General features: G+C 38.0%; 7 protein-coding genes and 2 long non-coding RNA genes across 18 annotated transcripts; 7 read left to right on the top strand and 2 right to left on the bottom strand.

The window, feature by feature from the left end:
* The first annotated feature begins 10,627 nt into the window (after positions 1 to 10,627).
* Positions 10,628 to 18,777, top strand: BCL10 (BCL10 immune signaling adaptor). Its single transcript, XM_039320986.1, has 3 exons — positions 10,628 to 10,759; positions 14,248 to 14,536; positions 15,784 to 18,777. The coding sequence occupies exons 1-3, from the start codon at positions 10,688 to 10,690 to the stop codon at positions 16,137 to 16,139; spliced, it is 717 nt and encodes a 238-aa protein (XP_039176920.1). The 5' UTR covers positions 10,628 to 10,687; the 3' UTR covers positions 16,140 to 18,777.
* Positions 18,778 to 23,023: 4,246 nt separating this feature from the next.
* Positions 23,024 to 28,938, top strand: CUNH1orf52 (chromosome unknown C1orf52 homolog). Its single transcript, XM_039321024.1, has 3 exons — positions 23,024 to 23,575; positions 25,680 to 25,887; positions 27,012 to 28,938. The coding sequence occupies exons 1-3, from the start codon at positions 23,252 to 23,254 to the stop codon at positions 27,089 to 27,091; spliced, it is 612 nt and encodes a 203-aa protein (XP_039176958.1). The 5' UTR covers positions 23,024 to 23,251; the 3' UTR covers positions 27,092 to 28,938.
* Positions 28,939 to 43,942: 15,004 nt separating this feature from the next.
* On the bottom strand, positions 43,943 to 49,507 carry LOC120297859. The gene is made up of 3 exons (XR_005553906.1): positions 49,393 to 49,507; positions 45,871 to 45,926; positions 43,943 to 45,419 (listed from the first exon to the last, which is right to left on the bottom strand). It is a non-coding gene; the product is annotated as an uncharacterized LOC120297859 (long non-coding RNA).
* SYDE2 (synapse defective Rho GTPase homolog 2) lies at positions 49,417 to 96,206 on the top strand. Of its 4 annotated transcripts, XM_039320982.1 has the most exons (8): positions 49,417 to 51,952; positions 58,563 to 59,267; positions 70,883 to 71,970; positions 74,601 to 74,727; positions 83,784 to 83,965; positions 88,069 to 88,300; positions 91,575 to 91,629; positions 92,044 to 92,178. In XM_039320982.1, exons 1-7 carry the CDS (start codon positions 50,392 to 50,394, stop codon positions 91,583 to 91,585), a joined length of 3,906 nt encoding a protein of 1,301 aa, XP_039176916.1. In that variant the 5' UTR covers positions 49,417 to 50,391; the 3' UTR covers positions 91,586 to 91,629; positions 92,044 to 92,178. The 4 variants fall into 4 exon arrangements, 3 of the variants coding, with proteins under 3 accessions (XP_039176916.1, XP_039176914.1, XP_039176915.1); XR_005553905.1 differs by having other exon boundaries at positions 88,069 to 91,629; XM_039320980.1 differs by lacking the exon at positions 91,575 to 91,629 and having other exon boundaries at positions 92,044 to 96,206.
* Positions 96,207 to 97,954: 1,748 nt separating this feature from the next.
* Positions 97,955 to 139,439, bottom strand: DNAI3 (dynein axonemal intermediate chain 3). Of its 2 annotated transcripts, XM_039321019.1 has the most exons (23): positions 139,326 to 139,439; positions 125,716 to 125,975; positions 124,339 to 124,380; positions 123,023 to 123,204; positions 122,571 to 122,675; positions 122,269 to 122,409; positions 120,319 to 120,518; positions 119,461 to 119,577; positions 118,463 to 118,653; positions 117,715 to 117,839; positions 117,495 to 117,584; positions 116,296 to 116,379; positions 114,397 to 114,525; positions 113,091 to 113,164; positions 111,133 to 111,280; positions 109,040 to 109,127; positions 107,958 to 108,091; positions 106,058 to 106,121; positions 103,980 to 104,110; positions 103,256 to 103,460; positions 101,594 to 101,685; positions 100,659 to 100,781; positions 97,955 to 98,376 (listed from the first exon to the last, which is right to left on the bottom strand). In XM_039321019.1, the coding sequence occupies exons 2-23, from the start codon at positions 125,960 to 125,962 to the stop codon at positions 98,221 to 98,223; spliced, it is 2,868 nt and encodes a 955-aa protein (XP_039176953.1). In that variant the 5' UTR covers positions 125,963 to 125,975; positions 139,326 to 139,439; the 3' UTR covers positions 97,955 to 98,220. The 2 variants fall into 2 exon arrangements, 1 of the variants encoding a protein (XP_039176953.1); XR_005553914.1 differs by lacking the exons at positions 97,955 to 98,376; positions 106,058 to 106,121.
* A 2,648-nt stretch (positions 139,440 to 142,087) lies between these two features.
* Positions 142,088 to 159,180, top strand: MCOLN3 (mucolipin TRP cation channel 3). Its single transcript, XM_039321020.1, has 14 exons — positions 142,088 to 142,691; positions 146,678 to 146,901; positions 148,407 to 148,574; positions 148,959 to 149,112; positions 151,512 to 151,596; positions 151,677 to 151,773; positions 152,611 to 152,710; positions 153,273 to 153,385; positions 153,476 to 153,625; positions 154,617 to 154,718; positions 154,840 to 154,962; positions 155,329 to 155,535; positions 157,208 to 157,338; positions 158,212 to 159,180. Exons 2-14 carry the CDS (start codon positions 146,680 to 146,682, stop codon positions 158,216 to 158,218), a joined length of 1,659 nt encoding a protein of 552 aa, XP_039176954.1. The 5' UTR covers positions 142,088 to 142,691; positions 146,678 to 146,679; the 3' UTR covers positions 158,219 to 159,180.
* Positions 159,181 to 159,971: 791 nt separating this feature from the next.
* Positions 159,972 to 161,574, top strand: LOC120297865. Its single transcript, XR_005553907.1, has 2 exons — positions 159,972 to 160,030; positions 160,168 to 161,574. It is a non-coding gene; the product is annotated as an uncharacterized LOC120297865 (long non-coding RNA).
* Positions 161,575 to 165,515: 3,941 nt separating this feature from the next.
* Positions 165,516 to 187,501, top strand: MCOLN2 (mucolipin TRP cation channel 2). Of its 5 annotated transcripts, none has more exons than XM_039320993.1 (14): positions 165,516 to 165,870; positions 171,458 to 171,620; positions 172,587 to 172,760; positions 173,440 to 173,593; positions 175,327 to 175,414; positions 175,490 to 175,586; positions 177,256 to 177,355; positions 177,978 to 178,093; positions 179,402 to 179,551; positions 179,682 to 179,783; positions 179,869 to 179,991; positions 182,408 to 182,614; positions 183,988 to 184,103; positions 187,135 to 187,501. In XM_039320993.1, the coding sequence occupies exons 2-14, from the start codon at positions 171,462 to 171,464 to the stop codon at positions 187,169 to 187,171; spliced, it is 1,623 nt and encodes a 540-aa protein (XP_039176927.1). In that variant the 5' UTR covers positions 165,516 to 165,870; positions 171,458 to 171,461; the 3' UTR covers positions 187,172 to 187,501. The 5 variants fall into 5 exon arrangements, with proteins under 5 accessions (XP_039176927.1, XP_039176928.1, XP_039176926.1 ...); XM_039320994.1 differs by lacking the exon at positions 165,516 to 165,870 and adding an exon at positions 166,142 to 166,271; XM_039320992.1 differs by lacking the exon at positions 165,516 to 165,870 and adding an exon at positions 166,531 to 167,123.
* Positions 187,502 to 204,948: 17,447 nt separating this feature from the next.
* On the top strand, positions 204,949 to 235,603 carry LPAR3 (lysophosphatidic acid receptor 3). 2 transcript variants are annotated; one of them, XM_039321023.1, is made up of 3 exons: positions 204,949 to 205,275; positions 220,688 to 221,444; positions 233,479 to 235,603. In XM_039321023.1, exons 2-3 carry the CDS (start codon positions 220,709 to 220,711, stop codon positions 233,808 to 233,810), a joined length of 1,068 nt encoding a protein of 355 aa, XP_039176957.1. In that variant the 5' UTR covers positions 204,949 to 205,275; positions 220,688 to 220,708; the 3' UTR covers positions 233,811 to 235,603. The 2 variants fall into 2 exon arrangements, with proteins under 2 accessions (XP_039176957.1, XP_039176956.1); XM_039321022.1 differs by lacking the exon at positions 204,949 to 205,275 and adding an exon at positions 205,364 to 205,496.
* Positions 235,604 to 248,341: the final 12,738 nt, after the last annotated feature.

A 248,341-nucleotide genomic window follows, 5' to 3' on the forward strand; every position in this document is an offset into this window, starting at 1 on the left:
GGCTAGGAATTTTATTTAGTTTGGCCCCTTTACTTTGGCTCCCAATGTACTCTTGCAACTGTATTAAGGTACAGCTTCTTACTTCAGTCTCTGTAACCAAGCACCATCTATGCTGGTGAATGCACACTCCCAAGGAAATGTCTGACTAAGGTCTATGCAGGAACCCCTGCTAAGAATACATGAAATTTTGATCTGCAGGCACTATAAATACTTATTTGCCACAGATTCACCATTACAGAAATTGCATTCAAGAGACATTCATAAAGCTAGCTCTGTTTTAGACCAGTGTGTGTGGTAATATGTTTTCCCAATCATATTAAAAGCGCTTCTTTCACTACCAAGAAAGTATAGCTGTTCTTAGTTGTTCTCTTGCTAGTATTCCACATTCTGATGTGTCAATTTGGTTAACTGCTAATTAGTTGCATGTAGTCTGTTTTACTGATTTTAGTAGTCACATTTCTGGTTTATATTTGTCATATTTTTATTATTGAGTGCTATTATTTGGCGAAAGATGGAATATAGATTAAAATACTGTTGTTTCAGAAGGTAAGTTTTAAATAATTTGGATACAGGGGTTTCTAAGAAGATAATAACATTTAAAGTTAAAAAGGAAGCTACGGTCACTGTGGTGGTCTTGGACCTTTCCTGTCCTGCGTCATCTATTCTGCCGCATAATAACCTTAGTACCCTAAACTTCATTACTCTGACCTACACTTAAACTGAGTTTAATACAATAGTTAGTTTGTAACTTATGGAAGATCTCCACTAAATATTCAGTAACACCTCAAAAGGAAAACGGGATGCCAAGAAGCTCTACATTTGATGAGCTAGCTAGGATCTGATGAAAGCAGTAAATCAATTGAGGAAAGTTGCACTTATGGATTCACTTTCCATTTTGGATATATGGCTGTAAAAGGGTATGTTACTGAGTTGGTCATATTGTACAAATATGAGTTTTGCATCAGAAAGGAAATAAAAAACAGATGGTTCGTTTATGATGCAGAGTCAAATTTAATGCGGCAGAAATGACATTCGCAGAGATGAAAGCTGTTACCACATTTCCAAGAAAATATCTTTGGCAGAACAGATAAAGGTCAAAAATGTGACATGTATTTAGACAGACATTTGCATCCACAATGCAGTTTTCCTTAAGACTCTATACCAGTGGTTCTCAACCTGTGGGTCGGGACCCCATTTGGGGTCGAATGACCATTTCATGGGGGTCGCCAACAACGCAGTCCGCCATTTCTTTTCCCTTTTCCTTAGCTGTGCTACTCCCTTTTATTCTATTGGCTTTTGAAAGCCAATAGAATAGACTCTCTTGAATAGAGTCTAATTCTATTGGCTTTCAAAAGCCAATAGGAATTGTCCAGGCTGTCTCTGCCCTGCTGAGCCCGCCAAAAGTCCCATTCTGCAAATGGTGCTGCACCAGTTGAGTAGTCCTCGACTTATGACCGGTTGAGTAGTACAACCGGTTGGGGGTCACGGCATTAAAAAGGTTGAGAACCACTGCTCTATATCTATGCTGTATTCCCAAGTGACAAGATGAATTGAAAATATGGCTTTTTCCAGAAGCAACCAAGTTACTTTAATGCCATGGAAATAAACCTTGAACCTCTAGGGAAAATGCGAAAAAAGGTACAGTGAAGAGTGGTTCATGGATATCTCACTCATACATACATTCATAGAATACTCATGATGAACAATTAAGTTTAAGAATTACTCTCAGCATTAATATTAGTGGAAAATTCAAATCATTCTTAAGTTTAGATCAAGGGTGGGGAAGAATCAGGACTCATTCAAGCACTCTGAGGGTAACCAGTTGTGCAGGACGCTGAATGATATATCTGACACTGAAGTGCTACATAGTTTTATATATGTATGTAATGTATGTATGTATGTATTTAGACATACATACCAATCATGTAGCCACCCATCTCACTGAGATGACTCTGGTAGTGTGTTAAAAGGTAAACCACAAAAATTGCCATTATACCCATGAATAAGAAATTCAGATTTTGTACTCCTAACTATAGCCAGGCACAATACTAAGGGACTTGCATGCCTGGAGTCCAACATATTTTCTTCATTGCAAAAGAGTTTGGCTCCTTATGCTTAAGTATCCTAACAATTTCTGTTGAAAAGCAACATGTCTGAGAGTATATAGATGAAGCTTTGGGAAAGATATAAAAGTAGAATATCTCATAGGCAGTGAGGAATGAATCTATTATTATTAAAATAATTGCATCCTGTAGGAACCAGTGCACAATGAGGATTATATATTGCTTCATTTATAAAATCGTTCCAGCTCCATTTGACGTCCTTTAAAAACTAACCTTTTTCATTTTAAAAATAGAAAACTGGCATGCTGGAAAGTAATGCATCACCTCCTAGGCTCATTTTTACCCTCCAAATATGCCTTTGGGTCTCAACCCATAAGTTTTCTTAGGAAAAAAAAAAAACCAGATGACTACAGTTAGTGCTTTGCTTGGAAGCATGCTTCCAGGGTAGGTGACTGACTGAAGGGGACAGTAGATGGTCTTATATTAAACCAATACTTTGTAACTGGCTGTATGTCGCAAGGCTTTTTTTTTTTTTTTTTTTGAGATACTGCGGAGTGCCTACAACATCTTCTTAAAACTCTCAATGTGTAGCCCAGTCTCCCAAGCTTGTAAACTCCTAACATTATTGGGAGGAAAAAAAATCTATCGCATCTTTTTTTCCCCCACAAGTACCCACAAATCTAGGAATTAAGAAGAGATCCTTGAATCTAAAAATTGATTTTCAGAAGCAGAACTTACCTAAACAATGTTTTCACACACAAGTCTATTCGAAGCTATCCTACGATGAACGTTCTTCACTTTGCCAGGCTAATTTATATAGAAAAGGTAATTTTGTTCTCACTATTATTGAACCTACTACAAATTATGGATCAGGACCTGTTTTCTACCTATTTCTGATCTGGTCATGTGTTTGGATTTCCATTTAGATAGCAAATACTAGCAAGCATAAGTGACTATGTATACACTGGAACTAGAAGTGAAAATCCTAAAGGAGTGACTCCAGATACATTAGGCATTTTTCCAAACTTGAAAGTCTATGGAGATTCTCAGTCATCCAGGTCATGGATGACTGTGGCATATTTACTAAAGAAGCTTCTTGGATGAGAAGCAAAACATCTTTAAAGAAAAAACAAAAGAAAATCCAGCTGCCTTTTAAAAAGAATCTTTGGGACACCCAAAACTGAAATTTTCTGAGCTGTCCGTGTAAGTCAGCGGTTCTCAACCTGTGGATCGCAACCCCATTTGGGGTCGAATGACCATTTCACGGGGGTTGCCAAACAACACAGTCCGCCATTTTCCCCCCCCTTTTCCTTAGCTGTGCTACTCCCTTTTATTCTATTGGCTTTTGAAAGCCAATAGAATAGACTCTCTTGAATAGAGTCTAATTCTATTGGCTTTCAAAAGCCAATAGGAATTGTCCAGGCTGTCTCTGCCCTGCTGAGCCCCCCAAAAGTCCCATTCTGCAAACGGTGCTGCAAGTTGTCTGCAGCGAAGGCGAGCTGTCTAGAAGTTTCCACCCCTCCCTGCTGAGCAACTATTAAAAATGTAAGTAAAAGAGGGCCAGGGGTGGGAGTGGGAGGCCAGTGGGCGCAGGGAGGGTTGCTGGCACGCGTAGGGCCCGGCGGGTGCCTTACCTCCCTTGGGCTGGGCCAGTTGGTGGCCCAGCTGGTGATCAGCCTGCGCCATCTCTGCCGCTTGCCAGCTACACCTCGGCCGGCGCAGGGGGCGGCACCACGCATGCACAGCACTCCCAGGCAAGGAAAGTCCTTGACTTATGACTGGTTGGGTAGTCCTCGACTTATGACCGGTTGGGTAGTCCTCGACTTACGACCGGTTGGGTAGTCCTCGACTTATGACCGGTTGGGGGTCGCGGCATTAAAAAGGTTGAGAACCACTGGTGTCAGTGGTCACTCTGTCTTCATCCTAGCCATTGTGGGAGTGGCCACAGCCAAGCTGCATTCCTTCCAATAAAACTTCGAGAGAGTGCAGAAACCAGCCTTCTGCTAAAACTGCACTCCAGCAATGCAGATTGTGTTAGTAGGAATATAAACATACTGGAACAGGGACCATCTTTAGTGGCAATATTCACTTGGTTGATGGCTATTAAAGCTATTAAACAATGTTTTCACAATGAATCCTGAAACTGGCATAGAGTCTGTTTTACAATGCATACAAATTGTTGCCCCATAAGAAATTGATTTGGGCTGTGTTGGTAGCTGCTCAGTTGTTAGTGCAAAACAGTGGAGAACCAAACTATGACAGGCATTGATCAATAGCATCTAAAAGCACAAAAAAATTGCTTTGGCTGAAAACTTAACAGAAAGCTATTCAAGGGGAACAGATTTCATCAAATTTGATCACAACCGATTAGCTATTTTAACAGTATCTTTTCTAATGGGTTGTTCTTGTGTACAACTCTATTTTGCACAGAAATATTGAATATAGGGGTTTAAAATATTCATATATCTCACAAGCATTTTCTGTTTCTGGTTACTTTTTCAACTCTTTGTCATCTTTTTCTTCTCAATACTATATTGGTGTTGTATTTGTTTAATAATTAAATTTAATATGCTGATTTAAATTATTACAATGTTATTATTATTTAGAACTGGATATGCCTGCAAAAATGATAAAAGGGAAAAATGGACAACGTTCTCCTCTCCCATTCATGCCTCATTGGATTAAAAAAAAAAAAATCTTGTTGGCTGCAAAAAAGCACCAGAGTTTGCTCTTTTAAACTAAAAAGCAAAAGCACCTTAGTGGGAAAATGACCAGGTCAGCTCAGCTGCCCAAGGAACAGAACATTAAGTAAATGTCGCAGGATGTTGCCAGTCTGGAAGTGCCAATTTCTATATAAAAAGGCCAAAGTCTAGTATTTAAAATGCAGGCAGCTATGCTTAAATAAACAGAATATATTGTGACAAGTAATAATGGAGTTTCATGTATATCCAGTCGTCCTACCATTTATATATGAGCTTTATGTATCTTATATATTTGTTGTTGTTAATTGCGAAGTCGTGTCCGACCCATCCCGACCCCATGGACAACGTTCCTCCAGGCCTTCCTGGAGTCCATTTAAGCTCATGCCTACTGCTTCAGTGACTCCATCTAGCCCAGTGGTTCTCAACCTGTGGGTCGGGACCCCATTTGGGGTCGAACGACCATTTCACGGGGGTCACCAAACAAGGCTGTCCGCCATTTTTTCCTCCTTTTCTTTGGCCACGCCACTGGCACCTGGTGATGTATAAGTGGTTGGGGGTCACCACAACATGGGGAACTGTATTATGGGGTCGCGGCATTAGAAAGGTTGAGAACCACTGATCTAGCCACTTCATTCTCTTATCTTATATATACATCTTATACATTACTTTTATCCAAAAATAAAACACCATTACCTATCTCCAACCTACGCTACTGTTTCAAGCATTGCATAACTTATATCTGGTATCAAGAAGTTTATGATCTAATTGGGTGGGTCAATAATCATCCCAGAAGGTGATAATAGGAAATTATTTCCATCCTGCTGCCAAGAAAACTGTAAGGCTGGACCAGGAAATGAGATGAATATATCTTTTAAATTATAAAAAGCGCTTTAAGTGATTCATCTTTCTCACAAATTTTTCCCCTTATATGTATCTCACAAGTTTTTAACCTTATGTTAAAAATTCAGTAACTAAAAGTAGTAAACTATGGTATATACTACAATTAGAACAGGGATGTCAAACTGCCGGCCGGATGCATCATAGCGAAACCGTGCCCACCCCATTGGCAGCAATGGAAAAAAAGTCATGATACATCGCGACACGTCACATGACGTTGCGAGTTTGACACCCCTGAATTGAAGAATACATTGCTATTAGAATTAAGTATGCAAATAGACTGTTGGCAACCAGTTAAACCAAATGTGGTTTCCCAGGGGAAAAGCAACTTTTTGAAAAAAGCTGCTAATAGCTGCCACTTGTGTGCCCATACTCATTATTTTAATCTGGAAAACTTCACAGTCATACTACTGTAGGAATAACTTGAAAAGGAGACTGGAAGAGAAAAAAATCTTCGTATACACAACTGCAGAGACATCTAGTGGCAAGCCAAGATTTAGCAGTGATTTAAAGAGAAAGGTATCTTAGCATAACTTCCCTAGATTTTATGCCCCAATGCAAGAGTTAATCTTTAAGACAAAGAACCTATATAATTTTTTCTCAGGACAAAGCAGCACTTGAGCTTTGAATGACATATATGGGAAGAAAACTGTAAGGCTGGACCAGGAAATGAGATGAATATATCTTTTAAATTATAAAAAGCGCTTTAAGTGATTCATCTTTCTCACAAATTTTTCCCCTTATATGTATCTCACAAGTTTTTAACCTTATGTTAAAAATTCAGTAACTAAAAGTAGTAAACTATGGTATATACTACAATTAGAACAGGGATGTCAAACTGCCGGCCGGATGCATCATAGCGAAACCGTGCCCACCCCATTGGCAGCAATGGAAAAAAAGTCATGATACATCGCGACACGGACGTTGCGAGTTTGACACCCCTGAATTGAAGAATACATTGCTATTAGAATTAAGTATGCAAATAGACTGTTGGCAACCAGTTAAACCAAATGTGGTTTCCCAGGGGAAAAGCAACTTTTTGAAAAAAGCTGCTAATAGCTGCCACTTGTGTGCCCATACTCATTATTTTAATCTGGAAAACTTCACAGTCATACTACTGTAGGAATAACTTGAAAAGGAGACTGGAAGAGAAAAAAATCTTCGTATACACAACTGCAGAGACATCTAGTGGCAAGCCAAGATTTAGCAGTGATTTAAAGAGAAAGGTATCTTAGCATAACTTCCCTAGATTTTATGCCCCAATGCAAGAGTTAATCTTTAAGACAAAGAACCTATATAATTTTTTCTCAGGACAAAGCAGCACTTGAGCTTTGAATGACATATATGGGATCACAATTCCAAAAGTAAATGAAGTCAAGACAAAAACTAAATTTGGTTTCATTAGAATTCCAAGGCAGAGGATTAAAATTAAAAACATATAACATCACAATGATACAAAATGATATTTTAAAGAAGGACTAAGGCAAGCCAACATCAGTTTTCTCCAGACCTGACTGATTCCTCTCATTCCAAAAAGAATTCTTGGAACATCTGTGGCTTAAGACTGTTTATTAAAATCCTAGCTTCATTGGACCCATTTTGAAGTGGTGTTATGCCGTCAAAAGGAGATTGACAGCCATATAAATCTAACAAATGAATAAATAAATCTTGTTGCCAGGAAAATTAGAAGTCACATCCACCTAGTTCAGGGTTTCTCAACCTTGGCAATTTTAAGTCCGTGGACTCTCAGAATTCCCCAGCCAATTATACATGGATGCTAAACCACAGCAGCTTTTTTTTTAAAGAGAAAAATTATCTTTACTGTATGTGTGTGTGTGTGTGTGTGTGTGTGTGTGTGTGTATATGTGTGTGTGTGTATGTGTATGTGTAGGTGTGTGTGTGTGTGTTAAATTTGGATTGCTAACAAAGAGTTATAGGGAGAGCAATCTAAATTTAACATAAAAATGATTGTCGCAGTAGCGACTGCTGCCTGGGGATAGCCCTAGATTGGGCTGATACAGGCAAAATATTTCTTCTTCCCATATTTAGGCCGACAGGGTGCATCGTAACACTTAAAATATATACATACATATACATATACATACATACATACTCACATATACATATATATACATATATACATACATACACACACACACACACACACACACACACATATATATATATATATGTTTTCTGAGGTTTTCGCGGGTCTTTGTATGTAGGTCTTTGGTTGTTCGGGTTTTCTCCCGCGTAAAATTGGAAGTGTCTTGGCGACGTTTCGACGAAGTCCCATTCGTCATCTTCAGGCTGGTGTTTTCAGCTTCGTGCTTTGAGCAGCAATGTGTGGTCTTAGCTGTTTCTTCCTTTCCTCCGTTCTGATTGGGTGGAGGTGTGTTCTGAATGGTTAGGGGCTTGGCTGTGCTCTGATTGGCTGGGGGAGTGTTCTGTTTGGTTGTGCTCAGGTTAGTCTGAGTTGCAGAGGGGTTTGAGATTTTGGGCTGCAGAGGGGTTTGCTATTTTTTTGGCTTCGCGTTCGTGGTCGTGCTTCCTCTTCATGGAGGGTGTCAGTTTGCTTCATGTATGGATTGGAGGGGTTTAAAGTGGCTAATGATGCAGCTGTGGTCTGGCTTCTGGTTTGTGGTCGTGCCTCGTCATCGGTGTGGCTTTGGGTTTGTTTTTTGCGTGAATGTGTGGTGGTGACCTCCTGTGTGGTTCACTCACAAAAACCACACGGGAGGTCACCACCACACATCCACACAAAAAACAAACCCAAAGCCACAACGATGACGAGGCACGACCACAAACCAGAAGCCAGACCACAGCTGCACCATTAGCCACTTTAAACCCCTCCAATCCATACATGAAGCAAACTGACACCCTCCATGAAAAGGAAGCACGACCACGAACGCGAAGCCAAAAAAATAGCAAGGCAGCCCAAAATCTCAAACCCCTCTGCAACTCAGACTAACCTGAGCACAACCAAACAGAACACTCCCCCAGCCAATCAGAGCACAGCCAAGCCCCTAACCATTCAGAACACACCTCCACCCAATCAGAACACAGCCAAGCTCCCACCCAATCAGTTCATACCCCCACTGGCAGTTAAAAGGAAGAAACAGCTAAGACCACACATTGCTGCTCAAAGCACGAAGCTGAAAACACCAGCCTGAAGATGACGAATGGGACTTCCAATTTTACGCGGGAGAAAACCCGAACAAACAAAGACCTATATATATATATATATATATATACATACATATATATGTTTTCTGAGGTTTTCGCGGGTGTTTGTATGTAGGTCTTTGGTTGTTCGGGTTTTCTCCCACATAAAATTGGAAGTGTCTTGGCGATGTTTCGACGAAGTCCCATTCGTCATCTTCAGGCTGGTGCTTTCAGCTTCGTGCTTCAAGGAGCAATGTGTGGTCTTAGCTGTTTCTTCCTTTTAACTGCCAGTGGGGGTATGAACTGATTGGGTGGGAGCTTGGCTGTGTTCTGTGTATATGAAATCCCATGCACTGCTTGTCCCAACACATACATCGGACAAACCAACAGAAGAATAAGTGCACGCATTGAAGAACATAAGAACTCAGTCAAAAAAGAGGAACGAACATCTTTCCTGGTCCAACACCTTAAAGCCACAGGACATGAAATTGACTTTAATTGACCATTGCCAAAAGTGAACATTTTAATCACAGAATAATCAGAGAAGCCATCGAGATAGAAAAATGCCCACACAGCATGAACAAGCGAGATGATACCTCCCGCCTACCAGCCATTTGGAAACCCGCCCTTATTGACAAACGACTCCCTAACACAAAAAATGATACCAGACCCACACTCACAAAAACCACACAGGATGGTCACCACCACACATCCACGCAAAAAGCAAACCCAAAGCCACACCGATGATGAGGCACGACCACAAACCAGAAGCCAGACCACAGCTGCATCATTAGCCACTTTAAACCCCTCCAATCCATACATGAAGCAAACTGACACCCTCCATGAAGATGAGGCACGACCACGAAGCCAAAAAATAGCAAGGCAGCCCAAAATCTTAAACCCCTCTGCAACTCAGACTAACCTGAGCACAACCAAACAGAACACTCCCCCAGCCAATCAGAGCACAGCCAAGCCCCCCAGCCAATCAGAGCACAGCCAACCCTCCAGCCAATCAGAGCACAGCCGCGCCCCTAACCAATCAGAACACACCTTCACCCAATCAGAACACAGCCAAGCTCCCACCCAATCAGTTCATACCCCCCACTGGCAGTTAAAAGGAAGAAACAGCTAAGACCACACATTGCTCCTCGAAGCACGAAGCTGAAAGCACCAGCCTGAAGATGACGAATGGGACTTCGTCGAAATGTCGCCAAGACACTTCCAATTTTACGCGGGAGAAAACCCGAACAACCAAAGACCTACATACATACACACACACACACACACACACACACACACATATACACACCTTTTGAGAACAGGCATCAGAATTTCATTTTTTAATGTGTGTGTGTTCACAGAAAAAAATGAAGGTTATTTTATCTCATCTCATCTTACTACTTTATGAATACACGTAGTTAACTAAAACCAATTCTATGCCAGCCACCCTATTCAAATAATTATTATAAAGCGAACACAACACCTAGCACCAAAGTTATCAACGGGGATAATCATCTCCCGTGTCCTCAGCCTCCGGGACCCGCCAGAGAGACCCACTTTGACCCTAAGCACCGAAAAACTACTAACCTAACTCTAAACGTAGGACTGAACGACAACCCAGAGATCAAAATCCATGTCTAAATAAGGGAGTCTTCTCTCGAGAAAAGCGCATGCGCGATATTAGACGCGCCTCCTTCGCGTGGGCCTGCCAGTAAGGGCGTGGCGTCGCTCACCTCAGACACAGGAAGTGGAGCTCTTCCCGAGGGAGTCCACCTCCGGGCAAGCATTTCTCGCTTCGCGAGAGGGTCGCTTCTCCCTCGTGGTCTTTTTTTTTTTTTTTTTTGCACTGCTGTTTCCGCCATGGCGGACGCTGAACTGACGGCGGCCGGGCGGTCGCTCACCGAAGACGAAATGGCGGAGGTGAAAAAGGAAGTAAGCGAGCGAGGCGCCGGGTTGCGTGTAACGGCAGCGAGCGCTTGGCTGGGGCGGCGGGGGGGGGGTGGAGTTTCGTGTTTGGGAGGAAGGGGGCGCCCCCTGCGTGATGATAAGGGGGGTCCTTAAAACATCGGTATCGAAAGGGGGAGTGGAAGCGCAATGGTTGCCATGGCGTCGGCTCGTCAAGTTTCCGTATCGGGGCAGATTGGTCGTTGGTCTTCGAGTGTCGCCGGCGCGGGGAATTCCGCCAGGTGTGGCCTTTCCTGCAGCTGCGACGTCATTCCTGCCTTGCGTGGGGGGGTCCCTTAAAGCGGCCTCCCTTCCGCTGACTGGAAAGCTTCAAGCATCGCCGGCTTTGTCTCCATCTGCTGCAGCGGAAGGATGAAATTTGTTACAATTTGGGGAGGGAATAATAATAACAATAACAACATTATTAACATACTTTATTTAGCAAAGCATGTTTCCTAGTCAGTGAGAGTTTTAAAATGGACAAATGAGAATTTAAAATTATTCAGCAGCAAATGAAAAAAGTACCTTTGTTTATGGCAAATGTCTATAGGTTTTATAAGCAGGAGGCAAATCGGAATCTATTCAGAGGTCTCTTGACTATTTTATTTGTTATTTACTAGATTTGTTTGCCGCCTGCCTCATCTGGGTGGTTTACTACTTTTGTAGTAGATTTATAGTAGATTACCTAACATAATAGCAACAAAATAAATTATTTCCTTAAGTTTTTTCCCCTTCCTCCTTAAGAGACAAAGAGTAGTTGACCAAAGCCTCCAATTTGAATTCTCAGCAATATTAATTAAATGCGTCAGATAACAATCGAAGAGGCCATTCAAAAGTTACTGGATGGACTCTGTTTCCAGGGGATCCTAAATCGTTAGCCATCACAGCTCCTTGTAGTGTAATCTTAATGTATGTGCCTCTCATAAAAATCCAAGCCCAGCAAAATGGACAAAGAAAGCAATGCAATGGAACTTCGTTTTTAATTACAAAATAAAAAAAAAGATTGTGCCTTCTCTATCAGCATGTTACTCATTTGAAGCTAGTGTTTTTGAAAAGGGGGATTTATTGTAACTGTCGAACTAAGGTTCTTCACGCCCCTCTTGAATTCTGTCTTACCTCCCAAAGGTAGGTAGGTACACCTTACAGTTTGGGTAACTCTGCCCTAGAAGTTCCAGGTGGTGGTTATAGCACTTCTCAGATTTTCATATAATAATTGGGTCCTTCTGAGATAATAGATAAAAGATGACAACTAGTTCAAACTCATTCAGGAAACTTGGTTGACAAAGGATGGATTTGACTCTTGCTCTCCACAGTCTTTATTTCATATCGTAACTGCTACACCATATTATATTTCCTTTCCATGTTCCTTTCATTCTCCTTGTTCTTCCAGGTTCCTTTGGTTTCCTTAATGGATAAAAGTCTTCACCAAATTCTACTTTTTTGTGTAGTGGGTTCTCTGGAGTGTTTATAGGAATTCCCCTTGCTAATATCTGAATGTTGCACATGAATGAGTCAGTAGAAGTTGGTTTTCCCTTTCTCCCATTTTTCTAGCTATGAAGAATAGATCTACAATATATAGAATATTCACTTTTTGTTCAAGATAAGTCAATTTCTCTTGTGATCTTTTAGATTGTATTTATTTTTTTATATTGGAATAGTAGTCAGAGAATAATATATTAAATTTTAAATAAACATATAAGAACATTAAATAATAAATTTAACTCCATTGTAACTTCCCATACTTGACAGCCACCTTCAGTGCACTTGGGCCGACTCTTGACAGCTTCACACATCTGGCAACATTGTTTGTGCTCTGCCTCAGTGGCCACCCACCCACCCTCCCTTGCTATCTGGCAGAAGCCCCCTTATCCCTGCCAAGCTCACACCAGACCACTCTGCCCGCTTACATCTTCTTGCACACTCCTCCACATGGCAGCAATCACCCAATTTTGGCTCTGCTGTATGCATGCATTCTCACTCATCCTCATCCAGCAGCAGCTACTTACTTGCTTGCTGGCTTGCTTGCCAGCTCCCTGGGACTTGTGACTTCCTAAATATTAAGACTTCCCATTCAATTTGCTTGTTATTAATACAAAGAAGATCAAACAAAAATGGAGGGAGTATACTGAAATATTGTACAGTAGTGATGTCAACATCCAAGTTACCTTGGAAGATATTCCTTGCTTACAAGAATCTCTAATATTAGAAGATGAAGTTAGTTCTAATATTATCAAGTCAGAAGAGTACAGGAACAGATAGAATACTCATGGAAATACAGCAAGCAACGTTATTTGTAAACTACCCAGAGTCATTTAGATAGTGAAATGGATGGTATAAATTTGATTAATAAATATAACAGAATAAGAATCAGTAAAGGTTCTAACCAAACTACACCAGCAAATCTGGAGAATGAAGGAGATTTAACTGGAAAAAAAAACAAAACAAGATTTGACTGAGTATGCAAACCATCACACAATATTCTTAATTTCACACGCTAGCAAAAAAATAATGATTAGAGTCCTGTATAGGAGGGAGATGCCAGATGTTCAAGTGGGCTTTAAAAAAGGCCAAGGAACATGAGACATTGTCACTGATGCACACTAGAAAACTGAAAAAGCCAATAAATGCAAAACATAAGTCAGTATGTACTTCATTGTTTATAGAAAGGCCTTTAATCATGTTAATTGCATCAATCTGTAGAATGTACCTAGAAAAAAATAGGTATCCCAGAATATGTCCTCATGCAAAATCTATATGCGGGTCAGGAAGCCTTGGTATGGACCCAACACTGTGAAACAAACTGGCTTCAGTTTGGCAAAGGAATTGGAATACATTCAGAAATGTATCTGCCTTGAAAATAGCACATGTTGAACTATATAGCAGAGTCAAACATTAGCACAGGAAATATTTGTATCATAAATTGTTTTATAATTTTTGTCATAAATGTCGTATGTCATATAAGTTTTACAAAATTTGCCAAATTTCAGTTCTGTAAGAACTGTATGTCCCAGATTTTGGATGTATTCTGTAAGTTAGTCCATTTGATCAACCTTAGTTCAAAAACCGTTGCTCTAGGATGCACTGTTTCACCCAGTTAAATGGAATGACAGTTTTGGTAATATATAGAAAGTATAGTATAATATAAAGTATTTTAGAAGTCTTTACCTAAAATTGTAAACTTCCATTCCCTTTTAGTGTTAAATACTTATTCCTAATGTTTAGTATTTTGTGATATTTGATTGCTAGTTCAGTAATCCTTAGATTAGTACCATGAAACATTATCTCATGGCAGAGTTGAAATTTGAATCTAAGACATAACTGACTCATTCTTGATAAGATACAATACTGCAAATTCTAACTAAAACTTATTTTTCAGGGATTATTTATGATTCATTGCTCCATCATAGTAATACAAAGAATAATTTATACATTGATAAAGTTAATCTTTTATTAATGTGCTGTTATTTTTATGCTAGGTTTTAGAACGATTACGACGCTATCTGTGTGACAAAATAATTGCAGAAAGACACTTTGACTACCTACGTTCAAAGAAAATACTGAGTAGAGATGATACTGAGGAAATTTCTTGTCGAACCTCAAGTAGGAAAAAGGCTGGGAAACTGCTGGATTATTTAGGAGAGCATCCAAAAGGACTAGATGCATTGATAGAATCTATCAAATGTGAAAAAACACAAAACTTCCTGTTAGAAAAAATAACTGATGCTGTCTTGAAAGCAAAAAATGAAAAACTTGAAAGTCTTAAAGGTACTGTTTTAATGACTGAATATTGTATATTTCAAAAGGGCTTATAAAATATGTAGTTACATAGCCTATTCCTATTTAGTTTTAACTTTGTTGCTATGAATTCTGTAAGTCGCACACAAGATAAATCAAAATAATTTCCCTTCCTTTGTATCAACGAAGGAGCAGAAATTTAGGAATAATGACATATATTCAAATATAAGAGCCACACAACAACATAACATTAAGAGAGTGCAATCCTATTAGCTTAGTTAATGTTGTACATTGCATTGGGGTTCATTCAGAGTTGCAAGTAGCATTGGGTTAACTTTTAATTTTCTGGCAGTTTTGCCCAGAAATATCACAAGGAGCCATTTTCTCTCCAGTGTTAAGTCAGTTGAGGCAATCCCCAGGAGATGTGGAGCACACTGTCTCCACTTTGTTGATGGCATGAATAGAGAGTTTTGTTTTGTTTTTTTTTTTCCAAAAGAAGCCGTAGAGGCATTGAAATATCCATGACTGGATGAGAGTGATAGATCTGAATTTTATTAAAATGGAAATTTTAGGGATGGGTAGTTCCAAGTCCCTGAAAATATAGTTTTCCTGACATAGATGGAATTGCTCTCTGTTCAACAGAGAAAAAGTTTATAAAATAATTGTTTCTAAGATGCCAGGAATGTAAAGCTCATTACTACATAAGACATAGCCTTTGGTTAATATGCCAGTACTGCTCTTCTTGGACAAAAACAGTTTGGTCTATTTATACCCCATGCACTGGTAGCTTCCTGTGCTATATATGATTCTCCCCTTACGCATCATCCAAAATTGCCGCCATATAACCCTATAGTTAAAATGCCTGCATTGGTCGCCAATTTTCCACTTGGACAAGATTTCATATTAATAATGTTGATGTGGCAAAGAAATGTTTTATAAATACTTAGCGACCTGATCCACAGGGCTGTATAGGCAGTCTGGATCATAACTAGGATTTCCAGATTTTTCTTTCCAAACCATCTCATTTCTTCAAGAAATAACAATAGGGATTATTTCTTAAGCTGAATTTTATTTATTTATCTATTATTAAATCTATTAACCACCAAGCGACTGTGGGTGGTTAATTTTGGGATAAAAATTCCACATAAATCTGAAACTTCAAAAAAGCAATGAAGTTAAATAGATAAAAATGTGTCAAAATGAAGCAAGTTACAGCAATAATTAAAATACCTTTTACAAGTACCATATCTGTAAGTAATCCAATATATTTTTTACAGGAACACGTTGTAACAACTGCATGGCTTCAATGTGTGATGAGGTAAACAATCTCTCTAGATCACAGTCAAATGACTCTAATTTTTTTGAAAAACAAAGAGACAGAGAAAACACCTACCTTCCTCCGGAAGAATATAGCACAGCTGCTTTTGTATCTGCCTCTTCTCTTCGTTCAATGAATTTGCCTATTACAGAGGTAGGAAGCATGGAAAATTCAGTTTTCTCTACTCTTCCGGGACCTGGAGATCCTGGAGCACCTCCTATTCCAACAGAATTGCAGAGTGAGCAAGAGGAAATATCTACCACTTCCAGTGACACTCCCTTTCTGCCTTTACGATCCCGCTCACTTTTTCCATAGTGGTGGTTTTCCTTGAATAACTTTACAAAGATAATATTATGCTAGATGTTGCCTTACGTAATTTTGCAAAAAAAAATGTTTCATCTTTTAAATTTTCTTATTGTACTTGGTTGTATTACTTTTGAAAACTGAAAGTGTTTTCCATAAATATTCAAGTTTAGCTACTCATGAAGCTGCTTGTATTATGCAAATTATAATACAATCCTATAGTACATAGATATTCAGAAGTAAGCTCCACTGATTGCAATGGGATTTATAGATAAGTAAATAGTGGCATTTAAAACAGTTGTTGCTATGTTGAAAAGTGATAGGGGAATGCTTAAAAGATGTCATATTTTTACATTTTAGTAAAAGTTTACTATATTCATTCAGTTCATAATGCCAGACAACTTCATTTTCTTCTTTCATAGTGGCAGATAAAATAATTGCTGAAATTATGTCACATAGATTCCTGATTACAATACTAAAAGATTTATCTAATTATGCGAATCACAATCACAAGGACAATTATTTATCATAGGGGAAACTCCAGATTGAATCTTGGGGTTATTTCTCTTACAGTTATTACATTGGAATAAAGTTTTCAACTGAGCAATTTCACTTATATTCAGAAAATATTGCAGTCTGTTTGAACAGAATGATCAGGAAGTAATGAAAACCTCAGCAAAGGGGGAAAAATACCTTCTGAATTACAGTATTATGACTATATCTGTGAAGATTAATGGGTCTCATACAGGTGCTGCTTGTTCACTGACCTGCTAAATGAGTGCTTCTTAACAACCAATCCTTGAAATTCTGGCTGTTTTGCAGCACTCCAACAGTTACCTGAATGCAATCCAGGCACTCGGGAACCGGCCTTGATTTCCAATCATTACTGTATCCCACATTCATATGATCCCAATTTGCTACCTTCCTGCCTGCTTCTCACAAGCAAATTTGAGGAAATTGGCAGGAAGTTGGGAATTGCAATAATTTGATGTCCATGCTTAATATCCTGTGCAGTCCTTGTTTAACAATGTAACTAGGGACTTCTGGAACTGCCAATAACTAAGCAGTGTAATTATGTGATGAACTTTACAATTGCATCGCTTGATGGAAAGTCCTAATTACCGCTGTTAAGCAAGGGCTATCTTTTATTCTGAATGATTGAATTCCCCAAGTTCACTTTTTAAAAACTATAGCAATTAAGAAATCCCTTTTGAAATTAGGGAGTTTATAAGATGTTAGGCATTAAATGTATACTGTTCTTTAAGAATTGGAGGTTAAAATATCCGTAGCATGATTACTTGACAGTAAGTTTTGTTGAGCTCAGTGGAGCTTACTTCTAGTGGATATATTTAAGTTTGCACTTTTACAATCTTGAGAATATTTCTAAAATGAAACTTCTCAATTTCCATGCTTATTTCTCAAGATGAAGCATTGTTGTGTTGGATACATAATTTCTACTATGTCATCTCAGGAAGTATAAAATCATATCTCTTTTTTTTCTCATGGCTTGAATGAGGTGCAACACTGTAGAGAAGAGATTCACTTAAAAAGCATATTTTCTAGGTAGCATAAAAGCATTTTTTTCTATTCATTTTTATCTTTTGCCATTTTTATTTCTTGGCCAGTAGGAAACAGTACTTTATATTAAATTCAAATTTTACTAGCTAAAAGCAAAACGACTTCTGTGGGGCTTCTGGGACAGCAAAAGTTTTATTAAAAAATGTTCTACAACATTTTGGATGAGACTTTAGTCAGTTATCTAATTTAATTAAATAAGTAACTTTGTGTTGTACATGTTACTTAGAAAAAATACATCACTGAGTTCTGTAGAACTTGTTCCCAGATAGACATGCATAAGATTATAGTCCAGTATTTTAAGAAGACTATATCATGAGTGGGCCGCATTGAATGAAGAGGAATTGTCTTGAAGCACATATAAAATATATACTTAACATATATAAATCACATAATGTTAAAAGTTTATGACTTTATGGGGTCACCTTACTAGCTGTGCAGGGCCGAAACCTATTCTATATGAGTTCAAATTGGTGCTAGGTTGTGTTACACAGTGCACTGCCCATGTTTCAGGACACAGATTTGTGTCAAACCTCAATCTAATCTAATTGATTTTTTGAGTCTCCTGTAATCTGACCATTTCTGTTAACAGTTTTTTAATTCAAGTGCTACCTCAGCTCAAACTTACATGATGTTGTTTTACAGAGCATGAACTTCCTTGTTTGACTACCAGCTGCAGATGTTGCCAAATTTATAAGAAAATACTGAATGTGCATACTTATGGACTGATTGTCCCTATTTCTTTGTCATATTTTCTTTTAAAAAATTCCTAGGGCCTTAGTATTGAAATTAGATCAGGGATTTCTCTCTCTATATTGTGCTTCATTTCATGTATGCCAAAACCTGTGTGAATTATTATAGGTACATAACGAAAGATAACATACTGCTCTATTAAATATCTTTGGAAATCATTATATTCTTAAATCACATTTTAAAAAATATTTACTTTATATAAAGCAATGTATTTAAAAAATATTTGGAAGTATGTGCTTACCGTTTAATGCTGACAAATATTTACAAGTTGGCAATCCATGAAGCATTTGTATAATAAACGTAATTGATTTTTTAAAAAATAGTTTTCTTGGTGTATTTATGTCCTAATCTTGGCTTCTCTTCACCAATAGTTATGTACTTACACTGTTAGGAAGCATTTTGTTAAGAAGTGCTTTACAAATATATTCAGAACAGATCCTATGTTGCAGATCCCCTTGTAATTTGAAACCCAACGATCTCCGGTCCAAGAAACCCCTATCTGACTCATTTACAAATAAATTCTATGCCAAATACAGTGTACTCATTATATGTTAGGAACATGTCCCTCTCCTTGAGTTGCTTTCTGTTACATTTATCAGATTCTTGAAAAATATCTTGTTGGCTATTTGTTGGAAGCAGGATACTCAGCTATGTGATACCATTCAAAACAACAGGTATATTTCAGTTTTCTAAGGAAGAAACCCTCCCCTTAGAAAAACTGAATTAACAAAATGGATGTCTTGATTCTAATTTAATAGTTCCCATGATTATTTTCTGATACCCATTTTCATTTTAAAAATGCCTCGAATATTCACAAACATCAGGTAAGAGTAAAAATTTATTTAAGACTCTAATAAGGTAGAGCAGTGATGGCGAACCTATAGCACGGGTGCCAGAGGCGGCATTAGGAGCCCTTTCTGTGGGCACATGCGCCATTGCCCCAGCCTTGCCTTCCCCATGACACCCTCCTCACCAGCAGCCCTGGAGAAGGGTCTCGCCCGAGAGTGGCCCACGCAGAGCAGTGCAGTCAAGGACATGGCAGCCAGGCAGCATAGACAAGACTCTGCCCTCACGCCGATCGTCCAGCAGCGCCATAGCAGCCACGCCTTCTGCCCTCAGTTGATGCTGTGGGGTGCGGGCAGAAGGCGTGGCTGCTATGGCGCTGCTGGACGATCGGCAGGCCCTGGAGGTGGTGAGTGGCCCTGCGGGCAGGTGGGGTGGGGGCAGGGCAGGGGGTGGAGCACAGGCAGGGCCAGTTTTTGGGCACTCGGTCTCTAAAAGGTTTGCCATCACTGAGGTAGAGTATTAGTAATAAAGGCCAACTTTTCAAATATTTGTTGAATTTATTGTAAAATAGATATTGATGTGAAATTTTGCACCCTTGATTTATCCTATTAGTCATAATAATTCCTATAAATAGGAAATAGTGTGGGATATACCTGCCAGTTTATTTTCAGTGTACTTGGTTTGTGATAAAAAAATATATTAGAAAATATCAAATTTTTCATTATGTGATGACTAAGAGGTAGTAAATAGAAAAGAGGCTATGAGATAACAGCAATTTGTAAGCCTTCTATAATAAATGCTACTGATCCTTCTGCATTTTTTCCTTTTTTTTTTTTTTTACAGGGGTTGTGTAGCCTGTGTTCTTTTTCAGCAAAGCCAAATTGACAGGAGGAGACTATTGGAAAAAAAAAAAAAAACAGATCTAAAGTGAAATGGTAATACTATATAAGAAAAGGGCATACTGATAAAGAAAGTAGTGTAAAAGAAATGGATTATTTTTTTAGAAAGATATTGCCGAATATCCAGACTATGGCTATAATTTTTAGCAACGGTCCCCAATCGTTTTGGCACCACAGACCAATTTTGGAAGAAAAATTGTCTTCCATGGACTGGGGGCAGGATGGTTTCACCTGCAACTTAGATCCCTTGCATGTACAGACGAACCTTTGCTCATTTGCCTGCTTGTGCAGCCTGGTATCAGTCTGTGACCTATGGGATGGGGATCCCTGATTTATAGTATACTCCCTTATCCTAAATTATCTTAACTATACTTTCTTTAAGAAAGTGTTTCTTTTAACTAGCCATGTTCTACTCATGAATCTGCTGAGGGATGGGTCAACAGAGCATTATTACATATGCCTGGATGCAAGAAGCAAAACAACAGCCCATGTCCTATTACAGTGCCCACTATATCAGGACTGGTAATCTACATCCCTGCATCCATTCCTTGCTAGGTGCAGGGGACCAAGTTTAATGTTAGTTTTTACCAGCAGATGTTTTTCACAGAAAAGTCTATATATGCCACAAGCTTCTGTTCAATGGACTTAAACTCATTCCAATCTGGACTGACCAGCTGTTGTTTAGGGATCTACAGTGGTAATGTTTTAATATCATCTAACATCTTGTTGCTTACCACTTTTTTAACTGTTAATGCTTTACTTAAGTCTATGTGTTTTGACTTAATTCACTTGCTCTGTATGAAACAAAAGAGCAGGCTCACTTTGGACAAAGACCTAGTGCTCTAAAGCAGTGGTTCTTAACCTGGGTGATATCGCCCCCCAGGGGGCAATTTCGTTTTTCAGGGGGACGATGGAACGAAAAGGGGTGACGCGGGGGTGAGGGAACGAAAAGGGGGCGATATTGGGGTGACGGAAAGAGAAGTTTTGGGGACACTTTTGAGACTTTTTCATACAGTGAATCGCTGTGACAGTGAATCTGTCGTACAAAAACATCAGATCGTTCGCTATTAGTGGATTGAATTGTTTTCAAATGTTCCTCCAGCTAGCTTCAGTACAGGACACTGTACATATGTGAACACACATCGGCTTCGTTTTCGAATTTTTGTTGTGCTCTGTAAAACATTTTGTGTGTCTCTTTGTATTGTACTTTTTTTAGCGTGCACTCCAGTTCGATATTATATTTTCTTTGTGTCTTTTAAATCCTTTTTACAGTGTGCGTGACTATATATACTTTCCTCGAATCTTAATTTAGTTTCAGAGTTTTTGTTTTGAAATTCTTAGTTCCTGCATTGCGGTTTGTTCTTATGCCCTTTTTATATTTCTTTTTGCGTCTTAAATTTCACTTGTAATTCAATCATTAAATGTTACTGTTTTTCTTTTTGGGCATTTCACTTTCTTGCAACTGAATTTTGTTTTCAGTGGTCATTACATTTAAGTGTCTTGAGTAAATAAGATAATAATGAAATACATGTATCATGAAGTTTGGGAATAAAGTGATGGGTAGCACTAAAATTTTTCACACAGTTGAGATATGGGAAAAAGACTGGAAATAAGTTATTTGCATCGATATATCCTGATGACAATTTTAAAGAAAACAAAAAAAGTGTTTGCATAAATTGAAGAATTATTTCCTATGAGAGGTTATGTTGGGGTAGGGGGGCGATGACAACTTCCTCATTGGCTCAAGGGGGCGATTCATTCAAAAAGGTTAAGAACCACTGCTCTAGAGAATTTTATTGTGCTGGGAAAGATGGAAGCAAAGAGAAGAAGGCAATCAGCAACAAGGTGGATGAATTCAATTACAGCAGCAATGGGTTCACTGGTGGGAAATCTGAAGAATCAGCTTGGGGGCAATCATCCTAAAGAAAACCAACCTATGTGGCTGCTAAGGCAAGTTTTGGGGAAGATGTTCAATGGGATTTGCCTTGAATAAACCTCATTGGCTATGCCACTGTCACAGTGTGAATTGTCACTAAGAATTGGCAACTGACCTGATGGCATTTAAGCAGGTATAACAAGCAACAAGATAAAAAATAGTTTGTTCTATACTTTTTCTGAAATTTTCTGAAGTTTCTCTTATTGCTGTATCCACATAAAATGGCAAATGATAATTGCTTGCTTGTTCTGGATAGTGCAATAAATTCAGCACATCCTAATGTGTGGATACGCTTTCATTTCTTATTCCTTACTATTCAATTTTATCTTCCATGATAATAAATTATTTATCATCCCCTACTGCTTCTATATTATTTTGTATTTGTTCATAGGTTTCCCAGTAAGTGACTAAACCAATATTATATTGTAATTGTATAGATAATCTTGGAAAGTATTAGTTTTGTGTTCTGCCTTCTAATCTGGTTATAGAGCTTGAACACTGTATATTTCTGTGCTCTGTATTTTATCTTAACCATGCAAAGCAGCTATGTTTGAGCGCTTCCTACTTTAATGACAACACAACTTCTGAGTAAACATACACGGAAGGATCGAATTGGTAAATATTGTAAAGGAGTGAAGGGAATTTTTTCAGTTCTACTCAAACGAACGACTGACTACATAGCAAGAACTTTTAATTCCAGTTTTAATTACAGATACGCATAAAAATATAACTGACCGCATACTTTTTAATTTAGACTTTCATCTGGACTGCAAAAATAGGGACACCCACAAGCAGTGGTGGAGAATTTTAAATCTGTTTTCATTTAGTACACATCCGGATTTCGGCCGCCAATATACGGCAAGCCCTGTTTTGATGCATCACGTTTAGAATTGACAAACTCACCTTCGGAATTATTAAACGGAAGATTCGGAAAGGGGATAGAATGTTCTTTATTATTTCTCTTTAAAATTAAAATATAAGTGGATTAGAAAGAGCTACTGTAACTCAAGAGTTTAATAAAACGAAGCCCGTGCTAAACCCATGGCCGACAAGAAGTGAATTCTTCCGAGCGGAGGCACGAATCCGACTGAGGGGACCCCTGGGCAGGTAACACAGGCAGAAAGGAACCAGAGAGGCTTTCCGCATACGCCACGAGCTCGGAACTTTCGCTTTGCATGCGCCGGCTGCCGAGGACTGGTGTTCGGGTTGCACAAGTCCCTGCCATGGCAGCAGCGGACGGGAAGGATCCGCTAGGCTTCTTCGCGGCGTACGGTAGCGACAACAGCTCGAGTGCCGGCTCGGATGCTGAGGACGAGGAAGGCTCGGGCCGAGGGGCCAAGGCGTCTTCACAGCAGCCCCAGAACGGCATCCCCGAAAGGAAATCGCGCTTGCCTGGACCCGACGAGCTCTTCCGCAGCGTGAATCGGCCGGCTTTCCTCTATAATCCGCTGCATAAGGAGATCGATTGGGAGAGTCGCGTCGTGCGAGCTCCCGAAGAGGTTAGCAAAGGTTCTTCTATAATCTATTCCTCTGGGTGTATTTCTCCTGGCAGGAAAGGCGCCTGGCTCCCCTATGGTTAAGGATAATCCTAGGATTAGGCAGGATCGAGAGGGGTGCCCCTTCTAGTCAGTTGGAGCAGAAACACCAAAGGGTTTGACTTGGTTAGGTTAACTTTGTAATAGGGGATAGGTTTTCGTGCATCCCCGTTTCACGCATAAATGAAACACATGGTGGTTTTTGTGTCTAAAGCAGGACTAGAACTCAAGATCTCCCGCTTGTAGCCTGATGCCTCAAATACTACACCAAACTGGCTCTCTCTTGAAGGCCCGGCTCACATTAAAAAATGGTCCCTGTGGTACCCATTTTTTAATACTCAAAGTGTGAAATAATTTGGAATGACTCTTCCATTCAGTATTATTACTTTGTGTGGGATATGGGATATGAAACTTTGTAGTCTTATAGGGTGTGAGGTGAACCTTCTCTGCTTGCCAGATTATTTTATTTCATTTTATTTCTTTAAAGCATTTATAGAGCCACCCATTTTTCAACCAAAGGCGCAAGCTCAGTCACAGTAAACATCCCTCCTGAGACATGGCTCTTGATCATACACAGAACTAGGTTCCTTCACCCCTTCCCTTAGTTCAGTGTTTCTCAACCTTGACAATTTTAAGGCATGTGGACTTCAATGCTGGCTGTGGAATTCTGGGAGTTGAAGTCCACATGCCTTAAAATTGTCAAGGTTGAGAAACACTGCCTTAGTTGGACACACTTAAGTCTCCAGTATTTTCTTCAGGACCTTCTCGGGACCCGTGAGATATTGAACTCTCTACTTTGAGAGAATCCTCTCTTATTTTTAGCTGTCAACATTACCATGTTGACCTAAAGTGATCCATATCAACCCCTAAGGGTGGTGGTTGTTATTGTTATTCATAGTATCATTAGTTACAATAATATTTATTGTGTTATTTTCATATAATATGTGGGAGTTGGTGAACAATTTGAAACTTCGTGAAGGGGTAAATGAACCAAAAAGTTTAGTCACCTCTGGTTCAGGCCATTTTAATATTTAAAATGCAAGGACTTTTAATTTTTTTTTATCTTTTTTAAAATAAAATTTGATTTTGCTTAACAGTTTTTGAGAGTGATTTACAACCCTGGGGAAAGGAAGGCCTAAATACTACATTTGCCAAACTCCATGTGACATAACCAGGATAAGGCACTAGAAAAATTATTTCCACTTTTTTGTATCTTGACGCGACACTCTAATTGTTAGAAAATGACACATTACTATGTTTTTTGTGCCATCTCTCTCTCAAACACTAGGTATAGAGGATGGCTATCAAATGGGGTACACCCAGGAAAAAAGATGGTCAGATATCAAACCACTGCTCTCAAGAATGTGATAAGGCCAGGTTTCTAGAAAAGAAAACTTGGCACCATCAGCCTTTCCTTCTGGTGAGCTTAGTTAGATCAGAATTTAGTATTATATTTTTACATTAATATTATTATTTTTGCTTTTTCTAACAGTTAGTACTTTTCTTACAGTGAATAGTTTGTTTAAACTATTTGTGTTCCTAACCAGCAGTAGCATCAGTGTTAAATGTTTATTACAACTTGGCTAGATTTTCAGATGTAAGAGTACATGTAGACCTCGACTTACGACTACAATTGAGCCCAAAATTTCTGTTGCTGTGCGAGACAATTGTTAAGTGCATTTTCCCCCATTTTACGACATTCCTTGAGACTGTTGTTAAGTGAATCACGGCAGTTGTTAAGTTAGTAACATGGTTGTTAAGTGAATCTGGCTTCCCCATTGACTGCTTGTCAGATGGTCGTAAAAGGTGATTCCGTTACCCTGGGACACTGCAGCCATCATAAATAGGAACCAATTGCCAATCGTCTGAATTTTGACCACGCGGCTATGGGGATGCTGCAATGATTGTAAGTGTGAAAACAATCATAAGTCGCTTTTTCCAATGCTCTTGTAACTTTGAGCCGTCACTAAATGAACTTTTGGAAGTCAAGGACTACCTGTAATTTGTACCTGTTATAGTCATATTTTTCAAATCTCCTTTACTGGTCTTTTCATATTTCTTTCAACAGCCTCCTAAGGAATTCAAGGCATGGACCACAAATGCTGTGCCTCCCCCGGAGACTTACGTTGTCAAAGAAAAAAAGCCTCCTCCTCCTCCAGAACGTGATATGGCAATCAAATGGTCAAATATCTATGAAGATAATGGAGATGATGCTCCAAGGCATATAAACAATGTACATTTCTTACCAGAAGAAGAACAAGAACACGTTGAGTCAGGTAATAGTGTTCAGTTTCATTCAAAATAAATAATGTTGGCCATTTTTGTATATGACTCCTTTAATGGGAAAATATTTCCTAGGCATCTCTTCCATGAATTGTGTAGAAGAGTTGTGAATCCAATTACAATGTTAGTAATGTTAAACGTAAACCTAGACTTGAGAGCAGCTTCCTATGAAATGTAGATGTATAGAACGTCCAAATCTTTCTTTGCATATTGTGATGCGTATTTTGATTAGCATGATTAATGCATTCAATTTTATGCATCAATGCCTACATGAAATTCCTGTATTCCCTAGGGAATTTTTACTAACAACTAATAATATTTCTTGCTGGCCACAGAGTCATGATGCTTAATGTCTAAGAGTAGCCTTATCTACCTGTTTCTAAAGATGAATGATGAATGATTTGAAAATGAACATGCTTTTAATAAACAGGAACAGTAAGTTCTTTGAGAAGAGGAAGATTCAAAAGCTAATACCACCCTGGTGCTGGAATAGCCTCTCCCAGTCTCAGCCCCTGGCTGTGGTTAAAGTCTAACATAGTGTTTCTCAAACTTGGCAATTTTAAGACATGGAGACTTCAGTGCCACAGTTGAAGTCCACATGCCTTAAAGTTGTCAAGTTTGAGAAATATTGATTTAACACATCTGAAAAGCACCAGGTTGTAAGTCAGGTTACAGGAGGCTTAATTGGAATACCCACAAGAGCGATCTGTTTCGCCTCTTTTCAAACATCACCATTGATGGAAAACCCTTAATCATTGAATTCATAATTGGACTGCTGTTATGGCTAAGGAAGTTCCCTAATCTCCATTCCTGTAACTTCTTAATAATAAAAGCAATTTGATGATGAAGAGGCTAAGAAGGATTGGGCCTGATTAATAGTTGGATGATTTATTATTACAAAATTCCCAGGTCTGTGTTCTAGATTTGGTCATTGGCCCAGCGGGGGGGGAGGGGGGGAATCCAGGAAATGACAACTTTGAGCTGCCTTTATATTGATGTCAATGAGGCTGCATGGATGCCAGGCCAATGTAGTCATCAAAAGCCGATACTATTGATAATATTTTCCAAATGTGGCTTTTGCAAACTTTGGCTTACGTACAATGTCTCTTCTTTGAAGATGGTGAAAAAGATGAACCCAGCCCATTTAAGAAACGCAAATTAAACTCTGATGAACAGCCAAAGAAGAAAAAGCAGTGAAGAATTGGATAAAGACTCATTAATTTATCAATGTCCAAGTTCTGATCTGGTTGATGTTTGATATAAATGTCAAGTCTATTAATGCAAATGTTTCTAGTGGAAACCTTTTAATTGCAACACTTTTTAAACATGTGGTAATACAGTATTTTTGCTCATACAGATTTTGGAAGTTTTGTCATATTCTCTTCCTGCTTAAGACAAAATTCTTGTGACATTATAAACCTTAACATACATGTTATAAATTTGTTGGCATTTAAACTTTAATATTTGGAGCAATAAACAAATATTATGAAACCTACTACATATGACAATGATGATATGTGAAATGTAAATGTAATAACTGTTTACTGAGCTCCTATTGTGATATATTTTTTTTCCTAATAAAAACGCTATTTTGGGGGGAGGGAGAGTTTTTAACTGCATTGTGGTGAAAATGGTTTTTTTTAAATGTTTGTAAATAGTTTATTAAAATAAAGCTGCATGTGTCAAAGGTACATTTATTACAAATTTCACCGATTGAAATTTTAACTGAAAACTGTATTCCTCTGTAGTGTTAGACAAACATGTATTTATATATGATGAATTAGTGATAGCTTGGAGACTAATTTCACAAATATTTTGCTTCATAGTTTCCAAGGAAGTTCAACTCAAACAGCTTAATCTAGAAACAGTCTAACAGCCATACAAATATAAGTATGATTTTAATGAGATAGAAAATATTCTCATGATATTAAGCGGACAGGATTTAAGTTAGATTTTTCCCTACATCACTTGTCTTTTCCTTTGAGACCTGTCTTGGCCTGCAATTGTGGATCAAATCTTTGATATTTATACAGAATTTCTGGAACCTATTTGTTTTATATACTGTTCCTTTGGTTTTATATTGCAAATTGACTTGCTGTTGTCCAATAATTATCTCAAGATTATTTAGGCAATTTTGATAAAGTTCTGAAATATCTCTCGGAAAGTGATTGTCCCTTGTTTATATCTTAGAAACTTCATGCCTACTTCCCATAATATGAGTTAATTCTATGGGATTAACTCATACAATGGTTTACTCAAGGCTTTCTAATGCTTTTTGTTTCAGTTCATATTTAGGTTATTTGCTCCGCAAAATATCTCCAAGCTCTGATTTTGAAGTTGCAGTTTTCTTGTTATATTTCCAATTTTAATTTTTAGTATATCAGTCTTAAAAGCTTTGTTTTTCTGTTTAAACCATATTAAGAAGAGATTGAGCAATTAACAATATTCATGGGCACAGTTCAAATAATTAGAAAAAAATATTTGATATTTCTCTCCTTTTTATACACTCGCATATAAAATGAACTTTGTTTCGACTTTGGTGGTATATAAAATAGAACTTCTTTCATACTGTATCCCATTTTTGGGATACAATTCTATATGAAATAGAAATAAAATTATATATAGGAGGAGGATTAAGATGCTTCAATTGTTGATTGACGAAGAAAAATATAGCGTTCCAGGGACTATTTCTTCTATATGTTTGATGTGTGTTTTTATATATATTGTACCTCTATATTTTCTGAAGTGGATTGTTTTTAAACAGGTAAAAATTATCCTGTTGGATCTTCATATGAGATGTTATCTTGTTTGTTCATTTATTTAATAAACTGCATCAATTTCAATTTCAATGATCCCAGATGATATACAAGAGCAGTGGCAGCATTCAATATCAGTGTTAATGTTAATATAAATGTTTTCAGATAATTTAATAGACTTTTTAAAAGGATGTTTTGTATTTTCAAGGGAAAATGTAACTGCAAAAGAATGGGCAAAGTCTGGGAGTATGCCGTGATGTATAAAATAAAACCATATTTCAAAAGTAATTGAATATAACTCAAGTTGGAAGCCTTTTTTGGATTATAACTCTATATACATAGTTTATTTTATTTTATTTGGAATTAACAGCAAAAGAATCAGAGTGTTAATTTTAGAAAGTTATAAATGGATTAAAGGTCCAGATTGATTAAAAATATACTAAAATTAAATAAACAATAATAAATTAAATAGTTTCCTGTAGGATTATAATTAAAAAGAAGAATACTTAAACTCTATGCCATTATTTATAGACTTAAATGATGCTATAGATTAGAACAAGTTTTACTGGACAAGACTGACATTGATTCAAATGTGGACTTAATAATGACAACCTATCTGAAGGAGATAGCAAAAGATGTAATACTGAATATACAAATGAAATCAACTGATGTTTTGATAACTAAAAAGCATACAAATAACACACCAGGAGAGTGTATTGGGTAACTTCTCCATTTTGGAATCACTAATGGGATATGTTAATGTTGCCAATGGTTTTATGACAACTGAAACCAAGTATTTGGACACTTTGAAAGGACTAAAGATTAAAATGGTTGGGAGAAAGGGGAAGGAATATAAAGTTATTTAAAATAGATAGGTTGTTACTTCTGAAAATTTTTAATGTTTTTTTTCTGACCAGGAGTAAATGATTAAGATTTTTTTTATAGATAAACACTTATAGCGTTTATTTGCTGTACTTTAAATGTATCAGGTTAAGGTTAAAACAGTTATGCTATTATTACTGGTGGGATTTTTAATGACTGGACTAATGATGAGGTTGGGGGAATTTGTTTTATGATAAAAAAAATAAGATATAAAAGGAAGGAATTCAAGAGTAAATAGAAATGCTAATATGTCTATAAAAGTAGTGTTCATTCATATAGCATATGCCTTTGCTTAAAAGGAGCCCGGCATCAGAAATTTCCTTCCCCAGACACCAAAAAAAGCTCAATTTTTAAAAACTACAAAAAGCACCATGTTTAAGAATGAAATTTAACCACGAATCTCACTCTGTTATCCGTTTTTACATTTGGTTCAAAAAATTTTTTTTCATCTCCTGAGCACAGAAATCCCTGACCCCGACATCAGAAAATTCCTTCCCCAGACACCAGAAAACCCTTGATTTCTAAAAAGTAGAAAAAGCACCATTTTTAAGCATGAAATTTAACTCCGAATCTCACTCTGGTGTTTTTACATTTGGGTCAAAAAAAATTCACCTCCTGGACATCGAAATCTCTGACCCCGGCATCAGAAAACCCTTGATTTCTAAAAAGTAGAAAAAGCACCATTTTTAAGCATGAAATTTAACCCTGAACCTCACTCTGGAGTCCGTTTTTACATTTGGGTCAAAAAAAATTTATCCCTCTGGGACATTGATATCCCTGACCTCAGCATCTGAAATTTCTTTCCCCGGACACCAAAAAACCCTTGATTTTTAAAAACTAGAAAAAGCACCATTTTTCAGCATGAAATTTGACCCCGAATCTCACTCTGGTGTCCGTTCTTACATTTGGGTCAAAAACAAATTCGCCTCCAGAGCACAGAAATCCCTGACCCCGACATCAGAAAATTCCTTCTCCAGACACCAGAAAACCCTTGATTTCTAAAAAATAGAAAAAGCACCATTTTTAAGCATGAAATTTAACCCTGAACCTCACTCTGGAATCCGTTTTTACATTTGGGTCAAAAAAAATTTATCCCTCCAGGACATTGATATCCCTGACCTCAGCATCTGAAATTTCTTTCCCCGGACACCAAAAAACCCTTGATTTTTAAAAACTAGAAAAAGCACCATTTTTAAGCATGAAATTTGACCCCGAACCTCACTCTGGTGTCCATTTTTATATTTGGATCTAAAAAATTTTTTATCTCCTGAGCACAGAAATCCCTGACATCCCTGACAAAATTTTATCTCCTGAGCATCAGAAATTTCCTTCTCTGGACACCAAAAAAACTCGATTTCTAAAAAGTAGAAAAAGCACCATTTTTAAGCATGAAATTTAACCCTGAACCTCACTCTGGGGTCCGTTTTTACATTTGGGTCAAAAAATTTTTTTGCCTCCTGGACACCTTCCCCGGACATCAAAAAAAGCTCGATTTTTATAAACTAGAAAAAGCATCATTTTTCAGCATAAAATTTGACCCCGAATCTCAGTCTGGCATCCGTTCTTACATTTGGATAAAAAAAAAATTTCCTCCTGGATATCGAAATCCTTGACCCCGACATCAGAAATTTTCTTCCCCAGACTTCAAAAAACTCACTTGCATTTAGCTTCTGAACCTACAGAGACTTTGACTATTGTTGCAGGCAGCAGACTGGATTTACAACAGATGAAATACAGTATAATAAATAAATAAATAAATAAAATAGCAAATTAAAGTTGATAAATAAACATAAATAAAAATAAATATGTAAATAAACATATTACATATTATGGCCCAAACTGTTAGGAGTGGGTTAGGAGGAAATTTATTCCACTAGAGGGTGCTGGTTACTGTATTAAAACTTTTCCATTCAGTTAAAAAGTCTTAATAATGCAAATATACAGTCTTCCAAGCTCTGTGTTGTCTTGAATGTAAGTATGACCCAGAAATGTGCTTAGCAGTCTTTGCTAAGTTATTTTATTTGTTCTAGCGACTTGTTTCAAATGTCTTTTATGTATTTCAAATAGCAATGTTTGCATTTATTAACTAAAAAATATTTATAGATAATGATTTAACTCTTAGGTTTCAGTCATTTGAGGAATTAAAGAAAAGGTATTTGGGATCCAAGCCTCTTCCAGACTTAGTTCTTTACTGGCACTTTGCTTTAAGCATGGAGTACAAGGTTCATTTATATATAAAACATCCCAAAGAGAAACCTCATCAAAGCAGTCTACAATGTTGAAAGCATAAAATAAATGTAATGAATTAATGAAACACACAAACGTAAACACACACATTTCTATAGTATAGGTTTACATTAAGGACCAGTCAAAATGTTCAGATCTTTTTTTAATATATATAAATGTTTTATTAAGTTTTATAAGGGTAGGAAAGGGGTAAGATCCGTATGGATGGGGTTAGGGCAGTGATGGCAAACCTTTTAGAGACCAAGTGTCCAAACTGCAACCCAAAACCCACTTATGCATCATTGAGTGCCGGCTGGGTATGGCCCATTAGCTGGGTATGCCCTATTGGCTGGGTGTGGTTGCGGTAGTAACAGCAGACTGGGCGGGACTAAAAAGTTCAAGCAATCAATTCCAACTTTGCAAGATTTTTTTTTTAAATTGATTGATTGAACTTTCTTTTTTTTTTTGCACACAGCGGCGGAGGCCTAAAACGAAAAGGTTTTATAAAACCCAGCTGAAGGCCTAGGACTGGGGCGACGATGCGCGTGCCCACAGAGAGGGCTCTGAGTGCCGCCTCTGGCACCCATGCCATAGGTTCCCCACCACTGGGTTAGGAGTGGGGTTGGGATGAAGGTAAGGATAGGTTACCTCCAACAAAAATTCAACACTTTAGCAAGCAGACTATCGTCCAGGTACAAATATTAAATGACAGTAATTAATATAATACTAAACATTTATAATCACTAATAATAGCAATAGTCATAAAGGTAAAGCTTAGTCAGTAAATACCATTCATCCTATTAAATTTCATCATCTTTTCTCTTCTATCATGTTGTTCAGATCTTTAACGTCCAGTCTGATCTAGAAGTTTATTCTGAAAATCTGAAAAAATCTGAACAGTCCATCAAATTATTTAGTTACAATTTAAAAGGCAGGTACAAAGGCAAATTCCAAGCACAAATACAAAACCAATACTAATAAAAGTATTCATAAATGACAACCAAGAATGATCTATCTGTCCTTCACCATTTTTCTTCCACAGAGGACCAAACCTTTGAACCTGTAGATATTTGAAGAATATACTCTATTTACCTCTGTCAAATTTGCAAGAGGCTTTGAATTACATTTCCTCTGCTGCATAAAAACATTTATTTCAAACTTTATTTGCTGGTAATCTGGTCTTTCTCTGGTTTTGCAGGCCATGCACTTAGCACAATCCTTTGTTTTTTGTCTAAGCAAATCTTGAGAAAAATACTCTTCTTCAGCATGAGAGAGAAATTTCTGTCACATGTGGAAGAAGAGTATTTCTGTGATGAAACTGCCAAGGCTAAATGTAATATAAGCAGCAAACACATACATATTTTGGAAAAATATCCAAGAAAAAAGCCACTGTATCAGGAAAGAGAGTAAAGTATGGTTTCAGACAGCAGATGCTACAAGACAATAATTGCTCCTGAACCTTCTATGGCAAAGCTGCATGAATCACAGAAGCTGTTCTGTGAAGTAGCCTAGTGGTAAATAATATCACAATGTGTAAGGAAGATTCAGCTCCAATCCACCTGGAATAGGAAGCATTTGCCATGCTGTTCATCACCTCAGGGGGCAAAATGTCTTCTGGTAGCATTTGCTAATAAGCCGAAGTTTGAATTAAGCTCTGTTTATTTCACTCATTAACCGATTTAAATGTAAATCAGTATGGTCTCCTTAAAGCAGCTCTAGCAGTCATTTAGGTCAGGGTGTTTGCCTTGTGGACTATATGTTCAGTGTTCAGCTGTGGCACATACCAAGAAATTTATAATCAGAATAGAGTTGGAAGGGACTTTGGAGGTCTTCTAGTCCAAGGCTTTTCAACCAGTGGTACGGGTACCACCTGTGGTACTCTGGCACCTGACAGGTGGTACACGACCATCCTAGAAAAGTGGTAGCGGGGGAGGGGAATGAGCTGAACCGGTGGCAGCACCGCACAAGCCTGAGCGAGAGATGGCTGGAGCTGCAGGGCTGTCAGGGCTCAGCAGAAGCACCAGGATCAGTGCCAGGCTCCAGCTGGAGCTCAGTGCTGATCCTGGAGCTTCTGCTGAGCCCAGAAGAAGCGCCGATCAGCTGGAATGTTGCAGCATCTCCAGGGTCTTGTAATTTACATTCAGATGTTTGGCAACTGATTCATATTTATGACGGTCAAAGTGTCCCAGGGTCATGTGAAGTGACCCAAACCTGCTGCAACCACCCAGCAGATGGGGAGAATAAAAACCAAACACCCCCACCCCACTCCCACTGCCAATCCTCAACAGAAATGCTCACAATGAAAACCATGGACAGGAGGAAGAGTGATGCCAGGTGGGCAGGCAGGTGTCTTGCTCGGCTGTGGCTTGGGGGGGGCACTTTTTTCAGTGACATTGTAACTTCAAACAGTCACTAAGCGAACTGTTGTAAGTCGAGGACTACCTGTACTTTATCACTTTTTTTTTCAAGTTTTTGACACCTTGCTAGGCGACTGTTGGTACTCGGATGTTGCTATATCCTAAAAGTGGTACAATGGGTGAAAAGGTTGAAAAGCCCTGTTCTAGTCTAACCCCCTGCTCACGCAGGAGACCCTATACTATTTCAGAACAGTGACTGACTAGTCTTTTCTTAAAAACCTCCAGTGATGAAGCACTTTGACCTTCTGAAGGCAAACTATTCCACTGGTTAATTGCCTTCACTGTTAAAAAGTTTCTCCTTAATTCTATTTTGCTTCTCTCCTTGATTAGTTTCCATCCATTGTTTCTTATCTTGCCTTCTGATGCTTTGGAAAATAAGTTGTCCCCTTCTTTTTTGTGGCAGCCCCTCAAATACTGGAATACTGCTATCATGCCACTGCTAGTCCTCTTAGTGTAATTTCCTTGAAGGAGAGGATGCATTTCCTACTTTTACCCAAGACCCATCTAAGTGCTACACTCATCTCTTTCCTCAAGAGAAGTGATATTAAGAGGTTGGAAAGCTCCTACTAATTGCTCTGGTCAAACATTTCTTTAAAGTTCCAAATCATCATGATAATGAATTACATTTTTTTTGCTGTTCTACAGGTGTGTGTGAACAAAACATCTCTTCCTTCCTTTTACTGGTTTATCAACTGGATTTATACTTATGGGCCTTGCAAAGAATTCACTATTTGTCTGTTTGAGCAGCCGTGAAACAAGGTAAACACAGCAAGCAGCTCAATCCTCTTCTCTGGATTGATCTGTGGGAAAGGAATGTGGGAAAAGAACCAACAATGGAGAGAATTGGAACATGATGGGTGGAGACAACTCCTACTCTTTTCACTTGGCTAATATTCCAAACTTAAGCAGCAGATGGGGTATTCAGAACATTGAAACACAATAAGCATAATGTGGTACAAACATCTGCTTCTAGTATACATGAAATCCCTTTCACTGTATACTCTAAGCATTGCCAAGTATGGACAACCTGTAGCGCTCTAGATCTGTTGGACCAGAATTTCTACCATCCCTGAATATTGGCAATGCTTGCAAGGGGTGACACTTTTGAACCCTTGTCTCTTAAATGGAGGACCGATTGAGTTTTTGTGGGGGGAAAAACAAGAATAAGTAGTAAAGCAATTACATACTGCCTATAGTGGTTTGACCATGTTCTACAAGTAGCATCTCATGCCACCTTCTCTACCACCTATCACTTTAACATCAATGGCAAATGCCCACACAGAAGACCAAAGCAAAAGTGGCAGGACAAACACCTAAAGCAATCTTCAGAATTAATTAAAAGTATGGATTCAAATTACATTAATTGTAGTAGATTCTTTAACTTTAAGATATGTAGTTTTCAGTTCCCAGAATTTCACAGCCAATATGGTGATGCCATTGCTGTCTCTTTTCTACTGTAACACTAGTTACCAGGCTAAATGTGGAACCAATTGTAGTCACGGAAATGCCTGCATTTCGCTTCAATTGTTTGTGTGGGATGGTCAAAATGGCTAATGGAGTGTCTAGTCTCTTAGCATGATGTCAACATGGCAGGCCTAGATAAATGGCAAAAAAAATATAGCAAACTCCCCTCCCATCACTTTACTTATTCATACTCTTTTCCTATTTGATTGAGAGGGAAGGAATTTATTTTTATATGCAAAAGTAAACAGGTGACGTGAAACAGTTATTAGCTATAGCTGAAGACTGAGTGGCCGAGAGATCTAGGAAAGTCATATTCTCATTGGCTGTCAGGTTGGCAAATATGTGGCACAGAAATATCTATTATATCCTCATGTCTATTACATTTTAAGTTGTATTTTAACCAGTTCCATTTTAGATTGTTTTTCCTGCATTTTAGTAATAAAGTGTGTTTGGAACTCTCCACCTTGATATGGCCCAAGGACTAATCAATAAAGTAATTCATTAATTCATATTATATCCTCATGGTTAAAACCAGAAAACCCAGGACTCGTTGGGTCATTGTTTCAAAAATACCAGATTCCTCAATGGCTTCCACAATGGCAGGGCTTCTAATGTACTGAAAAGGTTCTTTAAAATTCAGGGAGATGTTCAGAGATGTATCTGCCTTGAAAGTAGGCCATGATGAACTGTATAGCACAGTTAAACTTCAGCAGTTGGCCACAGGTAATGTTTCATGCTTTATTTTTATATCATAAAAAGTTTTATAACGTGTGCCAAATTTCAATTCCATAAGAGTTATGGGTTCTGAATATTGGATGCATTCTATAAGTTCTATAAGCCCATTTGATGTACTTTGGTTGAAAAGGTTTTGCACCATTTCTCTCAGTTAAAGGTAACAAGCATGAGAGTTTTAGTAGTATATAGATGGTGAGAAAAGCCCATTCCATTTTTGCTGCATTTTAATTGTGAAATTAGATCCGGCCAATCAAATGGCTAGGTACAATATATGGAAGAATCCTGATTCTTCTCACTTGAAGTTTTACCTGACTGCTTCAACTGTGAGTAGTAGCTACAGAACAGGTTGAACGGGTTTAAGCTGCCTAAGATGGAGTATACATTTGTGTGTGCCTGTCTCCAGGCTTCTTCCTTTCAAGATCTGCAGGCTTTGACCTGCTGAGAGGTGCCCAAACAGGGGCCCATCAGTCACACAGGTATGTAACTATATTGAATCAGAAAAAAACTGCAATGCAATGCTTGTCCCTTATCACATAGTTTTGCCTACAAGCAGAATACAGTAAAATATTGTGGGTGTGAAGCTGAATGGATGAAAGCTAGCCAGGGTAAAGTTGTAAGAATTAGGTTTTCCTTATTGGTCTTTGGATAGCAGGAAATTCTCACATTTCTTAAGCCACTTGTGTAGGTATTTGTAATCCATTTAAACCTGCCATGTTGCTTTGAAGAGAGTGCTCCCTGCACACTTGGGAGTGCAATCAAAGTCTTCATAAGATTGTGTTCTTGAAGCCAGTTATTCCTGAAACCAAATTAGTTTCAAATCGTAGAGATGGAGGGTGAAAGTTGTGTAGATGTGCAGTGGAACTCTGTAAATATGACTATAAAGATAAATCCTAGCCCCAACTAATTTCTGTCCTGGATGAAAACTGTGTGACATACATTTAAGTTAAGCATTTCAGCCCATTCTATTCCTCCTGGGCTTAATTGTGTAAAATTAGTCCCTCTGGAGAATCCAAGTGGCTGGATATTTCTTTTGGGCAGATGGGATTATGGATGAACTTCCAAAGCAAATAATTGATCCACTTTGTTACAGAACCTTCTGGTTGAGACTGCCTTCTATTTATGAGACTTATATACCGCTTTAAGTGCAAGCACTCTCTAAGCGGTGTACACCAGTAAGCAATGTATATATATATTTACATTGCCGCCAACAATCTGGGTCCTCATTTTACCTACCCCGGAAGGATGGAAGGCTGAGTCAACCTTGAGCCGGTGAGATTGAACCGCTGACCTGCTGAACACAGTCAGCTAAAGTGGCCTGCAGTACTACAGCCTACAGCTCTCCTTCCCAATCATGTTATGGAAAGTAGTTTTCTCACAACAAATGTTCCATGATGAAATTGGGAAATGAATTCTGTCAACAGGGCATGTCTTGCTATCATGTCCCAAGGTCTGTTCATAGTGAACATACAGATGAACAAATGAAGATAACTATTCAAACAGAAAGTGGAAAGGGAGCTTCTGGGAGTGTATTCCAAGTAATATAGAAAGTACCAGAGTGAATTATAGGAATACCACTTAAGACAATACCTGAATATGTTGTGGGACCAAGTTTTCTTTATAGAACCTTAAAAGTCTTCTTCTTCAGCTCTGCAGCAAGAGGACTTTTTAACAAAAGAGAAGGGGACAGCAGAGGATGAGATGGTTAGGTAGGGTCATTGATGTAATGAACTTGAATTTGGGCAAACTCTGGGAGACAGTGGAGGACAAGGGGAGGTGGCATGGTGTGCTATGGTCCATGGGGGTTATGAAGAGTTGGACCCAATCTAGCCACTGAACAACACATTTACATTTTAAACAAATCGATTTTTGTTGACTATTCTATTAACTTTCTTTTGACTAACTTATTGACTATCTACCTACCCTACCTACTGATTTGTCTTGGCCTCACCCATTTATTGGAATGCAACCCCCAGTTTGTTTCTCAAGTCAAATTTATTCTGTATCAGTAAACAATTTCAGTACTATGCAAAACAAATAGTATTTCCTGAGCCATTCCTAGACATTTCTGTGCAATTTATGAAACAGATTTTAATTATTAGGCTTAACAGCAGTTCTGCAAATATGCAAGCTTGAAACAAGCTATTCACCAGTGAAGCCATCTGGATTATTTGTAGTTAGTGGTTTCTGGATTGCAGCCATTAACCTTAAAATGGCACTAGTTTATAAATAGTGAATTACTACATAACCTGGGCTGCACAGCACAACCCCTTTAAAAAATATATACCAAAGTGCTGCAGGTTTTTTTTAGGAATGAATAGGAAAGATTATGCTGAAAGAGGACTGTGAAATCAAACTCTGCTAGAAACAACATTAGGATAAACCGGTGTTTCTATTCATAGGGGAAATAAAAATATTTTGACTATCCTTGACCTTTAAAACACTGAATCCTCAGGTTTAGTGTGATAATCCTAGGGGGTGGTGAGTAGAGAATCATACATTTGGTTTTCTATATATGCCTATTTGTGCGCGAATGTATATTGGGGCTAAAATAATGATGATCTAAATGCCCTTCCTCCTGTTTAAATGTTTTATGAAGACCAAATGAAAAGTAATGCCTCCAATGTTATAAATTGCCAACAGATGGCAGTACTGATGTGCTAAACTATCTGACATGTTCTTTAGCATCTGTTCTTTCATTTGAGAAGGATGAGAAGTTGTTACAAGAAAAGATTGTGTAGCTATTGTTTGTGAAACAGAAGCCTGCAATAACTTGTCACAATGCTTTAAGCAACATGCCATGATTGATTTTTTTTTTTAAACTCTGGGAGTTTTTCCAGCTGAAATTTACCACGCATTGCAAGCTACTTGTGATGATGGCAGCAGACATGAAAGCTTCAGAAGCTGTCATGCTATGAGAATCGAGGTATGGATTGGGACAGCTAATGAAACATAGGTTCCTCATTATGACCCAGAAATAAAGTGGCAGTCCATGGAATATTATCATAAAGCTTCTCCTACAAACCCAAATTCAAAACCCAGGCTTCAGCAGAAGTCTCAAGTCTTCTGAGACATGGATATTATTCATAAGGATTTTCTTGAATCTGGCACCACTGTCAGTCAGGGTGCTAGATGCAATTGTGAAAACTTTGAAAACATGATTAAGTAGATTTTAGAAAACAAGAAGAAAATTTTGCTGTGACATGACAAAGTTAAGCCTCGCACCCTACAAGCCACCCAGGAGGCAATTGCCAAGTTGACTCTCATTATCTTACTCCATTCACTTTTCAGTGCAGACTTGATGCTGTGTGACTTCCACTTTTCCAGAATTGAAAAGATCATGTATGCCTGTTTGTGACTCAAACGAAAAAGTGGAAATGACTGTCGGGACTTGGCTAAAGAGACACAATGTGTGGAGTTCTTTCATCACAGCTTTAAGTAGCTTATCCATTGTTGCAGAAGTATGTTGCAAAAGGTGGTGGGGATTATGTGGAAAAGTAAATATGAGAGCACATTTCAAGGACAATTTTCTGTTTCATTTATTAAAATATACATTGGAAATCTTTCTGCACAGTCTATATAGAAATGAACAGTTTGAAGTTAATGAGCCTTGCATATGCTGTGTTTCAATCCCAATGACTTTGCTTGAGCTCTCAGAGGGAAAAAAAAGGTAAACTTTCATGACTTCAGGAAGACATCCATACAATTTTGTTGGCAACAAGAGGGAAGTGATTTACCATTCCCCTCTGGGATATCTTTTGTCCTTCCAGACTAGCTTACAGCAGCTGTATTTCATAGTGATCTGCTCTCCAAGTATTAATCATTCCACTAACTTCACCTAGCTTACAAATGAAGATGATGACCATCATCACACATTTCTATTATTAACCTTCTAGCCATATCATAGTTACCTTTGAGAGGTCCATTGTTAAAACATGGAAGACATTTGACATAATCATACAGTATGTTAATGCACAGAAGCAGCAGTGCCTACAGTCAAGGAATGAATACTGTAAGGTCTTCTGCTTTCAGTGAAAGAATAGCTTTTTTTAAAAAAAGAACCGTGTGTGTAACTTAAGGGGTGACTCACATGCAAAATATTTCATTTGTTTAATTGCACAGCAGAGTAAACAGACCTAGAATTCCACATGCCTCCAGGCAGATGAAGTTGAAGCTTTGGACTTTGCTGGCTGGCTTTGTAATTCTCTGTCTGGTTTAGCATCCTTGTATGTGGGTTGCTGAAATTGCCTCTAAACCAGCCCTGATTGAAAACATTCCCTATTTAATAAAATGGTGAAATATAAAAACAGAAATATTGTAAAGGAGGTATATTAGACACTCCAGGTGCCACCTTAAACCTAGCTGACCAGTGTTAACATAAACAAGGTGGGAAAAGAAAAAAAGAAAGGAGCAGGCTATTATAATACAACACTGATCCCTAAATTGACTTCAGTTCCAAAAGCCTTCCCAGAACAAAGTATGTATTAAACGTAACAAGGTGTCTGACCTATGTCACCTCTCAATCACAGAGGACATTTCTTGTTTTTATGAACAAAGCCTTTGAAGGGCCACTTACAAAGTGCCTCTCTCATATCCCAAACAGCAGCACTTTTGTTGGATCAAGCTCTGATTAAGGCATTAATGCATTAATCCTGGCTTTTCAAAATTTACAGTTAGACTTTTCTAGATTGGATCTTTGTTCTAAGCTTCTTCTGGTAAAATTGGATTACTCTTATTTTTTTTTCCAATTCATGTATTATCTAGGAAACTCTAGGACAGTGGTGGCAAACCTATGGCACGGGTGCCAGAGGCGGCACTCAGAGTCCTCGCTGTGGGCACGCGTGTCATTGTCCCAGTCCTAGGCCTTCAGCTGGGTTTTATAAAACCTTTTCACTTTAGGCCTCCACCGCCATGTGCAAAAAAAAAAGGTTCAATCAGTCAATTTCAATGTCTCGAGGGAAAACAAAAGTTCTTGCAAAGTTGGAATTGATTGATTGAACTTTTTAGTCCCATCCAGTCTGCCATTACCACTGCAGCCATGCCCACCCAATTGGCCACGCCTACCCAATGGGACACACCCACCCAATGGGACACACCCACCTGGCACTCGACGATGCGTAAGTGGGTTTTGGGTTGCAGTTTGGGCACTCGGTCTCTAAAAGGTTCGCCATCACTGCTCTAGGATCACTTTCAAGTCCAATGAAAAGAGTCAGGGTTTACTATCCCATAGAATCCTCAACAAACCTATAATTTACTAATAAGAAACGCAGTCCCTAAATGCTAATCTACCAGCATGCACATTAAAAAAAATGAAACAGACGTTAGGACAGGTAGTTATAATAGTTCATTTAGTGACCATTCAGAGTTACAACGGCAGTGAAAAAAGTGATTGTTTTTCACACTTACAACCATTGCAGCATCCCCATAGTCATGTGACCAAAATTCAGACTCTTAGCAACTGATTTATATTTATGATGGTTGCAATATCCTGGGGTCATGTGATCGGCTTTTGCGACCTTTCGACAAGCAAAGTCAATGGGGAAACCAGAATCACTTAACAATCCTGTTACTAAAAAAGTCAATCAATCAATTCCAACTTTGCAAGATTTTTTTTCCCGTGAGAAGTTGAAATTGACTGATTGATTGAACTTTTTTTTTTTTTTTTTTTTTGCACACGGTGGTGGAGACCTAAAGCGAAAAGATTTTATAAAACCCAGCTAAAGGCCTAGGACTGGGGCAACGGCGCACATGCCCACAGAGAGGGCTCTGAGTGCGCCTCTGGCAGCCGTGCCGTAGGTTCGCCACCACTGGGCTACAGCAAAACCGATCAGAATTCTATCTCCTCTTTCTGCAGGAGCCATCTGGCTGCAAAACACCAGGCTCCTGCTTGGGTTTAGATCAGTAGCAGTGTGAAGAAGGGAAGGTTAGTAGTCTCTTTTCCTTCTCTCGTGTGTTGTGTGTGTGTGTGTGTGTGTGTGTGTGTGTGTGAAGAACGAAGGGCCAGTTACTGCTTTGGGACTGTCTCCCCAGAAAAACAGTAGTTTTAGGGCTTTTATGTAAATGCAAGAGAGAAATTGTGGCAGGTGTACTTTGTTGCTACCCTTTTGTAGCAAATGTGCTTGCTTTTTGCAAAAGGTCAGACATGCACACACAGTATGTTCTGGAAATGTGCCACATATTTATTTATTTGCGTGGGAAGGGGTGTGAGCAGATTTTTGTTGCTTCAGGGACCTGCAGTGTGCTTTAGGTGGAATGACTGAATGTGTTTTTTTTTTCCTCCACATTTACAGCGGGGACTCTGGCTAATTGGCATTGCCTACTTGTCTTCTCTATTCTGAGACTTTGGGGTGAAGATGCTTATATAAAGCCAGCTTCAAAATAGCTTGCAGATGTAGAAATGATGCCACAGAAAAAAAACTAGAAACAAAGAAAATCCCTTAACTCGTCCTTCTAAAAAAACTGAACTTGGTGCACGTAGCTCCTGAAATTTCTCTCTGCTTAGAGTTGCTGGAAGTGTGTAACACTATCAACTTTCCATTCTAAATTAATGTTTACGGTGCTCAACTGCAATTTAAACCTAGTTTGTAGGATTGAGGTGTTGGCTCTGTTTTTAGATGAAACTTTAATAGAATTAGACCCTTGTGTAGCATTTTAAAAGCTTCATATCTCAAAAGTGTAACCCTAGCATAGTTGGTTTGCTTTGTTTTGTTTTGTGTCCCAAACAGGCCTATTACAGTCTAACTAACCAATCTTTAGTTACCTTAGAGTACAGAATATCAATCTATTTTACAGTTTGAATCAGATGATATGTTATAGAATATTCATTAGCACTAAAACAGTAGACAATATACTTTGGGCAACTACAGTATAGTAGCTGCTTGGATCCTGAGTCCTAACATTTGGTCCTCCCATTTGCTACTTAGTCAAGATCCAAGGGCATTACTATCAGTATGTAAATTGGGCAATTACTTGTGGAGCAACTCTCTGATGTTCTGTTAGAGGAATCTTCAGTTTTATTTTCTTTGGGGTGCAAAAGCCATTGAATGATAGAAATATCCAAATGTAAAGAGATGATAAGAAAGAAAACATATTAGCAATTATTGATGTAAAGCCATGATAATGTCACATGTAAACATTCATGAAATTATTGCAAGATTATGTCATGCCAATTGCCTTTTTGGCCCCATGTGGATGCCCATGCTAACACTGAAAATCAGCCGGCAGAAATGCACTGTTATGTTCTTTCCGTCTGTACTTCAGCCATCAATTGTGGTTGTATTATCCTTTGTATTGGTGGGACTGCTCAAGAGTCAGATGCAATAAGTTTTGAGACATGCTAGTGCAGTGGTTCTCAACCTGTGGGTCGGGACCCCATTTGGGGTCGAACGACCATTTCACGGGGGTCGCCAAACAACGCAGTCTGCCATTTTTTCCCCTTTTCCTTAGCTGTGCTACTCCCTTTTATTCTATTGGCTTTTGAAAGCCAATAGAATAGACTCTCTTGAATAGAGTCTAATTCTATTGGCTTTCAAAAGCCAATAGGAATTGTCCAGGCTGTCTCTGCCCTGCTGAGCCCGCCAAAAGTCCCATTCTGCAAACGGTGCTGCATCAGTTGAGTAGTCCTCGACTTACGACCGGTTGGGGGTCGCGGCATTAAAAAAGTTGAGAACCACTGTGCTAGTGATTATGTCATTAAGTACCCTTTATGGAATTACAATAGGCATTACTGTGTTTTCCTTTTGCTGCATCATCCTGTAAAATTATACTGTGCAACCCAGCCCAGGAAGAAATGTTAGTCTGGTTGTAACAGTCGCCACCACAACCCTTTGAGACAATTATTTTAAAGTTCAACCTAACTTTTACTGGATTAGTAGCACAATGAGGTATGTATGGATTTAAAAGAATCTTCTTCTGAGTCTTTGGCATTATTTTGGAAAACTGGTAAAGATACCTAAGGCTGGAAAATTGTTGCCAATTCATGCAAGGCTTTCACAAAACCACCCACATTTGAAATGGACAACACATATTTAGATCAGCCAGAAGGCTGACATAATGCAAGGTTGCTACTTAAATTCCCAACTCCAAATAGATTGGCTGAATTTATATCTTGCTGCAATTTCAGAACTTTCAGTGGTGGAGAGAGAATAGATTTGTGTGTATCTCTCTGTCTCTCTCTCTATCTGTCCCCCCCCCCTCTGTGTGTAATAGGCTGATGGAAGCTAAATAAACCACAATTGCAAATCTAAACACTTTTAAAACATCAATGTAATTGAAATGTCAGAACATCAAGAAATATGAGCATGCAACGTCTCAATTGGAATAAAACAATATCCTGATCCTAGGAGCATAATCACTCAGAATTATTTGTCAGTTTTTCTTAATAAATCACTATTTTTTCCCCATTCTTCAGTTGAATTTTTCTTGACACAGGTGATTTTGATCCTTTTGCCTTTGGCTTGCCAGAAATACTACCTCCTCTTATTTGAAATCCTTCAACTAATATTCTCAGGATGCTAAATACTGGTTGCAAACTTGAAAAAAAGTTACTTTAAGAGCAATCCCAAAGAATCATTCCCAAGTGTTTGAGCTGAAATCTTAGGCTGCAATTTGAATGCATGATTTTAGGTTGCTCCTGTGCGGCTGGAGTTTTGCTTTAGGGGGGAATGTTATCATTCACGTGTCTTGAATCTCTTGCCTATGGGCAGTCGTTAGTATTCCCACTTGATTACTGCATATCTGATAGTTGAGACACTTAATAAATGCAAGCTGAGATTCTGGTTGAATCAGGCAAGGCTCGATCTGCAACTTCTTAGAAAAATATATGACTGAATATGCATTTAGACTTTTAGCATTGCTATGTTAATGTATGAGTGAATTCAGTCCAAGCTCCAGTGTTTTTCAAACAGCATCCAATATGCCTTTGAGGATATTAAGCTTTTTTGTTTGTTTGCACAAACTCCATCAAATATGTAACAATAAGATTCTGGATTATTCCATTCAAATCAATTTAAGACTAGTTTTCAATATGATCCAATGTCTATAAAACATCTGCGAAAAAAGCAAAGCAAAACAAAGTAGCAATTATGTTTTCTGTACTGTTTTTCCTGTGAACAATCTATTAGAATAGAATAGAATAGAATAGAATAGAATAGAATAGAATAGAATAGAATAGAATAGAATAGAATAGAATAGAATAGAATAGAAGCTGGATGGGACCTTGGAGGTCTTCTAGTCCAGGCCCATTCAAGCAGGAGGACCTATACTGTCTCAGACAGGTGACTGTCTAGCCTCTTCTTAAAAATCTCCAGTGATGGAGCGCCCACAATTTCTGGGGGTAAGCTCTTCCACTGGTTAATTTGTTAATTAATCTAAAGTTAATTTGTTTTATGGTTGATAGATATTACCATCACAGATCAGAGGGGTTTTTTAAGGCTGAGTAGAAATAATTTAAACGTGCTGAACTTTCTTACTGGAATCAAGCAAAAATGTTTAACTTTACCTGGATTGTGTTCTTATTATTTTTTTCCAGACAGCAATTCCTTCTTAAGCTGCATTCTGTCAATGTAAAAAAAACAAAAAACATTCTAGGCAGCCTAGAATCATTTTTAATTGTTCTGCTTTGGAAAGAATGTTTTTCTTCTTCTCCCAGCACAAAACGTCCTATCAGGACAATCTAATGAGTTTTGAGGACAAGCTTGGGACACTGTGGCTGTCCTGGCCCTTTAGAACAGCTTCTGCCCCTGAGATTCAGAGTCCTCCTCTATTTGACTTTCAGAGGGTTGTGAAGACCTAGGATAGAAATGAACCCAGCAAATGTAAGAGCATGACTATATGATGTTCCAGTGCTGAGTTTTGAGATAAGTGGGGTTGCTGGATTAGTTTGCTGTTTTTATTTAATGTTATTGTGAGCTGTCATGAATTATGTGTTGTAAGACAGTTGGCCATATATATTTTTAAATAAGTAAATGATGGGACAATAATCTACTGAGCTCCGGTTGGCCCAGCAAGTATTTTTTTGGAAATGTCCCTCCATGAGTATTTTGATTACAAGACATACCATTCTCTTTACACTGGACTATCAAAATCCCAGAAGACTGAGATAGATCTGTCAGCTTGAAATCCCATGCTGATTGAGCATTTGTGTGTGTGCGTGTGTGTGTTTTGAAGACCTTAAAGCAGGGGTCTTTAAACTTGGCCCTTTTATGACTTGTGGACTTCAACTCCCAGAATTCCTCAGCCAGCTTGCCTGGCTGAGGAATTCTGGGAGATGAAGTCCACAAGTCATAAAAGGGCCAAGTTTGAAGACCCCTGCCCTAAAGTATGGAAAGTACATAGGACATACACTCACAAGCAAAACACACATGAGCAAAAATGAATCCCAGGGTAATTGACTTCAAGAGGGAGATGAAGAAAGAAAAGAAAAGGGCAGAAGAATATTGCAGGATCTCTGTTTTGCGTTCCTCTGCTTTCTGAGGTTTTCTGATAATTCAGGCAGATTTTTTTTTTCTGGAGGGGGCCTCCTTGATACGGGTTTATCAATCTATTTATTTAAAAGGACTATCAAACTCCCAGGCCCTGCAATAATCTTGATAACCTGTAGATTTCAGCATTCAGAAAGTAATTTCATAGGACCTCAGTCTTATGAGAGATCAATAGTTGTGTTAAAATAAGCATGCAAAAGTAAAGGCTTGGATGCCCAATCCTGCTGTAGCACATATTCAGAAAAGCAATTCTTATGTTTTGGTGACATTCTGTGAGTAGGTGAAAAAATTGGTAGAGAATCCACTAATTGCAATCCTGACCTCCCCACATTAAATTTGGTGAGACCAGCCACACTGCCTACTTTCATTGTGCAGGTATGGTAAAGACAGGCTTTTGGACCAGCACAATTTATATTTATATTTTTCCTATGACAGGAGAGAAACACCTTCATGTGGCTATCAAAAACATCAGCTTCAGCTGGTAGGTCTGCATGATTGCTACTCATTCATATGATCATTCTTTCATATACAAATGCGGGTTAAAAATAAGTTATCCAATCTCATGATTCCTCAGTGCAATTTGAAGTGGTTTAGTTTCTCATTTGCACTGAAAATTAAAGGTTATTCCTTTCTGGTTTTTTTTTTTTTTAAATTCCCATTCAAGAAGCATTCAATGAACTCAGGCAAGCGAGTTGTTCTTTGTAGCTGGCACTTTAGCTTATATTAAAAGTTCCAATCAGATGAAGATAAATCAACAGGCTACAGGGTGTTCTGTGAAGATGTTGTGTTTATAAATGGCTTCTATAGCCATCCATTTTAAATAGGGGACATCTGGCACCCTGTTTCAAAGTTGTTTTCAATCAAATGATCTCCCATGATGAAGTTGTGTCAGTGGGAGACAACTGACAGAATTTTTAAGATCAGTTTGTGAAGCCTGTTCAAAAGGTTTTTCCTCCAAACCACATTGTGATCAATTCCATGGCACATTTGCTGCTACACAAGGCCAGCTGTTGCATCTGTTTGTCTTCTTTGTTAGTATCCTCACACAAAAGCAAACAAAAAAAGTGCACACGTTCTGAAACTCCACCATCACCTGATGATTCTTTCTTTTGTGTAGGTGTGGGAGGGAAAAGCTGGCTTGAAAGTTAAATACCAGGAAGAACCAATTGTTGCATCATGTTTATAGTACACTGTGTACTTATTAGGTCTAATTCATGTTACATTACATTGCAACAGGTTTACCAGCATTTATGGATATCTATGCATGGTGAATATGCCACTAAAGAAAGGAGAAAATGTTGGGAAAAAAACTCCAATCTCAGCTCCTTTGCAACATTCTTTGTAGATGTTAAAAGAGTATAAGACTATTTTTCTTGATGTTGTTTTTTGTTTATTTTTTTTTTTTTGTATTTTTCTGGATGTGTTGTTTCCCCACAAAAACAACATTCCAAATTATAAAAAAAAATCAAAAATACATGTCTGTGCATAATTTTATAGCCCTGACAATTGCCAGATAACTATTTCATTCTAATCTTTTTGTAATTTTTGAGGTCAACTGGAAAACAGTTTTAATTTAATAAGAGCCACACAGTTTCTGAACTTTTTTTTTTTTTTTTGAGAGAGAGAGAGAGCCTGGTCCTCATAAAATGACCTGTTAACTTTCAGGAATAATAATATTCTCTTAATTTGGCATAGGAAAACAACAAAGCAGTAACAATTACAGCAAAATAAAAGTTTTACTGTAAATAGTCTTCCATTCTAACTCCCCCCCACACACACATCACAAAAACAAGGAAATTAGAAAATTGGAAAAGCCTTGTCCTGCCCACTCCTACTATTGTATAATTTACTTCCTTTTGTTATTCAGTTCAGTCCTTACCTTGCAATTTCCTCTGGCACAAGGATTCTAGCCTTTTGAGATGCTGTCTAATCAATACAGTGTCCTTACTTAACCTTGGAAGGGCCAGGAGACAGTAACTGCCCAGCCAACTCCTCTCTTTGGCCAGCTGCTTTATCAATATGAAAAAAGGCTTTCTGGCAGAACCAAAGTTGAGAACCTTTTCCTGATAGTGATTAATGAGAAGAGGATGTTGCAGATTCACAGTAGATTCCAAAGTGTGAGACTGAATATAGACTATGTTTAGGAACAAAAAAGGTGATTTTGAAAGCTGGCTGATTTTTTTTTAAAATTTTTAAATGTAAGAACTATGATTCTATTCTGATTTGAGCAGCTGGGTGGGAGGGAGAAATTTGGCTTCCTCTTTCTCTATATTTACATTCCTTCTTCAGATATATTACGTGAAGATCCAGCTGTCTGGAAAAGGGTCCACTGCTGGGAAATGTTAAAGGAAAGAGAACAGGACAACCAACAGCAAGTGGATGGACTCAGAGTGACAATCCCCATTGAAAAACTTGAAAGAACAGGTTAGGGATAGATTGTCACAGAGAAAATCCACATGGTAACTAGGAATCGAAAATGATGGGACACATCATCAAATCTCTGTAGTTGGAAGAAGCCATTCCCACTTTCTGAACCTTACCTCTTTATTTTCTGCATAACGCAAGTCCAGAAATCTTCTGGGTCGCTCCAAGCAAGCTGAATAAAATATTTGGAAAACAAATGTCCAATTTCTTAATCGCAGTAGTGAGAGTCGCATTGGAGCACATACATATATGGGTTGTGTGAGGGAGGGTACATGTAACGTCTTATCCAGGGGAACAAGTTACCTGGCTGCCCTTCTCCAAGACACTTGGATGTTTTGAAAATAAGAACTGAACGATCTCTTGCACTGACCCTCTAACTCTCATTCCCTGCCGTATAAGAGGCAGGTATTTTGTCAGCTGCACATTTCAACTTTGAGAACTTTTGAGTGCCGGCAGGAGGAAGAAGTTCCTTCGTTGCATTTCTTCTCCCCAAGCCGCGATCGAAGGCGGCAGGAGAGGCTTCTCGAACCGAAAAGAACCGGGTTTAATCCAACTGGCTTCTCTCGGGGTTCAGCACCGATGGCTTTATTTATTATTCGAGGGACGAGGAAAGGGTTAAGTTTGGAAGAGGGAAGCGAGAGAGGGGCGAAGGCTGGAAAGAGTTGTCTCAGCGCCCCGCCCCCGCGCGCGTGTGTGTGTGGAGGTCGCGCGCGCGTGGCGGCGGCGTGGGGGAGGGGAGCCGGGCAAACCTCTCTTGTTCTTCGACGTCTCGACTCAGGCTGGGCAGCCTCGGGGCTGGAAGGCGAGGAAAGCAAGGCCGCGTGTGCTCCGGTAAAAAGCGCTCCAGCCCAGCTGCTGGCCGTAAGACATGCGCATTGCAGAGCGCCCTCTCACCCCGCTCAGTTATGCCAAGTATGTGAGCCCGAACAGCAGCAGCAGCAGCGGCAGCAAAGAGCGAGAGGCGCCCAAGGACCAAGTAGATCATGGCGTGCTGTAGCCAGCCGCGCACCAAGCTATTGCGCTTGTCGTTGCCGCCGCCTCCGCTTTGCTCAAGGCGCCACCAAGCAGCAGCAGCCCTGCGCTCGACGGCAGTGAACTGAGGGAGACGGCCAGGCATGGCTGACCCTCTGCGTAGGACTTTCTCCAAGCTGCGAAGTAGGAGGTCGCAGCGAGTAGCCACAGGCGCCGGGGAAGCTGCCGGGGACCCCGGCGAGAGCGGCAGCACGAGCGTCGGAGCCCTTGGAGGGAAAGCCCAGCAGAACCTGCGCCTCCATCACTCCTACCGGGAAAACGGAGTGGCGACCGAAGCGTGCCCTGGGCTGGGAAGCCAGGTGGGCGGTTGTGAGGTGCTCCTCGTGTCCCCGCTGGAGGGGTCGGGCTTGCGGGACTCGGCTGCCTGGTCCCGGCGGGGAAAGGCGGAGATGCCTGGAGAAAAGTTACCGGGAGCCGCCGTGGCCCGCGCTTGCCCTCCGAGAAAGCGCGCGGAAGGCACGGCGCTGCAGCAGGCGAGCCCCCCGGAACTCCGCGCGCCTCCGCTGGCGGCCGAACTCTGCTTCTCCTCGTCTTCCTTTTTCCCGAGGGGCGCGGAGCCTCGGCCGGCCCTGGAGTGCGGTGGCGGGAGCGAAGACGACGACTATTACGATAACCAGAGGCTGCCTGGCTGGGGCTGCCAAGGATCGGCCCGAACGCCCGAAGAAGCAGCGCGGGGAAACAAGCAAGGCAACGCGGCCGCCGTTCCGGGTGCAGGCGGCGGCACCAGGGCCAACGGAGCGAGAGAGAGCACCGGCAAACTGCGAAGCCAGCTCCAGGAGGCCTATTACCTGTTGATCCACGCCATGCACGACCTGCCTCCGGCCAGCCCCATCACTGGAGGTCCCTTGCCCCAGCCTGCTAGCCATCTGTCCGTCTCTGAGGCAGCAGGGAGCGATGCTTTACGCTGGTCTTTCTCCTGCGGGGACCGATGCTCCCAGTTGCAAAGATCCGATCCCAGTGCCCAAGGCTCAGCCAAGAATCCCATCTGGCGCCAAGGCATCAGCAAGAGTCTGGAGAGCCTCTGCTTTGCCCAGCCTTCCACTTCCAAACTGCTGCTCCTGCCGAGATGTCGGAGCGAAGGTGCGCTCCAGTCTCTGCCTCAAGAGCCACTGGAGCCCCTTGGCCACCTGCTGCTCGAACCCCAAGAACTTGGCACCAGTCGGGAAACCTGCTTCCTTGCAGCTGCCACACAGGGCTCTGGTGACAGCAGCTGTGAGAAGAGCCTCAGCAACCAAGAAGCTCATCCCTCAGGGCTCCGGGAAGACCTGGAGGAGCTCTTGGCTCCTGAGCTGTATGCTGCCCAAGGCAAAATGGTGGATCCAGCAAGAGCAACCAGGTGTAGCCATGAGGGAAGTCCCCAGCACCCCCCAGCAGATGCCTCCCTAGGCCCCTTTAAGCCACCTGCTGTGACTGTTCGGAAGTTACAGAAGTGGATGTACAAAGGACGCCTGCTGTCCTTGGGCATGAAAGGCCGGGGTGGAACAGCTGGGATGTCCCCTCCATCTTCCCGCGCCAAGGTCACTGGGAGCTGCAGGCCACTTCTTAGCAGAGGAGAGGGGCTCACACTCTCGCCCCCTGCTCACTTGAATGGCCCAGGGGCCAAGGCCCAAGTATCACCTTCCGACCAAAGAATCTTGTTGGCAGGTAATATTTCTGAGGGCTCTTGTTTTTCTTTCAAGGGCCTTGTGAGCTTAAGGGCTTTGTTCCACTTTTACTGTTAAGATGTTTTTCCACTTTCTTGCTTCTCCATGGTTGTGAAAGACTTAGCTTGTAGGAAACCAATCATTTTGAAAGCTGATAATCATATCAAAGCCTGATGTACTCTGTGGTCTTTTTTCCAATTGGCTTATCTCTTCAGTAGCTTCCAGAGGCAAAAGGTAGCTTCACTTTTCCAGCCTGGAATACATGATTTATGCAGTGAAATTGATTGAACCTTATTTACACAATATTATACAATCCTCCTAATTTTTAACCTAGAAGGCATGCAAAATCCTATGCCAAATCCTAAAATGTAAATAGCAGGCTAAGTTTGCAGGAGAGAAGTCTCTGTCCATGTTTGTAGAGCACAGCTAGACATTTTCCATAGGGAACATACCACAGTTGAGTTCCTTTTGGCAATACCTGCTGCATTATACAGTCTCATTAAATGTTAATACTTGTGTAAATTTCTGTTCAATTTTTACAGTTTAAATGTGTTTCTTTTTTGCTGCATTATTATAGATTGAAACGTATGGTGTCATGCTTCTGGAACTATTGCTAAGAGTGCAAGTAAGGATGAGAAATCAGCATATTTGACAATCCTTATGTAGTTAGTATTATAACCTGTGAAAAATTGCCATGACAACAATGTATACTCTAACATGTTACATGTAACATAGAAGTTGCTGTTTAAGGAATTTGGATACCAGGTGGAGGAAGTTAGGGTTTCCACATGGTATTTGCTATGCACCTACTTATTTCCCCCAATTAATATGAGTTCACAAATTAATATGGATATTTCGACTTTCCCTATTTGAATGATCTCTAGATTGAGCTTACTATATATAGTTAAATGTGACCAGTGGCCATAGTGGCTAGGAATTCTCTGAGCTGCCATCCAACACACTTAGGACAGTAAATTGAAAAATGAATGAAACTAATAAAATTGGAGGGGGTAATGAGCATGATAGTCCAACACAGCTAGACTGTATTTAATACACAATTAGGGAAGTGGTTTCAGGAGTTGAAATAAAGGCTGTGTGAATATTTGATTTGCAGATTCAGTTCAAAAAGCTGATTTGGATAAACTGATTTGAATTGGTTTTGGTTATTTCGGATATCTTGCATACCCACATAGGAACTTTTAAAAAACCGAATTGACTATTTGATTTTCATAGACTCCTGGAAATATCAATGACATAAAAATACTTTTCTCATCTCTTTCAAAACCCCTGTTTTCAAGCAGGAGCAGAAGTTGTGTGTCTGGTGAAATGTGTCTGGTGAAGCCCTGTGACTTCATTTTATTCTGTCTATTCTGAGGGATGAAATATTCTAGGAAGAGCTGCCAACTCAGCATGGCCATTTCTAGAAAATAGCTTCCTTTGTATATTAATTGTGCATGTGTGGCTAAAGTGAGTTAATAACTCACTTATTCAAGTACCCATATGTGAAGCAATCTTTCTAAGTCTCATTCCGTTTATTTCTTTTTCCCAGCATTACAATAATTCAGCATCAGCCTGAATTTCACTAAATATTAATAAAGGAGTCAGGGAGGAAGATGGGACAAAGTAGAATGAACTCTCTGTCATCTTTTAATGACAAAATTACAATGCAGGGGAAAAAATTGGGGGAGAGCTAACTATGCCTTGGCTCCAGACCTAGTCTACTCTTATGTGCGGAAATTAGAAGTTGTAGATTTTTAAAATGGCAATCTGGTTAATTACTTGTTGGGATAATGATTTTTTAAAATTATGCATACCTATTTTATCATCGTCCTGAATCAATTCATTACAATATGAAAGCATCTTTATTGAACATTATGGACTAAATCTATTGGTCTGTTTCAGTTTTTTTAGATTTTATAGGCTAGGTTTGAGAGAGAGTGACTACCCCAAATCATCCAATCAGCTTCTGTTCCTAAGGGAGGACTAGAACCTACACCTCCATGCTCTCAACACCTTAAGCACTGTACCACATTGCTTTTGCAGGGCTATATAGTAGGCAAGAAGGTTTATTTCAGAAATATGCGGCTTTACCAAATCTTTAATTCGATCACTTGCATTATTGAATGATTCTGGTCAGGTAAATTATTTTTGTTCTTTAATAACTAAACACAGTCTTTTTACATGCATGGTTAGTGTGAATGGTTATTTAAACAAGTTATGTGTTCAGAATCCACTCTTCAGAATCACAGGTATTTATAATGTAGGAATAACCATCTTCTATTTTAATACCTTCTGATTTGTAGATTGAGAGCTAGTTTGGTACAGAACAAAGCACTGAGTGATTTTGAGCCAGTCACTTTTTCTCAGCCCTAGAGAGGAAGAAATGCCAAACCACTTTTGAAGGACCTTGCCAAGAAAACTGCTGGGACTTAACCAGCCAGTGTCCAAGAATTGGACAGAATTGAACAGTAGTAAAAAAAAAGGATGATTTCTATTGCTGCGTTAGCCTTCAAAAACAAGAGATATTTATCTTACTATAGAATTAGGCAGTTTGGTGGCTTCCTTGTATCTTGAACTTCAATTCCCATGAGTTAGCATAGGTAATAATCAAGGTTTAGCGGAGTTTATGCATTTGTTAGATATGTCTCCTGTCTTTCATTCAGGAGCTCAGAGTGACATAGTATTCTCTTCTTCCCTTTTTTCTACAGCAGTCAATCTGTGATATAGGGTGGGCTAAGCAAGACTAAGTGGCCCAGAGTTTCCATAGCTAAGGGTAGACTTTAACATGGGTCTTCCTCATGACAGTCCAGCACTTTACCACAACACGATGCAGGCAGAATTATATGCCCACACTAAATTTCACAAATTCAAAATACCTGGAGGACATCAGGTTGATTGTCCACATCTCAGAAGCATTCAAGTTGCATTTGCTTAATCTACCATGCTTAATCATAAAATCGGTTAAGTGCTGCATGGGTATTCCATATCCACCCTCTGATTCCTTCTTTGAGTGAAAAAATATTGCTTCCAAGCTACCTTGGCTTGAGTTGATTGCTTTATTAATGGGGTGTGTGTGTGAGACAATACAAATATTTGCTTAGCCTCCCCAAATTATGCATACTTTCTTCATAGATGAATTGGAATCAATACTCAATGATTTCAGTGAGGTCTTCCAAATAAAGGTGCTTAAAGCTCTTATTATAGGGTTATTGCACTGACTTTAGCCTCTGTATAAAATTAATAATTTTATTTAGGTGAGCAGCTAGAAAAAGAGACTAGGGAAAGGAAATTCAGTTAGTACAACTGCCTACAAAGTATGTTGGATTTTCAGGAATTTTGCATAAATCTTTGTATAAATTCTCTCTGGGTGTTGCTGGAAAATCCAAGAAGGACCCATCCCCCAACATTACTATGTTCAGGAGAAAAGGCTCTTTACAGGTGTTTATGCTTTTCATAATGTTTGAAGAAAAACTAAATTACATTAATAGGCATTCCTTATCTTACCTTTTTAGCAGTGTGTGGTCTCTCCTTAAATGTAGAATCAATTACATTTTGGTATGGTTTCTCTTTCTTTCATGTTACCACTTTTCCATGTAAGTACATACTAAATTACTGTAGTAGAAAATGCTTTTCAAATGTGTAGCCACATTTTGTTTTATGTTCTGTTTTAGGATTATACCAGGTTTAAAGTTTCATTGCTTCAAATCCTCCTAGATTTATTACAAAACACTTCTTTAGAAAAATATAATTAGTAAAAGCATTCTAAGTATTGGTTGCAAAATATTATTATATTTCACATATTGTTTTACAGGAGTAGGGAGGTTACAGTGTATATAATTATAATGTACCTTTTAATTGAACAGAGTTGAATAGGCACAGTAAGAAAAGCAGATATGTTGAAGAAGTAAGATTTGCTATGTTATGAATGATTTTTGGCATGTAGACCTATAGCATCTTGTTTGGAATTACAGTTTAAAGCAAAATATAAAAACTAGCACAGTGAGGAATTAAATGATAGCAAATTCAGATTAGAATGAATTGTATTTAAAAACAAAGATTTCTCTATCTTTAAAAGAGACTTAGAAGAGCTTATTATGAGAATAAAAGCAGAAAGTGAAGAATCTGTGTTAACTTTAAATACAAAGAAGACAAGGTAATATCAGCATCCATGAGTTTACACTTAACAGTGAAGATGAGAAATAATGTTTTCTTAAACTGTAGAATAAAGATGGGCATTGTGCTTGAGACGTAACAATGGGTTTAATCCTAAAACCAATGCAGTACAAATGTGAGCAAGATCATAAAGGATCAGGTCATTTTAGTAAGAGTAAAGAGTACTGGTTAAAGCAGGGGTTTTACAGTGGTACTGTACAATTGTGAAAACTGTTTACTGTGTACTTCAAATTATGAGTTTGGAATTGGCTACTATACAAGTGAACAAGAAAGAGCAATCAATCAGTCCCAGACCAAATAATGTCAAACTCATCTCTTGAAATCAGCAAGCAGAAATTTATATATTGGATATATAATTTTGCCTCTATCATATGCCCAAAGTCATCCTGATAAATGGAATTTGAAGACGGGGATAGAGCTATAAATTACTAAAAACAGCCTTAGCTTTCATTGAATAGTGTTAACTATTACTTGAATTTTCTCTTAAGTGTAATATCATGAAACCTTAAACTTTACAGTTAACTTAAAGGAGCTCACTGAATTAAATATCTGAATAAGAGGTGAGCTCCCCATTTCTTGTTTAAGATATTGAACTTGGAAGATGCAGATTCAAGTCCTTGATAAATTATAGAGTTCACTGGGTAACATTCATTCATTCGTTCTCTGCATATCCTTTCAAGGAGATAATTATGTACAGATGATCCATCAGGTGTGCCATCTTATCCTTCCAGAGGACATGATAATTCAGTTAAGTATGATTCTTGGTCATTTCGTGGACATGTCCAGTGTTCTTGGCAAGAAGGTAGAAGGGATTTGCCAGTACTTCTGAGATTTTTTTTTTCCTGGTCTAGACCAAATACTTGAGATTTTTCTTACGGTTTCCCTTTGGAGTCCTAATCAGGTCTGAACCTGCTTAATGTTAAGATCAGCTGGGACCCACCTAATTAAGCCCAGAAATGTGTGCACTGGCTCAAAAAAGGTTGTCTAACCCTGCTGTAAGTGATTATACAATTGTCTTGTTTTTCTATGTTTTGTGTGACTAACTGATTTTTAAATATTTCTAAAAGGGATATGTTCCCATATTTGTTTGATTAGAAGCAGGGGGAATAGTTTTATTTAAAAATCCATCTTAAATAGGACTTGTTAAGTAGGAATATCTTACTTCCAGAAAAGCGAGGACCGTTCCATTCAAGAATCTTGCTGTTCTACTGGTTGAAGCAAAACATCCTTACTAAGTGAGCATTTATTGAGCATTTATTAAAGGATGCAATGGACATTTGATATGTATTGTTGTTAGCAGAGGGGGAAAGAGTTTGTCCCCTCTTTTTTGGCATTATCAGTATTCTTGGAAAATAATACAAATTCTGATATTACCATAGTAACATTTGTACTGTGGTTATATCATGTTTGTTACTGCTGTTACTGCTGTCAATATATCAAATTACATAATGTAGTTTATACATAATGTAGTTTCTCTTAAGTTAAGAGATTGCCTGACTTTTGAGTCAAGCTTGTCCTTTCTCAACTTGATGCCTTCCATAAGCAAATGAAATTACCAGCCAGTTTGGATTTAGTCTTTTATATGTGGAAATGGCATTTTTAGCATTTTTAGGTAGATGTGTTGTGCTGTTTCTCTTAACATTGTGCGTTGATATTGCCTGCCCCTCACTACTTTTTTAAAAAAATCCTTTCCAGCTTGTGTAATCAATTTAGTGGCGTTTATTTTAAATCTTGAAGTGAAACATAAATAGAAATAAATCTACATAATCTTGAGGACATAATCCTACAGTTTATGAAATATATTATCAGGCAGTTGAGTAAAACCTAAATTTATTGGGTTTAGTACACTAAATAAAATTTGCCATAGACTCATTAAAATAGATAGATATAAAGGTAGTCATGGTTAAGACGGAATCCAATGTATTATGTTGACCATGTTCTGAAAAAAATACTGTAATTCTGTACCAAATATGTAAGCCATGTTTAATGAAGCCCTTGAGATTTTAATAACCAGTCTTTCTAGCATTACAAAGTTGCATGGATGGCAGTAGAGAAAACATTATGAAGATTTTGATAATAATTTGGCCATCATCTTGATGGATGACTAGCTTTTCAAGTTCTTTTTCTGTGGTAGTTTATATTTGATAGGTGTCTGTGGTTCATTTGGACTGTTATCTTTAAAACAGCTTGCTGTATTTCTTTCAGCACATTTTATTGCGTAGTATTTAATCATATCACCCTTGATGCTGTTACACGGACAGAATAAGTTTTGCCATTTTGCAACTGGACTATTATTATCATCTTCATGGATGAAATCTGATTGCATTGTGTCATTTTATGGCTCTTTTTTATGTCACAACATTCTATGTGCACCTGAGACAATAATGACGACTTGATGGCATCTAACGCACTCTTTTATTCCCTCTTCCATTTTATAGAGCTGATCGAAAATGTTTACATACCTTCTGTGAGCAGAAGAGAACTTAAGAACTTGAAATCCAGTGAAGTTTCCGAGTGCAGGCCTCAGGTTGCTAGCATTACTGTGTCCAAGAAGCGGAACTGGTTACATCAAAGTTCTCTGAGAGTACCTAGTTTGGAAAGAGGAAACTCTTACAAGAAAATTTCAGGAGAAAATTACCAAGTACTGAAATCTTCCAGTCCTTTCTTTGAACCAAAAATGCCTCAGACTTTTTCCAAATTTCTAGGACAGGAAAACCCTAGAGGAAGAGTCAATTCTGTACATGCTGCTGAGAATGGAACAAGACCTTTGGCATTACAAAAATGTACTTTAGATTTTGGTGAAGATAACGATGCAGATGATGAAGGAGAAATATGGTACAATCCCATCCCTGAAGATGATGAGCCCGAGTTCCCCTGTTTTCTAAATAGCCATAATAATCACTTGGACGCCCAAGCCTTGAATTACAAAATAGCACCTGGGAATGATTTAATCAAAGTCATAGGGCATAATGAAGGCCTTCCTCAATCCTTAGACTGTTCTGGAAATGGTCAGCCTAGAGAAACGAGTCAAATAGAAAATGTGCATTCCGTGGAATGTTTGCAAACACAAAAGCCAAAGCCTGTATGCGATACTCTGACTGGCTCTGCAATGGACGAAGGTCTTCTTAAAGCTACTACGGGAGGTAAGAGCAATGTAAACATTTAACTTATAGTACAATTATGTCTGGCACCCCTACCAGTGTGGTACAGTCACGTTTTAGACAGGTGAAAATTCAAATCTTAACTTGGAACTAGTTATGCATAACCTCCTTAGAGGCATAGATGTCTGTTTCACATGAGTAGCATGTTCAGCTGAAATAATTATTTGTACATATAATATATGCATCTCCTAATAATATAAGATTTCACCATATCTCAGACCTGTGGGAAATCTTGATATTCTACTCTGTCAGAGTGGTTAGGAAGCAAATCTGTGAATCACAGCTGGTTTTTTAGGCTTCATAATAACTCTTGGCTTCATTTTTTAAAATTTAAGTCACACATGTGTTAAGGTGGCAATTTATTGTTTAATCTGGTAAGATTATAAAAAACATTAAAATGTAACTATTCTATAGAGCTGGAAAGAAATTTATTTGGCGTCATTCTGTGAAGTGGTCCATTAAGAATCAATAACTACTACAAAAATGTTGATTTTTTTTCTCTTGCGGAAAGGTAAATTGCACTTCTAAAATAGGTGGTCCTCCTCAATTACTAATGCTAACTGAAACCAGGAACTCTACCACTAAATGATGAGGTGTAAGACGCAATCTGATATGACTGCATTAACTTACAGCAACAGATCCAGCAGTCTCGATTGCTATTGTTAGGTGAATCCTGCATGGTTACAGCCTCCCATTGTTATGTGATCACTATATGTGACTTGCCAGCTTCCCCACTAATTTACTCCTCAGAAGCCAGCAATGAAAATTACAAATGGCAATTGTGTCTGCATGGGACACTGTCGCCATAATTGCAAACCACTTGCCCGAATTGTGGTGATGTGATGGTGGTTGCGACAGCCACAACAAAACGGACCTGTTAAGTCCCTCTTGTTCAGTGCCATCATAACTTTGAATGGTTACTAAGTGTATATTAAGCAAGGATTTGTATTTCTTATACAGGTAACTTGGAGTATTGACAGCTTCCCTCCAAAATTAAGCTGGATTTCATGTTACCTACATTTATTTTTTTAAAAAATACATTTAACATGATTATTCTCTAATCATTTATAGGGTTTATGGGGTCTCTAACTAAAACCTTCTGAGCCTACATGGTGCAATCTTTTCTGAAAAAAAATCTCTTATTCTAAAAGTAGTCTGAGGAAAAGACCTAGAGTACATATTTTATCTCATTAAATACCAACTAATTCATTTCTGTTTTTGAATCTTAACTACTATAGGAAGCTCTACTTCTGTTGATTTATTTTAACATTTTCATAGTTTGACAGTTTTATCTGCTTCGAGATAATTTTTATATCCTTTTACATTTTAATTTTAATGCTTATTTATTACTCAAGTTTGAACGTAAATGCTGTGTTCATCACTATTTATTTTAAACTGTGGCTTTGGAGATCACATCTCAGTAAAGTTTCAATCATATGCCTAAATGTTATTCCTGTAAGTTATATTAAGCCTGAAGGACTGGATATGTCTGTGAAATTCTGGCTTCAAGTATGAAAGTTCATGGACTTTACATTTTATCTTACAATATTAAAGAGAGGATGTCCATGGAAAAATATCAGGATAATTTACATGATTTTCTATGTGTTATTCTCATTTCCAAATGTCAGAAGGAAAATTGCTTAATATAGTCTAGTATGCATCATAATTGTATAAAGTATTAAACCACTCCATCAGTTTTAGCTGACTTCCAAATGATTCATATAATCTTGAACATACATCTCTGCAGATGTTTCATCAAAGATGCTTTGGAATGCTTATATACAGCCATGACTTTTTCCAGGCTTATACAATTGTTTTGGAAATTTGGAAACTTCACATATGTGTATGAATTGCTCCTTCATTTTTTTCCCTTAGTAAAGTATCTATATATGCACTTGTGTGCACAGACAGCCAAGGTGATTTCCATGAATTGGAAAAAGATGTGGCAATGAATGAATGAATGAATGAATGAATGAATGAATGAATCCAGAAGAGAAGAATCCTTTTTCTAAAATACCTCTTTCAATGAAGTAGTTAAATCAATTATAACTTTGGTAAATTGAACTAGTTTTTGGGGGCATCCTATTTCTGTTTCTCTTATTTATTCTAAATGCTTATGTCATCACTTTGTAGTCACATTGCGATCTGTGAGCTTTATCTTTACATATCTCCTGTTACAGAAAGGCAAAACCAATCTTCAAATTATGTTTTTATTTCCATTGGTTTGAAAATAAATGTCTTTTAATTAATTTTTGAATTCCTTTAGAGGAGATATCGTATCTTTCGTTGTACATTGGAACAACAATGGTTATAATAACTCAATGTTATTACCTAAAATATATTTCTTCATAAGATGGAAAAAAATATGTCCAATATGTGTGTGTGTGTTCCCAAAGGCAGGTCTCATGAAGCTCAGGAAGACTTTACTACATAGCACTGTAGTCTCAAGGTTGATGTGTTTGAGGAGAGATGATTAACATTAAGGGGGTTTACATCTTTTGTAGCACCACTATTTGCCGGGGTTTTTTTGGCACATTCTTATTTTTATGGCTTTTGCTAAAATGTTAAGAATGGATTTTATTTACTAAGTGGAATATTGTACACTGTATTTGTACTGCAGTGTAATTCAATGGTTTTTCACTGGTTTTAGTTGAGATTTGTAACACATCTCCTTTACTAGAGAAAATTAAATAGGAACTTTCATATCATAGGCAAAAGGTCATTGCTTTATTGAATGTCTTGCTTATGAGATTATAATGAACTCTGGTGACATTGTTTGTGAGTTTATCCTGCACGGTCTCTTGTGTATGGAGTTAATGAATCTATTTTAAGTATAGTTTTGCCTCTTGGGGTTTTGTGTGCATTGAATGAGGATCTCTTTGAATGAAATAATTGATGAGGAGACTCCCTACTGCTAAGTAATTGGCTTTATTGCTAAAGAATATTTAAGATTTCATTTAATCCTGTTAAGATATTTATTCATAACTATTAATTTTAGTTAAACTGAAGATGACAGTTTACCTAGTCAAAATGACTACATAAAGGACAGTAGGCCAAAAGAAGCGTACATTGTATGACTGTGAAGCAGTAAGCAAAATGTGTTAGGCTTATATGGATTTAAGGTGGAATTGATAATTCTTTTGCTACGGTGATATTTTAAACACAATGAGAATCATTCTAATATCTACACTTTGTTTGCTAGGTTTCTGTAATCTATCGATTTTGTAATCCTGCTTCACTATTCTAGTAACATACATGTTATATGTAAGTTAGGGTCATATGTATGTTATGTTAGAGATACATGTATTTCTCTCACTCACTCTCTCCTTTATTGCTGTTTAATAAACCAGCTAAAGAAAATTGTATTCAAATATCCAAAATTAAATAGATGCTATCAGAGAAAAGTACATACCGGCAATACAAATTTTAAATCAAAATGATCAAAAAGGGCTTGATTAGGCCTCCGTCTCTCTGTCTCTCTCTGACTAGAATTCATGATCTCCCAGTTCCTAGACCAGTGGTTCTCAACCTTTCTAATGCCGTGACCCCATAATACAGTTCCCTATGTTGTGGTGACCCCCAAGTGGGTGTGGCCACCAATAAGAGGGAGTAGGACAGCTAGGGAAAAGGGAAAAAAATGGCGGACAGCATGGTTTGGTGACCCCCATGAAATGGTCGTTTGACCCCAAATGGGGTCCCGACCCACAGGTTGAGAACCACTGTCCTAGACCAATGCCTTAGCACTACACCAAACTGGCTCCCTAAAGCAATAAATGCTGGTAACTATATTACTTTCTTCAAATTTAATCATCAGCAAAAGCCTGTGTCCTATGGTTAAAGAGGAGCAATAAATATGTTTATAAGTACATGTAGTCCTTGGCTTATGAGATCAATTGCAATTGCTGTTCCTAAGAAACATGGTTGTAAAGCGTGACATCATCTGACTCATACTGCTTAATGAAAGGAATTACTGCAATCTTGGTTGCCATTTTTAAGTGAGAACTGCACAGATCATTAAGCAAAGACCTCATATGAGTGCTGACTTCCTTCTGGCTTCTTCATTGACTTTGCTTGTGGAAAGCCAGACAGGAACATTGGAATTGTGATCATGTGACCATCCGACCCTGTGACAGATGGAATTTCAAGGATCCGTCATAAGTTCCTCTCGTTCAATGCCATTGTAACGTTGATAGGCCACTGAACAAATGGTCGTAAGTTGAAGGCTCTTTGTAATGGTCCTTCTTACTGCTTACTGCTTTTCTGTAGATGAGATAGCATAAAAAATGATCTATCTGTTTTTTTTCATCCTATGCAGAAACTTACATACGTTGGGCATAACAGTTCTGCCTGTGTTATATGCCCAAAGTTGTTCTGATAAAGAAAAGTTGAAGGAAGGGGAAGAACTTTGAGCTATTACTAAAACAATTCAGGACAATGAGCATTTATCTATACAGGCATCAGGAAACAACCCATACTCAGGGGCAATGGAAGAGTTACTATATTGGAATGATAACCAATGGAAAATATATTGAAATGGATTGAAGTTTTACAGACAAAACATCTGCAAGAAAACAACCATCAAGGGCTCCACAGTTCAACCTTGAACTACATATATTCCCTTCTGTTGAATTGAATTAAGATCCCATTGTTCAATATAATCTTAACTTTGATTGTGTGATGAAAACTATTGCTTGAATTTTTTTTGCTTAGGCAAACTAATAATATAAAATTATGTGCTGTATTTTTTTTATCATCCAGTGCAACATACAGATAAACCAATCCCAGTTCTCATACAGTACTTTTGCATGTCTTTGTTGTTGGTAGAGAAGTGGGGAAAAATGCACTGTGAAGATGTTAAAAAAAGAGGTATCCTCATTTACTGACCATTCACAATTACAACACAAATGAAAACGCAACTTTAAAAATGACTCCTTTTTTGACTTTATGACTAATCTTCACATTTGCCACCTTTGCAAGTCTTTAAGCAAAGGAAAGCTGAAGTAAAATCATAAGCATATTTGTGCTTTTGTTTAGTGACCACTTTGCTATTAACAGAGTTGTTGGTCCCAATTGCAGTTGTTAAATGAGGTCTCCCTGTATTGTAGAACAATGAATGCTTTCATCATGCTTTATCTACTTACTCTGTTCCAGTGTTTCTCAACTTTGGCAACATGGCTAGCTGGAGAATTCCAGGAATTGAAGTCTACACATATTAAACTTGCCAATGTTGAGAAGCACTGCTCTATTCCACTTCCCCCATCTCTCTCTTACCCTATGCCCCATCCACAGCCAGTTATAATAATGACTAACAAAAACTGCAGTGGTAACATCATGGTGCAAGCTCTGCCTTTTTTAAACTTACGTTGCAGCATTACACACAAGTCCCAAAGGGCATATGCTTTGTAACATAACAATGCATGTTTCATCACTTGCTCTCTTTTACCACTTCTTCTGCTGGTGTCGATTCTGCACCACCAGCCTTCCCTCCAAAGTTCTGGATACAAAGGTGACTTACGGACTCCTCTTTATAAAAAAAAAATAAGTACCGTAGATTTTTCTTTCAATGCTGTGACTTTGTTCGGATATCTAAATCTGGCCCCAGAACTGTTCCTCTTCAAGGATTACTAAAAACAGTCTTAAACTACGTGGCACAGAAGTGTTTCCGGATTTGCATTCCCAGAATATGGCACGGTACTTAAATTGCTACAGACTCCTAAATCCCTTAGAATTTATTGTTTTATTTTCCCTAGTGCAGCAGTTTGTCATTCCTCTTGCCATTAAAAAACATTCTAGAGCAAAAGAGCAGCTTTTTCTTATCACAAAGTATAAGCACTGCTTGTCCTAGGGGAAAAATAAAACCCTTTTTAGGCAATTGCAAGCTTCTCAAAATAACTTTGTCTTTTCATTGCAATTGCTATTTCCATTTTAACTATAGTGTTTAATGGTGAGCATTTTGGAGACAATGTTTATAGAACTATGGCTAGTTCTTTTCAGGCTTCCTTTAGAAAATTAGAGCAGGTACTATTTTAAGTTAAGGGAAAGACTGAAATGAACTAGAATCTGTATGGAATTTCCTGAAGTCTAGTAGTTTATATTGCTTGTAATTTTTATCACATTGTTTCTTTTTTTTTGCACAAGAGCTGTGGTCCTTTTGAATTTTTAAGGCTTTCGAAGCAGGTATAGAAACATATAGCTTTAGCCTTCTGAAATAATGGGAAAACATTTTTGGCCACATTACCTCAGGAACTACTTGTTCTCTGTGAGGACTGCCAAAGCTCATAACTATTACATAAAAATGGATGCACATAGGGATAGACAACAACTAACAACAACAACAATAATAATAAAAAGTTGGAAGGGACCTTGGAGGTCATCTAGTCGAACCTTCTGCTCAGGCAGGAAACCCTATACCATTTTGGACAAATGGCTGTCCAGTCTCTTCTTAAAAACTTCCAGTGTTGGAGCATTCATCCCTTCTGGAGACAGGTTGTTCCACTGGTTAATTGTTCTAACTGTCAGGAAGTTTCTCCTTAGTTCTAAGTTGCTTCTCTCCTTGATTAGTTTCCACCTGTTGCTTCTTGTCCTGCCTTCAGGCGCTTTGGAAAATAGCTTGACTCCCTCTTCTTTGTGGCAGTCCCTGAGATATTGGAACACTGTTATCATGTCTCCCCTCGTCCTTCTCTTCATTAAATTAGACATACCCAATTCCAGCAGCCGTTCCTTATATGCTTTAGTCTCCAGTCCCCTAATCATCTTTGTTGCTCTTCTCTGTACTCTTTCTAGAGTCTCAGCATCTTTTTTATATCCTGGTGATCAAAACTGGATGCAGTATTCCTAGTGTGGCCTTACCAAGGCATTGTAAAGTGGTAACGTGGTAGTGTTCACATATGATTCAGGTGATTGGAGGTAAAGGCTTCTGATGGAACTGCTTATAGGAAAAGCAAAAAAGCCCTTTCTCAAAGCATCTTTCCAGTTACCTCTTGAAATTAGGACTGTGCAGTATTTTGGATCATGGTAAAAGGTTGTACAGTACTTTGTGTGGGAGGCATGACACCTGTCTGGAAATCGTTAGCAGAGGTGTCTTTGCCTGGAATTGTATGTCTGTCCTCTGCAAGAACAGCACAATTCTATAATGAGGATTTTATAAAGTTCTTACATGTGCATACACACATACACAGGCAAAAGAGCTGTGTACTGCTTTAGAAATAATTTGGAAGAGGTGCTTCAGGTGCTTGCACAACTGCTTTGTGCAGCTGCCAGACATTTCAGGAGAAAATGTGGCTGCTTAAAGAGTTGTAGACCAGTGTTAGATTTGTCTTTTTGGAACAGATTCTGAAGCATTGCAGACAGACAGATAACTGGACAGACAGGCAGGTAGACAGGCAGGTAGGCTGTGGCTGGGAGGCCCTTTGCACAAGTTCGTCTGTTGCACCAGTTGTGACCCTACCTGGACCGGGAGGTTCTCCTTACAGTCACTCATGCCCTTGTCACCTCACGTCTGGACTACTGCAACGCGCTCTACATGGGGCTACCCTTGAAAAGTATTCGGAGACTACAGTTGGTCCAGAATGCAGCCGCACGAGTGATAGTGGGTGCTCCTCGATACACCCACGTTACACCTATCCTCCGTGAGCTGCACTGGTTGCCTATTGGTCTCTGGGTCCAATTCTAAGGTGTTGGTTATTACCTTTAAAGCACTATATAGCTCAGGGCCAGGCTATTTGCGAGACCGCCTACTACCTCATAGTTCCCTTCGGCTGGTTAGATCCCACAGGCTGGGCCTCCTTCAGGTCCCGTCGGCCAAGCAGTGCCATTTGGTGGGGCCGCGGAGGAGGGCTTTCTCTGTGATGGCGCCCATGTCTTGGAACCAGCTCCCCCCGGAGATTAGGACCGCTCCCACCCTGTTGGTTTTCCATAAGCTGCTTAAGACCTGGCTTTTCCGGCAGGCCTGGGGTTTATAAAACCTGACCCCTGGATGACTGTAATTGTACTGTTTTGTTTGTCATGTTTTATGTTGTTTTTATTGTTAGCCGCCCAGAGTCCTACGGGAGTGGGGCGGTTTATAAATTTTAAAAATAAAATAAAATAAATTATGGATATCACTTATATAGATTTCTGATTTAGGATCAATACATTGGACAAATTGGGAGTTGCTTGGTAATAAAGTTATAGTTATATGACTTTTCATAATTTTCTTTTTCCAGAGAAATTTCAACAGTGAGATGGTGGAGTATAAATTTAATAAATAAATATCTGCTAATACAAACGTTATATTACAAAATATTACAAAAAGGAGTACTATGAATATTGAACCATTTCATAAGTCTACATTGCATAATTAATGTAAACAGAATTATCAGTGTTAATCATAAACACTTTTGGCTTTTAGAAAGTGGTGGATTTAAATCCTTCAAAAAAAAAATAGGGCTTTTATTGAATAAGTGAAATCATAAGTTTGTATAGAAGGAACAGGCATACCCATTGCATAATTTTTAATATACTGTGTTCAAAACTGTTTATGCTGAAAGGAGATTTTCTGATTTGATCAACCTTATGACCTAATGGAGAAAACACCCATTTTCCTTTTAGTAGGATTTAAAAATAATTTGTAAAAATGGAACACAGAGTTAGAAATACCAACTGCTGACAGCCTATAGTGACAATATCACTTACAATTATTGGTTGGTAAAATAGTTCTAGTGGATTTCAAAAAGTTGTCTCTGCCCTCTCTGTGTATGTAATATGTGGTTGCTATAATAGCAAGAAAGGTTCCAGTGTCTTTTTGACATTATTTACCATTCCAACAATTAAGGAATAGGAATTATTTATAATTCTTCATGAAGCCACCGGAAGTTTGAGATAAAATGTCAGGAATGTTAGATTGACTTCTCAGTTTTTTATATTTTGGCTTGCTTTTCTAAGCCTTTGCCAGAGGCTTCTGACAGAGAAAGATTAATGTGAATTAATTAAAACTTTGCCCTGATTACTATGGAATGCCTCAGTGCAACCCACTAGTGAGACTGTGTGGTGATTTGCAGTACAAGGGAGGCCTTTGTCCAGTTTTATCAAATACCACATTTTTATGAGCTGTTGCCAGAAAAGCACAGCGGGTGTGCTAGAAATAGTCTATTCCATGTAAGGAAATAGCCTCAATACAAGTAAAGCAACTGAGCGAAACAAGGACTTTCACTGAGGCTCTGGAAACATACTTTGTGCAGTATAAACTTCATCATTTTTTAAAAAACAAGGCCTAATTGTCAATTTCCAGCAAGAAAGAGAGTTATTTAGCTCCTGTTTAAAGAAAATAACGGGCTTTGCAGAACGTGGATTGGTGCTATTTATTTGAGCCTCAGTTTCTAATTGGGTGGGCTGCAGAAAAAAATGGAATGATTTGTGTGATGATGTAAAAACACCGTGCCTACTTGGTCACTAAGCAGCAGGGCTCCAATCAGCAGCCTCCTAAAATTTGTTTATTTGTTTATTTAATACTTATGTTGCCCAGGTCTCTTATAAGGCGATCCTAGACCATAATATAGGTATCTGAGTAGTGATAAGGGGATTTGGTAATGTTTTTATAAACATTTGCTTAGTTTTTGCTTGGTTATTTTTCCTTTGAATGTCTAAGCTAGGCAGTCAGACCTGGTTGTTTGTTTGGATGGGAAAGCAAAATTAAATTAAGGATCAGATGCACATTTGCTTTACTTTTTAGTGAGTAAATGTGCTTTCTGTAGTATTTATGGTACAAATGAGCAAATGATGGTCTGGAGGTCCATTTTGGTCACCTTGATGATTTTGATTAGGCTAGGTTCTATGCTTTCCAGGTGTTAATTTCTTTTCCCTTTGAGTATGTTTTAGAATGCTAGAGGAAAAAATAAAGAATAAATTCTTTTTATTGTCTCCCAGTTCTATAGGAAAAATGGCACTGTATTTTGTGGTGTAAGGTAAAATGTGTCCATAAAGCTTTCCAAAATCCCTTTATTTTTGAAATACATACAGAAAAATACCAACTTGACAAACTGCATAGCTGAAAGTCAGCATTTTTTCACCTTCATATTCTGGCAGTATGATCTAGTGATGTCCTGTTGTCTCACAAGGGATACTAGAGGGTAGGCCCCTCCACCCAATTATATTGAATTACAGTTGACAGTCTGTACTGAACATCTGCTTTTAACCTTAGGTATATGAAATTGCTGAATTTAGAACACAGTAGAGTTATTGAATATTTGAATATTCTAGAAATAGAATATTTCTGTTACGTCTATAAGAGAATTAGACCAGGGGTTCCCAACCAGGGGTGCGAGACGATATTCCAGGGGGTGCGAAAACTTGGGTTTTCAAAATTATAGTGTATATGCATAATTTGTTGCCGTTATTTTGAACTTTTGTAAGAGGGTGCGAGAATGTATCAGAAGCATTCTAGAGGTGCGGGGTATAGAAAAGGTTGGGAACCACTGAATTAGACGTAGATTTATTGGACAGTAAACATGGTTATGATGTGAAGATGTTAGGAGAGCCTTCCACTCCCATGAGGTAGAAGGCATGAACAAAAGTTTATGGAGGCTCATCTTTCACTATGAAAAACTATGGTGTATAAATTGCTACTATTGTATGCTGTGTTCTAGTTTTATATTTTTATTTCTTTCTTCCTATTAAACTGTTTTTTACAAAATACTTTGAATAAGCAAATAACTAATTATGAATCTAATGTTGATTAACTTATTTCATTGGTTGTTTATGATAGTCAGATTTCTTTGACAAATGTAATAAACATTGTTTAAGAAAGGATTATTAGTGGATTCAAAGGGATAAGTCATGTTGGAACTTTGTGGAGGATTGGTTCCTAACATATCGTAAGTTCACTCTGCCATAATGAGAAGAGGCATACCTGTTTGTTTGCAAAGAAAAAAAAACCATAAAAAAGCAAATTACTGTGAAATAGCAGTACCTTTGAACCATCTTTGAAATGCATAGGAGCCCTAAAGCAAAGTAGTTCCATTCCCACCCCCCCACTCCCCGGAATCTTTTTCAGAACTTGAGAACATAGACAAAACATAGAATTTTATTTTCAGAAAAGTTGCTGAAACAAAACAGCTGCATTCAGCTTCTCCTTTGAAAGACATCGATTTTAACATATGCAAGACAACAAAACAAGCAGAATGGTCCATTAGCAGAGGGATGGGTCAGTGATTCCTTGGTAGCATCTGTCTCCTTTGTCTCTTTTAAGGGAAGGGTGACACATGTTCTTGGTTGTTCTGGCACACAGGAAGGGGTATTTATGGGAATAATGTATACCAGTGGTCCCCAACCCCTGGGCTACAGCCCACTACAGGGCCTTGAGCCCTTCAGAACTGGGTCGCAGGCCACAGAGATAATGGGCAAGTGCAAATGGAGCTGTTCATGCATGCCTGCTGCTTGCGCAGAACCATCCCCTCTCTTCCTCCCCCCCACCCAGTCCGCAAATCCAGGAAGGTTGGGGAACTCCGATGTAGGTGATGCTGGGCATCTTTCTAAATAGACTTTTTCAGATCACAACAAAGAAGTAGTTTTTTATTTCCAAGTATTCTTTTTTATCTTTTCTTTCTTTTCTTTTTTCGAAGGTCCTGGAATTACGTCTGCAAACAAGGGAGAGACAGGAACTGCAGAATATTCTCCTCCGAGCCCAAGCCCATTGAAAAAAGGTGGCTCAATAAACTGGCCTTTCCCTGATAAAATAAAATCCCCAAGAACCGTCAGGAAACTTTCCATGAAGATGAAAAAATTGCCTGAACTCAGCAGGAAGCTCAGTATCAAAGTAAATTCAAGCCATAATAGCTCAGACAATTCTTTGTTGCTTAAAAATAATTGCCAGGAAGTAAGCCATGCACCGTTAGCTTCTTCTGGAAACGTAACAGCAGCTGCTAGCAGGAATGTCATAAGCCGGTATCATCTTGATAGCAGTGTATCCTCTCAACACAGCTATAAAAAGAAAAACAGGGGGACTTCCAAATCCTCCAGCAAAGGGGGCTACCTCAGTGATGGAGACTCTCCTGAGCTTATAGCAAAATCAGGGAAATATGCAGCTGAAAGGAAAGGAAAGGAAGTATTTGCAGGTAACATGGGTAATAAATCAGAAATAGACATTGACGCTTTTCGACACTACACTTTTGCTGACCAACCCAAATGTTCCCAGTACATATCTGGACTCATGAGCATTCATTTCTATGGTGCAGAGGATCTGAAACCACCAAGGATGGACTCAAAAGATGTCTTCTGTGCAATTCAGGTAGATTCAGTAAATAAAGCAAGGACCGCTTTGCTGACTTGCAGAACAACATTTTTGGACATGGATCACACTTTCAACATAGAGATAGAAAATGCTCAGCATTTAAAATTAGTCGTTTTTAGCTGGGAGCCCATGCCAAGGAAAAACCGGGTTTGCTGCCATGGTACGGTGGTCCTTCCTGCTCTTTTTCGTGTGACGAAGACTCATCAGTTGGCAGTAAAACTGGAGCCCAGAGGTCTTATCTATGTCAAGCTAACTCTTCTGGAACAGTGGGAGAATTCTTTTGGTGGAACAAATGGAGAACGAGAACCGATACTCTTTGGAATTGATGCTCGGAAAGTTGTTGAGAAGGAAAATGAAGGTTTGATGGTTCCTCTCTTGATGAAAAAGTGCATTACGGAGATTGAAAAAAGAGGTTGCCAGGTAAGGAAGTAAAGTTTTGCTCTGTCAATATTTCATTGTCATTGCACTATATACATTGTCGTTTAAATCCAAGGAATACAACATCCTATAGCCCTTCATCTTCTTCATTTGGATAGCTAGCCATCATTATGGTCTTCTTAACATTAGGGTACAAGATGAGATGAATAAAAAGAATCCTCTTTTGAGAAGCCTACAATCCTTTTGTGTTTGTCAAATTTTAGCTGACTGGCCTTTAGGGTTTTCAGACCTCTAGTGTAATGGTGGCATTTGTATTTATAAAGGCAGAAAAATCTCAAACAGGATGTAGGATTCAGAAATTGCAATTAAATAAAAACTGAGGGTAGAGGGTTTTTCTTGTAGGGTAACTTTATATGTTGCTTCTGTGGGAATTGTAGACACTGCCCTACACTATCGCTAGTATAACAGGACTGGTGCATCCTTCAGTCATAATAGGATTATTTACCTTCAGTTCAGGCAACCTATATCTGATTTTTCCCCATCTCAAAAGCTTAGAAATTATGAAGCCCATTAAAATGATTTCTTCCTGCCTTCCTGAAATTTGTGGGAAGCCAAATTATTTTAAAAAGTTGTCTAACATGACTATAGCAAATGTTCGGCATGAGCTGTAAGGAATTTATTTTTCAGTATAACAGGTAGCCTATCAGCCTTTAAAATCACAGTGTGAATGTTTGACAGGGTTAAGCAGACAGTCCAGAGCAGCCTTAGACATAAAGATACATGTAGAATATGTACATGCGGGTTAAAAACATAAGTGGGTAACAGAGTCCAGGAACACCCACAAACTCACCCCAGTATTCAGTAAATGGGTGTCACTGGAAATCTTTATTCACTGAGAGCAAGATTTCCTATTATGGGAAAGCTAAATGCCTTGTGTTTAAGCCTTTAGATCTCAGGTTATAAATGCAGCCCTGTGCTTTACCTTGTCCCTTAGCCCACAAGAATGTAGTGCTTTTAAAGATCATTAATCTAGAAATTTCCAAAAAGGGATTGAAAAAAATAGGAAAAGTCTAGCAAATATATTGTGGTTGAAGTTTTTGTGGTCTAGGTTCTAGGGAAAAACGTAATAAATGAGTTAATATTTAAAGTACTATAATACTCTTTGGTATTTAATGTTGATGACTAAAGCTTTTTTATGCTGCTTTAGTTTATATTATAAAACAATTGTTTATCCAACTTCTCCATTTGTTAGAGAAAATGTAATCCTGAATTTCAAGTAGCATGTAAACATTTAGCTCTGGTTTGGACTCTATAACTGTAACAGGATGTATTTAGATGAGAAATATTTTCTCATCTAATATTATATTCAGTATCTCACTCTCTTACATTGCATTGTACAGTAACAATGCTTCATCCTACAACTGAAATAACATTCATTTGTAATAATGATGCATCTAAAAGAGTGAGTGTTACACGTAGTTTCTACATGAGGTGCCGCAGTTATTAAACTTGTATTCCACCTTCCATTAAAAATGCTAAGACAATACATCTTTCTTGCTGTAACTTATTTTCCCTTTTTTGTTACCTTTAATGGAAGTGCCTTTTGAAAAAACTCTTAGAGATTAATTATATTTTTGCTAGGAAAGAAGCAATCTTTCATGGTATGATTTAGATTTTTGTTTTGTTTTGTTTTGTGCTGAAACTATGTTGGGCCATTCCTTGAGGCATATATACCGTATTCCTAATTAGAAGGGTTCCTAATCTGAAGAGCCTTTTAAATAAGTTTTACTGCTACCAAATTGTCAGCATATGATTTCTTGAGAGTTACATGATATTTGGCTATGTGGTGCAGAAAAAAAAATGCTTCTCTAAAAATAGACAAAATTTCTTTGTCCAAGCTGCAATAAATGCATATAATTAATTTATTATAAAAAAGACAATAATAACTGTCTTTTTTTTTCATTTTCTCCCCATAACAATAATAACCATGCCAAGTGTGCTGCATCAAGGGATAAAGACTGGGTTTGCATATTATGGTAACCAATGGTTTATTTAACCTTATTTAATTAGATATTTAACCTAAATATCTGGTTTTCCATAGCACTCTCATCTATAAATCTTACTTTACAGCTCACACTCAGTGCAGACAACCCTGTAAGAATAGGGAAGGGGCCACCCTCATTTCAGGATGCAAGCTTCTGTATTTCAGAATGAATGGCTATCCCTGAGAAAACTCCTCCAGCATCCTCTTCCGTGACTTCTTGAGGAAGAATTCTAATAGAGTAGGCAGGTAAAGTCTACTAGGTTAGACAGTGCTGAAGTTAAGGTGGACTTAAGCCATCAGGTTGATCATTAGGACTGAATGTAAAGTCACTCTGTAAGCGTACAAGCGTCTCCCCTGTCCTATTATACCACTGCATTCATTACAATTAAAATAGCTCTTTCCTCTCTTTTGCTTAGTGCAGTCAGTATACTTAATGCAACATGGATAATCTTGCTTTTTTTTTCTGATAGGCTTTATTTGATACAGGGTTCCCTTCTAGTCCTCTTAGGGTCTTTCATGGTCATCTTGGTACCTTGAGCCTATTTAAAATTGCATTTCTGTTGGATATTTGATTTGATTCGTTAAACTAAATGAGGCTGCTCTGGTAAGATTTATATTTTATTTCTAGGTTGTAGGGCTGTACCGTTTATGTGGGTCGGCAGCTGTGAAGAAAGAACTCCGAGAGGCATTTGAGAAGGATAGCAAAGCAGTTACTCTGTGTGAGGCTCAGTACCCAGATATAAATGTGATAACAGGTAACAAATTTGCTTTTTTTATAGAAGGATAAAGAAATGCTCAGAATGTCATTAGGGTTTTATTGTGCAGTGTATCGTACAAGTAAATATTAAAAGATGTTTTTAACAAATGATGTCCTAAAATTGATTCTTTTGAACTGACAACTGCCTACTATGGAAACCTTGTCACTAAACACAAGTTGAGGATATTTTTAACTTTGTAAAATCAATACTGTCAGTTTTGATCTAGATTCATTTTTGTTCTGGATTCTGGAATAATTTTGGCTCCAGATGAGTGCTGGCTGGAGAGTTCTGGAAGTTGAAGTCCACATGTCTTAAAGGTGCCAAGGTTGAGAAATGCTGTTCTAGATCAGTGTTTCTCAACCTTAACAATTTTAAGCCATGTGGACTTCAACTCCCAGAATTCCACAGCCAGCAGTGCTGGCTGTGGAATTCTGGGAGTTGAAGTCCACATGCCTTAAAATTGTCAAGGTTGAGAAACACTGTTCTAGATTCTAGTCAATAGATATGAATGGAACCTAAGCATAGAAAGTATGGAAACTGCTTTATGGTATTTACTGTCAGTATATTCACAGCTTAATAAAAAATGGTGTAACAATTACTATTTAATGGCTACCACATCTTGATATAAAGGCTAAATCAGCTGTAAGAATCTTATGAAACCCATTTTTAATGAAGAAAATGGGGATTTGTTCATATTTCAATGAAAGCAGAAATTCTAAAGGCGTGAATCAATGAGCCATCTGATTTCAGTTGCCAACCCCAGTATACTGATGGGAAACTTGTCTGAACATAGCGTGTCTACGATATATGCTGTTGATCCTGTCAAAGAATTTGGGCTGGCGGATCCAGGAGAAAAACCTTCTCTGCCGTGACCCCGGCCCTTTGGAGCATCTAGCACTCTGAGGTGACATTGATTTCCACCCTCCTGATTTTTTTTTTAATTATTTATTAGTTTTTTATGTTTGCAGTTCATAAGTGCTTAATAAACAACATGTTGTCTGGGTCTTAGTTTAATAATATATATTAAAACCCTAATCTCTACTCCGTTTTTCCAGCCACTGGTAAAATACATCCCATATTTGAAAGTATTCTGTATCTTCTTTTTCTTTAATCTTCAATGTAAGTCTATCCATTTCTGCACAATCTAGTATTTTCTTAAGTATGTCATCTTCAGATGGTGTTTCTTCATTTTTCCAATGCTGTGCAAAAACAATTCTTGCTGCTGTTAATACATGTACCATTATGCATCCATTTTCTTTCTTATATTTTCCTGAAATTATACCTAATAGAAATAGTTCCAGCTTAAAATCTACATTTTAATGCCACCCTCCTGATTTTCTACAAGAGCCTGGAGACCTGGCTCTACCAGTTGGCTTAGGGTCCCAATGGGCAAATTTCACACTGGAGGTGATTGATCAACTAATAGCAATTCCCACTTCACTCCCTATATATTCTCCTCTCTTCCTCTTCACCCTTAGTTATATTTTATTGCAATTTCAATGTGATTTTATGTATTTATGGTTTCAGTTTAATGTTGTAAGTCACCCAGAGTCACTTTGTGACAAGGTGGGTGGCAAGCAAATTTAATATATAATAATATACATATAATCTTTGCTTTTTTCACCCAAGGTTCTGATCTTGGATTGCTTAAAGCATAGTAGACAAAGCTATAGAGGAGAAAAGATGGTTTCTTTAGGGCTCCTGTTAGGTGCTGTGGCTGTTTCCTTCTCCCCAATTTTCTCTCCCCAGTTCTACAATGTCTGAGGGTGGTAGCTGAACATGTAGGTTTCTTCAATTTTCTTCTTGTAACAAGGAAATAAGCTTGCTCTAGTGAACAAATAAACCAGTGTATATTTTTTCCATTCTCTTCTTTTGAAACCAATGCAAGCTTTGTATAAAAGCAAATTATTTTTTTGGTCAAGAAGTTATTGGAGCTATGAATCTTTTAAGAACTTCTTTTACATCTGGCAATAAGGACATATCAGCTACACACGCACACTGAAAATGATACATGTTCATATTATCTACTGTCTTATAAATCAGAAGGGGAAAATGTAAATAATCATATTCCATATTATGCCCCAAATAGCTTCCCTGCCTTTTGCCATAGGTTTGCACAAGTCTTTCTTAAATATTTATTGTACTTGAGTCTGTGCAGTTGTACATTTGTTTCAAAAAAGTGTACATTCTTGGTTTCTTATGCAAGAAAGTTAATTATTTCTTTCATTTGAAATGTTTGGGCTGTGAGTAGCTTTGCTTATGCAACTCAAAAATATTCAAGAGATGTTAGAGCATTCATAGGTGTACAGAGATTCAAAAGGCTTTGGTGGTAGAAACATCTCAATAGGATTTTACCTCCAAAAAGTGAAGACTGAGTTTACATAGTACATAAATCAATAGTGTGTATATTTGCAGGCAAGAAACAAGTGGAGGATCTGCACCATTTTGTTACATTCTAAAGCAGGGATATCAAACTGCCAACCTGCGGGCCGGATGCATCATAGCGAAACTACGTCCACCCCATTGCCAGCAATGGCAAAAAGTCGTGATACGTTGCTACATGTCACATGACATTGCGAGTTTGACATCCCTGTTCTAAAGTATCATCCCCAGTATAAATGATTAGAAATATCATTCTTGGGATACCATCTTGAATCATCTGCTAAATTTTCTTGGTGTTTTTACATTGTCGCACAGTTGAATAAAATGTTCACAACTTCCTTTTTAAGTAAAATTTCTGTTTTACTCTTCTTGGAGGATGTGAAGGTCTCCAGAGTGGAATTTCCTGTGGGGATGGACAGTTTCAAGCAACATTGTTTGAATTACAGCTATTTTGGAATTAGAAAGTCTCTTGTCATTTTGCCTCTTTTCTTTTGAATGGTCGCAGCTGCTTTTATTTATATGCACGGACTCTGAATTATAGTGTTCCCCATAAAGAGTTTTGCTGTCTTAGAACAAGCATCCATCCTTAGAACTAGTATCCTGTTTTCATCGGAGACCAGCCAATTGTTGTGGGAAGTCTGCACACAGCACTTCTGAGGAACAGACCACACTTCTTGCATGTCCTTAGCCTCTGTTATTCACCTCTGAACATGTCAGAGTTACATAACAGAGTTGTTAGACATGTTGATAACAACTTTTGATATATAAGCCTTTAAAGAAAAAGTCTTGTAATCTAATGGTTGTATTATAATCTGTGAGGTTATATGCAATTATTTTTGTGCTTTAAAACTACAACATTAAAACCCTTGGCCCAATCCAGTGATATCAAAAAGTCCCTGCAGTCCTCAGAAGTCAATAGTCAGTGGAGATGGTCTCCTCTCCCTAGAGCAAAATAGAATTTTGTAGTTAAGAATGGTAAAAATAGCACATATTTTCTGCCTGCCACATATATTCAAGTGCTTGAATGTTTAATATGACACTACTGAATTGTTAATCTTGTCTTGCAAATCTTCAAAGCCCTTACTTATGATTTATTTGGGGCATGTAGCAATGCAGGGATAGTTTTATGTCTTATAGTAGCCAGAATAGAAACTGGAATCAGCTGCTGAGTTTCATGTCCTAAAAATCCCAGCTTTCAAGTTTAAAAAGATACCTCTCAGTCATCATTAATCTTAGTTTACCAAACAGCACCTGTTGAAAGTTCAGTAACTGGAAGGAGTTGATTTGATTATTTATTTCTCATAGCAAGTGAAATTCTGCTCTTTGGTGAGAATGCCAAGCAATCAGACTTTTCTCAACTTCAAGGCTGCAGAGATTCCCCCCCCCCCACAGTTCCCATCATTTCTTACCATCAGACCTGAAAAAAAGGATATTGATTGTTCAGCAGCTGCTTGGCTAATGTAGAAGGGTACTTCTGCCTTAGGGGGCAAACTTGATAAATTCCTCATCCCACTTATTCTGCTTTGGATCATTAGAAATGAAATTTATTTGAGTTCTGTGGTGGGTAGCAGAACTGTAGCTGCTATTGCTCATATGGGGCTCTCTGTTTCCAGTCAGAAAAGCTCATTACAGCTATTAGTTTGATTGAAATCCCTCAACTCCCAGCTGTTCTACGGCAAAAAACCTCAACTTCCTTTGTCTACTCATGAGGAGCAGCTGTTCTGAATTTTAGTGGGTGATCTCACAATCTCTCCCTTATCCGGATAGACCGAGTCAGCCAGAATTCACCTCTGGCTTTCAGTCTCCACTGCAATGCCATCCCTGCTCTTTCAGGGATGTCTAGTTTATTATGAATCCTCAATAGGGAGAAGATTGCAGGTGACATCAAATTATGAATTCTGTTCTTAGAATATGGATGAGTAAAAGGGAGGAAAATATCTCTGCTGAGCTAATTAAAATGAGCACTTCTGTGGAATGGATTTACATTTGTAAAGATTAGGCTGGAGCATAGTATTTTATATATATATATGTTTTCTGAGGTTTTCGCGGGTGTTTATATGTAGGTCTAGGAGCTCCTAGAAGCACGAAGCCGAAAACACCAGCCTGAAGATGATGAATGAGACTTCGTCGAAATGTCGCCAAGACACTTCCAATTTGACGCGGGAGAAAACTCGAATAACCAAAGACCTACACACACACACACACACACATACGTGTGTGTGTGTGTGTGTGTGTCTGCTGTCCTTAGGAGGGTTTTGAATTAGATCAAGGAGTGGCTTCTGGATATTGAGGAAGGTCTTTCAAAGGGCACTTTGTTGAAAGAGAAGCACTTGTTAAGAAATTTGTGCATCCCTAATAAAGTAGTAAGCATTGTTCTTGATACTAGTAATTTGCCAATCTTCAGAATTCCTCTTCAGTGAAAAACCACTTTGCATTTTCCTCTTTTGAAGAACTATTCTGTTGGCCAGGAAATGCACATTTAATTATTAAACCTTGACTCAGAAATGTTTCTGTGGCTGGCACTGGGCTTACAGTGAAATGCACATGTCATTCAGAATATTGTGCCTTAGCAAATTTAGCAGCTGGCTGATTTTGATATTTCTGCCTCATGTCTGTTTCCAGCCATGTGAACTCTCTTGTAGTAAATCACACCACATAGTTGACAGTTCAGTGGGTTAGAAAAATGAGAAATTAATGAGGTGGACTGGAGAAGTATGCATTTTCTCTCCTTACTGCCTATATTCTGTGCCAGCGATGGTTGGAACAAGAAAAATAAAGCTGTCAGGAGATGCTAGTCCATAAAAATAACTGCCTTCTCTTAAAAGTCTCTAAAAGGAGAGAGTGTAGGGTCAGAGGGCTGATAATTTCTTTGGAGAAGAATGAAGCAAGAGAAAGTGTTTTGAAAAGGAAAGACCAGGTGACTTGATTGCAGAGCTCAGTGTGAATCCTTTAAAAAAACATTCCAAAAGTGCCTTCCCATTGATGAGCACTTTTAAAAAGGCATAGCGGACTCCTTTCCCTCTACTTAGGTATTTTGTGCTGTCTGTAGAGCAGTTGTTTTTTTGTTTTTTTGCTAGAAAGATAGTAGAACTCTTTTGTGATTAGTTCCCCTACTCCTAAACTTCAATATATCCCGCCCCAGAAATGTTATTTACAAGCATTTGATCCTGCTGTTGATTTAAGCCTTTCCTAAACTGGGATTATCTAAAGCAGAGATGTCCAGCTTTGGCAACTTTAAGACTCGTAGACTTCAACTTCCACAATTCCCCAGCCAGCATTCTGGGAGTTCAAGTCCACAGGTCTTAAAAGTTGCCAAGGTTTGGACACTAGGTTTGATCTAAATTTTTGGATTATAGTATGTCTGGAGATTATAGGAAGGTTAGTTGAAGCTACCTGCTCAGCATCAGGTTGAGGAAAGGTTGTAAAAGGCGAAAGATTTATACGATCTGAAGAGAAACCAGAGTAACGATGATAATTTGGTGTAAATATTTTGGGCACAATATTGATTTGGATATTTGGCAAAGTTTATGGGGGGAAAAAAATCTAAAAATTACTCTAGCAACCTCCTATAAGGAAAACCTCTATAAGATGTTTTATAGGTTGCACCTCCCTCCCATAAGATTAGCACGAATGAACAAGGGGAAATCCTCGATATGCTGGAAGTGTGAAGAGACCGTTGGGAATTACTACCACATGTGGTGGCAATGCCCAAAGGCACAAAAATTTTGGAACTTATTAAAGAAGTGGTTGGAAGAAATTTTGCAAATAGATATAGAAGCCAAACCGGAATTTTTCCTGTTGGGAATTATAGAAAGAAAATGTAAGAAAGGTTGAGGAAAGGTTGGTTTAGATTGCTAATTTGTGGATAAACTTTACTTGAAACATTTAGACAAAAAACAGCCCTTTAACCTGGAAGATCCTGAGGGTGGCACTGAAATTGTGTAGTCCCAGAAACTTTCTGAATTCCCCTCTATGAAGAGTAGAAATGGAGGCCCTTACTTTACTCTTAAAAATTCTGTTCTCTTAACAAAGTCTTCAGTTAACACAGTTCACATTACAGTTGGGTCATAGGGTAAGATCTGTGGTAGGCACACTGAGACTTGCAACAAGTTTTGCTTTGTTAAGAAAAATTCAGCAGTGGGTATTTCTGTCATGGTTTGGGGATTAACAAGGCCTTTATTTGGCAGATACTTAAATTGGTATCTCAGCTTCCTACTTTCAGCTCTTTGTTTTCATTGTGCATTAAACAGTACTATTAATTAAGGCACAGCTTACGTTCAGCGGCATGCTTACGTTCAGCGGCATGCACGAACAAAATGGGGAGCAAAGCAATTAATATCTGAGTTTAGATTTTAATAGTTTGGGAAAATGATGTATCTGTTTTTGGGGCCTTGATATTTTATAGCCCAAAATGTAGCGTGGGATTGGAGAGATTCCTGAAATAAACAGGATGTTGTAGTTTCAGCTGTACAAGCGTAGAGATTGTGTTGTTTTGCCTAAGATAGTGGTGGGCAATGTTGGAGAGGGTGAAGAGCTGCAAATAAGCTTTTCAGCCTTTTAAGTAAACATAGAATGCCATCTAGTCACAGGGAAGAAGCAATCAATTAATTCAATTTATTTTTATCAAAATCAGATTATATATTTTTAAAAAAGATAAAGGGAGACTTAACAATGTAAAAAGTAGCCTGAGGAGACCTCAAGGACCATATTGCTCATAGGACCTGAAAGCATTTACCTAGTGATGTTATCGTATCTTTCAAAACATTTGTGTAATAAAAGTGTTATTGTCTGATTAAAATAAAGTAAAATAACTTTTGCATTGTGATAGCCAAGAAGAAGTGAGACTGCTTCCACTGTCAGAATAAAAGGAAATGTTGGATTCAGTATTATTATTATTCCTATTCTAACTCTGATTTTTCTGAATTAAAAGGCTGTGATTGAATTCAGTTTTGAATTCTCCCCTAAGTCAATCATTTTTTTAAAAAAAAGAAAGAATAGACAATAGACAAAGAGATGGACCATTTTAAAAAAATCTAGCTTGGTATTTTTGTTTCCACCAAGAACTATTTTATAATGTTAAGAGAACAATCAAACTAATATGGTAAATTTTTCACTTGATAAGATCTATTCTGTAGTGTTTTGCCTTTGGAGGAGGGAGTTAGTTGTGGTGAATATGTATGTATGTGTTTACTCAATTGGTACAGCTGCCTATCTCAAATATGTAACTCAGATGGCTAGCAGTGTTTAAAAACAACACATAATAAATATAACATGCTGCAACTGAGATAAAAAAAACAATCAACCATAATGAACATAACCATGATATGGGTTCAGCTATGCCTCCTTTTATTTTCAGCTACTTTGCTGTTTTACTTTTTAGGAACTCTGCTATTTGGGCTTGAATGTCTTAGTGTAACATCTATTTATTTATCCAATTTATATAGCCATCCATTCTCATAAACATGTGACTTTGGGCAGTGTACAACAGAAATAAAACAAATACTTAAAACAATTACATAAATATAAGCCCACCTTCAGCTAAGGGTTAACACATGGCATTTGAGTCTCCTCCTCCAAAGAAAACTTAATTTAATGGACATTAGATTAAGTAAACCCAGTACATATGACCACTCCTCATATAGTTAATAATTTCAAACCTGTTTAATTAAAATTTGTAATTAGCTGTAACTGCTGGAAATGATGCCCATGAACTGAGAGGAACTGCGTCTGTTTCAGGAATTGTGGGTTATGCATTAGAATGGCCTGCACAATTTGTAGAGAAGACAGGGCCAGGCTGGTAAATTAAAAATAAAGGTGGGCCACAAAGGAGTAGCTGGGGCACTGATCAGCTGTTTGGCATCTAGCAGAGCACCGGAGCTGGCAATGTTGGTGAATGTAAGACATGGGTCTTCAAACTTGGCCATTTTATGATTTGTGGACTGAGGAATTCTGGGAGTTGAAGTTCACATGTCATAAAAGGGCCAAGTTTGAAGAGCCCTGGTGTAAGGGAACAATCAAAATAGCAGTGGCAGATCTTTACTGGGGCAGTGGTATTTGGCAGCAGTATATGTGTTGAGTTTTTTAAAAAATGCCACTGACCTGCATATGGCTGGAACTAGAGTGGATGGCGTGTGTGTGAAGGAAGTGGCGTTAAGACATTGCAACAGCTTTGTTAGCAGCTTTGTCCTGAATATCCAGTTCTGAAATTTGGTTTTAAATGAGATGAGACACAATGGAATTAACATATGTAAATAAGAATCAATAAAACATTTGCAACAGTTCTGAGCCGGGGCAGAACAACCTGTATTCACTTGTGGTTATGACTACTATGATACATTGTATTTAAAAATATTCTGATAAAATGTTAAGTGTATTAAAATAAGAAGTGATTTAATGCTATGACTACTATCCCCAATAAGAGCATTGTTAAATTAATCTTGGCATTTCCTTTAAGGAGCACACAGTGTATAAAGAGAATAAAAGAAACAAGAATTAACATTCAGAGTTGTAAATGATTTTCAGATTTGAGAATTAGCGTAATTTGATATATATGTATTTCCAAGATACCCAATTTTGAGATAATTTCTGCACGAGCACTACTGATTGTCCTGCTGTAATGTGACTTTCTGGTAAATTCATTACACTTTGTTTACTCTGCATGCCTTGTTTAGGTATCCTCAAAGATTATTTAAGGGAGTTGCCTTCTCCATTGATAACCAAGCAACTTTATGAAGCAGTGTTGGATGCCATGGTAAAAAGACCTTTGAAAATGACAGCAAATGGATGTGAAAATGATTTGAATGATTCAGAATATACAATGGCTCTCTTGGATTGCCTGCCAGAAGTTGAGAAAGTAAGTATTGTTGACCCATCAAACGTAGTACATGGCTTAAGGAATATAGATAGTCCTTGCCTTACCACCATTCATTTGGTGGCTGCTTGAAATTACAACAGCACTGAAAAAAGTGACTTATGAGCAGTGCTCACACTTAACAATTGTTGCAGCATCCTCATGATCATGTGATCAAAATTCAGGCGCTTGGCAACTGGCATGTCTTTATGACAGTTGCACAGTCTCTGGGTCATGTGATCACCATTTGTAACCTTCCCAGCCAGCTTCTGACAAGCAAAGTCAATGGGGGAAGCCAGATTTGCTTAAGGACTGCATGATTCGCTTAACAGCTGTGGCATAAAGGTCATAAAATGGGGCAAAACTCATTTAACAATTGCCTTGTTTAGCAACAGAAGTGCCGGGCTCATTTGTGGTCCTAAGTCAAGGACTACCTGTATCACTTCACTTTCTCCCTCCTTTCCCCCTCTTTCAGAATAAAACTTTGACTTGATTTTCATTGACTTCAGCTAAGTCGGCTCAGTGAATTAATTCACAAGATATTAGACCACATCAGGGATTCTCAACATGTGTGAAACCACGATCTCCTCAAGTAAATACATTTGTGTAGCCTCCCCCTCTTCCCAGTAATACTAACAATTTCATTATTTTTAATCATTAACATTTAATCTCTGTGTCAGATAAAAGGACAATAGCACCTTGCAACTTTATCAGTTTTTACTGAAATAATAAATGAATGACGTGTAAAGCCCTGTTTTTAACAGGAAAGATGAATTTCATTTCTGTTGCAAATCTGGACTTTGTTTTTGACAAAGCGACTCTCAGTTTGTATTCTACATTTATTTTGGATTGATTTTTGCTTTTTATAGCAGCTGCTGGAGAAAATGAGGATTACGCTGCCAGCTTGTTGACAGAGCCAATTCTGAGCTGGACTTGCATGCCTCTTGCTGGAGATTGTCAGAATCCGCTTTGATGTTGCTTGTACAAAGCAGCTGTTGGTTTGTCCAGGCAGAATCACCAGAAGTGATCCAGCTTTACACATGAAAGCCATTAGACCATATTCAATTTGCTCTATGCCCACTGGGCAGGTTGGCTGCCGGCTTGTCCAGGCAGAATAGGAGCAAGTTCTGGCAGTAACTCAGCTTTGCCATTAGGTTTGCAAAGTCACTTTGTTAAGAAGATTTGTTGGAATTATTCTATAATCAAGCCAGTCTATATCTTATAGCAGGATAGATCCAGCACAAAACGTGCATGCAGTTGCATTCAAAGAAGGACTACTTAAGCATTCCTTTAAAAAGATTCACCAGTCTGCCTAACCTTAATCCTTCCAAACCCTCAGTAAGTTGTTTAATTCCCTTCTCCCTAACAAGTATGAGGAAGTGATGTGAACAGTGATTTGGGAGCTTTCCCTTGCTGCTATTGTCTGATGCCAGCTAAAGGTAGACAGTTATATAACTATTCCTCTCCTTGAACTGTTTGCTGGTGCAACTTCCAGGGGAAAAAAATATGATAGAGATCAACACTAAAACATTGCCTGAAGCTACTCAAGGTTGATAATAGCAGATTGGCCAGCAGTGCACTAACACAGTTGTCCAATTATTGAGGCAAGTTGGATTTTGCTGGGAAATTAGAACAAGGGTTGTGAAATCCACAAAGATCTAGATGTCCATGATATGGTATAAAGCTAACTTGCCTTGTTTTATTTTTGGCTTTTGGAGACTGGGTTTTATAGCCCAAATCAGATAGCTTCAGGTGGAACAGCTTGTGAGCTGACTATCTAGGTAATATGTATGTGTAAAAAAGCAAGAAAATAAAGTTCTGTTTGAGAGATGAAGTGAACAGTGGCTACCAAGCAAATACGAAGCACTATTATGTAGATTTCCCCCCATTCCATTTTGGTAAGCAATCTTATTTTGGAGACATTTCATTAAACTTCTTTTGATGTTAGAAAAGTGTAGATATGCTGGAGATGAGGGAAGGACACCAAAAATTAATATAGACGTGGGGTTATCCCCCCACCCCCAGATTATAGAGGTTTAATGTTTTATATGCTTTGGAAGTTAGGCTGAGTATGGGAAGTGCCCATTAGCACCTAAACTAAGGGACACAACCACCTGGAGCCCTTTGCTCCTTTAGCCTGATTTATGCAGGAGCCGCTGTTTGTGCAGCCTCTTTTAGCTTTGTTGCTAAGCTTATCCACTGCCAGAAATCACAATTTTTCTCTGTGTTTCCATTATTCCACACAGCAGGTCCCATATAATAAGCAAAGAGAAGCACATGAAAGGGAACTTGTGCCTTTAAGGGCTCCCGCTTGGCAATTCTCATCAGGAGTCCAAACTGGGGCAAACATTATGGATTTGGATTGGGAAACATTTATCCTGGACAGTGTGGGGGAAGAGAGAGACTTGTTATGCATGTGCAAAGCCATGAAATAATCAGATCAGTTTGGAGGTAATAATTTGATCTAGTGGTTTCCTTAAATCTGATCTTCAGATCACATTTTTTTGCACTGTCAAATAACACAGAAGGGCTTTATTCAGGGTTATTGGTAGAAACTAATGGTTTTCAAGCAAAGTTGAACACAGTGAATACTTAATGAATATTAACAATACAGATAGTCCTCAACAACCATTTGTTTAGCGACTGTTCAAAGAAAAACGTGAGTTACAATAGGTACTCATGCTTAACAACTGCCTTGCTTGGCAAGGGAAATTGTGGTCCCAATTGTCATAGGTTGAGGACTACCTATAATGGTTTTGATTTGCTAATAATAATTTATTAAACTCCCAGCAACTCTGGGCAATAAGGTACTATACACAAGGTACTATACACAAGGCAAGCTACCATTTTTGGACACCTATGCCTAAAACATGCTCCTTAATTAATTTTATATGCTGCCATAATATGCTGAATTACAATGTGGAAACTTAACTGTCTGTTGAAGAGAAACCTAATGAAAGAAACCAGCTGTAGCCTTTTATGGGCAGGAAGCTAGACAAAACATTTTTCTAACCAGAGTTGCTTCCCTCAGATGTTACAAAAAGATGGTTTTATTTATCATCAGCATCTCTCCCCTTCTTTTTGACTATGCTTTGTATTTAACCCTAGACATGTTACTTGACAACACATTCCCTTTCCTGAGTAAGTTTGATTATGATAAGGCATTTCATAAACTATTGCTTTCAGCTGATAAAGAAATAGCAAAAAAACCAAAAAACCCCAACCCCCAAATGTTGATTACATTATCTTCTGTCTTTGCAATGGAATGCCAACATTGATTTTATATCTGCTTTCACTAATATGGTACTACTCTTTAAAAAAAGAGATAATTTATTCACCTGGCAATCTGCAATAGCTGTTGCAAATAAAGAGCTATAAATCACAATAAAGCCAAAACAAAAATCCAATTAGGCTGGGAAAGACATTTTTCTGAAACTTCAGAGGGTCTAATCAGATAATAATTATGAGCTGGATTGTGTGGTATTCCAATTTTGGTAATGCAGCTTCCTGTGTTCTTAAGCAGTGGGAACATCTTAACTATGTTTGTTGGTTTTGGCACATGAAAAAAATATAGTTTCATAAAAGTTTGCTTGTGACCCCAAAGGCAAACAAATTTTTGCAGGAGAGATGAGCTCCAAAAAAAAAAAAAAAAAAAAAAAAATTCCAGCCATTTAATTTAGTACCAATTATGGGGCAGAATTTCTGTGCTATTTAGTTTTATTTAAATGCAGTGCTATTAAATTAGTTCATGAGACCAGGCTGATCGGTAAAGCCTTTCTCTAGGCTGAAGATTGGTGTTTTGTGTGGTTTACTTCCAAGTAAGTATGCAGAAAATTGCAGTTCATTGGCCTTTGCAAAATATTTCCTTAAGGGCATGTATAGGATAGTGAGCAGCTGCAAAATCCTCAGATCTGTGTGCTCTTCTGCTTCACAAAAAGATATAATTGAAATGTTATCTTAAGTGGACACCGCTAGTAGGCATGAATGACAATGTTGTGATGGAATTAAAGGAACAAGGCCTTCAATAACATTGCTACTGCCTCTCTTCTTAATTACATTTCCCCCCCTGTAGTTAATGAACTAATAATGTTCTGCTTTTTCTTTAGGCAACCCTAAAGATGCTCTTGGACCATCTGAAACTGGTGGCTTCATACCATGAAGTAAACAGAATGACTTGCCAGAATTTAGCGGTGTGTTTTGGGCCTGTATTACTTAGTCAGTGGCAGGAAACTACGAGCCACAACAATAGAGTGTTCACTGATTCAGAAGAACTGGCCAGTGCCTTGGATTTCAAAAAACATATAGAAGTTTTACATTATCTGCTCCAGTTGTGGACAGGTAAAAAAAAAAATCTCATTAATGGAGAATATTTAATTTCGTTCAAAGCAATGTGTTATTCTGTTGCAGTAAAAGCAGTGGAATCCCTTGCATTGTTCAAACTTTTTTTGTAGCATAAACTTACAAAGACAAATGTATTATGCCATATTACTAATACTTGTTATTATGGCTCATCAGTTATATAACTTTATGCTATTGTAACCATTTTTTCACTTCATTAGTTATATAAAGTAATACTTTGCTAATGTATCCTTTTACTCTTGCATTCCTTCCAGGCTTGTGTATTTTGTCCTTAAATTTCTTTAAAATAAAAATGAATGAGAATTTTTTATTTTTGCACCCATAGTAAGAAGATAAGAACTGTGTGTTTATTACCAGCGCCCTTGCCAGAATTTAGCTGTGTCTTTTGGGGCTGTATTACTTACTCCAGGGGTGTCGAACTGCTGGCCTGCAGGTCGGATGCATCAAAGCAAAACTGTGCCCACCCCATTACTGGCAATGGAAAAAAAAGTCATGATAGGTTGCAACACGTCATGTGATGTTGCAAGTTTGACACCCCTGACTTAGTCAATGGCAGGAAACTACAAAGTAAGAAGATAATCGTCCCCATTGACTTGATTCATGGATTATACTCATGGTCACTGCCTCTATGTCCAAAGAGCATCTCTTCTTCATGAGCGTTCTCTCTCTCTCTCTCTCTCTCTCTCTCTCTCTCTCTCTCTCTCTCTCTCTCTCTCTCTCTCTCTCTTTTGTCTTTTCTATTGGGGACTTCTGCCATTTCCTTCTTTTTCTATACTTATTATTTGATAACCTTGGTTCTACCTATAGCTTCTCTCAGGCAGATATTCAGGGGCTTAGCTTTTGGCCTTGGTTTAACTTCAGCAGCTAATTTTTTAAAAAACATATGAATAGGTTACACTAAACAATCAAGTATTTTTGGAGCAGCTGATCTCTGCTTTAGCAATAGCATCTTCTGGTGGTCACATGTATAACACCACTTTTTGGAAAAGCAAAGTTATTTTCAGTTTTACTTTGAAGACTCATTGCTACCACGATGGTCAGGTTGTCAGTTGAACGAAAGCCAAGATTTTTTTTCCTCCCGAATGTGGACAATTGATGTTATCTGCTCAGGCAAAACACATCGAAATAAGCAATATAGTTGCTTGACTGGTTATTCAAAATTGAGTTATTAACAGTCAGATTCTTGAAGGAGAATTTTCTTTGTAAAGATATCTCCTGGATGACCGGGTATATACATTGTCAAAGAAGTGAACTAACATAAACTTAAGAATTTCAGCCTCTTCTGTAACTACCAGATACCATGCCAAGTTCTTTGGCTTTTCAAAAATGTAATTAAACATTGTGGAGTGAGCTCTGTTCCTGTAAAGGAGTGAAGCCAAACATTAATCCACTGATGTATATGGAAAACTTGATAACTATGCTTGTGACCCATTTCAGCTTTTCATTTATCTCTTTGTTTATTGAAAAATCATGGCCCTTGTTTATTCAGAAAACTTAATAATACTGCCACTTAAGGTTTAACACATGAGCCCTTTGTTTCAAAGAAAAAAATCCTAATTAGAAGAGCTTTTGTTGATGTACATGTTTTCTCATCTTTTTAAAACAAAAAACCAGAGTTGTTAGACAGGTAAGATATACTACTTCCAGGGAGATATTTGAACCGGATTGAATGTTTACTCATGTGATTAAGTAAGTGGCAGGTTGCATTTGTTAGCTTCTTGTTATGTGCTGGAGTTAGCTTTTTATATCACAACAAGCTCCCTTTCCTTCTAAAGCAGAAGTCACCAATATTTCACAGTTGGCGGACCAGAGGGAAAGAGAGGGGGAAGCATTTTACACATGTGCGTGAGAGTACACACGCATGGGGCCGCAAGCACGTGCGCAACACAAACAGGGCGGGGCTAGTGCCCACATGATACTCACTAGCCCTGTCCCGTTCTTGTGTGGTGCAGCACATTTCCATGTCCTGCGGCACTGTGGCAGCCCGTTTTCGTGCCTTGAGGCGTGGCAGCAGTCCATTTTTGCACCCCGCAGCTGCCGCACTAACACGAGTAGGGGGTGTTGTGCGCACACTGGCCAGCCTGAGCCATGGCCAGTAGACCATGACCCATAGGTTGGGGAACCCTGTTCTAAAGGGAAAATCATAATTAAATATAACAAATACATAAATAATATAACTCCTGGCAGATACTATTGGAAATTGCAGAGCCACTGCAGTTCAGGATGAGCTTTGAAGAAAGGTATCACATAAAGCCTTACAGGACAGAAATGCCAACCCAGCAGGAAAGATATGCTTGGTGTTTACCTAATGTTTTCCATCTGTAACTATATAGGTAGTCCTCAACTTATGACAATAAGGGGCCAGATAATTTGTTGCGCCACATTTTATGACCTTTTCTGCCATGATCGTTAAGCAAGACATCATATGATCCTAAATTGCGACCTTCATTGCTGGTTTGCCCCATTGACTTTGTCAGAAGCCACCAGGGAAGGTTACAGATGGTGATCACATGACCACAGGATGCTGCCACCATTGTGTATGCACCACAGTTGCCAAGCACTAGAGATAACATCACATCACTGCAGGAATGCTGCAATGGCAGAAGCTGGTCGTAAGTCCATTTTTTCAGCACTGTTGTAAACAAACAAACATTAAATGAAAGTTCATAAGTTGAGGACTACTTGTTTAAGTCTTGAAAGTGCACTCTTCTTTTCCTAACTGTCCACCCACTACAATGGCACTTAATCCTCACTCATGTTTTTTTCTCCTTGTGGCTTTCCTGGTCATACAAGATCTTTTCACGCTACCTTCTTTCTACATTCTTTACAACAAGCTTCCACTGCACATTCATCAGTTTTTGCATCTTCTGACAAGACTAGCTAGGGAGATACAAATCCATCCATCCAGTACTGTTGAAACAATTCAAAGCTCACCCAGGTTCTTTTGGACCTAATTCCCGTTAGTCTGTGCTGCCGTTTTCTCGCCATTCCTTATTAAGTCTTACTGAGAAAGTTCAGCCTTCTTGGTAGGAATAATGTCTCTTCTGTGTTCCATTAGCAACCAGAATATTGTTATAAGCAAAAATAACAATAGAATCCATAATAATAATAGTAGAACTAAAAATCATAATAGTAGAACAAATATGAATAATAATAAAAACAATACTACAGAGAGATGCTTGGAAGAGAAACTTTTACAGTTGAATTATGTAGCAGTTGTTGGTGAATAAAACATTTGTACTGTTTACCATAGGAAGGCGATAACAAGAGGAGACTTAGTTTCTAGAGCGGTAAAACCGTGAGTTCAGGTAACAAAAGTGCCAAATGTGTGTTTGTTCTGCCTGCTTTTTCTTACATAGTTGATTGTAGATCGCATTTGGAAGCTCTTCTTTGAACTGTACTGTGATTTTGGACTGCGATTAACTTGCAAAATTTACTTGCAGAGTTAATCAGGTTAAACTTCCAGTTTTAATAGATTCCTCCAGCGGCAGTAGGCATGGTAGTCTTAAGATGAAATATTTACTAGTTGGCTTTTTCTTTTCAATATAACTTGATTGGCTGGTACCAAAATCAGTACAATAGAATTATTGGCTGTTCAGTGTGCATGCATAAATGCATGTTCCAAGTCATAGACCAGTGGGAAAAAAACGAATGTAATATTACTGCTTTCTTTTAAGACATACTGTTAAGCTAACATGAGTTCCAATTATGCTTTATCATAGTGCAACATCCATCAGCTGAAGAGTCAGCCTTGCTGGAGCAGCAGTCCTCTGTGAACTATCTCAGGCCTAAGAAACAGCGGCCTCAAATGTTAAATTTGAGCGAAGTGTCTGGGATCTTGCGATCCAGGCCAGCCAGACTGGACAGCCCTTCAAGCAACCGCTATGCTGGAGACTGGACAGCTTGTGGAGAGAACTACTTTGTCAGTCCCAAAGAAGCTCTGAGCGAAGCAGACTATGATGATGTTCCTTCAGAAGAGGCAGAAAGTGGGGACGATGGCAGCAAAGCAGATGCTTCTAGAACACTGCTCCGGCGGCCCATTTGTGTATCCAGAGAACATACCTTTCAGGCCTATCTGACAATGCAAACAATGGATTCTGCAGTGAACCATCAAGTTAACCTAAAAAACTTGCAAGAAAGCATTGATACTCTGATAGGCAACCTGGAACGGGAACTCAATAAAAACAAGCTCAACGTGAGTTGTTGATCACTTTGCTTTGCCATGTCTCCAATTTTGTATGTCCCTTCTGTTGTAATCCACCAGGAGAAAATAAGGAAGAGTTTTGGATGGGGATCTGTATTATAATTGCATTGGGCAATTTTGAAGATCGCTGTGTAAGTTAGGCATTCATATTACAGTCTTGCTTTCTCCATTTGAAAGTGTGTTACTTTTTATAAAACAATGCAACAATATTCCTTGTCAAGGTACTATGCACTTAGGAAATTTGAACAGTTTATCGAAGATGTATAATGCATCAGCTCTATCTTTGTTACAGTACAGTTTGCTCCTGAAACCTTAGCCCTAGTATGGATGTTCTCCCAGAAGAGAAAAGATTAATGTTGCTACTTAAGTGATAATATGCGGCACAAACTGTGTGTAGGTCACGTTCTATTATATTGACACCTTCTCACTTGCAATGCAAAGGCTGCTATAGAAAAAAGGCTTTTTGATAGTTAATTTGTATGAATATTGATGTATCCTTGTAGTAACACTTTCAAGCAACTATTTAAAACTGCAAAAATATTTTTCTAACTTTTGTTTTGTAGATATTTATATGTGGAAAAACAGGCATGACTTGGGCCGGTCTAGTTGCGATATGTTTTGTTGCGCAGGATAAGAGTTTCTTCTCTCTTCTCCAACTTGATGCTCTGAAGATATGTTAAATCAGTGGTCCCCAACTTTTCCAGCTTAGCAGCTCAGCATGGGGGGGGGTAGGTGGGTGAGTGGCAGATGCATGCGTACATACACAGCTCCATTGGTGTCAACAGCAGTTTTGCAGCCCTCCACTTATGCGAATGGAGCTTCCTGTGCAAGCGCAAGGGCCCACTGCTCATGCTTGCCCATTGCTTGTGTGGCCCGGTTTCAAACAGCCCGGTAGTGGCCACGGCCTGGGGGTTGTGGACACCTGTGGTAAACTACAATTCTTTCATTTTCCAGCATAGTGATGATGGTGTGTGCGGTGTGTGTGTGTGTGTGTGTGTGTGTGTGAGAGAGAGAGAGAGAGAGAGAGAGAGAGAGAGAGAGAGAGAGAGAAATTAAGAGACCAACAGGTGAGGGTAGATTAGCATAGGAAATATCATATCTTCCTAGAGAGCAGCCCCTGGTACTGTATTAGATGATTGTGCACTACTTTTATACTTTGCCCAGCCTTCCCCCCATGCCAGTCAAGTAAAATTGCTGATGGGGGAAGGTTAGTATTTTTTTTATGCCCTATTGGAGATGTTATACATGACAGCACTGTATAAAAGAGTATGTATAGCTCAGGGTTGAATTGTGGAGTCCTTGGTACTCTCTGAGTTTGGCTGTTTGTTTGCAAATGTTTATCCAGCTAAGTAACATCAGCATTTTAATGGGTAATGAAATGTCTGCAAGCAAACAAACTCAGAGAGCACCATGGACTCCACATGACAGCACTGTGCCCATCTGGCCCAATCTAAATCTGACTAAAGAGAGCTTGAAAAGAGACTTGCCCATTGTGGTGTCAAACAATCACACATAAGTAGTTGTGTGATACCCTGGACAAGAAAGTGTTGAACACTGAGATATATGAAGGCTGCAACTAAAAGCATACAAATTACTTTAAATGATCTATGAAAACAAATTGTCCAGACACGATGGCCTGTTTGTCACACTTTTCTGAAATTCTCATTGTGAAACTTAAAATGTATGTTTCTAGAGATGCTTGGGAGACTGATTGCTTGGGAGAGACCATAGCAGCTATTCTACCAAATCAAAATAAATTTGCATTGTGGTCCAACAGAGTTATTGTGCCAAATTGTCCATAAATATGCACATTTTTTTAAAAAATGTAGTGACCTTAAATGCAGATCTTTAGCCCGATCGGCCTAACGTTAGCACTGTGTTAATGCAATCAAGGCAGCTGACTTTGTTAAAGCCTCTCCAGATATAGCGAACCATGCTTGGGCATTATCATATCAGTCCAATTGGCTTGGAAATGTCTAACTCTACATCATTACAGGTAGTCCTTGACTTATGAGTACAATTGGGAATGGAAATTTTGGTTGCTAAGCGATGTGGTTGTTCTATAAGTCATCACATGACCAGACCCCATTTTACAACCATTTCACCATGGTCATTAAGCAAATCACTGTGGTCATTAAGTGAATCATGTGGTTGTTAAGTCAGTCACATAGTTGTAAAGTCAAGCCAGTTGCCAAGTGCCTAAATGTTGATCACGTAATGGGGTGGGGGGGCCTAGTGTGATGGTTGTAACTTTGAGGATGGATCATAAGTCATTCTTTCTAAGGCCTTTGTAATTTTGAACCATCATTAAATTAATGGTCATAAGTTGAGGAGTACCTTATTGTGTACCTTGTCCAATTTTTTTCCTGAACAGAGAATTTTGCCTTCTGCTGTGCTAATGGAAGCTCCTTAATTTTGACAGCTGTGCTGCTTCCTTATTTGGTGATAAAGAACCACTTATTATATACTTTAAGCCTGTCCCCCTAATACATTTCTACATGTTCATCCACTGTAGGGCGACCCCCAAAGAGTTCACCTCTTTTTCAAAGGTTGATATGAACGAAGAAAGTGCCTTTTAAAGTAATGTGTTTCAAATGGCCTGAATCATTTTGAAGGTCTTCATTCCAATTGGTCTAGCTTCTTTAATCCTTAAGTGCTAAGACGATCAATGTATTCTTTATCTTTCCACTTTTCTTAACTGAATATTGGTAGTTCTTTTGGTTTGCTGTAAGCATGGTGAGTTTAATAAATGCTGATTGGATTGGTCTGCAGATTTTTGATATTCACGTAAACCAAAGTAAATACAAGCCTGATGCAAATTTAAGTTCTGTCTGCAGTCAAACAATAAGACCGATTGGCAGCAATAAATTACAACCAGGTGCCTATTTAAAAAAGAGATAGCAATGGAGTAGAGCAGGGGTCTTCAAACTTGGCCCTTTTATGACTTGTGGACTTTAACTCCCAGAATTCCTCAGCCAGCATGCCTGGCTGAGGAATTCTGGGAGTTGAAGTCCACAAGTCATAAAAGGGCCAAGTTTGAAGACCCCTGGAGTATAGTATGTCTTAAATGGCATTCCTTTAAAAATATTACTTAGCAAGCAAGGGAAGCCATTATCTTTTAAAGAGTGTTTTGAACACTATTTGCTTTGCATCAACCTTCACCAACTGATATCTTCAGTTGTTTGGGGATCACAACTTCCTCAATTCCAGCTAGGAATTCTGGGAATTATAGTCTTAAGATAAGATAGTTGGAGGACAAGGAAAGGATACCCTATATTATAGGTCTGGTGTTTTTTTTTTTATTTACATTATCGGTTCTCTTTTTTTTTTCTTATGGACCTGGTACAAGTGCTATTTAATTTGTTCCTTGATATTGTCTATTATAATTATTTTAGCTATTTATTGACAATAGGATGACTGAATTTGGTGCATGATTTTTGCCACATTTTCCTTAAAGAAATATTTCAGCATTTTATACAGTCTGGTTAATTTATTATGATGATGATGATTAGAGTGGCGGTACACAACTTACAGTCATTTCAATATAGTGGTACAGTTTAAAAATATATATTTTAACCTGAAGCATTTATTGATAAGCTGATGTATTTTTTTAAAGCGTATGTACAGGAAGTGAATTATTTTTGAACTATGTTAATTCTGAATAAAACCCAACATTGAAAATAACTTGATTTTGTATTTTTGTAAACTGTTATTATGGTAAGAATACATTTTAAAGATAAGACCGTTAACGTGTGTGAAAAGAATTTTTATTTCCAGGGTTGTTAGTCTGCTTCGCTATGAAATGGGAAGAACACAGGCTTAATCTAACGTATCAGTTTGGATAATGATTTGGAGAGGCAAACTTTTCACAATTGATAAGAGCAGATGGCCCTTTTATCAGGTCAAAGTCCATCTTCTCCAGAATCCTGTTTCTATGGAGGCCAAGCAGACGCCAGTGGGACGATCATAACCACAACTTAAGTCCCCATTTTCCCTCAATGATTTCTCCACAAATACTATGAAAGGAATGAAAAGTGGAACCAGGTTTTTCTTCAGGTCTCCTTAACTTGAGGGCACCCATGCTCTTTTGGGATAACAGTACAGAAGCCGTTTGTCATTGTATTATTTGGTGTTTTAATTGTATAGTGTAATCTGTCAGGTCCCGATGATTTATATTCGTCAAGGTCAAATAGGTGTTCTCTTACCATTTTCTTACTTATTTTTTGTTTCTAGTATGTCTTTTGCAGTGGTTCTTTTTGGTATGTTGGGCTATAGTTTTTGTGTGAAGACTGATGCAAAGTATGAGTTAAGCAGCTCTGCTTTTTTCCTGTTGCCTGTTATTTCCTTGCCACTTTCTCTCTTTAGTGGACCTACAATTTCCTTGACTTTTTTCTTATTGTTAATAGGTTGGAAGAAACTTTTTTTTATTATTATCCATGATTTCTGTTGCAAGTCTTTGTTCGTTCTGAGCCTTTGCTTTCCTGACTTCATCTTTGCATGTTCTGGCTGTCTGCTGATAATCGGCCTTAGTTATGTGCCCCTCTTTTCACTTTTTGTATTTGTCCTTTTTGTCTTTCAGTTTGTCAGAGAGATCTTTATGCAGTCATGCTGGTTTCTTCTTGAATTTCTTGTTTTTCTTTTTCAGTGGTATTGTGCTGGTTACAGTCCTTGGTGCCAAATAAGTGCACCTGATGGCCTGAACCAAATAGGCAAATCTACTGTAAATTATTCCAATGTTGCTGAACATTCTTTAAATAGGATGCTCTTGAATCACTCCTAATATACTTACATTTTGACCTCTCTAATGTTAGAAACCAGAGTGCAAGCGCTATGCACAAATCAAACAAGTTTCATCTTTGTATTCAGCAATCCATAACTTTTTAGAGATGCCCTGGATAAGACAATCACCAGCAAGCATATTAATGCAGCATCCCAATTTCCCTGCTGTATAGTGATTAGGACATGACTTTAGGTATTTAACATACCCAACAAAACAAATGTATTGCCTTTAAAAATTTCTGTCCCCATGTGCAAATGTGCAGTAAATTCTTTAGTGTAACGTTCGTTCATGTGATCTGTAGCAGCTGCATTACAAAAAGAAGTGCAGCACACTGATGCTTTCAAAACAAAAGTGGCTCCATTCTTTATCCTGCAGTAGCCCCACTGAAATATTATGCAGGACTTTACCTCCTGCTACACTTTCAAACATGGAAATTATAACATGAGCATGGCTGTGTGTGAACTCAGAATGTTGACCTTGGTGAAAGGTGAGACTCACTTGTAAAATGATGATGATGATGATAAAATAATAATAATGATGATGATGATGTTGGAAGAGACCTTGGAAGTCATCTAGTCCTAATACAAAATGCACCCTTGAGTTACCTTTTTTTTTGTTTTCTTTTAACATGACAGCTTCCACAATGCCATATTTTACAAAGAAACAGGAGTTTATTAAATCTGCATTATGACACTAGAGCGAATTAACAATAAATGTTGCTTAAGTATACATTTATTATACATAATATAGGGATAGGGAAGAACATGTTTGACTGCTATCTTTGGCCATTCTCACTGACGAAGGCACAAGTAGCGGTGAAATAAAAATAGCTGGGTGTCTGTTTTGTGGGAGGACTTGCAGCAGTATAAATTATATATGTTGGAGTCACAGCTATTCTGAAGTTGTTCATTATTGTTAAGTAGTGATGATTCTCGAGGGGGTATATTTATCTGGTCCCTTGAGTAATCCAAGCCGAACCAATATGGTTTTCTCCAAATCCAAAAATTCTACATAATTTTGACTGGTCTGTTCTTCCATTAATTCTCTTGATCGTTGGCCACCAACCACTTTCTGCAAAGAGAAGAAAAGAATGGGGGAGGAGGAAGAGGGGGGAGGGAAGGAATAATAAGCTACCCCACAAAACGCATTTTTCCCAAGTCTCACCAGATTCCATCTTTACATTCCTGAGACGATATCTACTTTCAAAATAGCCAGCAAGATCGTATGCTAAATGTTATTTTTAAAATAACATAGTACTCAAGAGAAGTCCTATGGGACTGAGTGGCTGTAATAAATTTAAGTTAATAGTTATATTTTTTTAGAACAGTCTTCCCAACTTGATATCCGCAGAATGTTGGGCATACAATTTCCAGAATTCCTAGTCAGCATGGTTATGGGATAGCTGGGAATTCTGAGATCATAGTTCCACTTTGGCTGGAGGGCATTGTGCAAGTAGCCCTTGACTTACAACCATTTGTTTAGCAACTGTTTGAAGTTGCAACTGGTCCTCACATTTATAACCATTGCAGCATCCCAACGGTCATGTGATCAAAATTCAAGCACTTGGCAACTGGCATGTATTTATGACAGTTGCAACATCCCAGGATCATGGGATCGCCATTTGCGATCTTCCCAGCTGACTTCTGACGAGCAAAGCCAATGGGGGAAACTGGATTTATTTAACGACTGTGTTGTTTCACTTAACAACCGCAGTGATTCTCTTTACAGCCAGCAAAAAAAGGATGTCAAACCCGGCACAATTCACTTAACGATCACCTTGCTAAGCAATGAAAATTCTGTTCCCAATTGTGGTTGTAAGTCAAGGACTCCTTGCACTGGGGAAGATCACTCCACTGAATTTCCTCTCTTCAAAAGTTGCACAATTGTCTGAAAGGATATTAAGGTTGAGACTACGGAAATGGAAAATCAGTTGCTAACTCAGGCAGGCAACAGAACTTCATAACCATTTCATGTCTATTATATTTAATATACCAGCAGTCACATGCTGATATAACAACGCGGCAAAACTCCAAACAACAGGGTCGACAGTCAGTTTTTCAAAAGCATATCCCATATATTATGTCTGAGTCTATATATCATAGACTCAGATATAATATAAAGGTAAAAAGCATATGTAGCAAACAAAAACCAACTGATGTCCCTTATTCCTCACGCCAATCCAGGTAGGAAAATAGATAGATAGATAGATAGATAGATAGATAGATAGATAGATAGATAGATAGATAGATAGATAGATGAAAGATGGATGGATAGATGGATGAATGATAGATGGAGAGATGATAGAATAAAGTTAAAGGGTGATCTAGAAAGATAGAGGAATAGTTAAAATACTTCTTATAGCAGCTTCTCCCAGCCTGGTTTGTTTTAAAAGTGGTGGATTTCAGTCCACATAATCTCACTGTCAGCATAGACTTGAAATTCAAACTGAGAGCACAATTTCACAAAGGCTGACTTAAAAAAACTAAACAGCCTTCAAATCACCATGAATGAAGGAGTGGAAGGAATGAAAAATAGTGCAGAGAACATTCAGTATAGTATTTCTTTTTAAGACAATTACGTGGTCAAGACTAGAATGAATTGATAATCCATTTTTTCAATACTTAATCACCAATTAAAATAAATATAAAGTTACTAGAGTCTAATTTGGATGAGGATAGTACTACAACTATTGTTCTACCAGCCAGGAGTACAATGTGATAGAGACAATTATAGGGGCAAAATAAGAAAAGAAAGCAGACTAGAGAGACAGCCCCATTTGGGGGTTTTCTGCTTCCAGAAATGCAAAGCAAAGTATGGATTAACTGCAATGAGCCCAAACCATCATTTGATTTTGGATCTACTAAGATATAGTGTTGTGGTTATTTAAATTTTTTTTATAAAAAACTTCTTTTTGCTGAATGGAAGTTAAAATAAGTAAAAACTTGCATTTTATATTTCCCCCACCCCATTTCCTCATAATTGCTTTCCACAGATTGTAAGTCTAAGAGTAAGGAATGTTTAAGTTTGTATTGGTTTGCAAGTTACTTTGAGAAAGTTTTTGGCTGAAGAGAAGAATATATAATAATAATAATAATAATAATAATAATAATAATAATAATAATAATAATAATAATAATAATATTGCAAAAATAATAATTAAGGAGTAGGCCAATGAAAATATTCTGTTACAGAAAACGTGGGTCCTGAGGATATTCAATTGGACATAATCCTCTATACCATAAACCCATTAATTTTAACTGTACTTTTTCATAGTTCATTTGCCCAAGAAGTTTGTAAATTAAATAACATTCATAACAGCCACATCTTAACTTTTGAGCCTCTAAAGATCTTACCGTTCTCTTCATTAGCTTTTCATACTCAAGTGCCACCCTTTCTTGATCTCTGAATTCCTGCCGCTGCTCAAAATACTCCAGATGTTTGACTTCTCGCTCAAAGTAATGAAGAACACTAGAATGCTGACATTTCCAATGTATGTTTAATTATGATGAGCATAGTTTGTCCATTCATAAAACATGCTTATCTTTATACAACTACAAGAACTGAAGAAACCTGAATACTATCTGGCCTGCATTTCACAGTGGAAGAGTAGAATATAAATGTAAGAAATAAAAATGAATATTTTTGTTAGACTTTCAGAATAGGCAAACCAGTGCCATCCAGATGTTTTCAACAAAAATCTTGCTAGTAAACTTGTTAATGGATGCTGAAATCCAGAATATCTGGAGAACACCATTTGCCAAACCCAAGTGTAATTGTTCACCAGGATAGAAACCAGGAGATGGTGAATTCTAATCCTGCCTTAGGCATGGAAGGTGATTGGGTGACTTTGGGCCAATCACTCTCTCTCAGCCCATGTTGTTTTGGAGAAAATAGAAGGAGGAAAAATTATTAGGTATATTTTCTGCCTTGAGTGATTTATAAAAAGAATAAAGGTGGGGTATAAATAAAAAAATTAAAATTCAGTTGCTGCAAATGTGATAATTTTACTGATCATTTGGAGCTCTTCAGATGCTATTCAGGCATTTTCTTGCTGTATAGCTGACTGATACTATGATTTATATGTAATTAAATTCTTTGTCTTTTCTGACCTTAGCAATTGATCTGTGGGATAGCAGATTTGCTGATGGGGGAATGCAAAGCTTCATTTGTGCCATCCTATTGCCTTCCTTGAATCAGATGTCTCTTGCCTAACGTGGCACAACTTGGCCAACTCCATTCGGCAATTTTTAATACCCACCCACAAAAATGTATGAAATGGGTTACAAACCTCATTGCTGGAAGGGTGAATTAATGACCATGAGATTTCTAAAATATGCAAGGTGCCAAAATCATCAGCCACTGCTAGGAAGTGTTGCTTTGCTGTAGGAGAAGACAGAAAATATTACTGTGGGTGTAAACATACAACTTCTAACCACAGATAGAATATTTGCTTTCATTACTTATGTTGGTGAATGGGTGTGAAATGCTCATTTCCAGAATACATTCTACCTTGTTCCACAAGCAAATGGTACTAAAACCTGTTAGATCGATATAACTTGCTAAAATATATTGGTTTACGACTTTGGAATAGATTTGGCAGATTTTTTGCTCCTAGTTAAAACTCTTATATAGAATCCCAATGATAAGTAAATCTGCTGTATACGCTGTAGCAGTATTTCTCAATCTTGGGAACTTTAAGAGTTGAAGTCCACCCATCAAGGTTGAGAAATACAGCTGTAGAGCAATAAATTGAGAGCGAATATTTTATCATGAATACAGAGCATATATAATGGTTGGGCCAGGTTTCAGTTGTTAAAAAGTGACAGAGGCTAACTAACAGAATAAATTACAGGTAGTCCTGTAGACAGCAATTGGGACTGGAATTTCCATTGTTAAATGTTGCGGTCGTAAAGCTTGAAGTCCTGCAGCTGCATCGCTTAAGGATGGCAACCCTGGTACCCTACTGCAACTCTGTCCTGCACTCTGCCTCGTGAAGCAGCAAGCAGCACCACAATGTGTGGTTCTGGATCTGCTTGCAATGCTGTTATTTCATTAATTCAATTTTTATGTCGCCCATCTCCCTTGAAAGGTGACTCTGTGAGTTTCTGGGGTTGTATAAAAAAATGGCAGCTGCCCCAGCCCATCAGGGCTAAGCCCCAGTCTCTCCAAGCCTTGCTCAGTCCAACAGCGTAGGGTGATGCTCCGGTCACAGCTCCATTGCTACCCCAACACTTCAAGGTTCATGCAGCCTCGTATTTACCTGCCTTCACTGTCTAGCAGTGTTTGTCCCCAGAGGGAGATTCAACCTGGAAATAAAGAGGAATTTTCTGACAGTGAGTTAATCAGTGGAACCATTTGCCTCCTTAAGTTGCAGATGTTCCATCGCTGGAGGTTTTCAAGAAAAGATTGGACAACCATTTGTCCAGGATGATATAAAGACTTCTTCCTTGGGCAGGAGGTTAGATTAGATAGAAGACCTCCAAAGTCCCTTCTAGCTCTAAGATCGTAGGATTCTATGATCTTCTTGTTTCCGGTGCTGACGAGGTGTGCCTAGCCTGGCCCTTTGCAAGGCAGCTGTAGCAGCTCAAGGCCTCCTTCCCCAGGTCTTGTAAGAAAATTACTGCGTGCCATCTTGGGAGCAGATCCTTGCCTGGCAGAAGACCAGGCTTGGTATGCCTTGGTCAGCAGCAGGAGCAAGAAGAGGGCAAAGGTCAACTGGGGGAAATGGAGTGCAAAGGCAGTAAGGGCTGCAGAGTGCAGGAGTCAAAAAGCCAGTGATGGAGGGAGGAGATAGGCCGTGCCCCTGTGGCTTTAAGTACGTAGGGGCTGCCAACGACCTGAATTTTGATCACGTGACCATGGGGGTGCTGCAATGGCCATGACTAAAGAAAGATTGCAAAATTATATTTTAAATAGAGAAACAGAATTATAGCAAACTGTACTGGCGTACAAGAATAGATCCAGGGCTTAATGCAAGTAATATGTGCAATGCTGATATTTTGGGTCTGAGATGCTTCATGGGTTTTCTCCAACAGGTCCCAAATGTCAACATTTCCATCTTCTCTTCCAATAAAGAAAACTCCTGGTCTTGATAAAGACCAATGTCCAACAGTATACCTCTTTGCTGCACAGTTTGACTTAAGGAGCGGTCCACCCTGAGTTAAAAGCAACAGAAATAATGTTTCATATTTTCTCAACTATTTCCCATCACATGTCACAAAAACTTACACTGTACACTTAGATGGAATTCCATACACTTTCTACAGTTTTGCTCATCTAATTGTAACACCTTAAATTCTACAAATTTTGGTCTATTCTTATGACAGCAAGTTTCTAAGTTAATTTAGCAAGAAAGGCAAAATGTGCCCCAAACCACTATTAATACACAAAGCTGCTTGCTTCTACATCACACACACTACACTACACTACATTATACACACACACACACAAATTAAGCCCTAGTAAGAAGCAATATCTCAATGGATTTAATTACCAGCAATTCTGCCACATCCTCTGTAAGGATTGTACTATAGCGAAAAGCTTAAGTAAGTTTGGAGAGCTACTCCTAAATTCAAAAGAGGTTGCAACATGTTTGTACACCTCTGAGTTGCCTTCCATTAAAAATTTTGATCTGCAACTTCTTTTGCGAGATTTTTGATTCCAGAAATCTTTACCGTAACACCTTCTTTCCATATTGCAAAATTCCAGCCTCCGATTGTGAGAATGATATCTTTGAAAAATGGTGATCTTTGCACAGTGTGAACAAGTCCATCATGGACGCTGTGTATGTTAGATGGTTTCTGACCTGAAGCAGGAGAAAAGAAAAGGTAAGCTTTTGTATATGAATACAAAATTTTATTATTTGTATTTACTTGTTACATTTGATTTTTTTTTTCTCACAGATTTGGGCTAAGAGGCCGGCATAGATTTATTCAATGAGTCCTCTGGCTGAGGGTGGATGTTAACCCTTATCTCCTTATTCCTAATCCAGTACCTTAAACACTGACATTATACTCTGGTCCACTCAATTCATCTTCCTAGTTCACATGGCTGTTGTGAAATGTTCAACTTAGTTGAGGCACCAATAGAAGGGAATATTTGTAGTTCAGGGTTGAACTGTGGAATCTGTGGTCTCCAGTGCTAGCACTGATGATGTTAGGTAATTGGGTAATGAAATATCTGCAAGAAAACAACCAAGCTCAGAGAGCACCAAGGACCCCATAATTAACTCATTTTCCCATCAAGGGAATTCAGGATGAGGAGTTCTCATCCAAATTAGACTCTAGTAACTTTATGTTTATTTTAATTGATAATTAAGTATTGAAAAAATGGATTATCAATTCATTCTAGTCTTGACCATGTAATTGTCTTAAAAAGAAATACTATACTGAATGTTCTCTGCACTACTATTTTTCACTCCTTCCACTCCTTCATTCATGGTGATTTGAAGGCTGTTTAGTTGTTTTAAGTCAGCCCTTGTGAAATTGTGCTCTCAGTTTGAATTTCAAGTCTATGCTAATGGTGAGATTATGTGGACTGAAATCCACCACTTTTAAAACCAGGCTGGGAGAAGCTGCTAAAAGAAGTATTTTAACTATTCCTCTATCTTTCTAGATCACCCTTTAACTTTATTCTTTCATTTCTCCATCTATCATTCATCCATCTATCCATCTATCCATCCATCTTTGATCTATATCTATCTATCTATCTATCTATCTATCTATCTATCTATCTATCTATCTATCTATCTATCTATCGTCTATCTCTATCTAATCTATCTCTATCCTATCATTTATCTACAATTGTCAACCCACTTGGCTAAAACCAGGCATGGAAGAAGACCAGATGAGCTAAATCTACTTCATTTTAAGACTACATTAACAGAATCTTGCAAGTTTGAAAGTATAGACTTCCCACTGTCATTTTTAACTCCTTGATCCATTAAGGTAGATTTCTCTAAATTTCTTTTTCTGACTGTTAAGCCACTGGGGGTTCCTGCCTCTCTTCTCTGATGATTTCCTAGAGAGCGTCCCCCCCCCCTTTTCCCTAGATCATTCCCATATTCCATTACAATCATCTATGGCTCTGGGCACTTACAGGTACAAAAAGTGATAGGCAGTTCATAAATAGCTCAAAGACAACATATGACCAACTTTCCTCCCACCTCTTCCAGCACAGCTTAGGAGAAAAATCTGGTTTTAAATAACTTTAATGTCACTGGGAGCACCAGTTTGGTGTAGCGGTTAAGGAACTAGGCTAGAAGCCAAAAGATTATGAGTTCTGGTCTTACAGCCTACTGAGTGATCTTGGGCCAGACATTCACTCTCAGCTGTAGAAGAAGGTAACATTGCTGAGTAATTTTTTAAAAAACTGGATTTAAAAAAAAACCTGTCTTGAAGTGTCCCACCACTCAAAAAAGAATTTAATCGGGGAGGGGGAACCATGAGAATCTCTGAAGAGAGATCATTCCATAACGAAAGCTTGCTTCTGGTGCCACTATCTGATACTATCTGACCTAAAGTGTGGCTAGCTGACAGATATCACTGAATATCACCTGATGGCAGAAACCAAAGGGACAGATGGTTCCTCAAATAACAATTGCCAATTACTAGTGTATTCAGACAACCAATTTTTCATACTAATTCAGAACAAGTTGATCAATATTTAAGGAAATCCAATGTATGTTGTGCTTTAAAACTCACTATCTGGGTCCTACAGCAGTTTTAGAAACCTTGAGAAATTTAAGACATACTAAGCAGTCTTCCTGAGTCACCATCCCTTTCCATCTTCCAGTCTGAATAAAGAACTTCGCCGTCCTGCAATGCCACAAAAATGTAATTAGCAGAGAGAGCAGGAGTTCAGCTGAAATATTGGTTACAGAATCTGATCTCTTTTGAAGTTTACAAAACTCCATGTGCAAATGGAAAGTATTTTCATCATTATCTTGACATTTAGAACTTTGCAGTCTGAAAGCTACCAGGATTCAGTGCTGATACTTTAAAAAGCATTTTTAAAATATGCTTTATAATACGATCTCTTTTTAAAAACAATTTTTGGCAAGATACTTCCATTTATGGCCAAAATAACAAAGCCTTAATTTGTTCTATAGACTGTCTGAAAGCTCAGTTTTCTTAAATCTGACAAAAAGCTCTTTTCATCGTGGATACATCCTCGCCAACTATTTAATGTGCTCCATTATATTTCTGAAACATCATATTTTTCAGAATAGTGAATTTTGCTATTATTTGTTTAAATGGGTTTTAAAGCAGCATGAGAAAAAAAATACAGGATAATAATCCATTTTAGTTATATTTACAGTACTGTATGATTTTTTTTTTATGTTCATATGGAAGTCAATCACACTGTGTTCTGTGGAGAACATATGCAGGGGATGACACAGTGAGATTTATAACTAGAAATTAGTGAAAGACTTCACGGAAGGGATAGCTTTAAAAGAAGAGAGGACTGTCTTACTCTTACATTTTTTTAAAAAATAGAGAGTGCTTTTTTTGTAAAAACAAAAGATGCCAGAACTCACACATGTCATACCCTACAAGGTACCATCCAAAAAAGGTGCCAGAACTCTGTTCTGCACATTCTATGACAAAAAAGCCCTGAAAATAGACAACATTCTTCTTTATTAATTCTCTGCATTGTGATAATGAAAATGTAGATCCCACTTACAACAAAAGTTGTATCATTTCAGAGAATATGAACATACCTGATGCTCAGGAATAAAGGCTTTTAAGCCTGAACACTCACAAAATGTTTTGTACATTTCTTATCCTTACACACAATGGATACGAGGATGGTTAGTCTCTATTTTCATGCAGAAAACCCACTGATGGAATCCCAACAATCTAATCTAGTCTACTAAATTAGTAGTAAATTAATTACAATAGTCTAAGTAAGGTAGACTAAAATTAAGTTTCCTATGCGAACATCCCAGAGAGGCCAAGTGTCAAAAAATAGCAAAGGTATTTCAGAAAGAGAAAGAGAAAGAAAGAGAGAGAGAGAAAAAGAGAGACAGAGACCATACCTGCTACAAATAATCCCATATCTGTCTTGACAGATTTGATTGATCTAAAACAATATTCCTCTTGCCCCAGTGTTTTTCATGTGAAAGATGTGATCCAGTGTGACTGCAAGCTGATTCTTAGTGACTACTTATAAAAACCATTTCACAAATTTCCAGTTGTACAACCTAACCAGAAAAGTCCAAAGTTCATCATTTTTTCCTCTTGCTTTCTTTGCTAATTAGTGTATTTGTTGATGTTCTCTCAATAAAATGCATGTCCTAAAGGGGAGTTGTTTTATAAGCTCAGTAACAACATCACCTGCCTTAGATTTTCCAGTAGCATTACAATGGCAGCAATTACTTTTATTCAGGCTAAAAAAACACAACTCTTCTGTTTATAGAAAAAAAACCCCAGCCAAACAGAATCTAACGCCATGCTGAATTCTAGCAATGGTAATCAAACCCATATATGGGCCAGTGTAAATAGATTCACAATAACTCATTTTTCTAATGATGCTGCTGCGTAATGGGAATTCATTGATCAGCTTACAACTACCGGCATTCTGTCCAGCATTCTCCAGTTCTCCCATCTTTCTGAAGGTAAACAATAGTTGCGTCCCAAAGAAAAACTTACTTCAGTTCCAACAAAAAAACTGGTGTTTATATGTTCTAGCAGCTTAAGAGGTTTCATTGTTGTGCCCTGAATCTCCACATATGGAATTTTTTCTACAGCCTCTTTGCTTTGCTTGCTTGAGAGGGCCGTTTTGTCTAAAAATAATTGGAATAAGATCAATTATTTTTCTCATTAGTCCAAGCAGGCTAGATGACGGGGGGGGGGGGGAGAGATGTTTTAAAAATGACAGCGGTGAATGGGAAACTAGTCAACTTTCTTATTGTACTACATAAATAGCTCTGAGTGCTTACTAACTGAATGCTCTAGGGAACCTCACAGGTTCCTGGCCTCACAGAGAACAGAAATGGAGAAACTTCATGATCTTCATTTATTTATTTATTTATCAGATTTATACAGCTACCTATCTCTGGGGTATGTGACTCTGGGCAGCATACAATTAATGACTCTGGGTGTGGTACAGTAATTAACCATTAGGTATAAAACTCTAGGAATATAAATTATATCGGCACTTAATATTATCTACTAGCTATAAGTTCAATGAAACCAAAGTTCATAATCAAGATCCAATTGAGTTCAGTCCTTTATTTGCTTAGACCTAGTGGACAGAATCTTGCCAAACTCAAGCTATAAGCATTTAATTTACTAGATATACCTTGAGAGATGCTAGGGTATGGCTACTCTGGACCAATTCCCTACTCCCCCATCCAGCTTAGGACTGTGCAGTCTCTTAATCTGGGCCTCTATCTGAGAAAGTTCTATCATGCCAAAAGTCTTCCCAACTTCTTCTGTAGGTACACATTCCATCATACCTTACAAATGTACAAAAACTACTCAGATTATTTATTAGGAAATGGAAGCATCCACAGAGGGAATCAAGGGGTCAATTGATCAATATGGAATTACATTGATGCAACACAAGCTCTGCATCTTTTGCACCTCTGTCATGTTGCAGCAGATGTCTCTATTAGGAACCCATATTGATCATTTGGGTAAGATTTTTCTCTTTTGCTATTCTCTCTGCCACACAGTTTTAAATGATGCTAATTGTTGATATACTTCCCCAAAACATAAAAATTGTTTACCTTGAATTTTGGTATGATGGTGCTCTTCTCTGAAGCTAAATCTTATTGGACTATATTCAGCACTTGTATCTGCCTTGGGCAGATTGATCTGTTTTAGGATTTTAGAAAAGGCATTTAACAAGATACATAATGGAAAAAAATTGAGATATGTTCATTGAAAAACAATGCCAGAAACCTATTTATGCTACTTAAAAACACAGTGTTTGGGTTGCAAATATAGATACAAATCAATCAATATTTTTCTAAGATAATTTATGGTTCCTAATCCTAATTCATAATAATCATAGACACACTATTAATTGATGCTGTAATTAGCGTCTGACTACTTGATTTGTTTCCATTTTTAAAACAATATGAAAAGACAAACTCAGAAGAATTTGATGCTATTAAATCTTCTAAAATCAGTATCAGTTTAATTATTTTTTCTTTTAATAAAATTTGGCTATTTCCTCTTAAGATAAAGCTATTTTGGGCATATTGCATTTAACGATTACAGTACTGTTAATTTTTTAAAAAACACATTTCACATTAGTAAAAGGTCATCATAAATATATATGTATTATATAACTCATATAAAATATTATTGGCTTGGAAAGCAAGACATGAACTTATATTAAACAAAACAAATAAAGCTTTAACATAGGTAAAACTTGAAATCAAAAGAGAGTCATGAATGGGCATTGCAAGAACTCTCTTGCAATACCAACACACAAAACTTGTTATCTAATCTTCTTAAAACATTATTTAAGGAGCTCGATAAACATGGTACAAGATTTTCTAATGATTAACTTTATCCTGGTAGATTGGTTTTAACTTCATCATCAGTGAACTGATTTAAAAAAGAAATGGAGAAATACCTCAGAGAAAAAATAATAGAAATGAAAGAAACCTAACCCCAAATATATTTTTTTTAATTCATAGCTCCCTTTATATTAGGTAAATGTTATAACTGCAATACTAGAATGACATTCTTACCATTTTAACTGTAGTAAAGATTAGGGAGCAATTTGAAAAATGTTTATTTTAAACCTGATCACTGGATGTATACCCGTTGGCATGTTGATAATTTAATTTTAAAAACAACATTTATTTTTCTAATTGCTTTCCTGGCGGAAGGTACAGTATCAGGGCAACTAAGAGGCCAACCCCTCTCGAATTCCGTTAACTCTTATTTAGCACCAATTTATTGTTGGCCATTTGTTGACTTAGATTCTTGTGCACAGGCATGAGCAATAAATCAGTTTAACTAGTACTTATTATGTGGTCTTGATCTTTTGTGCCTGAGGATATCACCACCACAATGTCCCAAGCAGGACAGGCTTAGAATCCAGCTGGCACAAACATGGGACAGAAGTAGCTTAAGGCTGCAATGTGGAATTGCCCTGATGTCTTCCAAAAAAGGAGGGCTAAAATGCCACTTCTACTAATTGTAATTTCCCCTCCCCTTTTGCTGTAGGATAATCACAATTTAAAATTGCACCAATATTGCATTTCTCAAACAAAATACCCATCAACTGAGATATTGAAGAATAATCTAGTCTAGTGCCATGTGGAGTAGATGGGAAATGTGTCCTTTTGCATATTTTAAATTGACAATTAAATTAAACTGTCTTCATATCTCTATTAGGTTAAATTTCTGGTGATAGGCATGGTGAACATTTGGGGGAGGTTGAACTTTTTCCATTAAGTTTTATTCCAATTTGGTTCTAGATTTAAATTGACAACAGTTATCTGGGGGACCTGTTATCCTCAGGTTTTATAAAACAATTATATAAGACTCTTTAATTGTTTTATAAACATTTATCCACACCATCTGGCAATTTCCATTTTTTTAAAGACAAAACTTGTATTGTCTTTTCTTTCTCAATGCCTTTGAGGAAGTAAAATTGAGCTTCCAGTTTTCTGGCATATGGAGGTCACACATGATCTTCCATTGTAGCAATGTTTCAAGATACTCCTATATGAAACAAATTTCAACTTGAGAGGAGAGGAGATGGAGAGGGGAGAAGAAAGGACTAAAAATTAGGTTGAAATGATGCATCTTCCCTCCATCTTAGTCATCCTTTAAAGTTTTCTGTAGATCTCTGCTATACCTTAATGAGAGGTTTCCAGGCAAGGTCTAGGTGTTTAAAGGTAGTGGGAACATCAGGTGGAACATTAATAATGCCCTCTTCCTTTTTCTTCTCAGCTGAAGTTTGTACGGTAGGCCTGTAAACTCGGAGATCCCAAACATATATTGTGCTAGATAGATGGGAATAACAATATAACTGGAAAACTGCAGATTCTGTATCTAAACTAAGTATTTGAGTAGTTTCTGCTACAGTATATCTAATCAGTATCCAGATGAGGTAGATACAGGAGGGGAAAAACTATGCTGTTGTCTCAAGACCTAGAACCACCAATAATTCATTTCCTCCTCACATTATACAATCACGTCTAGTAGCACTATTTAAGAGGGCAGTACAGTAGTGGCATTTCTGAAAAGAAGCTGTGCTCATCCTCAGCCGCTTCATGTGCCATGTAGCCATCCTGGTAGTTCCTTCAACATTTAATGCTTAAGGCAACATTGGTATCAAATGACCAGCATATGAATAGGGTGGCCAGACTGAGCACTGCTTTGTGTGCTTTCAGCAGTGCTTTGACTGCTTCCAGGAACATTTGTCAGAATGGGTAAGTGAAGCGAGCAACTACTATGGCAAGAGATATCAGTAGCAGCAAGTGACAGCCATAGATAGTGGCTACGACAGGCTCAATGGCAGCAGTGCATCAGAACTATGAATGGGTCCTTCTGAGGTCCTGGCCTTCAGCAGCTAATGATCAGGCTGACCTCTGACACTGGGGCTGCTGCTGCTTCTGTGGTTCTAAGCAGGACCTAGAACCCCAAAGGCTATCAGGTCCCTGGTGACTTACCATCAGTGACATATGAACTGCCATCAACTTGGAGCAGACATAATTTTGGAAAGTGGAACAAGGAGAGTAAACCAGCCTTGAAAGTTTCTTCACTTAGGCAGCCATTTTGATACAGAAGGGTGAAGCACTACCCAATCATTAGATCTCCATTTTTAGGATTTTTTAAAAAATACCCTGCTCAAATGTTTAGAAAACAAAACACTTTCAGGCAGTAACAGAAGCTGAAAATCAGATCCCAAGGGGGAGATTCTCCTACTGTATTTGAATAGAGCCTGAACAATTGTCTGTCATAGGTCAGTGTTTCTCAAACTTGACAATTTTAAGGCTGTGGAATTCTGGGAGTTGAAGTCCTCATGCCTTAAAATTGTCAACTTTGGGAAACACTGTCATAGGTGCTTCAGTTACCCAGAATAGGGGTTGGGTTCAATGGTTTAAACAAGTCTTTTGAACATTGGCTCTATAAGACTCAAAGTTACACAACATTCTAAACTCAGCTGCAAGGAGGCTCTTGGGTGTAAGTGTTTCTGCCCCCTAAAAACCAATAATTGTTCTCTAAAAGAAGAAACAATGTTCCATAACTAGGATGTCTGCAGCGAAGAATCAAAAAAGTCATGACACCATGACTAGATGATAGATCCTCTGCTCTCTTTTTATACGACCCATGTAAAAAAGGAGTAGGACTTTATCACATTTGCTCAGTCAGTATCCTGGGGGTTTTTTTTGAACCACCGTACACTGGCTGATCTCTTTTTCTGTACAGCTGAACTTCTCAAGGGACAATTCTTAGAACTGTTCAAATGGCAATTCAGAACATCAAGATGGTCACTGGTTCTATTTGTATTTGAATTGGAATCAGTACCTGCTTAACAAAAGAATGGTAATGGACTGGGGAAAATATGAAAAGAACAAGAAAAGAAATAATGAAGATTATTTATATCCTGCCAGTTTTGACATCATGATTCAATAAATTGCAATCCTGGTTTGAAGATATATTTAAATCAACCTCCGTGACTGAATTACTGGAAACAATCATATAAGAATCTAGAATATTTTTGCTAATTTGGGCACATAAGAACTAATAGGAGGAGGGAACACACAGATATATAACTGCATCTTGATATAATAAGTTTTTGAATGTTACCAGTCTGGTGAACAGGTCATAAACTGCACACAAACTCCAGCTCTGTTTTCAAAAACAGTACCCATTCTGTTCACCTAAGAAAGATCAAGCAAAATGCCATTTCACATTAGAAACAGGAATAATAACAACAACAACAACACAAAGAGACAAATGTTCCAGGATGGGCAAACTCAGAAGTTGGAGAAGGCAGTGGTCAAATGTGGAGATTGTTTTTTTTTTTTTTTTTTGGCCAGGAATTACATTCTCCCAGATTTATTCAAGGTTCCTTGATGTTTCCAATTAAAAGAAAGCAGAATTCCTTACGCAGATATTCTAGAAGCGTTCATGTTTATTTACTACATTTAGAAACAACAGTTTTGTAAGAGGTTTGCTAATTTGTTACAGCCAATTGCTCTTGGTTCATTGATACCCTGTACTTGATTTTTACTTTAGTAGAGTAGAAAGTGCAATAAAAGTAACATCAATTCCCAGTTGAGAAAATAAAAAGTGAACATACTGTACATTACTTAATGAGCACTGTAGTTGGGCACAAATGAAAATCTTCTGAATGTTTTACAATATTTTTCTGAAATTATACATATGTAAATTTCTTCCACACCATGTGGAAGAAATATTCTTGAGAATCAGCTCTTAAATTCTACAAGAATAAATAATGCTGGGTTTGTTATTTATTGCAAATTGAGACACAGAGACTGTATTTTAAGTATTTATTTGTTAGCCCAACTTTTGTTTCAAGAATCTGAAGAGGCAGAGAGAACACTATGTCCTCTAGTTGATCTCAAAACCTATGGAAGCTGTTTGTAGGGATGACTTTGAAGATACAAAGAGAGCTTCCATGACAGTTTGTGGAAGTTAGGTTTCTCTGACCCAGTACTGCAATCTAGGAATTCTCTGGGACCACCATACTAATAAGTGACTTTGTGCAAATACCACACCATAAAATTAAAGAAAAATAAGCAAACACTGCCTTGATCTGTGAATGTACCGTTGCATAATCTTCTCTTAAAACAAATGAAAACCAGGTTTTGATGGTCCTTTTCCTGCACAAGTCCAACAGGGTTTGCAACTAGCCCTTCCAAGTTGCTCCTGATACCCCAGAGGGGGTCATACCCATGATTTGCAAACCCTATTATATAGACTACATTTATATCCAATACTTCCTCAAAACAGCACATAGCTGGATCTTCTCTTATTTTGCTTTCACAACAACCATCTCTTGAAGTAAGAAGAGCGAAAAAGTCTGGTGGTGTCTGGATTTTTTTCCCCTTTAGTGGCCCAAGAGGAAAGAGTAATATTTGAATCTTACCTCAAAAAAATCTGGCAACCAGTGTATGTCAGTTATTATAGATTTATGGCCGTATTCTATAGATGAAACTGCACAGTACCTCACCAAGTGTGGCTCCTTCCCCATTTGTTGTTCCAGCATGAAACTGGGCTAAAATTGAACATGACCTGTTAATACTTAAAAAGAAACCAGCTATCACTCTTTTAAAAACCAAAACTAAGCCTATACACGAGATGGGTGACATGTAAGTTTAATAAAGAAACAAATAAATAAATCCTTTCTTTAAAGTATAAGGATCCTCTAAAATTCACGGAAATTGATGGTGTATATGCCATCAACAATGGGAGGAAATAAGGAAAATATATTGGTTTGTGGTAGGCCCAAAGTCATCATTTCTTGTATCATGTACAGTAGTGGCCAAAATTGTGGAAACCTTTTGGGAAAAGTGTACAGTAGAAATGCCACCTTTGGTTAAGTTTCCACCAATTTTTCTTTTAATTTCTTTATAACTGTAGCCTTGTTCATGTAATAATACTATTTTACATCGCTTTCTGGGCAACCAGTCAACTCTTTGCACCATTACTTTACTTTTATTACATTTTACAAGCTCACTAAATGAAAGAACACAAAAAACACAAAAAAAACCAACCAACTTGATAGCAATCACATAACACACTGACAAATGTCCTCCTCTCAGCTTCAATACATGACATCAATAACTGAATCCTACTGTGATCTGATTGGTTCATTGCCAAAACAAGATGACACCTGATTGGCTCTCTAAACACTCATGCTCATTGGCTACAATCAGATGAAGGAAAGCTACCTGAAATCAACCTAAGCAAGTTGTGCTTCCTTTTTCTGGTTATTTGGCTATAACTTTTCATAGAATACAGTGCAGATAATAGAACAAACTTTATTGCATTACATTCTTGATTAAATTATATTTCCATTGATATATAATTTTATGGTACTACTCCAAAAAAGTGGTGTTATTAGCCATCAAAACTCAAAAATACACTTTTCCCAAAAGGTTTCCACAATTTTGGCCACTACTGTATATATGTAACATGTATATTTCTTATAACAGCTATACAAACAGCTATACAAAGCAGATTTTCCTTTTCACTTTCCTCTCCTGTCCAAGAGCCATAAGGTTTGAAACATTCAGTTTTAAATAAACCACAGTTTTCTATTGTGTCAAACTGAGATTTGTTTAAACAACAGTACCATTAAACCGACTCTTGATTTTTTTGGCTCATTCTGAAACCACAGTCGAAACAAAGCTTTCAGCCAATTTTGGATCTAATATGGAACTTACGTTTGTTTAAAAGAGCAAGTGAAAATTTCAAATCTCTACATAGCTCTATTGGAGGAGGTGTAGGAGACCCACAAATCCAAGACTCTTGCAAGCTTATTCACATAGAGCAGGGGTGTCAAACTACCGGCCCACGGGCCAGTTGCATCATATGGAGGCCGCGTCCACCCCAGCTCCGGCAATGCAAAAAAAGTCACGATATGTCACAACATGTCACGTGACGCAGCGAGTTTGACACCCGTGACATAGAGGTATTTAGTTATCTAGGAGTATGTGCCATTCATTTCATTTCATTTTATTCTTATGCTACCCAAATGATACAACTCCATTTAACTCAACAGAGTTTAGAGGATACCAGGATTGCATTGCTAATGTACGGACAGAATTTCCCCTCTTTTCCCCAGTTGTCTTAAAAGCAGGGATTCTAGTATTTATATTTGTTGACTTATTCTAACCTTATAGGTAGATTTTTTTCAAGTAAATGTGCTACGGGACACATAATATCCATGGGCAGAAGGGCCAGATCCCAGACCTATCAGTCTTAAATAAAAAATCATTAGGCAATTGACAGTATGTAAGAAGAATAAGTGTGCAATACTCACCATATTAACTGCTGTGCCAGCAGCAGTGCCTGACTTTGCACTTTTTAACCTTTCTTCATATTCTGAAATGTCCCACAACACAACCTGGCATTGGAGCAGAATAACAGATCTGACAAATCTAGTACAGCAGAGGTGTTCAAAACATGTCTCTTCTACCTATTACAGGTAGTCCTCTACTTACAATAGTTCATTTAGTGACCATTTGAAGTTACAATGAAAAAAAGCGACATGACCGTTTTTCACACTTATGGCCATTGCAGCATCCCCATGGTCACATGATCAAAATTCAGATGCTTGGCAACTGGTTCATATTTATGACAGCTGCAGTGTCCTGGGGTCATGGGATCACCTTTTATGACTTTCTGACAACCAGAATCAATGGGGAAAACCAGATTCACTTCACAATCATGCTACTAACTTAGCAACTGCAGTGATTCACTTAACAATTGTGGCAAAAAAGGTTGTAAAACAGGACAAAATTCACATAACAAATGTCTCACTTAGCAACAAATCTTTTGGGCTCAATTATGGTCGAAAAGCGAGGACTATCTGTATTCCTCCCATGATGAATGTGTCCCTTCCAATTGTGTTGGGACTATTAAATCTCCCAAATTCTAGTGAGATTAAGAAAAGCCTTTCCTGACTCTGTGAGAAATTACAATGCTAGGATTATATTTTTAGGTATAGAAATGAAGGATTTTTTTTTGTTTCAATTTCAGAAAAGTAGAAGTTATAAAAGTTGAAAAGTAGCAGATTGAACTTCAGATGTGGAAATACAATAGTGACATTCACAATTCTATTATCTAGACCAGGGGTCTTCAAACTTGGCCCTCTTATGACTTGTGGACTTCAACTCCCAGAATTCCTCAGCCAGCATGCCTGGCTAAGGAATTCTGGGAGTTGAAGTCCACAAGTCATAAAAGGGCCAAGTTTGCAGACCCCTGATCTAGACCATGTGCTTTGGAACTTTGATAGCAGGATTGGTCATCTGCAGCCCCAGATTCTCTCAATCTTTTTAAAGTGCCTTTAAACATTATTAGAAAAAAATGGGGAGGGGTGTAACAATGCAAAAAAGATACATGATGCATACAAACATATAGTTCAATGCTCACTTTAAAGAAGAGACAGAGAGAGAGAGAGAGAGAGAGAGAGAGAGAGAGAGAGAGAGAGAGATGAAGTGTGCAAATCCAGTTGCTCACCTGTCCATTCAGACAGCCTCCAACAATGATGTTGGGATCACTTGGAGAAAACTCAAAGCAATAAATATCTTCAGGGCACTCCAGCATTAGCTAGAAATAACATTAGGAAGGAGGGAGAGATCCATCAATTTTGAACACCATTTTCACAAACTAAAGTCATTGTGTCTTTGTTGGTTAACCAATGTCCAGAAATAGTCGAGTCGTCAAAAACAGAGAATACCTGAGGGTGAATCGGGTCAGCAAAACTCCAGAACAGAATTGGGGCTTTCCATAAGAGCAGTTTCCCAGACTGGGCTACTCGTTCCTCATAAGTGAGCCTCTCGGTCACTGCCACGGCAATTATCCCTGAATGAAGACAAAATATTTATTTCTTCAGTACAGCAGAAAAGAGAAATCTTTATGTAAGGTTGCATTTCCACTATCCTTCCCGTCCCTTCATTTCACTTCTCATTTTTTTTCAATTCTTCAGCAGTCAAGGCTGATAGGCTTGGGGATATGATGACACCCTTGGTGTGCAGTGTTAAACTTTTCAGTCATAGGCACTAACTTTTGGGAAGGTTAAGATGCATCCATCTTACTCTCTTTTTTCTCTCTTTTTCTGATTTTTTTTTTTAGAAAAACAAAAATAGTGTTGTTTTTGCTTATCATCCCAAGTTTAAAGTTTTCCACTCTTTTAGAAAAAGCTATCTGCAGATTTTACACAATAACTGCTTTCAGTATTTATCAAATGTTTTAGAAGAGGTGTACACACTCAGCCAACACTCCCCACTAGTTAGGATGATGATTCCAATTCCACAGTATTAAAAATTATCTGCCAAACATTTCAAATGCCTTTTTTGCTGTACTTCCTGCTTGTTTTTTTTTCAGAGAGGACAAAATAGAGGAAATACAAGAGCTGCTGCCTTTTAAAGACCTCCAGATACCTAGCACAATTATTGTAAAGGTGAACCAATTTTTGTAAACCTTACCATAAATGGTCGGGTGCCAGCAGATGCAGCTAACAGTTCTGTCCTTGAGATAATGCAGATCTGTAAAGGACTGATATTCCTTCATGGTGACATCAGATTTACCTGCAAAACCACTTTCCTCTTCTGCAAGAGCTTTCCAGTCATCGAAAAAAACATTCATTATTTCATTTTGTTGCAGTGCTACTTCAACTCTGTAGCAGAGGAAAATGAGAGAGAGAGAGAGAGAGGGAGGGAGGGAGGGAGGGAGGGAGGGAGGGAGGGAGATATTAAAATACTTAAGGGATTATCTACATTAGGCATCAATGGGTTCTGATGAAAATTTACAGAGTAGGGCCATTCTGCCAGCCATGTGGGTCCCTTGCAAATGCCCTCTTTTGGACTGCTGGTGTTATTGCCCGCAGCTGGTCAAGGTGTGTCCCCATGTGACGTCTCCCTTCCAATTACTTCACCAGTAAATGGTCAGTACTAATAGGTCCAAATCAATCAATGCTTGCTATAAGCAGAGTTCATCTCATCCAGCTTATTGGCTGAGCCATGTAGAGATCCTTTTTTTTTCTTTCAAAGGATATCAGGGATGCCTCATCTGTTTAATAACTGCAAATCATACTAAAGCAGTGGTTCTCAACCTGTGGGTCGGGACCCCATTTGGGGTCGAACGACCATTTCACGGGGGTTGCCAAACAAGGCTGTCCGCCATTTTTCCCCCTTTTCTTTGGCCATGCCCCTGGCACCCGATGATGTATAAATGGTTGGGGGTCACCACAACATGAGGAACTGTATTATGGGGTCGTGGCATTAGAAAGGTTGAGAACCATTGCACTAAAGTGACACTGCTCAAATCAGGTACAAAGTTAGGGAATTAATTCTGAAAAGTTACATCTGTCACTAAAGCAGTGTAGAACATGGATTGGTGTGTGTGTGTTGGGGGGAGGGTGTTGTTTGTTTGCATATTATTGCCTGTATCTCAGCACATTACATTAGTAGAGCATGATACTAACCGTAAAGCCACAGATATGATAAAGTTTTTCAGCTCTTCTGATGACAAGTAAACCTCTTTTTCATGTTCTGAAAATTCTCTCGGGTAATATTGTGTCGTTGCATTTTTGGGATAGGTCCTAAAGCACATGAATTCCATTGTTTAAAAAATGGGGAATGGGAGAAAAAGGTCTTCCCAACGCTAGAGGCTAGATGTCATAATTTAAGTGATGTTTGTCCTATAGCATTTACTAATTCCACAGAATTTTGGCAACCATTCCACAGTATTGGCTGATGCTGTAGAGCTGAGGAAACATAGGTGACTATAACTGAAAAAAACAGAGAAATATGGGAGCCATTTTTTTGAAGCACAATCAGGTGTGGGTTCATTTGTAGGTGCTATGTTTAAGATGATGTATGATTTTTAAAGCAAGGTTTTTGTTTTAGTGCTAAATGCGTATGGAAGCCATATGGCTTATCCAATAAAATCCATTGGTCTGATATTTCCCTGATTGGTTAGATTTCAATTTCCATAATCCCCAGCTGCAGACTCACGGTCTATTTTCTGGGCATGAGGCCAGACCATGAACTCACATAATACAGCAATCTTACTGAATTTAAGTAAATCTGAGTCTGATCAGTAACCACTGAATGGACAGCCACCAGAACTCCATGTATATTGTTTTGAATTCTATCAAAGGCAAAAGACAGAATACAGATGAAATTAGTATATCTGAAATCTCTCACCTATATTCTTTCAAGGTCAAAGAAAGTAGAAGTTGTTATTCTCTCTCCCCCCCCCAAAAAAATCCCCTCCCCAAAAAACCGGACACAGTTTTTCTTCCCTTTTTAAAACAAAAATTAAATTATGAGTGTTATACCATTTTGTCTGAGTTCCGGTGTTTTTTTCTTCTGGAACTACTTGAATGCCAATATGTTTCTCTAGCTGCCGAATGGTGAAGTTCTTGTCTTGATAGGGCATACACTCCACATATGCATATTTGTCAAGGGTTGCATTTCTGTTTTGGAACCTAACCCGAATCCCAAATTCTTTGTGTGGCCGAGAAATCATATATTTTATCTGAAAGTCCAATAAAAATATTTCTTAATGAAAGGATTGCTTTGGACCAGTGTCAGTCCTAGGTGTCAGGATCTGACAGCTATACAGTTTGGCTTTTTTGTGCTTCCTTTTAACCTGGTATTATATTTAAAATGCTGCATTGATAGGATAGCACAAAAGACATAAGAGGTCATCTTCATAATAGGTCCATATGATCAGGAAGTTAGTATTATTTGATGGGAATTTTAAAAAGAATCGTATTGATTTTTTTTCTTATCTCCCATGGGGAGAACAACTGAACTTTCTAATCATATAGGACAGTGATGACAAACCTTTTAGAGACCGAGTGCCCAAACTGCAACCCCAAACCCACTTATTTATAGCAAAGTGCCAAGGCCGCATCAGCATTGTGGCGCCCTTGGGGGGGGGAGGCGCCTCTGAGAGCCGCCTCTGGCACATAAAAACTGGGGATGCAAAAATGGGCCACTGTGCTGCAAGGTGCAAAAATGGCCACCGCTGTGCCGCAGGGTGCTGCACCATGCAAGAATGGGGCAGGGCTCGTATCATGCAGGCACTAGCCCCTCCCCATTTGCAGCACGTGTGTATTCGCGACCCTGTGCGCATGCATATATGTAAAATGCTTCCCCCTCCCTTTTCTTCCAGTCAACCAATCGACAATGGTTGGTGACTTCTGCTCTACCACCTCTACTCGAGCTTGCTAGTCGGCCGCTTCACCTCCTTTGTGCTGGCCGGGGCTCCTGCTCCAGGTGGTGGTGGTGGCCTGATGGACCTGCTGCTGGCAGCGGTGGTGCGCGTGCCAACAGAGAGGGCTCCGAGTGCCGCCTCTGGCACGCGTGCCATAGGTTCGCCACCACTGATATAGGACAACATACTCCTTGTAACAGAAGAAATACTTGCTATCTGTATTTTAAAATTATTTTAATACTAACCATACATAAGGATACTCTTATAATTTTTTCTGAGGTAAACTCTAACTACAATAATATATTGCACATTGTTTCCTATGTTATGCACTATACAATTAACAGCAAGTCTATGCATGTATATTCAGAAGTTAATTTATATTCCTAAATTAGCATGCAAAGAAACACAAATGAATTTTGTGATTTTTGATTAAACAACTACCCCAAAAATGGCATGCACAGTAATCCATATTTACCTAAATACTGTACAAAATTATCAAAAAAGAAAGAGAAAGAGAGAGAGAAAGAGAGAAAGAAAGAAGGAATAGAGAGAAGGAAGGAAGGAAGGAAGGAAGGAAGGAAGGAAGGAAGAAAGAAAGAAAGAAAGAAAGAAAGAAAGAAAGAAAGAAAGAAAGAAAGAAAGAAAGAAAGAAAATGGAATACATAAATATAGATAAAAAGGTATATAGACTTTTCCCCTAGTTTCCTCAAGGTTTGCTTGTTATGGAACCAACGTGTTGAGATTTCTAAGAGGCTCATTAAACTTTTTCATAAATACAGTCGTACCTCGGTACTCATCATTAATTGATTCTGGGAGTAGTGGAATAATGATTACCAAATTCTTCCCATAAGGAATAATGTTGTGAGTCACATGGCAGCCAACACTGACAAGTTATAGCTTGTGTTACTGAGACAAAATGTTCATGTCAAAATGTATTGAAGTAGCAAATTTGATGAGTTTCAAAGCAGTGGAGTACCAAGGTACCACTGTTATCTGAAATCTACCCCTAACAGAGCATTACAAGGTTACTCCCTTAGATTTTGCTGAATAAAATTAGTCTTCTCACTCTCCTTGTTGATTCCCTGACTGATTCTTCTTCAATTTCCTTTTCACTTCCAAGTGAAACCCAAGGTTTTCGCACAGGGGGTTTATAAATTTCTTCAGGCACGCCTTCTTTAACTTCTTCTTCTTCCTCTGGCTCTGGTGGCTATGGAGAGGAAAATAGTAAGGATGTTCATATTTAATTAATTGATTTTAAAAAAAAATAAAGGTAAAGACAGTATGGTGACACAATTATATTATTCTCTATTCAGAACACTATTTTGACCCTCTATGATGCACATACCAAATAACTGAGCAATCTCTTACATTTAAAATGTTTTCCTTGGCTTCTTCGGTTGCAACCAGATAAAAGATTTGTCCATATTTTAATTCTCTGTCAAAGACTAGCAGGAGTTCTTCACCAGGATAATCCTACGTAAATACAGATAAGTGGGTTTTTGCAATTAGAAAAAATACTAACCTGCAAATAGAACTCAGAAAAGAGCGCGAGAGATTGAATTTATATATTGACCCTATGTCAATTATTATCCATCATTTAACAGTCCAGCTTTTTTGGCTTTTTAATTTACATTTATCACATGCATAACAGATATAAGATACCCTCTTCTGCAATATGTGTAGTTTTTTTTTTAACCAGCACCAAATCCAAGGAGCTCAAAAAGCCCAACCCAATGCAATCTAGGATAATTGATATAGTCAAGTACATCAGGTTTCCAACAGAGAATTGCACATACAACATGCCTTGAAGGGTAACTTACTAGTATAACTTTTTTGAAAGGGTGGAAGTCAGAAATTGCAGCTCTTGTCTTCATATCGTTAATAATATCTTCCTTTTTAAGAAGCTTGTAAGGATTTTCTGCTGTTACCTCTACATCAGCAGAGCAATTAAAAATTTCCTGGGTTTTTTCAGTGAGGACCAAGGGAAATATTTCTGGGTGGCCTGAAAAAAAAATACAACCTTTTCTTCAATGCCATTGTTGTGTGTTTGTTTGTGCATGCGTGCGTGCGTGCATGTGTGTGTGTGAGAGAGAGACAGAGAGAGAGAGAGAGCGAAAGTCTACTATGTTCACTCAAAAGTTCCACAATGTCACAAACATTCTAAAATGACAGTGTAGCGTTATTTCTTGATAAGCTCAACATCTTCTTTCCCTACATTTTGAAGGACCCTGCCTTCGATGAAGTCACATCAAAATGAAATTATGGCTAGTCGTCTGATATTGTAAGCAAATAGCCAAGAAAATGGAAGAGGTTTGTTTTACATTCCAGAAGAACTTTATATTGTAGGGAAGTGTGTATGTTTGTGTGTTTATGTGTGTGTGGACTTCAATGGAAACTAAATGTTGTCTTCCCCTTGGATGATTCTTTTCATATAAAAATTGAGAGCTCCCAGAGAACATTCTTTAGAACATTTTGATTAAATTAACTAAGAGGCTCATAGTCCCTTAAACTCGGGCTGCAGAAAAACTGCATTTTGATATAAAACCATCAGCTGAATTACTTCAGTCCCAGGGAATTTCAAGCCTTTGAAATAGACCAAGATAGTATTACAGGAATACTATTAGTCACAAGTTCTCCCCTGTCCCATCTTACAGCAAATGGAACCAAGGTGAGGTTATTTGGGGTTCCTTTCTCACGCTATCCTTTGTTTCAGGACTGACTTGTCATTTTTCTTCCCTTAATGGATCTTGCATTCCTTCAGCAAGATTATCTCCACTTTCTTAAGAACTTAAAGAATTTGAAGTAAACGGCAAGAAGCCAAATAAGATTTTAATCTAAGAAAATTATAAATGTATCAAGGGTCCAGTTAAATTTGTTAACATTGACTTTTACTCTCAGATTATGGAATTAACTATAAAAAATAAATAGCTTCTTATAAAACAAGATTTATTTTGCCTATCTTAGGTTGTTGTCTGTTATGACAAAGATAAGCAATGTTATGATTTTTGTGCTTTGTTCACTACAAGCTCCGCTAAGGCTGAATAAAGAAGATATTTTTTATTGATCATTCAGGTCATTTCTGGCTGGCACCATTATGCATACTTTATCTATATTTTTTCTTTAGTATTGAACTTACCCATGCTTGCCATAGAGAGATCAGGCTCTTCTTCTTTTTTAACTGAAATAAGAGAAAGGGGTTTTAATGTAAATCTTTCTGAATCAGCTAGGCAGGTGTGCATTGTGTTTTTAATTTATATATAAAATTCACTTTACAAAGGATAATTATCAGGACTAGCAGCCACTGGTGAGAATTATCCTCTGCCAATGTGCTGAAATTCCTATTAAGGCTAAACTAGTAGGGTATCACCATGCATTTTATGTACTGTCTTTGACCTGAAATATAATTTGATTTTGTCAATGAATTTTATTTGATGAGTTTGAATATTACGGCAGAAAAGGAAGCCGAAATACATTCTTCCAATCTTGATTTTATAAATTTCTAATCCCAGACCAGGAATAGTCTACCCCCTTACTCCATCACATAACTAAAAAGTTCCAGACATTTTAAGTTTTCCTTATGCAGAGGATAGCCCAGCATCTTGATGTGATTATGATTTATTATACTTGTATGCTGTCTGACTCCCTAGAAATCTGATCACTATTTTTATGGCTGTATATTTCTTCTAAAAAGTAATGAAATTATTTGCATGCAAAATATACTAAGAATAAATATATATCTCTTTGTGTGGATGTATTTGTTATTCCAACAGAGGAAAAACACAAAGGGAAATAAATACTTTCTGACTGAAGGAAGACTCTACTCAGGAATGAGCAGAATGGAGCATGAGAACGGTTCAAAATCACATAAAAGCACCATACTTTTGGCTTACAAACATTATTTATTCTGTGATCAATTCTTTATGACTGATACGGTTACCTTTCCAGTAAATCCTCTGAGTCTTAGTAGCAGCTGCTGTGGTCACAGAAAGTAAAGACAAAATCCCTTCCAAAAGCTTTCTTTCGTTTCTGAATCTCAGAATTCAACCATTGTACAGTACATTCCTTCTGTATGCTGATTTTATCTATTCTTTCCCAACAATCTATTATGGGCCTTTTCCTGTGACTCAGTTAAAATGGTATTTATCTATACTTGAGCCAGACATAATATTTCCAGTCCCTGTTGCTATATGGTCTCTATAATTTCTGGTTTGGTTTGCCATAAGATGTTGGTGTCCTGATTTCAGGTGTGCAGATTGCCTTAAAGCCATTAATTTAAACCTTCTGACTTTTGCCTGCCCCTCTGAAAGTAACCAGCAAGAAGGAAGGAAAGAAGGAAGGAAGGACGGAAGAAAGGAAGGAAGGAAGGAAGGAAGGAACAATATCCAAAAATCTTCAAATATACACACAAACATTGCAAAGCATTAGTTGCATTCATCCATTCTTGAATATTTTTGTGTTCATATTTAGATTAAGACAAATAACATTCTTCAGTTCTATATAATTTTACACTTACCGGGAGATTTTGGTTTTCCTTTGGCTGACCCCTTAGGACTTCCTTTTCCTTTGGCTGACCCCTTAGGACTTCCTTTTCCTTTGACTGACCCCTTAGGACTTCCTTTTTCTTTGGTTGACCCTTTAGGACTTCCTTTTTCTTTTGGTGATCCTTTACCTTTGCCTTTGCCTTTGCCTTTACCTTTTTTTGCTGAACCATCACTATCAGGTGAGGTACGCAGTTCAGTAGATGGTGGACTTTCATCCATCTTTTAAATGCTTCTGAAAAGTGGACAACAACAACCAAAAAAATCAAATAATGAGACAGAACTCAAATGACACCTCCCAGTGTCTGTATTTATAACTAAGCTGGCTGATTATGATTAATTCTTATATAATGTTGGAGCAGAATACCGAAATAACCTCACCGTTGCTTTCAGTGGGGATATGGTTTTGGATCAATCAGAATCGGTTTTGCAAAAATACAGAGAATACTTCAATTGACTAAAGTGTGAGAAATTCAAGGGCCCATTTGAAACTCTGTAAGATACCTTGAGTGAAATATTGCTGGGACTCCTGAAAATATTATATGCCCAATTGTGCTTGAGTTATTTGTGCTTTTCATCCCAATTTATCTTTAAATTTTGTTTCTGAAAGTCAAAGCAGAAGAGAATAAGTTGTATGAGAAAGGGAAGCAGTATGACATGTAGTACTAACTGCCGATCAATGCACAGATAGAATATAGTCTTCACCATCACTCTCCATTTAAGGTCCCTGTCTTTTAATCACCATTTTCATTTTCCAAGTCCTCAGAAGCATTTAGAACAGTGGTTCTCAACCTGTGGGTCGGGACCCCATTTGGAGTCGAACGACCATTTCACGGGGGTCGCCAAACAAGGCTGTCTGCCATTTTTTCCCCTTTTCTTTGGCCACATCTCTGGCACCCGATGATGTATAAGTGGTTGGGGGTCACCACAACATGGGGAACTGTATTATGGGGTCGCAGCATTAGAAAGGTTGAGAACCACTGATTTAGAAAGTTATCTGTGATTATCTTAACTTGTTTCATTTTTTTCAGTTTTAAAATCCTGGGAAAAAGAGAAAAATCAATGCCTATCCCCACTATTAACCTGCCTGCAGAAGTAGAACAACCTGCCTCCAGTTGTGAATGCTCCAACACTGGAAGTTTTTAAGAAGAGACTGGACAACCACTTGTCTGAAATGATATAGATTTCCTGCCTGAGCAGTGGGTTGGACTAGAAGACTTCCATGGTCCCTTCCAACTTTATCATTATCGTTTTTTATTTTTATTATTGGTCCCTTTATTCTCACTACACAAAAAGGGAAAAACAAGCTAATTAACTTAATACTTTGCCTTGTCTAAAACTGAAAACAAGGGGGAATTTAACTGAACATTTCAATTTCAATTATTTGCTAGAAATAAATTGGGCCAACTTGCCAAGGCTAGTGCTAATCATTCTGGAGCTTTTTTTCGAACTGGTAGACAAACTTTGTGTTAAAAAGTTCCCCAAGTTTCATGCTCTGCAGAGATGTCTGCAGGGAGAGGAGGATCAAAATCTGCAAAATGATGAGCACAGTGTTACAACCCAAGCCCTGTCCTTTTTGTATGTGTGTGTGTGTGTGAAGACAGCACAAGTACTAAAAGAGAAGGGCTTTGATCACGGCACAATGCCTGCTATCTTTCAGATTTTGACATTCTTCCTGAAAATGTCACTGATGTGCAAAATATTTTGGAATTAATTATAAAAATATTTCTCATGGAAAAATGCTGTTGTTTTAATTTTTTTTTTAGAAAAATCTTAAGTGGAACTTTGAAGATTGGACCCTAAAGGGAAGTAGATGGAACCAAAGATTACAGTTATTTGTAAAGAAGGGGAAAGTCATTTCTTTATATATTTCTTTTCTGTTTCTTTTCTCCATTCTTAGTTTTCTTGCTTTTCTCCTTTTTTATTTTCTGAGCCTATTTTTTTTCTTTTCTTTTTTAGTTTGCATTAGTATGATAGTATAATTTTTTAAATAAAATTACTATACAACTTAGAAACGTCAGAGGCAAAATAAAATAATGAATTGGGTTCTCGGGGGTGCCTTAATTGATACATGAATGCCTCTCTGAAGGAGAGCAGGATGGCTCCTTCTTAAAGATGGCAATTATTAGACCATATCATTTGCAGCACATGCTGGTAGCCTACAAGCTTGATCATTGTAATGCATTCTACGTCAGGAGTCCCCACCCCCCAGTCTGTGGACCGGTACTGGGCCGCAGCATGCCAGCAACCGGGCGGCACAAACAAGCAAAGCCCCATCCATGGGATGCAGGCAGCACACAAACCCACGTACTCTCCATTTCGTGGAAAAACTTTTCTCCACAGAACTGGTCCCTGGTGCTCAAAAGGTTGGGGACCTCTGTTCTACATGGATTCTGACTTTACGTCTAATTCGAGCACTCCAGCTGACACAAAGTTGGAGCCATGCTGATCTTGGAAGAACAATGCATGCCCATCTTGCACATATAATTAAAGCCCTGAAGTGGTTTTCAATTTGTTTTCTAGCAAAATACGTCCAATCAGGCAAAGTGGGTATGTTCTGTGTCCCCTCAGTGAAGCAGTTTCTCATCTGGACTACCTCATAGGGCTGACAGATAGGGCTGAGGAAGAGTGCTTTCTGTTCCAAGATACAGTACCTGCTTCACAAACAGCCTCCCTTTGAAGATTGAGACAGCATAACAACATAATTTTCCTCCAGGCACAGGGCAGGGATGTTAGTGAAAGCTTGCTTGTATTTCTTATGTAGATAAGATGATTTTTAAATGACCCTTAAGTATTAGAGTCATTTAATACTATTAAAATGTCAGGGTCAGAAATTACAGGTCTGTTGAGATGGCTCTTTTGTTCCTTAGTAAAGCATAAATGGCCAGATTAAAGGAGGGGGGAGGGGGTAGAGATAATAGTAAAGAATAACTGTAGCACCATCGTGTGGAGATGGCCTACATCACATGGCATAATTGGACGGAAACAAGTTTTCTTTCCAAACTTTCCCAGGAATAGTATTAACTTACTTTAAAATTAGCATTAGTATTCATTTAATTAAAAGACTTTAACTTTGCTTGGATGTCTTCCCTGCAACTCCATATTACACAACAACAGGCATCCCATCAAAGTAAGTACTAAATCTGATGTAACAGCAGATTTCAGAAAATGGGAGAAACACGCAAGAATGCTCAATGGTCCAAACTAGAAAATAAAAAATGGGTTATTGTAGAAACAAGGACTATTGTTGTGACAATAAGGAACTGAAATAACCCACAGATTGGAAAATATGATTGTTTCTATCAAGTCATCCAAACTTTTGAGTCACATGAACAACATTGACGTTTCAGAGATTAATCACTGAGCTATTTTTAGAAAACAATTTACAAAACCATGCAGAAAGTTCCTGCTTATTCCTACGGGATTGCTCTCACATAGTTATAATGAATATTTTCAGAATAACTTAATTTATATACAAAACTTTTACATGAGTAAAAGGTAACAAGCTAGAATGAATAAGTTAACTAGCAGATGATTATGATTTGTTAATAAAGCCAAGTGAATAAAATAGAAAAAAGAAGAAAAATAGGATTAACTTTTTATGTATTGATAACATTCTCAGAGTTAGACTGGAAATTATTGTATATAAAACCAAACAAAAAAAGTCCTTACTGTTGCTAAAGCACTGTTTTTTTAATCAAAACAAAAATATATAGTGTTTTATATCACATTTAATGCAATACTTCATTGCTCTATAAAAATCCTACAGTGCCCTTCATACTGATAAGATCCTAAATTATTATATTTACTGTAAAATCTCATCTAAGACTGAACCAGTTAGAAATCATCATCTGCGCCCCAGCTGCTGGGTGGGAGATGAAACTAAATATATTTATATGTTTTAGTTAACCAGTTAGTGATGTGTGGCAAAATGGCAAAGTATCACTTATGAGAGAAGGATGCCTAATTTGACCAAAGCAGTGAAACCAGAAAATGTAGAGTGAAGAATAAAGAGATATAGGATATATTTTGTCCACTCTAGGTCATCAGGTAGATGCTGCCATTAAAGATCAGAAAAATGGAGACCGTAAAAGTATGAAGCCATGAACAAACTAGAAAAACTCATCCAATTAAACTTGAAATGGCCATATCACTTGGTAACAATATGGGTGTGGTTTTCCAATACCTTTTTCTGAGACTTTTTGTTTTTACTTCCCAATCTAGACTACGGTCCTGGGATTTCTAGAAATTTCTCATCCAGTATTAACCAGGGCCTACCTTGCTTACTTTCTAGCTCAAATAATGGTGTTGTGGTGCCATAATTAATTGTTATATCTACTTTGCGTGGGAACTGTTTGCATACTTATTTAACAAAAATAGGTGTACTCTTATCACAAAGAACACTCTACTGCACCTGGAGTCCGTAAGGCTGTTAATGATCATGGACATATGATTTTCAAACATCTACTACTTCTCCCTCACATATAACACTCTGCATTTGTGTGCAACTTGTGCTCTCCAAGTAAACACAGCAACCCTGTACTCATTGTCATGTGCCTATAAGGCAGCAATGGTTTTGAAACAAGTATTGTGTGCAACAGTGACTCCTCATAGAAAAGGCCTATGCTTTTTTGTGCTTCTTTGCTCTTTTTCTATGTTCAGAAAAAAAGGGAAGAGGATGCAGGGAAGATAAGGGAGGCTGAAGTAGAGGAGAGGACAAGAATGTAAAAGGTCAAGAATGTCTTTTAGTGATATGCCCAGATCACGTAGACAGCACAGGGCAGATTTCTTTGCAATTAATAAATTCAGTTCAAGTAGATACTAAGTTACAGTTCTGCAAACAATAGCAAAAGTGAAAATAGTAATGAAATGTTGGAAAAATGCTCACATCTGAATACTGTGTTTGGCTGAAAATCTGCTTTATATTACACTACTGTCGGACAGTCAGACAGACAGAAAATGAGAAAGAATCACAAGAGCCCTATTTGATCAGACTAAAGGATCCTTTACTCCATCATCATGTTTCCATTAGGGCCAATCAGAAGCCTTTCAATGTAACATGTAGGCGGAACACAGAAGCAACAGGTCCCAACTGCTGCTATTCTCCAGCAATCCATATTCAAAATTGCACTACTTCTAATCCTGGAGGTTTTATATAGCCCTTACAAAAAGAAATCATTAATTGATTTTTCCTCTATGGCTATATATATATAGCCTTCTTTTACTTGCCATCTACTCTTATTTATTCATTCAGTATAAAGTTGTCTTTCAAAATTACTGTTTCCAAGGGTGCTTACATCAAAGCACAAAATTCTGAACAATTACAAACTGATATCTTTGCCCCATAATATAAATCCCAACATTGTTTACTACTGATATAAAGATACAAAAGCAGCAGTAGCCTAAGAACGGTGTCCATGAATATGAAATGGTCTAATGTCAAACAAGCAAAAAAAAAAAAAAAGGGGGGGGGGTAGAAAAAAAATTGTTAAATAATTGAAGCATTTGATTATTAGCATTAAATAGCGCAGTAGTGAATTGCAAATATAAATTATATGCAGTCTAAAAATATCCAATTTATCTCTTTTAATATTCTGTCAATCTGTCATTAATAATACTGGTAAATAATTTTATGCTACATTAAATTCATAGAATTCAAATATAAATATATACAATAAAACCAAATATAATTTAAGGTGTAATTATGGAGGGCACTATATCTAAGATTTAAAAGCAGCAATCATTTGACCTCAGGAAACAGATAGAAAAGATGCTAACTGTAGCCATTTATTTTGCATTCAGATTTTACACCTCAAATACAGTATGCCTATACCAGACATACCTAAAAAGGCAATATTAAATGTGTTATGATTATAATCTCTAACAGATTTCTCAGAAATGAGTCTTCCATAGTCATAGTTACATTCCACTAAACAAAAATCTATACAAATTCTATGCTAAACTAAATTCTATACAAATAAAAATTAAAGTCTATACAAATGTGAACTAAGACAAGACACTGATTCTGGCACTCTCCTATTGTTCAGCTCAAAGGATCCCTGATTGGTTCAGAGTGATTTCTACAGGCTCTCAACCTTCCAGAATCTGTAGGAATTAAGAACATTTACAAGACAGCTTCATCATGCTTGGAGGGGTGGAAGAATGTAAAGCGCCCTCAATTTTTGGCACTGAGACTAGCAAAATAATGAACAATTGGATACAAGTGAACTTTCTTTTGTCCTCTTAGAAATGAATGGAAGTTTTGGTGAAGCACAGTGTGCATCAGCTGCATCTATTCCTGGACCAGGGGGGGCCTGCTCACTGTTGCTGGTGTCTTTGTGACCTACTGGACTACTGCAGTGCACTCTAGATGGGGCTGCCCTTGAAGGAGTTTGACTTGGCATCAGATTTTTGTTGTTTTTAATACGTTTAGTTTTAGAGTAGTAACGTAGCTATTATGCTATTTTAATTTTTGATTGGGAGCTGCCCAGATGGATGGCTATAGAAATGTTTTCAATAAATAATAAAACATTTGAAAGCTTCACCTTGCCTAGAACGTGGCAGCATGGGTAGTAAATGAAACTGGTTATTTGGCAGATGTAACACCATTATTTCATTAACTGCATTGGTTGCAAGTGTATGTCTGGGTGCAATTCTAGTTGACAACTTTAAAGTCTTTCATGGCTTGGGACCACATTATTGAGGGACACCATCTCTTCTCAGTTGTTTCTACCCATCCAATCTGGTCAAGCAGGATGGTCATGCTTTGGGTTCCATCTAAAACTGATGGTTGTCAGGGCCTAGCCTTAGAAAACATGCCTTTTCTGCCATAGCATCCATCTTGTAGACATTCTTCCTCCAGAGATCAGAATGCCCTTAACCTTGCTGGCCTTTCATAAAACCATGAAGACTCGGTTCCCTGCTTCTTAGTTGGATTAATGATCGGGGTTGGATGTTTTTCAATTGCTTTGTATTTTAATTTGTGTAATTGTTTTTATTTTAATTTTGTACACCACCCAAGGTCACTTGCTGAGATACACAGCAATATAAGCTAAATAAATAAATGATCATTAAGCTCATTTAGAGAGGACAAATTCCTGGCAGCTTCCACAAATCGCAACTTCAGCTATAAGCCAACATTTCATGTTTTAGAACAAAACAAAAATATAATTCCACCTTTCCAATCACCTTTTATTTGACCCAAAGGCAGCTATATTTTTTGTTTTCTTTGTAAAGTGGTGTGGACTGATTTGTCATTCCACTATTAAAAAATGACTGACAGATGGTTGTTGTGCTAGAAAACTAAAAGTTATCTTAGGCCAGAAAGGGAAAAAGATAGAGTAAGAGCACATTCTTGTAATTAGCTAATGGGGTGAAATATTTAACCTTACTTAGCATGTTGCTAAGTATGCAAGGATGGGAACAGCTAATTAGTTATCAGCAAAAACATGAATGTTATTTGTTCCAGGAAGGAAGAATGATTAATTGGTACTGGGACTGAATTGTTTTACTGTCAAGTGTATACACTTTACTCATTAAAGATTGCAATTAGTTTGGGTCAAAAAACCTGAATCATCAAAAGACACAGGTGCAAAAAAAAATCCTGTCTTAACCTAAAAAAGCAGTAACAACAACATCAGTCTTTGCGGTTCCCTGTTTGTTTCATTAGATAGATGCCTTCTGCTCTTGTGCTAAATATAAAAAGGGTCTAGTATTAAGTTTTTAATTATTGATTTTTTATTTTGTTACATTTACATTTTTTTACTCTGACTTTGTTTCTAAATGGTAGCAATTTTGTGAATTCATTGTTTCTCCCTTACCTCACTTTTCTACTCCCTTTTCCCTTCCCCATCTTTTCCGCTATTTACTTTGTATTTTGATTGTATCATATATAATAAACCACTAAAACTTAGTATAAAAAAACCCTGTTCTGTAGAGGTTAATAGGGCGGTCAGTAAATACCAAAAATAAGTATTATTTTTTAAAGTGAAAACTAGGTGTATATCTATGGATGCTACTTTAGTCTCCTGTATCAAATTACTGTTCCTGCTGATTATATGTAGCTGTCAATCTGCTATAAATTGCTGCAGAGTTGCCACCTTTGAATCTGCCTTGCTATAGCATATCCTTTTTGAGATCCTTCTCTGGAGATCCACCATATACAGTAGCCTTTTTTGTTCCAGCACTTAGTCTTTCAAATGCTCTCTCTAGGGAAACGGTCTAGCACTGTGTGTTTCTTCTTCTTGCTATGTGCCTTTTTTAGTTAATCCATTCTTTTGAATATATTTCATCCATAAGATTATAGTTTTTATTTGGCCTTCATACTTTTTATGATTATTTGTTCTTGTAGCTGATTTTTATTTTAGTTTTTTTTAATGGTTCCTGATTTATATCCATTCAAAAATTTAATTTCAGCGAATAACATGCAGAGCTAAGCTTTCTTAGTTTATGGCTGTTGTGAAAAAGCTACATACCATACCGAAGATTAGGGCTGCATAGGTCCAAGGATCTGATGGATAGGGACCCTGAGGTGGAGGCCGCTGAGGCAGCAGGCGCCAAGATGATCTGGGTTGTGTTGGCGGCCTTCAACAAATCCTAATGCCTCCTGGCAAGTGAAGTGGTTCCAAGCAGCTTTGGCCCTTTTGTCCTCCAGGAGGGAAGCCCATGGCTTGGTGGTATCCTCCCACCTTATTGGGCAGGAGTTTTTGGTTGTCACTTCCAAGTTGCTACATATTATACAAATATTATACAAATCTGGGATGGCTACATCTTGGATTACTCCGGTAACTGCACTAGAACAGTGATGGCGAAGCTTTTAGAGACCGAGTGCCCAAACCCTAACCCAAAACCTACTTATTTATCGCAAAGTGTCAGGGCCGCATCAGCATTGTGGTGCCCTCATGGGGGGGGGAAGGGAGGTGCCTCTGAGTGCCGCCTCTGGCACACAAAAATCAGGGGTGCAAAAATGGGCCACCGTGCTGCAAGGCGCAAAAACGGCCGTGCTGTGCGGTGCAGATACAAGGCACTGCACCATGCAAGAACAGGGCAGGGCTAGTGAGTATCACGCAGGCACTAGCCCCGCCCCATTTGCAGCACATGCGTGCTCACGGCCCCATGCATGCATGCATGCATGTAAAATGCTTCCCCTTCCCTTTTCTTCCAGTCCACCAATCGACAATGGTTGGTGACCTTTGCTCTACCACCTCACTCGAGCTTGCTAGTCGGCCGTTTCATCTTTGTGCTGGGCGGGGCTCCTGCTCCAGGCGGCACTGGTGGCCTGATGTACCTGCTGCTGGCGGCGATGGCGTGTGTGCCAACAGAGAGGGCTCTGAGTGCCGCCTCTGGCACGCGTGCCATAGGTTCGCCACCACTGCACTAGAATATTGCAGAGCTGTAAAAAGGTACAATACACTTTTCCCCCTGAGAAAATATTGTTTCAGCCTTTAATTTAAAAATTGAGTATGAAAGGACAAAATATATATAAGGTACAGGAGTATGGTAGGAAGAAAGAGGACTTTTTCTTCCTATCTCAGAATACTTGAATATATATTCTTCCACTGAAGTTGAATGTTAGTAGATTCATCATAGCTAAAGGGAGTTGGTTTTTAATAAAACATATATGATAATTTTCACTGCCACAAAATATTTGCTTGTTTTTCAGTATTTGCAGACTGTTCAATCAGTTAAGACAGTGGTTCTCAACCTGTGGGTCGGGACCCCATTTGGGGTCGAACGACCATTTCACGGGGGTCGCCAAACAAGGCCGTCTGCCATTTTTCCCCCCTTTTCTTTGGCCACGCCCCTGGCACCCAGTGATGTATAAGTGGTTGGGGGTCACCACAACATGGGGAACTGTATTATGGGGTCGCGGCATTAGAAAGGTTGAGAACCACTGAGTTAAGACATTAGATTGTGATTAACAAAATAGAGATATAACTAAAACCACAAGAAGCAAAGTAGTAAAAATTTTAAACACATGCATACTCTTGATGGGTGACCACAATCAATTTAGACCATGATGGAGTAGTACAGTTTTTACTCTCTTGTAAAATGCAAGGAGAGTGAGAGTTTAATATATCTCTGGAGGAAATGTGTTCTAAAGCTCTGGTCTGCTATAGAAAAAGTGGTCACTTAATCCATGTTCTTCCTACTTTAGAATCAAAATAGAGCTGGGAGAGATCTTGGAGGTCTTCTAGTCCAGCCCCCTGCTCAAGCAGGAGATCCTACACCATTTCAGACTAGTGGCTGTCCAGTCTCTTCTTAAAAACCTCCAGTGATGAAGCACCCACAATGTCTGACAGCACGCTGTTCAACTGGTTAATTGTCCTCACTGTTAGGAAGTTTGTCCATAATTCCAGGTTGCTTCTCTCCTTGATTAGTTTTCATCCATTGTTTCTTGTCTTGCCTTCTGGTGCTTTGGAAAATAAACTGATCCCCTCCTCCTTGTGGCACCCTCTCAAATATACTGGAATATTGCTATCATGTCACCCCTAGTCCTTCTTTTCTCTAGACTGGCCATACCCAAATCCTGCAACCGTTCTTCATATGTTTTAGTCTCCAAGCCTTTAATCATCTTAGTTGCTCTTCTTTGCACTTTTTCCAAACTCTCAACGTCTTTTTTGTAATGTGGTACCAAAACTGGATGCAGTATTCCAGGTGCGGCCTTACTAAGGCTTTATAAAGTGGTACTAATACTTCATGTGATCTTGATTCTATGCCTCTGTTTATACAATCAAGGATTGTATTAGCTTTTTTGACTGCAGCTGCATGCTGCTGGCTCATACTTAAATGATTGTCTACTAGGACTCCAAGATCTCTCTCACAATTACTATTTTTGAGCCAGGTTTCGCCTAATCTGTACTTGTACCTTTAGTTTTTCCTGCCCAGGTATAAAACTTTGCTTTTCCCCATATTAAATTTTATTTTTTTGGGATAGGGCCCATTGTTCAAGTCTGTCAAGGTCTTTTTGGATCCTGAGCTTGTCTTCTGGGGTATTGGCTATTCCTGCCAGCTTAGTGTCATCTGCAAATTTGATGTGTTCCTCTTCTATACCCTTATCTAAGTCATTTATGAAGATACTGAAGAGCACTGGACCTAAGACAGAACCTTGTGATACCCCACTGCTTACTTCCCTCCATGTAGATGTAGTACCATTAAGGATTACACATTGAGTATGGTTTGTCAGACAGTTACAAATCCATCTGATGATGATGCTGTTTATCCCACATTTTTCTAGCTTACCATGAAGTAGGTTGTGATCTACTCTGTCAAATGCCTTGCTGAAGCCTAAATATACTATGTCCACAGCATTTCACTGGTCTAATTTAATCACTTTGTCAAAGAATGAAATAAGATTAGTTTGGCATGATCTATTTTTAACAAACCTTTGCTGGCTGCTAGTTATAACTTTGTTTCTAGATGTTCACAGATCTGTTTTTTGATTATTTTTTCCAGTATCTTCCCAGGTATTAAAGTTAGGCTGATTGGTCCATAGTTTTCTAGGTCTGTTCTGCCCCCTGCCCCCCTTTTGATGATGAGAACCACGTCAGCTGTTTTCCAATCCTCTGGTAGTTTCCCAGTGCTCCAAGATTTTTTAAAAATATGGTACAATGGTTCTGAGATAATATCTGCCAGCTCCTTCAGAACTCTGGGATGTAATCTGTCAGCTTCTTGCTATTGTAGTCATGAATTGCACAGGCAATTTAAAAAATTCAGAAAATAAAAATATTAATGAATGATGGTCAGGATGGCTTATCTTGTCACCAATATCAGCAGGATCAGTTTAAGATTCTTAGGAGCAGATGCCGCTATCCTTGTCTACTTGTGGCCTTTTCATAAGTATCTAATTGGCATCTGTGTATATGCAGTGCCATAATCCTTGAAGACATTGCTCATGTTTTGTTCAACTATCAACTACATGCCCACATTAGGCTTAAATACTTATAATCCCTGTTTGAAAGAATAACCCACTGGGATCTGAACTGCAGATGGTCCTTCCTGGACTCTAATATATATATGGTAAGCAGAACTAAGTTCATAGTTCAGACCCATCACATCAAACAGATTGGAGTATCCTGTAAAGCTGATATGTTTATTTGGATGATGATTCTTTGTATTTATCATATATGTATTTTATTATTGTATTTTATCTTATCTATTTTACCCCAGAATTGGATCCTGTATTTTATTTTTTAATATAGCCGTAAAGAAGACTAATCAATTATCTGTTTGTGTCTTTATGGCAGAAAGTGAGGCAAATGTCATTGTGAAAGATACATGAACATAGTTGAAGGTTAGGAAAGTTTGGGGCCTTCATATGATGCAACCGGTGTGCTGCCTTTCCCCATATTTCTTCCCTTATCTTTCTCCAGATACTTTCTCAAGAAGAGACGACCGTAACCCAGAAATTGCACAAATCCTTTCCATTTTGGAGGTATAAAGCAATCAGAGCAAACTTATTTAAAAAATGATCTTAAAAGGACTTTTAAATATTGTATTAGATTAAGGAAAATGTAAAGTCATCTTTGAGTCACATTTGACTCCTGGCAATTCCAGGAAACATGTCTACATAATGTTCTCATCAGCAATATAGAAGTGATTTGCTCCTGTTTACTCCAATATATTTTTCCTCCTCCCAATAAAACATATCCCCCTGGGATTTTCCGGAGGGCTCCCATCCAAATATGGACTAGGTCCAAAGTCAGTTAAATATTGCCACCTGATTGTCAGTATTATTAAAATCCGTCAGAGCCAGATAACACTTGGGTTCACTCATCACACTAAGTCAGTGGTTCTCAACCTTGGCAACTTTAAGCTCTAGGGACTTCAGTTCCCAGAATACTGGCTGGGAAATCCTAAGAGTTGAAGTCCATATAGCTTGAAGTTGCCATGGTTGAGAAACACTTTTAAGCCAGGAATTTAAACTCTCAGTTTATCTAATGAGCTATAGTGTTAGCTGGTTTGGAATGTCATGAAAATCCTTCCTTCCTTCCTTCCTTCCTTCCTTCCTTCCTTCCTTCCTTCCTTCCTTCCTTCCTTCCTTCCTCCCTCCCTCCCTCCCTCCCTCCCTCCCTCCCTTCCTTCCTTCCACAAAGGAAGGACATATAGCTTCTGCTTTAGATAGCAAAATGACTTAGGATGGTCCTGATCAGGGTATAAACCAACTCTCTTGTTTCAGCTCCTTATATCTGCCCTATGGTCCCATTAACAAAAAGCCACCAATGCTGCAAAACTACTACCTATGAATGAGTCAGGGATTCATTCAGCTGTTTGACAATGGATAAGGTGGAAGGAAGCCACTATTTGCCTGTTTATGCAATGGGCACACAAATACCTAGCTTTAGTCCTGGCACAATGAAGAGAAAATGTTGAAATCATTCTTGCCCGTCTGGGCCCCTTCGTTTGCAATGGGCTACAACTCTCACAATTCCTACTTAGTACAGCTAGTGAACGTGTTATGTAGTCCAGCTTTTCGAGAGAGAAAAGGATGCTTCAGTTCGGTACAAATCTGTCTGTTATTTCATACTCTCTATGGGGCTTTGTTCCTAGTACACCACTTTCCCCTCTCCCAGAGATCACTACTTACCGCTTACGAAGTTATTGTCCGTCTTTCCCCCTTTTCTTTCTTTTTTCTCTTTCGGCTCTTAAAGCTCCTTTCCGCAACAGGCGTCGTTCAGTTGCTATGGTCAACAGCCGCCCAAGATTGGCGTTTCCAAGAACGAATGAACATTCTTTACGCTTAACCCTCCCCCTCTTATAGAAAAGAGCCAAAAGCATAGAGCAAACTACAAGTTCCGGCATGCTCTGCTTTAGCGTGCTCATGAACTGTCGGTGTGTAAGAGCGAATCGTGCTCATTCGGCTTTGTTGGGTTCTGAATTCGTTTAAGGTTCAGATCACTGGTTGTAGGTGTGAATGAATGCAGCGATGTTGTTTTCTAGTAATCATTTTCTTCTGTTCTGTTGCCCGCCCTCAGTGTTTTAGGGTATTTTTTTAAAAATGCATTCCCCGACTTTAATTCTTTTGGAACAAAATCTGTCTTCGGATGTATGGCTGACTTATTCCATTACACCGATCTAATCACTTTAATAACTTAATTACACTTTGACTTTACTTTGTCTTCGTTTGTGGAGGTACAATACAGAAGAACTTTCTCAGTACCTAAAGAAGATTTCATTAGAGACGGAGGAGCTCACAAATTGCTACGCATACAGTACAACTACAGGAGATAATTGATGAATGATACATTTGTCCCCTAAAGATTGGCAAAGTCTCTTAAAATTTCTTAACCCTGCAATATGTAGTAATTGTATAACATCAGTAAATTTTAGGACACTTTTTTCTTAGGGCATTTGGTAGCCATAGTAAAGTTCATGGCCCTTACTAACAAGGTGACTATTGTGATGCTCATGAAGCTATTTTCTAAATCCCCTCATAACGTTTGAGTGCCTATTATAAAATTTCTTTTCTATTCAATTAGCACTTGAAACCATCTATATTTAAAAACCACCCAAGACAAAATTATACAACTTAAAAAATGGATGTTGGGAATTTGGGAAATTGAAGTTCCAAAGATATCTCAAGAGCTCCTTTGGAGAACACTGGGTTTATTTATTAAACAAATTTATATAATCTGTTAGTATATGCAACTGGGCTCCAAATTACATTCAGATACAAATGTGAGGAAATTTTTCAGAAATCCTAGACTTAAAATATTTATAATTTTATTGGTAAGAACCAGAACTCTCAATTGGATTGGATTTAGAAAAAAAATGGAAAAACTACTGCGTAACTTTAAAATCCACATTGTGCAACCAGAGTACAGAATGTATGGATTGTAATTCACAGGTCTTATAATAACTATAGTTTTCAAGCATAAAATTATGTGTACTATTCTGTTATATAAATTAGCAAATGTGTCCTTAGTCTTTGCTATCATCTGAACACACAAAAGCTGTAGCAAATCTAACAGCATGCCAGTCTACACAATTGATTGCACAAGTAGACTGGAAGGAGGTGGGTGGCACATAAATCTAATAAACAAGCAAATAAATAAATCCCAATCCAAACAGATTATATGCCCAGTTCTGGGTTGTTGATGACTTATTGGATCAGTATTCTGCTTGAAGTGAGCCTTTGTGCATCAATGTGCAATTTTTAACTCTGCTAGGATTCCAGATTGAATGTTTTTATTGGCTCTTTGGTACAGAAATGGGTTTGGTTTAATGTGATAATCCCAAGAAAATAATAGTAATTTCAATATAACATGCCTTCCATTATCATTCAGCAATCATTATGAAATCTAGCTCCAAGGATCTGAAATAAAATAAAATTGAGAGGTCCTGGGTGCTCTCTGAGCTTGCTTGTTTTCTTGCGGATGTTTCATTACCCTAACTACCATTAGGTAACATCAGTGCTAGTAAGGAGTGCTGTTTGCTGTTGTTTATATTCTGGTGTCTTGCCTGTCTGGGTGGGTAGGGGCGGTCTTGGGATTCTTTGGTTGGGCTGTTTACTAATGGGTCTGTGGCAGTTTCTTGATTGGGGTATTGCTTACTTGATTGTTGGTCTGAAGGTGACCTTGGACTTAATCTATGCTGATCTGAGTGCTGATTACTGGTGGAGAAGTGCTGGAGTCTTTTTCTGTTTTGGGTTGGTTGATTGTCTCTTTTGCATAATCTATAGATGTTGTTAATGTCTGTTTCTACTGATGGCTGATTTGTCAGAGTGTCAGGCTTCTAGAAATTTCCTGGCATTTTTGGATTTGGCCTGTCTAGGATAGTCATATTATCCCAATTGAAACTATGGTTAAATCTGTCTATATGTTGTGAAATTAAAGAATTTTCATCATGCCTTTTGACTGACAGTTGGTGTTCATGGATGTGTTCTGCCAGTCTTCTGCCTGCTTGTCCTACATAGTGGTTGTTGCAGTTCTTACATTGTATGTTGTGGATAACTTGTTTTTTCTTCTGGGGTTGCTGGGTCTTTGGATTTACTTAGAATGTTTTGAAGGGCTTTAGTTGGCTTATGTGCTACACTGATTCTGTGTGGTTGTGGTAGTCTATTTGCAGTTTCTGAGATATTCTTGATGTATAGCAGTGTAATTCTTTTTAGAGTTTGTGTTGGTTGTGCTGTATTGGGTTGAGTGGTCAAGGACTTTTTGATGAAATTACGTGGGTACAAAATGGATAGTTGCTTGAAAGCGTACTCCTTTGTTGTAGATTGTGTGGGTCTACCAACACAGAGTTATAGGAGGGAGATTTCTCAATGCTTATAGCTACATTCAAAATCTGGTATATCAGGTCTTCTTCTGGAACTCCGCCCCAAAGTCCTGTTCTGGCAACACCATTCATAACAGGCCGCTCGTCCCTGACTCTGGTCTGAAGAGAGGAAAAGGCAGCTTGCGAAATGATCGATTTAGGACGATGGAGAGCAGATCCCACCTTCTCCCCCAAGCAAACCGTCAGGCCAGGCGCGCTTTGCGTCCTGGCGGGGCGGCTAGCCTCGGAGCCCATTTGCCTTTGGCCGAACAGGAGGAGGAGGCGGCTGAGGCAGCGGTAGCGGCTGCAGAAGCTGTCCTAGGTCACGTGGCGCCGGCGCAGAGGAGCAGCTTTTCTCCCTCCTGCGATCTCCGACTGCCGCTGCCTTCGCTCGGCTCCTGGGGATGCTTCCCCAGGCACGGCTCTGGCAGCGGAGTTGGGTGGAAGCCGCCACGTCCTGCGTCGCCTCGCCCTTGCCTTGCCGCGAGGCTCAGGTGACTCTTCTGCCTGGCGGCGATGTAAGGGAACCCCGGTGCTCGCTCGCTTGCTTGCTTGGAGAAACCAGCTTCACCTGCCGGGGCTGAAGTAGAATTAAAAAAAAAAAAAAAAAAAGCACCTCCCCTCCCCGGCTCTAGGCAGGGGGTTCAAGGCGCGCAAGGGCGCCCTGGCACGAGCGGTGCCACTTTCTTTCGGAAAGGTGAGTCTGGGGAGGGGGCTATCACAGATGCTTATGTCCTTCCTTTGGGTGGTGGGAGGAAAGCTTCCCGAGCAGAGAGAGGAAAAAATGGGCTGCCTCTGGTGAGATCCGATCGCGCTTCTGAATGATGGAACTAGGCCAGGGAGAGGGTCCCAGCCGTGTTTTTAAAACAGACTCTTAGGGAGAAGGGACTTGCTTTTCTGTGGTGCCCCCCCCCCCGAGAATCTTTGCTCTTAACCTCAAAGGAGGAAGCAGTAAAATTCCAGGACTGAGACTGAAAAGCTATTCTCCCTCTTAGGTGGGGAATTTTTGAGTATTTTTTTTAATAATTATTATTTAATACTTATGGTATTTATAGCATCCCTTTTTTCTCAAAAGGGATGCTTCTGTACTTGGGACTATCTCTTAAGTTTGCGCGTGGGCACACACACACACACACATGCTTTTCTGCTGTTCCATGAAGGGAATGATTTTTCTAAAATTGCACATATTGAAGTATATATGCATATGCCGCCTAAATGTGAAAATGGCATTCTTTTTTCCTTTCAAAATTATAGTTTCACTCAAATACCAATGTGTATAGAAGTGATCAATTAACTGTTAAAACCTAATTCATCAGTGTAAGCCTATGCTGACTTAATGGAAATATTCATTACTCTAATTAAGGTTAAGTTCTTAGGTGTGCATTGTTTTAGATTCCTCCTTAGATTGGTATTTTTAAAAGACTTTTTGAATTAAAAAATCCCTTCCCATTCAACCGAAAAGTTATATGAATATATTGCTGTCTTATGTTTTATTGTAGAGGTAATATTAAATCTATATGCCCCTTTTTTGTAGATTTCTCTTTAAGTAATTGGTATTACATTCGTTCAACTGGACAACTTAGGAGAGTTCTTAAATAAAAAAACACCCGGATGATGTTAAAATATTTTTCTTCCCAATCAGATTAAAACTGTTACAGAGTTATTGTTGCTTTATGCTATATTGTAGAGATAATGTTAATTCTGTATGTCCTCATTTTAACGAATAGTTATGCAGATGAGTCATGGCTATTTATCATTCCCACAAGCATGATCACGCTGCATATTTACAAAGACAAAAACCCCACATCTTTCTGGAGATTATTTTTTATTTGAAGGATATTTGAATAATTTTCAAAATTGTGGAAAAATATAAAATGTTTGCATATCTTAGTGAATAAACAAAAGTTTTCTAGAATTTTGTTTTTAACTTCAACTGAGTGGTGCAAGGTTAATCAGAAACACTTTTTCAAATTCAACTGGCTTTTTAATTTTAGCTTATAGAACAATTCAGTTTCTTGAAGTGGATTTTAGTTACAGAGTATGGTATAATCCATTAGTAGCTAGAATAATTGAGACTCGGTGTCAGAAATTTAAATTCTGCTTCTGTGAGACACTCATCTAGTAGTGTTGACAAAACATAGATGCCCAAATAAATCTACCATGCTAATTTATTTTATAAAGCTATTCTGAATTCCTTAAATACAAACAAGTGCATGGAAAATATACTAATTGTATTGAATTGAAAAATCTGGACAACTAAATCAAAAGTTTCAACAAGTGTCTTGTCTAGTTGAACAGTGGAGTAGGGATTACTTAGTATTTGGTACTTAGTACCGTACTTGGATGGAAGTCTGTGAAGAATCTCATGTATAGACTAGTTAAAAAAATCCTGTAAGGCAGTGGCAAGACCAATTCCATATTGTAGCCAAGCCCTCCGCCTCTTATGAGTCTACCTATGTTATCATCAAGAATAACATTCAACTCAAGGACATGATTACATTACTGGCTTCCTATTCTTTCGAGATTTTTCTGAATTCTGATCACTTTCAAATGATGGTTCCAAAAATGGATTCTGGGACTTTATATTCACTAATTGACTCTATGCGTACAGATACTTCCTCTGGCTCTAATTTGACAATTTAAGGGTAAATAAATAAAGAGAATGTTTAGCATTATATCTGATAAGTGGACTGCAACATTTATATAAATACCTTGGGATCAGACCCAGTTTTGCATGTGTTTTACTGTACATTGTGAGATTGTAAGCATCCTTATTGGGCTGAGTATTACAGGATCAATATGACTTTAATAAGCATATAGGAATAGACAGTTACCTTGCACAAATATTATAGGTCCCACAAAATGATTTCAGTTTTATATTTCAGTATAAATATTTTTAAACTTCTTTAGAATGAGCAGAAAATCAGTTCTCGTTTAACTGCTGGTATCAAATGAGATAACTTATAATGATTTTCCTCCCATTTATCTTCATATATCAACATACCTCATTGATATAAAAAAATTCTGACATGGATAGGTTTTGTGTTTTTGCTTATCTACTGATGTGATATTGTGTATTGTTGCTTTTTGACAGAGGAGATGAATTGAAGAATCTGCCACATAATATAGATCCTAGATGGGGTGGGGGGAGGGAAGGGAGATACTGCATTATATATTAGCTTCTTTGTCCTCCATATACATAGGAACCTGTTCTCCAAATATTGCTTCTTTTGTTTTTCATAGCAATACCAATAGTGCAGTTATATGCACATACAGTACTCAAGAGTAAATTCATTGAATTTAGTTAACCTGGTTTTCTAGTATCTTCAGTATTGAAGATGCTGATAATATCTTGTCATCAGTCTCCTACTGATTGTCTTTCTACCCAGATATGAATGGGAGAAAGCACCATTGTTCAAATGAGAAGCCTGCCTCTGAGCACTTACCTAGGAATGGAGCTGCACCTACTTTTAATGTGTTGCCCTCTACCAAAAACTTGTGACATATTAAGGCCAATGTTGCAAATTCAGCACTAAATAATTCACATGCCTTCTGTGAAGGAGGGGATCAATAGAACTAGAAGAAAGGTCAAACAGATTCTGTGACGTTTATATTCTAAGAGCAAACAGAATTTCTAGGGTTCCTAATACTAAGAAGCCCGGAAAGTTGTTTATGGAAGTCTCCCAATGTGCTAAAGTTTGTTGACTCCCAGCATTTCAAAAAGTTGGGTTGAAAAATTGGTTTGTTCTGTGGCTTTTCTCTGATTTGTATGAGACTAATAGAATGGTGTGCCATATAATACATATGTCTTGAAGAACACACAATTATTCATTTATTGGGCTTCTGGACCACTCCGAAGCCATGATTCTCAGCCATTACATGGTGTTGCAGAAATCAAGCACAAGAGGCAAGGATGAATGAGCATGTAAGAGAAAAAGAAATTTTAAAAAATATTTTTTTCCTGCTTTGATAAATAACCCTTGAAACAATATCCAACTGTAAAATATAAACAGGAAAACTGATATACAAAACAATGTGTTTATGGAAAATAACTTGCTTATGTTTGCTTCTAAAAATAGTGCTTTCTGTGACAGGAACATGAGAACTGTGGGAGAACTCATTTTTCTTCACTGTTAAAATCTCGTTTACTGCTATGATTAGCTGATGTAATAGCATCAGCTGGCTATAACTTAGCATGGAATAATAATAATAATAATAATAGTAATAATAATAATAAAGTTGGAAGGGACCTTGGAGGTCATCTAGTCCAACCCTCTGCTCAGGCAGGAAATCCTATGCCATTTTAGACAAATGGCTGTCCAGTCTCTTCTTAAAAACTTCCAGTATTGGAGCATTCACCACTTCTGGAGGCAGGTTGTTCCACCGGTTAATTGTTCTAACTGTCAGGAAGTTTCTCCTTAGTTCTAGGTTGCTTCTCTCCTTGATTAGTTTCCATCCATTGCTTCTTGTCCTGCCTTCAGAAGCCTTGGAAAATAGCTTGACTCCCTCTTCTTTGTGGCAGCCCCTGGAAGGTGCTGTAATACTTGTAGTTCACAGATGAACCTCTCACTCATTGTTAAAGGAGACAATCACAGACTGAATTTTAGATGTGCTCACAAACACATGTACAGTATAGTATTTTTGGTTAATCGTTCCAATATTGCTAATGTTTTTCTGTTCCAGCAATGGAAAATCCGGAAGTGCTTGTAAGCAGCTGCAATAACCAGGATGATGAAAACTTATACAGTGCAAAGCATCATCCATCAATGTGCCGGCTTCTGGAAGATCAGTTGAGAAGGAAACTTAAATTTTTCTTTATGAATCCCTGTGAAAAATTCTGGGCCCGAGGGAGGAAACCATGGAAGCTTGGCATACAAATTCTGAAAATAGCCATGGTTACTATCCAGGTGAGGTAGAGAGCTTCAATACAATTATTTTTTTTAACTCACTAATTTTTAGTTACTGCAATACAAATTCAAGAAGTTATAACCAGTTAAGTGGCAACCCCTGATTTATTGTCGCTTTGAGAATTATGTTTTTATTTGTATGCTACTTGGAACTTTCAGACCTTGAGACTTAATAGAGGTAGCCCTCAACTTATAACCATTTGTTTAGCAACCGTTTCAAGTTATGATGGCATTGAAAAAAGCAACTTATGATTGGTTATAGCACTTAACAATCATCAAGCATCCCCATGGTCACATGATCAAATTTGGGCGCTTGGCAACCAGCATGTACTAATGATGGTTGCGGCATCCTAGGGAGATGTGATCAGCATTTGCAATTTTCCCAGCTGGCTTTCAACAAGCAAACTCAATGGGGAAAGCTGGACTTGTTTTGCAACCTCATAATTCAATTAATAACTGCAGCGATTCATTTAACAACTGTGCCCAAAAAAAGGGTTATAAAATCAGGTGCAACTCATGTAATAACTGCCTTGCTTAGCAACAGAAATTCTGGTCACAATTGTGATCATAACTTGAGGATCACCTGTAAGTATTGAAATGACCCCCAGTGTTCTGGCATCCTGAATATTTTGGAGGAAAATATTTTTGTCAAGCATTTAGTAATATTATACATACACTCACCATATGTTCTCCATCTGTGTTGTATAAGAACTTTAATGAATGCCAACTCCACATAGCTACCTCGTTTAGGAACTATGGAACTTTTACTTCAAATATCTAATAAGTGCTGAATTGGGGTAACTGACAGAATATCAAGTTTACAATTGCCGTTTTGTTTCATTTCATTTCGTTATTATATATGGCAATTCTCAACCTTCTACTAAATGCTCATTGCTCACCAACTATGAGGAAATTGTCTCTCGGTGTGTTCAGAATACAATATGAAAATGTCCAGTATGAACTATACTAACAGTATCCAATTCAGCAAACCAGATCCATGACCAAAAAATAAAATACAGCTGTAATATTGAACTGGGCTACATTATAAGTGTAACAAGAACATAATTATGTAAATATAGGAGAAGGCTTTGATCACTGAATGAAAATGACATTTGTAAAACAGGAGGGGATGCTAGCCAGCTCTACTTTTTTATATGCTCAGTTGTTGATTTATTTACAAGATGTCTTTTTTACTCTTAGAGTAAGATGAATCTACCAAGGGAGGGAGTAGGGAATAGCAGAAGGGGTAGAACTAGTTAAGAATGCTCCACCAGCTTGTCAGAATTTTTGAATTATTGAGTATTTTAGCCGAATTATTCCTTTTCTGTTGATACTGATATTAAGTTCATACAACATATGAGTTCCACATTTAATGAGCTGTAATTATCAATGAGTTCCACATTAAATAAGCTGTAATTATCAATGTGTGATCAACTATTTGTGCAGAAAAGTTTACATTATAGACTGCTAATATGTAACTTTTGGGGGGGCGGGGATATTTTTAGCTTGTAGTTTTTGGGCTAAGTAATCAAATGGTGGTTGCATTTAAAGAAGAAAACACGGCATCCTTTAAGCATCTATTCCTGAAAGGTTATATGGACAGCATGGATGACACCTACGCAGTGTACACACAAGCTGAGGTCTATGACCAGATCTCCTTCACAATAAACCAGGTATTTTTTATATATAAAAAGTACCGTATCCTTATATTGTATGAAAGTAAAATTATACATTGAATTTAAACTAAGCTTAAAAAAAGCCAAGTCAGTATAAGTGAACAGATATGAGTAGAAGGAAAATCAGATTGGTTTCCTGTACTGTATAGCTTGCATTGGCTCTAACAAGTCAAGAGATGCAGACCTTTTAATTTCATGATAGTCTCATGAGGTTTAAAATTGGTTCATTTGAACCTTAGTCTTTGTAATTCCATTCATGAGGTCGATAAATCTGAAAAGCAGAATGTTTCATCACAAACATCCTTGCTTCTCTTGCCTGTCTAATTAGTTCAGTTTTAATTATCAGGCAGATCCATTAACTGGTTGTCCCTTGTCATTTAGTTCTTACAGCTGCGTACTATTTCTGTTGGGAATCATGCCTATGAAAAGAGAGGAACCGAAGAGACACCCATGGCAATATGTCAGTACTTCTACAAGAGAGGAATTATCAGCCCTGGAAATGACACTTTCGATATTGACCCAGAAATTGAAACTGGTGATATACTGAACTACTCAAATCAGATAGATTGTTTCTGTGTGTGTGAGAGAGAAAAAGGAGAATGGGGGTGAGAGAAAGAGAGGTGAAAGAGGTGTGTGTGAGAGAGAGATAACTTGAGGAAGGATGTGTTTAAAAAGCAAATACATGGTAATTTCCAGTAACATTGCAGTATAATGGATAGGTACTTCAGATATTTTATTAGGCACGCTGTACAAGTACTAGAGATAGACCTCACTTACCAATTGCTGCATTCAGCAGTGAAAAAGTAATTTTAAGACCCGTCCCTGAATCTGCAGCTTGTTGCAGCCTCCTTGCAGTCACACAATCACAATTTGGGTGCTTTGCAACTGGCATGCATTTATAATAGATGCAGCGTCCCAGGATCATGTGATTCCCATTTGTGAACCTTTGCAGCTGGCTTCCAACAAGCAAAATCATTGTGGAAGATGGCAGGAAGTCGCAAATCATGGTCACATGACATTTCACTTAACAACATGAGGATTTTTGGTTAATGACCACAGTGGAACTGACATTCTGAGCATGGCACAGTCACGTGATGTTTACATAGTCACTTTGCGACTATATCACTTAGCAGCTGTGGTTGGACTACCTGTACATTAGAGTCTTAGAATAGAATAGACCTTGGAGGTCTTCTAGTCCAGCCCCCTGCTCGAGCAGGAGAACCTATACCATCTCAGACAGGTCTCTTCTTAAAATCTCCAGTGATGGAGCGCCCACGATTTCTGAAGGCAAGCTGTTCCACTGATTAATTGTCCTCACTGTTAGGAAGTTTCTCCTTAATTCCAAGTTGCTTCTCTCTTTGGTCAGTTTCCAACCATTGTTTCTTGCCCTGCCCTCTGGTGCTTTGGAGAATAGTTTGATGCCCTCTTCTTTGTGGCAGCCCCTCAAATACTGGAATACTGCTATCATGTCGCCCCTGTTTCTCCTTTTCTTTAGGCTTGCCAAACCCAAGTCCTGCAGCTGTTCTTCATATGTTTTAGTCTCCAGGCCTTTGATCATTTTGTCTTGTTTAAGTCATTATGAAATCTGCAGTAGTGATGTGAGTACTTCACTTAATTCCTTGCCCCATGTCACTCAAACGATATCAGCTTCAGTCAGACCTAATATGTTCTGTACCTGTCTTAATTTCCAAGTGACCTGATAACCCTGCTGATAAAAATTGCTGACTCAGGGGCCAGTGTGAATGACTCTATTGTAATTGTATCTGAAGCAGGTTCTTCCCTAACTATTGAGGAGAGTTAAGGGTGCATCTACTTGCAAGATACTGTAGTATAATCAAAATCGAAGCTGATTGCCGTCCCTCTTTCAGAAAGCGGCATGCACAGAAGTGTCTTGCCAACTCAACAGTGCAGACAGACATCAGTCATGTAATCTCAACACTGATTGGTGATTCAGGCTCAGGGTGAGATTTACTATTATGCAAAGTGAGACAGTCACCTCAAGCAGGAGATGTGGGGCAGAAAGCATTGTTAACCTGTTGAATGACAGAAATGTTGCTGTGTGAACTATTTTGCTCTCCTACCCTGTTGCCCTCAAGTATGGAAGAAAATGTCATCTTAAATGCACTTACGAATCCAGTTAGCTTGTGTACCTTAGCTGGGCAAGGTGCCATTCTTTAATTCATTTGCTTCAGGCAAATACTGAAATATCTTGGCTGACTCTGCCCTGCCTTTCAGGCTGTGCAGCACTGGGACATCGTTTTGGAGTTTGGAAATAGTGACATAAATAATGATCTGCGTTAGTGAACTATTCTAGTGAACATATGTGTACAACATTTCTGAACAAAGCCAAAGGCTGAATTCTGTAAGGACAGCTTAACTCAAACTTATTGTGTTTCAAAGATATTAAAGGACTGTTGAAAGACTGAGGTTTTTTTTTCTTGATATATGTGTTTGCAATTACATGAACCAATATGTAACATATAAAAGTAATTACATTATAATTATAAACTTTTTGAATTACTATTTCTTTATTTTATTTAGATGGAAGTAACTTATAATTTCATTGAAGTACCATTCCCCAGAGATAAATAGAAGAGCATGTAACCATAGAGATAACATTCTAATTCTATACTTACTGACTATGGGTCTATTATAAAATTTCCGTTTTGAATTTATTTTTAAGGAGCAGATATTTCCAGGGATTCTTCATCAAATAAGAATCCACAAGGCAAGAAGTTCAGTAAATGTATACATTAAATCAATAAAAAATGTAGCTGTTTTTTTCTTTGTATGAACAAAGATTTTACTTCTCATATTATTTAGATAACACTACTAATGACCAGACTGGATTCATTTCCTTATTACTGATTTTCTGTCTTCTGCAGCTTATGAAATGTTGATTATTTTCCATATAAACCATCTGTCTTCCCACAGAGTGTCTTTATGTGGAGCCAATACTACCTCTGGAAAATAGTACACTGAGAAAGATCCCTTTCAATTTCACTTTAGACTTCCATAGGTGAGGAAAAAAAATAAAAGTTGCTAGTATTCTTGAATATTTTTGGTAACGGTGAAATAAAGCTGTAGTCTCTGTTCCAGACTTGTGACTCTGACACTCATGTTCAAATTGAAGGCCATTAATCTCCAGACCATTCGTCAGCATGAACTCCCAGACTGCTACGATTTCACGCTAACAGTAAGAAGAAATGTGAAGCCCTTGGCGCTTTCTGAGCTTGGCTGTTTATTTGCAAATAAATTAGGTAGCATCATGAGCAGAAAAGCAAGTTAAAAAAAAGTTTGAACTCCTGCTGAAGATTTGTAATTAGTCTTTTTCTGAAGGGCAGGTTTGGATGGGAGAAATGGGTCTAGAATAGATGGCGTCAACTTCTTCTTAAAGTGGACTGTTGCAGTATATGTAGTAGCAACTTAGAAATAGAGAATGAAGTGAAATTATGAAGGTGAATCTATCTCAAGAGGTAGGCACCAGTGAATTATTGCTACCAGAGATTTGCTTGCCCACAGCTGCAAATATCCATTCAGTAATTTACCTTTTTTCCTTTTAGTACGTTGAAAACATATTTCTGTATAGTCTTAGCTTTTTGAATTGGGTTAACAATATTATTAATACTTTTGTTTATGCATTTAACTATATTCTAATTGTGCATTTTAAAATTTGTTTCTATTTGTTTTTTGTTGATGGTGGCTGGTGATTATCTTGAATACTCCTCAGACGAAAAAGTGCAATAAAACCCAAATAGTGATAAGAATAGCAATATTTCTAAAACAATATTAAAAAGATGGAGAAATTGGGTTATGTTCTCTAACAGTTTTGTTATGTTTTGTTCCAGGGTTGTTCAAATATAGTCTTCATTTTATTTCTCTATCTGATTTTTAAATTGCTTAGATTTTGGGAAGAATGGTACACTAACAGAACTAAATGTATAGGCAAATTCAACCTATCTGAATTAGTGAGGGATAGAAGTGTTTAGAAATAATAATAATAGCATCTTTTCTACCTCCACAATATCTACAGATAGTATTTGATAACAAAGCTCATAGTGGAAGAATTAAAATAAGCCTAGACAATGATATTGCCATCAAGGAATGTAAAGACTGGCATGTTTCTGGATCAAGTAAGTTTTTTTAAAAAATCATACTTCGGTTATTACTTATTTAGTGCCAAAATATTAGGATTTTACTGAAGGGCCTAGTGATGCATGAAGTTAAATACAGTATTTGCTATAATCTGCAGTAACCGTACTTTTTAAAGTGTGTATCAAATGAGAATGCAATTTGAATGTGAGTGTATGTTACATCATTTCATCGTTAAAGTTTCTTTCTACATAGTTAATATTTACATTATTTACACTATAATAGAAGGGAATTCCTCACAATGGGAAATTTGCCCCAAATGCAAATACTAACTTGAGAGGAAGGGTTCTCTTTAATTACTGAAAGGTGTGAAGCATTCATTCTTTTTGACTGCTCTGAACCCCTTAATTATCCACCTCTCCCTTTTTCAATGACATGTATTGAAAGATTAAATAAGATGGAGGCCTCTCCTCCATTATTAGCACTCTCTCAAGGCAATTTCATGAAGAAAATTCCCCTACAGACACAAATAAGTATGTGTCTTATGAGATATCAGGTTAATTATTATGCATAGATAAGTAAATCAATCTTTTTTCCCTGCAGTACAGAAGAATACCCACTACATGATGATCTTTGATGGTTTTGTCATACTGACATGTCTTGCATCACTGGTTCTCTGCACACGATCTGTAATTAAAGGAATTCATCTACAAAGGGTAAGCTTATGTTTGTCAGTGTCTCCTAATAAATGTAATTGCAGCTTCTCAACAGCAATTTCTCTTTTCTTGCCTACTCACGTACCCTAGGAATTTGTGACTTTTTTCCAACATCACTATAAGAAAGAAGTATCTTTCTCTGATCTGATGGAATTTGTCAATGGATGGTATATCATGATCATAATTAGCGACCTTCTTACCATAATTGGTTCTACATTAAAGATGGAGATACAAGCTAAGGTAAGTGGCTTGCATGCTGATTAGGTGACCTATGTTTTGGAAGTCCCAACTGAAATCTTATTGGCCAACCTGAATTTCTTATTTTCATACTCCAGTTGAGTCTTCAACTGGGGGAAATGATCAGACTGAGAAAACTGCTGCTCCAGAGAAGGGGTTTTTCTAGCTGTATATTTTATCTATCCACGGTAATGGCATTGTAAATTAAGAATGAGCCGTATCTGTGCATATCGTTAAAAGTCTATTCATTTGTTGTGTAGCTTGCTTGTGCTTTCTGTCCACCAGGAAGCAGCCCTCTGTAATTTTTTATCCCAATTTTTTAATGTCATAAGGCAGTGATGGCGAACCTTTTAGAGACTGAGTGCCCCAAAACTGGCCCCTCCACCCTCCTGCCCCGCTCCCCCTCCATCCTTGCCCCGCCTGCCCACAGGACCACTCACTGCCTCCAGGGCTCGCTGCAAATCACTCAGGCAGCCCAGCAGCGCTATGGCGGCCACACCCTCTGCCTGCGCCCTGCAGCATCAACTGTGCAGAATGGGGTGTGAGGGCAGAGTCTTGTCTATGCTGCCTGGCTGCTATGTCCTTGGCCGCGCTGCTCCGCGTGGGCCACGCTCAAGGGCGAGTCTCCTTCAGGGTGGTTGCTGGAGAGGAGGGGGTCGCTGGGGGAGGCAAGGCTGGGGCAACAGCACATGTGCCCACAGAGAGGGCTCCGAGTGCCGCCTCTGGCACCCATGCCATAGGTTTGCCACCACTATCATAAGGTATACCCACCTTTCAGGGATGGTCTTGTCTATCTGCTAATCCAGCAAAAAATATTTATTTATTTATTAAATTTATATGTCACCTATCTCAATGTCAAGTGACTCTTGACAAAAGTGAAAAAAATATGGTATCCACAAGTTTTAAAATGAATATGAAGGGTGTTTTTTTCTGGGCATCTCACCTGAAATGCAGTCAGTGTAACTTATTGAACATAATCTTAATTTTCATGTAGAGTCTGACAAGCTATGATGTCTGCAGTATCCTCTTAGGAACTTCCACCATGCTTGTGTGGCTTGGAGTGATCCGCTACCTCAGCTTCTTTCAGAAGTATAATGTAAGGATCTTCTGGGACCTTCATGCCCTTGGTATTTATTTCTGTTATTATCTGGTGGTACTGAATACCTTTGGAAAGACTAATGAGCATCTCTGGGTTTTTGTTGGGCCTTGTTTTTCAGCTGCTTATTTTGACTCTCCGTGCAGCATTGCCCAATGTCATTCGATTTTGCTGCTGTGCAGCTATGATTTATCTGGGTTATTGCTTCTGTGGCTGGATTGTGCTGGGCCCATATCATGCTAAGGTACTGTGACTGGGATGTTTGTGTCTAGTTTTGTATCCGAAGTGTCTTGCACAAATGTTAACAAAATGAGCATGCTGCCAAGATATCTGAAAGGGCCAATTTATCTCTTTAGTTATATAATTATACATTCTCACCAGAATATGGAATTGTCATGTATAAGTATATATTCTCTATTATCTGAGTCATTGATGCAGACATTCATAAAATATTGTAATATCCAGAGTTTTTCAAGGTCTGTTATTGAGTAAAACACATAACATTTCTTTGCAGTTTACTATATTTGGTCAGTATCTTTTAAACAACTTAAACAAAAATGAAAATAATTTTGTTTTGTCTGTTTGATCCTGAATATTTGTTCTCTTCTAGTTCCATACCTTGAATATGGTTTCTGAGTGTCTTTTCTCTTTGATAAATGGAGATGACATGTTTGCTACTTTTGCAAAAATGCAACAGAAAAGCTACCTGGTATGGCTATTCAGTCGGATCTACCTCTACTCTTTCATTAGCCTCTTTATCTACATGGTTCTCAGTCTCTTCATTGCCCTAATTACAGATACGTATGAAACAGTTAAGGTACGTAGACGTTTACTATAGAATGTTATGTTTAATTTTTTAAATGTGAATTTCAGAAAGTTCCGAAATAGTTTTCTGAATATCAGATGATTTTGCTCATTGAATTAGTCTTGTGTGCATACAGAGATGACAACAACAACAACAACAATAATAATAATAATGTTGGAAGGGACCTTGGAGTCCCTTCGAGTCCAACCCCCTGCTCAGGCAGGAAACCCTATACCATTTCAGACAAATCGCTGTCCAGTCTCTTTGTAAAAACTTCCAGTGTTGGAGCATTCACAACTTCTGGAGGCAGGTTGTTCCACTGATTAATTGTTCTAACTGTCAGGAAATTTCTCCTTAGTTCTAGGTTGCTTCTCTCTCTGGTTAGTTTCCATCCGTTGCTTCTTCTCCTGCCTTCAGGTGCTTTGGAGAATAGCTTGACTCCCTCTTCTTTGTGGCAGCCCCTGAGATATTGGAATATTCTTCACCTTTGCAGGAATTCAGCATGGCATCCTGTCATCATCATACAAATGACAAGGAGCTCTAATAACACCATGTTTACTGCAAGTAAGAAAAAAAGGACCATTTGCATGATGACGTCATGATGCAGTGTCATCATTTCTTCCATGCTCGGAGTGAGGAAATTTTTGTGTCGAAATCTTGTTTGTTAGCATGGTGGGACTGGTTCTAAAGAATGACCAAGACTGAGAATTAAGACTGTAACCTGTTGCTTAATTTCCCAGTTCTACTTAATCTGAGCTGTTACATTTAATTTCCTTGGGCAAGAGGACATGTACTATGATGACAATTCTTTCTCCCTTCCATTGTCTATAATATGAGGAAACTTCTTCAGAAGATAGTTTAGAGACAACACATCTGTCAACAGGTGCCCCAACTTCCTAATGTCCTCTGTAGACCCTAAACTGAATACAAAAAAAATGAAAAGCCATAAAGCACTCTTCCTGAGCACCCGACATAAGAAGACCCCAGGATCAAGACAAAATTTTAAGTTAACGTTACATTTCAATTGAATTACAAATGACATTTAATTAAATACAGCTCCTATGACTACTCCCTCTCTATGCATTTAATAACTTCCTTAGCAGCCATCAGCACCTAGCTAACTTACAATTTGACAAAGCAGGTTTGGCTCTGGTTAGCTTTCATATTGGAGACCACTTGAAAAATCCAACTCTGTGGGGGGTTGAAAAACCATCCTGGAAGATGGCAGAACCACATCACTTTCTTACCATTCCTGAGCAATAAAACTGAATGGATGTATCCGTGTAAATCACAAGGAGCTGGAGAAAATGGCTTTGCTTTTGGATTTCAGAATTTTCGTTTTCTCTCATATTAAAAAGTATAATTTGGCAGCATCATTTGGAAGGGTCTGCCTGGAGTCTTGAAGCCCCAAGTTGTGTTCTCCTGCCATTTCTACCAAGACTTGAAGCCAGCTAAAGTCCACCCTAACCTCCAATCTTATGTAGAATCTTGGGGGAAGGAGGATGACATACACAGAGTTCAAGAACCTCACTTTTCTACTTATCTAATGGCTTCTAATTCACCAGGAGAAACCCTGTCTGACCTTCCTTGTTTTTCCTCACCAAATACCTTTTTAAAAATTGTGTTTTTCATAGCCACTTAATATCCACCTGTGTTGTTCTACATAACAACTTTTTTTTTTTAGCATTACCAGCGTGAAGGCTTTCCAGAGACAGAGCTTCATTCATTCATAGCCCAGTGCAAAGATCTGCCAAACTCTGGAAGATACAGATTAGAAGAAGAGAGTCCTATAAATATCTTCTGCTGTTGTAAAAGGTTAGTGACTAAAGGACTGGGTGACAGCCACGTCATCTGATAGCTTGTTTACCCCCTCCCTTTTTTTTCTTCAAAGAGTACAAAGCTGAAGTTGGCTTCTTTGAGAACATAAAGCAGGTTAATAGGATATCAGTCTTGAATCCAGTGAAACTGTAGGTACTTCCACATAAGCCTGGTGATCCAGCACTGGTTTGAAAGCTGCTCTGGATTCTCATGATCCCTCAATGTCAAGCTATGTTAGAAAGCTGAGCTGCTTTATTTCCTGCTTTGGTAAATGGAATAGCTTTTTTTCCCAAAACATTCTGCTTTCATTTCCCCATTGGAGGAGTTCATACCATAACTTTTCTTCTGGCTCTTGAGCAGAAATGCTGACATATCAGCTCTGCAACTCTTCTCAGAAGCCTAGAGGAATGGAGCAGGAGTTCAATTAAATTCAGATTTCTCCTTTTCTTCCTCTGGATCTGCTGGCTTGTATAGTTTTGTTAGATACTAGTTCTTTTCTTTTCTCTTTTCATCTTTCCCTTTTTAGTGTAATCAGGATGATGGGACTTTCTCTTTTTGGAGCAGGGCAGTGAGGATGATAGATAGATAGATAGATAGATAGATAGATAGATAGATAGATAGATAGATAGATAGATAAAGTGAGTGTAAAGTGAGCAATTGTGATTATCCCCACTAATTCTTTATTTTTTTAACATTAAGATTTCTAACCTTGCCCTTCTTATTCAGGGTGACTTATTTTATTAAAATTATTTTCTTTAAATTAATAGATCTTGCTTGTTCTATAAAATGGGACTATTTTGATTTCTTTCTCTTCATCATATATTTTGTGTAGCTGGATAACATATGTCTGCCCCTTTCCCCCTTCTTTAGGTCTTAATAAAAATATTGGCAATAATTGCTGAAATTAGTTGGAGATTCCCAAGCTGCACAATCATCACAGATTCACTGAGAAACAATCAAAGAGGAAATTCTAATATAAGGGGCACAAAATTGTCAAGAATGTTTTTGGAATAGGTGCTGGTAATCATATTAATTCTGATTTATAAATTGAGTCCTAATTACCATATAATAGACAGCTTAAAATTGCTATGAAAATTAGTGGAAAACTAAAATTATATTATGATGTACTAGCATTACTCTTACTGTGATTATGTTACAGGTATAATGTATGAATAACTGTCTACATGAATTAATCACACAAATTTTTTCCAGTTTTCTATAAGCATTTGTAGATCACCTGAAAAGTAAAAGAGAGGAAATGATCTCAGTATCATCTCTCTATGTGATTTGACACAGGTCACTAAAGGACTTTTGACTCCCAGTTGTTTATAAAATACCACAGAAAATAAAACTATAAAAATGATTCATACCCTCTTTCCTTGCACACTACTGAATTGAAGAAGATTGATAGTGGAGAACCAAGAGTGGATTTTGGTTCCCCATCAAATTACATTTTGTTCCACAACTTGATAACTTTTAGACTTAGAGTTTTCAAGTTTAGTTATTTGTTGAATTTGTGAATCTGTTAGTTCTTCAGCCAACATAAAGATAGTTGGCCTCGCTCTTTATTCTAATTATTCTATGGAAGAATTCCTATTTTGTACTTAAACAGCCTCTTATCCATTGCTTTCATGTTTAAGGCAGGACTAGAATTCACAGGGGTTTGATTTCTAGCCTGGTGCCTTAACCACTGTTAATGCCCTGGGTACTCTGTATGAAAAATGTTCTTAACTTAATATTTTACTACTTTAAGAAATGCACAGACATGGTTTAAATAAGTCAATTAGTGGCAAAATGACCTTTAAAAAAGGGAAAGATCATACCTCCTATCAGAAAAAGCTATTTTCCTTTATGCAAAATCTTAACTTTATTGTTCACATTATTCACATTAGAACTCACATTGGTCTTCCAAGGATTTCATTTGAAACACTAGGATAAATGAGAATATATCAGCAAAATAATAACTAGAAATCACTGGCCCAAGACAATTTTAGGCAATGTTCTCTAGCATTGGAGGCTTAGACATTTCTAAAATTATGTTGGCAACAGATCTGTAAATTGGAAGTGAGGGAACAGAGATATATGCAAAAAGATTATTGTCCCGATCTGAAGAATGGAAGAGAATGGATGTCCATTCTAAGCCAGTATAGATACTTTACAAGCGTTAAACAGGATCAACACAGCATTGAATCCATGGGCTTTCCCTGAGCCTGACCCCTTCTGGTTCTTTCTGAAGTCACGACTGATCAATATCAGAGTCTGACTGAATTTTGAAGAGTTACATCAAGGCCAGTTTCTTCTCCTTAGAGCAGTGGTTCTCAACCTGTGGGTCGGGACCCCATTTGGGGTCGAACGACCATTTCACGGGGGTCGCCAAACAACACAGTCCGCCATTTTTTCCCCCTTTTCCTTAGCTGTGCTACTCCCTTTTATTCTATTAGCTTTTGAAAGCCAATAGAGTAGACTCTCTTGAATAGAGTCTAATTCTATTGGCTTTCAAAACCAATAGGAATTGTCCAGGCTGTCTCTGCCCTGCTGAGCCCGCCAAAAGTCCCATTCTGCAAAGGGTGCTGCACCAGTTGAGTAGTCCTCAACTTATGACCGGTTGAGTAGTCCTCGGCTTACGACTGGTTGGGGGTCGCGGCATTAAAAAGGTTGAGAACCACTGCCTTAGAGGGGAAATCCTGTAGTTGAATTCTCTAGATCAGGGGTAGGCAACCTTGGCTCTTTTATGACTCGTGGACTTCAACTCCCAGAATTCCTGAGCCAGCCATGCTGGCTCAGGAATTCTGGGAGTTGAAGTCCACGAGTCATAAAAGAGCCAAGGTTGCCTACCCCTGCCCTTGATCATAAGCTTTATACTGTTTTAATCTCATTTTTAGATTTAATTATAGGAAAGAAGAATCTTGCAGTGTTTGCTCCTTCTGAACAGTTTCACTAGGAGTAGGCTTTCACAACAAGTATTTGTTAGGCAGTGTTGGGCTTCAGCATTTAGTCACTGTGGTCTAGATCACAGATTTCCTGACATTTTGCTGTGGCTGGCATCTTGAGATGCAAGATGACCAGCAGACCACAGGCAACAAAGCAGGAAATGACTGGGCTGTTGCCTTTACAGGCAGGTGTCCTGACTTTTGATTAACCAACTGCTCAACAGTTTCACTAGGAACTGGAAAAGACATATTTGAGCAACGCTTCAGAAACAAATATAGATAACACATTATTTAAATGTGATTTAATAATTTTTTTTATCCAGTTACCGGCAACTTTAATGGCTATTATCTGTTTTTAATATGCTATCCTAGTTTTGGCCAAGGCCATCGGAGAGACTGTTACTGGAAGAACCAAGCTGGGATTTTCATCCCTCCAAGGAGTTTTCTAAAGTAATTTTTTTTTTTAAAAAAGTAAAAGTGATACATCAAACTATTGAAGATAAACACACCTCTTTTAATTGTTACCTCTCATGCCTCCCCTGCAAACTTTCATGGGTGTCATTCAGTGGTTTACGGCTTGACTTAGCAGAGTAATCTTAGAGGGCTCCAGGGCTTGGAGGAAAAAAAAAACATGGAGACCACCTGTGATCCACAGGTTTCCCACTGCTTCAGTCATTAAAGTTCAGTACTGACTTTATTTGATGCTCTTCCAGTTACAGTAGAGGGAAATAATTGGATTGACACATTTGAATTCTTTGGCCTGTTCTTAGATAAAAAGAGATCATTCCATAATAATTAGAGAACTGAAGATTTTATTACAGTACGTGATAAATATCATCCGTTCAGTGTGTTTCTCAAATCTTTATATTCTTTATAAATGCTATCTGCTTGCAGTAGAGCAAGAATGGGCACAACATGAAAATATGCTTAATTATAGTTGTTAACTGTTCTTGAACTGTTAAATAATTGTATAAAAATCTTGGAATGAAACTTGATTTTTATGGATGTCTAATTTGTCATGCTATATTGGAAAGCAAATCTGAAAAATATAGAAAATCTATTTTTAGACTCAAATTTTCAGATGCAGAAGCAACAATTACAGCACAAACTATTGACAAAAGACAAAACAAGAAATTATAATGTACTATGTACAAACTTTTGAAACTATAAAACATGTTGGCTGTTCTCATTTTGTAAAGCGATATTGTAGAAAATAATATATTATTTTGAATGTACAGCAGAATATTATATTGAATGGTACATAATATTAACACTACAAATAAATATTTCTTTATCCAGTAAAGTCTTTCTGTAATTTAAAAAATGATTTGATACTGTGGTATGGGCTAAAAAGTGTATTATCTGAGTTGGGGGTAAGAGGAAACTCTTGAGATAAAAGGAAGAATATAAAATTGCAGAGTTGTATGATTGGAAACAATATTTTGTTCTGCTTTACTTAAAGTCTTTTTATCAGTTATCTATATCCTACGGTAAATAATCAGCAGTAGTGAATAGATATGCCACATTGTGTGCCGGTATTACGAAAGAGTAATACAAATAAAACTGAGGTATATTTTTCCCAGTTCAAAATGGACTGAGTGAAAGTCTTGTTGAATCCAACCAGGGAATATTGAAACTCAAAATTTAAATGTTAAAGACAGCCTCCCCTTAAAGATTTATCTAGTAAAGTTGGTAACAGGGAAGGTTAGAATTAACATTTCTAAGCCAGAAGCAACTATTTTCAGGTATTATTATTCAGGCAAACATTATATGTTAAGCTATATCCACCTCTAATGAATTTCTCTTTAATGGCTTGTTTTAATATAGTCCAAATTGAACATATTTCTTCAATCTATTAAAGACCATTGCTGTGTTTATCTCATGTTGAATTGGTCTGTAGAAATTGTTATGGCTATAGATCTATTGCCATTATCTATTCAAAAACTGTCCATTCCAGATAAGAGTTGAATTTTATTGGATCTTACAGCCTAAGAATTGTCCTTATCAACCATACTGATTAAAGGTTCTGCTATTCAATCTATCTCCTGCCCTTTCCTGTCCTAAAGTTGCATGGAGGTTTGCTGTATAATGAAGCCTGACAAATCCGTGCATACAATTGAAGAGATTCAGGTGACATTTACAAAAGGAAAGTGCCCATAATGATAAGATAATACAGATACATAGATAGGTGATCTTTATACACAGGGCTTCAACTTGTAGATAAAGCCTGCCAGATGGTAATCAGATGGAGCAGGAGTTACAGGGTGTGGGATGTCTTTAAAAATGAGAAGAAATAAAAACAAGTCTGCTAATCCCCTATCCATTGATGTGTAAGAAGCTTTCCAAGTTTGAGAAGATAAGGGCAAGGACTTCTCTGACAGATTCTGGAGCTTTTGAGCCAGGCAGCATTCAAAATGTTGTTTATGGTGGGGTAGTCTTTCCTGGCTCATTTCTTCCTTCTTTTTGCTCTTACATTTCACCTCATAAGGACATCCTATGCTTCAGGAACCACATTTAGGCTGCAAATATCCAGAGGATTATTTGGTAGTGGCAAACAGCTTGTGTTTTCTGTAACTCTTGTGAAGCCTTGTGGTGATCTGTATTTTTGCAAGCCAATATATCCATGTAATCAAATTTGTTCAAGGCACAGCAAGGGAGTGGTTTGTGATCTCCAGAGCAGCTGCTGCTTCTGCCTTTACTACGTGTACACTTCTGGCTTCTTCACATCCACTACTGACGCTTTCTAAATCCCATGAACCAGTTTCACAATCATAATTGTCCTCATTCCAGTTACAAAAAATCAGAATCAGCAAAAAGCAGTCTTTTTACAGCGAGCAAAATCATCCCCACCCTTACTTTGTGTAAGATTAGTCAAACTGGTCTGCAAATGTCTACATGGCAGGACAAAACAAGACTTTCTGTATTTTTTTGCTATCGTGTAGTGGTCAATCTAGACTTCTGCAGCCAAATAAGATTCAGTAATGCTTTGCTGCCTTTGTTTTGTTGTAGCTGTGGAGGCAAAAAATCAGATTAAAACAATCTGGTCCCTTTAAAGCAGACGTGTCAAACTCGCGACGTCACGTGATGTTGCATGACGTATCGGAACTTTTTCCCTATTGCTGGCAATGGGGTGGGCGCAGTTTCCTCGTGACGCGTCCGGTCTGCGGGCTGGCAGTTTGACACCCCTGCTTTAAAGTATTAAATAAAAATAATAAAGTTAGCCATCAAGACCTCAACCACTTTTCCTTAATGTTCTCTGATTATTCAATAAATGCATTTTTGATAAGCCCACAAAATAAGCAAGATACTAAAGCAACTGCCAGCCCACGGGCCGGACGTATTATCCGGAAGCTGTGCCCACCCCATTGCCGGCAATCGCAAAACCATCCCGATATGTTGCGCAACGTCACGTGACATCACAAGTTTGACATGTCTGTACTAAAGCATCTCTTTACTGCCATCCAGTGACCATTTGAGGTTTTGCAGCCCAAACATGGTAGGCCTTGTCTTTGGGAGAAAAAAAATGTTTTGCTGCAAATAATACTGGAAGATAAAATATCCTCAGCTGAGTAGTCCCTGAGAAGCCTCACTATGAGAAAGGACAATGGAACAGGTGTGCGTGCATCACATGTGTGCATCTCCTTAGTTTAGTGCCAAATAGATCCCCAAGATTCACAATCACAGCATTGCCCAAACTGCTGCCTTCCAGAGGTTTTGAACCTCTCTGTAACCTGACAAATAGAATAGAATAGAGCTGGAAGGGACCTTGGAGGTCTTCTAGTCCAGTCCCCTGCTCAAGCAGAAGAAATTATACCATCTCGGACAAGTGACTGTCTAGCCCAGCGGTTCTCAACCTGTGGTTCGTGACCTCATTTGGGGTCGAACGACCATTTCACAGGGGTCGCCAAACAACGCAGTCTGCCATTTTCCCCCCCTTTTCCTTAGCTGTGCTACTCCCCTTTATTCTATTGGCTTTTGAAAGCCAATAGAATAGACTCTCTTGAATAGAGTCTAATTCTATTGGAATTGTCCAATAGGAATTGTCCAGGCTGTCTCTGCCCTGCTGAGCCCGCCAAAAGCCCCAGTCTGCAAACGGTACTGCAAGTTGTCTGTAGCGAAGGTGAGCTGTCTGGAAGTTTCCACCCCTCCCTGCATCTTCAATGCAGAGGAGCAGTCTATCTTATAAAATGTTCAAAAAAATGAGATTTCACTCAAGCAAACGGGCACATATATCATGTAGCCTAAATTTCCTCCTGATCAAAGGCGTGGAGACTACTAAAAATGTAAGTAAAAGAGGGCCAGGGGTGGGAGGTGGGAGGCCAGTGGATGCAGAGAGGGTTGCTGGCGTGCGTGGGGCCCAGCGGGTGCCTTACCTTCCTTGGGCTGGGCAGCTGGTGGCCCAGCCGGTGGTTGCCCTGCGCCATCGCTGCCCCTTGCCAGCTACGCCTCGGCCGGTGCAGGGGATGGCACCACACCTGCGCGGCGCTCCTGGGCAGGGAAAGTCCTCAACTTACGACCGGTTGGGTAGTCCTCGACTTATGACCGGTTGGGGTCACGGCATTAAAAAGGTTGAGGACCACTGGTCTAGCCTCTTCTTAAAAATCTCCAGTGACAGAGCGCCCACGATTTCTGGAGGCTAGCTGTTCCACTGATTAATTGTCCTCACTGTCAGGAAGTTTCTCCTCAATTCCAGGTTGCTTCTCTCTTTCATCAGTTTCCCACCATTGTTTCTTGTCCTGCCCTCTGATGCTTTGGTGAATAATGTGACCCCCTCTTCTTGGTGGCAGCCCTCAAATACTGGAACACTGCTATCATGTCTCCCCCTATTTGTTCTTTTCTTTAGACTAGCCAAACCCAAGTCCTGCAGCCGTTCTTCCTATGTTTTAGGCTCCATGCCTTTGATCAGGAGGAAATTTAGGTTACATGATATATGTGCCGGTTTGCTTGAGTGAAATCTTACTTTTCTGAACATTTTATAAGATAGACTGCTCCTCTGCATTGAAGATGGACTATCTTATCGGCGTTCAGGGTCACTCCAAAACATTTTATTGCCTAAGAGGGGGAAACAACTAATGCGAGGCCAACTACTCAAGGACTTGCGTCACCTGAAATAGAAAATTCCGCAAGAGCTTTATCCCGAAAAAAGATACCTCCCCCCCCCTAAAAATCTCACCCTTCCAGGACCCTCTTATTGGACAGCGCTCTCGCTCCCCTTCCCGGTTGACCAATGGCAAAGCTCAAAAAGAAAAAAAAAGAGGCAAAGTTCCATTCTTTTCTCTCTTCGCGTTCTTATCTAGATTTGATCTGATAGCAAGAGGGGGAAGAAAAAGCCGCTCCGCTCGATGGGTTTGGAAAGGAAGGCGGGAGGGGGATCGGACCCAAAGTCCACTCTTCCTAGAAATGGGGAGGAACCTTAAGAGGTGGAGGAAGCAGGAGCCCCCGCCAGGGCGGGTCACTCTTCGCCCTACAACGCCGCTGCAAAAGTGTCTTGGCGGCGGGCCGCTGGAGCAACAGTTGGACCCGAGCTGGGTCGGGGGAAAAGAGGCGTCCCAACTCCTAAAGCCTGTCTCACTTCTTTTGACCGCAACTGCCTGCGCAGGTATGGCTTTGTCCCTTAAAAAAAAAAAAGAGAGAGAGAGAGAGAGAGGGCTGCGCGGCGTCGGATGCAAGCCTGGCTGCCTTTGGAAAGATCGCAGCAGCCGGGTGCGGAAACAAGCATCTTTAAAGTCCCCTTTGCTGGAGGAGCCCCCCGAAGAGAAACCGCAGGGCCAGTGGCGGCTTTCCGCCTGCCGGCTGCTGTGTCAGCTCCAGTTCCACGTGACAGCAGCGCCGGTGGGGCTTCAGCTCCGCTTCGTTGCGTCTCTTCCTCCTCACGTGTCCCGTGTCCCTCTTGGAGTATGTAGACGAGGCTAGAGCCGGAGGAGGAGGCGGTGGCTAAGGTCGGCTTCCGCGCCTCGGGGCCCCGCGGTCCCGGGGTAAGGGAAAGCCTTGGGTGACTCGGTGAGTGGGTGCAAGGTTTAAAGAAGAAAGGGGAGCAGCAGCCGAGCAGAAGCAGCTTTCTTCAGTTTCACCTGGAACGAGGCTCTTGTGCCCATTTATCGGAAGGCAAACCTCACCACGGACCTCTTAAAAAAAAACAAACTTGTTTTTTTCCTTCAAGAGAGGGCTGTACAATTCAGCAGTCCTTGACTTACCAGCACAATAGAGCCCAAAATTTATGTCGCTAAGTGAGACATTTGTTAAATGAGTTGTGACCTTTCTTGCCACAGTTGTTCAGTGAGCCACGGCAGTTGTTAAATTAGTAACACATTTGTTGAGTGAGTCTGGCATCCCCATTGCCTTTGTCAGAATGTTACAAAAGGTGATCACATGACACTGGGGCATTGCAAAACTGTTATAGTTAGTATGAGTCAGTTGTCAGGCATCCAAATTTTGATCACGTGACCATGAGCGGGGATGCTGCAATGGTTATAAGTGTGAAAAATGGTCGTAAGTCACTTTTTTTCAGTGTGGTTGTAACTTTGAAGGGTTAGCAAACTGCTGTAAGTCGAGGCCTATCTGTATTTTAAGATGCAGCTGCCGCCCCAGGAACAAGCCTCTGTCAAGATTTAACTAGCAATTTTGGTCCATTGGAAACAAAACAAAAGAGCGCCCAAAGATTGTGGCACAGTACTTTTAGGGCTGATTCTGAAAAAAATAAATAAATGGCAGAATGCTGCTTTAGATAGCCTAAGGCTGGCTGGTTATCGGAAATCCAGGCAGAGATTGTGGTATTTCTCAGCAGGAGATAAAGGTTGCTTTGCAAACTTTAAGCCAGTCTTCAACAACAGAGTCTTGCTGTGAATTCCATTGGTAAGTGGCTCCTAACTGGTTTAATTTTTTATTAAAGTAAATAAGTTAGTTTGAAGTCTTCGACTCAGGAACAATGCCTAATGATTTCAGTGGGGCTTTGATCCTCTGTAGTAGAAGTTACCTCTGGCTAAACAGTGTGGTGTGTAGGCCTTCCAAATTCCTTCAGTTTTTTTTTCAAAGCCAATAAAAGGTTTGTTTTTTTTAAATCTCTGCATTACGTAACACATCCTAATGTGAAATGAAGATTTAATCCCATGTCCTAATCAAAGGAGAAACCATGCAGACAACATTGTGATACATCTTAGAGTCAAGTTATTACATTTCTAAATTATGGTGCCATTCAAGGTTCAAGTAGTTCAATTATTACTCAACTTATGGCTGTTACGGAGCCTGTCCATTATGGTTGTAAGTCATAAAGTGGGTCACCCACGGAACCAACCCAATTTTACAACCTTGTTGCAATTGTTGTTAGGTGAATACAGCACTTTTAAAGTAAACCAATTGTTTGCTATGTGGCGGTTTTGCTGACATAACCCAGACATAAACACCAATTTGGGGCAAAAATGTAAAATATGGTCATGTGATCATGGGATGCTATAACCGAGTGTAAATGTGGGCTGGTTGCCGAGCACCCATAATGCAGCCATGTGACCATGCCATGGCTATTCAAACTTCAGAACTGGGTTGTAAGTACCCTCCCTGGGGAGCGGTCCGTTGTAATTTCAAATCATTGCCAAGTGACCAGTCATAAGCTGAGGACTGCTTGTATGCTTATTCAGAAGTAGGTCCTATTTGGTTCACTAGGATTTGCAATCTAATTCATTCCCCTAAATGTGAATGATTAGTTCACGTTTTCCATTTGGAGTATAGGATAACATAACTGCAGCTGAATATTTTTACTAGGAAACATATCTTTGTTCAGCTTAAAACTACCCTGAGAGCATAGGAAAGGGAGGGAAGTTCTGGGAGCAAGCTGAGTGGGTGCAGTCCCTGAAATACGGTATCTAGGTGTTACTGGAGCTTTTTCCACTGTACTTGAGAGCAGTGTAGCACACAAAGATTCAACACTTTTGCTGCTTCCTGCTTTTCAGATTGTCAGAGGCTACAACTTCACTCTGCCTTATATATTGGATAAGCCCTAAAGTTTATCTCTCACTATTGTTAGAAAAGAGAAAGCACTCGGTACCCAATTCTGTTTATGTACACAGTGGACCTACTTCCACAAGGCATCTTCTGAAAAAGAATTCGAATTTCTCTGATGCCATTCAGGGGAGCAGCCAAGGCAAAGAGGAGACACCCCTGTTTTCAGTAGAGCATTTATGTGGCATTTTATGTGATATAGTATGAAGAAATATTCCAGACTAGAATTAGCAAGTCATTGAGGAAATGAATGTGAGGGAAACAATATACTTTGTTGATTTAGAATTTTTTTTTTACAAAAATTATGGAATGTTTTGAGCAAAGAAAAATAGTCCTAACTTAACGATAATGATTGGGTTGTTCCATCATTAAACAATATAATTATAAAACCAGGTACAATCATGTGATGACCCACTTAACGATTGCTGTGACTTATGAGCACAATTGCGGGCTCAATTATGGTTGAGGCCTACATGTGTGTTGTGTATGCATCTATGAAATATTCTGCATAAAGTAAGCATTTACGCGAGCGAGTGTGTGAGGAAGGGGCCAGAAATGTTGCCAAAACACGCTTGCCACACCAGAACCAGCAGAGTTGGCATGCTCCATATCCCTTCCATTAGGAAATGTCACTGTGTAAGAACTAGAGGTCAGCTCTCTGTCGCAATGTTTGCCCTATGGAACAATACCAACCCAGAGGTGCTTATGGCCCTGTCCTTCCTGACTCTTCTTAAGACTTAAAAGACCTGGACATTACCTCAAGTACTTGGGGTGGGAGGTTAAACCAGTCCTGCCAGTGGATTTATTTATTTTGGTCTTTATTGATTGCAAATGAAATGTTTATAGAATCTGGAAGTATGTCATTTATTATCATTGTCATTTTTTATTAGTACTTGAGTTTCTTTATTTTGTATACTGTGTTCTGTTTTTTAACAGGGAATATAGGTGGTTTAAATAAATAAATGCTATGGGAAACTTGTACTAGCCAAGCCACTGCAGTTGTGATACTGTAAATCTGCATTATAGCTATCAAAGGTTAAACTCAGATCTGTTAACCACACAGAAAGATTTTGAGTGGAAAATTCTACAGCAATTTCTTACTTGGATTTTCCAAATAAGAAATACACAGTAATTTGCTGGCTGGGTTCTCAAGTCATGCTTAATCATGGATTATTTAACCAAGATTGTTGACTAAGCCTTAGTAAGGCCACACCTGAAATACTGCATCCAGATGTTGAGACTTTGGAAAAAGTAACAAGTATAAAGAAGAGCAACTAAGACGATTAAGGGCCTGGAGACTAAAATATATGAAGGATTTGGGTTTGGCTAATCTAGAAAAAAGGAGGTCTAGGGGTGACATGATAGCAGTATTCTGGTATTTGAGAGGCTGCCACAAAGAAGAGGGGTCAAATTATTCTCCAAAGCACCAGAAGGTAGGACAAGAAACAATGGATGGAAACTGATCAAGAGAGAAGCAATCTGGAATTCAGGAGAAACTTCATAACAGCGAGGACAATTAACCAGTAGAACAGTTTGCCGTCAGACATTGTGGGTGCTTCATCACTAGAGATTTTTTAAGAAGAGACTGGACAGTCACTTGTCTGAAATGATATAGAGACTCCTGCTTGAACAGGAGGCTGGACTAGAAGACCTCCAAGGTCCCTTCCAGCTCTATTTTGATTCTGATTCTGATTCTAAAATATGTTCAGCCATAAACAAGAATTCCCCATTGCATAGGCTACATTCAGACTCTGCCTAAATTTTATGGCTTCCAGGGTTTCTTAAGATTATTTGTCAAAATTCAACTGTAAACCAGTTAATTTTGTGTTTTTCTATTTCTCAAAAAAAGATTAAAACATCTGTTTTATCTCTGATAGACTTAACATATCCACTTTGCTTGCAGCTGACCAACATCCTCAAATATGGGCTGTGAACAAGTTTCACTGTAGCTGAAGAGCGAACATGGCCCTGTAGAAAAGAATGTAGAACATAATATTCTATTAGACTTCAGATATTATTTTATATTCTATGTTGTAAGTTGCCAGCTCCTAACATCAATTCTGGTTTTTGAGCTTTTGTGGCTGTTTTTATGCAATACATGTAGCCAGATCCAAGCCCAACCCAGAATGTAAAACATTTCTTAATGTCGTATACAAAGGGCCAAGTTTCAAAATGGTTTTACATTGTGCCTGTAATGGTGCAGCTAGCTTGTGGTCAATGCATCCCATTTGGAAGCTGTCCATGCTCTGTAAGTCCAGCTCATTTGAGCACCCAGGTGATGTTGTTTCTGCAAGGTGCATTTGAGGCATTTGCAATTCAGACAGAATTATTTGTTTGGGGCTTCCTGGAAGAGTATAGTGAGTGTTGCGGTGTGATACATTTAGTCAGAGATAGGCGGCTGATATACAACCACAGAGACCTTTGGCTTCAATCATTCCTTCAGCCGAGGCATGTTTTACAGCTCTACTGTTTGTGCAGTGTTACTAGGCCAAATATAGCAAAAAGGTTAAAGGAAACAAAGATTATTTGTACGATCCATTGCTGACATGTTGGAAGATTACTGTGAGAATTCTCCTTACCAGCGCCTTGGGGCCAGGTTACCTGTTACAGAATTGTAAGTAAGATAATCCTAAAAACCCCTTTCTTTGAGGAACTTTCCTTCAGGATTGAGAACATTATGCATTTTTCAACCTAAGAAGACGAGGGGAGGGAGAGAAATTAGTTTTCTTGTTATTAATTCCCAAATGCATGGCTCAAGACAGAAGTGTGTGTGTGTGTAAGAAAGAGAGTTTAAGGGCAGCGAGTGCAATAGGCTATTTTCTTGGACTGTAATGCGTAAATTGGATCAAAGTTACAGCGAAGAACCCTGAAAATCCTTTAAGAACTGGACAGTCTTTTTCAACAGATTCGAGTAACTGAATACTCTTAATTAGTTCAGTTTTGTTTATTTCATGTTAACATTTGCTAGCAGGTTCAGGAACCATGCTGCTTAAAATACCATGTAAAACAGGCTATGGCTGGTTGATTCAAGAAACCTTTTTTTTTTTGTTGAAAAAAAGAGTAATTTTGCTTCCCTTAATCTGATAGTTTCATTTGTTAACTTTCAAAATGAAAGCAGGGGGTATAGGTGCAATATGTTTAGTTTCTTTTAAAATGATCAACCTGTGGGGTTGTTTTTTTGTTTTGAATGGCAGGACTATGATGGCTCAAGCAGATTCAGATATCATGGAAGAGGAATCACTAAAGAAGGATTTAAAGTTCTACTTTATGAATCCTTGTGAAAAATACAGAGCTAGAGGCCAGATACCATGGAAACTGGGGCTTCAGATTCTGAAGATAGTTATGGTTACTACCCAGGTAAAATTTTAAAAGATGCTCATATTACTTTGTTGGGGTTTCACATATGTGAATTGGCAAATGAATGAATTCCTAGCACATTTGTTCTTTTTAGTTTTATTTAGTTTAAATATAAAGAACTGGATCAACTGTGGATAGAAAAATAAATAAATTGTCATACTCTGAAGCCTTGGACCACTTGACGTGTCATGTGTATTAAGTTAACTTGGGCCATAAGAATTACAAGATTAACCATTAATTCAGGTGAAGGAAATGATTATTTTAATCAAGGGCTACTGGAAAAAATTAATAGAGCTGATTTGTTATTAGCGTAGTTGTTAGATCTTTGTATATCACTTAACTTCCGGACACTTATGAAAACATGGAATGTTTCTCTCTCTCTCCCCTACTTCCTTCTCTCTCTCTCTCTCTCTCTCTCTCTCTCTCTCTCTCTCTCTCTCTCTCTCTCTCTCTCTCTCTCTCTCTCTCTTTTGTGGGAGAAGTTGAGTAGCATCCCATCTTGAAAAGATCTTAAGTACAGGTAGTCCTTGACTTACAACAGTTTATTTAGCGACTGTCCAAAGTTACAACAGCACTGACGAAAGTTACTTATGACATTTTTTTCACATTTACAACCGCTGCAGCATCCCCATGGTCATGTAATCAAAATTCAAACATTTGGCAACTGTTTCATATTTATGATGGTTACAGTATCCCAGGATTTAGATTTTGGACACTTGCAACCTCTGTGGGACTTACCGTAACTCTTTCTCAACAACAATAACGAAACATTCAAAATTTTCAGTATAGCCTATTTCAGTATAGTGGAGGATTTGGAACCCACAAATGGAATATTTGAATGTTGGGAATGCCTGCATTAAACCATGATTTAGCAAACTAGGGTGCTTATATTGAAAAGTACTTGCCACCTGCTGTTTTGTATGTGACATAAAACAATTTCCTCTTGCTTTCTTTTCTTTCTTAAAGCTCATCCTTTTTGGTTTGAGTAATCAGTTGGTGGTTTCCTTTAAAGAGGAGAATACTATAGCTTTTAAGCACCTGTTTCTGAAAAACTACGCTGGGGTCGATGAAGATGACTACAGTTGCAGTGTGTACACACAGCAAGATGTCTACAATAGCATCTTTTTTGCAATTAGTCAGGTAAGTGTTTAAATTGGTATCTGAATATATGAGTGAAAAACGTGCATGCATCTGACTAGAAATGGAAATGCTAATATGGTCAATTCAATGGGCAACTGAACAGGAGAACTGAGAATGTGGAATTTATTTGATTTAAAGGCTGTCCACTCTCATGTTTCTACTGAATCCCAACTTGAAACTGAGATTCAGTGCAGAGATATAAAATCTCTGGGATTATGCCTTCGGCATGTCCTAATTATTTAACCCAACGCCTACTTTTTTAGAAGTTAAAATTGTAAATTCACGTGCTTGCCCAAAGAATATTCTAGATATTGGCCACCTTTGCTGCGGCTGTAGCTACAATTCAACTCTTTTGCCACAGGGAAATAACAATTGACTTTTTAAAAACTTGACATACTTTTGTTACGCTTCACGGTAGTCATTCCAAAAGGAAGTTTTTAAAAGTCACAGATTTGCTTCTAAGTAAATGTATAACTGGGCAAAAAAGGTAATGAATGCCATACGGTGCAATTAATACAATAACTCTCTATTATCAGGGTCTGCAACTTTGTTTTGAAAATAAATGGAATGTTTCAAAGCTAATTTCAAGCTTCTTGTTTAAATATCTGTGTTTTTGGATGTCTTATAATCCTAGTTGAGGCTACCAAAAAAAGAACGTTTCTTCTTTGTTTGCATCTAGTACCAACAACTGAAGAATATATCACTGGGCACACTTGGTTATGAGCAAGATGAAGATGACATGGCTGGCTTACAGATATGTAAGCAACAATATAAGAAAGGCACAATGCTTTCTTCTAATGATACTTTGCACATAGACAGTACTATCGAAACAGGTACTTTGGAATCAGCACGATACTGTAGCTGTCCATTTGATATTTGTATGATTTTCAAAACTTGGGGGCAAAACTTGTAGTTAGTGTCTGATTTCAGATTTGCCCATAATATACACAAATAATCATTTGCCTTGGCTGCCCAAGGGTGCCTTGTCTGTAAATAAAACAATAGCATTGCTCTCAGGATGCCACAAAGTGAGGTTAACACCTCACAACAAGTTATAACATAGTTCATATTTTGACATGATGTACTGTGTCCATTAGATCAATGCTATGCTTTGTTTTAGGAAACTATTACACAGTTTGAAATAAAGCATTTTTCTTAGGTTTCTAAGTGAGGCAATGGCCTGGTGGTGATTTCATAATTCCTGGTTTATTTTTGCTTCTCACTGAAGTCTCTAATTAAGAGATACAGGGCCCGCTATGTGAAAAAAATGTGTGTGGGTAGGCAACAAGCCAGACATTAACTTTCCAAGCTATGATTGAATTGCTGATCTGAAAGTCTGACTCTGGCTTTATCATTAAAGTGTGGTTAGTATACTCCGTGCCACTGGACAGTTGTTTTGCAACTTAACAAACTGGGATGTGAACCACGCTTTTTTGCTAGTAAAGAAACGCCTTTTCCCTCCTGTTATAGTGTGCCTTGGTGAAATACGGAAATATAAACCCCCAGTTCTTGTCTACCTGAATTGAGGAAGTAGGGTAATTTGTTTGAGAACTGGACAGGAAATTTAACCACAGTCAAATTCATAGTTCAAGCTTGCTTAAAAGTGAAAATGGGAAATCTTTAGGCAATCAGAGGGCACATTTTTATATTATTCTTTTTCTTCAGTGTGTAGATAGGTTGATGATATAATGCATCTCACATGTTTTGGGTTTGTTTTCTTTTGAAAGTCAGAAGCAAATTGCAGCTCTGTGATTTAAGTATTTGCCAGATCAGCTACGGACATAGGAGTCTATTTGTGGCATGTATATTGACTATTTCTATTTTGGGATCTTTCCTTGTTCCAGAATTGATAACTTTAGTTTCTGGATTTTAATAAAATGGGAGCTTATAATTTCTTGTAGCAATCAGACGCAAGAGCAGAAGGTTTATGGGAAGCTCATGAACACTTTGGGTCTTCGAACTGTAAGGGGATTATCTAGTGTAGCCTATGCCTTTTGACTGTGTTTAGGCTTTGTAGTTCTTTGTACATTGTGTCAACCTCTACAAGTAGTCTTCATTTAGCAACTGCTCACAGTTAGGATGGTGACAAAAAAGTAACTTTGCAACCACAGGAAAACTGAAGTAAGATCATAAGCATTGTTGCAGTTGCTTTAAGCAACCTCTTTGCTTAATGACCCAGTTGTCAATCTCAATTGTGGTTGATAAACAAGGACTACCTGTACAGCCAAAGGACTGATTGGAAGAGGGGTTTGGGGCGGGTACCCAAATAGCTTATTTGTGTAGAATTCATATAAGTTGTATGACTCAGCCTGTTTATTCATCTATATGCTTCTCTTGGTTTTATTATTTAGATATTGCTTATATACCAAACTGGATTTAAAGAATATAAAATTATAACTTGAGACTGTGTTTCTTGTATAAAATAGAAGATGGCGATAATAATGACTTTTGCATAAGCTGTGCTTGCTTTGAAATCATGTTGTTACAGATTGCATCTTTTCGATTTCTCAAGCCTATGCCATATATTTGGAAGTATTTAAATGTATCTTTTAATTCCTTCTTCCAGAATGCATTCATTTGAAACCTCAGGATCTGTCCACTAAGGATATAAGTGACTTAAAGAATTCAACCTTTTTCAACCTTGAGTTCTATAGGTAACATGCAGTTTTTAAAGCCAGTTTCTGTTTCCTCAGAAAAAGAAAATATTGTAATGGTTTCTCTTTTTCCAGGCTCATACAGGTTGAAATTTATTTTAAACTAAAAGGCATTGATCTGCAGACTATTCATACTCGTGAACTACCTGACTGTTACGAATTTGAAAATACTGTGAGCAATTTTTTATTATTTCACCCATAGAAAATATCTTTTATGTTGGCATCTCTTATACATTAGTTTAATACAGGTTGTTCTGAACTTAATGACCAGTCACTTAATTATTATTTGAAGTTCCAATGGATTTACCTGGGAGGTACTTAAAACCTAGATTCAAAGTTCTGACAGTCAGGCCAGCCCCCTTTCATGGTCACATGACTGAACTTTGGGCTCTCTACAGTGGGGCTGCATTTACAGCCATTTGCAGCTTCTCACGGTCACATGATTGCATTTAATGACAGTTTTGCTGAAAACAGGCATTTACTTCCAGTTTTTGGCAAAACTGCGCCCATAGCGAACCATTTGGTTGCCTAGTAGCCATTGTAAAAAAAAGTTCATAAAATCAGGTCAGTCACATGACTGACCTTTTTCACAACCCTCACGAATTATGATCAAGATGGGCAAACTCCATTACCGTCGTAACTTGAGGACTACCTATATTATGCATCTCTTGTACATTAGCTTAATATATTGTAGTGGGCAATACACTGACCTATAAAGAAACTTTATTCACCAGTCAAAGGATTTTTTGTATGTAGTACATCTATATGTAACATTTCATAAATATTTTTAATGGGAAAATTAGCAGTGATTGTTGTTTTAAGTAATTTTCCATACTAAGATATACAGTTGCTCCATTACTCTAGTACTGTTCTACAATGCACTCACAAAGCTTTGTTCTTCAGTGGATTGAAAAAAGTAAGTAAGCTGCTGGATGTTTTAGTCTTCAGGGTGCAATTGAAATAAATTAACTGGTTGAGACAAAAGTTACTGTAAATTGCTATCTTTTAGTGATAATAACAAGATGCATAAACTATATTGCCAAGCTACTTTCTGAAGAATTACTGCTTTGATACCTATGAATAGATTTAGGAGTTTGTAGCTTTTAAAAGAAAACGTATATAGGATGCTCTTCCCAACCTTATCTATACCCCGCACCCTTAGAACGCTTCTCATATTTTCTCACACCCCTTATAAAAGTTCAAAATAAAGGCAATGAATTATGCATATACCCTATAATTTTGAAAACCCAAGTTTTTGCACCCCCGGGAATATAGTCTCGCACCCCCCTAGTTGGGAACCCCTGCTCTATACAAAGCCAGTTTGGTGTAGTGGTTAAGGCACCAGGCTAGAAGCTGGGAGACTATGTTCCAGTCTTGTCTTAGGCACAAACCAGTGGGTGACCTTGGTTGTCTCTCAGCCCTAGGGGGGGGAGGTAACGACAAACCAATTTTGAAATCTTATCAAGAAAATTGTTCCAAAAAATTGGAATTCTCCAGGCCAGTGGTTCTCAACCTGTGGGTCGGGACCCCATTTGGGGTCGAACGACCATTTCACGGGGGTCGCCAAACAAGGCTGTCCGCCATTTTTTCCCCTTTGGCCACGCCCCTGGCACCCAGTGATGTATAAGTGGTTGGGGGTCACCACAACATGGGGAACTGTATTATGGGGTCGCGGCATTAGAAAGGTTGAGAACCACTGCTCCAGGCAATTACCAGGAGTCAACAATGACTCAAAGGCATACACCCACACAAAAGGGCTGCTCTATTTGATTTAAAGTACATATCCATTCTAGGGTGTAAATAGTTTTTTTTTTTAAAAAAAAAAACTTTTTCCTTGACAGATTACTTTTAACAATATGGCTCACAGTGGTAAAATGAAAATATATTTTGATACTGACGCTGACATTCAAGAATGTAAAGAGTGGAATATATCTGGCTCTCGTAAGTATCATGCACACTTGAATAAAAAAAATGGAAGCCTCCCTTTTTTTTAATGGATAGAGCCATTTCGCCTCGAGACTGTGGCGTTGATGGCTTAAACATTGTCAACAATGGAGAAAATTTGACTGGGTCATATTTCTTGAGCAAATAGACATGCACTTGTATAACAATAGCTACGCGGAAGAGCAGTGTTTATCTTTTCATATCATTATTCTAAAATGGAAGCTACCTTGGTTTTATTTTTTTAATTCAGCAAAGAAAAATGCATGTCTAAAATCACCATCAAGATTTTCCTGTCCTATTAAGAGGTAATAAAATACTGAACAAAGAAGCTCAAAACCGTAAAAACTAAGCTAAGCTAATATTGTCATTTAATACAGAAAATGTATACACAGACAATTATTGTGCAAGCATTCTTCACAAGTACTGTAGATAGAGAATTACATTTTGAAAGTCTGTAGATCAATGGGTTTTTTTCTGTTTCTTCATGCTTCAGTTCAGGATGTACTGTACTTAAAGGGAAGTGACTTGCTGCAATTAATTTATCACCTCTGAAGTGACTGGCTTGGAAATATCTATACTTTTTAAGTTTTAATTTATTGATTTTTTCTATTTCCCTTAGTAGTTCAAAAGAACACACAGTATATCTTGGTTTTTGATGGGCTTGTTATAGTGAGCTGTTTTGCTTCCCTGATTCTCTGCACACGATCTATTATTCTTGCTCTAAGATTGCAGAAAGTAAGTATGCCTCATTTCTATTCATGCATTTTATTTTTCCAGAATAACAGAAAGTAAGAATTGTTCTTAATATGTTTGTCATATAGTTTGTTCAGAAGTCCTATTTAAGACTGAAACTGTAATAGCGGGATATGTTTTTGAAGATGGGAAATGCATATTCTAAATTCTCTTGCAATTAACAGTTGCTGATTATTAGAGCTTCGACTGTATTCAAGCATGTTAAATTTTCATTTAAGTCAGTTTAATTAATCACCAGGTGGAATCCCAGACATAGTGGACATAGAACATATATTATTTAATTTTCAACTGTAAAACAAACAGACACACCAAGATCTTGGATTGCACATTAGACAAATGGACTATTGGGATCTTTAAATTAAAATAATACATTCCGTATGCATCAAAATTCTGAAATTACATATAATACAGCCCTTTATCTGAATGCTCGGTATAATTAAGAATTTCATATGTGAATCTGAAAGGGTAAATTGTAGGGTGGACACAGAAACATAATTTGCATTTTCTTTTATTCTTGTCTTTTATGCTATTTTCTAACATATGGTCATATTTGTGTTCAGTATTTTATATTCTGATATGGCCTAATGGATAATAAAGAAAGTATTAATAATTAATTAGAAGAACTAAAGAAATGTCATGTTGATATAACATTACCTATTTGGAACTTTTAAATATTGATCTTCTTTTCTCTCCAAACTCTTGTCATTCTACTCAAATGGATTAAGAAAACTGGAAATTGAAGAAATATATTATTATTATTTTTCATAGTGCTATAAAGTGGTTTGATTATTTTGTTTGTGTGCTGTGTATGCCACCTATTAATGGTTGAGGGATACTTATGAACCTTGGCTGGTTCAACAAACTGTAATTAAAATTCCACATTTGGAATGGGGCAAACCGTGTAAATTGTTGAACACAGAATGTATGAAATAGCTTAATTTCTCTCCAGCCAGAGACTGAATATTTGCAATGCACAACAGGAATAAGCAGAATTGTAAAGAGAATGAGATCTTAAATGTTAGTCAATAACTCTCTTCTATAATGTGTGTATACACTAGAGATAGATGAAGTTGTTTCTAAAATATTTCTATCCTATAAGATAGTCAGTCATAAGCGATCCTGGGATTGTAGTTCAGCAATAGCAATAGCTGAACTACAGGTTCCTTATCTTAATGCAATTCCTATGATGATCACATGGTGGCATTACCATAGTAGTGATGTGATGTTAATTAGTAAATCATTCTTGTTTTGAAGCATTTTTTCTTCTTCTTATGTTAATCTTTAAACCAGAGATTTGTGAATTTTTTCCTGGAGAAGTATAAACGTCATGTATGCAGTACAGATCGTTTAGAGTTCATAAATGGATGGTATGTTCTGGTGATCATCAGTGACATAATGACTATCATTGGCTCAATAATGAAGATGGAAATAAAAGCAAAGGTAATCCTTAAAGCTTCAGTTACTTTTGGCTTGTGATAGCTGAAAGAATCCTAACCTCTAAAACACTGGTTGAGATCTGAAGAGGAATCAGCTCTTCCTCTTTCAGTGGCTTTTTTTCTTCTTTTTTCAGAATCTGACAAGCTATGATGTTTGCAGCATTTTTCTTGGAACGTCCACTCTATTTGTTTGGGTTGGAGTCATTCGATATTTGGGCTACTTCCAAACCTACAATGTAAGCTCAAGTAGCAAAGTACCAGAAACTGAGTGTCCCCCCCCCACACACATGGTATCTAATGGACTTTCTCCCAATTTCCTAGGTACTCATTTTAACAATGCAAGCATCTTTACCCAAAGTTCTCAGATTCTGTTGTTGTGCTGGCATGATATACCTTGGATACACTTTCTGTGGCTGGATTGTTCTAGGACCTTATCATGAAAAGGTATGTAAGTGATCTGAAACGTATTCTTTATAAGCAATTAAGAACTATTATAAAAGACTATTGCATACAAACATAAATTTAGAGGCAAATGGGTATCCTCTGTGTCATACATTAGTTGAGTTGTTCATAATTCAACTCATAGTTCTAATTGCTAAAGAATCTTTTATATCTGTAGAAAGAGACCGTGTGGTACTCCAGTCTTCATTGGTGAAGGAATTAAATGCAACTATTGAGTTTGTTTATGGGTGACTTGAAAGTTGATTAATGTATCCATTATGATTTCTCTTGCAGACGTTTCTTGCTAGAGGGCAGCATTGTATCATGCTAGTTAGCTTAAAAGAGACATCACTTCTTCCGTAAGATAATATAAAATAATATTAAAGATCGTGGTTTTCTGTCTTTCTAGTTCAAGGCTCTGGGAAAAAAAACCATTTGAACTTGTCAAAAATTGATAGGGCAAATGCTAAAATAATCTTGATATCATTTTTGAGAGACTAAAGACTGCCATGCTCCCGGGAAATATATAGTGGTGCTTAAAACTTTGTGAACCCTTATGAATTTTCTGTGTTTCTACATAAAGGAGATCTAAAATGTTTTGTTCTCCACACAGGACCTAAAACTAGATAAACAGAACCTAATAAACAAATGAACTGAAAGTATTATATTTGTTCATTCTTTTTATTGAGGAAAGTGATCCAGAGCCACATACAGTATTTGTGTCTGCCAAAAATAGATGAACTTTTGCTTTCAGTAATTGCCCCCTCCTTGACCAGCAATAACTGCACTTAAACATTTCCAATAATTGTTGATCAATCCTGCACATCAGTCTAGATTGGGCCATTTCCAAACTATTAACTTTCTTCTGCTTTAACCATTTGTTGGTTGTGCCCTTTTGTGTTTTGGGTCATTGTCTTGTTGTATGACTTACTTTCCCTTGAGCTTTACTAACAGATACCCTGGATTTTTTTGTAGAATTTGCACAATGTTATATTTTGTACATATATTTTGAATTGTAAGATTCAGAATTCAGAATTCCATCAGGATGGCAAGCCACCCAAGGGGTAGCAAAGCAGATTCAAACCATGATACTGCTACCATCATGTTTTACAGATGGGATGTGGTGTTTACTTTTTGCCAACATAACACTTTCATTCATGCTAAAAAAAAATTTTGGTCTCATTCCATTACAAAACAGTCTTCCAATAGCCTTCTGTCTTATCCATATGGTATTTTGCAAACTGGGTGGGCAGAAATGTTCTTTTTGGAAAATCGTGACTTTCTCCTTGCATCCTTGCCATGCGCACTCGTTGTTCAATATTCCCATGAACCTTTGCCAATGCAAAATAGGGTTTTAGTTCCTTTGAAATTACTTTGGTTTTCTTTGAGATCTCATGGAATATTACATGCCTTGTTCTTGCTGTGATCTTGGTCGGTCAAACACTTCTAGGATGAAGAATGCTAGTGTTGAATTGCCCTCATTTGTATACAATCTGCCTGACAGTGGACTGGTGGAATCCAAATTCTTTCAGTCTGGAGGTCCTTATAAATCCCTTTGAGACATGACATACTTCCACATTCCTGGATTGTGAAGATCAGACTTTGATAGTGAATACCCAGAATTCTGTTCTCTAAATAAAGCAGGACTTTTAGCATCCTATTGATTGAAACACCTGACTCTTATATCTCCTTCAAATTAACTAATAAACCTAGACTAGAGGTTCATATACTTTTGCCACACATAAATATGTAACATTGGTTCATTTCCTCAATAAATAAATGAAAAATATAACATTTTGACTATTTATTGGGTTCTATTTATCTAGCTTTTGGACTTGTGTGAAAAACAATCACGTTTTAGGTCATATTAAGCAGAAATATTGAAAATTCAAAAGGGTTCAAAAACTTCTAAGCACCACCCTGGAAAATGCTGCTCTCTTGAGTGCAGGACACCTGTATCCATTTTGTTTTATTGCCCCAAACTTCAATCTCCTCCACATATCATATGGAACTTCTATCCATCAAAAGGTTGACAGTCCTTAATGGTGCTTTTCAGTGAAATCTATTACCTAAAGACTATTGATACTATACTGAGACTTACCATGGAAAGCAGGTTTTAGAATTATGGTTTGTGTTTAATTTGTTAAAAAAAACTATGTGGAATACTGTAGCACATTTATACAATTTGGAAAAAAGATGCTTTATCGGATGTGAAACCTGCACTCTTTGAAATCTACATTTTTTTTCTGCAGATGTTTTGTTGTCTTTGTTCAATCCAGCTTTAGCAATGTTTTGATTTTTACTAATGAGTTGTAACTTCTTTATTAGTTTTTTTTTAAGAAGATTGGTCTAAAATTATTCTGAAATGCCACAATAGCTGTTTCTGATGTTGGTTATGTTCTGTGCTCTCTACTTCTAGTTTGAAGATATGAACACCGTAGCAGAATGTCTTTTTTCTTTAGTCAATGGTGATGACATGTTTGCTACATTTGCTCAGATCCAGCAGAAGAGTACCATAGTCTGGTTATTCAGTCGATTATACCTGTATTCCTTCATTAGCCTCTTTATATATATGATACTCAGCCTCTTTATTGCCCTCATTACAGATGCGTATGACACCATAAAGGTAAAATATACTGTGTTAAGTACTATTTCAGTCTATGGGAATCTTCTTGAAGGTGATCTGGAGCTCAGTTAGAGAAACATTCAGAAATAAAATGTTATGTGTAAGCTTGAAAATTCTCATTAGATACAGTGCTTTTTAAAGCAGCGATCCCAGTGGTGGGATTCAGCCGGTTTGCACTGGTTCGAAAGAACCAGTAGCTAAATTTACTTGAATTCAGAGAACTGGCTGGGTTCTAGAAGTCCAATCTAGGCCTTGGAGGCCTGGAGGAGGCCTCTGAGGCCTAGAATAGCCCACCAATAGTGCATGGATACTACTTCTGGAACTCCGTTCTAGGCCTGTGAGGCCTAGAGGAGGCATTGGAGGCCTGAAGGAGACCTCTCAGGCCTAGAACGGCCCACCGGCAGTGTGTGGATGCCACTTCTAGGAATTGGAGACCTGGAGGAGGCCTCCCAGGCCTAGAACAGCCCACCGGAAGTGCGTGATGCTACTTCCAGAAGTCCGTTCTAAGCATCAGAGGCTCAGGCCTGCATCAAATAAGAGAACCAGTTGTTCAGGTATTTGAATCCCACCACTGAGCGGTCCCCAAACTTTCTGGAAGAGAGAGGATGGTTCTATGTGAGCAGCAGACGTGCACGCATGTGTTCCTGCCGCTTGTGGAAATGGAACTTTGCACACATGAGTGTGTCCGCCGCTTGCGCAAGTGGAGCTTCACATGTGCTCTTACCCACCACTTGCGTGGCCTGGTTCTGAACAGGCCACAGCCCAGGGGTTGGGGACACCTGTTTTAAAGGTTGTTTTAGTAGTGTATATGTGCCTGTTAATGAAATACTAAAAAGTTAGAAACCTTTTCCTTGAGTACACTTATTTTTCAACCTTGAAGTAATTACCACGTCTAAAGTAGCTTCTCTGAAGTGGGTAGCTGAGTAAACTACAAGAGGCTGGGAAAAGCAGAAGAAGTTGGTCCTTCCCTATCACAGTCATCCTTATACAGCAGTAAGAAAGTTAACTGTACCACTGTAATACAACTTTCAGGATGAACAATCTAATTCAGAAAGCAAATTGAATGATGCTTATCAAGGAAGTGAAAGGATATTTGTGGTTTCATTAAGTAATAGATGAAGTACTCTAGCAGAATTAGGTAAGAAGATAAGATGTTCAAGAAAGCACTTTTCTCTCTTTGTGAGCAGCATAAATAACATTAGATTTTAATCTTCCAATATATTTCAGGCTGCAGATCTCTGCTTAAATGATAATTCTTCTCACAAATCATGCCCCCTTCCCACAATAGGTCAAGAAATAGGAAGTCCAGGCAGTGTAGAGTAATGTGAGTAAAACTGTTTCCTAAGAGATTATTCTATACACTCCTGTTTCAGAAATATCAACAAACTGGGGTCCCAGTTACAGATCTTCATGAATTTCTAAAAAAATCCAACAATGAAAATTATGGCCTAGGACAGCAGACATCCATGAACATCTGTTGCTGTACGAGGTCAGTATTTTATTCCCCTGATTCATTATATATTTTTCCTGCATATACTTGAGTTCTCTTGTTATGGACTCTTTTATGAAACATAGCTGGAAACATGAATAGAATTTTTGACACCTTTCCCTTTTTTGTACTTATCATTGAAAAGCGACTTGAAATTTAGGAAATGAAGGAATCATAATTCTTTTTCCTGGGGAAGAATTCTGCTCTTAGGAGCAGTTAAGTTTGCTTCCATTATGGCATAAACGGAATTTTATATCATTGGTTGTATTTTTTTTACAAATTAATTAATAAATTAAAAACATGAAAAGTTTGTACCCATTCTGGAACAAATTATTTTCTGGGGTGAAGTTTATTATTTATCTTTACTTAATAAGTTTGTTGACAAGCAAGAAAGAGGTAACAGCTTTTCTATAACTGGATTTATGTGTAATGTTAATAGAGGATTTTTTTAAAAAAACAAAATCCCATGGTTAGCAACCTGGTTCCCATAAAGCTAAATAATATTGGATAGATTTTCAAGATGCATGAAGCATTAACAAAACGCTTTAGCAATGAAAGCATAGGACCTTAATTATATTCGGAGGTGGGGATTGCATTATTAGTCTTAATTCCGTAAACATCCCAATAACATTCCCAATTTTTTAAAAATTAAGATACTTTAAGAAAATTGAATTTTCAAGACTCAAGAATCCCATTTTCAGAAAGGTGATATTTCAAATACTTTTTACATTCTATGTATGGCAATAAAACCTAGATACTGACTGAGTTTGTATAAACCAGCGATTCTCAACCTGTGGGTCGCGACCCCATTTGGGGTCGAACGACCATTTCACGGGGGTCACCAAACACGCAGTCCGCCATTTTTTCCCCTTTTCCCTTAGCTGTGCTACTCCCTCTTATTCTGTTGGCTTTTGAAAGCCAATAGAATAGACTTTATTCAAGAGACTCTATTCTATTGGCATTTGAAAGCCAATAGAATAGACTCTCTTGAATAGAGTCTAATTCTATTGGCTTTCAAAAGCCAATAGGAATTGTCAAGGCTGTCTCTGCCCTGCTGAGCCCGCCAAAAGTCTCAGTCTGCAAATGGTGCTGCAAGTTGTCTGCAGCGAAGGCGAGCTGTCTGGACGTTTCCACCCCTCCCTGCTGAGCAACTACTAAATGTAAGTAAAAGAGGGGCAGAGTTTGGAGGTGGGAGGCCGGCGGGCGCAGGGAGGGTTGCTGGCACGCATGGGGCCCGATGGGTGCCTTACCTCCCTTGGGCTGGGCCAGCTGGTGGCCCAGCCGGTGGTTGCCCTGCGCCCTCGCTGCCGCGTGCCATGGCCGCCCAGGAGTGCCTGGGCCTGCCTGCCGCTGCACCGAACGTGCGGTGGCCAAGGTAAGGCTAGCAGGGAGGGTTGCTGGTGCGCGTGGGGCCTGGCGGGTGGCTTACTCCCTTGGGCTGGGCTAGCTGGTGGCCCAGCCGGTGGTCAGCCTGTGCTGTCGCTGCCGCTTGCCAGCTGCGCCTCAGCCAGCTCAGGGGGCGGCACCACGCATGCACGGCACTCCAGCCGCAGGAGAAGAGGCGGAGCGTGCGCACCTCCTGCCCCGCCCGCAGGGAAATACAAGTAGTCCTCGACTTACGACCACATGGTTGGGGGTCGCGGTATTAGGAAGGTTGAGAATCACTGGTATAAACAATTCTACACACAATTATTTCAAACTATTCAGTAAGCAAAAACTGCATTTGCAAGTTCATTCATAGACTTGGTCAGTAAAACAAGGAGAGCAGTCTCATGTTCATCTTGAATTAAATTTAGGTATTAGTTGAAGCATAAGTAGTATGAACAATAATTGCATAAAACCTGTACTCCGGCTCCTGATTATATTGTAGAATCTGTCATTGCACCTATTTGCATTATTCCCAAGGTAATCTAATAATGACAAGAGAAGAGGCTCAAACTTGTTTTTGTGACCATTAAAAGGATACAAAGAAGAAATATGCTGGCCCACTGAAGAAATCATAATGCTTTCAGTCAGCAAGTCAGCAAGTCTTTATGTTGTTGAAGAAAAAAGCAGGAACTATAGAAACCTAGCCAGGAAAAAGTTTGGTTTGAGAAAATGAATCACAAGAGATAGTAGGCTGAAATGGATGAGAATGAAGCCATTGGTGGGGAGAGTTGAAGAAAAAGCAAAGCAAAAGTAGGATGATGCAAACTTCAAAGATATCTATAATTAGCAGATATTCTGTGATTGAAACAGAAAACAAAGCAAAATATAAGTTTGCAAGTTTTTTACTCTGGGAAAAAAGATTTTTATTGTAACAGCTTCACAGAAGGAAAACAGCTGTGTCTTTTATAAACTCTCTGAGGACAGGGTATGACCATGTAGGAAAACAGCTAGCTAATGATGATGAAATAAACAAGATTTCAGGTAATAGAATTAGACATGCAATGAGTACAATTGCTGAATGCAGGAATATAGATTAAAGCAACTAGGGCAGATGGCGCTTCTGATCCATTCCTCTAAAAACTTCCTCAGTAACTGCTTCCTGTTCAATAATATTTCATTATTGCAGTATATATAACTTTTAGTACTTGACTTAGCCAAGTATTTTTAGGTCAAAATTGGACAGATGTGTAGACGTGACTGAAGTCTTATGTCATGATTTTGTTAATGGATTCTGATTTTGAATAGATATGGCCCACTGTGAAGATAAACAGCTTATGGAATATCTGCTATTTCAATTGAAGGCCTAGGAGAGGCTTATCATCTGCTGTATTCTCTAAGTAATTTAGATAAAATCACAGAGTTTGGGCTTTTCTTCTCGAATTACTTTTTTAAGGCACAGAATGGCAACCATTGGAAGTATGCAGCTGAGAAGAGGGATAAAGATGGCAAGGAAGGGCACATAAAGGCCAGTTATTATTTTGGAGAGGGATGGAAACCTACAGATCACTAATGCTAACATTTTGACTGGTCCACTCATACCTCCTGCCCACATTTTTTATTCCTTTGCTGATCTAAAATAATGAACTATTTCTTCTTTCTACAGGCGGAAAAGCGACAATAACCTTTTACTGATTAATTAAAAATGGTTGGCATGGCCCAAATTATCAACAAACTGCTGGAAGCTGGCCATCTTGACTTTATTGGAAACACTGTGTGTTCAAGTGTTTTCCACAAATTCATGATCTTAATGTAGTTCAAGGAAAAAAGCAGCAGGTTTTTTTGCAGTCAACAACGGGAAGATCAAAATTTGTAGTACAAGTGTTGGATGAACAATTTATAAATTAATTGCAATAGCTGATCTTAAGAAGAACATGCAGTGGGTTCTTGAATCTTAAGTAATTTTTACACGCTTTTCAATTGTAACTTGCTTTCTAAATATTTTTATATTAAAGTATTTAAATAAGACCTGCTTTTTGAATACAATGTTGTAATTTTTGGAGGCTGTAGTTCTTTTTTGGCTTGTTAGATATTTACAATGGAATACAGTCGGTTTTTCCTCAGAACATAATTTATTTGTTTAGTATTGCAACCCTCAGCTCTCTCCCTCTCTCATATATATATATTGTTCTGGTTTCAGGTTCATTAAGCTGACTTAAAATTGCCAGATGTTGAATGCTCATTTGATTATGTAAGCATTTTTCTCTCTAAAACCTCAGTATTAGTCAGTGCTGTTTTTATTTGTTTTGAATGTCCAGAATCCCCACCATTAGCCATTGAAATCTGATGCTGCAGTTCTGTGTCCCCTTAAACTTGAAGCCTCTGAAACTTTGCTCTTGAGTAAACAGTTGGCCAAACTGCTAGAGTAACTGAGGCATCATTTGCTAATGCATAGGATTTGATATTGGAAAAGCTACAGCTTATTCCTCAGATTAGGACAATATGATAAGAAAGTTTATTTGAGAAACCCTTACTAGCCATGGTTCATGCTGAAATACCTCTGAAAGAATGCGAGCCAACTATTGTCACTTTCTACATATTCATGGCCAAATAAGAATTTTGCCTGGCCAATATATATGCCTACAACATAATTAGACAAATGTATATCTGTTTTCACAGCAGAAAATAAATTGCTATTTTAGGCAACCAGAAATCCCAGTTAGTGAATGAAGTTGGCCAAGATTCTTGTGGGGAGAGAAAGGAAGAATAGCTGTTTTTTTTGTTATGGATGTTTTCTTTTACTTGTTCCCTCTTCTTGTGTTTGTCAAAGATACCCCAAAGGAGGGAAATTTTGGGGACAGAAGGAATATGGTGGATTGGAAAAGAAGAGACCAGAAATTTTCTAATGGTATTCTCTCATTATGTAATGTTAATGTGAGATACTGTTGCTGCTTCTACTACAACCAATTGATTCATTACGTATCACCAAGTTGGTGTTGATTATTAACAATGACATAGATACATTTTTTCCATAGTTATTTCCCTAAATTGGTTGTTCAGGTCTTCCATTGCTATTACTGTTTTGCCATGGGCTTTGAAAAGACAATTTTCCACATATGCTATCAATAGCCCCTGCTTTCTGGGCAGCTGCAGTTTATCTAGATGCTCGACACAACAACAGTTTGTAAATCAGGAAAATGGCCAAGATTGTACACAGACTTTCCGCTGACATTTACTGAAGCTAGCTAACACTTAAGAACACTTACAAAATTCTAAATAATTTTCAAATCCAAGGAATGTGGCTGTATACAGGCAATATTAATCTGTAGTGGTAAATTAGTGCATATTTAAATTATGGAATTTGTTGCCTTCTGTTGTGATGGTGATCATATATTTTGATGGCCTAGATGGCCTAGACAAATTAATAATAGCTAATAGTCTGATGGCTATACCTAAATATTAAGCAGCCTGTCTATCTTACAGAACAATAGTAATGGAAGGTATTGATTTCCTGTCCATTCTTACAAGCTTTAAAAAGTTTAAAAAGTTATTTAAAAAGTAACGTGGTGGCTGGGTTAATCAGTAGTTCGATAACAAAACCTTTAGTACAAATCTCAAGTTACAACATTAAATATTTCCTCTCTTTTTCCCTTAATATTTACTGTCTCGTATTTAAGCTAATACAGTTCTTATTATATCAACTCAGTAAAAACATCATTATTACATTTATCAATAAAATTTTAGCTTATATGTATCTTAATTATTTTTACATTCAATCTTCATAAACAATCCATATCCTATTATTAATTTTTTCCCAATTTTTAGTTTCCCATCAATATTCCAATTTAACCTTTGATATTTATAATTTTCAGGCTTTAGGTAACCAAGATTTCCTTTATCTCAATTCATAACAGAATCTAATATCCAAAATACACATTTTATCTATTTGAATATAATCTTATTCTATTTCTTAAATGTTATCTATTTCCCACCATATTAAATCATCTACTTAATAATACAATATCCCCTTTAATAAATCAAAACTATTATATATATTACCTGGGTTAATAAATCAATCAAACATGTTCATAATACTTAATTTTTTTTCTTTTAGGTCTAATTTTTAAATATTAAAAAGATAAAATCCTTATTTTCAACTAATTTCCAAATATTTTAAATCTAATGACCAGAATTCCCCTTATCTCAACTTCTCCCTTGAACTCTCTAATTAATAATATGAAATCTCCTCTAATAAATCAAACCCCCAATTTTTTTCAGCCTTATTCTGGCTTTCTTCCTTTGCCAACTAGGCTTCCATATCAGTGCTTTTAGATCATCAAATAGATCTCCCTCTACTATTATATATGTTATTTGAAATAAAGGAGACCATTTAATTGCATTTTTTTGGAAGGACTAGCCCATTTGTATTCATTAAGTTGTCTCCCTATTCCCCATTATTGCCCTGATATGTTTATCTTCCATTCAATCTGTTCTTCAATCTGTTCTTCAAATTCCTTCTGATTTATATATAAAGTCTTTTCCATTTTCAGTGTTGTCACTCCCTTTTCTGGATTTTCCATTAACTGTATTTGTTGGTCAGTTGAGTCCTCTGTCTTAATATTTGATTGTTCCACTTCTTCTGTTATCTTCTGCGTTGTTAGTTCTTTGATTATAGTCAAAGTTTGGGTTTGTGAATCTAAGCTGGTGTCTTGATCTATTATGTTAGGTCTTATTTTATCACAAGCTGAAAGAATGGTTTCATATATTGCTTTCAACATGGAAAGGATCTTTTCCTGGTCCTCATCCATCTCTTTCACATGTTTATAAATAGTCTTTATAGTAGAAATTGTTTGTAAAGCAAGATTTTATAGTCCAAGATATTTCATCATCTCATATAGTAACCAATATTCCTTAAATAAAGAGATAGGAAGGTAATTCCCCACATATAACCCCGAAAGCCAGTAAAGGTTTACATTCACAGTTCAAGTAGGCCAGTTATGCCGCCCAGCTGTTCTTTTACAGCTGAGTTTCTCACAGGTGGTGCCAAGGCCAGAAGAGTCTTATCTAAGGTCTGGGCTTCGAGCCAAGTCTCTTTTAGGAAATAACAAGTTGTAATACCAAACTTTGCCACAAGATGTCACTGATGCCGTTTAAGGTTTTTTAAGTCCAAAATTTTTATAATCCTTTTTCCAATTTTATTTTTTGTAGATAAAAACAAAAGTCTCTAATAAAAATAGGAAAAATTTTGGTCCCCAAGTTTCAGGAACATGTAAATCCAATTAGATTAAAGTTGTTCTTTTAGTGCTTTAATTCCCCTGGGCAGTCAGTCACCGCTATTCTTAGACGGTAGGATAGAAATTCCCTTTCCTCTCTCCTCACATGGGGAAAGATACTTCAGGCAGCTTTTACAGGAAAAGAAAGTACTTAGGGTAAAGAGAAGATTGGATCTCACTCAATTTCATCTGTGTTGCTTTCAAAGGGCTTGGTGGTAAGTTTGACTTCGGCTGTCTGCAGCCTTGTGATGGGCCATATTACTATGGCCGGTCTTTCCTCAACCGGTTTGGAGGGCTGACCCGGATTGAGCAGAAGGACTGCTGCCCTCCTGCGATCAAGCGGGGGTCCACTCCTTGCTTGTCGCCCCTACAGGGTGACTTTTGACCCTTTCCAGGGTCCCCCAGTGGAGTGAAACCGAACGCGGAAAATGGAACTCGCCTTTAGGTGTCCGCGGCAGCCGCAATGGCAAACTAGAAGTCCCATTCTTACAAGCTTCTTGAAGTGCCTAGATAGAGGAGTCTGAAAGCTACTTTTATCACCTTTTGTTTTTTTCCATGAACAATGAATCAAGATTTACTTTTTGATACAATTTAAAATGTATCAAACATATTCCATCAAACATGGAATAAGAAACAAATAGGAGATATGTCACTAGAAAACAATGAAAATCTGTAAAAGACAATACATCTCTGATGAAGAATAGGCACAGTTCTTCTAAATTATGATTAAAGTGATTAAATCATGTTAAATGGTATATCAGAAGCTAAACCAAAGAATGAGTGGCAAAAGGTATATTAGCTTAAATTTCATATATACTGTGTGTTTGTGTGTCTGTCTCTGTGTATATACAGTGTATGTATGTATGTACGTATGTATGTAGTCATTTTATAATTCCAATCACTGCTGTGTTCTCAGTGTTCTCTTAACTTTTAAGTACTTTTAAGTAAAATATATTAATATTTTAATGAAATATTCAGCTACTTTTAGGCTCAGTATGTCAAAATTGCAGATAAATGTTTGGGAAGTTAAGAAAGGACAGTCTGCAGAGGAAATGTTTTAATATCAGCTAAGGAAATTGTGGTTTTTTAGGCAGAAACTCAGGGGAAGTACTTAGAGTTAGAAGAAATCAACACATCCCCATAGTTTCCAGAAAAAAGAAGCCTCTTTTTTGTCAGCATTTCTATAATTAGTTCTGTGTTCCTTAGTGACATAGGTGTGATGTCTCATGAATTGGTAGATCCCCGTGCTTCAGATGACAGCTCCAAATTGCATTTGTTGCCACTACATTGGATTATTGTTCTGGAGCAGTACAGTATTAAGCAAACAAATTTTTACTGATGTTTTTGAGTCTGTAATACTAAATTGGACTTTTTGAATAACCAAATTATAAGTTTGCCTATTCCAAATGTTTTGTTCTTGGCACCAAAACCATCTTACTGGGTTACCTACAGTAGTTTCTACACTTTTCATCCGATACCCTTGCGATTCTTTTTTTAATGTTATAATATTAAAAACTTTATTTTACAATAAAGTAAAATACATTATCCTCAGTTCACGCACAGTCCTTGACATCAGAGCTAATATCAAAACTAATGCCACATTTGAAAATGGCAGAAATTATTTGTGTCTACATTCCAATAAAGCTATTTGATAAAGTTAATATCAGAACAGTTACTCTAAATGTTTTAAAAGAACAGCAGTGTAAATTTTGAACATTTTTATCTGTTCAAACATTTTATCTGTTTTTATGTGATCTAATACCTGTTTTCCTTCATGGTTTGATGGGAGTGTGTTATCAACAAAGATAAAATTATATTTAATTTTTGATTTTAATTATGAGGTTTTAATTATGAGGTTGCAAGTTCTTGTTTTTTCTTCTTTCGATTTTATGGTAGGTCAGAGTATCTGCTTTATCATTTTCCTTTTCATGAATTTGTGTGCTTGCTTCTGTTCTTATTTCTGTGCATCACTGACTTGAATGGGGAAAAAAGAGAAGGAGAAAGAAAACATTTAATGTGGGTTTTTAAAAACAATGTTTAGATAGATCAAGGCTTTTGAAAACAAGATTTTCTGGTCCACTTAAGGCAATCATTGAGTTAAGCCATGTCATCAAATTTTTATTTTTAGTTCAGAGCTACCACAATTTATTTGATTCATGTTCTAACAGATGCTAATTCCTTCTTCATAGCGTTCACAAAGCATGGTGCTGAAATCAGCTCTGACTTCATTATCCTCTATTCCTTGTTTATAGTGATCTGACTAACACAAAAGAGCACCTTGTATGATCTTAATTGCTATGAAACAGTTCTTCAGGAAGACCCATACCCTCTTTTCAGTTTATATCAATTTACATCGATGATTTGTTATAGTTTGTGGAAATTTTCTCATCTTCCCACATGGTCACCAAAACCATTCAGTAACTTTAATTTACGGTACTAACAGTTCAAATACTTCATTTTTTTCCCATCACCTTCAAAATTCCAAGTTAATGGGTAGGTGGAAATGCTATGTCCTATTATTTGGTTCATTTAAGGCAAAAGTGTCAAACTGCCGGCCCATGGGTCAGACTTATCATGCGGAAGCCACGCCCACCCCATTGCTGGCAATGGCAAAACTGTCCCGATATGTTGCGCGACGTCATGTGACGTCACGAGTTTGACATGTCTGATTTAAGGTATATGTATATGACAAGGGATGTATATATTGATAAGAAAACTTAATGATTGGGAGACATAAACTCTCTTCCAACCTACTATTCCAATTTTTTATGTTAGTATTGAATGGTCTCCCTTAATCTCTAATCTGTGCTTCATTATATACCAGTGGTGGCGAACCTATGGCACACGTGCCAGAGCAGGCACACGGAGCCCTCTTTATGGGCACGCGCCATTGCCCCAGCACATGTGGTCTCTAAAGGTTTGCCATCACTGGCCCAAGGCTAGCCAGCCTGGAGCCGCCATTGGGAAGCCCACCATCCCACCCGCCAGACACCCCCTGGATCTCCCCCAACCCTGCCCGGCTCCCACAGGTGTCCCTCCCCATTAGCAACATCAAGGTGGTCACACCCACCCCAGCCATGCCCACCCAATCTGCCATGACTACTGCAGCCACACCCATCCAGTGGCCACGCCCACTCAGTCTGCCAAGCCCACTATAGCTGCACCCGACGAGTAGGCCACACCCACCCGGCAACCGGCGATACATAAATGGGTTTTGGGTTGCAGTTTGGGCACTCGGTCTCTAAAAGGTTAAGGCACCAAGCTAGAAACCAGGAAATTGAATTCTAAGCCCACTTTTAGCCATACAAGCCGGCTGGATGATTTGGGGTCAGTTCTTCTCAGCCCAACTCACTTCACAAGGTTGTTGTGGGGAAAGTAGGAGGAAGGAATATTAGGTATGCTCACTGCTTGTGAGTTAGTTATGAAGTAATAAAGGTGGGATAAAGAAATCTAATCAATAAAAATAAATAAGTGCTACAGTTTACCTTAAGTTTGGAGATAAGATTCAATAGTAGTTGAAATACTAGAAAGGACAAAGCAGTCCTTGAACGATCATGAGCTATTACATTTGCATCCTGCTTACATTTGATTAAAATGAAACTAAGCATTAGTGTCTGTTAGGAATTAGATTTATCCACATACATTTTTTGGGGGGGTGGGAATCTTGCATTCCTATAAACGTACGTACATCTGGTTGTAACTAGTTAATATAGGAAATGGTATATATTTTCACCAAGGAAGTGTAAAATCTGGCACTGCTTGATGCTTTCAGCAATCCCGTATTTATTTTTAAATTGAATCTAGAATCTCTGAAATGAGTCTGAGATTAAACACAATAAAGAAGGAAGTTTGTTCAGTGGGTATTCTTTTTCATATTAGAATCCAGAAGAAAAGGCTTGGCAGCAATGTGTCGGAGATGATCAGATTGGCACATATCACATTTCTAGTATGGACCTGCAGTTGTTTACCTGGAAAGAAATGACAGATTGGGCAAACTTCCTTGGTTAGAATGTATGGGATTGCCGTTTTAAGCACACAGTGGTGCTGTTTCATTCCACTTAATGAATATTTTAAATTAACAGTACTGAGGAAATACAAAATGAAGCCTCCATACACTCTTTGTTAAAACAAAGTTTGTTAAAACAAATTAGTCCAACATCTGGTAAGACTGTATTTGGGGATTCCTCTGTTTATAGATAATACCATGGGGATAATTGGAGTGGTTGCACAACAGAGATTAATAGCATGCTAAACATTTACAACAGCAGGTTTGGTTGTGGGGTGGGGGGGAGGGAAGCAGATTCTTATTAAACTGCCAGTGTTAATAAATTATATCCAAAATGGCTTTAACACAGCTTTAACCGCTTGCACTGTTTTGGATACAACTCTGAGCTATGGCTGTGTTACATGCATTAAAAAGTATGTGCTTTGGGTATATACATCCTTTCCTTATATGTAGCAGTTGAGAACTTTTGCTATTATCTTGGTAGCAAATGTTTTCCATCCGTAACGCATGAGAGGATAAACTTTGAAAAATGTGTAATTTGCCTGAAACAAAAACAAATGTTTAATTTGCCAAATGAAAATTAAGATGGAACCATACATTCTTGTTTATTGTGATTGTTCATGCATGCAAACATTACAGTAGCTTAGAACTGAACCTGATAGGTGATAACTGATTTGACTAAGTAAAATGGATGTAGAAATTTGCAAGACAGATTCTGAGCAGATCAAATGTTAGGATTTAAAACTGCAGACCACCGAAGACAATGGTCTTGCCTTCTACACACACACACACATTGAAAATTATAAATTGTACTCTACTCTGTCTTTAATATTTATATAAGATATCAAAGTCATACTTGGCTGAAGTGTGTAATTGCTACAGAAACATGTACTGAAAAGTAATTAGTATTTAAAAACAGCTGTGGTGAAACTACAAATCCTGTACTCCCTAGCCAGCATGGTCTTGTGAAATTGAATTACAAAACACTTGCAGGCCATCAGTCTGTCTGTGAGTCTACAATCATTCATTTTCAAGTACAAGTAGATAAATTCTTCCATAGCAAATTTCTCCGGATGAAGGACTTGCCCAGTCCAATCCTAGATACCTCCAGATAGCTCTAGGAATGAACTCTTAACTCATCACTTGTAAATGTTTCCAAGGATAATTGTTACAGCAAATAAAAATATACATCTGATAATCATGAACATTACATTTATACAATGGGAACACAATCTATGTATTCAGACAAATAGGTAACCATCTTGGTGAACGAAGGGAATGCTAATGGAAATAATCTGATCCCGATTTCAGCAAAGCTTTTGACAGGTTCCATATGACATTCTTACTGAAAAGCTGTTAAAGAATATACCTGCAGTTGTCTCTGAAGGTTTTTAAGAAGAGGCTGGAGAGCTGTCTTGGGAGGATAGTTTAGTTTTCCTTCATCACAAAGGGTTGGTCTAGATGATCCTTTTAGCACTTTCCAAGTCCAAAATTTTATGATTCTGTGAGCAGGCTGCCAAAACTAAAACTCCTAGAAATACAGCTAGTAATGATAATGATATCAGCTCAGTCAAGTCGGACTCAACTCTTGGTGAGATCTCTCCACATCTTCTGATCTTCTGAGCAGTGGTGGTACAATGGTTAGAATACAGTACTTCAGGCTACTTCTGCTGACTGCCAGCTGCCAGCAGTTTGGCAGTTCGATTCTCACTGGCTCAAGGTTGACTCAACCTTCCGTCCTTCTGAGGTCGGTAAAATGAGGAACCAGATTGTTGGGGGCAATGTGCTGACTCTGTAAACCACTTAGAGAGGGCTGTAAAGCACTGTGAAACAGTATATAAGTCTAAGTGCTATTGCTATTGCTATTGCTATTGCTATTTCTGTGAGTTTTTCTATGACCTGGCTGGTGTACAGCTAGTAAATTGGTATTAAGGGTGTAGCTCATTAACATTTTGCTGCAGATACCTAGGCCATCCTTTAGAAAGACATATGACAGAACAGAACCAACCCATTTAGAAAAAAATTAATAAGCTGGTTAACTACCGTCTTCCCATGGTTCTTGTTTCTGATAGCATTCGTAGTATAAAATCAAGTTTCATACTCTAAATATGGTGGAACACAAAAGAAATAATAATTTGGGGGATATAGTTCTGGCTCTTCTTAGAATTAGACTTCTGGCATAGAATATAATTCAAGAATATATATGTCCCAAGTTTTAAGGAGCCTAAAACTATACATATGCTATAAAAGGTAAGTTACTATATTATTCTGATGATGTCATTCTCATGGTTTTGGATAATTAAAACCATGCTACATCACATTCATGTTATAAATCTAATGAATAGTCTATTATATAAAATATGGGGGTATGACTGACAATACAGTAGTTAGCTGTTCTATGTTCCATTTTTTTCATATTTGCTTAAATGTTTTCTTCTAGTACTCATCTGTTTTTATTAAAAAGCATGTTATTAAATGCAGATAGCAAATAATGAATGAGCTGGGTTAACCTAATGAAAAAGGAAGGGGAAAAAAACTACCTTCAGTTCGAAGGCATTAACCAAAAGAGGTTTAGTAGTTAAATCTCCAGAGATAGGAATTTCAATTTCTTGGTTCCAATAATACATTACTGATCATGTGTGATATAGCTGATCATTTATCTTGCATATTCATAGGCAATGGAAAACTATAGAATTTCGCTTGATTGCTTCCATTGCTGCAATTACCCCCCCCCCAAAGCTATCATCCTATTTGTCTGTTTTATAGACAATCCAACTAATATTGCCAGGTGGTTGCACTCTGTAGTATTTTCCACTTTGTTCTCCAATCTTTAATCAGACATGAATTTATTGATTTAAAACTTTAGCATCTTGCATGTATGAAAAGTGACTCCTGGATTTCTGCTGAGAATACAGTGTTTTATTAAATGTCATGTGATACCAACAGCAGGTTTAAAATCTCTACTGTGGGAGTAATGTTGCTCTTTTGTAAGTTGGGCGGGAATGCTTCCAGACAATTTAAAAACAAACAAATCATGTTATTTATTGCATTTATAATATGCCACAATAAAATGACTCTTGGTGCTTTTATAATCATAGAAACAATTATAGCAATTTATGTTATACATATAGTGTGCAAATCAACACCGCATTTCCAATTGTTATTAATCGGGGTTTCCATCTTTCTCTGTTTCCAGTGCTTTCATATTTTCCATTATCAGATTTCTCAAGTATGATACAGAATGTATGAGTGCCAAAAGTAAATTTAAGTAAATTTAAAAAAGAAAGAAAATAATCAAACAGTATTATGCAATGGGTAAATTATGAATTAAGGCTAAAGCCACACTTGGCCATTAGGTGCTCTCCAAGTGACTTTAATTCTATTGCTCAGCCCAGGCTATCTCACAGAGTTATTGTACAGATGAAATTGTACACAAATACTTATATTTTGCCTGGAGCTCCTAGAGAAAAGGTAGAACATACATTTACTTAAAACATATGTTTTAAAAATCATGATTAAAAAAAAACCAAATTCAGCAAGAAATGTCACGACCCACAGAGATGTCTCAGTGCAATCCATCATTCGTTGCTTGCTTGAAGTGTCCATTAGAAAAGTTAATTATCTAAGATCCATTTCTTGCTGAAAGCAAAGTGATTTGCATTTGCACTGCTTTTAAGCAACATATGTCAGGATATGCAGCTTAATGGGGGAGAAATGAGTTTAAATGACTGAAATAGTATTGCCTAAAAGCAAATTTGGTAGATTAAGATATTAATAAAGAAAACAATGAAAGGTGGCATTATTTACTTGCTGCAAATGAGTTTATTTCCTTGCAGTCTTATTTTCAAATATGAATTTGATTTCCGAATTAATATGAATACCAGTAAACTGCACAGAGTTTTAAAGCTGTGAATCATCCTCTCTCCTTTTTAATACACAAAGATGAATATAATTGAATTAGACTGACTTAAGACTTGACAGCTCTGCTTGTTCTTCATTGTTATCTTGAAAAACAACCAGTTAGCTTGCTATAGATCACACTCATGTACAATAAATGAATAACAGAGTTGGAAGGGACCTTGGAGATCTTCTAGTCCATCCCCTGCTCAAGCTAGAAACTCTATACCATTCCAGACAAGTGGCTTTCCAATCTCCTCTTAAAAATCTCCAGTGCTGGAGCACCCACAATTTTTGGAGGCAAGCCATTCCACTGATTAAATGTTCTCACTGTCAAGAAATTTCTATTAGTTGTAGGTTGCATCTCTCCTTGATAATCTGCATTACTTCTTGTCTTGCTCTCGGGCTTTGGAGAATAGGTTGACCCCCTCTTCTCTGCGACAACCCCTCAAAAATTGCAAGACTGCTATCATGTCACCCCTAGTCCTTTTCTTCATTCGACTAGACATAACCAATTCCTGCAACAGTTCATTGTATGTTTTAATCTCCAGCCCTCTAATCATATTTGTTGCTCTTCTCTGTACTCTTTCTAGAATCTCAACATCTTTTTTGAATTGTAGTGACTAAAACTAGACACAGTATTCCACATGTGGTCTTACCAAAGCAGTATAAAGTGGTGATAACACTTCACATAATCTTGATACTATCCTTCTGGTGATGCCTTCTAGGACTGCATTGGCTTTTTTGCATTTGGTTGGATAGGATCACATGTTCAAATCTCCCAAGATCTTTCTGTATCTTCTAAAGCAGTGGTGGCAAACCTATGGCATGGTTGCCAGAGGCGGCACTCGGAGCCCTCTCTGTAGGCATACATACCGTTGCCCCAGCCTTGCCTCTACCCACGACCCCCTCCTCACCAGCAGCCTCCCTGGAGGAGAGTCGCCCCCGAGCATGGCCCACGTGGAGCAGTGCAGCCAAGGACATGGCAGCCAGGCAGCATAGACAGTTGATGCTGCGGGGTGTGGGCAGAGGGCGTGGCCGCCATGGCGCTTCTGGGCTGCCTGGGCAATCTGCGGCGGGCCCTGGAGGTGGTGAGTGGCCCTGCGGGCAGGCAGGGTAGGGCGGAGCAGGGGCCAGGCAGGGGGTGGAGCAGGGGCGGGGCCAGTTTTTGGGCACTCGGTCTCTAAAAGGTTCACCATCACTGTTCTAAAGTGTTGCCTCCAGCTTAGTGTTGTCTACAAATTTGGATATTGTCTCCATCCTCTCATCTAAATCATTTATGAAGATGTTGAAGAGTACCGAACCTAAAATAGAACCTTGGTGTCCCCCACTGCATGTTTCCCTCTATGTAAATGTATTGTAGTTCCATTGAGAACCACACACTGTGTGCTGTTGGTCAGCCAGTTACGAATCTATCTGGTGGTGATTCTGTCTATCTCACATTTTTCTATCTTATCAAGAAGTAGGTTGTGGTCTACTTCGTCAAATGCCTTATTGAAATTGAAGTATACTGTGTCCACAACATTTTGCTGGTCCACTAATTTGGTCACTTTGTCAAAGAATGCAGTAAGGTTTGTCTGACATCTGTTTTTGACAAATCCATGTTGGCTTCTAGAAAGAGCTTTGCTTGTTTCTAAGTGTCTGCAGATACATCCCCTGATTATCTTTTCCAGGATCTTCCCAAGTATTGATGACTTTTTTCTTGTTTTTTACACGCTAAAAGAAACTTTTTATTACTATTTTTGACATTTGTTGCAAGTCTTAATTCCTTCTGAGCCTTAGCTTTCCTGACTTCATCTTTGCAGATTCAGACTAGATCCTGGCATTCTGCTGTAATTATGTGTCCCTCACAACTAAAATAATCTCTGGTCAATATTGTGTAAATACCATTGTAGTCAAATAATATAATGCACTACTTATGCTTTATAAACACAATAAAAAAATTATGGGGGGGGGAAGGGATTCTGGGTTAAGAATACTTGTCTGAACCATTTGAACTGATATGACCTTCCCCCCTAACAAAAATTATATCACTATATTGAAATCATGTTACTGATTAGGCTATCTAATTTCTGTAGTGTAACTAATTTGCTGATCCCTTCCAAATCAAGAATCGAACCTCTCAATTACATCCCAACTTATCTTTGGCTTTTTGCAGACTTTTTTTCTTTAAAAAAACCAAGTACCTAGATTAAAAGTTAAACCAAATATTCCACCGCGAGGCCTGTATTCATACATTCAGCTGATCCAGCAGTGTACATCTGGCATCTGTCTGTTTTTAAAGTTTAACTTATGGTCTCAGAGGCAATTTCATTATATCTGGAATGCTGAACAATTCTTGGCAATCACCAAGATTTTCTCAGCTTCTCCATCACAGTAACTGAAAAGACATTTGTTGGCATAAAAGATAATAGGCAAGTTGTTGTCTACAGCTTCTAGGATTTGGCAGAGAAACGTCCTCTGGATTTGAAGTTTAATGCAGATTCTAGATTTTCACAAGTATAACTGGTGTCCATATGAATATCCCCATCTATTATCTATAACTTGGTGGCTCTTTTAAGGGATAGAGTGGTAAATTCACCTTCCTTTTTCTATTTGTACATCACAGATTTTGATTTCTGCATATTTCTGACTATTATGTACATAGCAGCTAAAATGAAAGTCTAACTCAGGTCAATCTTATCCTGCTCTGAGGTCATTTAAGTGTAAAATTTATTTTAATACTCCTAAGGAATAGCGACGTTTTTATGAGTAGAATACAAAGTCATCTGAGGCCAGCGTAACTTTGATCATGACTAAACCTGGCAGCAGAATCATATTCTAGTACGGTCCCAGGAAATAAAGAATAGAATGGAATAGAAGAATCTCCATCTGATTCTAAATGCTCTCCTCAGAGCAATTTCTATATTTCCAACTCTGAGATATAAAGCATCTTCCCCCGACCTGGGAGAATTGTATTAGGACTGCATGTAGAGGGGGGCTAAGTTAGAGAAGGCTAGTTTAAAGAAACAGCATATTTTTTTAAAAAAATGAAAACAGGAGGTCTTTTTGTAAACCGATGTTAATTGGAAAGGCCTGAAGTTTCAGTGACTCAGGCAGCCTTTATCCTCACTTGCTGAGTTGAACTCAAGCCTGGCATGACAGCAGAGTTAGAAGCAAAAATAAAACCCTCCTACAATTTTACAGTGTGTTCGTTAACAGAGACTCAACCAAAAGATATTTGCTAACTCATTTACTGATTGGATGATTAGTACTAGGTTCTCTTCATCAAAACTAACATTGACTCAAAAACAGCTGGGACTATTTAGAATTCTGAAGAATGGACATTTATCAGCAATGCAAATAGCAGTTATTTTTACAGTAAAGATAGCATTTATGTCACTTTACTCATTGGGCCATGAAGCAACTTTGTTGTACTATACTATATTGTTGTACTATACCTTACTCATAAGGCCATGAAGCAACCTTGTTGTACTTCCTATTTTGGATTTTAAAAAAACCCTTAAAACATGAAGTAGAAAAGAAGTATCCTGATCAGGGTTAATTTGTTACTTGTTCAATGAATAAATGTACAGTATAACTGGCATGGACAAAAAATACAATGTCTTACACAAAAGTAATTTACAGCAGATTGACATACTATAAATAGTCCTAAAGATGGGGTAGTTTCCTGATAGTAAGCTAGTAAATTTAGGTTTCAGATACTGTCCACAAAGCTATGCTTCCAGAATGCAATATTTATTTGGATGGTTCCATCAGCCTTTCTTCCTAACCACAATAATGACAAAATGACAAAATGTGCATTGTGACATTACGATTGCAAGCTCCTCTCTTTAACACTTGCACCACGACATCACACATGAGTACATGAAGAACAGGTTTGGCATCACTCTGTATGCCCCATCCCTCTGCCTCATGGGGACGCCTACACTTGGTTCTGGTTTAGTTCAACGGTTGCTTCACTTTGCTCAAAGTGGACATGAAGGCAGTAACCCTGTTTGCTTAATCATATACCTAACTCAACCTCTTTAAACAAAAGATGAGAGGACTTAGAGAAATCCCAATGAAATGGGATTTTATCTAAGGCTAATGTAAAAAAAAAAAATAGCATGGAGCAGAGACGATCTTTTTCCTGTTAAAGCCTATGGTCTGTTTCTCAGTATTTTTCTTCTAGTTTGGTTGGGGAAAAAACCTTGAGTTGATGTACTAAATTGTAGTATGTCTAAGTGTCTAATACATGCCAATGGACTAAAATATTTCATTTAAAACCCAGGATGTGAATCTATCAGGACAATTGCTTTACAAGCTTCTTTTTCCCAATGGTCTCTAAATTAATTTTCGAAAAGCGATGCTCCTACGTGTTGCTCATTGATCAGAGGAAAGTTTTAGCTTTCTTGTGCAAGAGCCAGAAATTAATCCTTTACTGTAAACTCTCTCTCTCTCTTTTTCTGTTGATCTTAACAAAGAAAAGAAAACAGAGATCTATTCTGTGCTTTATGTAACTTCCTGGTTGCTGATGAAAATATTGATTGTGTGCTGTGCTGCTAAGTGTCTTGTTATCAGCTTTTTGGTTTATGGTGATAAAAAGAAAAGAGAAGAAGGTGTCAAAAATCTGATCATGCCAAGAAACTGATTGATAGGTACTAAGAGCTGTTTCATAATGCAAGAAAATATCAATATTGCTACCCATCTATTGTTCTGAGAATGAACACACATTTCCCTTCACTGATTGAATATTTATAGGAGGCTAAAATATAGGAGTCTAGACTAAAATGTTCCCGAAAGTGGAAGAGAAATTGAATTAGAAAAGAGAAGTGGCTCATTTGATGGGAGGAAGGAAGGAAGGAAGGAAGGAAGGAAGGAAGGAAGGAAGGAAGGAAGGAAGGAAGGAAGGAAGGAAGGAGTCGGTTAAGAAAAAGCAAAAGTCAGAAAGAAAATAAAAATGATTATCACTCGCTACATGTGCAGAAGCAAGACAAAATTCTGGACATTTCATTGCCTGCACCTCACCATGATACTATATAAATATCTCCCAAAGACAGAAAGGAAGAAAAGAATTAAACAATTAAACAAAATCATTTAAACAATTAATGTGCTGCTTGCGAATCTGCTCCCTTTATAGTTAGAATAAAGTTTCTACAAACTTTATTTGGTTCAAGTTTTAACGGAATAAGGTATAAGAAAGGTATAAAAAAACCAACCTAGAAATAACAGAATCCCGCAGCCAGATCCACTCAATTCTTTCTACAGTATTGTGCTTTGTCAAATGTTTTTCTGGATGGTGGACAACTCTCAGCAGTGGGAAGCAGGTAAAGTCAGAAGTATTGACTAATTGCTTTGTTTATCACTAGAATCATTTGGCAATGAGTCAAAACAGATTCAGTAAAGGCAGCCTACTGACGTATCAACAAAGTGGGCAGCAAATTTGATGCAGTATGTTTTTTGGCAATTTCAGGGATCAGCAATGGGAAAAGGCCCATTGTCAAGGCACATGTAGGTAATAAAATGTATTGCCTTAAATTCTAAAAAAGGTTATTCTAATTTAAACTCTTACTCAACATAAAGAAAACAAAGTCATCATTAAAAAAAACAATTGATTTGAGGAAATAGGAACAAGAATATGTTTAGTTCAAAGACTTATTCTCATAAGCCATTTTTTAAAACACTCCAATCTTCCACAAATCTTAAGTTTTCAGATGTGTAGGTAGGGACTAGAATCTCCAATTTTCTCGGGCATTTCATAGTTCTATTACTTTTGGATGGCACCAAGACGGAAAAGGATCAGTCTATTTGGAATTGAATGTTTAAGAGCCTTTTTAAAGAATAATATAGTTAGTTTTCTGATGACTTACACTGAATCAGTGGGTGGGAAATGTGTAACCTTTCAGATGGGGCAGAATTATATCTCCCAGTATCTCTCACCCATATTACTGGGGCTGCTGGGAGCGTGTGCGCCAGGAACATGTGGAAGATTTCTTCTCCCTTGTGCCAGGTAGTCTATTTTTATTTCCAATATACAGTTGTTCTAGGACTAAATTACCTGTTTAAACTTTTTTTTTCTTTTAAAGAAATGACCTCTGTTTAACTATCGCCCTTCATTTAACGCGGTCATATTACCTATTATGGATTATATCTGGAATGAGTGCGGTATTTGCCAGATCTAGTATGTTACGGCATCAGCCTGCCTTGCACCGACTGATTACGTGACGTTTGGGGTTTGGAGGCGATAACGAATTCCATACACTTTTATTGCAAAGACTATCCAAGCCCGGGAGTACAGTCCATTGTGCTCCGTGTTAATACGAGGAGGTTTTAGAAAGGGACAAACCGCGGCAATAAGAGAAGCGGTGCCCGGCTTATTAGGAGGAGGAGGAGGAAGAGGCTAGTATCTCTCCACACGGTTTCCCCCGAAGCCTGTGTAACCCAGAGGACGAGCGAGAGGGAACCCCGACGGCGAGGGCCTTTGAAACGCAGCCAGCGCCGCCACCGGGTCCTGTCTCTCTGTCTTGGGCTTGTCCCGCCCGGAGCAGGAAGAATGCAGCACTGAATCCCAGTCCTAACTTAGCAGAGCGCTCACTTTGTAGGAACGGAAGAAAACTAATCCTCGTCCCGGGGAGGCCATCGGAACGAGGCAAGAGACGGGCAGGGGCTACCAAGGGGAAGGCACCCCGGTTCTGCAAAGGTTAACCTCCCTTCCCCACGCCCCGCCCCCGGCGCCGGAGGAGCCCGCCTCCGCCCCGCCGCTGATTTAGCTGGTGGCGTTGCCTTGGCCGCCGGCTTTGGGCTGCCTGTGGTTGGGGTTGGGGACGTATAGCCGGAGAGCAGCGGGCAGATGTCAAGCATCTGAGCGCGGTGAGTGGCTGGCTGGCTGGCTCCCTCTGAGTCTGCCTGCCACAGAGGCAGAAGGGGCTGATGGGGACAACGTCCCGGCACATGGACATGCCTGCGCCGACTTTTCCAACGGCGCCTTTGCTAACGCGGAGGGTGTGGGATTTTAAGGTGTGCGTTTTGCTGTTTGGCTCTGACTTCCCCCTTCGAGCCTCTCCCTCTGCAGGGAGGTGGCGTCCGTTCCCTTGCAGAATTATAAGCTTGAGTTATCCGTTTGGCTGTGTTCGCACGACTCTCTAACTTCGAGGGTATGGTTCTGCTTTTACCCGGGCTTCTAGTGCGGACACAGCCTTCCGAAATTGGAGGGCAGAGGAATCTCGGGGCCTCCATCCTCAAGGTCCCTGAGAAGGGATCAAAAAAGGGATAGGGAGCAGGTGCTGTTCCTGTGAACGTCTAAATTGACCTCTCTCTCTCTCTCTCTCACACACACACACACACTCTCACTCTCTCTCTCTGGATGGCATGGCTGGGCAAATACATAAATATCAGCCAGTGCAGGCAGAAAGTGAGTAGAGTATTGCTGGAGGGGGTAACAACCCCAAAATAAATAGAAGTGGCAGCAACCTTTTATTGCCTCAACTTCCCAGAGAAAAAGAAGTTGGAATTAGTCAGTACTGCCTAAGTTTCTTTTTCCTTCTATTGCCTGTCTTTTCATGTTTGGTAAAGGTTTTGTTCAGAAGGCCATTTTTCCATATTGGCTGGGTTTCCAAAGGATATCAGTTTAAAATATTAACTTTAGCAGTTTTGTGTGTCATGGAAATGCAGTCTTTTTGTATACAATTGGTCCTAAACACATGGCTGTATCAGTCAAAGAGACTGCAGGTGTGGTAGGTCCACTTTTCACGGCCAGCTGCCTAGCGTACTTTGCCCAGGTGGAAGGTTGATTGTGATGGTTGGTTCGTTTTTTCTCTTGTGGAATATTTTGGGACCAATTCATGCTTATATCTGGGGCAAATTCTTCCAAGCTCCCACTCAGACAATGAAGCAGAGGAAACTATATCTCTGAGACTTTCTACATACAGTTCTTAGCTTTGACTATGGGGGCTGGATGTGATTAATACTTGGATGGGATACCAGGAAATCCCAGGACTGTAAACTAGGTTGGAAGCGGGGGGGGGGCACATGGGGGGGGAGAATTTAGAAGAAGAAAATGGTAAATAATAGTTGTACTCTTACCAACAAAACTACACTGACATGTTCCCCTTATGGATTTTTGGGGTGAAACAAAAAAAAATGAACTTATGAGTTATTATTTCAATCATTAGAAAAAATAGATGATAGAAAAAAGAGGGAGGATTGTAACTATAGGGTAAGAAATAAGTCTCTATTTCTACCTATAATTGCTGCAAAGAAAATTGAAAGTTACTTCTATTTTTATTCTTTCTTTTGGCACTTTTGACTTTTTCTTTATTTTCTTTAATTCAGAAATATTCTTATTATAAAAATTGCACATACACACATCATACGCATGTTCATGAAGTCACCAGGACATGAGCTCTCCTGGACAGAGCTATCATTTGTGTTTCATCTGTAAAATAAAAGTGGAAACCTCAAGTATGATTTTTTTTTTTAAAAAATGTACTTGATAGTCACAGTCTGTAATTTTCAAATAAGAATCAATCACGAATTCTGATGCTGGTATCATATTTGCTTCCTATCTGTATCTGTAACTGATTCAGATTCTGTCTCACAAAGGGCAATATTTGGGTTTGTAGTTCCTACTTGAGTGTCAATCACTTTATAGGAAAGCTTAATTCTAATTCACATTCCATGCTTCATTAAATTGTTAGTTTGCTCATTTTGTGAAATGTGCATGAATCAAATAAAACTATAATGGAGTAAACTCTTAGCTTCATTTTATTTGCTCAGTTGTTTGGAGAACACACTTAAAATGTTTCTTTTTCTTTGCTGTTCATAAAAAAAGCAGGGTTTTTTTTTTAAAAAATTTTTTTTGGCTGTGCTGCTTTTTGGGGACGTGCATATTCTTTTGTTTTGTCCCAGTCTCCTTTTGTTCCTTGGTACTTTGATCACACACAGAATTGGGCACTCTTGAAGTTTTATGTGTAAGCACTGGTGTTGAAAAAAATAAATAATGAAGTCTGATTATTCAAAGGTGAGAACAGTATTTGAAACAATACTTCTTCCAGTCATGGCAGGTAACATTGTATAGCCATGAAAATGTTATTATCTTATATTAAAAGTGAGATGTGAGTTTGCAACAGTGATTAGACAGGCAGAAAGCTGATTTATTTTAAATCGGGATTCAGCCATAAACTAGTGAGATTTATAGTCTGCAGATTAGCTGGAGCTTTTAATGTATTGCCAGAACATAGATAAGATATAAAGGATGGAATCTCCCTGCTGACAAAAGGAGTGCTTTTTTTTTTAAAGAACAAGATTTCATAGGATGAGTGTTTCAGTCAGTTATGAAAAACAGGGTTAAGCAATTGTACTAATTAACATCTGTATTCATTTGGAATTGAGACACAAGTGAATGGCTTTTTTTAAAGGGTACTAATTACAATTCAGAATAATACGTTCCATTTACTATTTATGGAAAGGTCATGGTCAACAGAAGGCATAGCTTATAAGTCAGAGTCACAGAGTCTGGTAGACCAATAGCTTTTAGAGGCCAAATTATGCATAAAATAGAATTGCACCACAGAGATAAAATGCTACTAAAGTGGGTGGTAACAATACATTACTGGTTATTGAGTACTATAGCTGGGACGTCAACACAGATACACCCAAGTGTTTAATACTAAGATTTGAATATGTTTCTTGAGTTGTCCCAAATGTACATGCAAGTATTTGGTAAAAGCTGTTTCAAAAAGGTAGTAGAACAATAATTGATTGCTTGTTCTTTCATCTCAGTAGTTCCCTTAAGGACTGTCTCAGATGCAACCTAAACTATCATGGCTCTAGATTGACCTGAATATGAATTTGGTAAATATTTTCATAGTCATGTGTTACTTAAATTCTGACTATGTACTTTTAAATATGAAATTAGCTCTCCACCCAAAATTTCTTTACCCCACTCCAACTTGTTTGCTGGAATGTGATGCCAGAGGAAAATATCTGAAATTCTTCAAAGGGTCTATATAGTCTAACCTTAGTAAGTGTATGTATTTATAAAGCTATTACATTAAGATGGATTTTGGAATGATTAAAAAAAAAGCACACAAAATTGTCTTGCAACAATAGCTTGCCGTTTTGTACAGGTAATCCTCAGTTTATGACCACAATTGGAACTAGAATTTCTGTTACTAAGCAAGGTGATTGTTAAATGAACCATGCCCAATTTTAGGACTCTTTGCACCGTTGTTAAGTGAATCACTCTAGCTGTTAAGTGAATCATACACTCATTAAGTGAATCTGGATTCCCCCATGGACTTTGCTTGTTGGAAGCTGCCTGGGAAGGTTGCAAATGGGGATCACATCATCAGGGAATGCTATAATACATGCAGTTGTCAAACCCCAGAGTTTTGATCATGTGATCACGGGGACGCTGCAGTGGTCGTAAGTGCAAGGATCAGTTGTAAGTCACTTTTTTTCCAGTAGTGTTGTAACTTTCAACAGTGGCTAAATGAAAGGTTGTAAGCCGAGGATTACCTGTACCCTATAGCCTACATGGGATTAAAGTACTTGGTGAGTGAACAACTGTACTGAGGAAGAGAGAGTAAATAAGAATCTATCAGAATGGTACATACACTCCCCTTAAGTTCTCAGAATTGAGAGATACAGGTGTTATATTATGTCATGTCTTCATTTACATGATTTCCATCTCTCTCCTTGGAGAACGGGGACATTTTTCAATTTATACCCAGGGTAGTAGATCCTTGTGTCTTCCTTCTGCTGACTAACCAATTCACTTTATTTTTCAGTGTAACTAGTTATGTGTAGTTTGACTCGATATGCATCAGAGGATCCAGGATAGACAAATGCTGTTCCCTCAAGCATCAGTTAAATCATCCTATTCAGAAGGAGGTGATAGATTAAGTGACTAACATAAGTTTATTTCATTTAAAGTAGGCATTTTACAAATTAAACATTTACATTAAAAAAAGATTATTTAAAGATGCCCCTCTAATTCTTATTATGCTACATAGCAACATATTATTTTAAAATGCTAGAAGATAAGACTTCTAAAATATGGATTTACTTTTACTGTCAGCTACAGTCAGATAATCATCTGGTTGTATTAATATGCTTTTATACACATATAAAAATAGTGTCCTGTAAGTAAATTATCAGTCAAAAAGGACTTATGTATGCTATAGCATAGCTGAATGACTGGACTGTTATTTTGCATCAGATTTTTTTGGGGGGAAATCACTCTCCGTTGAACTAGGATACTGTATACAAGTAAATAAAGAATGTTTTATCTTTCCATTCTGTGCCAGATATTATATTCCCAAGTGCCTTGGGAGATAAAATGAACAATATTCTGATTGTGCTATCCCTCTCATTTTTTTGTATTCAATATAAAACATGAAATGAGAAAAATATACTATTTATGGTTTGCTAGCTATTGATAGCAACTTGGGCATTTTTAACTTTGCTTTCTTTGAGTTTTAGAAGAACACCGGAAATTGTAACAAAAATATACCTTGTAGTAGGATGCAAATCCTAGATTTGCCTAGTTTGGACTCTTATTTTATTTTCAGCCCACTGTAATCAAGACATTTTAAGAACCTTGAGGGTGTCTCTTTATAGCTCTCTAAAATCAAAAACTGCTTGGATCTTCTCCTGCTCAAGAATATAAACAGTGCCTGTTGACATTGTTAATTCAGCTTTGAATACTGTCCCATATATATATATAAAATCAGATTTCTGCAATGTAGATTTAGTAAAATACAATTAGTTTCCTGATTTAGTTTCTTTAAAGTGAGTCAAGAATTGTATCCAGTAAAACACGTATCTTTTGTGCACAGGAAATCCCAAATTCATGAGGTTTCCAATCAATGTATTTTAGGGGTCCACAGTTGGAAAATATGTATATCTGCCAGCTAGTCTTTAAGGTTTCAGACACAGTATATGGACCAATATTCTCCAATATACAAAGAGAAATGTGACTTTTTAAAATCTTTTATTCTATTGACCATGCAAAAAAGCCAAAAGAAACAAAAACTGAATGGTACTATATGAATGGGCGAGGTATGTTGGTGTGAATATGAGCCCAATTTTTTACATATATAGGTAGTCCTTGTTTTGCGACTTCTGATTTGACAAACGTTTTATTGTTACAGTGGTGATTAAAAAAGTACTTTACAATCTTCACATTTATGACCTTTGCAGGCCTGTAAAACAAAGGAAAGCTTACTTAAGATCATAAGCACAGTCATGATTTCACATAGTTACTGCTTCACTTAATGACTTAGTTGCTGGTCCCGAATGTAGTCGCTAAACGAGGATACCTATATGTTCCTTCCAACAGATAATGAGAGTTATCTGAATATTATAGAAAGATAGTATTTTACTTTAGGACCAATGCAAGTAATCTCAGTACTATGTACATAGTAGTTACTTATTTCTTTGAGAAGATCCAAATATCAAATGCTATTTCTCAAGTTGTAGTATCTTTTTTGAGATCCTGTTACTTATCCTTTCTTGAGGGTAGGGGAAAAAACTGTGTTTTATTATAACAATTAGAAAAATTAAAAATGAAGCATATTTGGAAATACCAAGAAATAATTGAATTTATCATATGTTTTATATGCACTAGCATATTTTTATATGCACTAGGATTTGATAGCAATGAACGGATACGGAATATTCCTCCATGGTTAGCATTTGTAGGAAAATAAAGTATCATGCAAAAGGCTTTGTGATATCCTAAACTAAGAGATTATTTCCACATTATAGGCTGAATTGTCAAATCTTCCTTTAGAGCCCTACTCCGGGAATTTCTAAATGAAAGCTTAGCCATGACCTTTTTAGTTTAGACTCCATGTATAGACTTCCTAAACCATAATTTCAGAAGATCTTAAATTACGAAAGACTCTATAACCTAAATTTGTGGTAACTAGAGATATACTGGGTGTCTGCCTTTAACAAGTTTCAGAATGTTTGAAGTAATAACTTTAATTGGAAGAATATACTGTAGTATAAAGTGGCCTATAATATCATACAGGATTGCACAACACTTTTTTTTAAAATGTGGCTTCTTTCTATATTTGTTTTTCATGGTTAGGTCATCGCTGAAAGAAAGTGCTGCCAACTGTTGATTGTTTTGTTGTGGATCTTTTTGACTAAGATTCTTTTTGTAGCTTGGTTAACAGTCATTGGCAGCTGGAATTCCAATACATTTGAATATCTGGTTTAAATATATTTTCCTTAGACTAAATATAGAATAAAAAATATTTAGTATTTATAGCAATGTTGTGTAAATTGCACTGGGATGCATGTCAGTCAAACCATCAGATATTGACAATTACTTGTTCTTTGACTATATTTTTGAATAAATTGATGATGCTTCTAGAATTCTTCTGTTCATTTATTAAACATTTTAAATATCTGTCTTTAAAAAAAGTTATAGAATTCCTTTCAATTACATTTAAATCTTTCTTTCTTTTAAATAGAGGTTTTAATATACCCCTACCTAATTTAAATCTTCTAATAACCATTACTAGATTAACTGCACTTTTTAAGAAGTTCCTTAACTGTTTCTCAGATTAGTTGACTGAGGCTGGAATTATATACGTACTTCTTAGGGGATATGAAACACAATTCAATGCTAGTTTAACTTCAAGTAGATATATATAGAGTGCCCTGTAATATGTTCCATAATTATCTTAAAAGAGGTAGTTCTCTACAGTACAGTTGAAGTAAGTCCAACTAAACTCAGTTGTATTATATAATATTTTGTTGTGGTGGTTGACTTATATCAACAAAAGACATTTTTTTTTAAAAAATGTGATGATACTGGATTTAATATTTGATTGCATAAATGCAGTATTCACAATGCCAGAGTTTTATGTTTCTGGCAACTCTGATTTGCCAGAATGCTGGTTGCTTGCATTCTGTATCATTTGTGGCTTTGAAATACTGTAGTTTCTGAAGGCAGCGTGATAGAGAGCATATTACAGTAGTGTAGTCATGGGTAACTGTCATCACAACCAGCCTTCAAGGAGGACCACAATAGGTGCAGAAACAGAAACTAGAAAAAGGCCCTGCCTAGTCACAATTGCAACCTGCTTATTTAGAACAAGTCCCAAATTTCTCCTAGAGTGCTCTGTTGAAGCTTTACCACTGTCTCAACAAACTTTCTTTGAAAGTTTGAATTGGCTGGATCCCATGTAAGCTTCTTAAGGCCTCTGGTATAACCTTATTTTTCTGAAAAGTGACTGACACCTCCTTTATCCAGCCATTCACCTCGCCCTGGCCTCTTGTAGAAGCCATGTTGAATATGCATTTAGCCCACAGCTAAATGACAGAGCTCATTCTACAGATCACCCTATGCAATTCCTCAGAATCAGAAACCCCAAGGTATCATAGGTAATCTCAGAAGACCAGTTTTCTCCTTAGATATTGTACAGTATCTAGACATGAGTGAATTAAGAAATGTTATCAGCCAAACATGTCAGATGTACATCTGTCCAAAATCTTGTAGCTATCCTCAGGTAAATCTTGTGCCTCCCCACCGAAAAAGATTGGGTAAAATAAATACAGCCACAGGGATATGCTTTGTTGGTACAATAAGATCAAAGGACCACTTTCCCATTCTTATACCCACAGTCTAGCCTTGGCACAAGCAGTTTTATTCTTGTTCTCTGCTGGAACTCTAGGCATCTCAGAGAGAGACTCATTGGGAGTAATCTGGAAAAGTTGGTCAACGTACCTGGATGAACTGCCTGCCAAATTACTGGGGAATTCAGGATATGAAGACCAGAGACAGTGTAGGACTGCATGCACAGGTCAGCCCTGATATTATTTGGGACAAGCCTCTGTTTACCACGACTGAGTGTGAATTCCTAAACCTTCCTAGAACCTTCTCCTAGGCTAGGGCATGGAGGTCCACCAGCATCCTAGGAGATTCCAACATCAGTCCTTTCAAGAGATCCTGAAAACATCCTGCCATAAAGAAAGATGGGCAGTACACAAGTAATATTTCTGCCCTGTCATTATAGCCTGATACAAGGCCAGTCTGTCAAGTCAGCAGTATGGTCACACCAAGCTTTCTTGAAAGATAATTGCCATCTCCCTCCTTTGCCTCTCCCTTCTCATTCTCTTGGGATGGAGTGAAATAATTGATGGATTCATATAAGGCATAATGTGCTTTGTTTTACTGATGACTTACTATGATATCTGAATGCAGCTATTATGGTTGAAAAATATAGTTTTTGCCTTAATACAGGTTGTGAACTTAGCTAAGTGTGACTCATTCAAAAGTAATTGTTAATAAAATGTTGCATGATGTGCAAATCCAGGCACAATTTATTTATGAATCAGAAGTGCTGAAATCCTAAATGTAAGGTGACCAACTTTTTTACAATGAAAAGGAGGACACAAATAAATTGAAGAAAAAAATATCATAAAAGTTGGCTCGGCCCATGGAAGGTCAACCCCCTGCCGCGCCCCTGCCAGCACCGCTGCCCCGCCGTGTAGAGCGGGCCCCACAGTTTCCAAAGCATCAGCTGTGCCGGCTCTGGCCCTGGGGGCAGCCTGCCATCGACACACCCCACCTGCAGCCACCCCGCCAGCACCACCACCCACCCTATGCAGCCCCATGTAGAGAGGGCCCTGTGGCTCCCACAGCATGGGAGGCAGCCGGCCGCTGCCACCCCTCACACCCCCGCCCGCAGCACCCCCGCCGCCCCTGCCTCTTGCGCCCGCAGCCATTATTGCCCTATCAGAGCCGAAGATCAAGAGAAACGTACCACTCCAGTCTCCTCCAGGTATCTTCGGAACTAACTAGGAGATGGTGTAGTTGGGTAGCAGGGAGGGGTGCAAAGTTCCTGCCAATTCACCTTCGCTGCAGACAACTTGCATGTGCAAAGTTTGCCGGCTGGGTGTTTTGGCGCGCTCAGCAGCAATTCCTATTGGCTTTCGAAAACCAATAGGGAGAGTAGCAGAGCTCATGCAAAAGTTGAAAAAAAACCATCAAAAAAGGTGCCGGAACGCCCTTCTGAGCATTCTATGAGGGAAAAAAAGCCCTGCAGATTAGTCTTCAAATATCGAAAAGGAGGACATGTAGGAGGACAGTTTTCGAGGGAGGACAGAACTTACAAAAGGAGGACTGTCCTCCCTAAAGGAGGACGGTTGGTCACCTTACTAAATGCCAAATGCTTTATAACTACTAATTCATTCCTTCCATTTATTGTTTTACATATGAACTAAATTATTTCAAATGCCTTCCATATATTAATGGATTTACATGCTCATAAACTTTAAGAAATATTACAATAAAATATAGATGATCAGAAATGTTTTGTCTTCAGTACTAATCAGAAATACATTCCTTTTGCCAATTCTATTACATGAAAGCTTTTGTTTTCCTTTCGCTCTTAAAATATTCTTAAGTAAGCTTGTTTGTTACTCTGCCAAAATACTGGGCCATTAGTTTTGCAAACCCGCACTTGGTGATGGAAATCTGGTAGCAAGCCTTTTCTCTGCAAATCAAATTGCACTGCATAATGTTACACAATGTGCAAAGTTAATGATTCATGGTTATGTGTATAAAGCAAGTATTAATTTAACAAGTATATAATCAAAGCCTAATCACAGTGTTTGTTTTTACACTTCACATTTACACAGTTGTTTCTCAGTGCTCTTCTCTCCTATAACCTCAAGCGGCTGCTTTGTTTAGAGTTAACCTTTTGATGGTAGGTGCACTTATACCATGCTAGCTTTTCTCAATGAGTCCATTTTGGGCCAGTCACACATTCTCAGCACAATCCATCCCACAGTATTGTTGTTGTGGGGAAAATAGGGGGAGGAAATTGTATTGAATATGTTCACCGCCTTGAGTTATTTGTAAAAATAATAAAGGTGGGATGCAAACATAAATAGCTTCCGTAGGTATTAAATGCCAAGAATTCCCTTCCATGCTTCTAAATAGGGACACTGTCAAGTTGGAAAAGCTAATCCATGCTATTTTGAAAGCTTATTGAAAATGCATATTCGTTAATCTTCAAAGTTGCTTCTCTGCAGCCCACTTCATGGTTTCAAAACTTGGGCATGTTCCCTAATGCTCATGTCTGAAAAAGTGCATTGAGTAACCATGCACAAGGAACTTGCTCAGAAGGGCAATAACCATTTTTATCCCTATTAATCTAAATAGTCTCGTACCAAATATACTGCAACTGCAATTGTCACTCATAAAGCTGGTTTCATTGATGGTCTTTCAACAAGTTGCTTCCTGGATTCTCATGGCCACTGCTAGTCTACGCAGTGTTTAGAAGTGCCTTACCTTTCTCTAAATCAGGGATTGGATTGCCTAGGGAATTCTGGGAGTTGAAGTTCACAAGTCTTAAAATTGCCAAGGCTGGACACTCCTGCTCTAAATTTTAGTGGCTTGCCAAATAGACAGGATGATCTTTCATTGCGTCATTGTGCATCTTGGAGGGTACCTGAAACAGGGTGGGACTTATTTGTCCCAAGCCATGAAGATCAAATGCAGTGATTTTTAACCAGTTTACAAGTTTGTGCAATGGATGCCTGAGATTTTTTGAATATCTGGATTTAAGGATTTAAAGGAGAAGGGGGGAAACCCACACTCTTCAGCAGAAATTCTATTATGCCTTTTGTTAGGTCATCGCTTGAGGAAGGCAAGTACACTGTGTCTATATGGAACAAGCAGCCTGTTCTTATTCTTTAGGGATAACAATGTAAGCAAACTGTTTTTGTTATGGGAAGAATCTCCTTTATGGTTATTTTCAGAATTATGTGGAGGACTGAAAATAAAATGGGACAATTGCTAATAGTCTCCAGTATAATAATAGGCTAATTTAAAAACAAATTGGTTCCTTCAAGTCAGTCATGACTTATTTTAGATTTTTTAACCTTGCCTTTATTATTATTATAATAAATAAGTGAAGGTGCAAATATATCCTCCTATTTATCCCACAACAACAAACTTGTGACATGAGTTAGGTTGAGAGAGAGTGACTGGCCCAAAGTCACCCAGCTGGCTTTGTGCCTAAGACAGGACTAGAACTCACCATCTCCCAGCTTCTAGCCTGGTGCCTTAACTACTACACCAAACTGGCTGTCTGGTTAAGTTTTTGTTGATGTTAACAGCCACACATCACACACTCTTCCTCAGAAATCACAGCACTTACCAATACAGCTGTTCAGTAACTAATTTATCATCCTAACCTAACCTGCTAACTCTCTTGAAGCACAGAGAAAGAAAGAAAAATCACCTTTGTCAAACTGATAACAAACTGAAGATTGTGTGGGTTGTTTCACGATGCAAATTCATAGATGGATAGTGATGCTGGTTCAAATGCAGCAGCATCCTATCACCCATGATTTCTTTTACACAAACATGAAGTGGTGCTGGGCAGAGTGTTGGTCTACCTGGGTAACGGGAAGAGGGCTGAATTTTTCAATGAATGCTAATCAGTGTCAGAGAGCTATGTGAATTCCATAATCAAATAATTCCATAATCAAATGTTCACTATTTTATCAGATGGCTACATTGGTAAGTGGAATATAATGAGCTGAAATCCCACTCTTTGTTGGGTGTTCATTGCCAAAAAGGAAGTTAATTCATATAGAATAAGTTGCTGAGATTGCATTTTCATAATTCTTGGTCCTTAGTCTTCTCCACATTTGGTACATTTTTGCTTTTCCTTTGGTAGGACTTTGAAACAGAGGTTGCTTGATCTGGGGTTGAGTGTTTTGTTCCTTAAGGATTCCATATTCTACTGTTTATTTAATTTGGCTGCAAAGATATGTCTAGGTTTACTCTTCAGAGTCTAAGATTTCCTAACAAGGAACCTGAATCTTCCTGTGTTTGCCAGTGTACTGTTGATAGGAACAAGTAGAGGACAGGACTGGACTGGTAGGAAGGAGTAACACTATAGCAATCAAATAGAAAAATTGAGAGTTCTATGGTTTATAGGTGTGGTTTGATGTTGTTATACTCAAGTGATTTTCTTTGCACTAATTGTAACAGATTTGCTACTGTTTCCCAAAGCTGTAGTACAACTTACTTGAAGTGTTATCTTCAGACTCAACTATTGTTTTATAAATGCAAGTTGTTACATGTTATTTGAACCTAGGACTCATGGAATTACATTTCATTCAACTTTCTTTATGGATGTACGTTTTTGAAGTAAAATATGTCTTTCTGATTCATTACAAGTCAAAGGAAAGGACTACTTTACTCTAATTAGCACACAAAAGATGCATTTTAAATTAATATTCTCAGTGATACCCATGTGTCTATGTAATTAAGAACTGAAAACTATTATTCCCTAGGCATACTGTATAAGTTTTTTTTAAAAAAACAAAAGTACGTAATAAAAATGATTCTTTTTGAAATTTGGGCAGATTCCATCCATCAAAAAAAAATTTTTTAACCATTTTTAAACTATATTTATATTTACAAATACTTCTGCAAATGCTTTCCCTTAGAAAACAAATCTGAACGGGAGCTTTTCTTTTTGGCACTTTTCCCAGTCCCTCTTCTTTATTTTATCAACAGCTCTGGCTTTTTGTATTTTCAGCTTGAATATGATTGACCAATTGGATAAAAGGGAACATTTCCTATCACATTTCATCTTCTAAAAAGTTATGGAGATACTAGTCATTTCCACTCATGTATTCTGTTTTGGTTTCCTACCATTCTCTCTCCTACGAAATTTGAGCTACTGTAGAGTTTTGTCATATGAGACGAAATGCATATATCCATATAGGTAGAAGGCCGTTTTTCTTTCTCCTACCACTGATATAAATGGAAAATTCAGCTTTGCGTCCTAAATTTGTAATAGCCATGTTTAAATTATAACATTTAATATTATATACTAAGAAAGTCAAAGATTTTCTGTGCTGTTGTTTTCTGATTTGAAGACATTCCTCTACTGACATTCTGGGAAACTAAAGAGTATGAGGCTGAATAGCAGGTTTTAATATTAATAATCAGAAGACAAAGATGTTAGCAAATAATATGAAATTATAAGATTTAATAGAATTAATGTATAAAACCGTTTTTAAGATTGAGAAAAAGTAAAATACATAAAATATGACAAATATTAATTGTATGTTATTTCAGAAAAATTATGTAAAGATGTTAAGATGAGAGAAATTAAGGGAGACACTGTTGGGGAGAATTTCTATGAAAAAAAATGAATGTTTTGCTAAGAATGTTTTACAGACAATGCCTATTTTGACAAACAACGATACCATTTAAATAATGGCAGAAAGATATATCTAAATTTAGATGGCAAAGGAATAAAAAAAACCACAAATTAAATGTAAACTGTTCAAGAAGCAAAGGAAAGAGAAAGACTGGGTTTACCAAATTTGAAATTGTATTTTCTTACTTGTTCTATCTGGATGGATGTTGCTGAGAAACAAGGTATTTTTAGAGCTAAAAGTTCATGTCCTGAGGTTTGATAGCATGGATATTTATGGTATGATGATGTTAAAATTAACATGGATTTCAAAAATCATTTTATTAGATGTTCCCTATTGGGAATATGGAATAGATATAAACTCAGGCTGTGGCTGAAAACACCGTTATGGATGTTGGCTCAAGAAGCATATAATAGAAGAGAAACAGCAGACAAAGACAAATACAGGTAGTCCTTAACTTACAACAGTTCATTTAGTGACCATTCAAAGTTACAACAGCACTGAAAAAAGTGACTTATGACCATTTTTCACACTTACGACCGTTGCAGCATCCCCATGGCCATATGATTTACATTCGGATGCTTGGCAACTGGTTCATATTTATGACAATTGCATTGTCTCGGGGTCATGTAATCAGCTTTTGGTGACCTTCTGACAAGCAAAGTCAATGGGGAGGCCAGATTCACTTAACAACCAGATTACTAACTTAACAATTGAAGTGATTCATTTAACAAGAAAGTGGCAAGAAAAGTCGTTAAAATGGGGCAAAACTCACTTGACAAATTTCTCAACATAAATGTTGGGCTCAAATGTGGTCATAAGTCGAGTATCTGTAGTTGATGTAATGGAAAACCATCAAGAGGAATTTAACATTAAATCAAGAGCATGAGGCTGCAGTTCATGGTAGACTTTTGGACAATTACTAGGACAGACTCAAATGCCTTTGAAAGCATCCCTTTGTTCTACATCTGGTTCAGTAAAACACTTAAAAGAAGAGCCCAGAATGGCTTGGATTGTAAAAACACCAATCCATAAACCATGAGCACAGAATGCTTGCAGTTACACATTGCCCATAAACGAAGCCAAGCTTTGGTATTATAACTTTGGCAAAATATGTGACCCAATCATCTTTGTCTGCTTCATCTTAGAACCCACAACTAATCTGTTTTGTGATCTATGATCAAGGGCTTTCAATCTCTGTGAGACAGATACGAAAGAGAAATCCTTCTCTTTCTTTTGCATCTTTTAACAGTTTACATTTAATTTGTGGTTTTTATTCTTTTGCTGTCTAAATTTTGATATATCTTTCTGCCATTATTTAAATGGCATCATTGTTTGTCAAATTAAGTACTGTGTTTAAAAGGTTTCAGTAAACACGAGGGGTGCTTAAATTCACTGATGGTATATGCTCCTGAAGATATTGAATAAGGAATATTTATTTATGTGTATTCTTGTGCATTCTCAAAGTATATCATAGCTATTGTATTAAAGTTATGGCTTATATATTAAGATTGGATTTGAAGTTTGGCACGTAATTATGTTTAGCATTTCAGAAAGAATGTAATATTTCAGTCAATAGAGTTCACAGTCCTGTATTTGTTTATTTAGAATGTTTTATTCCTGCATGAAAAATGCAGAAAGTGGAAGAAAATATCTCTATTCTGTAGCTAGCTTATGTTGCAATGTACGGAGAGCTATACTTTGGGCAACATACAGTCATTAGAAATGTTGATTTAATGGTATTAATGTGAATATCATTTTGGAGCGAAAATGTAATAGTTACAGCAATTGTAAAAGCATAATGAAGCAAAACGTTAACTACATTTTTTTTTATCTTTTCCCCCCTTTAGAATGCAATTCCCAAGTCCAGGATGAATGAATGCCACTATGATAAACGCATGGACTTCTTTTATAATAGGAGTAATGCTGATACGGCAGACGAGTGGTCAGGGACAACTCTTGTAATTGTTTTATGCTTTGGCACCTTTTTTTGCTTATTTATTTTCCTCTCAAATTCATTGGTCATAGCTGCTGTGGTAAAAAACAAGAAGTTTCACTACCCCTTTTATTATTTGCTAGCCAATCTCGCTGCTGCAGATTTTTTTGCAGGCATCGCTTATGTGTTTTTGATGTTCAACACTGGCCCAGTGTCAAGAACATTAAGTGTAAATAGGTGGTTTTTGCGCCAGGGACTTTTGGACACAAGTTTGACAGCTTCTCTGGCCAACTTACTGGTAATTGCCGTTGAGCGGCACATATCTATTGTGAAGATGCGGGTTCACAGTAATCTCACAAAGAAGAGGGTCACATTTTTAATTTTGTTGATCTGGGCCATAGCGATTTTTATGGGTGCGGTGCCCACGTTAGGCTGGAACTGCCTGTGTGACATTTCCACCTGCTCTTCTCTAGCTCCTATTTATAGCAGGAGTTATTTGATATTCTGGACAGTCTCCAATCTGGGAGTTTTCTTCATCATGGTTGTTGTATACATAAGAATCTACATGTATGTCCAGAGAAAAACAAATGTTTTGTCTCCGCATACTAGTGGATCCATCAGCCGCAGGAAGACTCCAATGAAACTTATGAAGACCGTCATGGCAGTGTTAGGTAAGATATGGTGAGCTGTGCTACTATTATCTAGTTTTAAAAAGTGTTTTTCTCTGCACCTGGATATATATATTTCTATTTGTTGTCCCATCCTTCAAGTAATTAGGACTCAGCCTATGTTCTTCTGATGTATTATACAATCTTGGTCCCATTCTTCAGAAAAATATACTCAGCTTATTTACATATGATTATCGTGTAACGTTATGGGGGAGCTACGTAGCTGCTGACTCACTGCTAAGGCTTAAATTCCTCCTCTTTAGAGTTTTAATGCATGGATTGTTTTATTAGTGGAAAACATTCCAATTGCAGTTAAAAAACTGATTCACTTCAGAGTCACTTAAATTCCCAGGTTGGTGTCTTAGTGCAAAAAGAGAAGTCTCCTCTCAAATGACTAATTCAGATGATAGTTTCAGCATTCACTGTTTGTGAGGTTCTTGATATTTATGATAATAGCTTAATTTGGTCCAGTTCCTATCCATGCAAGTACTGGGGGAGTTGCTTAAGGATCATCAAAAATCATGCAATACACTTGGCATGTGGGAATTGCAGCAAAACAAGTAAATACTGTACATAGGATACCTTGTTAAGGTGCTGTATCAGAACTATTTGGTTAAAAGATAGAATCCATCAAAGACGACAATTATCAACAGGCAATGTATGATTGTTAATAAATAATAGAAGCACTGAAGTGAAAAAAATGGGAGAAGTTTGGTTTGAATTTGATAGTTATCACACATGCTCAATTACCTGTCTAATTTAGAGGAGAATTGGTGTATTCTGTACTTCAAGCATAAATAAGTCATATCTAATTAGTTAGTTAGCTAACAATTTTTTAAAAAACAGCTTGGTTAGTTGCTTGAATGTCTAATATGGATTCTTACAAATTGGGGTAACTTGGTGTTTTACAAAACTAGTTTCAGACACTGACATGATCGGAGAGCTCAGATTATAGAGGATTTAGGGAATTTGTCCCCTTTAAAATTGCTTGTCTTCTGACGTATTTATTTTTACTTCTTTTTGACATTCTGTATTCCATCAGATGTAATGGACGACAGTTCTCATCATTCTTAGTTATGACGGTGCTGGCTGTAATTTAGCATATTTGAAAGTTATCAGATTAGGAAAGGCTAATTAAAAGTGTTACTTTCCTTAGCTCGTGTCATATTTCCTAATTGTTAGCAACTTAGTTAGGATTCCTTTCTTATGTAACATACTTTCACAAAGATAATTTCTTCCCGCAAATTCATTGTCACTTGATAGAAAAGTTGTTATGTTGCAAAGAAACATCTTGGATTCAAGCAGTTGAGCAGGTGTTTAGAAAAGAAGATGAAGTAGCCTTCAGAAGCCTGGGGGTGGCTGCTTGCAGTCTTTTCTCCTTTTGGTCATAAGCTGAATAGCTTCTTTCATATTTATGAATATGCCATGTTAATCTTCTTTGGGTTGCCTTCTTGACAGAAGATAACAAAGAAAAAGCATTGCTCTGTCTTGCTGGGGACATCCATATTATAACACTATGAGATAGACGTAACATGCAGAAGGCCAGTTTAACATTCTTATCTGTGCTAGACTCAAGGACATAGTCTGGTAAGTGAATTCAGTCTGGCAGATGGCTTGCTTCTCATCTAACGAGAATTTAGAGAGATGGGGGAAAAAACCTATCTATATAACCTAAATAAAAAGTGGTATACTTAATAATAAACATCAATAATAGCCCAATTCAGGATAAGAGTTCTGCACGTATCGTGCAGTCTTCTATTGTTAAAAAAAAAAGCTAACTGTTTTACTTATCCAAATCTGTTGGCACCTCTCTCTGATTTTATTTAGCAGATAGAAAACTATAGTCCATTTCTGAAATTGGAATATATCATTTGGCAGGGGCTTGAAATAGGTGCTAAGCCAAGTAAATCAATGCTATCACTATTATACAGATATTTTGTATGTTTATAAATTGTTCGGTGTTGATGTAATTTCTTGCCCTAAGCAATAACCTAGAACTACGGAGAAACTTCCTGACAGTGAGAACAATTAATCAGTGGAACAACCTGCCTCCAGAAGCAGTAAATGCTCCAACACTGGAAGTTTTTAAGAAGAGACTGGACAGCCATTTGTCCGAAATGGTGTAGGGTTTCCTGCCTGAGCAGGGGGTTGGACTAGATGACCTCCAAGGTCCCTTCCAACTTTACTATTATTATTATTATTATTATTATTATTAATAATAATAATAATAATAATGCTTAATTATAGTCATAATGCTCTGTGGTGAAACTTCTTCCAGACTTTTTCTTTCTTCTTTAGATGGTTATACATTTCTTCTTATTTTCGTTGCCTATCAGAGCATCTGAGATAGATGTTATGGGATGGCACAACCAAGACAGTCTCTCTAAAGGTGGTGCTAGATCAAACATAAAACTTTGATAAAGTGAAGATTAAATTAAACTATAGTTCACAAAAGTTTGCAGAATTTCCCAGTAGTAATTGGTTGAAATCCAAAATGTCAGCATTACATTTCCTTTACTATGAGTAAAGCCAAAACAAATACCCACATTGTTGTATTTATAAAAGGAAAGCTATTAAATAAGAAACACACATACACACACCTGTAATTTAGTGCTCTCCAGAAATTTGACTGCAAATCTTTTCTCTCACAGCCCAACACATTGTTGATAGAGTATGGCTTCTGAACACAGTTTTTCAGCACAGGTGATATTTACTGGGGCATTTAATTCCTGTTTAATATAGCTTTTTGCTGAAATGAATATTCGTGGTTGCTAGCAAAATTTTAAAAAGGGAACTTATGCAAAAATTTAAAACATAAACATCAGTTAACAATAATACTTAAAGCATGGCATAGGAGCTGCATCTTTATAGATTTTTGAGACATCAAGAGTGGGGGTCAAATGCAGTTCCATACTAATGCATTCCATAGCTTGGGAGCGATAGGGGAAAATGCTAACTTCTATGTGGCAGATAAACAAACCTCTGATAGTGAGAGTATCTTTAAAAGGGCCTCTTCTGTAGATAACACCAGGACGAGTTTGTAACAATGGAGGTGGTCCTCCTAGAGCCACAACCCAAGCCATTAAGGTCTTTAATGTTAAGTTTTGTCTACTAAGCAACTGACATCTAGAACAGATCTTTCAGTACAAGCATAGCATGATCCCTATACTTTGCCGCAATTAATACATTTGGGCATATCACTAATTGCAACTTCCAGAAACTTTTCAAGAGAAATCCTGTGTAGAATGTATTGCATTGTAGTCATCACGCCAGGGTGTAACCATTGCATAGTTGCAACCACATTTTGGATAGAGAGGACCATTGGTTTGAACAGAGGGGGAGGAATAAGACACCCCCTATCTCCAGTTTACAATGCAGCCCTGGCAGCAGTTCCAAGAAGATTCCACAACCAATTGCACCCTGATTCAGGTGACTCTGATGGCACAGATAAACCTCCAAGTGGCCTCAACAGTTCTCACAGAGAGTGCTAACAACCAGATGACTGCAAAAAATAGAGTTCTTCCACCACTACCCACCTATCCTTCCATTCACCCACTTCCCAGTTTCAACTGTCAGGAGCTATCCTTCTATCACCGCATACACACACACACACACACACACACACACACACACACTGCCATCAGAACTGATGAAGCTTCTTGATGAGAAGTGAAATGTTTTCTTCCTCAAAAGAGAAAAAAAACCCAGTCCAATTGCCTTTTGAAGAAAAAAGCACTTTTGAGACAACCATTGCAAAGATTTAACTTAGTAATTTAGCCCACATTGTTGGTATATGCCTGTGGAGATTCTCAATCATCCAGGCCATGGTTGTCCTTTTGAAAAGCACCTTTGGGATTGTTGATACATGTTTTTTCCAGAGGGCACTTTGATTTATTTTTTTTTAGTTTGTCAGGATATGTATTTTTATACTGCAGTTCTAACCTGTATTAGCCACCCACAGTCATGTTAGTGAGATGGGTACCCAGACAGATCAATTAAAATAATTAAAAAGTTACCTTGCCAAATCTAAGCAACCTAGAAAGAATCTCAGCTGCTTAGTAGCCATCATTATGCAATACACTTACTGCAGCAGGTACTACAAGTACTCCTCGATTTACAACAGTTCATTTAGTGCCCATTTGAAGTTACAACGCGGCACTGAAAAACGTGACTTATGACCACTTTTCACACAATCACTGCGGCCTTCCCATGGTCATGTGATCAAACTTCAGACGCTTGGCAACTGACTCATACTTATGACGGTTGCAGTGTCCCGGGTTCACATGATTACCTTTTGCCCCTTTCTGACAAGCAAAGTCAATGGGGGGAAACCAGATTCACTTAACAACCTGTCACTCAACAACTGTAGCAATTCACTTAACCAGTATGGCAAGAAAGAAGGCAAAATGGGGCAAAACTCACTTAACAAATGTCTCACTTAGCAACAGAATTTTTGGGCTCAGTTGTGGTCAGAAGTTGAGGACTCCCTGTACTTTCAAATCTTGTGATTCAAAACCAGGGAGCACTGACAGAGAACGTCCTTTTTCAGGGGAAGAACATTCCTATCCATATAAGACAGAATCTCTGCCCCAAGTCCAGATCCCTGTTTATTAGCAGAACCTCAGTCTTCTACTACTACTACCCACTCCAGCCCAGTGTTAAACTTAATCAGTGTTCGAGAGTACCAGCTACTTCTTTGAAGTTGAAGGCAAGGAGTGATATATCTTGATGCCATGTAAAGCTTCAGATGTCCTCTCCCAGCAGTTTCATGTGGCCTTACGTGTGGCTTTAAGCTTCTCCTTTTAGTACATAAGTGAAATTAAAGTCTTGAGAGCTAGATTTGAATAGAGGAACTGGCTCTGTCACATATACACGTTTCTGGGCATTATATTTTTTGGGAAGGGCTCTGCCACATATGTTTGCGTACATAAAACTGCACTTTATCTTTCAATTCTAAATGCTAGATCCATTTAAACCTACAAAACCCAGTGCTTAGTTGTTTTCTTCCATAGGAGAATGCTGTCAATCCTTTGTACAGAAGAAAACAAAAAATATATATTTGGTGGACACCATTTTGATGTCAAGATTCAATCTGCTATTAATTACTTCAATTTCTGAAATTCTGATCGGCCTTTATGGTGACTCATAACCTCCTAATGCTTTTTTTGTTTTTCATGGAATTCAGGCCTGTAAACCCACATCTCTAGGACAGGTCTTAAGATTGTGAATTGATTTCCAAAGCGTAGCAGATATTTAGCAACCTAAAAGATTAAAAACCTTCAGCCAGAAGGCCTTGAAATCCGAATAGGATTACACCCTGTCTCTTGGTCATAGCTTTTTTATTCTTCAAACCTGTGTGTCAGCAGAAATTCAGGCAACTTTTTCTCTCTCTCAGGAAGATTCATACAGAAGCTCAGCTGATGAGTTCCTGCAGTCATTAGATTGAAGGAACATTTCAAGGGAAAAATTTACAACCCTAGTTAGGAGTTATAACACTAATTCTGAAATTTTGATTTCAAATAAGATCAGTTGGCATTAATGAGCCAGCTTTTAATATACATGATCAGAATTGCAAATGAAATGAGCATCTGACACGCAACTCTTGCTCTAATTAAGTACAGTTAACAAGAATTAAAGATGCCTCCAAAGACTTAATGCAAATATGTGCACTTAATGCACATATTTGCAATGTTTCAAGTATGTTTCATTGCCTTTGGGCGGGGAAAAAAAGGGGTTTTCTAGTATGAACTACTTCTAAAATAAAGCATCTAGCCATTCTAAACTGATGGAAATATTTTCAGAAATCAGATAAAGGCTCTGTTTGCAGTAAATTATAACTGATTAATTTGCTCAGGAGCACAGAAGTATTTTCTTTAAGGTTGCACGTCATTGTAATTGCTTTTCAGAAGTTTCTAATTCTTTCTCCTATTATGTTTAGAGATAACAATCTACCTAAATTTTAAAATGACTGTTTCCACTCCCTGTATCTGCGTATTTTAGTGATTGAAAAATTACTGAGCTGCTTTCATTTATCCTAAGTTGTCCAACGTCTTGTTTTATTCCCCAAAACTAGTTCTCCATTTCTTAGAAATTGATTTGTGGCAATGAGCCAATGGCTAATGTTGTCATTTCTGAATTTGAACTCTTTGCTAGAGCCTGACAGTGTAAGTGTCAGGGAGCCCCTACTGAAAATTCTTTTGGACAACTTTTTTTAGAAAGAGGGTAGAGGATTGAACAGCCATTATATCGAACTAGCTAGCATGGCTGCCATCATCAATGGAAACACAAGGCATAGATTCTTTAGAATAAAAGTGCTTGTAGACCAGTGGTTCTCAACCTTTTTAATGCCGCGACCCCCAACTGGTCATAAGTTGAGGACTAAACCGGTTGTAAGTCGAGGACTACCCAACCAGTCGTAAGTCGAGGACTTTCCCTGCCTGGGAGCGCCGTGCATGCATGGTGACGCCCCCTGCACTGGCCAAGGCGTAGCTGGCAAGTGGCAGAGACGGAGCAGGCTGACCACCGTCTGGGCCACCAGCTGGCCCAGCCCAAGGCAGGTAAGGCACCCGCGAAAAGGGGAAAAAATGGCGGACAGCCTTGCTTGGCGACCCCCGTGAAATGGTCGATCGACCCCAAATGGGGTTGCGACCCATAGGTTGAGAACCGCTGTTGTAGACTAACAGGATTGTATGCTGACTGCTTTAGCTACAGTAAGATTCGGTTTGCTGTAAACCAGTGTTTGAAGTAACAATAATATATGAGGGCTTATATTTCTGCATCTGTTCTCCAAGCTCTTGATGCTTAAAATTCAACTGTTTTTTTTCTTCCTTCCTTCCTTCCTTCCTTCCTTCCTTCCTTCCTTCCTTCCTTCCTTCCTTCCTTCCTTCCTTCCTTCCTTTCTTTTTCTTTCTTTCCTTCTTTCTTTCTTTCTTTCTTTCTTTCTTTCTTTCTTTCTTTCTTTCTTTCTTTCTTTCTTTCTTTCCTTCCTTCTGATCTCTTGCTATTAATTCTCACTTCATCTTGCATAATAGGCTCTGCCTGATACATTTGACCTTCACATTCACAGACTAAAAACTGTTATCTGTAGCTAGGGAGGAAACCTGTAAAAATTTACTCCCTGTTTCTACTTAAGATTTTTTTTTTTAAAGAAGACAAAGAGTTTTGATTTTGGCCAGTTTATTCACTTCTTCATATTCCTTTGGAATAGAAGACTAGAAACCAGAAGTCTATACATTTGTCATCCAGATTTATACACTGTTGTTTAGTAACTGTGTCAGATAATATAGTTCATTTAATATTCTCTGCTTTCCTCTGAAATGAATCTTTAAGTAGTTAACCATAACTAGAAAGAAGTGGCTAAAAGAATGATTAAGCAATCTGTATAAAAACATTGGAATTATGGTCAAAATATGTACAAATTATATGTTATATGTAGTATGTATTGTATAATGTATAATATATACCAAGAGCTAGGAAAAAAGTAAAGCCAGTCATTACTGTCCTGAATTCATGATGCATCAAGCAAAAAAATGTACAAACTTTTGAACGAAACTACGTACACTTCTGTTGAATATTATACTTTTTCATGTCTCAGATCCATTTTTTCCTGACTTTGGACAATTTCAGTTTCAAGTCATTGTGCTTATGTGTGATGATGGGATTGCAGTTTAAAGTATATAGAAGCTGCTGGGTTGGAGACAGTGCTCTAGAACAGGGGTTCTCAACCTTGGCAACTTTTAAGACTTGTGGACTTCAACTCCCAGAATTCCTCATCCAGCTTTGTTGGCTGAGGAATTCTGGGAATTGAAGTCCACAAGTCTTAAAGTTGCCAAGGTTGAGAACCCCTGCTCTAGAAACTTCTCAGTTTGCAGATTACTTTTACAAAAGCATCTTGGCTAAAAATTCAAAACAGCTTTTTTTGAAAAGAAAGAATATGGCATTCCAGGCAAGCCAGCACAAGACTTTTGGTTTGCTAATTTGAAGTGTCCTTGGCCGTTGTTGTGACATGCCTATATTTGAGAAGAAATGCTATTATTTCCCTTAAGTCTCTCCTCATATAAACATATATTGCTTACATTGACAGTACACAAACATTTTGAGTGGTTGTTTAAAACTGTACTTTCCAGAAGGTGGAATGAAGGAAGTAATAATTGGAGCTAGAGGATTTACCAATGCAGTTTTAAGGAAAGACTTTAAGAGAAAATAGATTTAGGTTGTAAACTCTTTCAATAGACTGGTGAATGCGGCTAATATTGTAGCAGTGTTACAGAATATCTTCCAAGTCTCAAAATCATCCAAATTCTGAGAAAGTAACAAAAAAAATATTCTGATTTGAAGAAAACAAGGCTTGCAGACCAAATGTACCTTGCAGACCAAATGCATTTTTAGTATCATATATGAAAGAAATGGGTACCACTTAGAGCAGGGATCTTCAAACTTGGCCCTTTTATGACTTGTGGACTTCAACTCCCAGAATTTCTGAGCCAGGTACACTGGCTGAGGAATTCTGGGAGTTGAAGTCCACAAGTCATAAAAGGGCCAAGTTTGAAGACACCTGACTTAGAGCAATCTTATGCCTTGATGGGTTACAAATGTTTGAAAGTTTGGTGTAATGATTAAGGTGCTAGTCCAGAAACAGGAGACTCTGAGTTCTAGTCTCCTCTTAGGTATGATTGCCGGCTGGGTGACTTTGGCTCAGTCACTCTCTCTCTCTCAGCCCAATCCATCTCAGGGTTGTTGTTGGGCAAATGGAAGGAGGAAAGAACATTATGTAAGTTAGTCCCCTTGAGTTACTTAGGTAACTAATAGAGGTAGAATAAAAAAAAATCATAAAAAAGCTTCATTATACTTTACTTGTCCCGTTTAATGTTGTTCCAAATATACTAATATTCATATATTTGTAAAACATAAAAGGACTAGCCATCTGCATGCCAGTTATAACTGCAATTTCAGAAAAAAAAATTAAACAAAATTGAATGTGATTATGTTTAAAAATTGAATTTTCCCCAATTTGGTATTGTCTAGATATGGCGGAATTACAACTCCTATGATGATGGTGACATCAATAGGAATTATGTAAGTTGTAGTCCAATACATCAGAAAGCAGCAGATTGGGGAATGTTGCTTAAGATCATCTGTCCTGACAGTGCTTTCTATAATTATTACTTATAAGAACTTTTTTCAATATCTGAAAATGTTCCATAATTAAACCCTCTGTCTTGAATGTGCTTTGAATGTTAAATTATTTGGGGTTGTAAATTAGATTAGGAAGTTGAGACTCTAGAAAGAGTACAGAGAAGAGCAACAAAGATGATCAGGGGACTGGAGGCTACAACATATGAGGAACAGTTGCTGGAATTGGGTATGTCTAGTTTAACGAAGAGAAGGACGAGGGGTGACATGATACCACGGTTCCAATATCTCAGGGGCTGCCACAAAGAAGAGGGAGTCAAGCTATTCTCCAAAGCACCTGAGGGCAGGATGAGAAGCAACAGATGGAAACTAACCAAAGAGAGAAGCAACCTAGAACTAAGGACAAATTTCCTGATGGTTAGAACAATTGATCAGTTGGACAACCTGCCTCCAGAAGCTGTGAATGCTCCAACACTGGAAGTTTTTAAGAAGAGACTGGACAGCCATTTGTCTGAAATGGTATAGAGTTTCCTGCCTGAGCAGGGGGTTGGACTAGATGACCTTCAAGGTCCCTTCCAACTTTACTACTACTACTACTATCAATTATTATTATAAAAATATTCTGTAAGAAAAAATGCCAAACTACTTTCTACTGTTCCTAAAAAAAAAAATGCAAGAACATAATTTGTGGAGCCACCAAGAATAAGCTTGATTTCCATGTGGTGCAGAATGGAAGCATATAAGATACACATGCAGTCTTGATCATAAAATCTTTTCTCACATGTTGCAGTTAGAAAAATGAAGGTTTTCTTTAAAGTTGCACAGAAAGTCGGGCATAAAAGTAGGAACTGAACTCAGCTCCCTTCCTTATTTCCTAAAAGTTACTGAACTGGATATTAGTTGGATGGTATACTGGTAAGTTGAACTCTAGGCACGTAGTTGAATCAATTATTTCCACATTTCCCTGGTCAAAAGATATCCAGATCACTTGAAGAATACTTCCTTGTTGCCACAAGAACACTTTACAAAAATATTTGTAAACTTTAGAAAAGAGGGGAAAGACTACTTCAAATATAAACTGTGACTTTAAAAAAAAGCAGATTTTCCTCTGTATGATTTCTACGGCCTGCCTTTTGTGCAGAGCTGTAATTTTTCTATTTTTATAAGCTGGGCTGCAATTGTGGCTTCAGCTAAGCACACAGTTGGTTTATGAGTAGCCGTTTTCTTTCTTTCCCTCTCTTGTTTGCAGTGAAATTCTAGAGTACAAACTTGCAGTGTTGGCACTAGATATGAAGACATAATACATTTGAACTGCTTTATAATTATTTAATGTATTAGAAGGATTTTTAAATATTGTAGTTTTAATTTTTAATTTAATAGACTTTCTCCTAACTGGGAATTTAATAATGGGATGTAAATAAAATAAAATGTACCACCTAAGCTTTTCCAACTTGCTCATCTACACTTTAGTAATCATTCTATTGTGAAGCCCATTCAACCCATCTTTTAGTGGGTAGTGCAATTATTACAGGTAAATAAGATTTGCTGCATTTATTTTTACCTTCTCGCCATATATATATTACTGTTATAAGATAGTAGTGAGCATAGGGGAGTCAATGGAAGCTACTTTGTGTATTTTTAATTTTGGACACTAAAGAAAGTGGCAGACCCCAAAAGGTCTAAGCAGGAAGTAAGTCATTAACCATGGTTTTCAATGAGATACCATAAGAGATCTTGAAAGAAATTGCCTGCTTTAAACTCGCCAAACTCTAATTGCAGATTTATGCTATATTACTTGAACAAATTCAGTGATGATTTTGTGTTGTCTAGAGCCTGGAAATCAGGCTTGATTCCCGGTGACTCCACAGTTACGTTCTTGAATTTTTTTGTACATATATTTAAACTGGTTTTTTTTTTCTTCTGTATTGTACCTTCTAAGCAATACAATGTTTCAGGAATGCCAGCATTCACTCAGACTTAATATCTTTAGAAGGCGATAAATATTAAACATAAGATGGGGACCTTCTTTTTATACTAAGAGGCTAGACTAACTTATTCTCAAAGAAAAAGTGATAGAGTGGGAGTAGAGAGAAAGATTATTCATTTCTGTCCATTATTGCTGCTTCCTTACTCCCACTGTAATACATCACCAGAACGTTACTAATCATCAACAGCCTCCTACCAATTCCTAAGGAACATTACCTCAAGGAAAAAGTACTGATGAATTTATACTCTCAAATTTTACTCCAGGATTGGATTAGAAAAGATCCTGTGGAATCATATGACCAACTCCTAATCCATCAGAGCCCCTTTTTTTCATAACAGATTAAATGTGTAAAAACTGGATTTAAAAAACTGTTATGTCTGTTGCCATCTGAAAATTCCTCCACTTCTATCCCAGCCTGGATTTTTTTTTTTAAAGAATGATGTTATAACAAAAATTTACAATATAGGGTATCACAGCAATGAGAGAAAGTTTAAGTCTTTGTAATTCACGTGATGCTCTCAGAGCTTTGTGAAACAAAGGTCAACCACTTGATTCATATCAGTTCATAAACTATCTCTTGTAGCATTCCATGCTATCTTGAAGTTTCAAAACATTTTAGGCAATAATAACAGAGAATTTTGGAAAAAGAATAAGTTGAGCCTTCTTCTGCAGATTATCTAATGTAAGACTTCCGACGAGCATTGGTGGCTGTAGTATACTTTCCTTTGAAGCAAGTATTAAAAAAAATAATTTGGAGGGTAAAATAATGGAATCTTATCCATCACAATCTGTAGATGAATTGTGCAAGTGTAGTACTGTTTTATGCCTGTACATTTTAGGATGAGTAGCATTTTTTAGAAAATGTAAATTTGTTCTTCAAGAATCCTTTTAAATCTTTCCTTCTGTTTTCCCTCGTAGGTGCTTTTATTGTGTGCTGGACTCCTGGACTTGTTGTACTACTCCTTGATGGTTTGAATTGCACCCGTTGTGAGGTTCAGAATGTGAAAAGGTGGTTCCTTCTCCTAGCTCTGCTGAACTCTCTCATGAATCCAATAATTTACTCTTGCAAAGACGACGAGATGTCAAATACTATGAGGCGCATGATTTGTTGCTCATTTGAGGAGAGGAGCCAGGAGCGCCGGTCTTCGAGGATCCCCTCTGCGGTGCTCGGCAGGAGCATAGATTCCTCGAGCCAGTATTTGGAGAATGGCATTAGTCAAGTGACTATCAGTGGCAAAGAAAATACATGAATTCTTCTCCTACGAATGGGGACTGCGGCAGGGGTAGGCCACAATCCAAATGATCTCTGAGCCACCTGAGATCACTCAACCCTGAAACCACAGAAGAATATGTTCTCTGTACCAAAACCCAGATCCCAGGGTTACCTGACATCTTTGTAAATAATTACTGGATGGGAAAAAATGTACTTGAAGGGATGTGAAAGAATAGAAGGAGTGGTTTCAATTCTGCAGTGTTCCTTTTAAGTCTGGAAACAGTACAAGCAGCATTATGGAGTCTCCTTCCTCAGAGGTCTAGGCAGTGGTGAGATGTCACTGTGCCAGGGCTGCACCTTAACAGCCAATTGTGGCGAGGTGGCAGGGTCAGCTTCTCAGGAGACGGGGAGGGGAGAGGTCCTCATCCTCCGGTGTGGCTTTATTTTTACATCTTTTGAGGGCTGCCATCCCCAGTTACGTTTTTTGTACCTGGCACAAAAGTACCTCAGTTGCCAAACTTTGGACTCTCAGTGCTTAGCACTTCCTTCTGACAAACATTTGTTCAGAATTGGGCATTAAGCAAATACTCCAAAGCAATGAGTGCTTTTCTGCCACCCCAGCAAAGCAGCTGGTTAGTTCCGTGGTGCCAAGTAGGGCATGTTAGTGGCCCAACAAACAGGAGAAGACATTCTTCACCCTCAGGTGGCAAGATGGATTGCACCACCATTGCAGAATTGGGGTTGTTCCCTTTTAATAAAAAAACCACACAAGTAACCAGGATGTTAGGGAATAATGTAAGCAAACTTCTCCACAACGTTCCAGTTCTTTACATGAAGGGCTTTTTCTTTTGTGATTGTCATTTTTGTAACAGAGAGTATTCGATCACTTTTGCTACCTCTCTTCTGTCTGAAGTGGTACAGCCAAGATACCGATTTCTTTCTTTGAGAAGGAGTTAGGCCAGAATTAGTTTGGTTATTCGGAGTGGCTTTTAAATTGTTTGCTTTAGGTAGCAGCCTACAGCTGCTCTGAACTCTGGGATTTGCTTCTGAGTAAACATAGTTGGCTGTTTAGTTTTATAAGTGGAACATTGTACGTGTTCTGCAATTAAGCATTTTAATAAAGATTTTTCAGGCTGTAAATGTGAGCTGTAGAATCAACATTTGGCCTTTATCTGCTATTTAACTCCACCCCATCCACCCCCAATCTGTGTAAAATAGTAGTGTCTACACATGGCATTTTCTGTTCCAGAGGGACAATATTTAGTAGCATTCCCCCAAAAAATTACAGCATGCTAAAATCCTAATAACAAGTTATTCCATGCACATGTAACTCCCAATACTATATCAATAGGTCTAGAATGGCTGGGCTTCCAAATTAGCAGCATCTGTTTTAATTGAAGGAGTGGAGTGATTGTGGTATATCATTAAAAAATATAAAGGATGTTGCCTCATAGTCATTTATGTACGTAAATCCCAGGGTATTGCTAACAGAAGAACATTAGACATTTTGTTAATAAACAATTTCTTGAATGCATGTCAATTATCAGTATAGTCAAGGTAATATGTTATAACCAGAAGAAAAAGAGAAAAAGGCAACAATATTTATCAGCTGTATTTGATAGCAGTAATCTTTTCAGGTTAGTATAAGATCCTGAAAATATTTCTGCAAAAGCATGAATTTGTACATACTTTTATTATGATATTTTCATTTTTAAAACTCTTAATATGTACAGATTGCTTTTCCTATGTTACTTTTTAAATGGTTTAATGCCTGTGGAAAGTATGAAAAAAAGGATTATCCAGTGTTTTAAATAAATGCTTTGTATCTGAGTTTGAGCATCTCAAGTTACTGCATTTTTTTTTTAGAAGAAATACTAAAGGTCTAATCACACATGTTAATCTCATTATTGCAGTCATGTTTATTTAATTATATGTGATGAATGGGTAATGGTGGCTAGTTTCTATTGAAGGGTGGTTTATCCTTTTTTTTCATGCTGCAATTATTTTTTTAAAAACTCCTGCCTGCAACTAACAAATAAAAAACAATCACTAAGATTATGTATGGTTAAGTTCCAAAAAGTTGACTGAATTGTTCCCATAAAAAAAGGACAAGGAATAGCTGCTTTCCAAGGTGAGGGGAAAATACTACTTGGTATTTATACAGTATGTACTCATTTATTCTGAAACATGAACGTTTTGGCCTCAGTTTGAAAATAACCATGTATTGAAAGAAAGAGGTGCATTTTCTCTTCCTGTGTGTTCCTGGCATGAAAAGCAATCAAAGGAGCCCAGATTAATTTAGCTTGATAGACTAACTCAGAAATAAGTCTTTTTTTTAAAAAAAGTATTTTTTTTCTTCTAAAAGAATTTTGTTGTAAGAATGAAAGGAAACATTGTATTCTGGTTTTTCTGCAGTTGCAACCTGCAGAGGCATATGAGAGAATTTGTTGTTAGATCTCCTAGAAGGGCTAAGAATGGATAATGATGAAACATTATTATACACCTACATACTTTTAAGTTTTCACATTTAAGACAGTTAAAAAATATGGGCCACCCTAGAAACAAAAATATACAGGTTATACAGGTTTGTGAGCACAATTGGGACCAGCATCTTAGTCATTAAGTGAAGTGGTCACTCAGTGAAACTGACTGTACTTAAGAACTTATGTCAACTTTCCTTTGCTTTTACAGATCTGAAGAATCATAAATGTAGGAACTTGTTGCAAAGTTACTTTTTCTTAACACTGTAACTGAGAACAGTCACTAAACAAGTCAGTTGCTAAATGAAGACTGCCTGTATGTAGATTTGTTTCCAATGTATCCTTCATTAGACACATTCCATGAGAACAAACTCTCATCCCTATGCCCTCCATCTCCTTGGTTCTAGTTGTTATATAACATTTAAAAATTTTAATTGTTTCTGTATATTGTTACTGTCTAAGTCTTACTGGTGAGAGGGGCAACATATATATAAATTGTATAAATAAATAACAACATTATCTCTTTTCCAATATAGCACACTCTTCCCTTCCCCCTTAAAAAAAAAACTAACTCCAATTCTCCATTTTTGTATCCTTTGTAGAAGGGGAGGTCATCAAATTTGCAAATGACAGTAAGCTGGCAGGAATAGCCAACACCCCAGAAGACAAGCTCTGGATCCAAAAAGATCTTGACAGGCTTGAACAATGGGTCCTATCCAACAAAATGAAATTTAATGTGGAGAAAAACAAGGTTTTACACTTAGGCAGGAAAAACCAAAGGTGCAGTAACTAGGAGAGGGACCTTGGAGTCCTAGAGTGGACGATCACTTAAATATGAGCCAGCAGTTTGTGGCAACAGCCAAAAAAGCTAATACAATCCTTGGTTGTATATGTGATGTATTAGTGCCGCTTTGTAAAGCCTTAGGCCACACCTGGAATACTGCTTCCAGTTTTGGTCACCACACTGCAGAAAAAGATGTTAAGACTTTCGGAAAAAGTGCAAAGAAGAGCAACTAAGATGATTAAAGGCCTGGAGACAAAAACATGAAGAAAAGTTGCAGGATTTGGGTTTGGCTAGTCTAAAAAAAAGAAGGACGAGGGGGGACATGATACCAGAATTCCAGTATTTGAGAGGTTGCTACAAAGAGGAGAGGGTCAACTTAAATTCCAAAGCACTAGAGGGCAGGACAAGAAACAATGGATGGAAACTAATCAAGTAGAAAAGCAACCTGGAATTAGGGAGAAACTTCCTGACGGTGAGAACAATTAACCAATGAGAACAATTAACCAGGTCTATTCTAATTCTGATTTAAATTATTTATAGTCCCAGAGCAATATGTATAGTATTTATAATTCCAGAGCAATAAAACACAAGTACAAAAGTATAAGTAAAAAACTTAAAATACAGAAACCAACTCTGAAAAAAGAAGAGGCTATCAACTGGCTTCTATAAGCCATAGTTTAACTAGAAGTTTGTATTTTGACTGTGCTAAAGTTAAGTATTGAAGATTCATCTATCTCCTGTTTGCCCAGCTTGAAGATATATTACTAACCCCATGATGACATAACTGCATGTAATTCCTAATTTGCCCCAACCCACTCACCTTGAGGTAGTGTTTTAAGTTGGAAGAAGTAGCTCTGCTGCCAGTGTTCTTGTGAGAACAGACCAAGATGGCACCTTCCCTTCCTTTTCCTCCCCACACTGACTGTCACCCACAGCAAGAGGAGGGAGCAATGAGGAACTGGGTGTCTTCTCGCTCTGGAGAACCTGGGAGCAAGATGGCTTCTTTTGTGCCAGTTCTATGACCCATCATGCGCAGTTGGAAAACTAACAGCCCAGGTCCCACAGGACTGATACCTCTTATAAGTAGTACCAAACGAGACACTGTCCCTTTTGCCCAGGGCTTTCAATGTGGATGGAATCTCTAATTCTTCTTTGACTCAGCACACTTTTCTGCCAATTCCTATACAGGATAACAACATTTAGACTGCTGTGGGAATAGCCCTGAATATAAAGACTTTTGCATGCAAAATTGTACTACTGGAGCACCACAGCACAGTCATTTTCTAAAACCCTGTTAATTTATTTTATAGAAATAAAGAGTTGGAAGACATTTTGGCCTTGATCTAGTCCAGACATGTGCACAGGCATTTCTGAACAAACATTTCCAGCAGCTGCAGTCATCTAATATGACCATTGTTAGAGATGTTGGACACATCCAGGGGACCAAAGATTCCCTATCCTTGATCTACTTCAGTGTTTCCCAAACTTGACAATTTTAAGGCATGTGGACTTCAACTCCCAGAATTCCACAGCCAGCAATGCTGGCTGTGGAATTCTGGGAGTTGAAGTCCACATGCCTTAAAATTGTCAAGTTTGGGAAACACTAATTCTACTTCAATTCTTTAATTAATGCAAAACAAAACAAAACAAAACAACGCAATGCAGAATAAAGCTATATTTCTAAAAGGTACTACTTCCACAGAAGAAGGGACACCCCCATAATTTCTGAGATAGTCTTTTGCACAGTACTGCCCTCTGGAGAACATAACTTTCCTAACAGATTAAAAATTCTCCTCCCGATGGTTGAATGGAGGCACTTGAAATAGGAAGGTAAATTGTGCCGATAAGTATATATAAATGGTTCTGCTTCTCCCTCTGCAACCTTGAAAAACCTGCTTCCTCTTCTCACAAGTAAAAAAAATGTGATTCAAATAGTAACTTATTGCTTTATCTATTTTAATCATCTCTCTGACATTTTTTTGCATACTCAATTCCCTTCATTTTCCCTCAGAACTACAGCCAAAGCTATTCACCTTTCCTATCATTCCAATCTTACGGCACTTGCTATGGTTCATCTAAAATGGCTTCCCATCCTATTTGGAATCCTTCCACCACCAATCCTTCCCTTTATCAGTCTAGTCACTCTGGGCATTTGATGAAGTGAGCTGCAACTCACCAAAGCTTATGCCTTTTAAGATGTTAGTCAGAAAAGTGCTACAAAGCACCTTCTGAGACTCAGGTCTGTACTCTAATGGTAATCTACTCACATTAATCAGAAAGCCAACCTTCATGAGAATTCAAACATTGTCATTTAGTTACGTTACAGTCCCATGAATAAACACCCATTGAAAGCAATGGCTATGACAAATTCTGGTAACTTTTTTAAAAAAAAATATCCCACATTTTTTTAATGTGCTTTCTTCAACAATTGCAATCAGGAATGCTGACTGCTGCCTACAGCTTTTAAGTGGGTGGAGTAATTGATTCATGATAGTCAGAGGCAAGGCAAGGCAAGGAAAGATTTTGAGGACAACTGCCTATATAAATAGGGAATATTAAGTTGGGCAGTATTGTAAGCCACCTAAATCACCTCTTGGTGAGATGGGCGGCATATATAAATAAATAAATAAATCTGGATGGGGGTCAAGATGGCAGCCACAACTGCAGGAACAAAACCCTGTGCTTTTTCACATGCATCATATATGAAATGAATTAAAATCATTAGCATCGTTGAGCGAATACTGTTTTCTAGAGAATGTGAGAGGCAGTGATAAGGTAAGAACACCAACAATCCTATGAACTTTTAATGTATGACAAATCACAGAATGGAAGTATTATCCACCCTGAGCATATCCGAAGTGGAAAAAAATGAACTCTGCTATCAAGAAGAAACACCACCTGGAAAGAAAAGAGTACCAGTGCCAGATTGGTGGAAAAGCCTGATGAGGAAAGTTCCCATTGCTCCTTTAAGAGAAATGAGCATGCATTTTTAAGAAATGACAACTAATTTTAAGCAATATTTTTGAGAAGGCTTATAAAGAATTAGAAAATTTTTAATCAAGTGGTTGAGAACAAATCATGCCTTCCCTTTGAAACTATAATCTGGAATGATTTATTCAATAAAAAATATAATCAAATATTTAGCACTGGAGGGTTTGGGGGTTTCTTTGACCAAGCCTATTGGTAGCTGGATGGGCTTAAAATGTTTTGGGTTGGTTTTTTTTTTTTTTTTTTTACATCCTGGGGTTAAGTTGCTTTAATGGTGAAAAAGTTTGCACTAAATTACTTTTTTCAGAGAAAACTAGATTGGGTAGATAAATATCTGTGTAATATTACATGCTCAGGGGATTGTTGAGGAGTATACATGATATACTGACCTCAGGACATAGATTCCTGATTTCACTGAGTATTTCTTCTCAGTATGCAAGGCTTGGGCTCCCTCTGTTTTACTGCTTCCATCATAAACTGCTGAATATACTCAGTCCTTTTCTCTTCTGTCTTAATCAGAACCTGCTCCTCCTGTTCTTAAATCCCATGAAGACATTGTTTTGTTCACTGCAGTTAAAAGTCCTATTAACAGTCTTTAGTTTTTAGTATATCATGCTGGTCAATTCTAGGCAGCTCACAACAATAAAACCAAGAAACCATAATAACAAAAACCTGGCACCTTAGCTATCTTTGGATGCCTCCAACAAACCATTCATGGGCTTCAATCTCACAGCTTGCCCTACCTGGGAGAAGAGCCAGCTCTTTATGGCCTTCCAGAAAAGATAAAAGAGTGGGGGGCTGCAGAATCTAGAGTGGAGGGGGTGTTCCCCAGGGCATGGACTACTATGAAAAAGCCACATTTTCAGGGTTCCAACAGATGGCAAGATTTAAGGGAAGGGGCCCACTCAATCTGACCTAGTGGGATGGGCAACGTGTCCTCAGGACCAGATGGTCCTGCAAATAACCTAGCCCATGCCCAGTGGAACATGGCAAATTGATGGCTAGCATCTTGAATTGCACCATTAAGAAACTGGGACCTACTGCAGCTTGCAAAACAGCAGTGTAACGAGGACAAACTAAGAGACACTACATGCTGCACATACTGCTGCATTTTCTACTTGCTGTTGTAAGTTCCAGGTGGTTTTTTTTACATTTGTTTTATTCCCACCTTTAGTATTTTTTATAAATAACTCAAGGCAGCAAACAACCTAATACTTTTTCCTCTTCCTATTTTTTCCACAATGACAATCCTGTGAGGTGAGTTTGGCTGAGAGAGAATGACTGACCTAAGGACACTCAGCTGGCTTTCATGCCTAAGGCAGGACAACAACTCATGGTCTCCTGCTTTCTAACCTGGTGCCTTAACCACTAGACCCAACTGGTTCTCCATGTAGAGCACATTTCAATAGTCCAACTGGGAACTGTCAAAGTCAAAAATGTAGGTCTTTCCCAAACTACAGATAATGTAATCTTTGAAACAGATTCCATAACTTAGTAGTACCCACATACTCCTTGAATGCATAACAGCACTGATTGAGATATTTAGTAAACCCAGGGATTTACTAAAGGGATTACTCAGAAGACCACTCCATTCTGTATTTTTAAATAGGATTCATATTTATATTGTCACTTATATCAAGAGTTACTCACAAAATGGAAACATTATCTGTCTTGAGCATACCCAAACCCTAACCTTTTGGGCTCAGTGTGTTAAAAATTCAAAAAAATGCCTAACTTGACTCCACTGGTATATCACACATACACGCATCCCAAACAATAGAAACAAGTCTTTGCCCCCCCCACACACACACAAACAAAGCCACTCAGAACAACAGCACTAAGTAGCAGCGCTGAGGCTGGGCCTGACGTTGAGGCCTCGGCCTGGATATCAGCTCAAGCACTCAAAATGGCCGGTATTTCCCAAGGTGCCCGAGCCTTGGAGAACAGCAAAATTGCTTCTGCAGCCAAGTACTTCCCAGGATTTGCTGTGTTCTGCTTACCTTCAGACAGGGCTCTCTTTCTGTTGACGGGCCCCTGTGGCTTACCCGAGGCTGCTCTGGGTCACACAAGGCCTCTGTTCCTGAAACAGCTTTGGAGAATGCTCTTCCACAGTCTCTGCAGCACTGAAAACCATGCCCTGTTCTGGTGTCATTTTTGGAGATTCTGCAGTCTGTGTGAGAGCACAGCCCTCTTGTACAGTCTCCGCAACCTCTGAAAATCACATGTGAATGAGACATCCTTTCAAGACTACTTATTGTGTGTTGGTGGACACTGGCGTGTCACCCAAAATGTGGTGTTTCACCTTTGACATGCGTGTCATAGGCTTGTCATCACTGCTTTATGATTAGATAGTTTAGTCCTTTTGCAGCATTGTAGTTGAATGTTCTCAGCTGTTGGGCAAAAGAAGAATGATGGAATATCTGAGACAGATCAAAGGAAGCATATTTTTACACAAAACAAAACTCAGTGTAGACTTCAGTGGTGTCACCAGGGAGGATTTCAGGGCACAACTCCAGTTTTCTGTAGAGCAGAATGAGCAGGAGGGGTCCACCAAAAGCAACAAAACTGACGGACCACATTTTAAGTGATACATCAAAATAATCTTTTGAAGTGGTATTTGAAGTATGTGAAGAAATACACATGGCCATTTAAGCAACCTTCATAAGACCATTGCCTCTTGAGTGAGACTGTTCTGAGGCCATTAGGTCCAACAAATAAAGTGTTAAGCACTGGTAGAAGTTGCTGACTGTAAGTTGCAACAATGCCCATGATCTACAGTAACTTCAGAGAGAAATTTAAAAAATTCAAGGAAGTTTACAGTTATCAATACATACCAATCATTAGTTAAGAAATTAAGCATTAAGAAAGTAGGGGTTTTGTTCAGCTGTGCTATTATCAAACAAAGGAATTCTGTATTTCTAGAGACTGTGATAGAATATGCCACCATTAAGGATACAGAAAATGGCATACATAGTCTCTGCTAATATCCCAAATGTTCTTCCTTGGATTTCATTCCTACAAAAATATATCACTCATCTTTCTAAAACAATAATATGAAGCATTTTGGGCAAGCATTTTTATTCTATTACATTGCGTTGTCTTGATTTGTTCTCTATCTGTACTGAGGTATACTTTGCTTTACAATTCTATCTACTGTTCTTTTTGTGTGCAGCTCTTTATTTTCTTTTTAGGAGTGCATATTTTTTTGGAATATGCCTCCACATTGAAAGATGCACTGCTTCAAATATGTTCACACATATTATTGATCTGATATATCTTTCCCATTTCTTGCATATGCTTCATTCTCTGTACATGGATGATTTCCCTGCCTTCATTAAGTGAAAATAAATGACCAAAAGTAAATATTTACTTATGAGTGATCTAATGCTTTGAAAGCAACAGGCTTGCTCATGCTTGAAAGTATTTGATCGTTAACTAGGTGTAGTTTTGCAACCTATTCCATTCTTTCTGCTTGTATTAGTTGAGTGGTCCCTGAGTACATTATCAACTACTTTACTTATTCTTGAAGCAAGGAGATAATAACCACTGCATACATGTTATTGGGAAGAAAGGTAAAACACTATTTTAAAGCTGTTTCTGTGGAGTGCTGGAGATGGAACAAAGACTATGTAATGGGGTGATGTCCTACAAAACTAATTACTAGGGAGTGTTCATCCTGTAGATAGATTAAACCATCTCTTATACAGTACATATTCTACATACTAAGCCTAATTTCTGTTCTGATATAGTTCGGCCTATCTAAGGAGACTGTGGGAGGAAAATTTTGTGTTCTGTCATCTATGTATCATATTTGTATAGCCATCCATCTCACAAGTTAGTGAGTCTTGGCGGCATACACAATTCAAAAAGGTAACCAATAAATACATATAAAAAGAATCATTATTTAAACTATAATACAAGAGAGGATGATGTTAACCATGTAAGGGAGCCATCACAAGATCTCAGTCCACTGGGATTTTCAGGCCTGATAGCATAGCCAGGATTTGAGTGATTAACGGTAAGTTAAAAATTTGTAAGAAAATTAGAAAATACAGTGCTGAAACTAAAGATACAGTACAGTGTTGTTTGGTAGGTGTGAGGGAATGAGAAGGATGTCCAGTAGGAGTAGTGGGACATATCATTCCTTTTTAATAGGTAGTCATAGAAGGTTCCCTTTTTTGTAGAACACTCAATATTTTCCCTCCCTCCCTCCCTCCCTCCCTCCTTCCTTCCTTCCTTCCTTCCTTCCTTCCTTCTTATAGAAAACTCTGGGACAATTTATCTTTACAGGACCAAAAACCAAGACATCTTTTAGAAAGTGCTTTATTTCTGTCTTTAATTGATATGCAATGCTTTTAGAAGCAAACAGTGGCACAATCTCTCTGGATATACTATCTGAAATCTGTGTGATTCTATACTCATACTTTTGGAGAGCTGTAAAAACCTGGCTCTTTATAGAACCCGTGGAACTTAAGATCTTGTTGAGCATCACCATTTTGATTTTTTTTTTTTTAGTTAGTTTGATTTTAGAAGATACTTAAACACTAAAGAGGAAATACTGAAAATTCCTAATTCTGTTTTTTTTAGCTGGCACATTGTTAATGTTATATGACTTATTGTTTTATTTTTAAATTGTGTTAAATATTCATTGTTCTTTCTTGTCAGCTGCCTGGGATCTGAGAGAAGAGACAAAAAAAAGGAAATTTGTATTTTCAAGTCAATTTTGCCTCCTAGAAATTGCCTGGACAAATCTGTGCAGTTTTCTTGGCAACATTTTCAGAGGTGGCTAGCTAGTTCCTTCTTTCTAAGGATGAAAGAAAGTGACTGGCCAAAGGTAGGGCTAAAACTCAAAGTCTCCTGTTTTTTGCCTAGTTCCTTTACCATTCCTCCAAACTGAGAGAGGCAGCTTTAATTAAATACACAAATGCAGATTCCGTTGGAACAATTTGTCCCCAAGATTTGGATAATCCTAACTATATTGGCCTGTCATGAGGCTCCTAAGACCTGGTTGTTCCCTCAGGCAATAGGCCAGGTTGTTGAATGAATTCATTTTTAGCAAATGTTGTAGTTGTATGTATATTGGTTAGCAACTTCAATTGCTAATTTATTCTGTTTTGAGATGGTTCTTTTAATAGTTGTTTTTGATTTGTTAGTATGTTGCCCAGAGTTCCTGTTAAATAGGTATACATACTAGTTAAATATTTACAAAAATAACAATTGATATATTTAAAACAATAATGAAGCATAAACTTCTAGCAAAGTAGCATCTGTGGTGATAGCTACCTGACCAAAAATGTCTGCTAGTGAAAAGATAATTGCGAGGCAGCAAGCTAGACCTTTCTTTTGAGAGAGTTCAAAGCTCTGATGGTGGGAGGACTAAAATTAGAGTATCTGCCAGAGATGTTGGAGATCAAGAGAGACTTCTAAGGAAACTTGTAATATTTCAGATTTCATTACTAGCATTTGAATTAGTACTAAAATCAGACTGGTTACCAACTGTATCGTTTTAATAAGTAGATCTAAATTTATGATATTTTGTCCCAGACAATTATGCAGTACAGATAGTCCTTAACATACAATCACAATAGAGCCCAACATTTCTGTTGCTAAGACTGTTGTTATGTGAGTTTTGCTCCATTTTACTTTCTTGTGAAGTGAATTACTTCAGTTGTTAATAACATGATTGTTAAGTGAATCTGGCTTTTCTATTAACTGCTTGTCAGAATGTTGCAAAAGGTGATCACATGTCATAAATACTTAGCAGTTACCAAGTGGTCCAAACTTTGATCATGTGACCATGGGGATGCTGCAATGGACATAAAAGTGAAAAATGATTGTCACTTTTTTCACCGCTATTGTAACATTGAACGATCACCAAATGAATGGTTGTAAGTTGAATTTAGGTATTTCAAATTTGGGTTTATTTTTATTTATTCATTTTATTTTATTAATTTCTATTGATGCTGTATATTATTCTATATCAGTATGATGAAAATGTTTCTAAAGAAAAAAGTCCAAATGAGGTAATCAGACACTAGTTGCAAGTATTCTCTTAGGGAAAGCAAGATCAGGATGGAAGAGTAAATATAATTGAATTTCTATTTTTAGTTTAGTTTCTGCCTATGGAAGGTTACAGAAAAGAGAGGTAAAAACTAGGAATGAACAGAAGACCCAGTTCACCACTACAAATGTTTATACAAATGCTCATTTAAAATCATGGTGCCATATTCAACAGCATAAACTTCCTAAAATCATAAATAACTAGTGGACATTTTCTCTGTTTCCTGATGCGGATATTTCAAAGGATTCTGGCTGGAGGCTCTTTAAGTTAGCAAAGCTGCGTGTGGTCCTCTCAGTTTATAGGAGAACAAACAAAAGAACATCTTGGAAACTCTTGGCATCGGAACTGTTTACATGGTGTGCACATTATCTCTTAGCTACTACTTGAGATGTCAAAATGGGTTCAAACCATCCAATATACAAGGTATTAAACTGCCTGATGAAAGTCTTGCTGTTGCTTATTTTTTAGATGCACAATTTTACTCTGTTATCCTTGTATGATGCAATTCCTGGCATATGGATACTTTGTGAAGATTTGTTACTACCTTTGATCTTAACAAACTAAGACTGAAACATGTTTATTCAAATCCTATGTTTTTTTCAGTGCATAATCATGAATTTGGGTGGTTGCTTTTTTAAATCTAGGAAAACTCATTGTAATTAATCTGAGAATCCTAAGAGTTTCAGCAACTCCCCACAGAGACTGCTGTGAGAGGGCCGAGATAAGGGTCTTCTTAATGAATTGTTCCTAATTCTGAGGATCACTGAGAGTTTTAGCAAATAAAAAAGAGGAACTACTAGTTGGCACTTAACTGTGCCTATCTTCTGAAAGAATACAGAGACCTGACGAATCAGATTCTCTCCCCCCATACCCTGCTTTACCATCACTTTTGTTCCACTGGATTGGAGAGCCTCCAAGTGGATGGAAGGATAGTTCCATGCACATGAAGGAGAAAAGAAATGGAGATTTCCTCCATTTAGTTAGGATAGGATTTCCCTTTTCTGTGATAGGTAGTCTGATTTCTCCCTCCAGCTCCCATCTAATAATATAGCTCTTTTTGTTTGTGTTTAAATGAACACAGTGGAAAGGAATATTATGTCACCTTAATTTGGAATGTGTATATTAAATGCTGGTTATGAAACTTCATTATACTGGAAGCAGCTATTCATAATGAAAACTCATCTGATTCTATAATTTTCTTATTGGGCAACCTGAAGGAGCAAGTAAGGAATAGACATAATGTAGCCAATATAATAGGATCTTGGCAAAAGCATGGAAACAGATTAAATTGTTGTCTGTAAGACTTGAAACACAGAATATTTAAAAAGTTGAATTCACATTTCAATATATAATATTTTTATTAAAATTCACTGAACCATATATCCGCTCAAAATATATTAAATTAGCTCTACAATACGATAACTGCTGCAAAGATATTAAATAGTGTAAATTCAGTAATATTATCTTCACATCGTATCATATCAAATTTTATTTACAGAGTATTATTGTTTTCTAATATTTAGAATGCTTTGGGCTGAGGAAAGCATTACAGTATATAAATGAAAATGCCAGCTATAAAATAAAATTATTACAATAACTATAGTGCTTTCCGTTTTGTTCCAATCTTAGCCACTAGATGTCTCCATCAGCTTGAATAAAACAGAAAAACAGTATCATGTCGGCTATTTTTCATGCCTGTCTTCAGTACTTAACAGTATATCTGAATTGAAAAGTGGTAACAAGCTCTTTATATATATATATATAATTATTCTGCCCAGTAGCTAGAATTTCCTGGGCAAATCTATTGTGGATTAGTGCCTCTGACTCCTTGCAGTAACGTTTGTCAGTTTTTCAATCCAAGCCCCATGCACCTTTATTTTTTCAATCTTAAATTCATTGGTTCATCCAATGCCTTCATTAGACTATTTTTTAAACAAAGGGTTGGCCAAAAAAACCTCCAACAACCTTGCATATACATTTATTTTATCTGTTTCTCATAATGTACCAAGGCCCTTACAGAATTAAATTACAATGTGATCTGTTGCAGCGTATGACTATTGCAAATGTATCCAAAAGGAGATCTGGGAAGATATGCAGCAAGGCAATATCTCCATTTCCTTCTATGGTTTTCTTGAACTGCGGTTAAAAACTATCATGCAATGTAATACCCACAAACATTAGAAGCTGAAAAAATTATTAAGCTAAGACTCCTGCAGATTGGAGATAAGCTTTCTCCCCTCCAATATGGAAAAAGG

This window comes from Crotalus tigris, unplaced genomic scaffold, assembly GCF_016545835.1.
Source record: "Crotalus tigris isolate CLP2741 ecotype Arizona unplaced genomic scaffold, ASM1654583v1 scf7180000023718.2468807, whole genome shotgun sequence".
NCBI classification, from domain to species: domain Eukaryota; kingdom Metazoa; phylum Chordata; class Lepidosauria; order Squamata; family Viperidae; genus Crotalus; species Crotalus tigris.

Excerpts from the sequence above, each read along its gene's own strand:
- BCL10 (XM_039320986.1), top strand. The coding sequence starts at position 10,688 with ATGGCGGACGCTGAACTGACGGCGGCCGGGCGGTCGCTCACCGAAGAC. Across the intron at positions 10,760-14,247 it reads TGGCGGAGGTGAAAAAGGAA|GTTTTAGAACGATTACGACG; the intron begins GTAAGCGAGCGA and ends TTTTTATGCTAG. Across the intron at positions 14,537-15,783 it reads AAAACTTGAAAGTCTTAAAG|GAACACGTTGTAACAACTGC; the intron begins GTACTGTTTTAA and ends TATTTTTTACAG.
- CUNH1orf52 (XM_039321024.1), top strand. The coding sequence starts at position 23,252 with ATGCGCCGGCTGCCGAGGACTGGTGTTCGGGTTGCACAAGTCCCTGCC. Across the intron at positions 23,576-25,679 it reads TCGTGCGAGCTCCCGAAGAG|CCTCCTAAGGAATTCAAGGC; the intron begins GTTAGCAAAGGT and ends TTCTTTCAACAG. Across the intron at positions 25,888-27,011 it reads ACAAGAACACGTTGAGTCAG|ATGGTGAAAAAGATGAACCC; the intron begins GTAATAGTGTTC and ends TCTTCTTTGAAG.
- SYDE2 (XM_039320980.1), top strand. The coding sequence starts at position 50,392 with ATGGCTGACCCTCTGCGTAGGACTTTCTCCAAGCTGCGAAGTAGGAGG. Across the intron at positions 74,728-83,783 it reads AGATATAAATGTGATAACAG|GTATCCTCAAAGATTATTTA; the intron begins GTAACAAATTTG and ends TGCCTTGTTTAG. Across the intron at positions 83,966-88,068 it reads GCCTGCCAGAAGTTGAGAAA|GCAACCCTAAAGATGCTCTT; the intron begins GTAAGTATTGTT and ends CTTTTTCTTTAG.
- DNAI3 (XM_039321019.1), bottom strand. The coding sequence starts at position 125,962 with ATGGATGAAAGTCCACCATCTACTGAACTGCGTACCTCACCTGATAGT. Across the intron at positions 101,686-103,255 it reads TAAGCCCTGGATCTATTCTT|CAAAGCAACACTTCCTAGCA; the intron begins GTACGCCAGTAC and ends CTTCTCCTACAG. Across the intron at positions 98,377-100,658 it reads AAAAGCTAATGAAGAGAACG|AAAGTGGTTGGTGGCCAACG; the intron begins GTAAGATCTTTA and ends TTCTCTTTGCAG.
- MCOLN3 (XM_039321020.1), top strand. The coding sequence starts at position 146,680 with ATGGAAAATCCGGAAGTGCTTGTAAGCAGCTGCAATAACCAGGATGAT. Across the intron at positions 149,113-151,511 it reads TGACCCAGAAATTGAAACTG|AGTGTCTTTATGTGGAGCCA; the intron begins GTGATATACTGA and ends GTCTTCCCACAG. Across the intron at positions 154,963-155,328 it reads TGGGCCCATATCATGCTAAG|TTCCATACCTTGAATATGGT; the intron begins GTACTGTGACTG and ends GTTCTCTTCTAG.
- MCOLN2 (XM_039320989.1), top strand. The coding sequence starts at position 170,810 with ATGTTGGAAGATTACTGTGAGAATTCTCCTTACCAGCGCCTTGGGGCC. Across the intron at positions 173,594-175,326 it reads AGACAGTACTATCGAAACAG|AATGCATTCATTTGAAACCT; the intron begins GTACTTTGGAAT and ends TCCTTCTTCCAG. Across the intron at positions 179,552-179,681 it reads AGATGGAAATAAAAGCAAAG|AATCTGACAAGCTATGATGT; the intron begins GTAATCCTTAAA and ends TTCTTTTTTCAG.
- LPAR3 (XM_039321023.1), top strand. The coding sequence starts at position 220,709 with ATGAATGAATGCCACTATGATAAACGCATGGACTTCTTTTATAATAGG. Across the intron at positions 221,445-233,478 it reads GACCGTCATGGCAGTGTTAG|GTGCTTTTATTGTGTGCTGG; the intron begins GTAAGATATGGT and ends TTTCCCTCGTAG.